Below are 288,358 nucleotides of genomic sequence, written 5' to 3' on the forward strand. Positions count from 1 at the left end.
ACTGACCTTCTGCATATGGAACACCGTGTATTTCTACATTTTTCCTTCTTGAGTACTGCTCAGCACTTTCAACACATTCTCTAATCTTTGAAATTTCATTGTCTTTCTTTTTTATATTATGTTCCAGTTCTTCTGTGGTTTTCTGCAATTGAGCAATTTGTCTTGGCTGATCCTCGACCTTTGTAACGAGCTCTTCAAACTTGGCTGCCAAAAAGTCTGTTGACTTTTCGATTTTCTCAGTTGTGGCGCACTGCTTGCCTAACTTCTTTCAAGGTTTTCAAGCGTACACAAGATTACCACTAGCTTCTTATTTAGGTCGTCGATCAGCATATATAGCCAAAGAGCCCTGCCCTCTTGACTCAGTTAATTTCTTTCACGGGGACGTTTCCCTGCCACTGCTGTCAGAATCAGTGTCATCATTTTTGTTGTTCTCTTTTGCACATGGTCACATTCCCAAGCCTTGACTTCGTCCTTATCCATTTTCTTCAAATTATTTTTGTAGACACCAGAACATTTACCGGTATGATACTTTTTACTGCATCGATTGCAAGTTAAACGTTCGTCGTTTTAAAGATTTTTCGAACATGTAAAACACTTCTGCAGAATAATTGTACTAAGCACTATCTAATTAGCTTACGGTAGTTTAGCTTAGTAAATTGTTTAGTGAATAGTTTTATGGAATAGGGCCACTAATATATTTACTTTCAATTTGCTGAACATTTGAAACCACTGTGGGGAAAATAAACATTCTGCTGATCCAATGCACAATTTGTAATCAATGAAAAGAGGAGCTTTACCGAAGCGGTTAAATGCTATAGATTGTTAATCTCCTGCAACTAGTTTTGCTGGATAGCGTGTACATGACTTCCCGGCAAATCAGCAGGACGCATAAATATAAGCAGGACGCTTAAGCTTCGCCTTTAAGAGTGGAGCGCGAAAACATTCAAAGATCCCTGAATGCTTCCCGGCACGGTTGACTGTAGGTGACTTAACTCTGACGAAGGTCAGGTGCGCGCAGAACAACTTTAGCTTAGCCCCATTCTCCGGGAGGGAAGGGTTGGTAATATTTTTTTCTAGTTTAGGTATGAAAAACATAGATGTTTGCGAGCATTTTGTGACGCACCCACTTGCATTTCAAGCATTTCCGCAGATACAAGCCTATGTCTAAATTATCTGAAACTGGGCTCTTTTACGCGCTCAACGATTTACATGCAGCTGGCCTTCAAGAAAGTTGTGAAGGTAGCCCTGTTCTGCAATACACCTTCACTGTACCACGTGCGAAATCGCGACCCTGATCTTAGTGTACGACGTACTGAATGTTCCCATGGCGAAGGCCATAATCTCGACGTAGCATCGGCGGAAGATGTAGTCGTTGATGTCCTCCGTATTGTACACCACGGATGGCCTGCACACCAACCGCAGCCGGCAAGCCACTGCTTCGCCGCAGCGTGCCCGTCTTCGACTTCAGGCACGGTCAGCAGGTGCACCCAGCTCGCGTAGGGCATGCGTAGCTGCCGCTGGAATGCCTCGAAGAAGCCTGCATCATGAACGCCGCCCGTGGGATGCCTTAATACGAGCTGCCTTCAGACTTGACCCGAACAACAATTGCGGCCGAACTTTAACCAACAGGCGCTATAAGGAGCAAAGTGTTTTGGAAGGAAGGTGCAATAAGCTAGCGCCATTCAAGGAATGTTAATCAGAAATATTCATTACCCTGTATGCAGGAAATGCAAGAAGGCGCTTAAGACATTCTCGTGTTAGGCGTCACAGCGGCTGTATACCGTTATGGCGCCGCTCAAAAAGAAAGATGTCACTGTTAGCCTGCCGAGGCCCACATAAGCCCACTGCTAACTACCAATGTTTTTCTGATAACACCTTGTCGTAACAACGTGACCTGGCTTGTGGGCATCAAGAGTTACTCATGAAGGAAGGTAGCGTTTAAAATGTCGCACACCTCGTCTAGATAAAAATGTATGCAGATTAAATTGGCAAACAATAAGATTACACCTGTTGTGCATGCTTGAAGCCATGAACGAACAACACTGTGAGCTAATATTTTCCACAATTGTAAAATTCAACGGACCTTTCTCTGAATGTGCAAGAAACTTATTTCTGTAGGCTTGCTTGTCGCTTACGTGTAATGCTTTCGTAATGTAATATATAGACAAGGACGCTGTCCATAATTTCTTGCAGCATCATTTTTTTTCACAACCTATGTAATTCAACCTGGCACGAAGTATTCAGCGTGTCAGCATGTGCTGCGCTCTGCCGGGCCATCAAATCTGCACACACTTAAGTTGGTCGTTACTTAGTTGCTTAGCCGCGCGAATACCGGCTGCACCCTGTGAGCAACGCTCACCTATCGTGTAACATTGCTCCTGGGATGAAGGTGACTAAGCGGTTTTATTCGCCTCAGATGACTCTGGAGACAAATCGCGAGGACGCGGGCTGACTGCACATTAAGGCCAAGTGTTTGAAGTCTGCGCGCTGACGGGCTCTGATCAAAAGGGGATGCCAAGAAATCATCCTCGTGATCACGTGCTTCCGCCGTTTGGAAGATTTGTACGACTAAGCCACCGCAAAGCCGAACGGTTAGGCTGCCGAGGGTGAAGCGACATTCGTAGAGCACATAAGTCGAAATTCCAGCAACGCATTACCTGGCTTCCTTTGCGTGTAGCTGGAGAATATATAGGCTGCTCTCTTCGTGAAAATAACCCGACTCCCATCTAAGGCTCGATGTACTGATACGTCTGGTATAGCATTCAGGGGGAGACACTGACGCTCTGCTGGCATTATTAGTCCACCAAACTGGAGCTAACGGAATGGTGGCTCTAAGATGAAGCCATTGCGACGCGCCACTGGTAATCGACTAGGCAAGCCCGCTAACATATATATATATATATATATATATATATATATATATATATATATATATATATATATATATATATATATATATATAAGTAGAAGCTGGATGGAAACGTGGCCAAAAAAACTTACAGGGCGCGAAGCACGGATTACCAATGCCGTCAGCACGAACGTGAGTTTACGTCTTCAGGGCACGTGCCTCGTGACACGCGAGCGCGCGCAGTACGAACGCTTCTGCTTGATCTTCTCGTGCACGCCTAGAAAACACCCAGACCCCACGCAACATTGGCAGCTAAGTGAAGCTTGTTGGCTTGTTTTGGTTGTTTGCCTTTTAGAGTGCATCATAGATTAACTTCCGAAGTTAATCAACAAGCGTAAGACAGCTGACATAAGGAAGTATAACATGGATAAAATTTAACATGCTCTCAGGAACGCAGGAAGCCTAAAAGCAGTGAAGAAGAAACTAGGAATAGGCAAGAATCAGATGTGTGCGTTAAGAGACAAAGCCAACAATATCATTACTAATAGGGATGAGATAGTTCAAGTGGCTGAGGAGTTCTATAGAGATTTATACAGCACCAGTGACACCCACGACGATAATGGAAGACAGAATAGTCTAGAGGAATTTGAAATCCCACAAGTAACGCCGGAAGAAGTAAAGAAAGCCTTGGGAGCTATGCAAAGGGGGAAGGCAGCGGGGAGGATCAGGTAACAGCAGATTTGTTGAAGGATGGTGGGCAGATTGTTCTATAGAAACTGGCTACCCTGTGTACGCAATGCCTCATGACCTCGAGCGTACCGGAATCTTGGAAGAACACTAACATAATCCTAATCCATAAGAAAGGGGACGCCAAAGACTTGAAAAATTATAGACCCATCAGCTTACTGTCCGCTGCCTGCAAAGTATTTACTAAAGTAATTGCAAATAGAATCAGGAACACCTTAGACTTCCGTCAACCAAAGGACCAGGCAGGATTCCGTAAAGGCTACTCAACAACAGACCATATTCACACTATCAATCAGGTGATTGAGAAATGTGCGGAATATAACCAACCCTCATATATAGCTTTCATTGATTACGAGAAAGCGTTTGATTCAGTCGAAACCTCAGCAGTCGTGGAGGCATTGCGGAATCAGGGTATAGACGAGACGTATTTAAAAATATTGAACGATATCTATATTGCCTCCACAGCCACCGTAGTCCTCCACAAAGAAAGCAACAAAATCCCAATAAAGAAAGTCGTCAGGCAGGGAGATACGATCTCTCCAATGCTATTCACAGCGTGTTTACAAGAGGTATTCAGCGACTTGGAGTGGGAAGAATTGGGGATAAAAGTCGATTGAGAATACCTTAGCAACTTGAGATTCGCTGATGATATTGCCTTGCTTAGTAACTCGGGACACCAATTGCAATGCATGCTCACTGACCTGGAGAGGCAAAGCAGAAGAGTGGGTCTGAAAATTAATCTGCAGAAAACTAAAGTAATGTTTAACAGTCTCGGAAGACAACAGCAGTTTACGATAGGTAGTGAGGCACTGGAAGTGGTAAGGGAATACATCTACTTAGGACAGGTAGCGACTGCGGATCCGGAACGTGAGACTGAAATAACCAGAAGAATAAGAATGGGCTGGGGTGCGTTTGGCAGGCATTCTCAGATCATGAACAGCAGGTTGCCATTATCCCTCAAGAGAAAAGTAAATAACAGCTGTGTCTTACCAGTACTCACTTACGGGCAGAAACCTGGAGGCTTACGAAAAGGGTTCTACTTAAATTGAGGACGACGTCACGAGCTATGGAAAGAAGAACGATAGGTGTAACGTTAAGGGATAAGAAAAGAGCAGATTGGGTGAGGGAAAAACGCCAGTTAATGACATCTTAGTTGAAATCATGAAAAAGAAATGGGGGCATGGATCGACATATAATGAGGAGGGAAGATAACCGATGGGCATTAAGGGTTACGGATTGGATTCCTAGGGAAAGGAAGCGTAGCAGAGGGCGGCAGAACGTTAGGTGGGCGGATGAGATTAAGAAGTTTGCAGGGACAACATGGCTTCAAGTAGTACATCACCGGGGTAGTTGGAGAAGCATGAGAGAGGCCTTTGCCCTGCAGTGGGCGTAATCAGGCTGATGATGATGATGATGATGATGATGATGATGCTGATGATGCTGATGATGGATCACACCTACTATCGGTAATAGCCTTGAGTCGGGCGATCTGAGAAAATAATTCGTCGATTCTAAAAAGAAGCTCTACCGAGAAATCTTGAACGATAAAAAGAATTGAGACAGATAAAAATTTAAGAATTTCACAAGCAAATCGTCCTTATTCAATTATAAACCTGAAGAGAGCTGCACCAACATCCCTATGATAAAGTCCAAGAGGCTCCCAAATTGGCATATCGGGAATGTTCAGATTCAATCCAGCACCATGAAATTGTCCTTCTAAAGCATGTTTTCTTTGTGATGAAAAAGAGCGACATGACAGGTAGGAATGTTCTATTGTCTCATCCTCACCACAGTATGAGCACAAACAGGAAGGCGTCAGACCGGATCGATGCAGATAATAGCTTAATATAGGTATTCGACATCTGTATTTGGTAAACAGCAGTTCAACAGTTAACGGGGTAAGTGCAACAGCGGATGTTAGCTGCCTGCGTTGCGAAGGAAGCGACGTGTGGTGCTCTTCGATGGGAGGGTGTTGAGGAGAGGTGTACGGGGACGCAGAAGTATTACACATGTCTGTTGTGTCATCCTGTTTATCTAAGTATATAGAAACGCGTATAAGGAAAAAAAGATTATGGAGTTTTACGTGCGCGAACCACGATTTGTTTATGAGGCACGCCGTAGTGAGGCACTCCGGAAATTTCGACCACCTGGTGTTCTTTAACAAGCACCTAAATCTAGAGTCACGGGTGTTTTCAACGCGCAGAAGAGACGCCACGGTCCCCCTGACCCAGTTTAGTTTAGTTTGGTTTGGTTTTCCTTTAATGATGGCGCATACCCACTGTGGGATATCCGCCAAGACTTGGAAGGCATTAGGAAATTGCAGTTCCCACTGAAATTGGTAAAACTGTCAGGAAGAAATTGATAAAAAAAGTACGTGTTAACGATTGGAGAAAATCTGTCTAGTCTATATTGCTTATTCTTCTTTTCTTCGTCCGGCGCCTGCCCAGTACGCACCACCTAGTGACGCTGTAGGCGACAGCGCCGCCGGGTATAACACGTATATTGACACGTGTACCTAAATTTAACGGGCGACCACGTTTCGCCGCCTAACAAATGTTATCGCACAGCGCGGGACGCGTCTGCATGTATCCAAAGTTTCTGTAAAGTTATCGATGCTTCTATCCGCTGTCTGTTGTCGCCGAACCTTGTGTTATCTGATTTCATCGCGTGACTCGAATGTTGTAGAACTTTGTGGAAGGCATGCGGGTCCCAACGATTAGTCTGGAACATTCGATGACTGCTGTATAAAAGCCGACGCACTTGACCCGCTGATCAGATTTTCGACGATCGCCGACCGTGTTCGCCGCTATCGTTGCGGTATAAGTGTAGCCTGTTTTTGTGGGCACAGGTTCGCCCAATAAAAGTTAGTTTTGTCTTTCACGGTATTTGCTATTGAGTTCTTCAACGTCACCACCACGTGACATCTGGTGGAGGTGCTTTTCGTTCATGTACCGGACGCGCCCGACAAGCCGTGATCCAAGCCCGGACCGCAAAGAGAACACCAACGTAGTCCCGGAGCATCGAGCAAGCCGCCGTCTTCAACAGCTGCCCCCGGAGCACGGACTTCTACCTGAGAAGACCAAGAAGATTGTGGTCAAGGCAACCCCAATGGCAGCCCCAGCGTACCCCATCGTGTTGCAGCAGCCCAGGGAACCTCCGACGTTCCGCGGATCAACATTCGAGGACCCGGAAACCTGGCTCGAGACGTATGAGAGGGTCGCTTCGTTTAACAGTTGGCACAGCGACGACAAGCTGCGGCATGTCTATTTCGCACTGGAAGACGCCGCCAGGACCTGGTTCGAGAATCGAGAAGCCACCTTAACGACGTGGGACCTGTTCCGAAGCGGCTTCTTGCAAACGTTTACAAGCGTCGTGCGAAAAGAGCGAGCCCAAGCACTACTAGAAACCAGAGTGCAGCTGCCAAACGAGACGATCCCGACCTTCACGGAGGAGATGGCCCGTCTTTTCCGGCACGCCGACCCGGAAATGTCAGAGGAGAAAAAAGTCCGCTTCCTGATGCGGGGCGTCAAGCAAGAACTTTTCGCAGGACTTATTCGTAACCCGCCGAAGACCGTAGCTGAGTTTATTGCAGAGGCATCGACGATCGAGAAAACTCTGGAGATGCGCACCCGGCAATATAACCGCAAGGGGCTCACGCCGCTGTAGGCCATCCTAGGACTGGATTCCGGCGACCTTCAGGGGACCATCAGGGCCATTGTGCGCGAAGAACTGCGCAAGGTCCTGCCTTTGTCGCAGCCCCAAGTGGCTTCGATCGCCGACATCGTGAAAGAAGAGGTACATCGATCGCTTGGAGTTCCCGAGCTGCAACCACAATTACCGCAGCCCCAGCCAGAAGCGATGACATACGCCGCCGTCGCACGCCGTCAAGGTCCCCCTCCGCAAGCACGCCAGGGCCCTGCAACGACGCAATTCCGCCGTCCGCCGCCACCGCCGCCAGCACGCCCACCCGTCGCCCAGCGCACCTACGCGAGGAAGACGGACATTTGGCGAGCCCCCGACCACCGCCCGCTCTGCTATCACTGCGGAGAAGCCGGCCATGTGTATCGCCGATGCCCATACCGGGAGATGGGACTGCGAGGTTTCGCCGTCAACGCTCCGCGCCCGCAGCAAGGTGAACGCCCTCGCGATATCGCGATATCGCCGACTACCTCGCCGCTACTCAGTGGAGCTCTCAACGACCGTCGCGTTCGCCATCACCAGGCGGCTACCTCTCGCCGCAGCGCCGACCATACACTGGCCCAGCCGGGGGCCGGTCAGCGAGCCCATATCCGGAAAACTAAAAGCAGCAACCGATGGAGGTGCGGTTGCTGTTCGTCGAACTGACGAAGATCCTCCGCCGCCGACGAAGACGACAAAGAAACCATCTCGACAACCTAATGACGACACGCCGCCGTCCCGAAGAAGTCAGGAAGCCAAAACTACACCGACGAAAGACGGCTTGATGACGCGACGTTCCAGTTTCAGTTCAACACGACGCAGCCGTGATCCGACGCCAAGATCCAACTGCAACCAGACAAAGAACCACCGACCTCGACGTACTTCTCGACGGCCACGCATTCACTGCCTTAGTCGACACAGGGGCCGATTACTCCGTAATGAGTGGACACATCGCCGCCCAGTTGAAGAACGTTAAGACTGCATGGGAGGGCCCCCAAATTCGGACCGCTGGAGGACACCTCATTACGCCGACTGGAATCTGCACGGCAAGAATAACCGTTCATGACTGGACTTACCCTGCCACCTTCGTTATCCTCCAACAGTGTTCACGAGCAGTCATTCTCGGCATGGACTTCCTGAACCATCACGGCGCAATCATAGACCTGAAGTCAAAATCGATTACGCTGTCGGAAGACCAAGCGATACCGCCGGAGAGCTTTCGCAGTCACCACGCCTTGAGTGTTCTCGAAGATCAAGTGAGCATCCCACCTCGCTCGAGCATTGTTATATCGGTCGGCACCGAAACACCCGCTGACGTAGAAGGCGTCATCGAAGGCGACTAAGGTCTACTGCTAGACCGTGAAATTTGCGTCGCAAGACGGATCGCTCGACTGCATGGAGGGAAAACTGAATTGTTGCTGACAAACTGCAGCCAAGAGTTCAAGCACATCAACAAGGGCACGACGATCGCGTACATCGAGGAAATTCTGGAAAGCAGTAATGCGTTTGTCCTCTCGGATTCCGCCGCATCTATCCGGACGACGATGGTTCCCGAACCAGACTACGACATTAATCCAAGTCTCCCCATGATTAAGCAACAGCAGCTCAGAAGTCTGCTCCGACGATACGATACAAAGCCTGCTTTTCGACGTCATCGAGGATTCGACAAACACCAGTCGCCAAGCATCGCATAATCACCGAGGAGTGCGCTCGACCGCTCCGCCAGAGCCCTTACCGAGTTTCGCCGCGAGAACGTGCAGCTATAAGAGAACAAGTCGACGAAATGCTGCCCAACGACATCATCCAGCCGTCGAAAAGCCCGTGGGCATCCCCTGTTGTCCTGGTAAAGAAAAAGGACGGAACCCTACGTTTCTGCGTCGATTATCGTCGTCTGAAAAAGATCACGAAGAAGGACGTATACCCCCTCCCACGAATAGACGACGCATTGGATCGGCTCTGCAAGGCTAAATACTTCTCGTCGATGGACCTCAAGTCTGGCTATTGGCAAATAGAAGTCGACGAAAGAGATCGCGAAAAGACGGCCTTCATCACCCCAGACGGCCTCTACGAGTTCAAGGTTATGCCATTCGGACTGTGCTTGGCACCTGCAACGTTCCAGCGCGTCATGGACACGGTGTTAGCAGGATTGAAGTGGCAGACCTGTCTCGTTTATTTTGATGACGTCATCGTCTTCGTTAGAAATTTCGACGATCACCTCGGGCGGCTTGCGACAGTACTAGAGGCCATCAAGTCGTCAGGGCTTACTTTGAAGCCAGAAAACTGCCGCTTCGCTTACGATGAGCTTCTGTTCCTAGGCTGCGTAATCAGCAAATGTGGTGTCCGTCCAGACCCGCAAAAGACAGCTGCCATCGCACAATTCCCGCAACCCATCAACAAGAAGGCAGTGCGTAGATTCCTTGGCATGTGTGCTTACTACAGGCGCTTTGTCAAGAACGTTTTACGCATCGCCGAGTCTTTGACACGTCTAACTAAATGTGATGTTGACTTCAAGTGGGAAACGCCGCAGGCCGACGCATTTGAAGAACTCAAACGACGCATGCAGTCGCTGCCGGCACTTGCGCACTTCGACGAGTACGCCGATACAGAAATCCATACTGACGCCAGTAGCCTAGGCCTCGGTGCCGTTCTAGTCCAGAGAAGAAACGGAGTCGAACAGGTAATAGCTTACGCTAGCCGGTCGCTGTCAAAAGCGGAAGGCAACGATTCTACGACCGAAAAGCAATGCCTCGCCATCGTTTGGGCTACAGCTAAATTTCGCCCTTATATTTATGGCAGGCCATTCGAAGTCGTCAGTGACCATCACGCGTTGTGTTTGCTAGCGAATATAAAGGATCCTTCCGGACGACTGGCACGGTGGAGCCTCAGACTACAAGAATACGACATCACTGTAACCTACAAGTCCGGACGAAAACACTCTGATGCCAATTGCTTATCACACGCACCCATTGACCCGCCGCCGCAAGATGACGAGAATGACGACGCCTTCCTTGTAATTATAAGCGCGGAAGTCTTCGCTGAACAGCAACGGGCAGATCCGGAGCTAAAAGGCCTCGTCGAATATTTGGAAGGGCACACCGACGTTGTCCCCAGGGCATTTAAGCGCGGACGATGCCCTCCGCGACGGACCTCCCGAGGTCCTCCGAGCTGTGATACAACGGGCTTGAAACATTGCCGGAATCATCTTAGGGACCTTGGACTGAGGGTTCCTCCCACACTGCTCTCGCCATTCAGATATTACTAATAAAGATGTTTTACTCTCTCTCTCACCAGTCCGCGCCAATTACCTTCTTGTTGTCCCGTCAGGACTTCGTCCAGAAGTATTGCATGCCCCTACATGACGATCCGACCACTGGACACCTCGGATTTTCCCAGACACTATCGAGGATACAAGAAAAGTATTATTGGCCGCGCCTGACCGCCGATGTCGCTCGTTATGTCAGAACATGCCGAGACTGTCAGCGACGCAAGACACCGCCGACAAGGCCAGCCGGATTACTACAGCCAATCGAGCCTCCTTGCCGACCATTCCAGCAGATCGGTATGGACTTGCTGGGACCCTTTCCGACGTCAATAACCGGAAATAAGTGGATCGTCGTGGCGACAGACTACCTCACCCGCTTCGCTGAAACCAAAGCACTGCCGAAAGGTAGCGCCGCCGAAGTGGCGAAATTTTTTGTCGAAAACATCCTGCTGCAACCTGGCGCCCCAGAAGTCCTCATCACCGACAGATGAACGGCCTTTACAGTGGAGCTCACCCAAGCCATTCTGAAATACAGTCAGACAAGGCACAGGAGGACAACGGCCTACCACCCGCAGACGAATGGTCTTACGGAGCGGCTGAATAAGACCCTCGTCGGCATGCTAGCGATGTACGTCGACGTCGAACACAAGACCTGGGATGCCGTCCTGCCGTACGTAACATTCGCTTACAACACGGCGGTGCAAGAAACGACACAGATCACGCCGTTCAAGCTGGTCTACGGCAGGAACCCGACGACGACGCTCGACGCCATGCTGCCGCACGTCACTGACGAGGAGAACCTTGACGTCGCTACCTACCTCCAGCGCGCCGAAGAAGCCCGATAGCTCGCCCGCCTGCGGATCAAGAACCAGCAGAGGACCGACAGCCGACACTACAACCTCCGACGACGCTTCGTCGAGTACCAGCCCGGCGACCGTGTTTGGGTGTGGACCCCGATACGCCGACGAGGACTCAGTGAAAAACTACTGCGCCGATATTTCGGACCCTACAAGGTCATCCGACTTATTGGCGCACTGGACTGTGAGGTCGTGCCAGACGGCATTTCGCATTCACAGCGACGCCGCGCACGATCTGAAGTGGTCCACGTGGTGCGTCTTAAACCCTTTTACGGACGCTGACGAACTTCCTTATTTTGTTGTTTCCTTTGCTAAGAGTGCTTTTCTTTTATTACTTTAGTTTGTTTGCAGCATCGGGTCGATGCTTTTTAAGAGGGGGGTATCGACACGTGTACTTATATTTAACGGGCGACCACGTTTCGCCGCCTAACAAATGTTATCGCACAGCGCGGGACGCGCCTGCATGTATCCGAAGTTTCTGGAAAGTTATCGATGCTTCTATCCGCTGTCTGTTGTCGCCGAACCTTGTGTTATCGGATTTCATCGCGTGACTCGAATGTTGTAGAACTTTGTGGAAGGCATGCGGGTCCCAACGATCAGTCTGGAACATTCGATGACTGCTGTATAAAAGCCGACGCACTTGACCCGCTGATCAGATTTTCGATGATCGCCCACCGTGTTCGCCGCTATCGTTGTGCTATAAGCGCAGCCTGTTTTTGTGGGCACAGGTTCGCCCAATAAAAGTTAGTTTTGTCTTTCACAGTATTTGCTACTGTGTTCTTCAACGTCACCACCACGTGACAATATCTATATACATTTATGGCTTGCGTACCTGTTGTGTCCTGTTGTGTCAAAGCGCCATATTAGCATTCACAGAGTCCCACCATGAGTTGATACATACACCATGAGGTACATATATATATATATATATATATATATATATATATATATATATATATATATAGTGCTCCAAGTTGTTTAATCGATATGACAACCGCAAACAGCAGCCCGCACCCTCTATGGGAGGGGACGGGGCGAAGAAAGCTTTGTTCGAATTAACAGCAGTCAAGAGCAGTGATGCCCCCAAATTTTAAAAAAAAACTAACATATTTAATAAAAGTTGATGGCAGACTTCTCAGGTTTAGAAGAGGGGAGAATAACAAAATAGAGCGAAACTATACTGTCGGCGAGAAATGCGTAATTTATTCTCCTAATCCCACAATACTCCCACAGCCAAAGAACATTGTCTTGCGGTGAGAGTGAAGTCTAGTATTCGTAAGCGTGTGCATATTTTCGTGGTAGAGTACCCGGCCAAACAAGCACGGCGCAGAAGACGGCAACACATGCAGCCTCTAGAGAGCCCAAGCCTGGGTCCTTGTTATCTCATACGAGCTGTTGCATTGCATGTTCAGACGCCTGTGTTGCACGTCCGAAATATTATAGCGACAGTATCCGAATATTTGTGTTTGCGCACTACTTTGTGCCTGTTCGACATTTACTAGCTGCTTTTGTAAGTGCAGCAAAACAGGTGACGACTTGTGCATAAAAACTTGAAATCCTCGCGATAGTTCATTAATCAGTCCTTTCCACGAGTGTTATGTAGCTACATAGCTAGAAGAACAGCGCAAACGGCTGTCCTCCTTTTTTCCCTGACAAAATTTGCCTTATGCCTTGTGCCCTCTAGAAAGTCAAAAACATTTCAGGTTTCCTGTATTCGCATTATATATTCCCATAGCCAAGCTTTAATTATAACGGATTGTAGACTGGCTTTTTCGTCACTTATGCGCCACAATATTATCACATATTACCTACTGTCACTTGTATATCTTTCTTCTCATGTGCATTGTCCCTCCTCTGTAGAACTCGGGTCTCTGGATGCAAAAGTCTATTATTAAATGAAGCAAGCGAAAGCTTCCTACAGGTCCCGTTGTTTGATTTCTCCCTATGTCAGCATTTATTACTGTGCTATAAGGGTTGATGATTTGCCTGTGATAAATGAATAAAATTTTGACGAAAAAATTACTAATAAGGCGACAATTTTTCTTGAGAATAATTAACTATTTTTGAAGTAACCTCTTCGGCTGAATCTTACATTCCCTTTCCTCGCCTAATTCTGCACAACCTTGGTGACAAGTAGATGATAATAAACCACAAACATGGCAAATATCCAGAATAGAGGACCTGCCGAGGTATTTATTTGGTGGAAAAGAACGTCGAAAGCACCGAATACAACGTGTACCATTAATTATATATATATATATATATATATATATATATATGATGAGGCACTTTTCCCAGCCTTTCCTCTTCTCAACAGACCCCCCCCCCCCCCGCTTTGGCCACTGGGCAGTTGTCATAATATTGCCTAACTGAAAGGAACGCCACGTAGGTCAAGTTCCTTGTATATATACCAAGTTTTTCCCAAAAATATATATCTTTTATCGTCAAATAAGAGGGCCGAGCGCATGGTCAATGTGTTTTCAGTGTGCAAAAGTAGTAAGAACAAGCAGACAAGCCGTGAGCTGCTACAAAGGTATCGTTTATATTTATTACCGCTGCGATGTATACAATAAGATAAAGCTCGCGTTATTACAACAGCAGAATATGTCGTGTCTTATTGCTGCTGCACGAACTCGACGGGAAAGCATCGAGAGTGGATGCCTAAAAAACCGCGGGTGTTTGTGGAACGTACCTCGTCTTGACTGCTCACTTCGTCTATAATCGCTTTCCTTTTTGCAGCTGTTGAATGAAGGGACAATACGATGCATAAATCTCTTTCCAAGCCACTTTGCCAGCGTTTCGTCTAGCGTGGACTCACGTTATCATGAGACTCGGAAACAAGTGGCGTAACGCTTACGTGGAGGCTAAGGAGCCTTCAAACACACGCGTATACTTCGTTTGAACGTGTGTTTGCGTGTAGCCTTCCCCGTAATGACGACTTAAAAAAAACTGTCTGTCTGTCATATCATTCGACGATAAGCAATGTGCTGTTATTAAATCAGGGTGCGCACACTGAGCGGGTCTAGAAACGTGCGCATGCGCAAACAGGAGGGGGCGCCTCTACGGAGAATCGTTGAGAACTTCGACGGGAAGGTTCGCCTGAGGTTCGGAGATGAAGGACATCTCATTGAGGAAGACCTGGAAGAAAGGCACGCGCTCCAAGTGGCGCTTGAAGAAGCGGTCTATGGGCGCCAGCGAGTGCATCCACTGGGGCAGGAAGTCCCAACTTTGGAGCAGCACAGGCAGCAGGTCCGGCCATTTATCCTGGAGCAGCAATCGAAAAAGAGGACAGTAAACAGCGCGGGCGCATTTCAATCAATCAATCAATCAATCAATCAATCAATCAATCAATCAATCAATCAATCAATCAATCAATCAATCAATCAATCAATTTTATTTTTGCCTATTTTAATAGACAGAGGAGGGTGGATTAAAGCTGCCGTTCTATAGTACAGGGCCAGTAGAGGCTGCAGAGAGGGGGCGGGGGGCTTTTCATGCGATAAAATGAAACGTGATTTAAAGAGCAAAAACAATAAAAACTTATTGGCACTCTTTAATCTACAATGCCATGTGCACACAAACGTGCGCCATAGAACTGCTTCCTGAATATTGTTTTGTCAGATTCCGTAGCGATTTCAATCATGCGCCTACAAACTACTATTATCTTAACATTTTCCCCAAACACCACATCACCAACGGCCGTGGTAGCTTAGTGGTTGTAGCGCTGTACTGCTGAGCTCGAGTTTGCGGGCTCAAGCCCCGCCGTGGTGGCCGCATTTTGACAGGGACGAAATGCAAAAACGCTCGGTGTGCTCACACTTATAGGTGCATGCTAAAGAACCCCAGGGGGCCAAAGTTAATCCGGATACATCCACTGCGGCGCACTGAATGATCATGTGTCTTTGGCACATACAGCACCAGAACATAATTTCTTAACACACTACCAGAAAAAACATATCGCAAAAGAACTTTATCTTGTGTTTATTCTTTACTAAACAGGCACATTCATATCTCTGTCGACGAAACGTACTTTTAGTGAACTTTCAGAATGTCGCCAATTCTTTTTGTACCGCTATGTAAATCACCGCCGTGCCTCGTTAGTGTTTATTATATTAAAATGTTCCTCTAGTGCATTACGCGTGTCTGCATGCATTCCACTATACTGCTTCTGTAAAAAATTCTGCATGCGTCATAAATCCTTAAAATCGTGGAATCCTGTTATGAAGATCTAAGCTGCATGCTCACCCTGTCTACTTTTGTCACCTTCGTTTACATGATGCTGTGGCGCTTTTACATTGAAAACACCTGAGCTCTTTTTCACAAAGTTATCACGTGAGGCGTAACGGGGATTTTCAGCCACTGCGTGCACCTGCGAATCATGTTAGCTCAATTACTTCGAGGAACAACATTGCGCCAATAAAAAGAAAAAAAATCGAAAAAGAAGTTGGTAGCTTCACCTGAAGGACAAAACACTTACTGCGGTAGCAAGATTTAGCGTTGCCGCTTGAAATTTTCGGACGCTGTTTTAACTATGTGCCGTTTCGACTAACAGGGACGTGACATACGTGCGTGAGCCAAAATTCCTGGCACCCTTGAAAGTTTCAACACTCCGTGAAAGGTGTGGAATCACGTTGCACCCACTACACTGCCAGTAAAGAGCAGCGCCTGTAAAATAACATTGCTCTCGGGTTTCAACACTGAAACTGCTTGGCGCTTTAGATGTTTAATAGTCTAAACAGATTTTTAAAGAAAAGGCGCGCGCTGTGAATGTTATGTTCAGAGGACATTTGTTTTTCAGGGCTGCCATTCTAAAAGTCTCAGCAATAATTTGTTCAAGAACGTAAGACCTGGTATGAGCAACTTTAGTGATTGAATGGTGTAACAACATAACCCGCATATACGACAGCGATAAACATACATCACACGCATGCCTAATTACCTTCGGAGCCCCGCGGCAACGCGGACAGCGATACTGATGACGACGGCGAAAATTCGCTTGTAGTTTTGTTACGTTCTACCGGCCAAAGGTCGGCAGCTACGCGATCAAATCCAGGCTGATTCGCAGAGCAAAAAGACGACGCTTTATTTCCAGCTCGGAAATATATATAGAAGAGAAAAGAAAGAAAGGAAAGAGGGACCATCGACGCATGCGCGGAGAGGCGCACGTGGCTCCGAATAGGTGATCTGCAGCATTCCTTTCCCATAGTAGCCGTAGCGCTCCACTGGCTTTCTGGTTCTTGTGGACCGACGTAGGTCAGGAACAGGCCCTTCGGGAAGGTCTTGAGCCTCGTATTTCGGTGCCCCTAAGGTGGTTGGAGGTGATTCCTCGGGACTTGATATTTCTATGCTTCCGTCTGTGTCTGATGAACGTTTCCGGATCTGGTCGACATGGCGTCGAACGACACCGTCCTCGGTAGCCACAGTGACTAAACGGGCACCACTCGTCGACTTTACATTGCCTGGTGTGCACTTTTCTCCTATGCCGTAGTTGCGCACATAGACGGCATCTTCAGGGGCGAAGTACCAACTGGCGGAATCAGCCGCTGGATTCTTGGGCTTTTCGTGGCTCCTGGGAGGAAGACACATATCTAGTCTTGTACGCAAACGGTGCCCAAGAAGAAGTTCAGACGGTGAAAACCCTGAAGCCTGTTGCGAATCTCTGTAGTTACAAAGAATTCTAGCCAAAGCAGTGTCCAACTCCACACCAGGCATTCTCGTCAAGCCCTCCTTGATAGTTCTCACGGCCCGTTCGCGAGACCATTGCTTTGAGGGTGATAAGGTGGGGTGCGAATATGCTCGATTCCATTTTTCCGCACAAATACAGCAAACTCTGAACCGGTAAAGCGCGTACCGTTATCCGTAACTATGGTGCGGGGCAACCCAAACCTGCTAAACAAGGCTCGCATGCAATCGGCAGTTGCATTAGCGGTTGCTCGAGATACTGGGACGGCTTCTATCCAATGGCTGCGTGCGTCGACGATTACCAACAACATCTTGCTTGCAATGGGCCCTGCGTAGTGGGCATGCAGCCGTGACCACCTCTCTCGCGAAATCGGCCAGCTAACGGGGTTCCGTGCAGGTGGCATGGGCAGAGCCGGCACGCAGCTTCGGCAGTCTGAGACCATTCTACAAATGTCTCGATCTAGACCTGGCCACCAAAATCTAGCCCTCGCCCTTGTCTTCATGGTAGACGCCCCCTGATGAGACTCGTGCAGCATCTTCAACAGTTTCTCACGCGCCTCACTTGGTATCACCACACGATGGCCCCAGTACAACAGCCCCTTCTCTACAGACAACTCGTGTCGCCTTTTCCAGAATTCCGCCATTTCTCTGCAGTCATATTCTACGACGGAGGGCCACCCTTCAGTCACGTACCTGCATATCGTTTGCAAAAAACCGTCAGCTGCTGCGAGTGCTTCAATCGCTTGGTGGGAAACCGCTGGCTGGTCCCATTCGTCTATGATAAGCACCATTTCCGACAGAGCTTCGGTTTCCGCTAGCGGCTCCTGCAGCGATTGAGGCAAACGGCTTAGAGCGTCAGAAATTAGCATCTGTGTGGCAGGTTTACAGATCAGCTTGTACTGGTATGCAATTTGTAAATCCTCTTGGGGATGACACAAACAGGGGAGCCAGTATCGATGTCCATCATTATTTCGATGCCATTCCACGCAAACGCTTTCCTGATGGGCGGTATGAGAGAGCACGTGGTGGTCACGTACCTGATTTTTGACGTCCTGCTTTCACTCTCTCCGGTTTCCGTCACCTGAGCAGTTACTGCTAGCATTTTGCTTGTTTCATTTGCCGCACACATTCTCACTAAATGCCCTGGCCGTGCACACTTGTAACATTTGCGCTTGATTAGTCGACAAGCATTGGTCTTGTGACCACGCTTACCGCAAAATTTGCATTGTTACGCGCCTTGCGACTTCGCGCGCGATTCGTATTGACCAGAGAGCTTTAGCAATCTTGCTTGTTCTTGGTCCGTACTAATACCTTGCGAATCGCGTTCAGCGCTCTCTGAGGCAAGGGCAAGAGCCTCGGCTTCTTCAAGATTCAGATCTTTCTTCGCTAGCAGCTGCTTCTGCACATTCTTGGATCTGACGCCGCACACAATACGGTCCCTTATTGTTCTGTCATTCTGTCCAGCATAGTTCCAAAATTGCAGTTGTGTGCCATCTGGCGTATTGCCACTATGAATGCATGTACAGATTCCACTTCTTGCTGGCAGCGATGGAAGAACTTGAACCTTTCAGAAATTTCATTCGGTAGCGGTCGTAGTAGCTGTTTAACGTCTGCACAACTTCTTTGTAGGTGAGGGCGTTAGGCTTTCGCGGGGCTACCTTTCCGCTCAAAATTTCTGTTGTCCTTATTTCAAGCGCAGCTACCAGCAGGGCTCCTTGCTTAGCATCGTCCTTCACATCAGTCGCTTCTAAATAGTCTTCAATATTGGCTAGGTACACCTGCCACTTATCTTTTTGTCTTCAAATTCCTGTAGCCTGTGTGCCATGGTCGGAGGTGGGCTCCTTCTTCTGGGCTTCCTTGCTGCAGCAGAATCCTCGTCGCCACTGTTACGTTCTACTGGCCAAAGGCCGGCAGCTACGCGATGAAATCCAGGCCGATTCGCAGAGCAAAAAGACGACTCTATTTCCAGCTCGGGAATATATATAGAAGAGAAAAGAGAGAAAGAAGGAAAGAGGGACCATCGACGCATGCGCGGAGAGGCGCATGCGTCCGAATAGGTTATCTGCAGCAAGTTTGAAGTTTATTGAATACTTAGTGCAGATAACAGTGTCCATATAAATGCTGTCGCAATAAATTATTTGTGTACTAAAGCTGATAGATTTATGCAATGCCGCTTCTCTTTCGAACCCATAAAGAGAGCAGTAATAGAGAGGTTTACGTTAGGGGAAGAAGGCACTTTGAACAACCAGGAACGCAACCTAGTGCTAGGGTGGTGCTGTTGCCCAAGAAAAACGCAAGGCTCCTGCGTCCTCTAATCTAAACCTCTCAGATAAAGTTTGCAACCGCTGAGTTGCGTCCTTCTTGGTACGGCATATTTTCTAGTGTACAACATAGAAATTTCGAAGAGCAACGGACAGCAGAGGAGGCATATACAAGCGCTTTCCGCTGATCTTGCCTAGTTCATACACAAATGGATTCGAAAATATCAACTTTTGGTCATCCGCAGTGTAGAGACGTATGTCCTCGGTGGAGTAAGAGTAGCACGGTCATAACGATGGCACGGGAAAGAATAATCATCGGTATGCTAGGCCTTCGGTTTCGTTACATGTTAGTTAACAAACTAAACTTTATAGTAAGCTTTTGCTTGGGGCCAACTCCAAGTTCTGAATGCAGGTAAACCGCAGAAACCCTTTTATGAGGCAACCGCTGGACGACTACAAGTGAAATATATTAAATTTAATGGCGAAAGTTAAACCGTAGCAACTTTAGGAAGCACAGTTTTGGTTGAAGACCCCTCGATTACTTCACGAAAGTTGCCGAAAACCCAAAAGTCTGAATAAAAAAATAGAAGCACGAAGTTAACCAAGACTATAACTCCGCACCAAAATTATATATCGCAGTTCTGCAAGCTGCGTTTGTTGGAGCATCCCATGTGGCCAAACGGCATATAAGAATTTAAAGCTTACGTTACATTCCTGCCATGCTCACGAGGGTTTCAGGGTCTGCATCCTGACAAACGAGTGGCATATTTCAAAGTGATGTATAATGCATCGTTTTCGTTCACATTAGAATTGTTAATGGGTTCTGTTCAGAATATCCATATTCGATTTTCGCTATGGCTATTTCTGACTGTCTTGGAGTTGAAAACTTCGTTCTTGATTTTTTTAAAATCTTGCGATCTTCACAAATTTTCCTAAAACGAGCGCGCAAAGTATTTTAACAGAACAGCTCTTCTACAACTAGTTTCGGTTTGGCTTCAACGATGTCGTTACGCAGGTCGTGGTAACGTGAAGGCAGCACAACGCGACGTCTTGACACTTGTTCGCCTCCTATGGCGCTGCTCGCTCTGAGGGCCGGTGTCGCAGCATAGCAGACGACCCGGCGAATGGTGACACGTCGTGATGTTCTCCTGCCACGTGACCACCACTTCAATCATGACATCGTGGTAGAAGTGCAACCAAAACTGGCTGTACAAAAAGCTACCATGTTAAAGTATTTAAGACACTCTGAGGCTTACAAGTATTTTTTTCTAGTGTTTACAAATAACGGACTTTCATTCAACCGTATAATCAATATACTAAATTTTCAGCTCAATACGCCTTGAAAATTAGCTCGGGGTCTACTCCGATGCCGCCTTTGAAACATGTAAAATGCACAAATTATTTTATGAGACAACCCAACGGCCGCTTTACATGACATTTGTTCCATTTTAACGCGAATCTTTAAAGCGAATTTAGTAACTGCAACAAGAAGAATTTTGGTTTATTGCATGGATTTATTTACAAATGTTCCTAAATATCGGTAAGTTTTAAAAAACGAATCCTGAAGTTTGCAAATTTGCATCTTTGAACCGAAAAGAGATATCGCAGTTTTGTCAACTGTATCAGTTACAGCATCTATAGCGCGAAAACTTTATATTTTAATTTACAGCTCATGCGGATTTGGTGCAATGTTTACAAGCGTTTTCCATACGTCCAGCTGACAAATTGACGATATATGTAACAGGGTCGTGAAACGCAATTTATCCGCATTAGATGTATTATTAGGTACAATTTACATAATTGTAATATTGTCATGTTGAAATGACGATGTAGAAAACAGACCCAGAACTGCGAGTCACAAAACTAACTTTTTATTGGGCTTACTTAAGCCCACAATACCCGCCGTGGTTGCTCAGTGGCTATGGTGTTGGGCTGCTGAGCACGAGGTCGCGGGATCAAATCCCGGCCACGGCGGCCGCATTTCGATGGGGGCGAAATGCGAAAACACCCGTGTGCTTAGATTTAGGTGCACGTTAAAGAACCCCAGGTGGTCGAAATTTCCGGAGCCCTCCACTACGGCGTGCCTCATAATCAGAAAGTGGTTTTGGCGCGTAAAACCCCATAACTTAACTTGAGCCCACAAAAGCAAGTTACACTCAAAGCACAACGATAGCGGCGAACACAGTCGGCGATCGCATACATCTTATCTGCGGGGCAAGCGCGTAGGCTTTTGTGCATGAGTCGTCGAAGGTTCCAGAATAACCGCTGGTGTCCGCGTGTCTTTCAGAAAGCACTACACAACTCGCGCCGTGCATACAGTCAGATTGCGCAAGGTTCGGTGACAACAGACAACGGATTGCACCATCGATAACATTCGAGAAACTTGCGATGCATGCAGGCGCGTCCTGCGCTGAGCGTATAACGTTTAACCTCTGTTAGCCAGTGAAAAAGCGGCCACCCGAGAAAGATAAACAAGTACGCGTGTCAATATCTCTTTGCTAGATTGCGAATTTGTGCCAGCCCTGTTCTTGGAAACATTGTAATCTTTACCAATTTGTATGAAAAAGGATCGTATGAATAACTATCTACTTAATAAAATTTCCAGATTCTAACTTTCGTCGTAAATGCAACAAAACTCATCAATATTGGTGCAGTGGTTGTTGAGAAAAAAATAATTTATCCGTTAATATGTGTTTAGAAAGAAGCCCCCGACCAAAAGCTTCCTCTAAAGGGCAGATGTAACTCAGAAATTAACTTTTTATTTAGAGTAGAATTAACAGAGTAAGGTTATGTATTTATAGAGTTTAATCTCCTATTTTCGGACAAACTTCTGGTTCATCAAAGTGTTATTTATTTTCTGTAGTTGTAAATTGGAAACAGCATGCTCTCTTGTGAAAATTTAAACGTTCCTATCATGACTAATAGAGTAATATAAAATTGCCTACATTGTTTCCACATAGGGCACTGATCAGAAGGAAGGTAAAAATATCAGTTTCACTTTGTTATAAAAAGAAAATTATCTCAATTAATTTCTTGTAAAGTTTTTCGAGTGGTTTCATAAAAATGCACATAACAGACGTTATCGGAAATTGCTACCATATGTTACATAGTTCTGCAAACGGATGTGTAGAACTATCTAGGTATTACAATTTTTGGCAATCTTGGTTATGTGTATTTTGGGAGACTACTCGACAATGTTGAATGAATTCTGGGGTTTATTTTGAGGCACGCTGTAGTGGGGGAGGTACTCCGGATTAATTTTGACCACCACGGGATCTTTAACGTGACCCCAGCGCAAGAGACAGAGACTTCTTTGCATTTCGCCCCCATGGAAATGCGGCCACCACGGCCTGGATTTGATCCCACGACCTCGAGCTTATCAGCGCCACACCATAGGCGCTAAGCCATGGCGGCGCGCTGCTCGACAATGTTCTCAATAATGCCAAAGCAAAACAAAATTATTTTTTCATCTTCCTTGCAATCTGTGCTTCACGTGGAAGGTTGCAAGCTATTTTATAACACTCTCGTGATTATTACACAAAGTCACAGCCTTCACAAGAGACCAAACTTTTTCACTTCACGGCGGCGCAAAAAGAAATCTGAAAAGATTAATAAACTAAAAGAAACATGTTCTAAAATGGGAGAATAAACTCCATACAGGACACGAAATTCCATACACTTAGCTCGATTATTCATGAAAATCGATTCGTCAAGAAACCGGGTGAGAAACCACGCTGGCGACCGTGAACGTACCTGGAGCACGTTGATGATCGTCGTGACGATTACGCCGGTTATAAAGACGACCGTGATGATGCTGAACGGCACGTCGCCGAGCAGCGACAGCAGCAGCGCCGCCAGCGGAATGACGCAGAACATCAGCAGCAGGTAGAAGAGCACGAACCAGCGGTACTTGGCGCCTGTCTCGCCCAGCCGTCGCGCGATGAACAGCGGTACTCTGCGAGCAGCATTGCGCGCGCTGTGAGGCTCACTCTACTGGCACAACCGGAAAGGCGGTCCTGCGATTCCGATCCCGCCCACGGCGGGACGCGCCCGTTACTTTTGCACACAAGCCACGACCGAAAAAATGCAGTGAGTCTTCCCTTTCCCCTTTGATCTTAGCGTTCGTTGTGTGCTCAGATGAGAAAGCCACCGTTTGTGACTACGATAATTGAATATGCCCCTGGGCTCACCACCATGCACATAAGCGGTAATTGCTTGGACGGCTGGATGGACGAATGGAATTGATGAATGGTTCAATGGTTGGAATGGGTGATTGGATCGATGGATGGAATTGATGGATGGAATTGATGGATGGATGGATGGATGGATGGATGGATGGATGGATGGATGGATGGATGGATGGATGGATGGATGGATGGACTATGGCACTTTTGAGCTCGGCAAAGAAAACATTGAATACGACAGGAATGCATGAGTCATCATGCACCGTGCATGCATGAGTCATCAGTCATCATGCAATTGCACTCCATGTGTCCCCATGTACGCGTGGTATGCTAAACAAACCACGCGTTTACGTCAACCTTCCAGTCTCTTCGGGTTTCGATGACCATACAATACAAAACTGAGCGATGGGGTACCATCGACCGCTTTCAGCAAATGCGGCCCGCGTTACGTGACTACCACGTTTGCGCGCGGGAGAAACAAATGTGGACCCGCTGTCTGTGTGTTCTGTAGTGCGTGCGTTGAGGAGAAGCAAAAAAAGAGGGATCGCTCTGGTTGAGAGACGTTACCTACGAGACCGAAAGACAGGCAGGCTTGTGGTATTGCATGCGCCGTAACGTTGTTCCAAGGGCAGATAGTTCGGCGAGCTGTCCCAACTTTCTACCGAGGGGAAAAGGATTCAATCGTTTGACATAAATTCGCCTCTGTTGAGCGGTGGCCGTGGCATTCTACTGCTGAACACCGAGGTCACGGGTTCGATTCCCGACAACACTTTCATAAGAGCGAAATGCAAGAAATGGTTCAGATGAACGATAAAGTACCCTAACTTGATAAAATGAAGCATGAGCCCTCTTTTTACGGCGTCACTCACCACCCACTCTCAAATGCAACTCACACTTCTGTGAATCAAATTTGACACTCAGTCCATTACTTCGCATTTAGCAGCGTATATATATATATATATATATGGGTGATGATATTTGAGTTTTACGAAATTAAAAAAACCGCCTGTTGTGGATAACAACATTCTTGTCCTTGATTTGGATTATTCGAGGCGGACATTATACTTGCACGAGAAATCTAAACAGATAATCAACTAACTGACGAAAACGGACTAAAGTTCTGAATTACTTTACGACACATTGAAATCTACGAATTGTAGCGCCTGGACAGTGTGCCTGGAGAATGTGAGACATTATAGAGCTTTAGTTTGTCAGCAAGCGTGCTGCTCTTGACGGGACACCAAGGTATATCGGAAGGTGGAGGCAGATGATGATAATTTATTGTCATCCCCTTTGAAACGGGGCGCTGACAAAAAGTCACATTGCCTGCTTTGTTAATCAGATATGATGTACATGCTTTTTATTCTACCATTTTGTGTACATCTCTTTAAAGGGACCCTAAATAGAAAAATGATTTCTTCTGCATCAGTAAATTACCTTTCTACGACACCAAAAACACCACTCTTCCACGATAAGACGCTTGGTAAGCCAGGAAAAGCGCACAAACAAAAGAACGGTGGCGACGCCTCCTTCAAGTTCCCGAACATGGTCGCTGTGACGTCATTGAGTTTGATGGGCCGACTAATTATATATAGCGGTACAGACTGACTGCATTGTGTTCCAAAGGCACCAAATATTCAACATGGCAAGTTTCGGAAACCTTTACTCAGTCAACGGGGTCCAAATGCGAAAACGTACTTTGGAATCCCTGACGTCACACTGACGTACCGGCGTCGGGGTTTCGGCGCGAAATTCAAATATTGGTACTTCGACCTTCATTTTCTCATCTACTATTGAAACTATTATATTGAAATGACTGCCTGCTGGGTTCTGAAACTGCTTTATTAGTCTAAACGGTTTTATTGTTTCGCTGTAGTGTCCCTTTAATTTTCTTTTTCATTTCCCCAAAACATGCCTGTAAGGGATCCGGCCTTATCAATATCTTTCCCGCTTTATCTTCACCGATACGCTAAACGATTCTTGCTTATCTAGACTGCGAACAAGTTGATGCTTCCATTCAGTTTAAATACGAGTAGCAACAACACTGGTAGCACCACCTTGAGGCACATAATTTGACCAGAAAGAACACAAAGCTATTGCAGTGACCTAGCATATTCCACTCGACTGCTGGTGTAAAGAGTCGGTAGCGACGTAATCGATAACATTAACTTCTTTTACAGTTTTTTTTTGTTGTTGTCGACAAGAACACTCACTCAACACACACACAAACAAAAGTAAAAGAAACATTTGAAACGTGTTGTAGTTGTATAAGGCGTTGTACTGCTACCGGTTACTGCTGTCCACAGCTCTGTTAACCCACTATGTCCCGTGAAGGGTAATACGTTTACGGACAAGGTAAATCTATCTACTGCGCAGTTGCAGGGACGTGCGTGTCACCTGAAGAACGGCACCGGATAGAAGAGCAGGATGCCGATGACGTTGAAGAACGTGTGGCACAGGGCGATCTGCAGCGCGTTCTGCCGAGTGACGGGGCTGCCGGCCAGGGCAGCCACGAGTCCCGTGGCCGTGGTGCCCACGTTGGAGCCCAGCGTGAGCGGATACACGCGCTCCAGGTCGAGCATGCCGAGCGCCGCAAAGGGCAAAAGTGCCGACGTGAACGCCGAGCTGCTCTGGAACACGAACGTTATCAGGCAGCCCAACAGGAGGCACAGGTAGCCGACCAGCATCGACGCCGGGAAACTGTACTCGCGGTTCACGCACACCGTCAGCACCTGTAGACGAGAGATTACGATGTAGGCTGAAGAGGAAAGCGTTGAAGGTGCGACTGTGTGGAGGAGAGGCGGTGACGGGCCGCGGCATGGCGCAGATCGAATGAAAGGGGCGCTGCTCAGACACAGGAGCTCATTCGCGTCACCATACTCTTCATCTGACGTCGTATGTTATGCCCTTCACAAGAAGCGGTAACTTAGCTCCGGCGACAAGAAAGGTTTGAGAATCTATTTGCACGTATAGAACGCATCGGAGCTAGGTAGAACTGTAAGCAACCCCAAATAGCAGCCGCTCGCGTAATAAGCCCGCTGGTTATGCGGGGTTTAGCAAATAGCTTCTGAACCAACGCCTTTTTCGACAGACCCAAGCGCAGTGTGCATAGCCGATAAGTCCGCAAATGGCCAAAAGCGTGGCTTAAAGTTGATGATCATTTCTTCAGTTAAAAGTGCAGTGAAGCTTTGTTCAGTCGTCACGGATGATTATTTACCATGAAAAAAGTATAAATCCTGCAGTGTCATGTGCCCAAACTACTATGTGATTACGAGGGAAAACACGGGAAGGCGGGAGATGAAAATTCAAGAGGATGAGCCAAACTAGAACAAGGTAAAAGCGGGAGCCAACGTTTCGACAAGTGGACTTGTCTTTTTCAAGGCGGCATATGCTTTCCTTGGCACAGTGTATATAGATAGGGTTCTTCTAAAGGCGAGAGGGGGTAAGGCGGGTGGGTACGACAACGACCGAAGGTCTGTCAGCGGCGAGGGTGTAGAATCCAGATTAAAGGGGTGCTATGCACAAGGCCGGCGACACGGCCGTGTGTCAGCCGGCGTGTCAACGGTCGCGTGCACAGCACCCCCCTATTATTTGCTTCGCTGGAGGTCCTGGGCTATTGTCTCTCTGAAAGAGATAATAAAAGGAGCGGCAGAAAACGGTGCTCATGAGAAAAAAATGACTGAAATGGAATAAATATATAAAAAATTAAATTATGGGGTTTTACGTGCCAAAACCACTTTCTGATTATGAGGCACGCCGTAGTGGAGGACTCCGGAAATTTCGACCACCTGGGGTTCTTTAACGTGCACCTAAATCTAAGTACACGGGTATTTCCGCATTTCGCCCCCATCGAAATGCGGCCGCCGCGGCCGGGATTCGATCCAGCGACCTCGTGCTCAGCAGCCCAACACCATAGCCACTGCGCAACCACGGCGGGTTAATATATATATATATATATATATATAAATAAATAGAAAAAAAGAAAGGGAGGGAAAAACACTAAGCAACCAAATGCGAATAACAAAGTGTTGTTGCCTATAACTTGAAATTTAGCATAGCGAACAGATTCTAAAGCTCCCTTTGAAACGCTTATGCCTATTGGTTGCAATGTCTTTAACTTATGGATAAGGTATGATCCTCGGTATTTTTATTCTCGTTCAGAACGCAAGTTTGACTCTAATATGTGCAGCTTAAGTTCACCAAAGTTATGGCCTGCTTGGTTGAAATGCTCGGCAACGGCTTTGAGAAGCTCTTTAGCTGTGTCTGCGCGATGTCCGTTTAATCTGACGTTCATTGATTGTCCCGTTTCATCGATATTTTGTTTCTTACAGAAGGAATATTCTAGCATATAAATCACATCGGAACTACTGCAAGTAAAGCTAGTCTTCACTTCGTGTGTACAACTATTTGGGGCGCTTTTAATTTTAAGGCCACTCTGAAGGTGCCTGCAGGTATTGCACCTAAGGCGACAACATGCTTTCATTACGGGCGAATATGTTGGCTCACTTTTGCGTGTACTAACATGTCCTTAAAGTTTCTGTTGCGATGATATGTAACACTTGGTACATCCGGGAACGCTTTTCTCAGACGCTCGTTACTTGATAATATTGGGTGGTATTTTCTAGGATGTTGTTTATGTTAGGGAGGGCATTAGAATATTTTGTTATAATAGCTGGCGGTCTGTCAGATTCTGGTCTAGGCTGTTTCTTAGCTAATTCCGATTGCCTCTCCAATCTTGACGCGACGTCATAAGCTCTGTCGAGAGTACCTTGTGGACAGTTTCCTTCTGCTAGCGTGGTTTTAAGTTCATTCAGTTGGCGGATGTAATCGTTATCTTTGCTGCAGATTTTTCTTATTCGTTTCGCATGTCCGACAAAAATTCCTTGCTTGCAGTTTTGCGGGTGATGACTGTTGTTGTCTAAATATTGCTGGCTATCCGTAGGCTTCCCGCAAAGTGTCATTCTCAGTTTTCTGTTCTCTATGTAGACCACGTCGTGTCGAGGAAGTTGATTTGACTAGGAGAGTGGTGAGCAGTAAATTATTTTTGGAGGCCAATGCAGTAGTCAACAAAGTTGACGGTTTTTAATAGCTTAAATAGCTGAAAGGTCATCAGCGGCTTTAAGTCGTCAGAAGGAATGAAGAGTGTCGATTTGCTGACCAAATATTATTTTAATACTCTGGTGAAAGCGATTGAAATGACTAATGAAGTTGGTTAACGCGATTGTACCGTGTTCCCATATTATAAGTATGTCGTCAATGCAACGCAGATAGGTGTGGGGTTTTAAAGTACAGGATTTCAACAGGCCTGCTTGAAGCTGTCCCATGAAAATATTGGCATACGTGGGAGCGAATAGTGTTTCTATGCTAGTGCTAAAAGTTTGCAGGTAGTGAACAGAACGAATTCGAAATAGTTGAGCGTGAGAACTAACCTAGGAGTGGCAGGTAAACTTCAGCAGCGTGCGCTTGTGGATTGACTGCGAGTGATTTCGATAGGGCTTCAATTTCTTCGCTCATGCGTATGTTAGTGTAAAGGGCAGAAACATCCAAAGTGACTAAAATAGCGCAGTCGGAAAGTATTTGGTTGGCGTTGATGCCATCGATAATTCGAAGAAAGTGCGGCGTGTGTTGAACAAAATATGGGAGGGTGGCGAGGATGTTTGACAGGTGGTGACTAAAGAATTTAGATAGTGACTGGGTAGGTGTGTTGTTATTAGACACTGTAGGCCGACCTAGGATTTCTGCTGTAAATATTGCTTCTACGGGAACCTTGTGTATTGGCGGAAGAAGATAAAAGCGGCCTGCTTCTTTGTTCTTGGGCATCATAAAGCGATTTAACATTGTGTGATTACTTTCCTGGACAGGAGCTCTGCTATAGTGCTTTGCACAGTATTGATGTAGTCTGAATTTGGGTTAGAGTCAAGTTTTCTGTAATGGGTATGGTTGCTCAGTTGTTTGGAGTCCTCACTCTTGTACTTTTCTATAGGCCAGATTACGATACTGCCGCCTTTGTCTGCTGGTTTTATTACAATGTCATTCCTTTTCGCGAGTTTTTTGAGGATTTCGTGCTGCGCGACGGACAAATTTTTATGTTTCTGGCAATGCCGCGCTGACTCTATTTTCCCTTTGAGATTAGCTTTATGTATAAAGCCAGGTCTGGGCACTATTTGGCTTCCGGTGTCCACGTGCTAGGTGGTCTAGGAGTGCCTCTATCCTGTTTTCCCACGTCCGGCCTACCGCAAAAGAACTCCTTGATGCGCATGCGTCTTGAACACTCTATTATATCTTTGTGGAGTTCGTATTCGTTTACTGCGTTGTTCGTGGGACAAAAAGTTAGACCACCTTTCAGCAGATCCTCCTCATTTGGGGCTTAGACTCTGGGACATGTTTACAACGTTGTTGCAGTGCTCTGGATGCTCGCTTGTAGCCCTATCGGTGGAGCTATATGCCGTAGGCGTTACATTAGTTTTCTTGGGTGGATCTGCAGCTCTAATACCTTAGTGCTGGAATTTATCTATTAGGCTTTTCTCGCTAGTTTCGACGAATTGTTCAAGTTCTCTTTTTTTCCGATTCAGATAAATTTACGCTGTCGAGCGGATTAGCAATTATCGTAAGTTGTTCCTGCAGTGTTCTTCGAGAATATCAAAGAGAGCGATGCATTTTTTAGGACAGCATTCAACTTCAATAATAGCCTGGAGTGTAAAGAGCCGAGGGCACATCTAACCTTAATTCTGAGACCTCTTGGGATTTTCCTCTCTTTAATACAGCTAATATAAGTTTTCAGGTGAAATCTGTAATTTGTTTGTTTGGCAGCGAGTTTGCGGAATCGGAGGAAAGGGCGAGATTTGTTGTTGCGGGTGCCATCCGTAGTGCGTGGTAGTCATTTCTGTTTGGCTCGGGCAGACCTCCAGGGTACCCAAACATGACTACGGGACACACCGTGAGGAGGTGCTTCAGAATAATTTTGATCACTTTAACCTCCGCATTCAGAAATGCAAATTAACTTGAAGCTCATGTTTGACTTGATATACATGACGCATGGTGCGAACGCGCCGAAGACGCTCATTGCGTTTCTTTTGGTGCGTTGACGACAGGCGTCGTTTAAACCAAGTCAATCATAGGCTTCAAATTAAGATGCATTCCTGAATACGGGGGTAAGTCAATGCGCTCTCAGCCGGCACAAGAGCGTTTTTTCGCATCCCGCTCGCCATCCAAATTTGGTGGCCGTGACCGGGGTCGAACTCGCGAACTTTTACTCCCGCTTTAGCTCGCCCTCTATACGGGACAAGGCTATAGCCACCAAGCTGTGCTGGTCACCCCACCGTACAGTCAGTGGAGTGCACGCAATGGGCATCCTCACCTTGACAACGTGGCTCTGCGTGAGTCCCGTGAGCACCTTGACCATGACGAAGAAACAGAGCAGGATGGTCATCACGGAAAGAGCGAAGCAACACGCTCCCGTCACCGCGTCGCTCATGTTCAGCCAGTTGAACAGCGCCGTGCCTGCGCGGTCAGTCATAATCAGTGTTCTTTTTTTGTTTTGCTCATCACGGTCCTCTCAGACGCGTCACTGTGGCTTATACTTGAATGAAGGGCGAGAAATGGTCACCACGCACAAACAAGGAGGAGAGCATGAAGCTTTAGTCATGCCATCTAGCTTTTCTTTCTTACTTTTGAAGGCACGTTCCTGCATACTGTATGAACTCTCGTATAATCGACGCTGAAGATTATTTTAATCCCTAGTTAAGTCACCTTTCAAAGGCTATTGCGTTCGCACATGTTCATAAGTTGCCTACTTCTGCAAAATTATACCACATTGCTTTCCGCAGGAGGCTCTGGTCTACACAATACATTATTCAAGATGTGTACCTCCGCTTGCGTCAGCTGGACTTACTTTGCTATCTGTGTATTGGCTGGATTGTAGCGGGACACCAAGCCCTTGTCAATTTGCTATGACAACTTTCTTTGGCCCAGCGAGTACCTCTAGTGTATTGACGGCTAAGTGAGATTAATTAAATTTTAATTTGAAATGGGTGAATACCAACTTTTTCGAATGCGAATCGAATGCTAAGTACTGATCATCGAATCGAATGCTCAAACGCAGACGCATATGTTCACAGCTTGAATTAGAATTTGGGTATAATTAGGTAACGTGTCTTCAGTGAGTAGGGCATAAAAGATAGCCAAGCGCCAAGGACGATGGATAAGTTTTACAAACAAGAGCCCAGAATGTCATTAAAAATCTGCACCAATAGCTTCTCAAGATATTTAGAGCATCGTTACAAACAAGTTTTCCAGTAATGAATGGCTGCTGTATGACGATAGCTTTCTAAAAGCGCTAAATAAATGGTTCAATTTTAAATTAAGAGGTTTAACGTGCCAAAACCGCGATGTAATTTTGAGGTACGCCGTATAGTGGGGGACTCCGGATTGATTTGACCACCTGAGATTCTTTAAAGTGCACCTAAATATAGATACACGGGTGTTTGCATTTTGCCCCCATGGAAATGCGGCCGCCGTATCCAGGATTGTATCCCGCGACCTAAATAAATCGTTGCATTACTAGACTTTCAAAAACGCTGACCGAGTGCAAGCAAAAATCACAGTCGTCGTGTAGGCTTTCGCCGTGAAGCCGGAAACAAAGCTTGCATTACCCATTTTGTTTGTGGGTTACTTCGAAAACATTTGTCGCTTGCTTCCGAGAATTTGCGACACCATGTTTAGTAGATGGAGAACAATAGCAACACTTTAACAGTTGATTGTTGCAAAATATTTGGTTAGCTTCAAGCATTCAAAAATACCAAATAGTTCCTTTTCAAATCAGTATAGTTAGTGTGCAATATTCAATCCGTATTCCAACATTCGAATATTCGTCCACATCTAATGTTCTACACCTACAATCGCTCGAACTCGCCGCGGTGGCTTAGCGGCTATGCTGTTGCGCTGCTGAACGCGAGTTCGCGGGATCAAATGCCGGCCGCGGTGGCGAACGCATATCGATGGGGACGAAATGCAAAAACGCCCGTGTTCCGTGCATTGGCGGCAAGTTAAAGATTCTCTGGTGGTTGAAATTAATGCGCAGATCTCCCACTACGACGTGCCTCATAATCAAATCGTGGTTTTCGCACGTAAAACAGCAGGCTTCATTCGTAATCGCTTGATCAATTCACGCCGTTTTAATGTTCCCCGACACCATGTCCACCGAACTGAAGTACATGAGTTATTTCAGTTAAGCGAGCGTTGTGAAAGTATATTAAGCATCGCAACGGGAAGAAGACAAGAAAAAAAATCTAACTGACGATCAGTTGGTTGACTTCACGGAAATGCGTTAGCATTAATCATTCGCAAGCGTCTCTCCTGAAGGTATGCCGGCATGCGATCACGCCGAAGCGCGACGTCACGCGCCACCGGCAATCGTATTGGCTCCTTAGGTGTGACGTCTCACCATTCTTTCCGTCACAAACACACGCCCCATTTTACCTCTTTCCCGTATCCACTAGTAACAACACATATATTTTCTTAATTCTTTCCTCTTCTCCCAACGCCACAAGGTAACCAACGGACGCCACCAAGTTTTTGTTGGCATGAGCGGTCTAATGCTGACGCATTAAAAACTAGATAACAACCACAACAGGTCTTGTTTTAGAGCCCAGCTCGTAATAGCCCGTTCCTGCGGCGAGCGCCGGCGTAACCGAGCGAACGAGCACAACAGTGAAAGATGAAAGAGCGAACGCGGAGCGGAAGATGAAAAACGCGAGCCGCGAACGGCGGAGAGGCGGAGACCAATGAGAGCGGCCCCTTCAGTGATGTGCACACGGGAAACTGGTCCCATGCGGACCCGGCCGACCGCTCGTTTCGTACTATCGTCTACTCGCGTCAACTCTCGCTCACGCTTGTTTGGTTTGATTTATTCGGTCTTGTTCGCGCTTGTTTCGAATGGTTTGATTTGCGACTGTTTTTTTAATCTAATGGTATGCGCGATGCAATTTGTGTAGTACATTCTGGAAGTCAAGCTGCACCAGCGATTGGACTGGAACCATCGATGAATCATGTATAATAGCCGATGCGCTTGACCTCTGCTACATGTTTATCCAATTGTTTGCCTCAATATATAGCGAAATGAAAACACGCATGTACCTTGGCTCAAATTTCGCATTAGGGAATAGCGTAGTAGTCGGCGATTTTTTTTCGTGTCCTTTTCCAGTCGCTCTGGTTCAATATACATTCAAGTTGAACCAATTGGCCATAATCAAGTTCCTACAAGCCTTGTGATGCCGTGACATTGTAGCGGCATCTTGAACGCTTTCGCACTGGCGACTCGCTTGTGATGATGTCTATTGGTTCTCCAATTAGAATAAAAGCTACATGGAAGCCACTAAGAAGCGAGACCTGATTAGTTATTTTCTTGTTTTGTTTCAGGACAACGAAGAGCTAAAACGTGCATTTTTCTGTCCATTTGTGCATGCAAGTAAACAATGGTGAAAAGGTGTTTAGTTTTCCCCGAGTATTTAAGCCTATACTATAATAGAAATGCTCCTTGGTTCAATGCAATGTCAGGCACTGGGAAAGCTATTGCATCTGTTTCTATGACCTGTGCTGCTGGTTTGTTAAGTAATGGAGCACTGAGAGAGAGCAAACATTTTTATTTTTAAAAAGGAGTAAGAGTGTGGGAAGTACCCCTAGTTCGGGGTCCCTAGAACGATATCAACAACCGCACGGTTCCGTTGAACTAGAGCCCGGCGGACCTCGGAAGGCCCGCCGCCGTGGGCATCTTCCCACAGCTCTTTGGTGCGGATGGTGTGCAGGATAACTGGCAGGGGAGGGAATAATTTTGCGGCGCAGTCCAGCGTGACATGGAACGCCACGGGGGAGTTGCCACAGCCCGGGCAAGGGTCTGCATAGCGGTCACGGTAACATTTATGTAGGGAGAGGACGTTGGGAAATGTGTTTGTTTGGAGTTGGCGGACTGCCACATCTGGTGTGTAGTATCTTAATATGTCTCCGTATGTGAATGGAGGGCCCACCTGATCTGCACTCCCATTTTCGTCATGCCAGACAGCTCGGAGGGTAATTTCTCGAGCGACCGCATGTGCGCGGTCATTACCCGACAGTGAGGCACGGCCAGGTGTTCGGAGCAAGTGAATGCGTTGTGGGGCAGACGTGTCTGTGTTTGGTGACTGGGGTAGGATCTGGAGAGCCGCCTAGTGAGTGTGAGCAAAAGACGTCTTTGACTGGACCACCGAGCTTCCAACAACTCGCCGAGTGTGGTATGCGTCCCTAGGGCTAGCAGACGTTTCCTGGCGGTGTAGTGTGGGAGGCCGTGGGCAAGCTTGGTTGCCTTTCGCAGCATCGCGTCGACCCGTACCTTCTGCGACTGGGTAAGTCTGTCGAAGGGAAGGTAGTAAGTAATGCGACTGATCACGCAGGCCTCCACAATGTGCAGTAGGTCCTGTTCTCGTAGACCTAAGCGCCTGTTCGAGACCTGCCGAATCATGGCCAGAGTATGTTCGGTCTGTCGGGACAGTGTAGTTCGTCTTCCCGTTTGCTTGAACGTGTAGTCCAAGAATGCGAGCACGGTCCACCTGGGGTACAGGAACGTCATCCACGTACACCGTGATCTTGGGTGGAGAGGTGATGCTACGCGCGCGTATGAGAACAATCTCGGACTTTGGTGGAGCATAGGACAAGCTGTCCTGTCGTACGTAAGCGGTAACGATGTCGACGTCCTGCTGCAGTCGATCCTGAAAGGCCCCGTCTGACCTTCGCGTCGTCCATATCGTGATGCCGTCTTCGTAAATCGCATGCGCAACATCGGGGATCTGGTCGAGCTGTTCAAGTAGTCATGCGAGGGCGATATTAAATAGAGTGTGGGACAGAACTGATCCCTGCGGGGTACCGCGACTTGTGAGACGAATTGTGTCCGACCGATGTGGCCCTATCCCAATATTGGTTGTTCTGACGAGCACAAAGGAACGAATGCAGTTATACATGCGGCCACCGCAATGTGATTCAGCAAGATTTCGAAGAATCAAGTCGTGTGCCACGTTTTCAAATGCTCCTTTTAGATTAAGGGCGAGGATGGCCATCGTCTGGGCACGAGACGGGGGCCCGATATATACCTCTTCCTTGAGATGTAGAAGCACGTCCTGCGTGGAGAGATGTACCAGAAATTCGAACTGTGAGTGGGAGAAGGACTATCGTTCGAGGAAAGATTGCAGACGCCGTGAAAGCACGGGTTCCGTTAACTTTCCGATGCATGAAGTAAGGGATATCGACCGTAAGTTTTCTACGGCTATGAGTTCGCCTGGTTTGGGTATTAGCGAAATGTCAGCATGACGACATGCCTGTGGGAGCGTACCCCGAAGCCCATTATCATTAAATAGGTATGTTAGATGATGTAGATCTGAATCACTGAGGTTTTGAAAGGTGGAAAATCTGATATGATCTGCCCCTGGGGCCATGTTTCCACGGATATCTTGAAGTACCACGCGAACCTCACCGATTGTGATGTCCGCGTTGAGTTTCTCGTAAGGTTATTCTGCGAACGGGTATTCGGGATACTGTAGTTGTGGGCCGGTAGGGATAAACGTATTTCTAGCTCTTTAAGAAGAGCAGACGGATCGTCTCGGTACTTTTGTATTAAGCTGCGTAGGCGATGAAATGTTTGTGCCTTTGTAGTGCATGGATTCATGAGTGCGCGAAGTATCGACCATATTTTCGCGATTCCCAGGATGCCGGAGAAACCTCGAAGAAACCCCGTTAGTTCTGCGCGAGAGCCTGATCATATCCTTGTGCCTCCTGCGAAATTTGGTCGATACGCCGGCGAAGTTTGCGATTCAGGCGTTGGCGTTTCCAGCGCCGCGTGAGCCCTCTACGTTCCTCCCACAGATGCAGTAGGTGCCGGTCCACGTCCGGGGTTGCAGTTGCGGTAACCAGTGTGCGCGTACACGCGTCTAGGTTAGCAGAAAAGGACTCGAGCCATTGCTCGTGTCCTACTCATTCAGGAGGTGTCTGTCGACGCTCCCTGAGCCACGTCCAATCCGTGATCCGCACCTTGTGCTCAGGACAGTGTGCAGTGTGCAGTGGTAGGGTAGTGGCCACGATGTAATGGTCTCTGTCTAGATGTTCATCCAGAGGACCATGTGCAATCACTGGTCCTGTATTTTTGGGAAAAGTAAGGTCAGGGAATAAGTCACGTGTGACGCTGTTACCTAAACGTGTTGGGTGCCCTGGGTCCGTATGTAAGGTGTATATCAAGTTTCATATGTGATCCCAGTGCCGAATTCCTTTGGTTCCAGATTTGCGGTACCCCCAAACTATACGCGGAGCGTTGAAGTCACTGCATACGAGAATGGTGCACCCAAGGCGTCCAAATTCTATTAGAAGGCGATGAGTGTGTGCGTGAGCGCGGAGAACTGAACAGATTTAATATGCAGAGACTGCGACTGTTCTTGCCCTGTGTAATGAGTTCGAGAACTTGGTGTGGGATGTCAATGTAGTATGGGAGTTGCACGTTAAGTTTTTTATACTAGGGCCCCCACGAGTGGAGAAGTACCCGTAAAAGTGGTGAAGCCGGATAGAGAAGGGGAGCCGTCTGGTTCTTGTAGGAGGATAATATCAGGAGGGTGCGTGGACATAGCATCTTACAGTTGCAGGGATGCCCTTTTTTGACGGTATCATGTGCAGTTCCACTGCCAGATCGCGATCTGCTGCTGGCTAAGCACTACCATCATCTTCGTGATTGGAAGCGGCCTGGCGTGAGTATGGGTCCCATCTTGCACTTGTGAGGGGTGGATGGGGCCGCGTGGACTGGGAAGCCGACAAGGAGGTGCCTATAGAATCCGAACGGGAGACTAACTCGGCGAAAACGGCGTGTGTCTGCTCGTCTGACGCGTGTATAACGGTAATGATTTCCTGCCGTAGCGCTTGAGATTCCTGCCGCGCGCTCTCTATAGCTGCCTGTATTCTGGCGTTTGTGCGCTCTATTGCAACGTCCAGCTGTGCATTCATCTGCGTGTAACGCGCCTCCATGTCACGGCGTAGCCGCGCGATTTCGGGGAAAGGGTCGTTGTTGGTGTTCGGTGAGGGAGTGGAGCGGGACGTGTTGGTGGAGTGAAGATTGGGGCGAGAGAGCTGTGCGGGATCCCCCGGGGAACTTACCTGCCGAGTGCCGCCTTGGCATTAATGTTCTCCGTGGCCTGTGGCTGCTGACGGCTGGGATAGTTGCTGAGGTTGCCGGTTTGCTTAATTGTGCCTTCTTGTAGGGTTGGGGGATGCCTGCGATGCCAGGGCAGCCTGACGATATACGTGGTTGCGGGCGGAGGACGACTAGGAGCGGGATCGGGAACGGGACATGGATTTCGCCCGTGCATCGGGGTGGAATCTGGACCGCATTTTCGAACGAGACCCCTCGGCTTTGTTAAATGACGCTCCAGAAGCAGGGGTTGTCGCTGACGAAGGAGCCGCGCTGGCGGAGACCGTCAGTTGCCGCTGTTCATCTTCGATGGCTTGTTTTGGCCCAGGCTTGGTTGAAGGGTTGTCGCTGGCGTCGCGGGCACTTCGCTTCAGTTCTAGAATGATCCCCTCCCCAGTATTTACACCGGGGTGAGCGTGGGTGTGATGGGACAGGGTTATGGATGCTGCACTCTTCGCAAATGATGACTTCCTATGTGGGGCAGTGGTGAGCTCGGTGTCCTAATTTGAGGCACGTCTTGCAGACCTGCTGGCATGGACGGTGTGGGTAACAGCGGAGCTCTGCCACAAGAAATCGGACGAAGCGTGGTACACGTAGGCCCTCGAAGGTGACTAGTGCAGTACTCGACTGACCCATCATTCGAGCCTGTAATATATCTATACCGGACGCTTGCATCTTCTCTACCTGCATATGTGAGGGGGCGCCTGGTTCCAGTCCCGGAACGATAGCCTTGCACGAATCATCTGGGGCTGCTAGATATGCGGACACCGGGTAGGTGCCTTGGCTGATTTAAAGTTCCTGGATCTTCAGCAGGGCGTCAGCGACGTGTGATGATAGGGTGCTTACTACGGGCAGGTTTTGTTCTGGCCGGGTCCTTAGGATCAGGTCTCTCCGGTCATTTGGCCTTACTCCGGCCGCTGCCCAAAACGCGGTGGCCAACGTTGGTCTGGGTCATCCATCTAATCTGAGGCCTCCGAGGGGCTGGAGGATAACTTTTTCATGTCGGATGCGAAGAGGAGGCAGGCGCTTTGGCCCGCTCTGCTTGGGCTCGGTGGAAGCGTGCTCAGGTGCATTCTGCGGGAGCGACGCTGTCTCGTGGGCAGCATCATTGCGCGCTCGTCGCTTGTTGCGGACCACCTTCCAGCAGGCACCGTTGTACGCTTCATCGTCTGGCGTGTCTGTGTCGATAGCGAAAGCTGTATACTCCTCGTCCATGTCCTCCCAGGTTGCGAGTCCTTCGTATGTTCTGCTACGGGAACGCTGACAGCATCATGGTCGCTCCATGCCCCGATAGTTGCGGGCTTGTCGGTTGTTGGAAGCGTCTCTTCGGCGTCGCTTAGCATCGTCGGTGCCATTTCCTCGTTAGCGTTCTCCGAAAAGGTACATAAAAGCGGTAATGACGCTACACGCTGCCTTGCTACAGGGTCATGGCTGTTAATGTCATTAGTAAGAACGCGAGGTGGTGTTCTGCCCGCCGTGAGTGGCCTCGGTGCCTCGGCGCCTGCTGCGCGCATTCTTCGTTTAGAACAAAAGACGCGCTGACATGCTCCTCTTCCAGCCTCGGACTGCTCTGGTGAGCAGCTGCACGGTCGGCTTAGTCACGGTTTTCCTAGCTCCGATGAAGAACGGGCTCCGTATTGTCGCGATCCAAGTCAGTGCAGGGTAGCTACATCTCTACCCCCCTCCCCCCTCCCCACATGCAGTTGCTGTCGTCCTCCAAATTCTTATCCAATGATATGCGCAGAACGACAGGGCAAACAACTTCGGGATATCCTCTGCCCTTTCGACAGCACTATAGCGGAGCAAAACATTAAGAGCGTCGGACCACGTTAAGAAGAACATGGGAAAGGAAACGGCTTCCGTCCCGAAATCAAGCGCCGACGAATGTAGTGCTGCGGCGGCAAACTAAATGTTTTTGCGATTTTGCCTTTTCAAGAAAGAGTATACAGGGAGGGAGTTTATATATACCAAGTGCAAGAATAAACTCTGACTACACCAACACGCCGGGTTGGATCATTAAAAGCACCGTTACGTCAACGTGCGTCGAGATTTCTAAGGCATCAGCCATTGGTATTCCAGAGTTATGCATGCTTTTAACAATCAAAGTCGCCAAACAGGCAACTCACATTTGGCGACACATTCAGTGCCGTTTTTCAGGCAGCACTGCTTCAGGACGGTGCCGTTGTGGTCCTTGCCCAAGGCGATGTCTTTTATGACGTGGCTGTCGAGCTACAGAAAGAAAAGAAGAAAACAAGCGAGCGACTGCTAAAACAAAATTACACCGGTAGAAATCCTGCTTCAGTTTACAGCACATTGATTCCATGTAACATAAGCACTAGCAGAGCGCAGTGATTATATATATACATCAAAATTAGCAACGTTCACATGCCTTAGAAGCAACCTATGATAAATTTGGACTTTTACTGCGAGCAGCAGTTATGAGTTGGACATTGGTCCGATGGTGTCCACCGCGCTTGGCCACGAAAATGGTACGACGTCAAAAGCAAAATATCCGAGCACGTGGAAGTGGGACCGACCAACGATCATCAAGTGCTAGGTCGAGTATTTTAATCACTACGTCACGACTCCTTACTCGAGCAAATTGGTGATACTCGCATTTTTAAAATTACGTCATTGAGTGTTGAGAGCGAACAAAATATAGAATATATACTTTTATTTTTGTGCGTATCCTTGGTGAAAGAAACCGTGCTTCACCCAAGACTCTTGCTCGGCTACAGCGAAGTGCACATGAGAAAATGTGGGCCTGAAAGTTCAAGCGAAACTACATCAAGAAGGCAGAAAGTTTTAGACGGCCATTGGAATGCACGCTGTGGTTTCTATGAGTTTAAAGTGGTTTTCCAGGTCGCACTGGTGTTCTCAGTTTTCCGATTGCACTGGCAATTTTTAATAGAGATCATGTGGGAGTCTCAAACGTATCGGGTAGCCGGATTACTGTTCAAGGTCGTTTAGTTAGTCACTGGAGTCCTGGCATTTTCATCGTTCCTTAAAGAATGTAGTTTCCATTTGTCATAATGGAAATTCGGAAATATGAGACGCCGGTGTTACGAGTACCTACGAAACTATTTCTTCATTTCGCTGGGAACCGTCTGTTGCATTCCTTAAGTACAGTTCAGTGCTGAATCGTTCGCGATCGCATATCGCACGAAATGACATTTGGTGGTTGCTTTCTTTCTCTTCGGGTTCTGTATTTCTCATAATTTCCAATTTTGCCCTAGTTCTTTTGTTTCTAAGTTAACATCTAAGCATCTAACTTTTCGCATTGAGTCCTCCAGTTTAACTCATCGTATCTACACTATAACAGACATCATTATAAATTTTCCCTTCGGAGATTCAGTAGACTGTGCACGCTCAAAAACACGTTGAGGCGCACTATTTTCCAGTATATTTTTGCACACAACACCGCTAACAACAAACGTAAAAAAAACGGTGTCGCACTGAAACAATAACGACAACGCGTCGCGGTAGGTTAGTGGCTATGAGGTTACGCTGCCGAGACCGAGGTCGCGGGTTCGATCCCCACCGCGGCTACTGTATTTTGATGGAGGCAAAATAAAAAAAAACGCTCGTGTACTTATATTTAGTTGGGCTTAACATAATCCCAGACACTCGACAATAATTAAGATCACAATCACATCGCGGATTTATATTTAGTTGGGTTTAACATAATCCCAGACAGTCGACATTAATTAAAATCACAATCAGATCGCGGATTTATATTTAGTTGGGCTTAACGTAATCCCAGACACTCGACATTAATTAAGATCACAATCACATCGCGGATTTGGCAAGCGACATTTCGAATTAGTTCTTTCCTAGAATTAGTTCTTTCGACCATGCCATTTCCTTCTACGCATGGAGTGCGAGGTACCAGTACTGCGAGTACTGCCCGACCAGCCAGAAACGGCACCTCCGTGACTTCCAACTTTGCCATTGTCTGGTGGTTCGTCAAAATAAATGTACGCGGTGTTTCAGTCCAGCATTTAAAGGTGTCTGCGTTGCGCGTCCGCAAATGACTGCCATGCACGAAATGACCTGGACGCACGGTTTTCTTATAAAGCGGTTGTTGTCATGCGCATCTACTCCTTCACCTATCCTCATCATCGACTATGGTTATTATACTTTTGCTCCTCCATGCCTCCTTCGCCCTGCAAGGAAGCATGCCAGAGAGTACGTGCTCATAACAACCTCTCTGACTATCCACGAAATAAAATCCCTCAACACTGAAATTTTGGATGGAAACTAAATATTTTTGGTACGTGAATTATTTTCGCATACTAATAGTACCTTTCAATTTGGACCTTAGTTAAATATTCATCAAATAGAATAAGGACGTAACCTGTCCACATAACTTCTCAATAGTTGCCTCTGATGCTTTAGCTCAAATTAATCCTTGGAGAGGACGGAGGACGGTCCTCCTCCCGTGACCATCCCTACATTAAAATCATCTTTAATTTTTCAAATTAAATTAAAAATAAAAATTAACAAAATATAGAATATTTACGTTTATTTTTGTGGTTATCCTTGGCGAAAGAAACCGTGCTTCACCCAAGACTCTTGCTCGGCTACAGCGAAGTGCATGGTCGGAAATGTGGGCTTGAAAGTTCTAACGACACTAGATAAAGGCAGAAAGCTTTAGATGCCCATTGGAATGCACGCTGCGGTTTCTATGAGTTTAAAGTGGTTTTCCAGGTCGCACTGGTTTTCTCAGTTTTCATATGGCACTGGTAATTTTTAATAGAGATCATGTGGGAGTCAACGTATCGGGTAGCCGGATTACTGTTCAAGGTTGTTTAGTTAGTCAATGCAGTCCTGGCATTTTCATCGTTCCTTGAAGAATGTAGTTTTCATTTGTCATAATGGAAATTCGGAAATATCGCCTACAGTTACTTTACGGGCTTGAAGAGAAAACTGTCGAAGTTTACCGAAATGCTTTTTCACCTGAACAACAAGTTTGGCGAAGGGCTTGGTCAGTGCGTTCAGGTAGTTTGACGTCTCCAGTCGCTGGCCTCGGTCGACGATGTGCACAAACGAGTCGGAGAGTTTCTCGAGCATGTCTGCGCAGTCACGCAGGCCGAGAGGAATGTAATTGGGGATGCCTCGGCTAGCCCCCGGCCTGGCCCATTAAACCCAAACGCTTTATGCCGCACGGAAAAATGAATAAATAAGCACAGATGGATGCGCTAAAGAAAACAGCACAGTTTATTTTGCCCCCTTAGGCCAATTGAAATACTGGGAGCAAAAAATTAACCAAGATGAGCCGCATAGATTAAATGCCAACGAAAACGTGAAATCTACCCCATACCAGTGCTCATGGAACTGCTTCAACGACCATCTCTGCGCGAGCACAATAACAATGTCACAATCTTTTAAGAAGGGTGTCTAGGCATTCACTGTCGCTCCTGTGCAGACGCCTACACGTTACAGAAAAAAAATTAATTTGTGTCAAAGCTGCTGTGTTTGCCTCCGAGAAGCGTTATTGCCGTGGACCAATGCAATTAACCACTCCGCGAAACATCAAAGTGTAAACCCCCAGCACCGATACATTAATGTGACGTCAAGGAATTCAAAGTGTTTCCCCGAACTGTTTGGCCGCACTAAACACTACGGAAACTTGTTCCATCTTGTTCCGCAGTTCCATGTTTGGCGCCATCAGACTACAATTAAATCCATGTTTAACGATTACAGGTTAAATAGGCTCGAGCAGGCACCCCGACGTGCTGGTGCTTACAATTGTCTTTGGTTCTCGCTTGTTTGCCGGTTTACCTATCCCATCGTCTCATGACAAAAGTGACTTTTATGGTATTCTAGGAGGATAATTTACTACTTCCGCTCAACTTATTTTTTTTCCATACAGTATCCCCTACCGCCGTTTCCTCCCAAATCCACACTGTCGTCTTCCAGTTTCTTAGTTACACCAATCATTTTTTTCGCGCCATCACTCGCATATTTCTCTAGACACTGTCGATTCGGGACGGTGATCCCTGGCATGCGTGAAAGCACGTGACGAACTAACGGAGAGAGAGAGAGAGAGAGCACTCACTGAATGCCACTTCTATGGGCAGCAGGACGAGCACGGTGAGCCAGTTGAAGATGTCGTGCACGGTGGCGGCGGCGAATCCCCGGCGGAACTCGTCGCGACGCTTGACGTGCATCAGCGAGATCATGGTGTTGGTCACCGAGGTGCCCACGTTGGCGCCCATTATGATGGGCACCGCATTACGCACCGACAGCACTGCGAGAGGGCACCGGGACGCGAACCCCGTTAACGGCCATGCATTCGCATCGCAAAAGGACACTGCGCAATCGGCTTGTGCTCTTGGCATCTAAAGGGCATCTAAAGGGGTGGCATCTACACTAACGTGCTATTTGTTACTTGCTTTTTATTTGCGGGTTGTATTACTGTCTTCTCTACACCTTCCAAACTCAAGAAAGCGCGGTAGCAGCTCTAGCAGCTGGCACGCCTTCACGCCTGTGGTGTTGCTGTGTTACAAGCACGATCGGCGATTTATGACGCTTGTCGAGGGAAACATGTCGATGGGAGGTGTATGTACATATAAGTACGATGCATGTGTAATGGAATACGCTTAATATTTCTATACCACTTGCTTCACAATGGTCCATGCCCTTTTTGGGGATTAGCCAAGCATGGGCTAACATCCAGTGACCCAAGCTTAGCGCAGCCCAATTGTAGGAGAATGTTGAAGCCCTTTAAAATATCATTCCCCATTCCTATAAAGCGTCTGCTTGCTTTAATTGTACCTACGTGCCGACAGAATACGCACATGTTTTATATCTAATTACGTAGAACCGCAGTCCGCTCACTGTCAGTGAACTGTGCTAATCGAAGTTTAAAGCTTATTCATTTGGCGACCAACTAACGTACTCACAACCAAACCCCTCTTAGGTGTAGGAAAAGACAGCGCCAAAAGGACCGATAGTCAGCACTAGAATCTTCGACGACGATACATGAAATACAAGCCTGGCGACCGTGTTTGGATTTGGATTCCGATACGCCGACGTGGACTTAGTGACAAACTTTTAGGCCGCTATTTCTGACCCATACAAGGTCATCCGATGCACTGGCGCACTCGACTATATATGAGGTCATGCCAGACGGCATTTCGCTATCACAGCGGCGCCGCTCGCTACCTGAAATAGTCCATGATGCACTGGTAACTCTTCGGTTACCAGCGCTAACGAACTTTCGGACTTCATTCTTGCAGTCTGAGGTTCCCGCGCCAGGCATCCTAAATTCATTAGCCAACACAACGCGTGATGGTCGCTGGCGACTTTGAACGGCCTGTCAGGTTGCCTAGGTAAGGGCGGAACTTTGCTGTAGCTCAAGCAATGGCGAGGCATTCTTTTTCGGTCGTAAAATAACTGTCTTCCGTTTTTCACAGTGATCGGCTAGCGTAAGCTATAACCCGTTCAAGTCCGTCTTTACTCTGGACTATAGACAGCACCGAGGCCTAGGCTTCTGGCACCATTGTGGATTTCTGTATCGGCGTCCTCGTTGAAGTGCGCAAGTACCGGTGTCGACTGCATGCGTCGCTTGAGTTCTTGGCATGCGTCGTTTCCCTCTTGAACTTAACATCACATTTAGCTAGCTGTGTCAGCGGCTCACGAATGCCGTGAAAAGTACTTGACAAAGCACCTGTAGTAAGCCCACATGCCAAGGAATCTGCGCAGTGCCTTCTTGCTGATGGGCTGCTGGGACTTTGCGATGACAATTCTCTTCTGTGGGTCAGGGCGGACTCCAGAGTTGCTAATGAAGTGGCCTAGGAACAGAAGCTCGTCGTAAGCGAAGCGGCACTTTCTTGCCTTCAGAGTGAGCCCTACTTGATGGCCTCTAAAACTGTCGCAAGCCGTCTAAAGTGACCGTCGAAATTTCCCGGGAAGACGACGACGTAATCCAAGTAAACAAGACAGGTCGGCCACTTCAATCCTGCTAACACCGTGCCCATCACGCGCTGGAACGTTGCAGGCGCCGAGCACTGTCAGAACGGCACGACCTTGAACTAATACAGGCCGTCTGACGTGATGAAGGCGATCTTTTCGTGATCTCTCTCGTCGACTTTTAGTTGCCAGTAGCCGGTTTTGAAATCCGTCGACGTGAAATATTTAGCGTTGCAGAGCCGATCCAATGCGTCGTCTATCCGTGGGAGGGGGTATGCGTCCTCGTTCGTGTTCTTGTTCAGTCGACGATAATCGACGCCAGAAACGTAGAGTTGTCTAGTTTTTCTTCACAAAGACTACAGGAAATGCCCATGGGCATTTAGATGGCTGGATGATGACGTCGCGCAGTATGTCGTCGACTTATTGCCTTATAGCTTCACGTTCACGCCTCGAAACACGATAAGGGCTCTTGCGGAGTGTTGAAGCGCACTCTTCGGTTATTATGCGATGTTTTGCAATTGGTGTTCATCGAATATTCGATGACGTCGAAAAGAAGTGTTTGTATCGTCGGATAAGACTTCCCAGGTGTTGCTGCTTACTCAGGGGGAGACTTGGATTTTTGTCGAAGTCTGATTCGAGAACTATGACTTGTCGGAGTAGATGCAGCGGAATCCGAGAGGACAAACGCATTGCTGGTTTCCACAATTCCTTCGATGTATGCGATCGTCGTGCCCTTGACGTGCTTGAACTCCTGGGCGAAGTTTGTCAGCATCACTTCCGCTTTCCCTCCGTGCAATCGAGCGATCCCTCTTGCGACGCAAGTTTCACGGTCGAGCAGCAGACGTTGGTCACCCTCGATTACGCCTTCACGTCTGTGGGTGTTTCGCTGCCGAAGGAAATGACAATGCTGGAGCGGGGCGGGATGCTGACTTTGTCCTCAAGTACACTCAAGCTCTACGAGCGCTCTCCAGTGGTATCGCTTGATATTCGGATGGCGTTATCGACAGGTCAGTGATCGCGCCGTGTCGGTTCAGGAAGTCCATGCCAAGAATGATGTCTCATGGACACTGTTGGGAGGTAGCGAAGGTGCCAGAGTAAGCCCGGTCATGAACGGTAACTCTTGCCGCGCAGATTCCAGTAGGCGTCATAGGTGTCCTCCAGCTGTCCGAATTTCAGGGCTTTCCCATGCAGTCTTAACTTTCTTCAATGGGGCGGCGATGGGTCCACTCATGACGGAGTAGTCGGCGCCCTTTTCCACTAAGGCGGTGACTGCGTGGCTGTCGAGAAGCACGTCGAGATCGGTGGTTCTTTGTCTTGCGTCGCACTTTGTTGTTGACGTCGGATCACGGCTGCATCGTGTTAAAGTGTGTCTGGTACGTCGCGTTGTCGCCTATTTGGTCGGTGCATTCTTTGCTTCCAGGCTTCGTCGAGATGGCGGAGCGCCGTTGTTAAGTCGTCAAGATAGTCTCTTTGGCGTCTTCGTCGGCGGCGGAGGATCTTCGTCAGTTTGACGAACAGCATCCGCTCTTCCATCGGTTGCTGCTTTTGGTTTTCCGGGTATAGGCTGACGGACCGGCCCCGGGCTGGGTCAGTGTATGGCCGGCGCTGCGGCGACAGGTAGCGGCCTGGTGACGGCGAACGGGACGGTCGTCGAGGGCTCCACTGAGTGACGGCGAGGTAGTCGGCGATGTCGCGGGGGTGTTCACCTTGCTGCGGGCGCGGAGCGTTGACGGCGAACTCTCGTAGTCCCATTTCGCGGTATGGGCACCGGCGGTAGACGTGGCCCGCTTCTCCGCAGTGATAGCACAGCGGACGATGGTCGGGGGCACGCCAAAAGTCGGTCCTCCTTGAAACGCTGCGCTGGGCGAGCGTCGGGCGTGCTCGTAGCGGCGGGGTGGACGACGGAATTGCGGCGCTGCGGGGCCCACGTGACGGAGCGTAGGTAGACCATGGCGGCAGGTGACGGCGGTGTATGTCATCGTTTCTGGCTGGAGTTGCGACGATGAGGACTGCACTTGAGGAACTCCAAGTGATCGCTGTAGTTCCTCATTCCTGTCATTCCTTATTCATGTCTGTAACCGAGGCCACCTGGGGTTGCGACGAATACAAGATCTTGCGCAGTCCTTCGCACAAACTAACCCTGACGGTCTCTTGGAGGTCGACGGAAACCAGTGCTTGGGTGGCGCACTGCAACGTGAGCATTTGGTGGTTGTATTGCCTGGTGCATATATCCAGAGTTCTCTCAATTGTCGATGCTTCTGTCAAAAATTCAGCTCCTGTCTTTGGAGGGTTGCGGATCATTCCGGTGAAAAGTACTTGCTTGACGCCCCACATGAGGAAGTGGACATTTTTCTCCTTCTACATTTCCGGGTCGGTGTGCCGGAAAAGACGGGCCATCTCTTCCGCGAAGATTGCGATGGTCTCGTTGGGCAGCTGTACTCGTGTTTCTAGTAGAACTTGGGCTCGGTCTTTGCGCACGACGCTTGTGAATGTCTGCAGGAAGCCGCTTCGGGACAGGTCTCACGTCTCACAGGTTCTCGATTCTCGAACCACGTCCTGGCGGCATCTTCTAATGCGAAAAACAAATGACGCAGCTTGTCGTTGTTCCAGCTGTTAAATGCAGTGACCCTCGCATACGTCTCTAGCCAGCTTTCCGGGTCCTCAAACGTTGAACCGCAGAACATCGGTGGCTCCCTGTGCTGCTGCCGCACGCTCGTTGTTCACTACACCAGGGATGTCATTTTAGCTGCTGTCGTGGCCGTGCAGTTCTGTGCTCCGAGGGCAGTCCTTACAGCCTGCGGCTAGCTCGCTGGTCCTTGGCGACGTTGGCGTTGTCTTCGTGGCTCGGGCTTGGCTCACGGCTTTGCGGGGGTGTTCGGTTCATGAACGCACTAGCACCTCCGCCAGATGTCGCGTTGTAGTGACGATGAAGAAAACAGTCGCAAAACTGTGAACGACAAAACTAACTTGTTGTTGCGCGAACCTGTGCCCACAAAAACGATGTATGCTCAAACTACAGCGATAGCGGCGTACACTGTTGGTGATTGTCGAAATCCGATCTGCGGGGCACGCGCGTTGGCTTTTACACATGAGTCATCGAAGGTTCCCGCGTATCTTCCAGAGAGTTCTGCGCAATTCGCGTCGCTCATACAAGCAATCAGGTTGCAAAAGGTTCAGTGATAACAGACAGGCGATAGAACCCTCGATAACGTTCGAGAAACTTCCGACACATGCAGACGCGTCCTGTGCTGAGCGACAACATTAATTAGATGGTGAAGCACGGGCACCCAACAAAGACTAAAGTACACGTGCCACTATCGTACATGCGCCTACGAACCATGGGCGGAATTCACAAATCTAACTTATCAAAAAAATTTCAGTAAGAAAAATCTTACCAAGTAAAGCATATTCACAAAGCTAAAGACGTTCGTAAGAGAAATAAGCTTACGATGCCAGCCACTGTAAAAACGAGCGTTGTAGCAGACAACAGAAGTGTCTGTAAAAGCACGACAGATGTGAACTTCAGTACTTGTGTCCAAAATAAATTTAACTCAATTAACATGACTTCAGCGGCTGTCGCACATGGCGACGTAAGATGAAAGGCAAACCGATAGCGGGTTAGCATTCTCATGAACATAACAACGCCGGTTTGCGCCGCTCAAGCTGCTTCTGGTAGTCAGTGGAACGCGTTGTGGTATGCCATTTGCTGGCAACACCGTCAGCCCAATCTGATGCTTGTTGAAATCTGTTTTGACGCCCAGATACAGTGCGACCCAGAGCGGTGTGAGCGAACCCACCACCCAAGATATCTCCAATCAAGTGCGTTCTCCAACATCGACACAACGATTGCCCTACTGGAACTTCAGGTATACCCGTTTTCCTATAGGTCAACTTCGCGAGAAGCACGGCGTATGAGAATTTCGAGGCCACGGTTAACAACTGCGAGCAGTTCGACATCGAGAATTTTTTCATATTTAAGATCCTGCTTGACCAGAGCATCGAAGCGGGCAACCGAAAAATGTGCACCTGGCGGAAGCAAGCTGTGCAGCAGCGGCGAAAATGCTCTAAGAGAAGTTAGCCAGCAAATCACCCTCGTTCACGAGCGCATCGACAGTTTGCTTGCCAGCGCTCTTCTCAGGTATCGCAGCTGCAGGGAACTCTAAGAGGAGGTGCATTGTCGTACAAGCTCATTCGACAGCCTTTGGGTTCCAGAGCACGCAGTCGTATTTCGTCGTTTCCTTTAGAACTCGCTCCCCGAAGATATCGCCATTCTATACCGTAAGCGCATGAAAGAAACTGAGGCCGACGACGGTGCTACACCAACGTCAGGACAACGGGAACTACGAAATGTGATCAAGTTTATACAGGTGCAAGTCGAGAGTAGAGCAAAGAATCATGCTTCTTGTTCAATGTTCACGCCAAAAAAAATAAAAACACCCCCGCGGGACGCGGGGGCTGCCAACCGTCTCTACCACAGCACAGCAAGTACTGTCAGATTAACGCTGCACGCAGGATCCGCATTGTGAGGATGGGAGGTCAATCCCACTGCTCGTAACCCGTTGTCAGGATTGGAGACGGGCATGAATTAGATGGTAGCTGCCCCATACCATCGTCCAACTTATCCACGCTGAGGACGTTGTTGAAGGGAAGGACTGCTTCTCATCGAGAACGAGGAATATGGGTTTATTTACAGTATCTACATAGGACGTTGCAGTTCATCAGTCTAGCATGACTGCGAGAGAAAGTACCCTGAACAGCCACACGACAGCGGTTTATAAACACTCGGTCCTCCCTCGATCCCTCGGTGGGGGAAACGTTCGACCAGTAGACGAGCCGCGTTTCAGCGGGAGGGTGTTTGGATCGGACTGCTGGTACGATCTGTTGGGAACTCGGCGCTGACGCCCGTGGTTGTACCTGGGTCGCAAGCCCCAAGGGTAGCGTTGGCCTGGCGGCCTGGGGTACAACTGGAAGCATCCGAAGGTCCCGGCAAAGCATGAGTCGACTGGTAACAACGAAACAACTTGTTTATTTTAACATCGCAAAGAGTTGGCGGTCAGGTTTGACCGACGGGAGAGCACTTCACTCAACAGAAGAAATCGGAGCCCTCCTTTTGGCGTCCGGGGGCAGCTGTTTTTATACTCTCGCAGTTGAGGGCAAGAAGGAACCCCTCAAAAGACGAGCACGTGAATGTACAATGGGCTAATGGTGACGCACACTGTCGTAGCGATGCCGTAGCACCATGTCGAGCACGATCTCGTAGCACCCTGTCGTGGCGCTGCCGGTCGGACACAATGACTGTAATGAGAAGATGGTCCCTGCTTTGGCATCGCCTGTTTCGGGCATAATGACTGGAACGAGATCCCTGCTTTGGCATCGCCTGTTTCGGGCCCAATAACTGGAATGAGATCCCTGCTTTGGCATCGCCTGTTTCGGGCACAATGACTGGAACGAGATCCCTGCTTTGGCATCGCCTGTTTCGGGCCCAATAACTGGAATGAGATCCCTGCTTTGGCATCGCCTGTTTCGGGCACAATGACTGGAATGCGAGGATGATCCCTAGGCGGTCGCATCGCCGCAGTCGCGCCTGGAAACACCTGGCGATGAGTGTTGCGGCGACGACGATCGGGCCAAAATGTCTGCCGCCCCGCCGCAGTCGCGCCGGCAAAACCACGTGTCGCAGGCGAAACGCAACAGACCGCCCCGCCGGGGGAAGGAGATCCCGATGGACAGGGGACTGCATCCGCTGTCCGGAGGGATGTCGCTCGATGATGCTCATAACCGAAGTCGGGCGTCCCTCGACGTTTCTTGAGCGCAGCGCACAGAGAAGGCCTCGTTCTCTCGTTCAGGTTCGCACGGGACACTGCAAAGTGACTTCGGGAGAGTTCACATTTTTGTTCTCGTTCCCGGCAAGCGTTAGAACTACGCTGAAACTCAACCGCTCAGTCAGCAAGCACGGCACAACCCTCACTAAGCCCTGCCAGGCTCTTTCCCCTTTTTATACCACTGCCTAGTTCCTTACAGTAGTCTAGCATCACTCAGAACGCGTCCACAAATTGAAAAATTGCACTAGAAAGCATATCATCACTTTGAAACACTAAACAAAAGCAATATGTTAAAAAAAATCCTGCCTCAGGAAGAAAAACATCAGTAACAAACAATTTTGAGGCTGATTCCTACGTTAGGGGCTTCGACTTAAGCCATCGGCGTTACCGTTGAGACTCCCCTTTTTGTAACGCACCTCAAAGGAATATTGTTGTAAAGCGAGGCTCCAGCGCAGGAGGCGGCCATTTTTGGGAGAGATGGTCTGCAGCCATTGGAGAGGGCAGTGATCCGTCTCAATGATAAACCTCGAGCCGGCTAGATAGCATGACAATTTCTGAACGGCCCACACGAGACACGCACACTCTTTCTCGGTGGCGCTATACGCCTGCTCACGACTGGACAGCTTACGACTAGCATACAGGACGGGGTGTTCTACTTCTCCATTTTCCCGTTGGCACAGTACAACGCCCATGCCTCGCTCACTAGCATCGCACTGAACAACGAACCCTTTGGAATAGTCTGGCGATCGTAGCACAGGCTGGCTTGTTAGGGCACTCTTTAGGGCGCTAAAAGCTCTTTCCTTTGTCTCGTCCCAGACGACTGTTTGAGGCTCTGTCTTTCTTAGAGCATCCGTCAGGGGAGCCGCGATATCAGAGTACCTAGGGATGTACCTCTGATAGTAGCCGGCGACACCCAAGAGCGACCGAATATCGGTCTTGGTGCGCGGTTGCGGAAAGTCTCGCACAGCGGCCACTTTTATTTCAGAGGGGCGGCGACGACCCTGACCAATCACGTGACCGAGGTAGACAACCTCGGCCTGTGCTAACTGGCACTTAGGAGCCTTGACTGTCAAGCCCGCTTCGCGCAGGCGGGTTAGCACTGCCCGCAAGTGTGCCATATGCTCAGACCAGGATGCGGAGAATATCGCTACGTCGTCTAGATACGGTAAAGCGAATTCTTGCTGTCCCCGCAACACTTTATCCATGAGACTTGAAAAACAGTATGGCGCGTTCTTCAAACCAAAACTCAACACTTTAGGACGGAATGTTCCCATTGGTGAAATGAACGCCGCATACCTACTAGCCTCTTCTGTAAGTGGAACCTGCCAATAACCCCTGACAAGATCTAGGGTGGAAATAAACTGAGCGCTACTAACTTTCTCAAGGCGCTCCTCGATGTTAGGGATCGGATAAATTTGATCCTTAGTGATGGAATTAAGCCTGCGGTAGTCGACGCAAGGACGAGGTTCCTTGCCCGGTACCTCAACTAAAATCAAAGGGGAGGTATAATCACTCTCACCTGCCTCAATAACACCGAGCTGTAGCATTTTCTTTACCTCAGCCTCCATAATATCGCTCTGGCGGGGTGACACCCGATACGCCTTGGATCGTACTGGCTCTGGGGAGGTAAGTTCTATATCATGAGTAAGTACAGAAGTCCTACCAGGCCTCTCAGAGAACAGACCTTGAAACTCTTGTAATAGCTGGTGTAGTTCGGTTTTCTGCTCAGGCGACAGCGGTGCTTTACTGATAAGGTCACTAATGACTTGACCGGTGTCTTCCCTGTTCGTCACTGAGCCTAGTCCCGGAAGCTCGACCGGAAGCTCTTCAGGAACGTTTACCATCATGCACACCACTGCTTCCCTTTGTCTATAAGGTTTGAGCAGATTACAGTGGTAAACTTGCTGTGCTTTCCGCTTTCCTGGCAGACTTACCACGTAGTTAACGTCCGACAGTTTCTGAACAATTCGTGCTGGGCCCTCCCACTGCACGTCTAGTTTGTTGTTTAGCGATGTGCGCAATATCATGACCTCATCGCCAACCTCAAAACGACGGGCCCTGGCTGTCCGATCATAATAAACCTTGGCCCTCTGCTGGGCCTTTGCCATTGCTTCACCTGACAACTCCTGTGCCCTTCTTAAGCGTTCGAGGAGCTTAAGCACGTACTCCACCACGACTGGGTCGTCGCCCCTACCTTCCCATGATTCTCGAAGCATGCGAAGCGGAGATCGAAGCGAGCGACCGTACACCAGTTCAGCTGGCGAAAACCCCGTAGCCGCATGCGGCGCGGTTCTTAACGCAAACATCACCCCAGGCAGACACAGCTCCCAGTCAGTTTGATGTTCAAAACACAAGGCTCTCAACACGCGCTTCATGACGGAGTGGAGCTTCTCAACGGAATTCGACTGTGGGTGGTACACTGAGCTGTGTAACAGCTTTACCCCACACCTTTCGAGAAAAGTTGTCGTCAAAGCGCTAGTAAACACTGTGCCCTGATCTGATTGGATTTCCGCAGGGAAACCAACTCGCGCAAATATGGACAGTAGTGCATTAACTATCTCAACTGAGCTGAGTTCTTTAAGCGGCACTGCTTCAGGGAACTTTGTCGCTGGGCAGATCACAGTCAAAATGTGTCTGTACCCCGTGGCTGTTACCGGCAGAGGTCCCACAGTATCAATAACGAGCCGTCTAAAAGGCTCCGTAATGATAGGTACCAATTTCAACGGCGCCCTCGATTTGTCCCCTGGTTTGCCCACCCGCTGACAAGTGTCACATGTCCTCACGAAATGGTCTGCGTCCCGAAAACACCCTGGCCAATAGTACTCTTGCAAGAGACGGTCCTTAGTTTTCTTAACTCCTAGGTGTCCGGACCACGAACCCCCGTGTGACAAGCGCAACAGATCCTGACGATAGCATTGAGGCACGACCAGCTGATCGAACTCCACTCCTCTGCGGTCTAGATACTTCCGGTACAGGACTCCACCTCTTTCCACAAAACGCGCAGTTTTCCTGGCGATACCTTCTTTGACATTGCAGCGCACGTTTTCCAGGCTGCCATCCTTTTTTTGCTCGGCTATCAAAGCCGTCCGGCTGACTTTTAGCAACCTATCAAGTCCGTCTGACGTAGGCGCGATGAGCAAATCAGTAGATAGCTCTTCTAACTTTCCCGCGTCGGGCGTTTCCTCTCCAGTATCTGGCGCCTTTAACGTTACAGACTCTAGTTTATTCAGTTCGGGCGTGCTCGGCATATCAGCTTGCTGCGCCTCTGACCCTTTTTCGTTGTTTGATAACGTCGGCCCCGCAACTACCGCCTTTGCAGCGAGCTCCCGAACCTTCGATCTGGTTAAGGCCTGAACACTAGCTTCACCAAACAAAAGCCCCTTCTCGCGCAGGAGGTGATCGGACCTGTTTGAAAATAGGTACGGGTACTGGGGTGGCAGCATAGATGACACTGCCGCCTCTGTCTCAAGCGCTCCGAAAGGTCCTTCAATAAGCACTTTTGCTACCGGCAGACACACGCTATGAGCTTCCACGGCTTGCTTGATCCATGCGCACTCGCCCGTGAACATATGGGGTTCTACGTAAGACGGGTGAACTACATCCATCGTAGCTGCGGAATCGCGAAGCACTCGGCACTCTTTCCTGTTCACGAGGAGGTCTCGCATGTAAGGCTCGAGAAGCTTCATGTTCTCGTCAGTGCTGCCTATTGAAAAAAACACAACTTTTGGTGTTGTTTCCGGACACTGCGCCGAAAAGTGACCCGGCTTCTGGCACGTATAACAAACGCGCGCTCGCCTCATCTCGAACCGCTTTCTGCGTTTGGCTGCCGCCGTCTCTTTACATTTGGTCGGACTGCTTTCACTCGCATCCTCACTACGCGTGTCCCCCTTTAATCTCATGGGTGTGAACTTCGGCCTCTCAAACTTCGAGCCAAATTCACCCTTTTGACCGTCCTTAGCTCCGCGAGCTCGACGCGTCACAAACTCCTCGGCTAGCTCAGCGGCTCTAGCCACCGTACTCACGTCTGGCCTATCCAAGACCCAGTATCGCACGTTCTCCGGTAACCGACTATAAAACTGTTCTAGCCCGAAACACTGCAGAACTTTATCGTGGTCACCAAACGCTTTCTCTTCTTTGAGCCACTCCTGCATGTTCGACATAAGCCTATACGCAAACTCTGTATATGACTCACTTTTGCCTTTCTCATTTTCCCGAAACTTCCGACGGAACGCCTCCGCAGACAGCCGGTACTTTTTTAGCAGACTCGATTTTACTTTGTCGAAATCCTCTGCTTCCTCTCTATCCAAGCGAGCGACTACGTCGGCCGCCTCGCCGGGTAACAAAGTGAGCAAGCGCTGTGGCCACGTTTCCCGAGAGAACCCCTGCTTCTCGCACGTTCGCTCAAAGTTAACCAGGAACAAACCAATGTCCTCTCCAAGCTTAAACGGCCGCATCAGGTCAGTCATTTTGAACAATACGCGTTCTCCTGCACCGTGTGCCTGACTTCCATTACGAGCGCGTTCCATCTCTACCTCAAGACGCTTCATTTCCAAAGCGTGTTGACGGTCACGCTCTTGTTGCTCTCGCTCTTTCTGTTCTTTACGTTCACGCTCTTCTTTTTCTTTTGCAATCTCCCTCTCTTCAATAGTCTCAAGGCATTCCGACAGCTCGTCATCCTCAGCCTCTAACTCAAGAATAGCCTTTAGCAGTTCAGGTTTTCTTAGTTTGTCTGAGACATCCAGACCCAACTCTCTTGCAAGCTCCAACAATTTCGGTTTGCGCAACGACTTCAAATCCATGGCTGCTCTGAATGCTGCTTTCTCTACTGCTTACTATTGTCTTGCCGCAAACTAACCCGGCAGCAACGACAACCACAATTACCAGCTCTGTTTCTGACACTAACAAAAGCCTGGCAAAGCTCAGAAGAAGAAAGTCCCGCACTCACCAAACCTCGCAGGCAGGAATTCCGCGCAGTCGTTCCGCTGCAGGCAACCAGTCGTCACACAGGGCTCGTTGCACTGCTCCCGGATCGTCGTTGAGCTGCTCAGCATACTGTCAACTGCATCTCTTTGCTGCTGGCCTCCGTTGTCGCGATCTCGCCGCTGGCAGACCGTTGTTTGAAGTCGTAGGCGATCCCACCGCTGCCACCAGATGTTTGGATCGGACTGCTGGTACGATCTGTTGGGAACTCGGCGCTGACGCCCGTGGTTGTACCTGGGTCGCAAGCCCCAAGGGTAGCGTTGGCCTGGCGGCCTGGGGTACAACTGGAAGCATCCGAAGGTCCCGGCAAAGCATGAGTCGACTGGTAACAACGAAACAACTTGTTTATTTTAACATCGCAAAGAGTTGGCGGTCAGGTTTGACCGACGGGAGAGCACTTCACTCAACAGAAGAAATCGGAGCCCTCCTTTTGGCGTCCGGGGGCAGCTGTTTTTATACTCTCGCAGTTGAGGGCAAGAAGGAACCCCTCAAAAGACGAGCACGTGAATGTACAATGGGCTAATGGTGACGCACACTGTCGTAGCGATGCCGTAGCACCATGTCGAGCACGATCTCGTAGCACCCTGTCGTGGCGCTGCCGGTCGGACACAATGACTGTAATGAGAAGATGGTCCCTGCTTTGGCATCGCCTGTTTCGGGCATAATGACTGGAACGAGATCCCTGCTTTGGCATCGCCTGTTTCGGGCCCAATAACTGGAATGAGATCCCTGCTTTGGCATCGCCTGTTTCGGGCACAATGACTGGAACGAGATCCCTGCTTTGGCATCGCCTGTTTCGGGCCCAATAACTGGAATGAGATCCCTGCTTTGGCATCGCCTGTTTCGGGCACAATGACTGGAATGCGAGGATGATCCCTAGGCGGTCGCATCGCCGCAGTCGCGCCTGGAAACACCTGGCGATGAGTGTTGCGGCGACGACGATCGGGCCAAAATGTCTGCCGCCCCGCCGCAGTCGCGCCGGCAAAACCACGTGTCGCAGGCGAAACGCAACAAGGGCTTCCGCACCGGTTTCACGGTCCGGAACACGCTTCCGCACCATTTTCACGGACCCCACCGAGGACGGTCTTCGCAGAACTCGGGGCTTACGTCACGAACGGTGCGTGGGAAGGGGCCTCCAACTACGTTCCCTCGGGAACTCCCTTGTTCACAGCAGACGACGCCGCTCTCGCATCTGGCTGGCAAAACTTGCACCTCAACAGGCCGCTCTTAACAGCATCGAAAGACTATCCGTGCCATGTACTGCGCGATAACCGCGACCACATGATTAAGGACTCCCCACGTTGCATTATCAGTCAATGAGGTAAAACGCTGAATAATTGTTATCTTAAATGTGGCAGGGTGGGACACGTTGCACGAGAGCGCCGCATAACACCACGTGGCTCATGTACAAATACTGCTCGAAGCGCGCTTTGCTCCACAGGGAAGCAAGACAGCAATATCCCATCCTCTGGGATTAGTCAATTCACCTGTTAACCATGAGACTACGAAAAGTGATGAGTCGCCAGTGACAAGTGCGCCTGCTAGCAATTACATACAGTAAACGAAAGTAAACGCACATAGGAGTTTTTAAAAGGTGATGTGCCCTAAAAACTCCCCGACCTTGAATATTTACTCCAATATATTATGGGAGCAATACAACGTAATTTCCTCATTTCACTTCATTTGTTAGCTGCTGGAGGATAAAGGCAACATGACGTGAATTTACTCCATTTCAAAATCTTGTTCTCTTGTGGCAACTCCACAGAGGGAGTTTTAAAAAACTCCCCCCGCCAAAACACGTGGTCACGTGGCGCTTTCCATGAGACTGTGAGCCGCGCCACCGACCGACCGCGTCCGGCGGAGTCGGCAGTTCTCATGGCTGACGATTTGTTTACATCTGTGAAGTGGCGTTCCGTGCCAGCTTTTCGTCATTTTTTTCCCGTATCTCCGTCAAAAAAATTTTATAGGCGTGCCTGAAACTCACTGTATCTCCGCTTCACGTACGTTAGCTGCGATCACTTCGCTGACAATTATGAATGCAACAGCAACGTTTTCAAGTGCAGAAAAAGGCTTAGAATACCTCGAAACTGCTCGCTGACTCGTTATGTTGGCTCAGTTTTCTGAGTGCGCTTTAGTGTTGCATGACTTTGGCTTCTGTTCTTCAGCACGAGAAATGCAACTTTTATGTTCTTGTGAGTATATGCTGACAACGTCCGGTGTAATGTTTGAAAGGACCACATAGCAATAGCAACAGTAGCCACTGTTCAAGAGACAACGTACGTGCTAGTCGCACATGAATGGCATATTCCGAGTTCGTTGTGGTGCTGTGTTGCCAATAAGAAAAACCGGAGTGCAAGCAACTGTTTCTATTTATCTGTGTACGGATATCCTCGCCCAACAAAAACGGTAGGACGTACGTACTGTAAACAAAAGTTCTTACTGAGCAATGTGAATCGAGTTGTTATCGCGCAGTTATGTTTTGGCCACGCCATATTGCTTCCGATATTGTAATAACGTTATGCTCTATCCCAGACACTGATTTAGGAGCATACCTGCTGGCTCCGATTGTGAGGATTCGTTCGCCAGATCGACCATGTAGCTCCGTTTCACAACCGAGAGACATTGCTTGGAAGCTGAGAAAGTAGTGCGGTCAAGAAAAATGTATGGCTACGCACTTTTCTGTGTTACGTGGGCTGCTGCGGTTCATGCTCACACGTAACAAATTCTTGCTACACTACCACTATTTCGCACAAATTTTGCCGTGAAGCACACGCACTTAAATTTTTCTTGCTTACTGTAACTAACGCACTACTTTTTGTCAGCAAAGACCGGCAGTTTCTCGGGTCGCTTCAGCACTCACAGAATGTCATGCTAATTCTGAAAAATTATGCCATTAACATTGTTTTCTTACTATTCTGAATTTACAGTTCTATGTTGATTAAGGTCTTCTGTTAATTTCAGAGAGGCAGATCTTATATGAGCGAGCTTGTGAGTCGCAATTCTGAAAACTGCACAGCTGCTTGCTAGGTGGTTTCGAGGCACACAGTATCATGGCTATATATTGTCACGATTCTCAAGCAGCAGGAACTGCTGAAACAGGGCAGGACCCTTCAATTGCAGGCAAACTATCGCGTAGGGACCTCGTCTTCCCTTCCGCAATGCACGAGATCTTCGTCTTCCTCTACGTGCCGCGTATTGTATGTGGCAATACATACTGGCCGCATTGCTTCTTGTTGTGTGTCACGTGTACGTTGAATGTCTTTCACAGTTCTACGTTGGGGCGTTTCTCAAATGTTTATGTATGTCGCAGTTTATGCGCTTTCATTGGCTTGCCTGCTTGAATTTAACGCGTAGCCTTTACAAGTAGCCTTTACATATAAAAATGTTCACGCAAACTGACGCGATACCACCGTTTATACTCCCGTTGACCCTGGAAAAAACTCCGCCCACAGCGAAGTAAAAAATAAAAAAAAGACAATTGAAACAATGCACTGTAAACGAAAATCTCTCAGGTCGGAGTATAATACTTGCCTTCTAGTGATCGCCCGGTTAGGAGCTTATTATACTCCGTATGATCAGAATAGAATTTTTACTCTGTGCGAGCGGTATTTTTGCGACGAGCCTTGGGAGTTTTTCTTTCTACTTTTTTATTTTTTACTTCGCGCTGAACGGAGTTTTTTCGAGGTGCAACGGAAGTATAGAAGGTAGTATTGCGTCAGTTTGCTGTCGCAGGAGAGTTCTGCGAAGTTTACCCCCCTGCACTGACTATTTTAGCAGTTACAAGTGTGCAGCTAAGAAAGCGGTGCTCCAGTCTTCATAAAAACGCGCTAAGGACGAAGACGAAGAAGCACACACGACAGGACATAGCGCCAGTCCTGTCGTATGTGTTTCTTCGTCTCCGTCCTTAGCGCATTTTTATGATACAGTCAAGGTGAAACAACTCGTTCAAACCAAGGTGGTGGTGCTCCAATTCCAGTGTCCTGTATAGCCAGTTTCTCAATGACAGCACTTCTCTCGATAACATTGTAGAAGCAAGAACAACAACAAAATTGCGTGGCTCAGTGTCGGACCGCATCGCTAACTACGCCGTCGTGGTTACCACAAAATATATTACCGCCTAAGCGCTCAGCCACGAAGCACACCATTCTGCAGTAATTCACAAGGCTTCACGATCCGTTAGGCCTCATGGCTTCGTTCGTCATCCGAACGAAGTTATTCTTCCAGCAGCTGTGGCGAATGAACTCACCGTGGGATGAGCTATTACCAAACGACGTCTAGAAACAGTGGGAAAACTGGAGATGCGAACTACGGACGCTTGCCACGCTGTGCATTCTACACTGAGTATTTGTTCCACTCCGCGACCGATTCCATCGTTTGAACTTCACGTGTTCTGCAATGCAAACCGAGTGACATGCGCTGTAACCATCTACGTACGTTACCAAATCAAAGAACGAATGTGTAACGTTCATCAACTCAAGAGAAAGTACAGGGTCGCATTACTGAAAATTATCCTCGCTGCCCCGCCAAGAGTTGCTTGAGTACCTGTTGGCTGCCAGGCAGTGGATCTACCTTCCAGCAGTCTCGGAAACATCGAGCTGTCAGGGCTTTTCTTGAGGCGTCTCATCGATAGCCCTACATTGGAATGCTGCTGAAGCTAAACGATGGGAGATTTTCGTGAGAAATCATGTTCTCGAAATACAACATCTGGTTTCGGGGTATTCTTGGAGGCACTGCGCAAGCAACGATAACCCAGCAGATTTGCTCACGCGTGGAGCAGAAGTCCTGTCACTGACGCACAAGACGTTGCGGTGGACCCGTCCTACGTGGTACTCACTGCCTCACTTCCAATGGGCTCGCAAGGCCCTTTCTAGCGAGAACGATAGCAGCGTGCGCCAGCGCACGAGCCACAGCTTGAGGTTGCAAGCTTTGGACGCCTGTCCCGGTTACTCTGAGTCACGGCTAGAACCATCAGGTTTCGTCGGAACGATTCACAGAACAAGCCGTCTTCTACCGGGACACTTACGGCGTCAGAGTAGAAAAGGCGGAGATGTATTGATTGAGGCTTCTCCAGCGCTCCGTATTCGCTAGCTAAGTCGTGGCCCCGCATTGAGGACGGACAACGAGTTTCTAACACAGTGTGCTGACATTACAACGGTTTATCGACCATAACGGCCTACATCGTGTACGAGACCGACAGCAGCGGCTGAAGTCCCGTTTGAGTTGAAGCACCCGACCTTACTTCCTGCAGGTCACTGTCTCACCGACTTCTCGGTTGATGCAACGCACGACCGACCCCGACATGGAGTTCAACTCACCGTTCTGGATCTTCCGGATTACTATTGGATTCTAAGGGGCATTGCACTGTGAAGTACATTCTGAAAGTATGCTTGCCATGCAATCAACGTGCCTACTACCTGAAGCTGCCCCTGTAGCACCTCTGCTATGAGAAAGAACCAGTGAAGCAACGCCGTCAGAAGTGGTTGGAATTCATTTCTGCAGACCACTCTATTGCCGTGCTAAACCACCCCCGATTGCAGTAGTGTACGACGTCGTCTTTTCTCGTGTTTTGACTAGAGCGGCACACATAAAGATGATCACAGACTTGACAGGGCATGAGTTTTTAGTCGGCTTCAGGCACTTCGCAGCCCGTCGTGGAATTCCTGCCGTCGTGCACTCAGAAAACGCGAAAACATATTGCAAGCTGTCGAGGAATTCCTGCGTCGTGCACTCTAATAACCGAAAGCATGTTGCAAGCTATTGGTTTCGGTATATCCCGTACATTGTTTCATATCTAAAAGCAGCGTTAAAGACTCGTACAGGACAGCAGAAAACAGAAACAGAACTAGTGTTGTCTGCTCTCACGTCTGTCTCCTGCGCTGTTTTCATGTCATGTATCTTTAGTATCGCTGGAAACAGTAAGGATAGCATATTCACCACTGAATAATTGATGCTCCTGCTGAGTGATTGAGCGAGGACTTACGGTTAGAGCCAACCATGGATACGGTGATAGAGGTTGACGAGGAGGAGCTCTGCACCATGACGGTGACCAGGACGCCGATCATGAGGGCCACCACGGGGTTGCGCAACACGCTGCTGTTGGTGAAGGCGCGGCCTGCCGCGCGACCGCTGATCAGCTTGAAGGCCGAGCTGAGCACGTCGAGGGACACGAGGAAAGTGAGGATGGCCAGCACCAGGCAGGCGAGGTGCGCCAGCGTGCCAGTTGTCGAGTGCACCGTACTGTCTGCACCTGGTTTACACGCGCGTGGTTATACGTAACGCAAGCAATGCGTCTGATCAGATGAATTCGCGACATTGATACGAATTGAAATTCCTAACTTTTGTTAAACGGCCCCGTGACCTTTGAAAGGACCATCATCGCGTTTAGTGATCATTAAAATAAAATCAACAGCGGTGCGTAGATCAAGCGGTAACGATCGCGTCTGCAAAGTATTATACCGATGTCCTCTGCGAAAACCGCTGAATATTTAAAGTAGTGCCAACGCGCCTTATGAGCCAATCACTACGCCAGCAGCGCTGACGTCATCGGCCGTCATCTAACCGTCCCACACGCGCCATCTGCAGCGCAGGAGTCTAGAAAACTAACCATTCGGGCATTCCAGTAAAACAGAAAACGCGCTTGAATCACCTACCGAAATGCGCTCGCAACAAAAGGGGGAGAAAAATCGCCGCCCGACCACTCCGTACAAATGGTCAACCGACGGAGCTGACAAATGCTGCCCCAGTGTTTATCAATGGGTAATCCCTACGGTTCACTAAACGACGGCTTGGTAGGCTGCGGGATCCTCGGTGTGCAGTAGCTGCATGCGCTCGGCTGCACGAGCATGTGCTTGCGCCCGGGCTGCAGCATCGGCACGCCGTAGACGAGCTCGTTCCCGGTTCTGCTGGCGACGTTGCTGATCGAAAGCTGCCTGCTCCTATGACGCGTGGGCTACCCATTTCGGAGGCGGAGAAAAGCAGCTGCGCGCGCTCTCGGCTACGACGGAGAGCAACGACGTCACTACTGACGCAGCTACTCCAACACCACACAGAGAGCACAAGGCTTTTTCACTCCGATCCATGACGTCATGTTACCCGATCCGACTGTCATAGAATGTAATGGCGATGCTCCCGACTAGGCAACAGTGATTTTAACGTCACCGCTTTTGTCACGCCAGCCTTGTCAATGGAAATTTCGGGCCAGTTAGCGTGATGTCACGAACAAGACTAAACAGGCCTTGTGCTATCTAGGTGGTGTTGGCTAATCGCGCGCCTTTCTTTCTTTTTTTTCTTTTCGCGCATGCGCATGAGGCTGCGCCGGAGGAGCTTACGGCATACAGACGACCGACAGACGGACGAATCGGCTACCCTTTATAGAGCTCCGCTGTAGAGAGAGAGCGCTCTGGTCGAGACACGGAAGCAAGCTCCCGCTGCGAATAGCGTAGCTAGCTATCCTCGCACAGTTGTCTCGCAACATTACAATTGGCTCTATGGTTATCACTAATTCATCTTCAAAATCGTTTGGGCGAGAACCATCCTTTGCAACTGCCCATGCGTAGCGAAAATTCAAGACGGGGCCTGAAGCGGTTCCGTTGAAAGGAAGCTGGGGCGCAGGAAGGCCCGAATTTGGCTAAGTTTGGGATCTTCGCGAACTCAGACGAATGAGCTAATGCTATCAAGACATGAAATTCAACCCTCGGCGCGCCTTCAGTTTTACTGCTTTATCTAGATTGACTCCTGGATTATCACGTGGGCGCTAACCTCTTGGGCGGCCGGGAAAGGAGGAGTCACGTGGTCAAACCGTCGGTGCCTTCTTTCATTTGGTTATCGTTCCACCCAGTCCACTACCTGTGCGAGTAATTTATAGCGAAAGAAATGTCTGCTAACGCATTCGAAGGAAAAGCAAGGGTTGGCTTGATAACGCGCCACGTCAGCACTACATGTTCGCATTCGGCGATGGATAGACAGATAATGTCCGAAAGAGGAGGAACGCCCGCGACGCGACCCTGGCTAGTATTCCCACAAAAAATTTTAGCAAATGCGAATACACCAGCCTACCCCGATGCTGGACATATTAGCGAATACGGCCGCCCAATCACAAAGAACACTTACAAAACGAAAAACTTTGTGAAATGGGTCCCTATACTCTTTTCGCGAAACATGCGGTTCGTGTCTCTTTTTCTTCGCACAGCTGGATACGTATGTGAAATCGAGTGCTATCGGAGAGGGTCAATGACCACTGAAGTGCAACTGTTGTAGCCGTACTCAGCAGCAATTGTAGCGACGGTGCTAAAATGTCACATTCAGCTGACCTCCACCTGGAAAGGGCCAAAACCTACAATTCAGTGAAATGCGGTAGCCACGCTTCGCATCGTTCGTCTGCGGTTGGAATCCGGAGGAAAGGAATCGGCTATTTTTCGTAGCGTAAAGTATGACGCCAATATTGTATAGACACGCAGTGTACGCATGGCACCTAAAATAACGCTATAATAGGATGTAAACGGGTCACCTGGGAGCACGAGGTTCCGGATGGACGAGGTGGGTACCGAGATGCGAACTTGTACGCGGTCGCTCGCAGGACCCGACGGTGACGTACCTATCGCAAGACGAGAAAAAAAAACGCGCAAGGAGGTCAGGGAATCGGCAAAGGGTCTATAGAAAAGTTACTACGAAAGAAGCGACCTCAACAGAAACTCTAAGAACAATACTAGAAATAAACTCATAATACACGCTAGTATGCAAAATGGTTTTCTTTTTTTTTTTTCTAGCTGCGCCAACTTTTTAAAAGATTGCCTACGGCAGACGGCACAATTCTAACCCTTGATCTACATTATTCGATGAGGCGGCTATTACCTCTACGATAAATCAAAATGTTCAATTGCATAATCAACGTATATATGCTAATTAACTTTTACATTAATCACTTTACGTCACACATTTCGATCTACGAATTACAGCCACTAAGTTCGCATGGCGTATCCACTTGGAACGAATTCCCTGTACAGCACCAGCTGCGAGATATTAATTTTCAAAGTGTCCGTCGAAATACATTGGTGTTCCAGTTACTTATTAATTTTGTGTTTCAATGCATAAAACGACGTGTTCTTAAAAAAGTAATTAAATGCAGTTTATCCGACACTTTGAAAATTAATATCTCGGAACTGGTGCTGCACATATAATCCGTTCCAAGTGAATACACCGTGCGAACTAGGCGATTATAATTCGTAGATTGAAATATGTAGCGTAACATAACCAAAATTTAATTAGCGTAATTACGTTAATTATTCAACTGAACGTTTTGATTTCTCGTAGGCGGAATGGCCGCTTCATCGATTAATTTATATCAAGAGATGGAATTGTACCATCTGCCCTAGGCAACCTTGAAAACATTTGCTGCAGCCAAAAAAAAAATAAACCTGTATATCTGCACAACACGGACACGACACAAATACACTTACGCATGCATGCACAGAATCACAGACAAAAAAATACAAACAACAAATGAACACCATGCTCAGCGAATTCACGTGTTGGTGACGTATCACTTCATCCCACAAAATGCCCCTTTACTGAATGACTTTACTCGTACTTCGTCGGTATCGCCAGACGTGTACACCGTCTGCTGATACGTACGTTACACTATGTTACAGACGTTACGTTATCGAGGACTAAATTCCGAACTACCAATCAAAATTTCATTCACAAACGTGGACATCCGTGCGCACATCCGTAGGAATGAAGAAAAAGGAAGCCGCATTTGTGGATATTCCTGCGCATTGCGTCTGCGTGAAGATGGTAATTTTTCTTCATATGTCAGGAATATTCCCACCCTGGAAACCGTTTTACACCCTTAAGAGTACTGAACAGTGCAAACTGGTGTATAACTCATATTGTCACAAGCTGTCATGAACCACGCCTGCCACGCAGACAGATGAAAGAAAGAAGAGGACGACGTTAGCCAAGCTGCCGCGAGACCGCTCTTCAACAACCGCGCCTATCAACCAGCTTCATCCGGTTTTGCATTAAACACCTCGTGTGTAACACTTGGTGGAGGAGCGGGGTAACTCCCACGACCTACAACGGAGCCACCAGCACAAGAGCTACGCCGAAGCCGTCGCCTCGCCGGACTTTCGCCGTCGCGCTCAATCATGGCCACAGAGCAAAATACCCTCACCAGCAGTGCCTCGGCGAGCCCAGTCCCTATCCAGCACTACCGAGAGCCACGCACGTTCTCGGTGAAGGCAGAGGAAGATGTGGATGAGTGGCTAACCTATTACGAAAGGTTAAGCCAATACAATAACTGGAATGCTGCCAGTCAGCTTAGGAACGTTGTTTTCTTCTTGGCCGGCACGGCGTTGGTATGGTACGACAATCACGCGGACATGCGAACTACATGGACACGCTTCGTTGAGGAGATCAAAAAGTGTTGCGGTGACTCGGACGCAAAGAGGAAACGTGCGGAACTCACATTGGCCCAAAGAGCTCAGGTACCAGGCGAGACTTGCCTCAATGAAGGCAGGAATTGATGGCGGGCCATCGTGCTGCGCAAAGTCGCATACCGAGGTATGTTTCGTAAGCAGGGCCATCAAAGCTCGACGCTCGTGATCGCTGAGTGACTTATCAATCATGGAAAGTATCTTCGAGCTCCCGGGGCTCGAGAAACTGGTTGCTCCTCCATCGGGGAGCTCTGTAAGTACTGCCACCGATACGGGCGAGTCTTCCTGAAACGTGGCAATCTTTAGGCCTTGAGGTAGCACTGCCGCTTCATTGGAACAGTTTAGCGCCCACAGCCCCGCGCATCCATTGGTCACTGGGACCACGCAGTGCGGAACTAACACGTTTTAGAGCGCAGCTCTTTGGCGTCCGTTCCTGGGTTTCGCGTCGTCGTCGGCGTTGTCGTCGGCCTCGTAACCAGCTCCGCCCCCCTTTCATCCCCCCAGCGCTAGCAGCGACCGACTGATACCGCTGGATGCCGCTGACGCCGCTAGAGAGTCAAGATAACGTGACTGCATAGAACACCGTCGCCGCCATGCAGAAAGAGGAGGAAAGGGTCCCCCCCCCTTTTCTTGTGTGGCGGATAGGGTGCTCTTCAGTTGCCGACGCGCCGGTTATTTCACGTAGGCCCCGGCACGTCGACGAATACGTGACCACCTTCCCACGGCTAGACCTGGTTCTTAGCGCTGCGGAAGCGAGGGTATCATATTGTTTGTGTCGGCATCGGCGGCGTTGTCCCTGAAACCAACCCCGCAGCTGGGGTTGACTCACTATCGGCGTCAGCGGCATCAGTCAGTCGCTGCTATCTCTTCCCTCCTCCCTTTATCGTGTTGTCCGCTTGCTGCGCGCGCTTCTGCCCCCATCGTTTGCCGCTGGGTGTACACGCCGCCCCCCTCCCCCCTCTTCCTGCGAGTCTCCGGTTGTCAAAGCGCCGGCTCGAACTTAATTCCTTTCTTCACTCCTCCTCCAATGCAACCCCTGTGCGGTGTCAATCAGAGAGCCAGATCGGTGGCGGCGGATCTGTATATGTGCACCGCCCGAGCCGAAATTGCCGCTGCCGTTCGCCCTGTGCGGTGGCAATCAGAGAGCCAGATCGGTGGCGGCTTGACATAAAGACAAACAGCAATTTCCTAACACTTATGCGGGAGAACATCCCGTTCCTCTCGCTCGTAACGCGTCCCACGGCTGTGACAACCTCGCGAGGCACTTGTATAGATCTCGTCTTTGAGAATCAAGCATTGGTGTACCAAGTCGAACATATATCAGTCTATTTCTCCAACCACAAAGCTTCCTTCATGACTGTCAAGAACTGTTAGTGGAGTCTTTGTTAAAGGAATACGTGTGAAAAAGAAAAAAAAATTCTGTGATAGCGCATACATGTGTTGCTCGATTTCTTTGCCTCAATCTATCGAAAAGGTGAAACAGCTTATTTGCTGCGCTCAAATTTCGCATTAGGAAGTAACGTAATCGTCGGTAATTTTTTTCTTGAGGCAGTTACGATGTACAGGTTCCACTGCAGCATCGAACGTGATAGGAGTCGGAGATGAACAGGCGACGGCAACACGCATCGCGGATAAGGCGGGCACAACTGTATCCTCAGACAAGCACAACACACTCTCCGGGCAAGCTTCACTTTCAAAGAGCACAGGTGAAACACTGGTGTCGACACTGAGTGCTCCCGTCCGGCAGTCAACATTCGCACCACACAATTGCAAAAAGTCAATCCCCAGAATCACGTCATGCGAGGAGCGAAGAAGAACAATATGATCCTGGATTGTAGCGCGAAGTGACACGGACACAGCCTAGAAGCAGACAGGACGAGCGCTAATTCTCAACTACATTTTATTGAGACTAACAACATATATACAGGTGATTGCAAATACCGCAGCATATGAACATGACAAGGTCTAAAGACATCAGTTAAACCTATCAAGAGGTGGGGAAGCAAAAAAAACGAAAACAAACGAAAAATACACTACTTCAGATTAACACACGTGCTGTGAAGACACTCAAATTTGCATTCTAACAGAGACAGAGATGCGTGGCTAATGAAAGTTTCTCCTAATCTTTTGATGTGGAATGCCTCGATTACTTCCCGTGTCGTTTGGCATTTGTGTCTTGAAAGAATTTTTGTGTCTTCAAACAAAGGTTTACAACCACAATTGAAAAAATGTGACGCTAGATGTGAAGCATCAGAGTCGTTAAGTGAATGTTTGTGTCCTTTTAGTCTAATATTGCTACGGAACAGCCGCCACAGTGTGGCTGCACTGAGGAGAAGGAAGACGACGTGGCCACCGCTTGATAGCGTCGCCATCATTGCCACCGCTTGTCTACGTGTAAATATATTGTAGACTCGTACGTCAGCTACACGTAACATTAATTTGGTGGAGGTGGACGTTCCCCGTACCCGTCATGGAGCTTCGCAGCGGTCGCAACGGCGACAGTGCAACTTCGGCTCCTGCTGGCGGCACTTCCTCTACGCAACCGTCTCCGCCGTGCTCCTTCTCCGACCTACTCGCCGCACCCCCGACCGGAAAACTAGACAGCGCAGCTTCTGGAGGTGAAGCTGCAAAGACGACATTGGCTCAAAATCCTCGCTTCACCTTACCGACGAACAAGAATCTTTTGGACGTTCTCGTCGACAATGTTCCTGTGTGCGCGTTGATTGACACCGGGGCGCATGTGTCCATTATGAGTGCTGCTCTTCGCCGTCGGCTCAAGAAAGTTCTGACGCCTGCCCCGAACCGATTTGTACAAGTCGCCGACGGAGGGACTGTCGCTATTGTTGGCATGTGCGCTGCCCGACTCACCATTGCTGAGAGACACACCGTCGTTCTCTTCACCGTCATCGAGCATTGCCCTCACGAACTCATTCTCGGTCTGGATTTTCTTGCCCATCATTCTGCCCTCATTGACTGTTCGGCCGGCTCACTTCACCTTGACTTGCCTCTTCTTGCCGACCCTGTGGACCCGCGTTGCCCTTGGACACATTGTCGCCCTCGGCCACACGTTCAACCACTGAATACGCCCGCGACGCGATCGCACACGCCGACCACGCGCGCCAGCTCGCCCGCACCCGTCTCGAGGCCTCGCAGGAGCATCAGCGACGCCTCTATGATTGCCACCATCGCGACGTACAATTTACTCCGGGTTCTCTGGTGCTTCTCTGGTCCCCCATTCGACGTGTGGGCCTTTCCGAAAAGCTGCTGTCCCGCTACACTGGCCCATACCGTGTGGTGCGACAAGTGACCGATGTCACGTATGAAGTCAACCCCGCCAGCCTCTCAGCGTCATCGTCGGCTGCAAGTGACATCGTTCACGTGGCGAGACTAAAGCCATATCACACACCTTTCGCCGCGGATGTGTAGATTAAGCACCGGGACGGCGCTTAATAGCGTCGCCATCATTGCCACCGCTTGTCTACGTGTAAATATATTGTAGACTCGTACGTCAGCTACACGTAACAATATTAATGCACCTACCGCTCTGTCCAATGTAAGTTTTCCCGCACTTGAGTGGAATCTGATAAACTATAGCAGTGTTACCGTGCCAACTCGCCCAACTTCCTGTCCTTTTGCACTATAACTCACACCTTTACACTCTTCACGGGCGGAGTTCACAACGCACACAAATGGTGCGAATTTCTTTACAGTGCAGCAATCAACCTGAATGGAACCGAGCTCTTGTCGTTCAGAACAGCTCCGGTGACAGAGACTGCGTAGTGCCACATCAATAATACTGAAGAGGTAACGGCAACATATTAGCGCAGACGATTTTCGCGAGAGGGTCCAAAAAAAAAAAAAAACGTTTGTTTTATTTACATGTTCATTAGTGTGACTATGCATATTCGTTGACGTCACGAATAGAAATTTAGCTCGCACTTCAGCGGCGTGCAATTGAAATGTTTTATTTTGTTGTGTTTGCAAAATACCTTACAGGGCCCCTACATGGGGCACTGACTAAGGAGGGCACGGAATTGCGCACATAAAAAGTGGCAAACTCACGACAAGGTCGAAAAAAAAAAACACCAGCCAGGCGCGCAGATTAAAAATGACAGAAGCATTAACGACAGGCAGCCGTGTATTAGAACAATTAAATCAACTCGATAAGTTTGTAAACAAATGCGCTACAGTGCAAGGAAAATGCATGAAATGAAAATCAAACAGCGAGATACATGATTAACAAGGGATAAGCGAGTCGAGTGAGTGCTTGAATTTTTCACGGTCAGTTACCGCAACTATGTTATCGGCGAGGCTGTCCCAGAGACGAATGGCACGTGGAACTGGAGACAAGTTAAATGCTCCAGTTTTACCGTTGACGTGCGTGAAGATAATATGATTTTGTAATCTCTGCGACGTGTGCGATGAATTTTCTAGGCGTAGGGGGGTGGTTGTTAGTAAGTGTGGTGGGCGTACTTTTAAAATTATGACTAGTAGTAGTATAAACTTTTATTAAAAAAAATTATGACTAAAGGGCTATGTCGCGACGATCACTTACCAGCTGAAGTGAAAGATGAAGCTTTATTTGAGTTACGCTAGAATGGTAGTCATAATTCTGGAAAATGAAACGTGCGGCTCTATTTTGAATTATTTCCAGCTCTATTTTGGATTATTTCTATTTTGGATTATGTTAATTAGGTAATTTTGGTGAGAATGTCAGACCGGAGCAGCGAACTCAAGCCGTGGTCGGACGCATGTTTGAAATGCCAGTCTGCGGATAAGCGTAGACGTGTTTCGAAGGTTGCGTGGAGGTAACCCAGTCATCAAGAAGCACTGGCACATAGGGTGGTAATGTGAGCAGTCCAGGAGGGGTTTGTTGACAACAAAGATTTACGCCTAGATATTTTAATGATGAGGCCCGGCATAATGGGACATTTTTTTTTGTTCTAGTAGAAATAGTCTCAGAGTGCTTGCGGCTGAAGGACATCACTTTAAATTTTGATTAAGTTCGGGTCACTAGCCAGATGTCGCGCCAATTAGTAATTTGGTTAAGGTCGTTTTGGATGATCTTGCGGTCAGGGAACCTGGTCACGGCGCGGCAGATAATGCGGTCGTCAACGAATATGCGCACGCATGATAAATTGTTGGGCAGGTCATTAATGTAGATTAGAAAGAGTAAGGAGCCAAGTAAAATACTTCGTGGGGCTAGTTGGTGCATTCTATTAATAAAGAAGATCAGCCAAAAAAACGCACACAGGAAACATGGCAATCCACCCTCTTTCCTGTCTTCGTGTATGTTTCCTGCGTGCGTAATTTTGTTGGCTGGTTTTTTTCGCAATAAGGGACCAATAACGCTTCCTTGTGGTACACCGGAAGAAACATCAGACAGGGGCGAGGAGAAGCTGTTAGCGAAAGAAAACTGCTGCCTGTTTGAGAAAGGAAATTCAGAAGGAAGCAAGAAGTTAGGATACTTGTACACTCTCGCGAGACACCTTGTACATTATAGTGAACATTAATTTTTATCACTCAGTTTTGAAATTAACTCGGGAAATATTACGTAAGATCATATTAAGTCATATTCATCTCGAATATGACTTAAGATGTCTGCAGAACTGAACGGGAGCGCTTGAATCATATTTGTGCGATCAGCGTTCGCGAAAATTGGCATTAACGTAATCTAGACCGCTACGTCATCCCGAGCGCCTAATGAGCGCCTGTGACAATTTATACCAACTGGGTTCTTTAACGAGCACCCGCGGAATGGTACACTGTTTTTTTTTTTTTGCATTCCGCCGTTATTTGAATGCCGCCGCCGCGACCGGGATTGAACCCGCGACCTCGAGCGCAGCAGTGCAATGCTATAGCCACTGGGCTACAGCCGTGCGTAGGTGAGACACACAGTTTACCTCTTTGCGATGCTAACAGACGTGCACATGCGCGCGGCAATAATCCTGTACGTTTCGCGGTTCTTGCGCTTTTGTAGCCGTTAAGCAAGCGTCAGCTGTAGTTCAGCGTTTGTTGTGCCCGTGTCTCCTCTATGTGTCCCGTTTTCATCGCGCTGAGAACATAAATTAATGGTATCTTCGACTGGTCGCTTGTATGCCCCGAAGCAGAGTCGGGTAGATCGGTCGTTTCCCGAGCTCAAAGGTAGGGGACAAGCGCGCAAGCCGAACGTGCGACTCGCTCTCGGAGGAGGAAATTGCTGATGCGAAACCACGTGACTACTGCTAACGTCCGATGTTTTGCCTTTTCAAAGCTCCCGGCGCTGCCGGAAAAACCGGCGGACGTGCCGGCGGGACGAACGTTCGTCGAGACGCCAGCATGCAGTGGCCTAGGTTGCCAAGGTTACGGTGGGCCGTCGCCAACAGCAGCGACGCGGCGCTGCGATGACGTTTCAATCTCGATGTCTGCTCCGACGACAGGGCTCGGAGCGGTTCAGAGCGCTCCAAGATAGAGGAGAGCAATCGAGAAGAACTAGCCGAACGCAGGGCGCGCACCCTCTTTCAACCAGCCGAAGACAACGCCGCTCGCGAGAGCGCTCCAGAGTGCTCAGAAACGACCAGCCGAAGATAGCATAAGAATCTCGCAGTCAACTATATATATCCCGTTTAGTAGTACTTCTTTGCCTATCGCCGCTAGGCTCGCAAACATTTTTTTTTCCGAACCTACAGCACATCCTGAAACCAGCGAGTCTTTAAAACGGATTTTTCATACGCTGGTTTTCTTATGCTGCGACATTCCAGCATCTAAAGACCGATTGAGGAGTCGCGAGGGGGTCTAAACATTGATTGCCGCCAGCAGAAAACATTTCGGTCACGCAACGACTCAAACGCATATGCAATGCCTACCTTTTTCGACCCGGACATCGTCAGGTTTGTCAGCCTGCTCTTGCGGCTCGGAAGAGGTGACGGCCGCGACCGTGGGCTCTGGCACAGCAGAAGGCTGCGGTACTGTAGCCGCTTGCACCGGAGCCAGAGTTGGGGTTCCCTCTCTGGTTGGCTCGGCTGTTAACTTGGACGTCTCCATGGGCGACTGCTTCGATAGTGGGGTGACACGGAACGCACAACGGTGTAGATGATTATAACGACGATTGATGTCACAAAGGTTTATGTGCCCATTGAGCGCCAAAGCAGTGGTGATTGGTCCATTCAAGGTAATGGCAATGAGCAGACGATCCGCGTGTTCAAGTGAGAATAAAAAACGCTGGTGCAGAGTGCCACGCTAGAAATAAAATGTATTATTATAAAGCCATTGCTGGAGATGAACGGCGTATGTCTGATGGTTAAAATAAGTACACATGGAACGCTGTATATTAGCACAATAAAATGAATGTCTCAGCAGAACCTGCGATTAGGCGAGTTGGTTTAACACTGGAATGAAAGAGTTCCGAGTGAAAAAAAAAAGCACACACAAGAAGAACGGCTACAAGAATAACTGCTCACTACTAATTTAATGTGGGCGGAATATGGTGTGCAAGACGTTATTTTTGACAAACGGGCTATGAGCTATACAAAGGCCTTATTTTTCTATCTGTCTCCTCCTTTTTTTTTCTCGCTATGTGTCGTTATCTGTTTTCACGCATACGTTTGGTGGGCTACTGTGTATCACTTTGCTCAACACTATTTGCAATTGGTGCACGACATGGTTGATGACGCTCAATGAATCTCAAACGAAGTTAAGTATCAGTTACTCATCGTAATGCCCGCCTACCAACTGCGTATGTTTTAAATAACATTAGCATCGCACTCTGTACAACACAAGTACCCTTGCAAATACCTTGGAATCCACTTTCAATCTGACTTATTTTGGCATTATCACAACCACGTTACTGCTGCCTCAGCCAACCACTCGCTCGGCCTAGTCAAACATACTCTGAAACACGCACCTCCTCAGGTACGTAAGCTCGCATGTACGTTACACTACAGTTCGTCACAGAAAATAGAACATGCTCCCGCACTCGTAACATTGGATCCTTGCATAACCGTGCTGTGCGCTTTATATTTACTGATTACTCACGTCATTCTAGCATCACGTCCCCGAGAAGTCCGGCTCAGTTAGAAAGCTTATCACATCGTCGCAAAATTGCGCGTCTTGAGCGCTTTCACAAGCTTTTTACCATCATTGAATGTTTCACGATGACTTCTTTCAGTCTTCTGCAGCCATATTTTTCCACGCCGCGGTCACCCGTGCAAAGTTAAGCGCCCAACATGTCACTCCCATCGTTTTGCGAGTTCGTTCATACACGGCCGCTCGATGCAAAGCAAGTGTTTTTGGATCGAGCGGCCGTGGTTCATAACCCGCAATGTGGAGGATTGCAATAATCTGCCACCGAGCATGGCTACTTTAACTAACACAAGCAAGTTCCAGGATCTATGCTGCACACTGAGCATGCGGACTGACATTTATCTTTTTCTCTTCGAACTATTTGTATTCCCCGATATTCATTTTGATACTCTTTCCATGATAATATGCGAGGTGTTCCAGCTAAGTTTAGCCAGAGTTTAAACATATGCCGTGCACTCTGAGACGACGCGACCAAATGCATGTTGCTCACTTTTGTATGGAGTAAGTCATACTATTTTTTTGTATTCCGCTTAATTGCATAATTAGTCAAGGTTAACTAACCAAATTTGCGAGCAACGAAGCTAGGAAAATATTTCAGTTAGGAAGTTGCAGAGCGGATTGCAAAACGTCCGAATAAACAATTTATGTCTCTCTATCTATTAAGTATTAGTGTTTTTCAGCTTACTGCGGATGCGCGCGAAAGACAAAAAAAAAAAAAAATCCCCACGTTACATGCCCGCTTGCGCGTCGTGATTGCACTGTTCCCAAACGTTCCGCGCACAAACGACCATAGAATTTGGCCGGGCGTGCTGCCTCTGCGTCTGCTTATCGCCATCATGAACCGCCGCTAGGGAAGCACATCGCTGGCGCCAATCGCACAGCCAACGCCTTCGCCACTTCCATGTGGCCTTTTAAGCGGCAGCACACCCAGCTAGATGCTAGTTCGTTTGTGCGAGAAACGTTTGAGAGCGCTGCAATCACGACGCGCAAGTGGGCATGCCACGTGGTATTTTACTTTTTTTTTGGATTTCGCGGGCATCTGCAGTAAGCGGGAAAACACTAATACCTAACAGATACAAAGTTAGGAACTGTTTAATCGGGCGTTTTGCAAAGCTACAACTTTCTAATTGTAATTTTCTGCCTAACTTCGTTGCTTCAGAAGTTGGTTCATGAATCTTGACTATTATGCAATTAGGCAGAGTACAAAAATAGCGTGACATGCATTTGGCCACGACATCTTACGATTGCATCGTCATATTTGAAAGCTATGGCAAAATTTAGCTGGGGCAACCCTGTATATGCTCTCTACTAATTTTCAACGTAATGTAACTCGAATTAAATGCACATTCATTTTATCCTTTCTTATTTTGTGTTACACTTGTAATATGCTTTTCTTCATAAACCTTTTCTTTTATTTTTATTTTTGATTAACCCGCACTGTTTACATCAGTATTACGAGTTTATATAATATGTTTACGAATTGTTGTAATACTTATGTACTGTATTAGCACCATCCCCTATGTAATACCCTCTCTAAGGCCATTTAGGGGTATTTTAGGGTAAAAACAATAAAAAGGCTGTATGCACAAATCGTACACACCTTGACATTACGCCTGAGCAACAATAAAGAACTCAACGTCCCTCAAACTATAAGCTAACTAAGGGTTATACAATGCGCGACAGTAGAAAATATGACGGCGAGCTTAACTGACAGGAAACTCGTGGTATTACTTAGAGAGCAAACAGTAGTGAATTACGTCTTGCTTTATTATATAAAGGAGTGGAGCTCGGCAGGTAATGCGACATGTATATTATATAACCGACTGTCTATTCTAAAGCAGAACATCTTGCGAAGTAATGATATGTGTGACAGAACAAATAAAACGCAGTGGAGGACTGCACCAGGTAAGGTGGTGTGATCTGAGAAAGCAGGGACTCACAAAAGACAGAGGTAAACTTGATCTACAAGGAAGCCCTTTCTCCTGCTGTGGGAATAAATTCTATGCTGATAACGCTGACGACGATGAACTTAGCAGTGAGACAGCACTTTATCGTAGACTCCTAATTATAGTCATAAAGTCATTTGCGTTTTTCCACTAAAATGCTTTATTAAACAGTCCTAGCGCTTGCCGCAGTTTTGGTCTTGCTTAAATTTCACTACGAACTCGCAATTTACGGTTCCTGATTGTTAAATTTATCTTTGGCAACAGTTAATTGCGAGGTTCTCGAGAGAAAAAAAATTAAGTTGACTTCGTCCAAACAAGCCGCCAATAAATAGTGTCCAAAACAAGACGGCTACGGCATCACCTAGTCGCTTCCGGCATATGCAATACGCCAAAGCATGGCCTTCGAGATTAGTTATCATAACTCGCTGAGGGGCGTTACGAGCGCTTCAAGAAAGGTGCAGACAAAGGCCAATTCTAATTTATTTATTATCCCTATTCTTATTATTAATATTTTCACGACAAACTAGGGATGTAAGAGTGCCAATAGTTATGTTGAACGATCGGGGCCACAAAGTTCAATCTTCCTAAAAAAATTGGGACACGAGCAAAGCAACTATTAGCGCAAAATTAATGCAAACCTAAATAACCTCAAATTCTCAGCAACGTACCCATTATGTCCTTTCAATTCTGTTATTACTGACTCATGTGTTCCAAAAGTGGAAAAAAAATAACATTTTTTGTTGCTTAACTGCTACTGTTAAAAGGCAGGAGCACCATCTAGATGTTCACTCCTGTCGAATATAAAAGCGAACACTTCACCTGTGTTGAAAACGCAATTCTTGCAAACGTGCCAATCATAACCTCGCACTTCCCTATTTGTTATATTGCTCTCCTTTTGAAAAATGGCAAAACTGCCAAAAACTGACTTTCTTAGCGCAAACAAAGAGATTGTGTTGGGCTGCTGAGCACGAGGTCGCGGGATCGAATCCCGGCCACGGCGGCCGCATTTCGATGGGGGCGAAATGCGAAAACACCCATGTGCTTAGATTTAGGTGCACGTTAAAGAACCCCAGGTGGTCAAATTTTCCGGAGTCCTCCACTACGGCGTGCCTCATAATCAGAAAGTGGTTTTGGCACGTAAAACCCTAAATATTATTATTATAAACAAAGAAAGTGAGATATACCGTGATATGCTGGATTGTCATAGTCTTTCTTCCCTTCTTTGTGCAAGACAATCTCAAAATATAACACGATTTAACATTGTAATGAAAGACATCTAAGTGCAAAAAAAGTAAATTAATACACACGAAAACAAAGGCGACAAGAATAACGTGTTCAATACCGATTGTTTAATGTGCGAGCGATGTGCTTATTATTATAAGCAATGCGAAACATTGCTGCCATATCTGATGTCATATCGCGGCATTGAAAACTAATTTCATAGTTTTTCGTCATCTGTGTCGATACAACGTCCTATATAAAATTACACAATTCCTCCAAAGATGGCGGCTAGATTATGATTAAACCACTTCCCGTGATATATCATATCTTGGGCGAATATTTCACGTGACCGCTTTCTCGTTAATTTCGAGAAGGATTGAAGTCAATGTGCATTACAATGCACGAGGGTTCTCGCAGACTATTCGCGTCTTTCACGTACCTCCTTATGCAGCTGCACGTCCTGCTTGCTCATAGTCCCGACCCGGTCCGTTTCGAGAGGCGACTTGCTTCGCCTTTTGCTCTTGCGACGACTCGACGAAAAGGGTGCGGAGTTCAGACCCGATCGCTGCGTGTCCTTGCGGTCATCAGGCGCAGCAGGCTGGCCTGCGTCACCTTTGTTCGTCTCAACGGGAGCGCTCGGCTCCGCAACCTCGGTGGCGTTGTTTGCGGCCTTCAGCGGCTTCTCTGAAGCACACATTGGTAAACGGAATAATTCATTAAAAAAAAAAAGCGGAGCATTCCATGCTTCAATCTTTGCACATTGCAGTAAATAGGTATGCAGGTAGGCTCCTGTCACGCCTAGCTTTAATGAAAGTTCGGCAGCATGTTACATTAATGCAACGCGTGAAGGCAAAATCCTGCTGCTGCACACTTGGTAATGCATTAAGTTAAACGATCGGAGTGCTCAGGCTTCTTGCAAGACATAACGAGCCGCAGTGTGGAACGCACGTGTGGCGCTTTAGGTCGAGCTCTTCAACGACACATGCGAGCACTTCATGCACTACCTAAAGGTGCATAATGCTTGTCGCCAGTACGCGTTACAAATGTGTAACAGAAGCCGAACACAATTACGTTGCATCCGCTCAGCAGGGGAAAATAGCACTCGCGGTCGAACGCCTTGCATCCGCCGCTTCGCACTGCGCGCCTCGCTTGGGCCGTAGCGTAGTTCTGAAGCCTGCCGCGCAATCTGCTAGGCCCCGGGCGAGCGTCTTCCATTGCCGTCTCTCTCGCTTTGCAGTCTCGAACGCCACAACCACCGCCGCGTGACGTCAGCGACCCAACACATTTTTCTGTCTGCGCGCGCCGCAAGTTCCCCCCTCTCCACCCGCCGCTCGCTCGTGGCCACGTGGTTTATTTTTTACCACTCGACTAGACACCAACGATGGAATCGAACCGCTGCCGTGGATCACAGAAGCACGGTGCTCTAACCACCAGATCACGATCGCAGGCACGCTTGCCTACTTCCAAAGGCAGCCCGCTCGTTCAAAACTTGGTGCGTGCGCCACGTGCCACTTTCGCGTCTTCTTTCATTGTGACAGCTGGCGCTTTGATGTGCCGTGTTAAGACTGCACAATCTCTGGGCCCGGCCAACCTTCACCACTCGGAGGCCAGGTACCTGAAATATGCTTCGCATAGTATCGATTCCCACAGTGCGGGGAATCTGCACAACTTCTTTTTCCTTTAACCTACTCAGGCTCCACAGAAGTATGTAGCAGCATGACACAAAGAAGTGTCTTGTACAGACCAGAAAAACACATTAATTGTTCAAGTGGCAAGGGCATACGCCTGCAGAAGGAACACCTTGTACGTGGGCGAAGTTACTTTCAAGCTAGCTTACGTTCCACACACACACACACACACACACACACACACACACACACACACAGATATATATATATATATATATATATATATATATATATATATATATATATATATATATATATATATATATATATATATATATATAACTGCAAACAGAGGGAAGTGTGGCGCGACTGCCTCGCTAATCGCGAGATAGCGAGCGGCAGCGCGTGGGTGTCACGTGTTGGCGCGATCCACAGCAGCCGCCGCTGATAAGATCGACCGGTCGCGTGTGAGAGGCATTCAGGCGTATGTTCCCATGACAAGATGATTTGCTTCGTCCCAGAAAAGGCTGTTACGGTAAGCGTGGACATCAGCCTCTCAAGTGTGAGAAGAGTTCAAGCGAGCGTCCCCACGTCGACATAACTGCCCTCTTCTCTGAAACAGCATCGCCCCTTTTATTCCCCGAGCTGACACAAAGGGATGGACGAAGAGAAGACAAACCGAAGGGCGGGAAGTAGTCGACGATAGAGCCTGACGAAAGCACTAATGCTTCCACAGGCTCCCCGGAAAGACGTCGACAACCACAAGACCGCAAAGGGTAATTAAGGCCGTCTTGGACCCCGTATGATCGACCTGTAAAGTGTGAGAACTGTTCAAGCGGGCGTCCCCATGTCGGCATAATTGGCTTCTCCGAAACAGCGTCACCCCTTTTATTCCCCGAGTTGACACAAAGGGAAGGACGAAGAGGAGACAAACTGAAGGTCAGGAGGTCGTTGACGACAGAAACTGACGAAAGCACTAATACTTCCACAGGCTCCCCAAGAAGAGAGCGACGATCACAAGACCGCAAGGGGTTATTTAAGGTCATCCTGGCCCTCGTGTTAATTAGAACCGCTCGAGACCCGGAGGAGAGTCACAACCATGCACCAAGGAAGAGAATACAATCTTCTTTTTTTTTAATTTCATTCATCACGATACCCGGCTGCGTCGTCGTTTCCTGCTTCTTGCCATGAAGACCCACTTCACCCGTTTGAGATCGTATTAACTGGTTGCAAGCAATGGGATACTTCACCCTTCGTCCTGGCTTCAGCAGAATGGTGAACGCTTCATTTCCTTTGAGAATCAGCCAAGGTTTAGCTTAGCTCGTGTGTTTTCCAAAACTGCAAATTAGTTTTTGTATGTGCAGGCTCCTGTTGAAAGCTTCCTGCCGTCACAGCAGAGTGAGAAAGTCTTCGTTCGGGATTGACTATGAATTTAAGCAAATGGAGAAAGTCAGAATAGTTATTAATTTGTGAAGAGCTGGAAATTGAGGTCGGGAAAAGTCAGAAAAATCCGCAGCTTATTTAGGGGATTGAGAAGTGCGGGGCTCTTGAGGACGAAATTTCAGAAGCATGGGAAGAGATAGAGAAACGAGCTGAGAAAGCTGTACAAAATGCTGCAGAAGAAAGGCAAAGCGCTGAGAAAGCTGAACAAAGAGCTGTAGAGGAAAGGCGAAAAGCTGAGAAAATAGCTGGAGAAGAAAGACAGAGAGCTCACGAAATAAAGCTAAAAGAACTAGACGTGCAGTGGGCTCTGGCCAGGCAATCGGCAAATAGTATCTCAATAAATGAAAGACGTTCAGGTGAAGCAGGAGTTAAAATAAGGGATCTCATGCCGTCGTACAAGGTAAACGATGACATGGGATTGTTTCTCGTTACTTTTGAACGAACCTGCGAGAAAAACGGGTTGGCACTAGAAAGTTCGCCACAACAGATTCTGACCTGGCGTTCTTCCTGGGGAAGCAACCAAAATAATTGCGAGGCTAACCAGAGACCACGCAGATAACCATCCGAAAGTAAAAGCTGCGTTGCGAAGGAAATATGTGCTCTCAGCGGAAGCTTTCCGTCGTCGTTTTCGGGAGACAGCTAGAACGCCGGGCGAGTCTTTTCAAGATTTCACTTGCAAGTTGAAAGTCACTTCAATTGAGTGGCTAAAAGGGGAAGGTGCGTTCGGTTGTCACGACAAGGTTGTTGAGTTAATCTGCTTGGAGCAGTTCTATGGGTCCTTGAGCGACGAGATGCGCCTGTGGATTCAAGATAGTTTGGACGAATAGGACTTGGCACGTCCTGCAGTGCTAGCAGATGAATTCGCCGCACGTCGATAATCCGAGGAAACGCGTGTGAGGTCATTCACTAAATTCAGCAAAGAGTAAAAGAGGCGCCCCATCCGCCACGAAAAAGCTGGAGGTGGGACAGAACACGTGCAGCCCGATAATTTAGGGGAGAATAACACCATAGTAAAAGACGAAAAAAAAACAGAAAAAGCGTTTGAGGCTAGAAAACCGGTCGTCTATTTGCGTTGCCAGGAACCTGGACACCTTGTGATCGGCTGTGGGAAGCCTACAATTTTTTTGTTTCTTTCGTGAAAGGCGGCGATGACAAGTTGGCCCTCTTAGAACCCTACCTTCGCGACCTACTAGTGAATAGAATGCTGTGTAAAGTACTTACGGACTCAGCTGCGACAGTGGACATTGTCCACCCTGCGTATGTGAAACCTGAGGATTTCACCGGGGAATATGCGTGGATCCAGCAGGTAGTCTAGAATAGTGTTTGCTTGCCCATAGCTAGCGAAAAGATTGAAGGACCCGCCGTGGTTGCTCAGTGGCTATGGTGTTAGGCTGCTGAGCACGAGGTCGCGGGATCGAATCCCGGCCACGGCGGCCACATATCGATGGGGGCGAAATGCGAAAACACCCGTGTACTTAGATTTAGGTGCACGTTAGAGAACCCCAGGTGGTCGAAATTTCCGGAGTCCTCCACTACGGCGTGCCTCATAATCAGAAAGTGGTTTTGGCACGTAAAAACCCCGTATTTTTTTTTAAAAGATTGAAGGGCCGTTTGGACTACTGCTGCCTGAAGCAGCACTATCGCCGAATCTGTCGAAACACTATCCCTACTTATTTTCAAATCACTCGGAAATGATGTTGAAGAAAAAGGGCCTGAGTTTTGGCGACCATATGATCCAAGCTATCACGCGTTCCAACGCTCAAGAGATCGCGGCGGAGATAAATCACGGCAACGAAGCGAATAATATGCCTCCTGACAGAGACACTCAGGAAGCACAGCACATAGCTAGTGAAATCAGTGAAAAAAGCGCTAGCGAGGAGGCATCCAGGTCAGTGAGAATACCGCAGCAACGGCTAGTAGAGGAATTAGAGACTAATCTGGTACTAACACATTCAGAAAGCTCTTTAGACCTACTGAAGGTTGTTAAAGGGATACGAAAACGAAACAATAAATCAGTTTAGACTAATGAAGTATTGTTGGAGAACCTTGCAGGCAGTGATTTCAAAAAAATTGTTTGATTATTAGAGGAGAAAATGAATTCATGAGAGTGGCTTGTTGGGCTAGTTGGCACATGGTTATGCTAGGAGAATGCCAGCAAACTTGTGGAAAAAATCGAGAGGCAGACATAGACAAAGAGACATGAAGGTGGCTGGACTAACAACTGAACTTTATTCATGAAAACGACGTCCCCCAAGTCCGTACTGAACATGCGCAGGCACAACCAAACAAAAACACGGTCAACACCATATCTATACACGTCTACAGTTATCAAGAAATAAAAGCTTTTTCTTGGTTAGGAACACAGATGGCGCGCTTACACACTTCTCGGGGCCAAGTTTATAGATGGGATAGACTTCAATCAGTTCTCTTTCCTGCTGAGTCTTAGCCTTCGCCAAGCATGAAACGTCATTGAAGATAGGATTACAACCGCACTCCTTACAATGCAGCGGAAGATTACCTCCTGTGCCTGTGGGTATTAGATTTGCATGCTCACGCATGCGATCATTGACACAGCGGCCGGTTTGTCCTATATAATCTCTACCACATGTCAAAGGAATACTGTACACTACACATGTGTCGCAAGTGCGGTGCTTCACAACATGCTTGGTATTGCACGTACTCTTTCGCGAACTGTGCTGCGAGACCCTACTGCAAAGTTTAGCAAGCTTACAAGGCGCAGAACAAACCAAACTGACGTCGTTTCTTGCCGCAACCTTTTTCAATCTATGAGAAATGCATGTAGATACGGCATGACCACCAAGTTCTTTTTTATCTTTATTATTATTATTTTGTCGCGCACTTCGCGATCCTCCCTGTTTTTCTTTTTCAAACTATCCAAAGACTATCGGCTATCCAAAGACTTTGATCACTGCAGTGGCTGAATCTGTGTACAAGCGTTTGAAAAAGAAAAACAGGGAGGATCGCGAAGTGCGCGACAAAATAATAAAAATAACAAAAAAGAACTTGGTGGTCATGCCGTATGTACATGGCATTTCTCATAGATTGAAAAAGGTTGCGGCAAGAAACGACGTCAGTTTGGTTTGTTCTGCGCCTTGTAAGCTTGCTAAACTTTGCAGTAGGGTCTCGCAGCACAGTTCGCGAAAGAGTACGTGCAATACCAAGCATGTTGTGAAGCACCGCACGTGCGACACATGTGTAGTGTACAGTATTCCTTTGACATGTGGTAGAGATTATATAGGACAAACCGGCCGCTGTGTCAATGATCGCATGCGTGAGCATGCAAATCTAATACCCACAGGCACAGGAGGTAATCTTCCGCTGCATTGTAAGGAGTGCGGTTGTAATCCTATCTTCAATGACGTTTCATGCTTGGCGAAGGCTAAGACTCAGCAGGAAAGAGAACTGATTGAAGTCTATCCCATCTATAAACTTGGCCCCGAGAAGTGTGTAAGCGCGCCATCTGTGTTCCTAACCAAGAAAAAGCTTTTATTTCTTGATAACTGTAGACGTGTATAGATATGGTGTTGCCCGTGTTTTTGTTTGGTTGTGCCTGCGCATGTTCAGTACGGACTTGGGGGACGTCGTTTTCATGAATAAAGTTCAGTTGTTAGTCCAGCCACCTTCATGTCTCTTTGTCTATGTCTGCCTCTCGATTTTTTCCACAAGTTTGCTGGCATTCTCCGAGAAAATGAAGTTCCAAGTGTCAGTATTTGAATTTCGCGCTGAAACCCCAGCGCCGGTACGTCAACGTGACGTCAGGGATACCAAAGTATGTTTTCGCATTTGGGCTGCGTTGACTGAATAAAGGTTCGCGAAACTTGCCGTGCTTAATATTTGGTTCCTTTAGAACACAATGTAGTCAATCTATACCACTAGATATAATTAGTAGGCCCTAGAAGATGCCACCCAAATCAAAGACGTCACAGCCCTCAGGTGCGGGAACTTAAGTAGGCGTCGCCACCCGTATTTCGTTCTTGCGCTTTTTCTGGCTTACCAAACGTCTTATCGTTGTAAGAGTGTTGTTTTTGGAGTCGTAGAACGGTAATGTACTGATGCAGGAGAAATCATTTTTCATTTTAGTGTCCCTTTAAAGAAGGAATCGGGACGGAAGAAGAGAGCAATTACGTCGCGAAAGTAGAAACAAGGACTGTTCCTTAGGACATTACTTGGGGAGACGAGACCAGTTTAAACAGCCGCAAAAGGTTCAAGGAAGCCCTGAGAAACTCCCTCGTACCTCCGCACTTGGGCGACTTTCCGAAATCGTCAAAAGGAGAAGCGAACGCTAGAGCAGTCCAGCAGGGCAGGAACCTAACGCTCGGGAACTTCAGAGGCGCATAAAGGCCGCCCCACATTCAACGTTTCTACCGGCGTTTTTTGGCGTTGCGTCTCCCGGCGTGGTCGCATGAACGGCGCCAGAGAGGGCGTCCAGCCACACGAGCGGCACGCGGACCAGCGCCAGCGCAGCGTCGCACAATGTGACCAGATTTATTTTACCAGATACCTCCTAAGCTAATTGTGTAATATCAATGAAAAGAGCTGTCATAAGTATTCTTCAATGCAATACTTATGCCTTTTGCATAGTTTTACGCTAAATAAAATATTCAGGGCTGTGTAGAAAAATTACACAAGGCTAAGCTTCAGAAAACTGGCAGCAATATCGGCGTGAACATCACGAGCGGTCGGCGCGTCGGCGTGCGAAGCTGAGCATCGAGGGTTCTTTATTCTATGATAGAGGGGGAAGTAGGTGCTTTTTATTGCTAGACGCCATACGCCGCATCATGGAAAGAAGGCAGCAGCTTTTGCTGCTAAAAAAGAAGCTCCTGCTTCTCATTTGGTACACCCGGCAGGACGATGGCGGCGACTTCAATCCACAAAACGTTTTTTTTAACACGATTCTTGTGTTCCTTGTGTTTGGTCTGCCACAATATCGGCCTTGCTTCTACAGTGGCTATGAGAAGCTCGTTATCGATGTTCGCCGGTAGCATGATTGAAGCAACCAAACAAACAGCAATGGCGGCGCGAACTGCGAATCTGCGGAAGTTTCTTGGAAGAGTTGCCAGCAGCGCGGCCACGCCCTGCCACGCGCTGATTGGTCGGCGCTGTCGAGCCGCTTCCGACGGCGGCGGCGAGATCTGGTGTCCCTTGAGCACGACGTTTTGGCTTGGCGCCAGCCTCAGCGTCGACGCCGAGCGACGCCGGGTGACAAAACGCCAGAAAACGCCGGGAAAACGCTGAATGTGGGGCGGCCTTTAGGCGACCGCCTGAGATCGCAAGACCAAGCGAACCAAGTATTCGGCTCAGCGAAGAATAGAGAAAGTCGCCCCACCAGAGCCCGTAAAACAAGGCAACAGGTTACCACGAAGAACTTCAAACTGCTCGTTGTGGCGGGTGAGAAAACGAAGGCGTCATCTAACAACAAATCAGAACGCGTCTCTGCGATTAGGGGTGCGGGTAAATGCTTCAACCGGGCGGAGATATGCATGTACAAACAGGACCAGTCAGACGTCACTGCAGTAAAATGCACCGCGAGAGTGAGGGAAAAGGGAGGCTGCCAATTATTCCTGCGTTTACGGCCTCCTTTTCAGGGACGAAAAAGCAAGGCGCGGGCACACAAAGTGACAGAAGACGACAGAGGGTAGCGTATGCCTGGAGCCCTTTGATGCCTTCGGCGAGGCCCGAAGGCCTTCAGACAGCGATCCAATCGAATGCGCATTAAGAGGTAGTAATGGTCGAATTATGCAATTTTATTCGAAGAAGTTTTCTTTGTCCCTTGTGAATTTATGACTAACGCCATTATTGCTGTGTTTCAATACATTCTCAGTCTCTCGACAACCGGGCTTTCTCAGAAAAAGGAAACACCCAATCATTAGGCATTAGGCTGGTTGAAATACGCACTAAGTCTGGTTTTCTCCTTTGTTGGTTTTCAGGAATCTCGAACGAGGGCTGCAGGCGCGATTCTGATAGGGTTTTAGGTGAGGACCGTGTGAACTTGGCAGTTCTCGTGGTTAGTTCGGTGCTCTCTGTTTGTTGTGCCTTGGGCTTGGCGTGGTTTATTTCCAGAAGGTGTCGCCAGGCAGGCCTTGGAAGGTTCGGCGAAACGAAGCAGAGGCACGGTGTATACCGGTCCCGTCGAGGCGCTTGGACACTGCAGCCCCTTCGAGACCTCCTGTAGCGGCGGACGGGCTGTTATGATCGACCTGTCTGGTGTGAGAGAAATTCAGGCGTACATTCCCATGACAAAATTATTTGCTTCGTTCAAGAAAAGGCTGTTACGGTAAGCCTGGACATCAGCCTGTTAAGTGTGAGAACCGTTCAAGCGGGCGTCCCCATGTCGACATAACTGCCCTCTTCTCTGAAACAGCGTACCCCCTTTTATTTCCCGAGCTGACACAAAGGGAAGGACGAAGGGCAGAAATCCGAAGGTCAGGAGCTCGACGGCAGAATCTGACGAAAGCACTAATACTTCCATAGGCTCCCCACGAACATGTCGACGACCACAGGACCGCAAGGGGTTATTTAAGGCTGTCCTGGCCCCGTGTTAATCAGAACCGCTCGATACTCGGAGGAGAGTCACAACCGTGTACGAATGAAGTGAATAAAATTTTTTCTACTTTTTTTTCATGACGATGACCGGCTTCGTCGTCGTTTCCTGATTCTTGCGGTGAAGACCCACCTCACCCGGCGGAGATCGTATCACCGCAGAAAGACATTCGCTCATGCAACGTTTTGTGTCCGTATACGGTTCGGTGGCCGCGCTCGCCGCATGCCTAATCGATTGCGTCATCGGTGAAGGGATGCCGGCACGCTACTCTCGCGCCGTCTCGTAGCGGTCATCCACGCAGAGCCTGTCTTGCACGGCACTACGCTTTTCTCGCGCCCCTTCGTATACCCTCCTCCTCCGCTTCCAACCTCATGGTTCCGCTGCATCCTCCTCCGCCGCTTTCCTCTTCGCAGTCTCTTCGCTATCGCAGTCTTTCATCCCCCGCTGCGCTCAGCATACGCACTTTCATTCTTCGCTGTGCTCGTTCTCTTGGTTACTCCTAGGGCCCCGAGGGATGCAGATGCTCAACACAGGAACAGGCGCCTAAGAATGCACAGTGCGCCCTTCTTAGGCGCACTTGCTCTAAAGATAAACGAGAGTTCCCGTTTGTGAGCTTGGGTCACGGTCGAGGTGCATGCACCTTTCTCTTTAAGTGACCCGTGCGATAAGGAAGTCTGCGTCTGATGACTGGCGCTTCTTCAGGCTTGCAGTACGCAGTGTTCGAGGATGGGTCCAGGCTTGGGAACACAGCAGACACCCTTTGCTCATACGAATTCTCAAAACCCGGTGAAACGTGAAAAGTTGCGTTTTTTCCAATAGGTTTCCGAAATTTAACGAGGGTCTCCTTTTGAGCAACGTCACTCGTATTAGTGTAAATGCATGACTTGGAAGGGAATCAAACCATTTGTAATGGAATTTGGCTCTGTGCAATGTGCCGGAAATCAAGCTCGCCTAGCTGTGGCCAGGCGGAATGCTCCAAATCTGGAACGAGCACTGTTTGCACATGCGTCTTAATTTTCTTGGGAGCAAACGAACTGGTCCCTCCGCGTTGAATAAGAAAACAGCGCCTTCTGCGTTCACTGCAGACTATCAAAACGATATGCTTTCAAACGATGCTAACGATACGTTATCAAACGACGCCATCAAAACGATATGCAGGCTCGCAGCATAATACGTTTCATGATCAGGTTCAGACCATCCGAGCTATTTATCGTTCCTGCTACCGGTGCCTGCGAACAAAACTACATTAGCGAGAATTTTCCTGCTGCTTAAGGCATTACTAACACTAACACTAGTGGTAGTGTTAGTAATGCTACTAATGTTAATGTAACTAAAGTTACAGCGCCGGTCTGTGGTGTTTGTTTCTTGGTGTCTTTGATTCGTGCTGTTCAACCTGGGTTCTAACTATGATCCAACTAGCTGTCATCAAGATCTTAGTAACACTAATGGTGGGATAGAAAACTGAACTAACCAAACCGCTCAAGCGTACGTCCCTAATTTATTAAAGCGCCTACCCAATAAAAGTACACTCCGCGATTAAAAACGCCAGCAACATATCTGAAATATATGAAAAAGAAAGGAATGGTCTATTCGACGGGAATAAAGGAGTCGTCACGAGTGAAGTGTTTCAAATAAACAAGAATAGTGCAAGTCACCTCTTTTCCAATGCCTATAAGTTTCTTATTCGTGTCACGCTCCGTTGCGCATCGTCTGCTATGCTTTCCGGAAACGATGACACGCGCAATGGTTCACAGCAAGATTCTTTCGACATCCGTTGTTTTTTTTTCTGTTTTTTTTTTCGGGCTTGTGCACGGCAGCATCGCGACGAATTGGGAACTACGAGGCAACTTTGCAGCGCACGCTGTAATGTGAGAACTTGCGGCTGAACCTAGATCCGATGGTCCCCGGCGCGCCCGCTAGGCGGCGAGCATTTAGTTGGAGTCGCGAATTGCACCAACCTCGGCTAGCTCGTTGAGCCGATCACTGCGTGTGCCGCATTACATAGCACCAGCAGCACGAGAGCACATGCGCGCGCGCGCCAATTTTCTTTACGAAAAGGAGAAATTTTACGAAATTTTCTTTACGAAATAGAGAAAGAACGAAAAGGAGAAATTTACAGCATTCCGTTAACCGCGTCACGAAAGCTTCGCTACACATACAGTATGTGTGTTGGATATGCATAATGTTATTTTTTAGAGCGTCATTAGGTGATACTCGCGTACCTCACTGATTTAGTCGTGGTTTTGGCTTTCTTGGTTCTATACCCGTCGTGGTGGCTTAGCGGCTGTGATATTCCGCTGCTAAGCACAGTGTCGCGGGGTCAAATGCCGGCCGTGGCGGCCGCCTTCTGATGGGGCGAAATGCAGAAAACGCCCGTGTCCCATCCACTGGGGGCACGTTAATGAACCCCAGCTGGTCAAAATTAACTCGGAGTCCTGCGCTACGCCGTGCCTCATAATCGGATCCCGGTATTGACAGCTACAGCCCAAGAATGCAACATTAAAAATGTCCCTGTCATAGTTCGTTTTGCTACCTAAATGTGCAGAGAATACGCGCCGCGCTCGCGAGAGCACATACATTTTAATGTATACCGCCGCATCGTAGTTATCGTTATATCAACGACACATCTGCCCGCACCGTGCAATTAAACAGCTGCACGCGCCTTACGGGCGTTTTCACTCGGTGTTTGAACCACACATGACAACTACACAGGACGCACTGCTTACCTTCCATGTCCTGCGATGCCTGTGTCAGCAGTTGGACTATGCGTGTCGCAGGTATACGTTTCTGCAGAATAATGCAACGTAGCCTAAGGAATTTCGGCAGCGGATCGTCTTCTTGGGCTCTCGAGACAAGTACGCGCCACGATGCGCTCGTGATCTTCGCGGCACGGCCTATTTCATCAACGACGAAGAAGACGAACCAAAATTTTTTTAAATATTACAATGCCTCTACCACTGATCTCCACTAACTTTTAATTACGCAGCTTTGCTTTTGTCTCCTCAGTGGTAATTTTACAGTGTAACTGAATCTATTGAGCAATATTACTGCGAATCATTATTAAACTAATAGATTTCAGGCACCTTGCAGTAGGCATTTTAAGTCTCGCCACACTTCTGTAAAAGAACGCCTACACGATTGACAGTGGTATCGAACTTATGCATTCGAGCACATCATCCCCATGATCTGTGCATTAGGCCACGACGGCACTTCCGTTTTGTAAATCCTGCATAGAATAAAGTGGCAGTTTCGCACGAAGGCCTTGCAAGCAGTGACATTTTGCCTGGACTCCTTCGTTTGGAGCGCCTACTCTTGCGACGCAGCCACAGGGATGTTTGCTCCGCAGTGGAGGAATTCTTTTGGAGTCCAACCAAATGGCCCTGTTAAACTTTGTATATATTTTCCTTTATGTACGTGCTTTCCAATTCATTATTTATCATTCTTCCTACTGTTATTGCTTGCTTTCCAGTTGACACGTACTTTCACCTTTCTACAGCACTATGCTCTATAATAGCAGTCCTGAAAGTCATGAAAAAAAGAAAGCTTGGAACAATCAATCCCTTCCTTGTCCAATTCCCATAGCATGGTTACGAGCCACGAAGTTAGGAGGAGGAGGAGATAAACTTTATTGTAGAAGAGGTCTTAGGCGGGGGTTGGGGTGACGTTCCCCTCCCCGCAGTGGGCTCCTCTTCTAGGCCGGACGCCAGGTGGCCGACCGACGATGTCGTTCGGCGACCTCTTCGGCCCGCTCCGTGACTCGGAGTTGAACCTCCGGGTCCGAGCTGAGCAGCGCGGCCTCCCACTGCAATTGGGTAGAGAGCTGCAGACTGTTCGACGGCTTGTCTTGATTACATGAGTATAGGATGTGTGGTGTGTCTGCCTTATGGTGCCCACAGAGAGAACAGACGGGGCTGAACTGCTCTGGGAACCATATGGAGTATATGTACGGATTAAAGAAAGTGCCTGTTTGGAGCTGTCGCCAACTGACTTGTTGTGTTTTACTTAGAGATCTGTGTGGTTCTGGGAAGATTTGCCTTTATTTCTTAAAGTGGGCAGTAATTTCTTTGTAGGTCGTCATTCGCTCCTTGGCCGACCTGAGCTCGGGGTAACGCACCTCCCGGTAAACTACGAATCCTCGGGCAAATTGGTGCGCCGCCTCATTTCCAGGATGGCCCGAATGGGCGGGGACCCAGATCAATGTGATCTGGCGGGTATTGGAGATTTTTCGTAATATTTTGATGGCTGCTGAGTGGGCCCTTCCTTTGCAAAAATATCGAATTGCGGTTTTAGAGTCGCTGATGATGTATTTGGCAGTGGTGGAGGTAATAGCTAAAGCTATGGCAGCTTCTTCGGCCTCCTCTGGAAATTTTGTTTTATCGATTGTCGCTGATGCGAGGGCAGAACCTCGATGATCGACAACTGCCAGGGAAAAGGCGTCTCTGTCCGCATGTTCTGCCACGTCCACATGCGCCGTATCTTTCTGAACTGAAAATCTTTCGTGAAGTTTTTGTGCCCTAGCCTTTCTTCTGTTTGTATCGTACTGTAGATGCATGTTTTTGGGCAGAGGATGGACTATTAAGTATTCGTGCACGTGTCTTGGAATCGGCAAGGTGTAGGTCGTCACGGATTCCTTCATATCGTATGCCTGCCTTCTTTAGGATGAAACGTCCCGTTTCAGTTCCTGATAGTCTTTCGTATTGTGCGGTGAGGTGTGCTTCCATCATTTCTGCTAAGGTGTTATGAATTCCTAACTGTAGTAGTTGAGCGCAATTTTGTAGGATTGTCGAATTAGAGAATCCACGTCGTTCCTTTCTCTGACTGTGAGGGTGACGTATGGTGTAGAGTAGATGACTCTGCTAAGAACGAAAGCCTGAATTAGTTTCCTGGTCTCGGCTTCTTTAACTCCTCCTCGCCTATTCGCGATGCGTCTGATGAGGAAGGAGGTTTGGTTGACGGTGTTTCTCAGCTTCCTAATTAGTGTGTCGTTTTTTTGGTTTGACTGTTATGAAGACTCCTCGAATGGTGTTCAAATTATGCGCGGGTGCGACATACTGGATGCAGCACGTGACGTAACTCCTGCTGGTTGGAAGGTACAGCGCCCTGCGGCAGCAAGGAAACGCACCTCTCATTAGGCCACGGATGCCTGGCAAAGCAAGCGGCCGAGGTCTATGCAGGCGTCCGTGGTTTGATGGTTAGGGTATCGGGATTTTTTGTTACAGGTCCTTTGTTTACGTCCGGCCATCGAACCGTTTTATTTAAGCATACCTATATATATATATATATATATCGGCGACATCCCGGCGATGGCGAACATTCGCCTGGAGTGTCCATATAATTGCTATCGTAATAAAAAGGCAATAGCCTTCTAACAAGCTATAAGGTTTCGGTACACACACAGTCAATACTCAGCTAGACAAACACATGCATCTAACATAAAATTGCATTTCCTGGCTGCGACCTTTTGAGCCGCGCCCACTGACCACGTACATGTATGCCACAGTTTCTCGGAAAAAAAAATGAAAAACGATCTCGTTGATCGAGAATTTTTCTGCATGTCTGACCGCACGCGTGCTCTTCTCGTGCCAAAACCGACTTTGAGACTTTGTGCGCGTTCGTCACGTGCCGGTTTGTCGAGTTACTAGTGACAGCTCGCTCTTTGAGGCGCTGCGTTTTAGACTGCACCAACTTCGGGATCGGCACACACGACATCACTTGCCTCGTAACAGCTAACGCTACGTAGAAACAGCGCGGTGCCTGCCACTTTCATGATTGGCCCAGGCCGAACAGGTTTTAACGCTTAATCGCTGCAGTGCAAACGCCATCTACACCGCATAACATAGCTATAGGTGCATACGACTGTATAACACGTAGTCGCTGATGACGTCGTCACAATCCGTGTTCCTATCGCTCACGCTAGTACGATGCATATATGTAGAATCCAAAAATCGCCATGTCGCAAGCTCGCGTTGAAACAACGCCTCGTAGATACTTGGACCAAAATTTTCACTTTCAAGCCCGGCGTGACGAGAGCGGTGACGTCAAAATCAGCGCCGCTTACTCGGGAGCATCCCCATTAGATTCTATGGCAGTCGGACAAGGTAGCATGACGTCACGGATCGAAGTGGCCAAGCCTTGTGATATTTAGGAGGCGTTGGTCGAACGGCCGGAGGAGAAATCATGCCGTCGGCGTCACACGATCATCCTCACGTTGCTGCTGTCGTCACCACAAAGACGCTCACGCCAGACGCACACGTTCCTCTTACACATACACGTTGGCCCAGTTTGTCAAGCTCTGCGTACTCCCACACGGTGATGGGTAGCCAGCTACCAGCAAAATGGTTGGCACAACATCGGTTCCCCCATTGCGTGTGATCCACTTCATTTCTTTCCATATTGGCGCCAATTCAAGAAAACCTGGAAGTTTCATTTCGCCAACCAGGGCGAAACTAACTTTCCCAGCCATTCACTCCCATGGGGCGTATTCGCTGGAACTCAGCCACAGGGTTGCTTTTCTTGCTACTTACAACTTAAATTTAAAGAAAAGGAAATTCTGGGGTTTTACGTGCTAAAACCCCGATATGATTATGAGGCACGCAGAAATGGGGGAGGTGGGGCATGGTTTCCGGATTCATTTTCATCACTGTGGTTCTTTAAAATGCGCACAATGCACAGTACGCGGAGGCGCTTTTGCATGTAGGATTCAATGGCACTGGCATAAATAATGGATCGACGAGGTCGGTCATTGAATACCTGAAATGAGAGGAAATCGACATTATGATGCTCCTTCGCACACGTGATCGCTTATACTCTTAGCACGGCCTTTTGTTTTCACATGTAATAAGTGCATGTGGCTGTCGTTATCTTGGTCTTTAGACTAAAGTGTGCCGCCGCTGATGGTGAAAATCAAAACAACTAATACAGCGTCCTGTAAGATATATATGCATACGAGGCGGCTGTTAAAAGTTATGTTCTGCGTCCTTACTTGCCATATTAAACCCCGATCTCATTACGAGGCACGCCGCATCGGGGTACTCCGGATAAAGTGTTTTTCGTCCCGCCCCCACAGGAATTTATTCGGGCACTGTGAAGCTTGTCGAGATAAAGATGCGCTCGTACATATGCGGGCTGGACCGCCTTAAAGCCCCTCCATCCACGCGCCACGGGCCAACCTGGTCGGCGGAAACGTGTATGGAGGGGCTTTAGACCACCTAAAATCCCATTCGCGTCGGAAACCAGTCTTCTCTCGTAGAGTTTCTTTCCTTCGTGTACACTGTCGCCATATACATGTTCTTTTACGAACGAGCGGAAAATCGCAGTCCTGTACGTTTGTCATGGTTGTTGCAACAGCGCAGGACAGTCGCGTGCCTTCCCCCGCGCACGCGGTTCTGAAATGCACCGCTAGGTGGCTTTCTGTGGCGCCCTTACAGGCTAAGCACAACGCCTGTAGTAAATTATTTAGTGCGCTCTGGGGTACTATTCCTTTCTTTAGGATTTTGAAGACCACGACGTTCCTTTAACGAAAAAAAGAAAGGAGTGGAACATGTCCCGCCAGTACACCTTTAAAGGAAGCCGGTGTGCTGAAATAAATACAAGCATATTGTTTAAAGTGATAGCGTTAAGAGGAAGCCTTAGCTCGGGTGCTCCTATCTAAATACATGTAAAAAGGATAATTCGGTTTTCTCGGCAACCACTGCACCAAATTTGACCAGGTTTGTTGCATTTAAAATAAAAACTTTAAATCTAGTGACTGTTCGTTTCGAATTTTCGATTTAGGTTATCAATTTCCTATCAAAAATTGGCAAAAATCGAAAATTTTCAGAAACGAAATGAGTTTACAACTCTAACTCAGCAACGAAAAATCATAATACAATTCTGTGAACTGCACCTAATAGAACATCTAAAGCGGACAAAATTGATATGTCACACATGAATCTAAAAAAAAAAAAAATCAGTTAATATGGGAATACAGCTTTTGCAGAACCCTTGTAAACGTCACAAATTCACGTAAGACATAAAATGACATATCGTATTTGTCCGCATTCAATGGTCTAATGGATGCCGTTTACAGAACCGCGATATCTGTTATTGACGCAGAGCTATGAATTTGTAAACTTCGTTCTTCTATTTCTTTCGAACATTCAAATTTTTGAAACTATCTTAAAGAAAATTCAGGAAGTAAATCGAAATTCCGCTTCCAACAGTCACTAGAATTTAACTGTCTTTCTCACATGGAACAAATTTCGCTAAAATCGGTCCAGGGGTTATCTCATAAAAACGTTTTTGCATTTTACATGTATTTGAATAGTCGGAGTTGGGCCCGAGCTAAAGCTTCCTCTTACGGGCCCAGTGTCGCACAGAACGCGGCCTCGGCGGATTTGTCCGTTATAGTAAAAAACCATACCGAACCACGCAGGGCCTTCGCCTAGCGCGGAGGCGTTACTGAACTAATTGAATTTCTGAAAGCAAAATGCGTCAGAAAATTTGTAAAGTATATCACTTAACACACCACCTACAGACATGATAGCGTCGGATCGTAATTTGAATATACGAGAAAACATACTTCTGCTGCACGGAAACTCAAACACAAACCTCTTTTCCATTGCCGTCCGAGGGGACCTGGTGAGTGGGTTGTCTTTAACTTGATGAAGTGTGTTAGAAACGTGTAGTGATGCGTACATGAGTAATTACTATTATCCTAGTTATGAATGAGGTAATTAAGCGAATGGCGAATGGGGCCCGATAACGCTATTGCGTTCCACTCTTAAAGGCGAAGCTTGAGTGTCCTCCAGTTTTTAGTACTATTCTACATGTAAGCAACGAAACAGACGATAGAGGAGGAGATCTGAAGTGAAATCTACTTATCCATGCTAAGAACGTTACCATCCAGCCGGTACGCAAATGCCCCTGCGTCAGCGACTGTGTCGCTTGCTGATTTGACCTTCATTTGCTTATTTTCTTGTGTCAATTGCTGAGGAGAAAAAAAAAAAGAAACAGTGCTAACTTGATGCCCGCGTTGCCAAGAATGCCTTGCTTCGCTCATAGCAGCTCAAAACAATGGGAGAACACCGCTAGGCAAACTCTAAAGCAGCTGCTACGTTTGTGTAGCTCAAACAGGTGCTAACTTTTCTAACAAGCACCCAGGTATTTTCATACTTCTTGCGGCTGCGGAGGAGCCTTTAACTTTTTTCCAGGACCTTTTCAGTTGACAATGCAGTTTTCATCAGTTTTCCACGAGCACCAGGTGGTTCACGTGATCACGTGAGAGTCTCTAAGAATATTAAGGATTCCCGAGTTAACATAAATGTTTATGGAATTGGAAAGTTACTATAGATTCATAAATGTTTCCTGCATGGCCACAAAGCTGACCAGCAAGTTTTGTTTTACTCTGCCATCGGTAAAGTGGAGGATTGTGCTCACTGCAACAACTCTTGTCATTTTTTATATATCCCGCATTGCGCGTGCAATCCATCAATTTTTGACTCTTGACTCAGAAAAGCCGAGTACGAAGAGCGAATGCTAGTGAAGTCGTCCCAACTTGGGTCATCAAGAAGGCTTTTATTCTACATCTGTGCAGAAAACACACACGCGAGGGCTTCTGTCTCAACAGGCGGGCTGCCGATCAAAGCCGCGTTCATCACAATGACGAAGCGGCCAACAGGTGGCATTGCTGCGCAGAAATGACCTACGTGTTCTGCTCTCTAGCGTGCCCTGGGCACTTAAGACTAGAGCTGGCAGTGCCAGTTAACGGTCTTGGCTGTTGTCGAAGGGTTTCGGCACACTCAGCCCGACGAGGTGTGCAGACTCCTCGACGCTTCGCTCCCCGCGAGCGTGGTACTGCAGGTGAAGCGCCTGCGAGCAGACGAAAAGTGGTCACCAATGTACATTTTATTCTATTTCCACTAGTGCGACCCATAAACACCGGTGCACTAAACACAGACAATCGGAGGTACTGAAGTGAGAACAGAAGTTAAGGGGGTTGACTTCCTACAAGAGGACGCAAATGAATATTAGTACAATTGTGGCAAACAGCAAGTGCTATAGGATCATACAAACGGTGTGTTAATCAAGAAAATGACGTCATAATACAATGCTCACAAAACTAAACTACGTGGTAGTATGTGGAACAAGAAATCCGGAGATGCATCAGTTACGGCAACAATAAAATTATTATGAAACTTATATATCATACTCACTAAACATTACCACTAGTTCGGTAATGCGTTTATAAAGCATGACTTGGCTTTGTGTTTGCACGATTGAAATTCGCATTCATCTATATCAAACGGGATGAAGTGTTCCCCAGTGATATGCGATGCCTGAAAACATGAGGGCCCGATACGGAACATGATATGCCTGAAACCGTGACATGCGGCTTTCACTGTCACTGCCGTGTGTGCCGTTTCGATAATTTAGATAAGGGGGACGCAAGCGCTGGGGCCCGCTAGCGCTTGGGGTCACGGTACTGCGCATGCGCAGACCCCTACGTAAGGGTCTGCGCATGCGCCGTACCGTGGCCACAAACGCTAGGAGGCCCAAACGCTTGCGTCCTCCTAATCTAAAGCTCTCTATTACATCGGGGAGGGGGAGGAGGGTAACGTTCCAAAACCACGTTCGGTGATGGAGGACGCCACGGCGGGGGAGGGGACTCCGGATAGTTTTTGATTACCTGCAGTTGTTCAACGTGTGCCCAAAAGCGCGATACGCGAGTTTTTGGTATTCCGCCACCGTTGGAATGCGGCTGCGCCAAAAGGGATCGAACCCGCGACTTTGTACTCAGCAGCACAACCCTCGTAGCAACTAAGCTATGCCGCGGCCTTGGCGTGTTCATTTCGATACAATGGCGAACGTAAAAAAAAAAAAAAATGAAGTCTGCGCTTTACGCTCCCTACTGTGAGGCGCAAACAGTAACGTTTGCCATTCATGGGCGTCTACTAAGGGTGCGAACATAACGTGAACGGAAGGGCGCTCTTTAGAAGTACACGCTTCAATTTTCCAGGCAAAATCAGCCGGAATTCATCACGCTGTAGATATAGTTAGCTTCAAGCTTATTTCTTTAAAATAATTTATAAACTCATCTAACGACGGGCTTCAAATCTTGCATTAGGATCAACCGTGTGAACTTTTCTGAAAAGGTGTTAATTCGAATAATTTGCATAATGGTCCAGCAATAAAAAAATAGTTTAGAGAAAACATAAAGAGCAATACTCAATCACTTTAGACTGATAATGTATTCTTCGAAAATTCTATAGTAATTAATTTTGCGATAGTAGCTTCATTACTACAAGAGAAAATAAAGGTGAGTTTTTTTTTTTAAATTTCGCCGCGAAACACCAGCACCAGCAGGACAGTGTGACGTCACAGATTTCAGAGCACTCTGTCGTATTTAGGTCCCGCTATGGCTCATTAAAAGTTTCTAAAACTTGTAATGTTTAATCTTTGGCTCCTTTATAACACGTACAATGTGTTCAATTTTTTATCGACAAACAACCAACTGTACAGGCTTTAGCAGACACCGTCCAAGTCTATTACGTCACGGTGTGCTGGTGCGGGAACTTCAAGCCGGCATCAAGACTCTATTGTCCTTTTCGCGCCTTTTCTGGCTGACCAAGCTTGCCCTAACAGTAAGAATGGCGCTTTCTTTTTGGTATTGCAGAAGGGTAACTGAAGTATAAAACAGGTGAAATCGCTTTTATCTTTACCCTTCCATTTAAAGGTCAACTGCAACGAATGTTCAATTTTGGTACATTGGTCTTCGGCAAAGATGCAGGTTTGCCGATTCTCTTTCTGATTAAGTTAGCAGCCTTTAAATAACTACTAAGGAGACGACGTTTGCACCTGGCGATTTGTGGATATGACGAAAGTCCCAGAACATCAACTTCGAGATGTTTTCAGCGTGCGCCTAAAGCCGCGGAGTCCAATTTCGGAGGTCATGCCCAGAAGCCACGCGTTTCGAGTGATGCGGAACTTCTACCGAGCGGCAATGGCGGCATTCTTTTTTTTTTGTAGCGAAACCTTCTTTGCCTCTTCCTTTGACTTTCCCACTGCTGCTGCTGCTGCCGTCTGGCACACCGCGTTGGGGGGTGGTTCAGAGCGTGTGTATATATGACAGGAGGGCGGCAGAGAGGAAAGGCGAAGCGAGAAACTCGTTTCGACCTTTGCACTGCGTTGAATGTGCACAATGACCTCTAGAGCTCCCTGGGTGTCACCACATTAGCCTTCTGACAGCTGTAATTATCTGCGAACCCGCCCGCAATTGTAGAGCTCACCTTTCTACTGATGTGCAAGTCTAGAGGGAAGCTAGATAGAATAGTAGACAAGAGGTAGAATAGGAAACATTGGTTGCGCTTTCTAGACAATCACATGTAAGATGTGATTGTCCAGAAAGCGCAACCAATGTTTCCTATTACAATGAACCAACTTGTCCAACAACGCATCCTGCTAAAGAGGTAGAAGAGAAGGCAGTAAATGGGCAGAACCGACGCAGTCGCGAAATGAGTGGAAGGGAGGGAACGGGGAAAAGGTGACGTTAGAAGGAAAGGAAACGCTACGACACGACGGCAGTTGTGGGCAAACAGGATAAATTTAAGTTTAAGGGACGGCACGGTACGTTTCTGCTATTTCTGGAAAATGCATTTCTGCATCCTTGGAAGAAGCATTCAAGCCATTAAACTGGGAAGGCTTAGGAGTAATGATCAACGGCGAATATCTCAGCAAATTTCGGTTTGCAGATGACATTGTCCTGTTCAGCAACACTGGGGATGAGTTACAACAAATGATTGAGGACCTTAACAGAGGGACTGTAAGAGTGGGGTTGAAGATTAATAAGCAGAAAACAAAGATAATGATCAATAGCCTGGCAAGGGAACAAGAGTTCAGGATCGCCAGTCAACCTCTAGAATACGCGAAGGAGTATGTTTACCTAGAACAATTACTCATAGGGGACCCTGATCATAAGAAGGAAACTTACAGAAGAATAAGAATGGGTGGGAGCTTATACGGCAAACACCACCAGATCTTGATTGGAAACTTACTACTATGATTGAAAAGAAAGGTGTACAATCACTGCATTCTACTGGTGCCAACATATAGGGCAGAAACTCGGAGATTGACAAAGAAGCTTAAGAAGAAGTCAAGGACTGCGCAAAGAGCGGTGGAACGAAGGATGTTAGGCATAATGTTAAGAGACAGCAAGAGAGCGGTTTGGGTCAGAGAGAAAACGAGGAAAGCCGATATTCTAATTGACATCAAGAGCAAAAAATGGAGCTGGGCAGGTCATGTAATGCGTAGGTTAGATAACTGGTAGACCATTAGGGTTGCAGAATGGGTGCCAAAAGAATGGAAGCGCAGCTGAGGACGGCAGAAGATTAGATCGGGTGATGAAATTAAGGAATTCGCAAGTTGTAATCGTTTGGCGCAGGACAGGGGTAATTGGAGATCGCAGCCAGAGGCCTTCGTCCTGCACTGGACATAAGATAGACTGATTATGATGTAAATTTGTCAAGCAGACTACTTACGCAGGGCGTGCAGAAGCAGAGCTGCATTAAAGAACACAGTAGGGCCCATAGTCGGGTACAACTAAGAAGGTAGGAGAATCACCGCCCAGATGATCGAAGCGCAGCGCCCGATTACCTCCGCGACTAAAAAGGTAGTCTCACTGACGCAGCTCGGCCCAGTTGGAAGCGGCGACTGCCATATTCTCCGTCGGCCGGGTCACCGGCCGTCCGGCTCATGACGTCAATCTAGAGTGCGCGTCCGTTAGTGGAGGGTCGTGTGCATTCGCCTTTGAGGGGCAAATGACGCTGCCTTCTAAAGTTATACCCCACTATATGTGACACTACAGAAGCAGTCACACGTCAAAACACTTCTGTACGTGCCGCAGTAGTTTGACAGCTATGACATTGCTCGAGGTCACGGATATGATTCCGACTGTGGCCGCCGCATTTGGACGGGTGCAAAAAAAAAAAAAAAGAGAGAGAGAGAGAGAGAACGCTCGTGCACTTAGATTTAGGGACAAGTTAGAGAACGCCACGGCGTCAATATTAATTCGGAGTCTGCCACTACGGCGTGCCTCATAATCAAATTGTGGTTTTGGCACGTACAGCCCATATAATTCAATTAATGTTTAGCACTTCTGCTACAATGCGAAGTGCAATGTGAGGCAATGAATATGCTCAACCCTCTCCGAGGTTATGAAGCATGATGCACAACAATGCCTCAAGCAAACACTTCCTCCTGTGTGTTCTGTGTGTAACGCATACACTCGTATTTGAAACGTCCAACTTTTGCAGGGAGGCTAGTCTTTATCTACACTACACGTGAAACATGTTTTTTTTTTATGTGGCCTAAAATTTCGTTGCAGGTTGCCTCGAAGTGTTGCATCTTCATTACTTTTACAGGATGAAGTTGCGATTTGTGTATGCCCCATTTGCGCGCATGCCATTTTGCACGAGTGACCACGCACTTTTTCCTTGCGCGAGCTGGCCAGGTAGGTGCAGTAGGTGTCCATCTTGGCTTGCAGCTCCTGGTGTGCGCGGCAAAGGCGCTTCTCGGTCGTCTGGTGCTTGCGGGCCTCCGAGAGCAGGTACCGGGCAGCCAGGGTGCTGCGAACAGGTTTCTGCAACCAAAGAAAATTCGCACTAGAACCTGTTGCTGGTGCAGTTGGTTTGTATATATAGGTTTAAACAAGCCTGCATCTTATACGAGACAAAAGGAGGCAGTTTGACTATACGGTGAAGCTCGTCTCCCTTTGGTTGGCCCCATGTATTGTGATTCAACGCAGTGAAATATTCTTTACCAACTAGCCCGAAATTCCTCTTCTAAAGAGACGGTAGACGCTGGAAAAGCGCTAACTCGCTACTCAGAGCAGACAGCATACATACAAACATAGCCTCAGAGATCAGGCGGGGCGCGCTGACAGCGCGCGCCGCTCGATCTCAGAGACCGTGATGCAAAGAAGCAACGAAGGTGCACAGGCCAAGCGGCTAGGAACATCGCAGGCATCTTGGCTGTCCTTATGGTATTGCGAGATGACTAAGGATGTTCCTCGCCACTTAGGCGCAATGCCGTCTACGCCCTTGCTTCTTCATGGGTACCATGCCGTCTGCTTCGAATAACTTTAGTTGCAAGTAGTACAGTCTAGTTGCAAGTTAGCGCTTGTCTTATTGAGTCTACCTTTTCTTGCCCAGTCTGTAGTGTGCGCTTGGCAAATCTGCTGAAAACTTCGAACGATCGTCGCGGTGCAGACTTCGTCGGTTGCCTCACACGCTTTGGTCGAACATTTTCGAGCTGTGCGTGTTAATGCGTGTAGTCTTAGCTCTAGGAGCTAAGCGGCGATTTCTTACGAGTGTCTAAACAATTTCATGAGCCGATCCCGAATATATATTGCAGACTAACATGGCAGTAGAAACCTCACGGTGGTACCGTGGCGGTACTACTGGTACAGTGCGGTACCGCACAGTGGTAAGGGGAGTGTTCCCGCCTCCTTCCCTCGTGACATCAAGCGTGTTGAAATGCTGTGCCTCTGGTCGAAGACGGTGTTGTTTGTAGACGCTGCATCTCTGAGGCAGTCGTAGACGCTGCAGAGTGTTCCGAAGTGGACCTTGAGGAAATGGCCCTCAACATACCAGTAGGATCCCACGACCCGGGCACAGTGGCGAAGGGAACGCCACCGTATACGTATATTGCCATACATAACATACGTATATACGTATATTGCCACAAATATACGTATATTTATATTGCCACAAACATACGTATATTGCCACAAATGGCAGCCTCCCAAGGCAGGCTAAACACATTCCTGGACAGAAACTGGGTTTCATTCACTTTTTTTCTCGCTCGTGCATCGGAATAGAACTGCCACTATAGATTACTGAACTTCAGTTTATTACTTTAAATGCCCCTTCAGTGGGTATTGCATAAAGAATGCGATTATAAAATAATAATGTAAGAACATTTGCCATGCGGCTCACGATGGCCGGTGATCGTTTATGGCTCTCAAAAATCAGTTGGGCAGGTGATGGCAGCGATGTCACGGGAAAGGCCATTGCATTCTATAGTTGCGCGGGGAAAGAAAGAAGCAGAAAATGTGGCAGTATGGGCGCGCGGTCTGGCAACTTGAAGAGCACGGCCGATGCGTTGATAACTGCCATATTCGCGGACAGCTTTCTGTGGCTATGAAGGGAAAGCTGCGGGCGCGTGGCTGCTGCACACGTGGCACCGTGCCAAGTAGTCCGGCAGCGTTTGACAGTGCTTTTGGTTGATCGAACCAGATGCTCAACCGACGCAGCTTCAACGTGCGACCGTATTGCATTTCCCCAGACGCGGAAGGGAAACACCGCAAACTTTCACACTTAGAGGTGTGTTGTCTTATTTAACTGTTGCTAATAAGGTGTTTATGTTTTGTCTCCCCATCCTAAACTGACGTGGATTAAAACGCGGGACTCTTTCAAGAACGCCTTCACTTGTGCGCGCTCTGCCTCCGTAGCTTTCCCTACATAGCCACAAAAAAGTTGTCCGCGAGCATAACAGCTGCTGCTGAGTGCCTGGCGCGGTTAAAGCAAAACCCCTTTGTTCAAGAAAGTAGCGACACTCTTAGATCTTTACCGCCGCACCCTCGCCAGCGCGACTGTTCTCTTTTTTTCCTCCTCGCTGTTGCCACGCCTGCGCTTCCCTTGCAATAGATTTGCTGCAACGCGCGAAACCGCCCTATCAGCTGACCCTTACGTCAAGCAGACGTTATGAAACTTGTTTTAGCTACTTTTCACTTTTTTTCCGGCCGCCATTCGCGGGCCGCGTGTTGTTCGCGCCGCATGGCGTACGTGCGTTTTGCAAGTAAGGTGAGCTTCGTTTGCCGACAGAATGCCTGGCTGCTAAGCTTTTTTCAATGCAGCAGCAGGCCAGAATGACGACTAGCGTTGCTTGCAGTCCCCAGAGGAAAACGGGACGCCATGCGGCGAAAATAATGGCTGCACAGCATCAGAAGAAAGCATTTCGCACCTTCGAAACATGCCGTTTTTTCCAAGTACTGTACTTTTCTTAATATTTGTAGGCAAAGTTGCACAAAGATTTCATAATTTTTTTGCAAGCCAGACTCTTTCTTAAGTGTTTTTTTCACGTTTTTAGAGCAAAATAGGCAACACCCTTCGCATGTGTGGGGTTGCCAAAGCTTCAAGGAATGTCGAAGAATTGTTGCAGGGTGGGGGGCTCAAATACTGGCAAAAACGTGCCGGCGATACGGTTCTAATCACTCTTAGCCTCAAGAGCGGGAGCAACGGTAGCAAAAATGGATCGTCGCTTCGGAGGGAAATTTATTGCTCTCATGCTTTACTTTGTCGTGCCGGTGTTTCTTTTTCCACTCGATCATAGACGCATAAGCGACGAAGTTCGTCTGTAGTGCAGCATGAGGTTTAAAGGCGTCTTGCTAAAGTTCGGAATGCCGTTTGCCGCTTATATTGTTTTCCGATTCTTTACCGCGTAGCGCTAGGCAGCACGACTGCACGAGCGCATCGCGTTGTATGTTAAAGCTACAGAAGTTTGCAAGAACTGAAATTGTTAGTTTTATGTGGCCCGGTAAATCCTTGCACCAGCTGTCACGCACTGCATGTTTTTACATCTATTTTATGCGTGGCATCGCACATGTTTAACAGTTGCTTGTTGCTCCATGCATAACTCTTGATTCTTTTGAGCTGTGAGGTTTTCACCCTGTCTCGTTTGTAAAGGGTATAAATCACGCTGTGAGTTACCGGAATGATACCAAGGAAGTGCTTCTTTAACAGAGTTATTCTTTTCACCCAAGGGCATCTTAGATATCATGTTTTTTGGGGAAATCTGTTTAGAAAATAGGTAGTTCAGGGCGAGAATTGGCTAATAGTTGCTGCATATGGTATTTTTGTTCCATTTTTCGCTGATAAGCTCCTGTCACATTTGACAAGTCATCACACCTTGATGCTGCCTGAGAAGACTTAACACGCCGAGTGATTTGTTTGTTTCACAACGTAGTCCCTTATTGCATGTGAATATTGTACTCAACTGAATTCTTTCTTATTATGCTTACGCTGCAGAGGACCAAACACGGCCTTGCCACCAGCGCTCATCTACTTTGACTGGCGCTGCTCTGCCTTTAAATATATCATGTGCCCCCCCCCCCCCCACCTCTCTCTGTAATATAAAAAAAGTACCGAAAACTTAGTCAGACTTTAGCTTTGTACGTTTCCTAGCAGCTCCTTTGGGGAATTTAAAATTGCAAAAGCTGCAGCGGGAATGGCAGTTTATCGGCGTAGGCAGCAAAATTGCATCGGCGGTACAGCATTAACACACCCTTTTATTAACCCGTGCATTTGGTGACTTCGTTGACTAGTGTACGCATTTTCATCAATAAATTCGCAATTACTCTTCTTGAGGCGACTTCGACTGCACTTATTCGGCGATGTCACATGTATTCATCAGCACAAAAATCCCAACGGCATATGCAGACATACGGCCGTGCGTATTTGTTTGACATAAGTCTGCACTAACGACGGGTGCTTATTATTGAGGTACAGATGCAGCATTACGGCAAAGGTGGAATTAGAAAAATAGCGATCGAGAGATCGCATTACTCAACAAAATTTATCGGCTACTTAGCATGACCTCCATTTCATGTAAATGGGGTTCATGGCGTTTGTTTGCGGGATGCACCTGACACGCATGTGGACCATGTTGTCTCAAACAACGGTAACATCGTGTTCATACCCGCTCCCACAGAGGTCAGCATCTTCCCTACAGCTGTCACCGCAGAAGAAGCAGTCTGGCACCAGAACAAAGGAGAAATCGCAGCCGCGAACTTCACCCATCCTTGCTGCAATGGGTTGTCGTCTGCTTATTCTCCCGCGCGTACTGTTGGAAGCACCCGCTAGGTGGCATTCAGTGGCGCCTCTATAGGCGGTGCACGAGACGTATAGTCATAAATAAAGGTTACATTTTGGTTGTATGTCTAAAGATGTCTCCAGTGAGTACGTTGAGTTATTGCTTGAATTTTCGTCGAAAGAACAAAGATCACACAAATTTGTCGGTCCGCTCAGTTAACCAGCACAGTGAGCTTTCATGCATGGTGTTAGTTCACTGGGCACAGTACATTGCACATATATTTTGTGCAAGTTAAATGTCGCGTTCATTACAACTTTACCGGCGTGCCCTTGAGGTCTGCATTCAGGGTGTTTACCAAGTTGACGTTTCCAAATTCCCTGAGTACCTTTGCAAGATTCCAATGACACAGAACTTTGTTTTATGTCAGGACGGGCTGACACCATGTCGCCCGACGATGTCACTCTCTAGTAAGCGCATTATATATATATATATATATATATATATATATATATATATATATATAACTCAATCTAGCTTGAATAGTATGGAGTAGTGTTTTTTTTATTCAAAAAGAAAACAGACGGGAGGTGTTAGTAAATGCACAGGAATAAAATACAAAAAAAAACAGTAAATCCCCATAACAAATTAAGTCGAACATTTCCAAATATGAATAAAAACAGATGCATACAGAAGCAAATATTTTCGAATAAGAGCTATTTCTATCAACTGATAGCAAGCTCATTGGCATGAGACCCGAACTTTGTTACAAGTGAGATTATTTCACAGCGGCTGTAATGTCGACCTAACTGTCCTGACATACTATCAACTTGCGCACAACGCCTCAATGTTGCGTTTAACTGCTTTAAAGTTTATTTTGGTCTGGATGAGGGACACCTGCATCTCGGCGTCAGTCAACTTTGGTTTTTGAGCTCAAGCTCCTTCAAAGAAGCGGCGGCACACTTCTTTTACCGTTCAGTCCTCAATGCGTCGATCTTTTCTGTTCTCGTCCTTCTTCCGCCGCGCGTTCGCCTGACCGACTATTTGAATCATCCTCTTGGTCAGTTGTACAGTCAACGTCTCATTTTTCGGACTCCCTAGGGGACGTGAAAACGTCCGAACGACCGGGAAGTCCGAAAAAAAAATGAATGTATGTCTTTTACTGCCCTTAAGGTCTCAAATCGCCACAGGCACGTCCGAAAAAGCTCTGAAGGCCTACCAGTACTTATTAGGCATATCGGTGCTCGTACTGCGAGAGGAGAAGGCTGGTGTCCGCGTGAATTACTATATATATATATATATATATATATATATATATATATATATATATATATATATATATATATATATATATATATATATATATATACAGTGTGTATATTCTGCGTCCCGTGACAATAGCCCCTTCCCACGCTTGTTAAGCTTCACCGCAATACTTCGTGTACGCTTCGCCGCATAACATTGCTGTATTGACGCGAAGCTGACTTACGGGAACCGGCATTATGCAACGCGCTGTTCAAGTCTGCAGTCAAGCCCCGCCCACGCCCTCATAACGGCCAGCTACTGTTCCTCCGCGACTGCAAATAGTTCGTACTTCAAACATTCCCTGTTACCTGAATAAGGCTATAACCACAAAAATAAAATTATAAGCACGTAATATTGGACGATTTAGTGAAACGGTGAAAGCCTAATTGTTTATTGAACTGAAATAAAGCGCTTGCTTCGCTGCAACTATTTATTGTGAACTTTCATTTCAGTTGGCAGTGAAGTTTCATGAGTAAAACGGGGTCAGCAGTGAAATGAACTGAGCGGGCTTTTGTAGAGTGAAATGCTCAGACTCCATACACTTCGTCCATGTCTGTTGCACACCTCATCGCTTCCACCGATGAGAACACTGTTTAAGAACAGCAGACGCTCCCGAGGTATCGAGTACGACGTCATTTTGAAATGGTCGCATGAGGACGTTTTTGTTTACTTCTGTGATTGGCTGGCGGAGTAACAACCCCACGCCGTCCATGTGGCTTAGTTGCCAACTGATGTTTTTTTTTTCAGCTGTATAATCGCGAAGGTTACAAAGGCGGAGTCGCGGCCATTGCTGAGAGCGGCGAATTCTTTCACTGAGAAAAGCAAACAAACACGGTACCAAACGGCAAGCTTAATAGCGAACATTGAAGCAGCTAGGCCTAGTGTCGCCGCGGTAATGGCCACGGCTGCCAGCGGATCTACGTTCGAGAGCGCCGGTTCGAGGCAGCGAGACAATCAGAATGGCGGCGGTGGTGGTTTTAACGCCGCATCGGACATGTGGTTACGGCAAAAAGTCCGGAAACTCGGACGGCGAAGGGTTCTTGCGTCCGAAATTTGAGACATTCTTATACACTGCCTGTGGGTTACGCGGTGGTGTCGCGAAGCCGTCCGAATTATGGGGCACGTCCTAAAGGTCGGGCTGCCGGAAAATCAGTCGTTGCCTGTACACTGGCAACTCCTCCAATCAACGACACGGCGTCAAAGACGATTCGTTACTATTCGCAACTTTACCGGCCTATAGGTGGCGCCACCTTAAATCCAACGGTTGGATGGATTGTCGGTTTGGATTTTGTGGCGGATGGACGTGCTTTTCGGGGCGCCGTGGCGGCTACGAAATCACAAGTTCTTGTGAATGATTCGAGCTTGCTTCTGTTTTTGTTTTGCAGATTTTTCTGCCTTTAAATAGTAATTGAACGGTTTTCTTTTTCTTTTTTTTTCTTTGTCTCTCGTATTTCGGGTGAGCGGGTGTGCTTCGTGTACATTTGGTTTTGCAGGATGGTTAAAGCGTCCTTTCGCTCCACATGCTTGTACACGTGCAGCTGGGTGGGACGTTGAGCGTTTGTAGTCTTTAATTAAATGGTAGCCTAGAAGTGGCAAAACTAATAGCTATTAGTGGTTTTACTGTGTGTGTTTTGGTAGAAAGGTGAGAGCGTGGCCGCGTGGTTGAGCGAGTGCGTGTCATACCTTCGATCTCCGCGGCATTGATTGCTTTTGAAACAGTGGTGAGAGTTGCTTTGCGGCATTTTGATGATTTGGATCCTGTGCGTAACGGTTTTTGCTAAAAGGCACGTGCTCTGCATTGATAATGTATTATAGTATTTACATCAGTAGTAGCATTATTATAGTATTTGCAAAAAGTCGTGCAATACGTGGCGAGAAAGCCGGGAAAGCAGCAGTGCGCGGGGGGTGCCTCAAGGCAAATGAGGAGACGGATGAGAATGAAGAGGGCGTGGAAACAACTGGCACACAATGTGATGTCGATACTAGGCTGCAGAAAATGGAGGCTTTCCAAGAAGAGCTTCTCAAACAGGTGCAAGAGCTCAAAAATAAGCTATACAGGGAGCGTGATGCCCGAAAAGTAGTTGAAAAGAGACTTGAAGCAGCCGAGGAAAAGCTGAACAGGGCCACCATTGTGAATGAGAATGTGCGTGACAATGGAACGCAGAGCCCCGACGCGACCGGAGAGGGAATGTCAGCAAAGTACGTGGAATGCGTGCAGCGTGATGAAGAGTTAGCTGGAACGAGCGGCACCCACCCTGAGGCCGCCACGCGGAAAAAGCAGACCAAGGGACAATGCCCCTTGTCGAGTCCAAATCACGCGGAAAAGGACGAAGGAAACCAGGGAGAGGTAGGAGAGAGTGAAAGGGTGATTATCGCCGACGACTCAAACCTGGCTGGGTGTTCAAAAGCAATTGTGGAGAGGGTGAAAGGCGATAAAAGAGTGGCGGTAGGGACATTTCCAGGGCGCACACTGGGTTCTGCCATGGAGTGAGCAAAAGAAAAGCTCGCGGAAAATGCCCACGTACGCAGCCTTGTCATAGTAGCAGTTGGGCTAAATGACGTCCTAAAAAGGAAAAGGACAGGACTAGGCCAGCGCTAGGCGAAGGTGGTGGATGACTTGCGCGAGCTATCTCCTCAGGTGCAGACTGTGGTGTACACGGTGCCGGAGGTACCTGTATGTGACAGTCATGTACAAAGAGCCGTAATGGCTGCTAATGAGGCAGTATGGAAAATGAGCCGAGAGAAAGGCTTCGAGGTTGTCGAAGTAAACAGGGAATTGAGAAGGTGTGGTGGTTTTAAACGAGACGGGATCCACATCAATTACAGGCTGGCACGAGAAGTGGGCTGGCGACTTGGTGGTCGCGCTGTTGCTTTTTTAGGGGGCCCGCGGGCACTCAGGAGGCCAGAGTAGGTAGTAATGAAGAAAGTCCCCTAAGGAACCTCAAAAGAGCATCACCGTTAATAACAGAAGGAGGAGGAAAGCAAGAAAGAGAGCTCGCCATGCAATAGGCTACATAAACATGCAGGGCGGCAGAAGAAAGGAAAAGTGGGCAGAGATTGAGGAGCAGTTAAATAGCGAACAAATAGGTGTGTATATCGCATATGCACGGCGCATATCGCAAGTGGGCTACCTCGCGGCTACATTCGGATATCGCCGGCGCGCAGAGGAAGCGCAAACATGCACGCTTGCAGTATCGGAGGGACGCGCATGCGTGTAGGCATCGGTCTCGACACCAGGGTTTCACCGCTAGAAGGGGAGGAGGGTCGCTTTGCCACGCGCTCGCACATCCCGCAAACTTTTGCTGTTGACTGTACATGGTGAGGATGGAGAGGGCACTAGAAGGAAGTAATATCGGGTTTAATCTCTCACAAACAGGCGGGTACAGTAGTAGAGCAGCAGCTCCCAGGTTTATTTTATGCGGACGACATTGTGTTGCTAGCTAACAAAGTGATTTGCAACATCTGGCTAATATCTGTGGACAGGAAGGCAACAATTTAGGTTTTAAAGGGACACTAAAGCGAAATTATAAATCAGTTTAGACTAATGGAGCATTGTTCGAGCACCCTGCAGGCAGTCATATGAAAAAAATAGTCTAGATATTAGATGAGAAAATTAAGCACCAAGTATCAGTATTTGAATTTCGCGCCGAAACCCCAGCGCCGGTACGTCAGCGTGACGTTAGGGATTCCAAAGTATGTTTTCGCATTAGGGCCGCGTTGGCTGAATAAAGGTTGCCGAAACTTGCCATGTTTAATATTTGGTTCCTTTAGAACACAATGTAGTCAATCTGTACCGATATATATATATATATATATATATATATATATATATATATATATATATATATATATATATATATATATATAATTAGTAGGCCCTAGAAGACGCCATCAAAATCCAAGACGTCACAGCCCCCAGGTGCGGGAACTTAAGTAGGCGTCGCCACCCGTATTTCGTTCTTGCGCTTTTTCTGGCTTACCAAACATCTTATCGTTATAGGAGTGGTGTTATTGGTGTTGTAGAACTGTAATTTACTGATGCACAAGAAATCATTTTTCACTTTAGTGTCCCTTTAAATTTAGTGTTCGAAAATCAGGTGTTATGGTATTCAATGAAAACAGTGAACAGACAGTGGAGATACAGAGCCAAGAAATACCTCGGGTAACAGAATATAAATACCTTGGTATATGGATAAACGAAGGCAATACATATATGAAAACACGAAAAAACAATAACAGTGCAGGGGAAGAGAAATGCAGCCATAATGAAGCACAGAGCGCTACGGGAATACAACAGGTACGAGGTGCTTCGAGGTATGTGGAAAAGTGTAATGGTTCCAGGACGCACCTCGGGAAATGCGGTTGTTTGCTTCAAATCAGGGGTACAATCAGGACTCAAATTAAATTATAAGGTTTTACGTGCCAGAACCACTTTCTGATTATGAGGCACGCCGTAGTGGAGGACTCCGGAAATTTCGACCACCTGGGGTTCATTAACGTGCACCTGAATCTAACCACACGGGTGTTTTCGCATTTCGCCCCCATTGAAATGCAGCCGCCATGGCCGGGATTCGATCCCGCGACCTCGTGCTCAGAAGCCCAACACCATAACCATTGAGCAGCCACGGCGGGTACAATCAGGACTTGATGGGAACCAAAGGTCAGTGGGTCGCCTCGCATTAGGCGCTCACGGGAAGACTACAAATGAAGCTGTGCAGGATGATATGGGCTGGACTAGTTTTGAAGTGAGGGAAGCTCACAGTTATATTGAGTATGAAGAACGGCTGCGGAATACGGAAGAAAGTAAATGGGCTGGGAGAGTGTTCAGGTATCTGTACAGGAAAAACAATGATTCACAGTGGAGGAAAAGAACTAGGAAGCTTACCAGCAAGTATGCGGCCAGTAGGGTGGGCAACACAGCAACAATGAAGGTCAAGCGGAAGGTCAGAGAGGCTGAAATAATCTCATGGGTGGCGGCAATGGAAAATAAACCTGCCATTAGTAACTACTTAAGAGGAAAAAAGGAAAGAAACAATTTATGATAACTCAAAGGGAAGCTCATTACTTTTTGAAGCGAGATCAGTATGCCTTAGAACACGCACCTATAAAGCGAGATATAAGAAGGAAGAAGAAGCATGTGCTTGCTGCGGTAAAGCTAGGGAAACTATGGAGCATGTTTTATTGGAATGTGAAGACGTCTACCCAGCGGTCGATTTAGGCACGACTGGCCTCCTTGACGCCCTTGGGTTCAGTGGGAGCAGTGGAAAAGTGAACGTGTCCGCAATAGGCATTAGTATGAGGCAATTGGAGGATTGGTGGAAGTTGGGAGACGACAAAAGACGGAGACGTACAAAAGCACAGTTCGCAATAGGGGATCAGAAAATTTGGGTGTGGTCGTTCATAGTCTTCTTTTTTTTATTGTTTAACCTAGGTACATTAGGCATATTTGAGTTAAGATTGCGCATTATTTCTTTCCGTGCACATAATATGGCGCTATGCCTGCGTCTTTATGGAGGTGTGTCTATTTGTGATTTCAATTGCTCGGAATTGTCACTAATCTGCCGTATTCCAAAAAAGACCTCCGGCATGAAGTACGCACTGCAAACCTTCATCGCTTCTGCGACACCTTCGGCGATCCACAGCTTAATAAATTTATTCCTCATGGACGCAGCCAGTCGGAATGAGTGAAGGCTCACATCACCTACCGCATAACTTCTGCATTGCGGCACACAGCAAATACGGTTACTTCTATGTTTGCTTATTCTGAGCATGCTAAGTGTCTATCAGGATCCCACGGGAGCTTTAAACGCGTTAAAACATCAACCACAAGTGAAGGAAAATCGTAGAGAACACCAATACGCTACGCGAACGGGCGGCAGCCAGTGGCGAGTATAATCTTTCGATTGTTTCCGGCCCCCGCCGCACGACGGCGCCACCGTACGTGAAAGTTACGAATTCCTCGACGTTAATCGAGCCAGCATTAGCGCGACTTCCGTTTTCTTTCAATAGCATTGCAGCTCATTTTCTCTGATAGAAGCACAAATTGCCTGAGCTTTCGCTGAGTATTTCCAGACTCTTCAAAATCCCTGAGAATTCCCGGTTTTCCCAGTATTCCTGGTTGGTAGACACCATGGCAGATGCTCGACTCTTGGCGCCTCGTGCATGCGCAGTGGCGCTGATGCTATATTTTCTGGCGCCCCTATTCTAAAACTCTAATAATAGTCAGCATTCTAAAAGTTCTCTTTCTGTCTCTGAGGAAGCAAAACATGTTTTCCGGTATGTTCAAACTATAATCGAGCGCTATAGCGTCTTAAGCTCATTCATACACCATATAGATGGCATATTTTATGAGAGCTTTGACTTTGAAAACTTCAGTTAATTGCTTGTAACACCTGTGCCACGTGGAAGGTCCTAAAAATAAAAACTAAACTTAGTATTCCCACTGCACTTCTTGCGGATGCACCGGCGCCTGCGCTCTTCTGCATACAGTAGACATTGCATGCTATGCAAATGTGATTTGTAGAGTACAGTCGGTTGAGTGTCCACCATGTGCACTTCTGCTCCGCTACGAATGCTCGTAACGGACACAGGGCAGCTGTTATTGTACTAAATTTCGCTCACCTTGTGCTATATTTGCAACAAAGATAGAGATAGCTTTGTTTTCTTTTGCTGCAGTTATTGACATCTTGTACAACAAGCAGTAGCAATAAAGCATTGAACGCTTTCACAGTGACTCTGCCCAACACATTAGCGGCTTGGTGCCACAAGGTAGCATTGACAAACAAGTGATTATTATTACCCCGACTATGCCGGGATCTGACATCCAATCATCAGCAGCAGCAGCCTCGTTACGCCCACTGCAGGGCAAAGGCCTCTCCCATACTTCTCCAACTACCCCGGCCACGTACTAATTGTGGCCATGTTGCCCCTGCAAACTTCTTAATCTCATTCGCCCACCTAACTTTCTGCCGCCCCCTGCTACGCTTTCCCTTTCCTTGGCATCCAGTCCGTAACCCTTAATGACCATCGGTTATCTTCCCTCCTCATTACGTCTTGCCCATGCCCCCCCCCCCATTTCTTTTTCTTGATTTCAACTAAGATGTCATTAACTCGCATTTGTTCCCTCACCCAATCTGCTCTTTTCTTATCCCTTAACGGTACACCCATCATTCTTCTTTCCATAGCTCGTTGCGTCGTCCTCAATTTAAGTAGAACCCTTTTCGTAAGCGTCCAGCTTTCTGCCTTGTAGGTGAGTACTGGTAACACACAGCTGTTATACACTTTCCTTTTGAGGGATAGTGGCAACCTGCTGTTCATGATTTGAGAATGCCTGCCAAACGCACCCCAGCCCATTCTTATTCTTCTGATTATTTCAGTCTCATGATCCGGATCCACGGTCACTACCTGCCCTAGACAGATGTATTCCCTTACCACTTCCAGTGCCTTGCTACCTATCGTGAACTGCTGTTCTCTTCCGAGACTGCTAAACATTACTTTAGTTTTCTGCAGATTAACTTTTAGACCCACCCTTCTGTTTTGCCTCTCCAGGTCAGTGAGCACGCATTGCAATTGGTCCCCTGAGTTACTAAGCAAGTCAATATCATCAGCGAATCACAAGTTACTAAGGTATTCTACGTTAACTCTTATCCCCAATTCTTCCCAATCCAGGTCTCTGAATACCTCATGTAAACATGTTGTGAATAGCATTGGAGAGATTGTATCTCCTTGCCTGACACCTTTCTTTAATAGGATTTTGTTGCTTTTTTTATGGAGGACCACGGTGGCTGTGGAGCCGCTATATATATCTCAGTATTTTTACATACGGCTTGTGTACACCCTGCTTCCGTAATGCCTCCATGACTGCTGAAGTTTCGACTGAATCAAACGCTTTCTCATAATAAATGAAAGCTATATATAAGGGTTGGTTATATTCCGGACATTTCTCTATCACCTGATTGACAGTGTGAATATGGTCTATTGTTGAGTAACCTTTACAGAATCCTGCCTGGTCCTTTGGTTGACGGAAGTCTAAGGTGTTCCTGATTCTTTTTGCGATTACTTTAGTAAATACTTTGTAGGCAACAGAACGTAAGCTGATTGGTCTATAATTTTCAAGTCTTTAGCATCCAGTTTTTTATGGATTAGGATTTTGTTAGCGTTCTTCCAATATTCCGGTACGCTCGAGGTCATGAGGCATGGCGTATACAGGGTGGCCAGTTTTTCTAGAACAATCTGCCCACCATCCATCAACAAATCTGCCGTTACCTCCTTCCCCCTTTGCATAGCTCGCAAGGCTTTCTTTACTTCTTTTGGCGTTACTTGTGGGATTTCAAATTCGTTTAGACTATTCTGTCTTCCATTATCATCGTGGGTGCCACTGGTACTGTATAAATCTCTATAGAACTCCTCAGACACTTGAACTATCTCATCCATATTAGTAATGATATTGCCGGCTTTGTCTCTTAACGCATGCGTCTGGTTCTTGCCTATTCCTAGTTTCTTCTTCACTGCTTTTGGGCGTCCTCCGTTCCTGAGAGCATGTTCAATTCTATCCATATTATACTTCCTTATGTCAGCTGTTTTACGCTTGTTGATTAACTTGGAAAGTTCTGTCAGTTCTATTCTAGGTGTAGGGTTAGAGGCTTCCATACATTGGCGTTTCTTGATCAGATCTTTCATCTCCTGCGATAGCTTACTGGTATCCTGTCTAACGAAGTTACCACCGACTTCTATTGTACACGCTTAATGATGCCCATGAGATTGTCGTTCATTGCTTCAACACTAAGGTCCTCTTCCCAAGTTAAGGCCGAATACCTGTTCTGTAGCTTGAGCTGGAATTCCTCTATTTTCCCTCTTACCGCTAACTCATTGATCAGCTTCTCATGTACCAGTTTCTTCCGTTCCCTCCTCAAGTCTAGGCAAATTCGAGTTCTTACTATGCTATGGTCAATGCAGCACACCTTGCTGAGCTCGTCCACATCTTGTATGATGCCAGGGTTAGCGCAGGGTATGAAGTCTATTTCATTCCTAGTCTCGCCGTTCGGGCTCCTCCACGTCCACTTTCGGCTATCCCGCTTGCGGAAGAAGGAATTCATTATCCATAAATTATTCCGTTCGGCAAACTCTACCAATAACTCTCCGCTGCTATTCCTATAACCTATGCCATATTCCCCACTGACTTGTCTACAGCCCGCTTTTTGCCTACCCTGGCATTGAAGTCGCCCATCAGTATAGTGTATTTTGTTTTGACTTTACCCATCGCCGATTCCACGTCTTCATAGACGCTTTCGACTTCCTGGTCATCATCACTAGATGTAGGGGCGTAGACCTGTACGACCTTCAATTTGTACCTCTTATGAAGTTTCACAACAAGACCTGCCACTCACTCGTTAATGCTATAGAATTCCTGTATATTACTAGCTATATCCTTATTAATCAGGAATACGACTCCTAGTTCTCGTTTCTCTGCTAAACTCCGGTAGCAAAGGACGTGCCCGCTTTTTAGCATTGTATATGGTTGTTTTGTCCTCCTAACTTCACTGAGCCCTATTATATCCCATTTACTACCCTCTAATTCCTCCAATAGACTCGCCTCACTAGATAACGTTCTAGCATCAAACGCTGCCAGGTTCAGATTCCAATGGCGGCCTGTTCGGACCCAGGTATTCTTAGCACCCTCTTCTATGTCACAGGTTGCGTCAGTTGCTTCGCAGCCGCTGGGGACTGAGGGCCGGGGTTTTATTGTTGTATTCATATAGGAGGTTGTGGCCAAGTACTGCACCAGGGTGGCCAATCCTGCTCTGGTGAGGGAGTGCTTTACCGGTTCTTGTCACCGGGATCAGGCAGCACTCCAGGCCTGTTTATGCAAGTTCATCAACACACGGATGTTTTTTTTTTAATCCGGTGGAAAATTGCGCGGCACCGCGTTTCGAACCAAGGTCCTCTTGCACGCAAGGCGGATACTCTACGTCTATGCCTCTGCTGCACCGCCGATGCACCGACATCCCACTAATGTCCGAATGACACCTAAAGATAGGCCTAGCTTGGGCATTCATAAAACATCATTCCGTGCTTCACTCAGGTGCATCCTTAGGATTTCCCTAACATCCGTATAGGGATATCCATTAGACCAGTGTTTCTCAAACTGAGGCTGAGTCATGGAGAGTCCAATTATATTTACATTCTGCTTGCCGCAGCAGAGATGAATTTTTAGTCTCAGTGCTGTTACTTTTTAATGCCGTTTTCTTTAGGAGTGACATAAGCATATGTCAGCCCTGAAATTATGCTTATTATGCAGAGTGTACATATTAGTTTTTGCCTCAAGATGGAAGGCGAAACAGCAAGACAAACGGTGATCTAAACCTTCGGTCGCCACAAAGAAGACTTCACTGAATACAGCCACCCAACCGCAGCCAGTTTCACTCGTCGAATCTAGAATTATGGTGCAGCAGACATGGTTATACTAAGAAAGTATATCTGTCTCATTAAAATACATTATTAAATCAATCCTTGTTGAAATACATTAAATATTCTTGCTAACTCTCTCTGTTGTGGTTAAATTATGTTTTTATAAATTAATATGTAAAGTTATCTGTGCCATTGCAAAAACTACATTTTTGAAGGTTTATGAAGTTTGGGGGAGGGGAGGGAGGGGTCATGGTAGGTTTGGCACTACTAAAATGGGTCATGCACTGTAAAACTTTGAGAAACGGTGCATTAGACATTCCTAGGATGCCTGCGTGTTCTCTGGAAAGGGTCCCTTAGCAAAGGAAGTGTTGATGGCGGCTCTTGCTATGTTTACTAGCTTTGTTTAAAATGATGCCAAATGCTTTTTGTGATGTCCTTGAAATGCAAAGCAGCAAAATTAAATAACTCCGACGAGTGAAGTGTGCGCAGATCACACATTGCGCCCTTGACAGGTCGCTTGTCATGCAGCCACTGATCTTATTCCAGCTAAATTATCTTGTTAAAATGCTGGACCTAGCATCAACATCATGGCCCAGAGTATGAAATAAAAACAAATTAATCAATCAATAAAGGAAGGATGATGTTCAAATCTACAACCCAGTAACCAGTTTCCACTGAGTAACAAAAACCAATCTTGAAGGTTATGCTTTAGTGCTGACTGCATGCATAAGTGACTGGAGGAGCCAGAAACACATCATGGCTGCCACATTTTAGAGATCTCCAAGCATGGAGGAAAGAAACAGGAGAGGCCCTGATGTAACGTTTCTGAAGCCGGAAATGCAGCCATGTTGGTGGGCCATCTCACTCTGCGCCCTCAATCAGCTCGCCGGAGCAGACAGCCGTCAGCTTTGAACTTGCATTGCTACGAGCCGCCAGAAGTGCGTGCTGCCGACACGCATCGGAACAAAGCTACGAAACTTCTACAACAGCTTTAGTGAAGCAGACGCACTCCTGTGTTTTTCCGTGACATGTTGAAGAAGACGACGGAGTCCCACGCCGCGATTACTTGAGTGTCTGACTCGCTGACACTCACGCTCATACACCCTAAAAACTTTCAAGCTTATACACATCACACTCCAAAGTAAGCTTGTCTCGCAAACAGATGGTGCTGCGAGAAAGACACGGGCCGAAAAAAAGTGTCTCACTTTTCAGAGGCCTAGAGCAGCAGTGAGAACTTCAGGAGCATGGTTGCTATGGCAACGTTGACATTTGGGGTACCAGTCATAGTGCTCCTTTGTGAGAAACAGCATGTGATTTCTGCCACACTTTCTCCAACACGTCCGTGCTGGCTGGGCCTCTCCTACGCTTTCCTTCCTCCATGTGTGCAAGGCTTGTTATGATGATGTTGCTCACAATAATAATGATAATGGCTGTGCAATCCTAGCAGCTACATCCTCACTAGTCGTTGATGTGCACTGGCTGAAAGTTGGATCGATAGCCCGTAATATGTATATATATACATATGTATATATATGCCCTTGAAATGAAATGCGGCAACTTAAATATATATACAGTTTCAGAGAGCACAGTGGACGATGGGCCCGTAGAAGACTGGTTTCGCCTCCTCGAGCACCACGTATCTGCTGCATCATGGTTGGAAGAGGATATGGTCACCAACTTCAATGACTATGTCACCGATGAGGCATTTCGCTTCTACCTAACGCACATATTTGATAACGATGAATCATGGGAGAAAATCAAGGAAGAGATGATCAGTCGGTTCAAGATATACGCTGCAGACTCCCTCATTATCCAACAGCTGGAAACATTACAACTGGGTCGCCGAAGTCACCCACAGTTTCCATGTAGAGATCATCATCAGCTCCAACCAAAGTCAAGTGACACTTCAATGGTCGTCAAACAATGCCACATCTCAAGCGCAGCTGTTACTTATTCTGAAGAAACTAAGCCAACTTGCTTACTGCCAGGACGAAATCAGAATGCAAGTGCCAGCACCAACGCACACCCCTTTCAGGGCGAAGACAATTTGGAGCCATATACACCTAGAGATCTAGCTGCTTCGAGACTCTCAAGCCTTCCACGTACTACACCTCAACAAAACGCTGCCAATGCAGAAGCGTCGCACACGCAAAGCAGCATCACGCACTGTGGAATTACCGAAGGGCCCATTCATGTCGTTGCGGCAGCCTCGGAAAAGCCTTCTGAGAAGGCTGCCGCACTGTATTCACTACCAGACTAATCTCACCAAAAGGAGCAGTGCACACATTACTCATTCATCTCTGCATGAATTAGTGCAAGTAATAAGAAGGCATATCTCAAAGATACGCTACCTCAACAACTGTCGCAACAACATCGCAGAGACAAATTCGACACGGACGACGACAAAGAGCGCCGCTGAAAGCACAGATGCAACAAGGAAAATGTGAGTGCCCAAGGCAACTAAACCCGAGACGAACACAACGAATACAACGTTTTGCAAGAAATAAACGTTGTCAAACACACCTTCAGCACTATCTATCAGGACTGCTCCCACACCAAGGATTCCTATGACAACACTGTGCACCAGGACCAAAAAGACACAGACATTTTCTAGGCATACCAGACCAACAGAGATGTCACCTTAATGACCCAGTCCACCGAAGGGTCAAGCAGGAGACATCGCGTGTCTCCAAGTCACAAAGACACTTGAGTTCCCACGGTTTCCATGCGTCTAAACCTTCCTTCATAGGAGTGTGCATATGTTGTCCAGAGTGCAACAGCCAGTCTCGGCCACCTGAGTGCTGCTGGACGTCACCGCACTGCCAGACTGACATCTTTCAAATGTGAGGACATTCTGATGGTACCATCCGGCCTTTTACCTACGACTTTCTCGGTGGGAGGGGGAAGCATGTGACGAACCGCACAACAGTACGGTACGGTGCAGTAGTGGAGAAAGAAGTAGACGAAGAATAAAGGCAGTGTTCAGTCGACCATGTTTGTCTCCTTCTGCAACCTCCTGCTAGCGTCATATATCATCATCATCATCATCATCATCATCATCAGCCTGGTTACGCCCACTGCAGGGCAAAGGCCTCTCCCATACTTCTCCAACAACCCCGGTCATGTACTAATTGTGGCCATGCCATGCCTGCAAACTTCTTAATCTCATCCGCCCACCTAACTTTCTGCCGCCCCCTGCTACGCTTCCCTTCCCTTGGGATCCAGTCCGTAACCCTTAATGACCATTGGTTATCTTCCCTCCTCATTACATGTCCTGCCCATTTCTTTTTCTTGATTTCAACTAAGATGTCATTAACTCGCATTTGTTCCCTCACCCAATCTGCTCTTTTCTTATCCCTTAACGTCACACCTATCATTCTTCTTTCCATAGCTCGTTGCGTCGTCCTCAATTTGAGTAGAACCCTTTTTCGTCGTATATATTTACGGCAAATTGAATTTGCTAGTGTTGATCTACAACGTGTTATGTGCTCCACTGGTTGATTTAAAAGCATCATACCTGCCAACCATCAAGCTTGAAAACTCAAAAGAAAAAGAAACACGCCTACCTGATGGAAGGGGGGAATAACATGAATGTTTTTCTAAACACATGCCTTTTGTGGCACACACACACTCTAATAATGATGATTTACATTTAGATGCAGCACACAAGCAGCAGTAAACTATAAACAGCAGGAAATAAAAAAAGCAAAACGCTGTTTTTAGACCGGTGACTTTTCCCCCAACTCTGCTGTTGCAGGCTTTGCCTGCTTCAGGAACTTGCAGCTACCTGTCTGATATATGGTATCTTGCATTGACACAGGTACAAGGCATGATCATACAATTTCTTATATGCACATATTGCAATCTTATGCCACCCCATACTTTGGCACCTTTAGAACTTATTTGCGAAAGGGTCCTATTTTTAGTAATAACTGATGCAACAATAGTAAAAATGCACAAGGCGAAAAAATAAAGACACGGTACCCTGCCAAAGCTTCAACTGCAGCTGGAGATTCCATCTTTCAGCTGGTTACTCAGCAAATAAAACTGTGCCTTGGCAATAGGTGGTGTTCAAACCCATGCCCCAGCGACAGCCCTGTCTAATTAACAAAACGTGATCTCAAAGGCTATGCTTATGCTGACTTGCCTGCACCAGAGACACTACCTATTCAGGGACGTGCATTTTTCTTCTAAAATCGTGGAAAAAAAGATTTTCAGTTACGGCTGCTCTGTTCCTGCGCAAATTCTGCAGCAAGATTGCATACTTTGGCCCAAATCGTTCAATATTAACACTGGGCATTGTCACCTGCCTGGTTTGTCAAAAAAATGAACTCCAATTTTGCCTTCATCTGCAGCCCTCACGAGCGATATTTAAAACATGGCAGCCATGTAACTTCCACTGTCTGCAGTAAGGTAAAACAAGGCCTCTGAGACTGGTTTCCACATTGGAGCATGCTACGTGGATACAAAACATCCCCATACTACGCATGACCTCTTGAGCGCTCCTTAAAGTGTTGCCCGATCTCAAGCTCAACTGCTTACCCACAAACCTGTGCTGAGGTGAAAGAATATAAAGCTAGTGGGTAATGACAAATCGAACTAGAAGCACTAATTATTTTCTCCTTCTTCTTGAAAGGAAATTGCTCGCTTGCATCTGGAAATGTTCACTTCAGCCAATACTGCATGAAACATTAAAACTTTACTGAGCATAATACTGCACCAAGTACCATGTCCATGCTTTATGCACGAACTCCAAGTTTTTTTTTTTTTTAATGATGCCTCATCTGCCCGTGTGGGGACTCAGTTGCACCTGACCACTACTATTGACAAGATTACGCCAGATCTTCCAAGCTTAACAGTTGAGAAATACTGCAGTCGAGGAAAAAAATGACTAAATATTGGTGCAAAACGCTAACACTGTTTTAATTGTCATGATGTCAACTGTGTACGAAAAAAACATCACAGACTTTGTTCTCTAGGGACGCTGTGAACAGGCACACTGCTATTTGGTCACAGGAAGAATGATGTGCACCACACACAAAACGAAGATGTATTCCAATGAACATTTTCATGAAATATTCACAGAACAAAGGCTGAAATTTCAGTTGCCGTTATGCATTGGTTCTATGGAAAAAATGGCACTGCTGCTGGTAGGTCAGAATGAATGAGGGCATTGAATAATTAGCCTCTAAAAAATCGGTGGACGACTCTATCTGTACCAATTTATAATGAGTTTTGTCCTAAACTGGCCAGAAATGAAAAACGGTAAAATTGGCCTCAATATGACAATCATAGACAAGCTCTAAAAGCTGGGCATTTTACAATAAAGTCACAAAAATTGGCAGTTATGCAGTCGTTATGCTGGCAAGTAGACTGGTATTTATGCTGAAATTGCCCCGAACCCTCAATAATGGCAAGCACTTACACATGGAAATCGATGCTTTTTGCACCTGACAACATCCGCAGCAATCCGACATGGAGCAGTTCGCACTGGCAATGGCAGATCCAGAATTCTTAAGTCCGAGTGTTTGCTTAAGGATTAGAGCGAGAGCGACTGATTCATATCAGCTATACTCGTGGACAAGTTTCTGTGGCTATCAAGGGAAAACTACAGGCATGTGGCTGCTGCTCGTGTTACCACGCCAAGTAGTCCGGCAGCATCTGACATCTTTTGGTTGCTCGGAACAGACGATAAATCGACGCAGCTTCCATGTGCGACGATTTCGCGTCTGCCCAGACGCGGAAGGGAAAAGCCACAAAATAAGTAAACCTTTACACTCAGTGGTGTGTGCTGTCTTATTTAACTGTTGCTAATAAAGTGTTTATGCTTTGGGTTCCCCAACCTAAACTAACCTCGATTAAAACGCGGGACTCTTTTTGAAAGTGCTATCACTTGTGCATGCTTTGCCTCCACAGATTTCCCTTCACAGCCACAGAATGTCAGCGAGTATAGTGGATGTCACCATAAAAAAAAAAAGGCCAAGGCATCAGTAGCCAAATGTCTGTTTGCACTTTTTTTGCAGTCCATAGCTATAACATGACACCTGTTTCAACTATTGCACGGCTCACTGCTCACAAAGAATCCAACTACACAACAAATTAACACTTTGGCTAATGCTGATTCACCATTTTGATCTAAGTACCAACCACAGCCTACTTAGACTAGCCCAGCTGCAGAAATGATGGTAAGAAATGAGCATCAAAATGAGGATATGTAACAGTAAAAAAATACATGAACATTTATTTCCTCCGTGGGGTTCTTCCAATGGAGAAAGAAAAAGAAAAGAGTGATGGAGCACCCAACGCCAGGATATGAAATTCTGATGTACAACACTTCTTGTGCCCATACAAAACTCAACACGATAATTAAAAAAAAAAATGTGGCAATAACATCGCCTTAAGCACCGTGCCACAATACCAACCCTAATAGAAAAATTTGTTCAGGAAGAAGCTTTCTTTTTGTCAAAGTCTGCTGTAATGGGTGCGATAGATGTCGCAGCAGCAATAATGAACAACCAGGGCACTGAATGGTCATTATTATGGCTCTATATGAGAGTGAGGACTGCAAAAATTGAATCTTTCTCATTGTAAATACACTGAAAAGGTGGCCTAGAACTTTAAGAACAGGTCTTCTCTTAGGAAACAAGCAGTGACACCCTGCTTTGAGCATAGTTCACAGAAGGCCTGTTGTAATTAAGAGAGCTTGGCAAGAAGGTTATTAAATGAGTGAAAATTATGAGCTCCTATAGAACACCTGAAATATGAAAATGGAGTATTCAAAAACGAAACAGCTTTCCATGAACATGGCCATTAAGGGTTGCGGCTGATCGAGAACCTCACAAATAGGTAGAGCTCAACAACATTGTGCAAAAAATAAACGTAGAGGCTTCCATTGGCCTTTGGATTGGTATTTTGTTGGCCTTTGGATTGGCAGAAGGCAGAGGCCTGAAGATCTTTAACATTTGTATCACATTGCAAAAATCAACGGGGTTCACCAGCCCGCATAAAACAAACGAAGACAATGTCCAGTCTGCACAGACGAGGCGTCGACAGACTTCCAAGCACAGGTAATCAAGTAAGTTCATGTAAACAACACAGGCACATGCGTGGAGGCTGCAATCGGCAAAGTCTCTCTCCCAGGTAACGCACCAGTTTGTCTTCAGAGGAAGCAGCAGTAAATGTCAGTGATCCATCAACTTCCCCGACAAGATCTCAAAGGCGATTCTATATCGTAACCGCTGAATGTCGCGAGCTGAAAAATTGAATGACGCACCTCTTGCGAGGCACTCCGCATAGAGGCACACAAACACACCACAGTCATGAGAGTTAGTCTGCTGCGGAAGGTTCTTTACGTACTGGCATTCCCATTTTACGTCTGGAGTCAGTGGACGCTTCCGTTTGTCTTTATGCTCTTTCCTCAGGTATGCCATCAACACCTGATAGCAGTTCCAGTTCTTACGACCCATCGAATCGTAGAACTCAAATGTCTGGTTTGTTATATTCAGAACGGCGAGTGACCAGTGATCAAGGTCGTGGATGGGCACAAGCACTAAGTTGAAAGCAAACAAGTCAATCGTGTCCGTCCAGCGGCGCACGGCTTCATAGCCCCGGTTTTTCAACACATTGAAGAAGTGCGTCGTCAGCGCATGAACGCGGAGACCGTCTGAAACTTCTTTGGCGCGTTCGGCCACGAGCCCCATGTAGAAGTCAATGACAACGTCATTCAGCCAGTTTGTACCGAGCACAGTGTTCAGGTCCTTCCAAGTCACGGTGTAACCGTAACTGCGCACGGCCACACCATGCTTGTCACTTCGCCCACGCCTCAGCTCCTTCTGCACGCGGCTCTTAATCCACTCGTCATCCATGACCGCGGCAGCACCTGCCCCGTTGGTGCACGCTGCTGCTTTGGCGAGCCGCTCTTTTCCGGCCAAGGTGCGGGTGGACCGCGTTGTGTAGTGGAAGCCGGGTACCATGTCCTCTAGCCGCTGCAATGCCACCGAGCAGTCCTGCGTCATCTTCAGCAGGTCAGACATGCTGCGGCCTGTGCTGGGTCCAGGCATGCTGGAGACGAGGGACCGGAAGCTGGGTTCGGGGCAGGATTCGAAGTTCGAATTGTCGGCGCGACAAGGGCAGGTGGACTCGAATACACCCGTGAGCCTGAAGTCCATCAAGACTCTGGACGAGGCAGGAGGCACCGACGCTGGGGGGGAGGACTCACGGTGCCCTATCACGGGGGCTCCCTTCCAGCGTGCAGAACTGTCCCTGCAAGCAGTGGCCACACGGACGAGAGATTGGTCAATGGTCTGGACCATCCCAGGCAGAAGCGGCAGAGGGCACCACACAAAGGTCGGACCGATGGTGCTTAAACAACCCAAGGCAAGAACATTGGCTAAGAGGGACATTGTAGTGGAGAGGCTCCAGATTAAAAATTTGGATTTTTTAATGTGACCCCAAAGCATGCCACACGAGAACTCTTGCATTCTTTTCCCATCATAATGCAGCAACTGAGGTTCCAACCTGCAGCCTTTTGTTCAGCTGACGAATGTAGCCCCTAAGCCACCAGAGCAGGATCAGTGGGCTGTGATCCATTTTCACATTCCACTTAAAGCCAAAGCTCTGTACATCGAATTTTGCAAGAAATCACAATGAGGCTCAAGTTATCGACCAGTTGGAGAACTTTCTACATTCTTTAGCACATCACAAATGCAAACACGGAATATCCCACAACAACTGATCACCAGATAATGTCTCACACAATTCGGTCACAAACAAGGTCCTTCGGCTTGGTGCCAAATAACAGGTCCAGAGCATCGCAGATATCTCATGCCAGCATCCTCCAGTAAGTTTTTTGGCAGAAGAAGGGTAAAGAAGTGGCATGACTGATAGCATGCTTCTTTTTTTCAGTGCAATGCCCAAGGAAATTAGGTTTGGGCTTACGTACCATACCACTCTGTGCACACTTGAAATCATTTTCACAGGCAGACAATTACAGATAAGGCGATAGCATAAGGCACAGAAAGAGTCAATGAACTGAAGTTAGATGGGCAGAATTTCAAAGGTTGTTGGGTGATTAGCATAGTCATATAAGAAGCCACAAACTTCAGATTTTCGGCCCAGTAAAGCGCTGCCATTCATAGTGCAGCGCCAATTCTCAACATTCATTTCACAATGACAGCTGACAGCTGTTTCTCGTCTAAGATGTCCATCAATGAAGTGTCATTATTGTGGTTGTCATGCCACTGCCATCTATCTCTGTATTCATCATCTTGCTGTTAGCAGCTTTGTACCAGCAAATTACTATGGAATGCCAAAGGTGTTGAAATACGTGTCCTTTGGTTTTATCACGGAAATAACAATCCATGGAGCAAAAGCAACCTGACCCAGAGACCACAAACTGGTTAAACAATGAGCGATCAGAAAAAGCTCGCAATGGAAAGCCCTAGGCTACTGTTTCCAGTTGTTAATTAGACAATGAATTTTCTTTTCCTGGAGAGGTTTGAAACACCAGTATACTTCTGGAGTAACCTTCAGCCACAGCACCATTCTACTTCAACATTTCATACATATCCACGAGATATCGACTGGAAGTCACAGCGGCGAATGAAGAGCAAGAATGACTGCCAAATGGACGGTTTCAATAGGCGCGGCAAACAAACGAAAAATCGAAAACAGCACAAGGTCAAGCTGACAACAGGACACAATAAAAGCATTAACGTGCCCTGTTCTTAGGATCTGCGTTTGCAACGTCTTCAGGGCATGACCTTATGCCAAATGGCCAACGTCCAAACATCTGCCAAGTATAAACAGGCATATTGTTGTTCACAAAAAATCTAAATAATAAAGAAAGAAAGCAGAAAAGTACGGCAAACGGCGCGACTGGCTTAACTCGCAGAACAAGCAGGGGACACCCGAATCCAGCTAAATTCACTTAAACAAAGTGTCGTTTCGCGTTTGTTCCAAACCGTACAAGAGGGTCGGAATACGCAACTACAAGACGCAAGTGAGCCGAAGAACGCTGGCTGGCTAGCATACCGTCGTGACGGCTAAATATTTGCACTAGAGCACGATGTCGAAGTTTCGTCTTCCTGAGACCAACGGATCGAAGCAAAATCACCACTGTACCTAAATTTCAATCCGCGGTTGAGCAACACTAAATCATTAGGTTTACTCCACAGCGAGTCTCACAAGCTGGGTTCCTACAGAATTAGGACGCTAAGCTCTCTCAACTAAGAAAAAAAACCTTGTGAAACGCCGGAATACCGTTTGCTGCCCGAACTACGAACTTAAACCCCTTTCTAAGACCCCGATTTTTGCTAGCTGCATTTCGTTTGTCGCCTTCCAGCACGAGGAGCGAACGCAAAAATTCTGCTCGCGTGCGCAAGGACGCTCACGGTACTTCAAGCAGCCAAACACCGAACCAGCAGATCAAATATCGCCTACCGTATCCACAACTACGCATACACACCAAATCAAAGCCAAGAAAATCAATCACGTGTGAATCACGGTCGACGACGTTTGTTTTCATACTCGGGACGCCGGTCACACAACACGCTGCTCAAACTTCCGCGGCCCAGCGAAAACCCGCGTTTTTGCTTCTTAAAAAAAATGGTTGGAGAGACAAGGCTACCGACTACCTGGCTTCTTTTGTATGACAGGTAAGTTTCTGGTCGTCAACTGCTTGCTGCGCTTTGAGTGCATCGCCGGCCCGCAAAGAAACGCGGGTACAACGGTATTCAAGACGCAGCTCTGCTAGTTGACCACCGAACGCTCCAGCAAACTCAGCGCAGTGTTTGATCGCCAACGTCTGAAAACCCGTTTGCAGTGTGTCAAATACGTTCACTTGCGTTCGCAACTATGAAATACACAAAGGTACGTACGTACCTGCGGGAGGTTTCTCCTAAGCTCTTGAATAACGGCGCGGATTAAACCCAGAGACTCTTTGGGTGCCGCCATGTTACGTAACTACGTAACGTCCCGCCCGGATTGTGTTGCTTGCCTGATCTGACGCATCATAGTTTTGCCATCAATGGTAGCACTAGAAGCGCGTCTTGAAAAGTAAACATCCAAAATTTTTGTTCATTACGACATAATAAACTCTATGAAGTCCAACTTCTACCTTCTTTTTTTTTTTGAAGTATGCGAAACTAACGGATCGTTTGAATCAGAGTGAAACGACTAATGTGAAATCCGGAGTAAACGAATCTTCTAACATGGGTGATGACAACAGCAACGGCAGCGATTTGCGTTCTTTAAACGAACTTTTTGACCGCGGGTTCAACTTGTATATCGAAATTGAGAAGTCAACTGAAAGTGCCAATGAAAAGTCCTACCAAGTAAGTAAATTTGTCTCGTTTAACGTGCATTTCTCTGCCAGCGTGGTCGAATCACTAGTCTCATCGAGGCAGTAGTAATGTGTGGCTATTTCGACTTGACAGTGAAGCTCAGTGCGTGCTATTGTTTTTTTTTTTTTATATAGGATAAAGTACGGGAGGCGGCGACGCAGTTTGAGAATGCGACGCATCTCGTCAATGAAACCGGGATCTTCAGCGAAAACGAAGAAATTGACGAAGTGGCCACGCATCACCTAAAGTACGACAACTCCTTCTCAGAGGTTGATTCATCCATGTCTTTGCAAGTTCTCAAATGTCACGAATTTGAGTCTACTGCTTCGTGCTATCGCTTAATGGTCACGCTACTATTACTGACTGCTACCAACAACTAGCGGTAGTAACCGGTGTTCCTGTTCTGATCACGTTAGAGGAACATTTATCTCTACCGCGCTTTCCTTTGGCATAAACTTCCGAACAAGATTGCATTCCTTCGTGCGCTTCCTTCAATAGAACACTTGGCATCGCTGGTTCGTCCGGGCTCTTAGTTACCAGCACTTCCATCCAGCGCACGCATCGTTTTCCTGCCAGGAATAACGGGCCGACAAATGTGTCGAGTGCTTTATTGAACAGTGCGGACTGAAAAGTGCGACCTTGCTGCGAAGTTTGAGGCACAGCATCAGAGTACGCGAAATGAAGTTGTTGGGAAACGCAATAACGCTGGTTACTGTATTCTTTTATCACTGCTAAGTAAACTACTATTGCCAGTGCAGCTTTTCAAAACACATTTGCTTTGCGCGTTCGTACCTGCTAACTCTCCTGAATTTTTGTTTATCGATTTAGCCTTGTTTCACTATATTGCGAATGTTGCATCAAGATTTACGAAAAAAAAAAAAAATTGTGCGAGACGTTACCGCTTGTCGGCCGCCTAACCTTCAGTTGGAAGCCCTCTGACAGTGAAAGGATGGAAGAGGGTCTGCATAAGCTTGCTTTGAGCAAGCTTATGCAGACAAGTTTTTGAAGCAGGCGAAATTGGCAACAACAATTACTGAAGAAGTTGCTGCAATCTAAAAACAATGTATTGCTCTTCTGTGTTTGTTGTGCCAAGCTTGTCGCTGCTGTGTCTAAAGGTGAATAATCTTTAATAAAAGACGTATGTATCTCTGAAAAGGCTTATGCTCAAGGCAAGCTTTTGAATAAAGACATGCTCTATGTCTATCTGCCCCCTCGGTGTCCTGTCTGTGGCATCTTGCAAATTTTGGTGTCCACAAGTTTGTATGTATTATGTTGTAGCTTATCTTTTTATCACTATGTGCTGTATTAATTCACACGTTGGTTACTATAACCCACATGTTTTTCACATTTGAATGTAGAGACCATCAAGGTCTCATATCCAAATGTTCAGAGTTATGGCTAGTGATTGCTTTGTGTTAGACTTAGGCAACGTTAAACCAACGGTGCCCATGCAGAAATGTAAGGTGTAAGCTATTTAATAAACACTGGCACAAAGCACTCTTGTGGCGTGCGCATATTCTTTTATTGCTGAATGAAAATGAATTAAAAGGCGGGTGCTTCTGTTCAGCAACATTGTTAAACATAGCTTGCTTAAAAAAGAAATGCACTACGTGATGCGCATGGCGGCATTTTGAGCATACAATTTGTGGTGTGCGAGCGGCGGTTATGGCAATCGACCCGTGTTTACTCAGACTGGAGTAATGCAAATTTCTGTTTACTCAAGACAGGGGTTCGAGTAGATTCATTTAAGTGGCCTCTAAGCCACCTCTGACATTTTGAACACTTTTTAAGTAAACACACTCATTGTGTGCAAAATACTGTGGTGATCATCTTCGACGAACATGACACCAGTAGACATTGTGAGCAAGCCACAAATTGAAAGCGATCCCATGCTCTTCTCCTGTACTTTTCCGGACCCTTTGGCACACGTGATGCCAGCAGGGTCCTCCACAGAATGTCAACAATGAGACGGCATTTCTTATTCAAACCTTTGGCCACCTTGACAGGCACCGCTAAGAGATAACTGTCATGTACTAGGTTGAAAGTTGGACTACTTACATCCCAGTTGCACATTTCGAGAGATCCATCTTCTCTCCTCCTGTGCAAACTATGCATTAATCGTGTACAATGGCTCGTGTGTCTCGCAACATCAAGTGGAGATGTAGAGTAGAACCTCTATAAATGGAAATGGCTTTGGAGTAAGCTTTAGCTTGATGCCAACTTCAATTTTCCTATTCACATACATATAAAATGTATGAAATCATCTTATGAGACAACTGCTAAACTGATCTCAGGGAAATGTGTTGCACTTGACAGAGAAAGTAAAATTTTAGCAACTGTTAGAAATGGGTTATAAATTTAGGACTTCAATACTTCTTAACAAATATTGCCAAAAATCGGTAGGTAAAAGAAATGAAGCACCAAGGTTCCAAATTCGCGACTATGAACCAAGAACAGGTATTGGGGTTCTGTAAACTATATCTGAAGTGGAGAAATGTTATAACTTTACAGCTTGCTCGAAATTGTTGCAGTGGTTGTGAGGATTTTGTAAACGTCATACTCACAAATTAGCAATGTATTACAGAGTGGTGCACTATGCATCACTTTAGTCTGCCGTAGCAGTCTTAATAGAATTCTGATATCTTTATTTATTACCGAGTTTAATGTTTAGTACTACTTTTCTTTTTTTTTCTATTTTCAACAATTTTTGGTTAAGAGAATTGATAACCTAAATAACAAAATCCGCTTGCTAGAGTCACTAGATTATTGCTTTTAAGTGTGACAAACCTCATCAATATCGGCCTAGTGGTTGCCAAGAAAAATTATGCTCCAGTCCCATGTATTTGGATAGGAGCCGCCTAGCTGAAGCTTCCTCCATCCTTTAGAAAGCTTTAGCCAACTACCTGATGGGAAATTGCCATCGTGGGACCAGGAAACATCCTTTTTAAACCTCTAGACAGCCCCCTTTGAAAAAACCCCCGTAAAGGGACTCTAAAGGCAAATATTAAGTCAGGCTAAAGACGTAGATTAGTGCTCGAGAATCACTGAGGCATTAGTATTATCATTAGCATTAGCAATCGAGAAATTGAGGTAAATGCAGAGGCATGATTAGAGACTTGCCCGGGACGTTCAGGTACTTGCACGATGACGAAGGCACTCCTCATTTAAATTTTGTCACTAGTACTCAACCACTCATTATAAAAATATCATTGTATTGCAATATAGGAAGAAATAAAGTGCTACTTGTCGAGATCTATCTTATATTTAGAAAAAAAGAACTGATTGACATCACCCTTGACAACGACGTGGGCAGTCAAAAGGTTTCGTTTTCGCTCGACTTTGCGCTGGCCGCGCTTTCTTGTTTCGGTAGTTTCATTATCACGTAGTGCTGCACTGATTTTCCTGGCTATCGAAACTCGCACAAACTGCAAGTAGCGATGCCACGAGATGCCCAAACAGTCCACACCAATTCACCAAAAGCAGCTGCAGCGGTGAATCCACTGCTCTGCCTTGGCTAAATTTCTCTATCGCCGGGCGTTTTCATTTTGTGCTGAACACCGTACCGCCATCTGTCGGGTGCCGTTTTATTCGCCGGTGGCGGCAAAGGATGGTGATGGTGTGTGCGACATCACCACTCCCTGCTTGGGCGGCGGGGGATTTGAATTGCGATAGTGGTATTCGTACCCTTCAGATGCAATTTTCTTGTAAACTAATTCTTGGCACGAAACGGGCGTTGCAAGGTTTCTGGAAAGATATTTAAACGGTCCCACATTGGAGTTCATATTTGCCTTTAGTGTCTCTTTCAGTAGCAGAGCACAGAGCCGGAGGGCATCTCCTGCCATTAGAAGAACACTGGGATTCGAACGCAGTACCTCCCACATGCAAGGTGGATGCTTAACCATTTCGCCATTGTGAAAATTAGTGGCGAAGTGCACCTGCTCAAAGTGACGCTAAATTTGCCCATCTGAATTGCCCAGCAGAAATTTTTTTTTTTTTTAGAGGGGCTTTATTTGAGGCTCCTCACATGGTAAGGGTGTTTTGTTGGCATTGTAAAATTAACTAGGGTTGTGCAAATAGCAGTTCTGGAGACTGAATCAAGTATGAAACGAATTGTACCAGAAGCAAATCGAGTTGGATCGAACATCTAATACATTTTTATTAGCTTTCGAATAACGCACAGCATTCCCACAATTCATATCGAACAATCTTACCAGCCTAGTATTGACAGCAATGGGAAGCTTGTCACTATGCTGCTTATTATAAAGCATGCTTCATTAAAAGCACAAAGGGAGCATTAGGAACAACTAGGCAGATTGCCTGCAAACTCTGGGCTCTTCGGCGCCTACATTATCATATAAGGTTCATAACCTTGAGAAAATATTAATAGCTGTGTACACCATTCCAACAAGGCATCTCCTTTTCTGCAGTGACAGCCGAATGAAAAGAAACACTTTAGTCTGGTTCGAATCGCCGGGGCTCATTGAGCCACTACTGTATAACGTATGTTGCAGTGAAACATAATTTAATCTGATGAGATGAGACTGATGCTGCAGCTATAGAAAGTATGAAACAATACGCACCTCGCAGTGCTGCGGTAAACAACATTTTATTGCCAGTGATTGTGTTTAGCCTGAAAAATCTGGCTGATTGAGTGATGCTGTGGGCTCTAGTCCATTGTGTCCATTGTAGATGGGATAAAAAATGTGGCATATTTGCTTCAATTTCATATTTATTGTGTGCAGTTGGTGATGTAAAGTAAACCAAAAAAATTTTGTGGTTTCCAATAAGGCTATTTGAGGACTGAATCGAATAGGACATTTGATTCATTATTCGAAGCTTTTGTTTATTCGCGAACCTCTACAATTTACTGATACAGCTCCGCTGTAGTTGTCTCCTTTCTGTCCTGTTAAGGATAGTTTGGGAAATGTAAGCTGTTTCTGTCGCAGGGGCTAGTAACAAATGTTTGGAGTGATTAGAGGCACAAATAAAGGGAAGACACACAATGAACAAAACATCTTATCTTGTACTAATTTAGCTTACTGTATAGACTATTGTGTGGTCTGTTACTATAGATCTTAAACTTTACACTAGGGTGTAACATCCAAATCACTCTTTAGATTATTGAAGCAGTCTACCCATACTTCCTGCTCATTTATTCTATGTGAGCTGGGAGTCTTCTGTCCAGCAAAGTATGGTTGAGAAGGAAACAGATGCATTTCAGCATTGAGAGGACACAAAAGACAAATATTAAATCTAGCCAGATTGCTAGATTATTGTTCTAATCTGTCCAAACTGTCAATGTTACTAAGAACAAAACTGTCATAGTCGAGGTCAAATAAACATAAGGTAATATTGATGTTTCCACTGTAAAAATACAGTATTGACGCCTGCGACTAATGTTCCATCTATAATCGGTAAATGATAGTGAACTGCTGATACTAGAATAGTTCACCTAATTACATTGCATCTCACTGTGAGAAATAAATGAAGCAGTTTGGCCAATTTTGTTGCATTTTTGTAGAAATCACTGTTGCTACCTCTTCATACACAGAGAAGAAAATGCTATTTGGGAACACATACCATCTGTGAGCATTGTGTGCGTGACTGTCAACATTCGATAATTTGGGGCCTGTAAGGATACGCTTTCATTTCAGACATTTTAAAAACAAGGACGAGAAAGAGCACGGTACAGCACTGGTCTCGCAGTGGTCCCGTGGTCTTCCTTGCCCATGTTTTCTGGCGCTGTTTAAAATGAATGATTGGTACCAACTAGGTCGCACCCAAACCTTTCCGAGTGATAATCTTGTACAACTTGGAAGAATAAAGGCACTGATTGTTGCTTGAAACATTCACCCGCTGTAGTCGCCCAGTGGACATGGCATTGCACAGCTGAGCTTCAGGTTGCGAGTTGTATCCTTGTTGCAGTGTCGAGTGCGAAAGCACTTCTTAAACTCAAATGCATTTTGACGAACCGTGAGAGGTCAAAATTAATCCATAGTTCCCAACTACAGCTTGCCTCATAAAGATCATTGTTCTAGCATGCAGAACCCTGAAATTTATTTTTTTGCTTGAAACAATATGATTAGACATTGGTTGTGCTTCAACATTTTTGACAAGTTGTTAATGTGCCATGCTTCTGATTTCTTATGTACATCTTTTTCTGTGCTACAGGTTTCTCCTGTTACCGGCACTTCTTGGTTCTCTAACACAAAAGAAAGTCACAGCGGACCGGAGTGAAATCCTGCGATTATCAGAGGTACGTTTCGATAAAACTGCAGTACTTTCGTTTACACATTTTGGGTGTCCCATGGAGACAACCCTCACTCTGTCAGTTACCATTCCTGTACAACTATGTTTTTTAGATTTTTCAGCATAGCTGTTACGGGCTGTGTCCCTTAGTGACTGTTCAATGTCTGCCAGTGGCTATCACAGGAGTACCAAACCGCTCTCCAAGGAGTTTGTAGAAAAAACAAAAAAAGTTGGAGTTAAAAAAAAGTGTGCAGTGCCCTGTGAGGATTTAAACTTTTGTCCTGCAGAAATAAAGATGTAAGTTATAAGTTGGGGCCATTCCACTCTGTGAATGTGGGCTACCAGCGGAGGTGTAGGAACAACAAAGCACACCACTGAGTGTAAAAGTTTACTTATTTTGGAGCTTTTCCCTTCCGTGTCTGTATAGTACTCTGCTAACACGCACAATTGCTACTACTAATAGCTGCTCAACCTGTCGAGGAGTCCAAATTGAAACGTGCCAAGCGTCTCAGGATGCTGGCTTGCCCGCAAGAAATTCATAAGGGCGTTCCAAGCCGCTTGTCTGTGCATGCGCTCGTGGCATAATGGTTTCGGTGTCAGGCTTCTGTGCTGGAGGTTCTGTGTACGAGTCCTCAGTAGACCATAAATGCAGTTAACCTCAATGTAATGAAGTTGGTAAAATTGGCAATTTGCTTCATTATTTCGAAAATTAATTGTATTGAAATTCGACCTTTTATGCAAATAAGTACAGTCGCCGATTGATTTTTCTTATACGAAAAGGGGATGCAGAATTTTCCAAATTATCGGGCAATTGAAAAAAGTAATTTTAAATGAGTGAACAATTCATTTCGATCAATTAGGGAGTTGGCGCCGCATGATACAGTTTCGTGCCATGTTGATGATATATTTAGATCGACGGTACGAATTAAGTGAAGCCAGCCACGCTTTTGCGTGCACTCCGCCCTCGTGGTTGATAGCGTTGCCCGCACTGGAACGACGCTATCATGAAAGGCGCTGGTTGCAAGGAGCGAATGCTTCTTCTGCCTCTCGCTCCAAAGGGTCACCGAGGCTCGAGATTACGCAACCTCCAACACTAAACGCGCGGGAAGACGGCTTACGTCATGCCACGCCATCTCCGCACGCCCACTCCTTGCACATGTGGTACATTATCTCTAAGGCAGGGTGCGCTGCTGCGTATGCGCTCAGCCACACTTACAGCCATGCACACCCACGGCCGAGACGTGCGCCAGAAATCGCGACGTGTGCCAACTTACCCTGCCCCCCCCCCCCCCCGTCCTAACCCTCTCGCAAGCTCGCTCCCCTCCCCCTCTTTCCCATTGCTCCTGCAGGAAGGCAGCACTCTTGAAGCCACCATATATCTTGTCTCACCCTCCAACACTTTCACTCGCACCTATAGCACAAGGTGCGCGAGGCATGATAGGATCTTATTGCACTTAGACTTTATAGGAACATGATGCTGCTCTACCTCGGCAGTCGCTGTTGTCGCGCGGTGCACAATTTTCGAGATGCGTTTGCAAGCAGCCTCTTGTAATTCAGTCATTTCACCATCTGCGTCCGCGGAAGTTTCCATTTATTGTCTCGGCATTCCTTTGCGGCAGAAGCGAAATTTCGTTATATTGAAATCGAATACAAACACACTTCATTATATTGAAGCTCTAAATACATGGTGCTCTATGACAAAAGGTTATAAAAAGTTAAATATTTCCCCGACCGTTCATTCGGACCTCACGGGGACTGTGGAAATGTCAGAATAAACAGGTGTCCGAAAAAGCAGATTGAGAGAAAAAAATGAAACCCTTTTATTTCCACGCACTTATTGGGGCTCGGCAGTAGGCTTGAAGAAATCGTGAATGCGCCGTTCCACGCTGTTCCGTTTATGCGCAATCAGATAGGCTTGAATCTCGGAGAGGGTCATATGGTCACTATAGGCGGCTGAAAGCACAGTCACTGCTTGTACACGCTCCGCATGCGACGGCAGCATAGCACATGGTGCGTCTCTGACTCAGAGTCATCGTCCGGCGGTGCAACAGAAACCTGATGAATGATCTCGCCGTCTTCGAGTTCTGCGCATGTCAGTACGGCAGTGTCAGCACCTGTGAAACTGTCAAATGAGACGGTGTCCGGAGTCGCAATGCAACCACTGCGCAGGTCTTGACAGAATATTTTCTGCGTCAGTAGGGAGCACATCGGAAGGTGACAAATCTTAGGCCTCCCAGCATCCGCTTGCCGGCATTCCCCAGCGAAGTCTGCGTGGGCACTGTCGGCGCCATTAGACACTTGGCGCTATGTTTCCGTATGCCGCGTTGGGTCACCGGAACCTCAACACAGCACACAAAGCAAACACCACCATGCCGACACCAGTCGCACAAACGAAAAACGTGGCCTACTCGCAGCGTCGTGCGTGAAGAAACAAATCAGCTGCTGGATTGTCTTGACATGGCTTACTAAGCTGAAACCGAAGCTGTTGTAGAGCCACTTTATCGAACCAGGCAGAAACGATGATGATGAGCGGGGATTTGCAGTAGCGCCACTTCGTGGGGCAGTAAGCAGGCTCCGTTCAAAACAAAATGGCGTTTAGCAAGTCGAACCATGCACCGGTCAGAGTTGGTGCATGGTGCTATCTATCGAGTTGGCTCAAGGAGTGTCCGAAAAATCGGACGAGAGGTTGCAAGGAGTCCGAACTTTCAGCAGTTATTGTACGTTATGGTCTATGGGGAGAATGGCGGTGCCGCGAAGCAGTATGAATAATCGAGCATGTCCGAATTTTTGGAGTTCGGAAAATCAGTTGGCGACTGTATTGAAGTTCGTTATATCGAGGTTTAACTGTATTCGTGGTTGCTTAGTGCAAGCAAGGAAAGGTGGAAGGGGACAAGAGGAGCGCCAGTTCGAATACTGCTGGCAGATGATTTTCATAATGTTTATTTAAATATTTATTACACAGTGACAAATCTTCAAGGCGAAAGAGACGTACATATAAAGCCAGAAAAACGAAGTTTAGTCAAATTCATGTTCGTCGCACAATTCCCATGCTGGCTGAACTGCCCCTATTGCAGCTCCTGTAGAGACTAGTGCCGGAGTTCTCGCTTGTAATTATTGTATGAAACAATGTATTGGGTGCTTTATTAGCTTTCTTTTTATGCCAGGTGTCAGCACATGCCTTACTGGTTTGCTTTGCCTCCTCATAGAGGGTGTTGGAGTTTTGAGACAAAGGCATTGAAAAATGTGCGGGAGGAAAGACATATATACAGCTCTGCTGTAAAAGAAATATGAAGGGCGCTGTGAGCATTTAAACATTGGTCCCGCAGGCTGGCAGTGGGAAGCTTTACTTCTTAGCGACTCCATCGATGCTACAGCTAAGAATTCTATAGTTAGAGAGGGCAGTTGCCACTAGCTGTTACGATTTCCTCATTCCACACTCTATAACTTAGTTAAAAAGCAGCATCAACATGAAAGAATTTCAATAAAGCTGGTGGTTAAAAAAGCAATATGTGAAAGAGAAGGGAAAAGAGGCCATGTCTTTTCACTTCACCGCCACCTCTATAAGGGTTCCAAGACAATGCGGTAAGAAAACAAAACATATACAACCAGCTAGCTCGAGTCTCAGAACTTCTAGTAACTGAACAAAGAGTTCTTCATCTCAACTGGAGATTGCTTCGCATGTTTGCTCCAGTCGATACCTCATACAGCAGTGTTGTCCCTCTGCTGATGTTACAGAAGAGTTACAATATCGTGCATTCGTTGCATGCTGGCACTCTGATTTCATTTGATACTCTGGGCCAATCAGGCATTTCCGGGAGGAGTGTGTGGACTTAAAAAGTGATAGTCTACATGAGTGGTTGATATACAAGGTGATCAATTAAGATGGAGTTCATGGCTTAGGGATCAAAGATTGAAACAATGGCAGCAGGCAGGTGATATCGTTCACGGTGGCTCCAGTCACAAGGGGTCCAGTCACAAGGGGAGGAAAGTGCTGAGAGGTCCTGAAGTGTGATACTGCAACCTTTAAATGATGATCTGTACGGGGAGGACGCATGAGCAGGTCCATAAGCAGGGTATGTTTTGAATTGTTGGCGTAACAATAGGTTGGCAGAATAAGTGTATACCCACTCACCAGCCTTTTTGTCCGTACTCATGCTTACACTTCACGTTCACAGTTGCTTCCATTCACACTAACCGGCACCCAACTCGCACTCATACTAAGGCGAGACGACTCCTCGGGCAGGCCCTTGAACTGCTGATTGTAGAGGCTGCTCTGAATATGAGCCAAGCTCAGACTTGGAAGATGACAACTTGTCATCTGAGGAGGAGGCAACTTTGACTGCATCGAATAGTGACCCTGACAAGGCAGTGCCATTGCCATCGCCGAAATGCGTGCTTCAAAACTAAACTAGGTAACGGAGATAGAAATGTGAAAACCATACCAAAGTGGTATTTGGCTTTATCCATGTCATTTTTTCGCTTCTGCATAATCAAAAATAAACCATTGGGTTCGTTTTATATATCCAAGAAAAAACCCGACACTTGGAGGGCTTCACCTCTGAGAAACCCGACACTCGAAGGTTTAAGGAGTTGGCTGCATATATTGGAGTGATTGGTTTTCATGTTATTTTCATTGCTTTACATTTATTGACATCATGAGCCATGTGTCACACCAACTGAAGATGTCGAGATAGCACAGGATGGTCATGACAATTAGAAGGGTTAGTTATTTCTTTGTACATGATGCAGTCATCAGTGAAAAGTTCCATTGGAGGTGTTACTGGGATTGCAAGACTGTCATTTGCAATAAGCATTTTAGTTTTGCAGTAGTACTATGTCTTACTAGCAAACCCGACTAACCACCATCTTGAAGTACATTTTAGATTTAGTTTTGTATATCGAATAATTATTTGATAGGACCCGTGTTATATCAAGGTTTGACAGTTATCTCTTGCCTCTGCTTGCCTCACTCCTTTTATTACCACCAGCACTCTAGGAATTCCCTGTTAAATCCACCCTTACAAACATCTTCCTGCTTGAACCACAGTCATCCCATAGCCTGCATCATCACCCGGATCTGCAATGAACATTTCATTCTTCCTAGGTGCAATAGCCCACTAGAACAGACTCCCAGAAAACCACTATTCTGCCTTGATCCCAGAAAACATGGCTTTGTGCACTTACTCTAAGTAATTCAGATTTATGTTAACTAGCCATCTTACCTAATCTTCCTAAACATCATCATTAGCATCAGCCCATTTTTTATGTCCACTGAGAATGAAGGCCTCTCCTACCAATCTTCAATTACCCCTGTCTTGTGCTAGCTGATTTGAACTTGCATCTGCAAATTTTTTAGTTTCATCACCCCACCTAATTTTCTGCCGTCTTAGACTGCGCTTCCCTACCCTTGGTAGCCATTCTGTAACTGTAATAGTCCACCACTTATCTGCCCTATGCTTTACATGGCCTGCCCATCTCCATCTTTTTTCTCTTAATGTCATCCAGAACATCGGCTATCCCTGTTTGCTCTCTCATTCACACCACTTTTTTCTAGTCTCTTAATGTTACCCCTAACATTTTTCGTTCTGTTGCTCTTTGCGCTGTCCTTAACCTGTCCTCGAGCTTCTTTGTTAACCTCCAAGTTTCTGCCCCATCTGTTAGCACTGGTAGAATGGAATGATTGTGCACTTTTCAATAACAGTGTTAAGCTCCCAGACAGGATTTGGGCAGCCCATTTTTATTCTTATGTAAGTTTTCTTGTCATGGTCAGGATCCGCTGTAATTGACCTAGATCAAAGTACTCCTGTACAGATTCTAGAGGGTGACTGGCAATCCTGAATTCTTGTTCCCTTGCCAGGCTATTGAACATTATCTTTGTCTTCTGCATTTACACTTTCTCTCTCTTTACACTTGCACTCTTGCACTTTCTTGGTTAATTTCCTCAGTCATTTGTTGTGGTTCGTCTCCAGTATTGCTGAACAGGACAATGTCACCTGGAAACCAAAGGTTGCTGAGGTATTCACTGACGATCCTCATCCCTAAGCCTTCCCAGTCTAATAGCTTGAATGCTTCTTCTAAGCATGCAGTGAATAAATAGAATTGGATAGATTGTGTCTCCTTGCCCGACCCATTTGGTGATAAATAATTTTCTACCTGCCGTGGTTGCCAAGTGGCTTTGGTGTTGCGCTGCTGAGCATGAGGTCGCGGGATCAAATCCCGACCAATGCGGCTGCATTTTGGGGGTTGGGGGGGGAGGCAAAATGCAAAAACCCATGTACCTCGGTATAGGTGCACATTAAAGAACCCGAGATAATCAAAATTAATTCAGAGTCCCTCTCTACAGCATGCCTCATAATCAGATTATTGTTCTGGCAGGTAAAACCCCCTAACTTAAGAAAAAAAATAGTTATCTACTTTTCTTGTGGAGAAACCAAGGTAGCTGTAGAATCTTTGTAGGTAGTATTTCCCATGATACTCACGTATGCCTCCTGTACTCCTTGATTATGCAATGCTTCCATGACTGCTGGTATCTCACCTGAATCAAATGCCTTTTCATAAGATATGAAAACCATATAGAAAGGTTGATTGTACTCTGCAGATTTCTCAATTGCCTGATTGATGACATAGATGTGATCCATTGTAGAATATCCCTTCCTGAAGCTAGCCTGTTCTCTTGGTTGATTGAAAACAAATGTTGCCCTTATTCATTTGGGCATTGTATTGGTGAGTATTTTATGCAATGCTGAAAGCAAGTTATTGGGTCTTTGTTTCTTGAATTCTGTAACATGTCCCTTCTTATGGATTTCGATAATGTTGGCATTATTCTAGCTATCTGGTACACTTAAAGATGTGAGGCATTGTGTATAAAGGGACGCATGCTTTTCAGGCATATCTCCTCTGACTTTGATGAAGTTGGCTGTTATTCCATCTTCTGCCACTTGTTCTAAGCATACACCTCCCCTACTCCAACTTGCATTGTTTTTTTTTCATTTGTTTGCCCTAGTGACGCAATGTTTATCGTTTTTTGTGATAGTGGCTTTTTCCTTATTTCTTTATCTTTTTCTGTTTTTTACGTTCTGATTTCGTCACTAGGAATAAAGCGCCAACTTATGTAATACTTCTGGGGATGTATTCTGCAACGATTACTTTTGGCGATACTATCGCCTTGCCACGCCTTGGCCATCGGCGTGCGCTGATGGGCTGTTTCAGCAAAATCGGATGAGCCAATTGGCTGGTTGAGCACTATGTCATCCGATTTTGCTCAACCAGCCAATCAGCACATGCCAGACTATCGCAGATACTATCGCAGACGCGACACTGTCATCGAAAGTGATCGCTGCAAAATACGTCCCCTGGGCGTTTTAAGGAGAACATAAATGAAATGACATAAGCTGTACATCTGAGCTTGTGAGTTCCTAACTTTCCTGCAACAGCCAGTGTAAAATGATTGTCAGCAATTATCTTTCTAACAGCATAATGTCTCAATTGAAGCTTTTTACTGACTGACTTAGACGGCAACCACAGTGCTCTCCATTAAACTTTACTCTAGTGGCTTGTTAATCACTCCAGACTAATGTGCATTGTACTGCTTCTGGTGGGACAGGTTTACTTTCGTGATTTCTTAACGCGATGTCGGCAATATGGAGTCACCAGCTACGAATTGCCTGAAACAAAGGACGAGGAGGTGCCCGACGAGAAGCCGGCGTCTGGTACGAAGAAGTCTGAAACAGACAGCCTTCTGGATGCCTGCAGGTTCGTTATTTTTCTTTTGAAGCATAATCTTTTCTTAACTCGTTCTTCAGTTTCATGCTGTCAGTGTTGTTGGCGCCGCTGTCTGCCGCCGAGACCATGGCTGCACACCAAGATCATTGGATGCCTGTGCGACTATAAGCTTCTTCCATTAGTGGAAGTGCACACCATGTCACATGTGCTTCCACCAATGAGAGAGGAGTTTGGTCACATGACACAAAGCTTAGTTCCCTGCAACACCACCAGATGGCGTTGCCATCCGTGCATCAGGAGCAACGGAACCCACCGATTGTGCCTGCAGTAATATGGAAGTTTTGCTGCGGTGCAGTCATGTTTCACCTTTCCCATTGTGAGTTAGTGGCAGTGCGGGCGTTTTCTGCCATCCCACATTAACCAGATGGTGCTTAACATCGCGGCATTGCTTCTAGTGTATGCTGTCAAAGCAGGCGAGCACTTGGGTATTTGCAGAGGAGCTTAGTAATTTAAACGAGACATTTAAACATCCTTTATACTAAAATGTCATGGAGAAAACACGGCCCTCAGATCTCCAAGCGATTTGGTGAGGTCGAGTGTGGGACAGTAAACGCCTAGTCCTGACCACAGCTAACGCTTAAACATCTGCGTTATGCACTCGTAACTGCTGTGCCAATTGATCTGTGCGATAATTTTCTTTGGCAGTTCTTATGCCTTCAGTTAAGACTGGGACCGCTACTGGTAGATAAGCACAAAGTGGATATACTTAAACCTATATATAACAAAGTTGGTAGAATCAGGAATTTGCTTTAATATATCAAAACTTTTTTTATGCTGAAATTTGACCTTTTATACAAAAACTGTCTCCAATGGTTTTTTCTTGCACAGAAGAGGCCATAAAGTTTTTAGAATTACCTGGATATCGGGGGAAAAAACAAATTGGGATGAGAAAAAAAATTCTTTTAGTTGAATTGTAGATTCGGCAACAAAAGGTATGGTGCTATGCCACGTCAGCAACAGCTTCACATTGGTGGTACGAAGTGAAGCCAGCCACGCCTTCACGTCCACTCTGTATCTGTGGCTATAGTGTCTCCTGCAGAGGGACGACATTATCGGGAAAAGTGCCCGTAGTGGGGAGCAAATGCTTGTTCTGCAGTGCGTGTCTGAAACTCGAGATTATGCAACCTCAAGCACTAATCATGCGGGGAAGACAGCGCACATGATGCCAGGCCATCTCAGAAACTGCAGCGCTTACGTTTGTACTAACGTGCAACAGTCTGGCGGGGAGATGAATAGAATGGTAGAGAGAGCAAACAGAGAATGGGTACAACTGATGCAGCCGCGAAACGAGTGAGTAACAGCCTTGCCACTCTTCGTTTGCATACATGGAGGACAAGAGAATGCTGCTACTAGACATAAGAGCAGTTGCAGACGAAGTGGTTGTCTAAGTTCGAGGTACAGTATGGTACTGTACATTTCTGCTATTTCTGTAAAATAAACACCATGCAAATTTGTCAAGTGGACAACTGACGCAGGGCGTGCAAATGCAAAGCCGCCGTAAGGCACCATAGTCTCGAGGTGGCACACATGGAAGTGGCCACACATCAAATCAGCACTTCTGTGCCCGCTGAAGTAGCTTTGCAGCTGTGGTGCTGCTCGAGGTCACGGGTTCGATCAAGGCCTTGGCAGCTGCAAATCAATGAGGGTGAAATACAAAAACGCTTGTGTATTTAGATGCAGTGGTACATTACTAACGGGTGAAAAATTATCTAGATTCCACCACTACGGCATGCCTCATAATCCAATTGTGGTTTTGGCACGTGCAGTCCCATTATCTAATTCAAGTTTAATGCTTCTGCCACGATGCGGTGTGCCATGTGAGGCAGTGAAAATGTTAGCCTTGTCAATAAATGAATGAATAGAATTTATTGATAGGAAGGACAGAGAGGTCGACCTGAGCTAGTGCGCTCTAGTCTGCTACTCTGCACTGGGGAAGAGGGAAGGGGAGTGAAAGTATTGGAATGGATGATGATGATAAGAGAAGTGGTGAGTGCTTATGTACATGAGACAGTTGCCTCGCTAGAGCCGCTCGTCGAGCTTGGTGTCCTGCAGAAACTCCAACAATACTTTTGTTGCACGCATTGAAATTGCAGTGTCAGGCCATGGGCCGAGGATAGCTTCCTCCGACAGTAGTTGCCTGCCAACACTGGCTAAGAAACTGTCTAACGTCCTTCGCTCCAGCATATATGCTGGGCAGTCGCACAGTACGTGTTGCAGTGTTTCGGGCATCTGGCAGTGTACACAATCAGGGCTGTTCGATTGGCCGATGAGGTGTGCGTAGCGACGGGTGAAAGCAACGCCGAGCCGAATCCTGTGTAGCAATGATTTTTGTAAAGGTTATGAACAAAGGCATGCAACAACGCCTCCAGCAGGCACGTCTCGCTGCGTGTTCTGTGTACTATGCAGACAAACAGCAGTGTTGCATACAAAGTAACGTTTAACATCAAATTGCCACTTTTGTGTTGGACTAAACGTTTAAAAAATTAAAACATTCGCCATCAACATCACTGCAAATTATCATCTCTCAAATCAGGGAGCACGGAAAGTTTTGCTTACATCGATTCCCACAGTGCATGGGATCCACATAATTTTTACTATCTGCATTCCATTTCCATTTCCATTTATTATCTTTGTATTTCTTTGCGCCAACAGTGAAATTTTTGTAATATTGAAATTGTGTATAAACATAGTTCGTTATATTGAGGTTCAATATTGGTGGTGTTCTGTGGACAAGTTATAGAAAGCTTTTTAGAAAAATGCTTTGTTATATTGATAATTTCATTATGTTGAGGTTTAACTGTACTGCAGTATCTCCTATTTGTCCCTTTTAGTGCTTTTTGCCAGTCTTCTGCATACATTGCTGTGCTCATTACTTGTCAAAATATTTATAATTATAATAAAAAGCTCATATAATATATACAGTTAAACTAGCAAATATACTTTTTTTTGTCTGTGCTTCAAAATAAGATGCATTGTTCAAAGAACGCACTCTGTAGTACAGCTGAATGCTATGGATATCTGCAGCAGCCTCTACTTGACACTTTGAAGAAAGCTCATGAGAGAAATTAAGCTATTACAAATAAGTACATTTGTTTGAGCATTAGAGAAGAAATAAATGACGCCCGCCATGGTTGCTTAAAGGCTTCGACATTGTGCTATTAAGCACAAGGTCATGGTATCAAATTCCAGGCGCTGTGGCCACATTTTGATGGGGGCGAAATGCAGTTATGCTCGTATTCTGTGCATTGGATGCACGTTAAAGAACCCCGGGTGGTCAAAATTATTCCGGAATCCCCCACTACGGTGTGCCTCTTAATCACTTCGTTGTTTTGGTACCTCCGAGTTTAATGTAGAAATAAACGACGTGTTGTGTAAAACACTAAGCAAAAAAAAAGTGTGTGCTTATTTTTGTACCAGATGAATATTGATAAAAATGCAAGTTGTATCCAGTCATAAACACAGTCAGTGCATTAAATAAATATTTCACAAACTAACTGCTTTAAATACTTGTTTTCCTGGAAACAATTAGCGATTAGAATGCCTTACGTTGAAATTTCCTTTGGTTCCAACTGCCCGCATGATGCATTTTCTGGACTGTCTTAAGATTATATTTTTGTTACCTTTGTAGATTTTTCTGTGTTCCTTTTGTATGTGCTCATGTTCAGGTGTGGGACTCCTGCGCTGATCGTGCCATCTTGATATGAATGCAAATTCCTGCGCCAAACTGCTCCAAACACAGAAAATCGACCGAAGTTGTGCCATGCTGCACCATAACGGCTCCGGCCTGTGTGCTTCGGCAGTTAAAGCAAACAGTGACTAGATTCGTTCTCTGAAGGAAAGTGCAGCCATTCACATTCCACACAGTGTCCGATCGCGCCTCCTGCACAGCTTTTACAATTTTTCGCTCTTTTAATACTGGAATTTACCACGCTTCCGGCAAGTGGCCAGCATGCATGTGGCCACTCTCGACTATTGTCGCTTCTGTCGGCACAGCCAGGGTGGCTGTATTTAGAGTGTTAAAGCGAAGGCTACGGAAACAAAGCATGCCTATTTTACCGCTGCTGGAAGTAGTCGCCGCAGTTTTGTTCACATTTTCTTACATGGTAAACAGACAACATTATTTTTTTGTTTTTTCTGCAGGACCTAATTTGGAATGGTATGTAACGTTCACCAGTCAGGTACTGGTGTTTTGTTGTATTTTTAGTTTCCTCTTTCGAGTTCTTGCACGCCCGAGACAGTCGCACGTTTTGCACATTCCTCAAACGCAGAATGGCGCCCATGCCTTCTGGTGAGTGGTTGTCGCTTGCTGTCCCACCATTCAACTGCCCTGAGAGGCTGTTGACCAACTTGAGCAGCAGAAGACTGTTGAAGCTCACATAACAAATGTTTGCAGTGTCTACGCAGAAACCGAGTGAACTCATCGGGAAATCACAACCTTCGGCATGTACAAATGAGCGAGTGAGCTGACTGCTGTGCCAGCTATACCAACGCCAGCATAGGTTACGTATCCAAGTCCTGATTGATGCCATACGGCTGCTTAGGACGTCCGACACAGGTTACGTTTCTCGCTCTTCAGGAACTTGGTACTTATCGGATGTGAATAAGTATGATTGATTCACGCCGAATTAATTGTACCTGCCTTCACTAAAGTAAAGAGGTTGTGCGAGGTCGATGAAAGTGCTGCTGAGTGCATCCAGACTACATTGTGTACAAATACAGCTCTGCCCCCGTAGATTTTGCTTCATAGCCAAGAAAAGTTGTCAGCAAGTCTAGAATACGGTCGAGTTGGCTGAGCTGAGGCGCAAAACAATGAAAATTAGGCTGAGCGCGCTTGCAAGCGAACTATATGTTAGGGTGATGCATGTTGCAGCGGGTTTAGCAGGTGGGCATCTCATTCCCCAGGGCCGATCTAACATAAAACTATTCCAATCTGTTTTATGCCTGTATGGCTGAGGCCTGAGTCGTCTTGACCTATCACGAAGGGCTAATGGCAGATTTTTAATAAAATGTCACAGTTTTGCTCGAAAAGCGAAGCATCGATTGCGATAGAAAATATAGTAGACAGCTGTACAAAGTAAGCATAGTAATTCTGTTGGCCATATGAACTTGTAAAGATTTGTTTACTACTAAATTAACGCATGCATAAGCAGACATAAACACAACTCACTAGATGACTGCAGAAACTTGCTGTTGAAATGCTGGAGTGAGGAAACGCGGCAGCATCAGCGAGCGAATTGATCTTCGTGCTGCCTCGCTTCAACACAAACTAAGCGGCGAAAACACAGTACTCATGAAGCTATCAGCACTTGCAATCTGTTGCCATCACATATTGCTCTCAAGATAGGCTGCGCCATACGCAGCAGCCACCGGAGTAGAACCCCCTCCCTCCCCTCCTCCGGTACCTTGCACGAAACGTAAGATGGCACGGTTCCTTCTCGTTTTTCTCCTTTACACGCGCAATATTGAGCCGCCGTTGTTCGTTTACCCTCGCACACTTTCACTCGCACATACAGCATACCGTCATCGACAGTGTTATCACCCCTGGACTTTACACGGAACATCAGGGCAACAATGATGGCACAGATGCGCCTGGAGTGTCCATATAATCGTTACCGTCATAAAAACAGATTACAGTAGTTTTGTGTTATACCAGCCCAGGGATGATTGTGGCTGTGTGGCTCTATGACATATGGCTATGACATATGGCTATGGCTGTATGACATATCGTGACCCAGAAATCATGATTTGATTGGACCACATAGTTTGAGAACACTTTCCGCTATCATCATGAGTGTAGGAGCGGGAATAAATACTAGTTCGATCGTAGTGCCAAGGATGTTTTCGGCTTTACAGGAAAGCATGCACCGTGCGGCCACTCCACCCACTTTTCTATATTCTAGTACGCTATAGCTACAAAGTGCGCTTGTGCTGCGCGCTTCTTGTTGGTTTATTCTGTTTTCTCGTGGTTTTGAAGTGCGCTTCCATATTCTACTATTCTACCAAGATTCTGATTAGCTTGTTCCAAACTGCTTCGAGTGAAATTTTATCTGCTCCAGATAGCTACAAAACGCAATTTTACTTGCTCCGAAAATTGCTCCAAAATCACTTGGGCAGTCCCACTCCTGCATGCTGTAACTCTCCCTTGCTTGGACATGTGTGTGCGATATTGTGTGAGTGCAATAAAATAAAAGGACAGTAAGCCTTGTTGTTGTCAGGCTACTTGTTCATTTGCAGCTTTGTCTTCTGTGCAAAACCACCGTCACTGGAATTTAAGCTCTTGTCCTTGCATATGTGAGTTCTACATGCTAACCATTGTGCAACTTGGGCACTTGAGTGATACTGTGAAGGTGCATCGAAATAACCCAAAGGACATGTCAGAGCAATCTCATAAGCACTATGCTTTATATGCAATATTGTGCCTCATTTTCACTGTTAATAATCTACTGGCATCTGCCAGGAAAGTACAAACAGAATTTTGAAGTATTCTGCCACTATAAACTGATTTAACATTGCTCCTCAGCCTTTTTTTTTTTACTCCGTAAAAGAATGGTGAAAAAAATTCAAGGGCCACGTAGTTATCTCTACGTGGATGAATGCGAAAGCATTGCAACCACCGCACAATGCTTAGACATTATGCCACAACAAAAGGTCGTGGGTTCGACTCCCACCAGAGGTCGAGGGTTCGACTCCCAATGAAGGTCGTGGATTTGAGCGTCGTAATTAACTGTACCTCATTTCACTCTGCCTTAATTAACTTCACCTTAACACCAAAGGTTGTTGGTTCGACTCCCATGAAAGGCCCTGGGTTCGAGTGCCTTAGCTCTACCTTAATTAATTGTGCCTTAATTAACTTCACCTTCATTAACACCAAAGGTTGAGGGCTCAATGTCTTTGGTCACGCCAATGCCGACAACTACACCAGATTTTCTGCCTCATGAGCCATGTAATGCTGCCACATTAAAGATGTAGAAAAATCTTGTAATAAAGACTGAATTATTTTTTACATGCAAGCGGTTCTATTCATCATATAAAGCAAGACCAAGTGAAAAAGATTGTGTTAGAAAGGTGACATACGATGATCGATTAGTGCTTAGAAAAAAAGAGCTAAGAAAATTAATCTTCTTTTTCTACAGCAGAAATATATAAGTAAAATGCTCTCTTATTTAATTATCTGTGCTGTGGCATGCAGATGAATGTGAGGCTCGCATTATTTTTGTTTGATTTCTTTTTCAGGATTTTGTGTTCCTTCTCTTTTCGACTCAGACACACCGAATAGCCAGATTTAATTGCTAAAACCAATAACGCAGCGTAGGAATATCTAGAAGCATCCTGGTAAGCTGTTTATGTAACTACTGAACACACACAAAAATCACAATGTCACTAGTGCTCACTGTTATATCCAACATATTGTTAAAACCAGTATTGTTAGAAGTGCGTTTGACTCTACATACAGTGGAACCCACTTACACCAATATCAGTTCTAACAGTATAATGAATACAACAGTGTGCAGCTGATGCACCATCAACTTTTATATGTGTTCTGTGGCAAAATGCACCGATTTCTACAGTGCCCAATGCCACATTATCAGTTAGTATAACAACTACATCTGGCTACTGGGTGCGTGCATCGAAAAGAAAAAGGACGCAAAATGCTTTAACAAAAATATGGAAAAAAAAAACGCGACTTTGCCACACTTGCTTCTGTTGAACAACCCCACTGGCACACCTTCGTTATGTTGCATCGCTGGCCTCGCCCTCCCTCTCCCGTCTCACCTTTTCACCAATGTTGGAGGGGTGGAAGGGAGACGGGCAAAGTAATGGCAAAAAAGTATGGGTGGCAAAGCGGGTGGCATTTTCTCACCCCCCCCCCCCCGCCCCCTGAATTTGCATTCCTTTTCTTTTCAGTACAGACAACCAGTGATCACATTTAATTATAGCTGCTAGTGTGGCATGGGTACATTGTAGTAGGGTTTAGTTTACGATAGAGCACATACAAAATTTCACAGTCCTGCTCATTATTACATCTGAGTATTGTTAAAACCAGTGTTGCTTTAAGTGGGCTTGACCATACTTCTTTCTTTCTAATTCAAATGTTTGAATGTTTGTCGCCTGTGCTTTTTTCGTATGAACCTGTTATAACAGTTATTGGATATAACAATGAGATTTTCTTGGCACTTGAATATTGTTATAAGTGAGCTTGACTGTATGTGTCTCGCATGTCTTTCCACAATCACGTTGGTGTCTTGCAATTTAAATGTAACATGTGATGTAATTAGTGTACACACTGCCTTATATTCTGGTACACTTTGCTTGCTTGTGTGTACCCGCCGCAGTGGCCTAGCGACTATGGCGTGCTGCAAAGCACAATTTCGTGGGATCAAATCCCAGTTGCAGCCACCACATTTCCATGGGGTGAAATGCAAGAACGCCCATGTCTCGTGCATTGGGGGCACGTTCAAGAAACTCAGGTGGTCAAAAGTAACACTTGGTTAGAGCAATATTAGCGCTTTGTTTGGCTGGTTAAGCTCTGCGCCAACAAGTGGCTGGACCGTGCAGACCGATCAGGCCGCTCAAGTACATCTACGCTAAAGTTCCTTCATCAGCTTGAGTTTATGCCTCCAGCCATCCGTCGAAACGCCCAGCTTGCCTGTGGTTGCCGGAACACCAGACACGTTCGGCACTGCGACAGAATGCTCGCAACATGCACTGTTTCGATAGCACTTGCTTGGGGTCGACTGCCAAGCAGCTGGCAGAGAGTTTGGAGAGGCTTCGCTCGCTTGCTCATAGAGAACCGGAAGTCGACAGCACGACGTGCCATCATGACACAGAGCCACTGAAGGCGGAGCTTAGCCCCGATCACTCGGCAAATGAGTTGCAGAGAAAATGCATGACAATGGAGGAGGGTAACTTGTAATTGTCCGTAGCTCTCTTAATATGAGACGCTTCACACAAATTGTTGTGTGAATTATTAACTATAGCTGTACCCTACCCGTCTACAAAATTTGTTCAAACCGTTTCAGGGGCCCTTTAAGTGATGTACTATTCCACTTAAATATGTAGTGGGCAGTAGTTTGGCATTTGATGGAAATTAATAAGAAATTCAATCTTCATATTATGCAAGGGCGTGTTTGGCCATTGTGGTGACCAAATTGTAGTGCGAATGATTAACTTTATCTGTACCCTACGCGTCTACAAAATTTGTCCGAACCGTTTCAGGGGCCCTTTAAGTTTATTACAAAAAAGCTTATCAGGCTAAAACGAAACTGGCCTTCACTGCACATTTGGCTGCGTGGTCACAAGTTCATTCTTCAGCACTCTCCTTGTGGAATGGTGTGTTGTTTACTGCAACCACAGAGCATTGGACGAGCTTAGATAGTCTTGAGGGCTGCATTGAAAACAAGACAGTCCTGGTTGAGTTGGGCTTGTCGCTAGTCTTGTTTGCAAGCACGGACTTGACAAACTCAGCTCGTCTTCTGTACAGAAAGACTTAAGGTGTCCGGTAGTCTCATCATCATAGAGTTCCCTACTAAAATTGCTTGAAGAAACTCTGGTGCCGCGATTGTTCAGCTAGCATGGAAATAATGCTTACTACATGGGCTTGTCTGATTTTGTGCTTGTAACTTGAGACGTTCTTGTGGCTTTATTTACTATGCTGTCTACCTGCCTCTATTGGGCCAAATTGTGAAGCAATCCTACAGACTCTGCGTGCATGCGTAATATCTGAATTCTTGCATTTCTAATACGCTATTTCATTGACAATTATCAATTTGCACAGTCACAAAGTCGTTCGAAGCCAAGTTTAGGCAAATTCATGTACTAACCATCATTCTCATGCGGGCTGAACCTCCATGATTGGTGCTCACGTAGCCACTAGTGCCAGAGTTCCCCCTAATGCTTTCTTTTTTTCTGTAGAAAACTCCGTGGCTATCATTCAATATGTTTGCAAATCGCACAAGTGGTGACCCGCTGTTGAAATATTTATGCTTATCCTTGTCCAGGAAGCGGAAAGAGAAGATAGCCCGCTTCACGGAACAGAAGGCAATGGAGGAGCGGCAACGACAGCTTAAGGACCTTATCAACAGCCCCACGGTGGATGATGAGGTCTTGGTACGTGCAGCAGCCAACTACATAAAACCTGCTGGTGCCCACAGAAATGGTGCACACTTTGAGCCCATTGCGACATGCAAGTTCGGCTAACTTTGGTATTTACAGTCTAACCTCGGTGTAAAGAACAGACACGGTCGAACCTTGTTATATCAAATTCACGAGAAGATGTTGACTAGTTTGATATAGGGCATAATTCAATATAAACATTTGAAAGGACTGGACAGTGTAACAGCATGTACCATATATAACAGCACTTTATTGACGAAATTTACTTACTGTTGGTTTACTGTAGCATGAAATAGTTGTGAATTTTCTTATCCTTAAATACCTTCGTTGCCTGGAAGAGCAGGTATTTTTCACACATTGTCGAAGAACTCTGAGCGGCTAAGGCCACATCCATCCAGCTTCGCATTGGTACAGAGCGAGCATAGTCATCACGCTGGAGCAGGTGGGCACAGGATCAGAGTTTTCCTCACTGTTCCCTTCACTCGCGTCCTGATTCGTGACATCGGCGATGAAGTCGCCGACGTCGTGAAGATATAAGATGTCACCGAGCACACAAACTTGTTGGCTGCAGACCTGTCAATGGCTTCTGGAAATGCTGAAAACTCACTCCAAATTTCGTGTGAACTGGCGACGGCTTCGTTGCACTCGTCAGAACACTTTTAACTGTGTCATTGGCACCACAGGAACTGCCAGAATGGAAGCAGTTTTGGATCGTATTCTACTAAATGTGAGCATAGATGCTGTGATGATGTCAGATTTCATATGTCGCAGCACTCGACTCAATGGTTTCCAACGTCACGGTGGATGACTTATTCTGCTGCTTCCCACTGGTCATCGTGCAAAAAAAGGAGACATTTGCGAAAATAACCCAATAAACAATGGCGCGAATCTAGCCTCAAAAGCACAAGGAAGATGAAAAATTTAGAGTACGCTTAAGCTTCACCTTGAAGAGTGGAACGCGATAGCATTGAAAGATCCCCGAGTGCTTCTCATGCTTCCTGGCAGCTGCAGCTTATATAACTGTAATGTTTACCTGGAAACGCTTGTGGCAAATGCTATGCACAAAGGCGAGCTTTCTGATAGAAACTCGCCTTTGAAATAGAAATAGAAAGTCTTGCATGGGCTACGATGCGGTGGAGGCGAGCGCCATCTGCAGATGTTGCAAGGAACTGCGCGTGCCACTGTATGAACTTTGAGATTTGCTCGCGCAAGTCTGGGAGGCCATGGCCACTCTATGAATGATAGAAACACTGGAAAAGGGGTTTTGGTGTGTTTTTTTTTAAATTCTCCCGTAACAGAATTATGTTTTCTCGTATATTCAAATTACAATCCAACGCGATCATGTCTGTAGGTTGTGTGTATGTTGTACTTTATGATTTTTCAATGTATTTTACCTTGAGAAATTAAATTCAGTAATTTCCTTGTGCCGTATGGGGGGCCTGCGTGGTTGCGTATGTGGGGTTCAAAATTCTTTTTATCGAAGTGACGTCCAACGCCGGATGCAGACGACAGATTTTCTATGACTCGGGGCCCTCAACGCTTTAGCGTTATAACTGATTGGCTGTATGAGTGAGGGTTGCAGGGCAAGCCAGGCAAATTTTTTTAGGGGGGAAGGAGGGAGGTGTAATTGCCCACAGTGCAGTTTCACAGTAGAGCCACACAGGTGCAGTGAGGCTAAACCACTTTTTTCGAGGGGGCAGTGGCAGTTTGTTCGGCTGTCGTGGAAAAGCCAACTTCTGCCACAGTTTCGCGCTCTTGAAATGGGCTCTATCGGTAGTGGCTATTATTTTTGTTGGATGTAACCATATTTTTTGCCATATATTCACATTATAACTTTACAGTGCTAGAAATTGCTCGATGTAAGGGATAAGCTGATGTAAATGGGTTCAATATGGTTGGGTTCGACTGTATGTAATGAATTATCTGATATAGCGAAGTAAATATAAAATGTTGGTTGGCCATGTTTTATTTTATTGAATGTTTTGCTGTTTTGATGCTCTACTGAAGCGGAAATTGTAAGATCCGAGACTGTATCAGTTACAGCAAAGTAAATACAGTCGACATCTGCTAATTAGACCCTGATCGGACCAATGAAATTGGTTGGAATTATCTAGCAAGTCGAATAAAACAAGAGGCAGAAATAATACTGAAATGCACCGCTGATTCAGTTGGCAGTATTTTCCTTCATTCTAACCTGTCCAGAATTGAGCGTGCACCCGATTCTTTAGCAAGAAAAATGTAGCATGCCTCCGAATCTGACAGTATAGAAAGGACAAAACCCATCAAACTTTGCCTTCACAAAATGTAAATTTATTTACTTAATGTCCATAATCATCACTCTCTGACAGCACTTTATCACTGTCTATGAACACGCGCATGTCCATAGTGTATTTGATATCTTGCACTTATTGATCAATACCCTGGAAAATATCTACAGAGATTCCACAGCCACCTTAATTCTACACAAGTAGGAAGATACCTATGAAGAAAGGGGTCAGACAAGGAGACACAATCTCTCCAGTGCTATTCACTGCGTGCTTGGAAGAAGTATTCAAGCTATTAAACTGGGAAGGTTTAGGAGTGAGGATCGACGGCGAATACCTCAGCAACCTTCGGTTTGCCGATGACATTGTTCTATTCAGCAACACTGTGGACGAGTTACAACAAATGATTGAGGACCTTAACAGGGAGACTGTAAGAGTGGGGTTGAAGAATAATATGCAGAAAACAAAGATAATGATAAATAACAGGGCAAGGGAACAAGAGTTCAAGATCGCAAGTCAGCCTCTAGAGTCTGTGGAGGAGTAAGTCTACCTTGGTCAACTAATCACAGGGAATCCTGACCACGAGAAGTAAATTCACAGAAGAATAAAAATGGGTTGGGTCGCATAAGGCAGACATCATGAACTCCTGACTGGGAGCTTACTGTTACTATTTAAAAGGAAGGTATACAATCAGTGCATTTTACTGGTGCTGACATATGGGGCAGAGAATTGGAGACTGGCAAAGAAGCTTGAGAACAAGTTAAGGACCATGCAAAAAGCGATGGAACGAAGAATGCTAGGCATAACTTTAAGAGACAGAAAGAGTGCGGTTTGGATCAGAGAGCAAATAAGTACAGCCACTATTCTAATAAACATTAAGAGAATAAAACGGTGCTGGGCAGGTCATGTAATACGCAAATTAGATAACCGTTGGACCATTAGGATGACAGAATTGATACCAAGAGAAGGGAAGCACAGTAGAAGACGGCAGAAGACTAGCTGGTGCGACGAAATTAGGAAATTTGCAGGTGCTGATTGGAATCAGTTGGCACAGGATAGGGGTAATTGGAGATAGCAGCAAGCACAGGTTTTGCATCGTAGATGTTCTGTACATTGCAGTAGCTTTTAGCAAATGCATATTACCGCTAGTTACTCGCTTACTGTGAAGACTGTTTCGAAACATTCAGCTTCGCACATTAGTGTGCTGTCGATGTTGTCTCAGTCACCCATGCTTTGGTACATTGATTCAAGTGTGCTCCCATTCACTTACTCTTGATACGTTGGCAATAAAGTGGGCGTAAGTTTGTGTGTGAGTTGGGGTGGATGTGTGTAGTTGATTTACGAGAAACTTACCATATGCCAAGAAGCGGCACTACTCCCTTTGTCACCGTATAACGAGCGGTATTCGCTCGTGCCGTCATTCCGGGTTGATGTCTTTTCCTTGGAGGTTAGCGCTACAACGCTGGCGGTTGAGTGATATTTTTCTTACTTGAGAAAAGCCGTGCATCGTGAAGAGCCTGCAACATAGGCACGCCTTATGTAGCAGCTGTCAGTGAACTTGGACACCCAAATTCATTCCATTCCTTAATATGGCACTCAAGATTTTTGCAGCCAACTGCTGTGCACGTCTACACACCACCGCTCGATATTTTGCAGCATAAATAGATCACAATGCATTAGCGAAGACCCAGCTGTATTTCCCACAGCTGATCGTACAAAAGCAGGGCAGCAGAGGTAATGGCTTCATATTTGTGCGCTTTTGCTTAGGCAACGTGCAGCGTGCTGCCAAAAGTGCCATCCCGTTTCTCTAGAGCAAACTGCTTCGCTAAAATGGTCAATAAAATGACTCCACAACAAGTACAAATGGGATGGTGGACCACGCCTATAGACAAACTACTTTGCTAGTGCTTCCTGTGTGCAATTCTCCGGGACACCAAAAACACGTGACTCGACTTGTTGCCGCTAGTTTAACACATCAAAAAGTTCTCATTTTAATGTGCTTTCATAAGCAGACTGAAAGAGGTGCATCACCGTCGTCGTGCTATGCGAGAACTTTTTCTGTTGGCATCTATGGTTGCCCTCTGGTGATGGCAACTGGCTAGGCTGGCTCTGACAGTAGACTACCGCAAACAGAATTTTGGTTTTTGTTTTGTATCAGATTGCATTGGGCCAAGTGATGTTTAAGCTAATTTTATCGGAAAAGAGGTGCACGTTAAAATCTGATAAATACTCTAATGATTCATTGTGAGCTACAATTCTATGAGCTACAAACGAACTATGGAAAGAAGAAGGATAGGTGTAACGTTAAGGGATAAGAAAAGAGCAGATTGGGTGAGGGAACAAACGCGAGTTAATGACATCTTAGTTGGAATCAAGAAAAAGAAATGGGCATGGGCAGGACATGTAATGAGGAGGGAAGATAACCGTTGGTCATTAAGGGTTACGGACTGGATTCCAAGGGAAGGGAAGCGTAGCAGGGGGCGGCAGAAAGTTAGGTGGGCGGATGAGATTAAGAAGTTTGCAGGGACGGCATGGCCACAATTAGTACGTGACCGGGGCTGTTGGAGAAATATGGGAGAGGCCTTTGCCCTGCAGTGGGCGTAACCAGGCTGATGATGATGATGATGATGACAATTCTATCTTTAATGTCTTTCTGGGGTAGGCCAAAAATGTGTACTTTCTACAAGAGATGACGTGTGTTAAACACATTCGCTGCAGCCTAAGTGCCGCCAAGACAGATGCTACTGCTGCTGTTGTAGTCGCCACTGCAGTCACCATTGGGCTTCGGTGTGTGCATGATGACCAGCCAAGTTCTAATTATATGGCGAAGGCTGATTTCATGATAAAAAAAAAATTCTTTAAGAAATTTGTGCGCTGTGGGTGGGACCTTCGGTCAGTATCCAGTGATTAGAGTCGAGCGGATGTATTTGTTTGCTTGCAGCTTGACACTATTCTGGTAGAAAAAAAATTTTAAATGCTTGGCAAAAGCAACTTGAAAGAGCACATGCTAGCACACGCATTTTGGCCAGCGGCTTGGCTGGCCCACATATGGTGAGCTAATGTGCCAGTCCTGTGGGATCACAGCAGTTGCACAGTTGGATATTAAAAACGGTGAGAAATGTGTTAGGACTTACCGTTGCTCACGTTTCATGTATCAATACAAGACACTGACATGCTGCTAAAATTGAAAAAAAAACTTTTGCTGGTCCTACTGTAGCCAGAAGCAGCAGTCACAACTGTGTTCTTTTTTCACAGCCGTGATTCATAACATTATTTTTCTTTTCTTTTTCGAGAATATCGGCATGTATACTTGTGGCATGTTTGTGTTGAATGTGACTCTGTTGTAACAGGGTTTGAGTGGACTGCGACAGTATTATTTATTTATTTACAATACTGCTACTCTCATTTGAGAGTGTGGCAGTTGGGCGATACAGTATACATGTATATCAGTACGCATCTAGGCAGAACAGTTAATTGAAAAAAAAAAGAATAAAAAGAAAACAATTGCCCAAGGATGGCAATATAAGAAGTAAGCTGAGTTTAGGAACGAAAAATGTAAGTTGGAAATGAAAATGAAAAATGTAATGTAATGAAAAATGTAAGCATTATATGTGCAGTTGACTACAGGATGTCATCGTCCAGAGGTGATGAGCGATCGTACCAGCATTTCTAAACAGTTGCAAGGCTGTTCAGAGGGCCTGCACACACACATTTGTTCAGGCACAGGTGGTGATGAGGTGCTCGCAATTGATTTTGAAATATGCGACTTGATCCAATGTAACTAAAAGTGTGAAAGCATACTGAGGAAAGTGCGTAGTTCGCTTCAGCGTGCGCCGCTAGGGAAGGTTTGCCAGTGCTGAGATTGACCCTTTGAGCATCGCATCTTCTTCTGCAAATGCATCTCCCCAGGGTCACATTTCTTTATCGTCGATTTAAAGACTTCAGAGTTATTTATATTTAAGTAAAAAACAAGCAAATGTTTTCAGGGGATGATAAAGCAACAAAATAGTTCTAAATCTGTGCAGTTTTTTACATGGTCTATTGTTGAACACGTGAATAAACTGGCATAAATAATTCTTTACCAATGTAGTAAAATTCACACAAAACTTCTTAAGTATGGATAAGTGGTCTGGTTCGTAATGCATTATTATAAAAACTTAGAATGCTAAAAGCACACAGGACGTAGAAAAATAAACACACAGCTCATGTGGTGTGATTCTTTTTCTACGTCCTGCTAGCGCTCTAAGTTTTTGTTATCACACAACTTATTTTTGTTTTAAATAGGTTGGGGCCAACTCGGGCTTGTATTTACAAAAGCTTCATTTCATTTTCTATTTTTATCACGAGTTGCACCGAGGATGTGATTCCAGCGAAGGCGGCGGTGTGGTGGCCGCCGAGCCACATCTGTACCAATGATGGAAGTGCAAAATCGCCTGTGTACCATGCATTGGGTGCACATTAAAGAAACCCCAGGCAGCCGACGTTAATCCAGAGACCCCCCACTGTGGCAGGCCTCATAATCAAATCGTGGTTTGGGCACATAAAGTCCCAGAATTTAATTTATATTTAACCAGTGATAGAGGGCCAGAGTAATGGGGAATGAAGTGGATTGCTAGAGAATACAGCCCCAGGGCAAACGGCGATAATGAAAGCGAGACGTGACATGTGAGCACCTGCAAGCAAACTCAGGGGGTGCGCGTCTATCAGAAAACCGCAAAAACAGAGCGAGGAAGAAACTTGCAGGAGCCATTATCAGTACTCATGTTTGATTGCTAGAGTCATTGGTGCACTCCCTCTTACCTTGTCAATTTCATCATCATCATCAACCTATTTTAAGTCCACTGCAAGACGAAGGCCTCTCGCTGCGAACACCTGTCCTGCGCCAACCGATTGCAACCAGCACCCGTGAATTTCCTAATTTTGTCGCCCCACCTACTCTTCTGCTGTCCTCGACTGCGCTTCCCTTCTCTTGGCACCCATTCTGTAACCCTAATAGTCTACGGGTTATCTAGCCTACGCATTACATGACCTGCCCAGCTCCATTTTTTTTTTCTCTTAATGTCAATTAGAAAAATTGGCTAACCCCGTTTGCTCTCTGATCCACACCACTCACTTGTACAGGGTAATTGTTTAGGGCGATTGGAATGCAACAAGCAACTCAGCGTGTCAGGTTATCAAATCCGATGGCTGTATTTGACTTGCATGACTTTTCACTCTGTACACCACCAAACAGTAATTGATCCTAATTTCACTGTATTGAGCTATGTTGTCATGTGATTTAATGGTGTGTGCGCTTGAGTTGACCTTTTTTACCCGTTTTCTTCCAGAGGGAGTACTACAATGTCCTGCTTAAATATTGGGTCAACGCTTCTATCGAGGAACTTCGTAGCATTGAAGGTTTGTTGCACCACAATTTGAATTTGCCTCTTGAGCGTTCGTGGGTGCTCACTTTCACGGCTGCTTGAACTTTTGTGACATTTTGCGTGTCTAGCACTGGACGCATCGGGACCTGCTGGTGACAGAATTCCTGGCACTGTACCAAGGCACCGTACTTCGCGTTGTGACAAGATCACTGTCACGTCTGGTGCTAGCTGCAAACTCTCGCAAAAGTATCCCTGAAAGTGATGGCCCAAGAATGCGACCCTGGCTGACCCTAAATATCTTAATTCAAATTGACGGACAACTTGAACTGGTTAGTTGGACTGGGCAGAGTTGCGCGTGTTTGCATTGGGAAAAGCCCCTGTAAATTCAATCTCTTACTACTGTGCAACAGTTATTTTTTTAAATATTCGAAATTCCCGCTTCCTGATCGCCTTTCGGACAAACCCGAGTCAACGTTCAGTGTGTAACTGGCCATCGTGACGATGCATGCTGTGGAAATAAATCCCTTTAGCTTTGCATTATGAATTGCGCGTGCACCACCTGTCCAGGGAACCAGGGTAAAGCATTGCTTTAGCATACTGTCATCATTATGAGCCAAAAGGTCTGTTCGATTCAGCCAAGTTTCTCTGCATCCTATCCTATCCACGGTGCACTGCACCTAGACCCTCGATTCCCCGAGGTGCAGCAGTGCACCCTGCACCCCCGTGCTCGATTGAACGGGGTGCAAGGCGAGGTGCTGCCGCGGTGCACTGCACCCTTGAACCTTGCAGCGAGTGGGTGCAGGCCGCCACCCCCTGCACTTTTTCGTTTGAGGTGCCGTGCACCTTTTTCTGAATTGAACAAACCTAAAGTTTTCAACATTTCATTTAAACTGTCGTGTGAGAGCCACCTGTACTTGGTTTGACAAAGCCATGATTGCAGTCCGGAATGTCATTGGCGCGAAGTTCCAGATGCTGTCTTAAATTACTTTCTGCATCATCACAACCATGTACTGCCAATCCCTGACATTCTGGGTACTGCAATGAAGATAATGTAGCTATGAATGATTTCCTTGCATCTTGCATTTCTTTTTGCTTTCCAGTTACACAAGCCGTTGCTACATTCACCTCCCTTTTCACAGCTGCGGTTTCGCTCATGGCCGCACGGTGCAGATTCGAGGCCTCATGACATTTAAATCCTTCAAGAGCTTTCTTACAGTTAGAAAATGCGTTTTGCACAAACGTCAAGCTAGAGTTCTTATCCCTGAAACTTGAATTATTTGTAACAAAAATGTTCACCTCGCAAGCAGCATGATACGTTTCACGAAATACCTTGTCCACTGACACGGCATGCAGAAGCCATTTGTACGTATGTTTCCAATGACCTCATAATGTCGTCCCTGTTGTGCTTTAATGTTAGGGACTGGATCCTTACCAACAATCCGCACGCCTGCGAAGGCCGTAGTTACAGCGGCAGATGTCGAGCCTGTGCCGCTAAGCCAAACCTCGGTAGGTTTAGAAGCACAGAGGTTGAAGGCTCCAAGCCGGGTGGATTGCGTGTGCTTTCGTCATCCTCTTTGGGAGGTCGGTTCTTTGCGATGAGATATATGTACATTGTTTTTCACGGATTCCTGAAATACAATATCAGCAAGGTAAGACCAAAGAATGGAGTGCCAAAAGTGTGTTCCGGGTTTAAGAGAAACAATTGGGGGCCAATCCACACTGTGAAGGTGGAATGCCAGAGAAGCTGTCGTGCTCTTAAATTCACTCTCAATCCGTGGTGTGAACATGGTTGGGCAGCAAAGGTAACATGAAACAAAACACGATTGACTGGGACGCAGTACAAAGGAGCGCACGAAACAAAACACATCTGTTTGTACTTTACGGTTGAGCATACTTCTTAGTTATTTAGCTTAATGAAACTTTGAAGGACTATAGTTTTGTCCCAGCAGACAAACATGGGGCCAGTGGCGTAGCTAGGTTGTCTGGCACCCGGCGCCCATAGGTCTTCTGTCACCCGCCTCCCTGGGTGTAGCTGGCGGAAAGAGGGATGTCTTCAGATGTACATGACACCCCCCCCCCCCCCTCACTGGCCCCTTGCACCCCCCGGCTCCCCCTGTTGCTACGCCACTGCATGGGGCTGTCCATTTCCCTCCCGTAGAAGCCCATGTATTGACAGCAGACGGAAATTCCACAACTTTTACAACTTCACTGTGAACTGCCTAATTATGAAAAGTAAATGAAGCTCGGCGTAATGATAGAGCTGTTTTAGTGGCCAATTGTCACATAATTTTTGGGGGCTAGTTTTGATAAAACAAGAGTTGCAACCGTTTTCTGCAGAGCAGTCGCAATAAAGTTGGCTTTGCTGCAAGGCGTTTTTGTACACTACGTGGACTTTAGCCAGTCCAGATGACCCCCCCCCTTCCCCACCCCTATGCTTGCACACATGCGGCTCATTCATACAGGGGCTAGAGGTCAACAGCTTCAAAACAAAAACCAAAAAGCACGCCAATCGTTTATTCGTGCTAACAGTGTTGCAGTCTGTATATACAGTGAACAAATAGGTTGAGCAAAGTTCAAGGTTCTGCTTCATTCACTTTGGTACTTGCCTTGAGGTGCACACTGATTCGGCATGGGACGTGTCACAGACAGACTTGCAGACAATGGACAGACGACACATGGAGAAACAAAAGAACTTGATCTATATACAGTGAAAGCTCGTTAATTCGAACTTCAATAATTCGAATTTATGGATAATTCGAACTGTAAGATTTGGTCCGGCCAAGCTCCACAGAAATCTATGCATAAAAAAGCCCGTTAATTCGAACGCGAGAAGGTTCCGCCACGGATAATTCGAACTACGCGCCATAGTGCCAGCGGCTTGGCGCCTGGCACACGGCCAGAGAAACGCGCGTACTGCCTGCACGTAGGCTGCGTCACCTCCGGAACGGAGAGAACGGTGAAAGAAGGCAAAATCGGGAAAAATATAACCGGTGCGGTGTCGGCCAGAAGGCAGCGGCGGCTGCCTTCTCTCCGTTCTACGTTGACCTCCGAGACTTCTTGCCCGTCGCGGATCTCGGGGGCTTTGCAAATCTCCTTTGCTGACTTTGTCGACGTGGATGAGGGTGCAGTGGTGTGTGGTGCGCTGAAAGATAAGGACCTAATTTCTCAGGTAAGAAGCGCTTAACCTGTCGCTGCCAGTGACGAGGAGGAGGAGCAAGACGATGCGCCAGTGTGGCCCTCCGCTGTGGAGGTCATGGCTGGATTGAATGCTGCCCGTCTCTTCTTCAGTGTTGAAGAAGGCGAAGAGGACTCCTTGCGCCACATTCGCTCGTTAGAGCAAGAAGTGCTAGCTGTCGCCTTCAAGGAAAAAAGGCGGACTACGATCACGGATGTTTTCAAGCATTAAACATGCCCTACTGCTTCCATATCGCAATGTACTATTGTTCTCTTTCACTTTCGTTAGTTCGAACTTTCGTTAATTCGAACTGAAGCGGCTTCCCGTTGCGGTTCGAATTAACGAGCTTTTACTGTAACACTTCAAAAGCTGTACAGTAACACAGAGACAGAAGTAACGAAAGCTTCACACTCGGCTACCAAAGCTGAGTAAACACCTAACACTTGAGCTCAACGCTCACACTTCACGACTTCCCACAAGCCAGGGTTGTCTACTTCGCTGCCCAAACCCTGACCTAAAAACTGAACAACGTGCAGCACGCCGAGTGCACTCTTATATATTATGGCTCGAAAATTCTAGCTATGGGTGGCAGCAATGAGAAAGGGACTAGGTGCCACAGTGTGCACTAAGTTGCTTCTCTCTCCCCCTTGCATTCTTCAAAGAGCTTGAGTCTTCGTGAACCGCCTGACCGTGTGCACGCTGTGCCAAAGTCGTCAGGGAGTAGGGCCTGGGCCGTACTCTGAGACACGGTTGCGGCCACACGGGCCTTCAAGTTGGTGCGAGAAAATTGTAATCGTTCTCTTTCTCCGGCAGATTCACCGAAAATGTCTGGCATTACCCATAGCAACATTACAGGTTGCTTTCAGCAACAACGTTGGCATACCTTTCACTGAGCAGAGCAGGAGTGACGTCAGTCATTCAGAGAATATGCAGCCGTCACTTGTCAAGTCTGCAGTTTTAATGGCCACGTTGATTCCGAATGTCAATGATGCACTCGATTGTTTGTCCCGCGGTGGTTGCGTCTGACAGTTGGCGGCAGATTTCAATTCAATTTCAATTGCTCTGGTTGACAAAGTTAAACCTCGATATAACAAAGTCGGTGAAATCGGCAATTTGCTTCGTTATGCCAAAACTTTGCTCTATTGAAATTCAACCTTTTACTCAAACTAGCCAGGTGTCATTTTGAAGGAGCTACAACGCCGCATTTTGCTCATTGCATTATTTGTTGCTTAATGAAAACTTGCAGTTATGGGCAGAAAAGTCCCGGGAACAAAAATGAAGCTACTGAAAATGCTGTTTTTGGGCTAAAATGGTGTTGAATCATAGTGCCTATGCCAGCTAAAATGTCTTTTTTAACTTTTTTGCATTTTGAATGGCGAGTCCACATACAACGAACTACTGATACAACAACCACTTTTCGTGGAACTATCCAGTTACTTATAAACTGGTTCGTCAGTATAAAAAAATATTTATGGATGCATGGGCAATTGTACCCTTTTGGGAAAACATTCTTAACTTTGCACTGATTATGGCAGTCTGTATAGATTTTGACTTTTCAGTTCTTGATTAATTGTTTATTATTAATTTTTGTTTCATGCTCAGAGGAGAAGCCGATCCTCCAGTATATGGCCAAAATGAAGGCGCAGGGAAAGCCGACGCACGAGGCCTCAACCCAGCGCCAGCCCAATAAGGTGTGTCCATATCTTGTTTCACGGTCAATAGTGGCCTCTGAACTTGTTCAAGGACTGCAGGCGAATCAAATGAATGTTAAATCTCTTCTTGTGGTATGTGTGCACATATCGGCCATAGGTGGCTTTATGGCTGTGGTATTCTGCTGTTGGGCACAAGGTTGCCAGTGCAGCTTCACGGCCGTGGCAACCACATTCTGATAGGAATAGAATGAAACGTTGTTGGGAAGCTTTAGGTGCAAATTAAAGAACTCTGGGTGTTAATCATACAATGTTCTGTAGGAAACATCCAACATCAAGAAAAACAAATGACAAGTATTTTCAGAAATGTTGCCATCAGCAATGCTAATTGCATAATTTGTCGGCCACATGCTGCAGGTGAATATGGCTCTCCCTGAAGTTTCACAAATGTCCGTGTGTCACACTGGGCTGAGGTTAGCCCTGTGCATTCTATATTTAAAGGCTGCTGCCTAATGCCTATCACCGGCATAGGGTGGCACAAAATTCATCTTCAAATAATCTGTGGCCATACTTCACACCTTTGTGATTGCTTAAGTCTGAAGAACCACGTACTGCTTAGAATGCATTGAGTTTTTAGCATTTCACGAGAAAAACCTTTCATTCATAGCACGAAGCTCTAATGGGAATTTTTTTCTTCATTTTTCCCATACTTTGTCATTCAAATACCTGTAATATATAAAATTCTCACTTCATTTAAAAAATTGGGCAAGAAAAGGTTAAAAATTATTCCAGGGTGCTCAACTACACCACCTTTCACAGCCTGTGTGTTACTTTGGGAAAGTGAAGTCAATCGGTGAAACAAAGAACCAAGCAGGCAATCACTACATCAGTCTTAAATTTTATTAAACTGCAGCTTCCTTTGCAGACCCTCCCATATTTTGCCTTGCCGAATAACTCGCACACAGGACATCACTAGTATAACGAATGATCTTACATGTAGCCCTGTCTGTACTACTCCTACATATGCAGCAGTGGCAGGCTTTGTTCCCTGTGGAAATGCAGAAGAAAATTACAAATGATACTTCACTATCTTCAGTGCAAGAAATTTAGTAGAGCCTCGTTGATACAATTCAGTATCGTATGATTTCCTGGAGAACGAATGCAAGAGGAATGACCCAGTACAGTTGTGCTTCTTTTTTGCCTGTTGATGTGTTTTTGAAAACAAAATCTTTCAACGCCAACATTCCATACATCCCCAAATTGCGCTCATATGATAGCGCTTCCGGGTCATTAATGCAAACAAGAAAAGGCACAAGGTATGCACTATCTAGAGCAGTAGGCGCCCACCGTGACAGCTTCCCACGCAGTACTCACCAGCCTGTTTCGCATCATAATGCCGGCACGCAGTCAGTTTCGTCCTCCGGTACTAGCAAATTTACGGGTCGTCACAAGTTCTATTCACAGCTGTCGCCACCAACTCTATTGCGATAGGCATATTCACTTATCTTGCTGTATGACTGCGCGTGTGGCATATTGTCGTTCAAAGTGTACTGCATGCTTTTAATAGGCGACAACCCAAACGCACCACCGTTTACTGCTGCAGGCAGTGTGAAGTGAACATTGTGTTTTGGTCCAGTGGCTTTGCCTTCTGGTGTCGCCCCTTAGCTCGATTTTGTTACGGTTTGCCGTTGCCGTCTTAAAATGCTACGCAATAGGAAAACAACAAAACGTGCGCACCTCTGGCCACTTGGGCCCCGTCAGGTGGACATGCATCAGTGTCTCTTGCTAAGTTCGCATGAATTTAAAGAGCACAAATGTAAGCTTGCCAGAGCCGCAAGGACAATGTGTGTCTCGGGCTGCACAGGCCCCACTGGCTCGGTGTGTGTCGGCAACTTGTGCCTGCAATGCTGCATGTGACTCTTGAACCTGCGTAGATGTCGACTGTAGTTGAGTGCAAAGTTTTTTAGGGACTGCAGGTCGTGCATTTTTCTGGTTAGTTCTTTCTCGAGCTTCTTTTTTTTGCAAAAAGTACGAATAAGGTTCTACTGTGCGTGACTTTAAGTGCATAACTGTTTCGTTAAATTCTCGCTGTGTGGATTGCATCATTATGTGAGTCCATCTCTGCTTGCAGCCACTGCGGCCCATCATCATCACCCGCAACGAGTTCCAGAAGCAGGTCTACGGTGTTGGTTACCCAAGCATTCCCAGCATGACAGTCGACGAATTCTACGCCAAGCGCTACCCCGAGCATTCCCAACAGGAGTCTTCTAGCGGGGCAGCCGTCAAACCGTAAGCACAACCATTGCCCGCTTTGCCGGTTTCAAACACGAGAAACTCCAGACAAGCCCATCCTGATGAAGTACCGCATATACTCACATAATGAAGCATCTTTTTTCCCAAACAAACCGGAGCAAAGTTGGGCGGTGCATTTATTATGCCAGACAAATTTTATGGGAACCTCTTCGAAACAGCAAAAATTGCTAAGTAAGATGGTAATGATTTAAAAATGCATTAGGTAACTTTGTATTAAAGACGCACATATACAGCTAAACCTCGATATAGCAAAATTCTCCATATAACAAAGTATTTAACTTTTTATCATAGAACACCATGTACAGTAGAACCCCGCTGTTACGTTCCTCATTTCTGCGTTTTCCCAGCTGCTACGTCGTTTTCATCCGGTGCCGGCATAGGATCCAATGTATAAGGAACCCCGCTGTTACGTAGTAGCTGTGAAAATGTTCCCGCATGATACGTCGCAACTTAGCACCCCGAACCCGCCTGGGCTAAAGTAGGCAACGCGCTCCGACCGCCATTTTGGCTTTTGACGAGTTTTGGCTGGGCTTGGCCGGGCTTGGCTATGTAACCGGCTGCAAGAAGCCGCACGCCAGTTCGAGAGGCCGCCACTAGATGGTCATTCGTGAAAAATGCTCTCACTATCATCACTATGATTACAGTAACCGCATGGTTGTTAGACGGGTCGACTCCTCTTCTATCGTGCTATTGTCATTGTGCATTAAGCCTTGTGAACATCGAACTTGTGCTTAGATGGCGTCACGCAAGCGGAAAGCTCTTTCCCTTGAGGAGAAGCTGGACGCATTAAAGGGACACTAAAGGTTACCAGAAACTAAAGTTAAAGTGGTAGAGCAATGTTCTAGAATGTCTAAGGCGTCAATATAATCGCGAACAGAGCTTTAATAACCGAGAAATTGAGGTAAATGCATGACACGATTTGAGACCCCCCAGCAACATTCCGGTACTAGCCCGATGACGAAAGGACTCCTCATAATTTGTGTTACTAATACTCAACTACTCGTATTAAAAATATCATTTCATTTGATTATAAGACGGAAAAAAATGCTACTTGTCTACGTCTATTCGATTCTAAGAAAAAATAACATTTTGACGTTACCCTTCAGTAATATGGGTGTTCGAAAGGTTTCGTTTTCGCTCGACTCTGCGCGCTCGACTCTGCGCCGCGCACGCTTTGGAGTTTCAGTAGTTTCGTTATCGCGTCGTGCTGTGAGGGTTCTGCTGGCTCGCGAAACTTTCATTTGGAACAAGCAGCGAGAATGCCACGTCCATGTGATGTCGTGGGAAGCCCTCTTTGCTTTCCCGCTCCGGAGAGCCGGTGTCGAGGCCGCCGTCATAGTACGCAACGACGCCGGCAGTGCGAGCCCTCAGCAGCAGGTCGCGCTCGTCGGTGCTCAAATCGCTGAAGTTGAGCCCACCATCGTGAGCCAATCTGTCAGGGTCCATTGCGACGAGCGTCGAAGTTAGCGTCATAGAATGAAGTACCAGCTTATGGGCGCCTTGCGCTGGAGTTTGAGGTATAGTAGCGGCGCCTGGTGGCGGTGCGGGAAACGACATCTGGGTCGTGCCAGCTTGGGATGTATTGAGCCCTGGCTGTGGCGAAGCACGTTTCTAGGCCGAGTTTTGCGTCGATTCGCACATTTTTATGCCCTGTTGCGAGTGCGAAAAGGCTCGTCGCTTCTCATAGACCACGCCGACCACGCTGCGAGCTCGCCGCAGCCTATAATTTAACGAAAACGGACTCTCCGTGTGCTGTGGGACGTAATGTGGGACGTAATTCGTTTCTCCTTCCGCTAGCCACCATACTCCCGCTTTCGCTCTGCTGTCGGCTCTGTCTTGGCTCTGTTTCTGGCCGCGCGTTCACGTTTTGCGCAGAAAAGCCGTAGCGCCGTCTGCGGACGCCGTTCTACTCACCGATGGCGCAACGTCACTATGAGACCATGATGTCAGTACTCCTCAATCGGAGGGCGGGCGATTTGAACTGCGCTAGAGGTACGCGGACGCTTCAGAACGCATTTTCTCTTAAAATAAGTCTCTTCTTGGCACGAAACAAGCGTTTCGAGGTTTCTGTGATGGTATTTCAACAGTCCACGTTGACTTAATAGTAACCTTTAGTGTCCCTTTAAACACAGTCGACAGGCAGCCTGCGCGGAAGAGAGTCGACATTGCCAAGGACCTTGGTCTCCCACCCTCAACGCGTTACAGCATCGTCTCGAAGCGCGCCGAGATAGAGGGGAATGCCGCGCTCTTCGGCCCGAAAGCAAAGCAGGCTCGTGGCGCCAAGTATGGAAACCTCGACGAGGCTCTTGTTACCTGGTTCAAGCAAGCTCGCGCTGCCGGTGTCAACTTCGACGGCAGCATTTTGCGCGAGAAGGCGATGGACATTGCCGACAAACTGGGCATCACTGACTTTGCGGCATCCAATGGCTGGATCGACTGTTTCCGGAAGAGGCACAGCATTGCTTATAAGACGGTAAGCGGAGAATTAGCGAATGTCAACATGGAAGCATTGGATGATTGGAAGGCCACCCTATCTGGAATAATTAAAGGGTATGAGCCTTGTGACATTTACAATGCCGACGAAACGGGCCTCCTCTTTCGGGTGCAGCCATCTAAGTCATTAAGCCTGAAGGGCGAAGCATGCCACGGAGGCAAATGTAGCAAAGAACGACTAACTGTGCTCCTTTGCTGCAACATGGATGGCTCAGGCAAGCTCAAACCATGGGTAATTGGCAAATATCGAAACCCACGGTGCTTGAAAAACATTTGCCTGCTGCCATGTCACTACTGAAGCGACAGTCATGCATGGATGACATGTTCTTTGTTCAAATAATTTCTTCGGTACTTTGACAACAAGATGGGGGCCCAGTGCAGGAGTGTCATCCTATTTCTGGACAATTGTGACCTGAGAGACCCGCCGTTTCTTCGGAACGTAAAGCTTGTGTTTTTACCACCAAATATGACAAGCCATTTGCAGCCGTTGGATGCCAGCGTCGTAAAAAACTTGAAGCATTCTTACAGAAAGTGCATTGTCAAGCGTTGGCTCGTGCATATTGATCGCGGACAGCAGCCTGTGACCATTTCGGTGCTTGACGCTATGCACGACGTCGCTTCAGCGTGGACTGCAGTGAGTACATGAACTGCGCAGCACTGCTTCGCGCGGTGTGGCTTTCGTGTGGATGCCGAGATGGAAGCTGTCACGGAAGCTGAAGAGTTGCAAACTGCCTCTTGTGAAGAAGGGCTAGATGAGGCAATGAATGTGCTGGGTGCCATAGGAGTCACATACGATGACTACGTCGCCGTGGATGCTGCCGTCATGACGTCAGAGTGTCAGAGCATCGCCGAGATCATTGAGAACTCGGTCGCGAGTGAAGCCGCGGACTGCGATGACGACGAGGAGCACGAGCCGCATGATGTCGGGGAGTTGCCAAATCCTAGCTTTGGAGAAGCCATCGCGGCTCTGGACCTACTCCGCAGGTACGTCACACCTCACAGCGACGCTGACAGCAATGCGGCCTTCCTGGCCATTGAGAAACGTGTGGTGATTTCCATCGAGCAAAAGAAACGGCAAGCCACCATTCTGGACTTTTTTAAGACGTAAGCGCACTCTGTGAAAATAAATTGTCTATAGCTGAAGCTGCACTTTTTTCATTCATTTTCGGAGCTTTCTTCACTGTTGCGTTTTCCCGGCTGTTACGTTTATTTCCCCCGGTCCGGTGAAAAACGTATGAACAGGGTTCCACTGTATTTAGAACCTCAGTATAACGAAGTGTGTTTATGTGATTTCAATGTACAATCGAACCCGGCTACATCGAACTCGCAAAAAAAAAAACGCCGATCAGTTCAATATAGAGCATAATTCGATATAAGCATGCTGAATAATTGGATGTCATAAGAGCACATACCATTTGTAAAATCACTTTATTTATGAAACTAGCTTAGTTTCGCATGAAATAGTCCTGCATTTCTTTCTGCTTGGGCAATTTCGCTGCCTGCGACGCATGCACTTCTCCACGTTGTCTAAGGAGTCAGGAGCAGCTGAGGCCGCAACCTTCTGCATTCGCACAGAAGCACCGGACTAGTGCGAGTGCACCAATCACTTCGGAGGATGTAGGCAAAGGATTGTCGTTGATTTCCTCATTGTGCCCACTTTCACTTGTGCTCGGTGCGATCTCGGCAATGTAGTCCTCGTTTTCGGGCTCTCCTGTAGTTGCGACACTATCATTTGCACTCACAAACCTGTCCACTGTTGATTCGTCAACAGCTTCTGGAAATTCTGACAGCTCGCTCCAAGTTTCGGCAACACCGGCAACGGCTGCGTCGCATTCATCAGAATTTACAGTCATCACCGAGCACGCGGAAGCCGGCACGGCTGAAGCAATTTCGGATGAACCACTCGTACACGGCCATGCATACGCGTCTGGCGCCACGGGCACCGGGGCGAGAGTTTGGCCGCTTTAGCCCTAATTTCCCCCTTATTCTTCCAGATCGTCCTGAGAGTTTCTCGGAATAATTCACGCTGTGGGGACACATTCGACTTCTCACCGCGTTCGACCCGATTTATGATTTCGAGCTTCACGATGAAAGGCAAATTCTGCCGCTTCATCACAGCAACACTGCGGGAGAAGGCCCACAAGGCACACACACAATGGACCAGAAAAGCACCGAGACATCTAGTACTTTCGCCATTTTGCACGACGAGGGCACAAGAGCCTCTGATTGGCTGTCTGAGCAAGCGCTGCGGGCGGGCCAGGATCATTCTTTGCAGGAGGGTGTTGACGGCTCGTCCGAAGCAGCGCGGTCACGGTAGGGAGAGCGGTTGGATGGAGCCGCGCCGTCAGGTTTCTCCGCAACTGCGAGGGAAAGCCAACTTCTGGGGGCACTTTTCTGCTGCTCGACGTTCGATATATCGGAAGTCGCTGCTATTTTTGTTCGATGTAAACGTAATTTTTGCTATATATACTCATTGTAACTATACCGTGCCCAGAAATTGTTTGATATATAGAATAATTTGATGTAAACGGGTTCAATATAGTCGGGTACGACTGTATAGAAATTTCACTGCTGCCGCAAATGAATGCCGAGACAATCAATTGAAATTTGCGCGGACGCAGATGGTCAAATGATTGAATTACGAGCGGCTGCTTGCAAACGCACCCTTAAAATCACGCGCACTGCGACAAGAGTGATCACCGAAGTGGAGCCGCATCATGTTCCATACAAAGTCCAAAAAAGTGTGATAAGATCTTACCGCGCCTCGCGTACTCTGTGCTTTAAGTGTGACTGAAAGTGTGTGAGGGTGAGACAAGAAAGATGGTGGCTTCATGAGTGCCACTGAAAGAGGGGGAAGGAAATGAGCTCGTGGTAACATGATCAAGCGCATGTAAGGGGGGCGGAGCAGAGGGGGAAGAGGGGTAAATTTGCGCATGCCTCAATTTCTGGCGCACGTCTCAGCCGTGGCTGCGCATGTCTGTAAGCATGGCTGAGCCCTCAGCCATGCTGGGTATGCAAACTGGGTGTGCCGAGACGGCGTCACATCATGTAAGCTGTCTTCCTGTGCGTGGAGGTTGTGTAATCTCAAGTTTCAGTGACCTGTTTGAGTGAGAGTCAGCCAAAGCATTCGCTCCCCGCTGTCGGCGCTTTTCCTGAGTTTCGTCCCAGTGTAGGTGACACTATCAGCCGTAGGAGCGGAGTGCACGCAAAGTGTGGCTGGCTTCGCTTAATTCGTACTGCCGATGCGAAGATATAGTCGGTGTGGCATGAAACCTTATCATTCGTCATCGACTCCAAAATTCATCAAAATAAATTGTTTCTTCATTCAAGTTTGCGTTCTTCGATTGCCCGATATTTCAGAAAAGTCTGCGGCCCCTTTCCTTGTAAGAAAAATCGATCGGCGACTGCACTTATTTGCATACAAAGTGAATTTCAAAACAAAGAAATTTCGATATAGCTAAGCAAATTGCCGATTTTACCGACTTCGTTATGTCGAGGTTTAACTGTACTACAGCAATCCCTCGTTAACTTGAAGTTATAAATACTGGGGGGATTTCCGGGGTGATTGCTCTCAAGCAAATGCGTTGCAATCTGTCGAGTCTCCACTGTGACAGGGGCGAGCGACCATTGTTTGTTTTACTCGTTCGCTGGCCAAAAGGCGTCCAAACTCTGCCAGGCCAAAATCCACTCAGCCAGAGAAAAACAAATGCGCACCGAAGTGCGCCACGCGGTGGTCAGGGCTACACGAAAAAAACGCATGCGCTCTGGCTGTCTCTGGCAGCCTGTGCGTAGCGAGAACAAGAAAATTGAAGGCGCTCAGCATGTCCTTACGAATAAAAGTCAAAGTAGAAAAAAGAATGTAGTTACTTTTCTGGCTTTAGTGTGTTGGCATGGATGCTTTGATGCAGGTGAAAAAAGTGTTCTTTCCCGTGACATAATGGTACAAATGAACCACCACAATGCTTCGTATCATCAGAACTCTGCATGCTTTGTATACTTGTCTGACAGTGTGTTGATTTGGCTTGTATTTTCCGATGTACGACTTTAGAAAATCAATGCACCTTTAGTGTCAAGTGTTTATAAGAACATTAAACCCACAAAGTTCCTGAATTTAACATATAAAGCACAACATTGGAAAGGTTAGTGCATATTTCGCATGAAAAGTTTATGAAAACTTTATACCCATAAAGTTTTGGAATCGAAATCCATGTGCTCTGGAGATTCCATGGCCTCCGCGAAGTGCTGCGACGAGCACGCTCGCCATCAAAATACCCTAGAAACTATGCTTAAATGGGGCTCCTTCCTTTATGTGACTCTCGGTTCATGGGCATTGCCACGAAGTCCAGCCAGAGTTCGCGATTATGGTGCCGAAATGTCTTTCGAGCGTGAAAAAGACATTCAGACATAATGCCAGAATGATTTGTAACGACGGGGATTGTTTTGGATGGTGGTGCATGACAGCACCAGGAAATTTCGAGGGGGAGGGGGCGGAAGCCCCATAAGCCCGCCTCTCCCCCCTGGCTACATACACCCCTGGTCAGCAGCACTTCTCTGTGTTAAACATTCACGCTTTATGCATAGAACATTTTGCACTGTCATTGCATGCACATGCTTGCTCTGACACAGCTTCAGCCTGCAAGACTGGGCGGCAGACCCCGAGAAAGCATCACGGGAACTGGAGGAGGAAGAAGCCCAGAAGGAGCAGCTCACAGATGGCGACGACCAGGGGGCCCTCGACTACAAGCGGGCCATGGATGACTGGAAGGACGGTGAGCCCTAAGCTGCTGCACTTTATTGTAACTCTGTTTCTTTCCTAGCAGGCAATACTGCGAACGCTATGCAAGTAGTGTGGCCATGGACGTCTCACTGCACAAGTTTCGCATTGCGGTTGCTCTTGATCTGTGACACTTTCTAAAGAACAAGCTACCGTATTTAAACGATTGTAAGTCGACCCCCCATATCGCTTGACCGGAAAGAAAAAAAAAAAAAAACCCGAGGGCGCATTCGATAACGAAAATTTATTAGTAGCTGACATGGTCACTGGACTACTCGTCTTCGCTAGTGCTGCCATCATCATCGTTGCTGCGGTCCCACAGCGCGTCGTGGTCCAGCGAAATTTCAAATTTGGCAAACGACCGCACCAGGACATCTTGCAGAACAGCAGCCCACGCCAAATGCACCCAACCACACGCAGCCGTCAGGTAGGCTCATTTGACAGGTCCGGTTGGCGTAATTTCGCAGTCTTCTGCCACCAGCCACTCGTACTCACGGCGGAGCAGAACCTTAAAATTAAGGCGCAGGTCTGGGCTTGTTTCATGACCACTTCACACTTCACTGGCAGGGACCGATCACGCATTTCAGCGACGCTGCCGCAAGCTTAGCCTACAGCTCCGGAAAGCGTCCAGACTTCAGCACGTGGGAAATTTCTCACTTGCCGCCACAGGGTGAAAATTTCGTTTCGCTGCAGTCGCCACTCTCGCACCACCCGTGTAGAAACATCGAAATTACGGCCCGCTGCACAGTGATTTGTTTCTTCGGCGTAAAGGATGGCAGCCCTCTTGAACGCTGCTGTGAACGAGTGCCGAAAGATTAGTGGGCCTGCAGCACTCATGACGACCGGGGAAGCATAGAAGTAGCACCACAGGTAGCACGTAGCCGGCAGTCAAGTGGAGCGCATAAAATAAAGAACAACTTTCAGTCAACAGTCAAGTGGAGCGCGTCAAAAAGTTGGTCAAACCAATGCCAATCTCCCAGCAAGCGCCGCCGTTCTAAGGGTGTCGCTGCAAATGGGAACAGCGGTGCTTCCATCAACTATCGACACCCCCCCATGAGTGTTGCATGCATTGTAAGACTCTCAAAAATGATGAAAAACCCTTCCGAAAAACGAACAAACACGCGGGATAGCGAAAAGATACGGGTAGGACCATAGAGCAAACATAAAATTGTAACTACGTTGTAGCTCTCGTTGGTATCGCTTTTTTTTTTTTGGTGGGGCCATGTTTTGGTTTCGATTGTAAGTCGACCCCTCAACTTCAGACTTTCAAATTTTAAAAAAGGGGTCGACTTACAATCGTGTAAATACGGTACTTCACATATTACAATGGCAACTTGCTGAGATAAGTTTATGTGAAATAACGTAATTATTGTGAATCTTTGAGCGTGCAGTATGTGGTGTACTACGTTTTTGTTGTGAGCAAAGTGATGCGCTGTGGCCAATCATCGCACGAAGGCTTGACTCCGCTCATTTGATTGAAAATAGGTTCAGACCTTTGATGTCTTTGATGTAACGAATACGTCATATTTTGTAAGCGATATGAGACTTGAAGGCCAACTGCAATGAAATTTTGACTGCCTAAACAGCCTAATCAAAACTAATGTAGAGGTGTCTCCATGCGATATTTTGATGTTTCAAATGCAAGTGAAAGTGTCATGAAAACCTTGCAAACATAGCCCTTTTTGATACTGAAACTAGGGGGATGGGAGGAAGCCACCGTCACTGCACTAGACCTAGCTGTTTCTACACTCACTACCAAGCTTCCTGCTGTGTGATGACATATTGCTCGTTGAAAGAATTTGCCCCTGTCGGCAATGACGTCAATTCTACCTTCGTCACCTTGCGGATGGCTTTGGAGCGTGACAAGCATGGCAAGGGCCGCGCGTTGCCTAATGCCGGTTTTTAAAAGTTGGCTTCGCCGCGACACAGCATTGTTACAAGGTGAAGCATATCAAGAGTATGCTTGATATACATACTAGGCTTTAGCATACAAGGCTGCTAAGGAGTTCAAAAAATCAGATGTTGACTGTGCTATTTGGTTGTGAACAGTGAGAGAAACTTTTCTAACTTTTATACTGTTCCTTGCTGTTTTTTATTTATTTGTTTATTTAGAAGAATACTGCCAGTCTGACTGCCAGGCTTTAGGCAGGAGTAGGCACACAAAGCAAACGTGACATTACAGCATTTCATAGATGGGATCGTAACAAACTTATCACTGTAATCAAATCACCATGAGGACAAACCAGCACGTACTATGAAGTTTTGTAAGAAAATATAGAACAGATGAAAGAAGAAAAACAAACATTACAAGACAATAGAATAAAGACAATGCAACTTGATACCATGGTCTAAACTCCACTCAAAAAACAAAACAAAAAGCAAGTAAGAATACAGAGAGCAAATTTCATGACAGTGCGTGAGAGAACGAAACATTTGTGCATTGTACGGTATCAGTAGATAAGGCATTCCACTGCTGAGCTGTTCTTGGGAAGAACCACTCTCAATAGCCGGAAGGTCATCATAATGATAAAATATGGGTTTAAGCCATCATCGCATGTAAACACGGAATGAAAATAATCATTAAGGGGGTTCGCAATGTCAGTTTTGTCAGTTGTGGCTACATCATTCAGGCAAATGCTATGCACTGTTTGTTTTTTTGGAGCAGTGTGACTCCAAAATTTTCCTGGGGACGAACTTCAAAAATGTTTCAAGGGCACATTTTGGTAATGACCTTTTGCCTCCTTGATGCTTTCTGTACGTAAAACAGAGCATAGAAAGTTCCAGTGTATCAACAAGCGACGAAAAATTTGTGGGTAGCGAGTAAACAGACAGGTACATGGCAGCAGCAATGCAAGTTGCGACGTCTTGTGGCACAGAGTTTAGCCATACAGCACACGAAGCTAGTACTGCAGTGACTTGGCATGTCCTGCCCAACTGTTGGTGTAAAGCATTGCTAGCAGCTTGATTCCTTTATGATCTTCCTTCAGTGGGAACACTCGCGCAACACAAAACATTTTTTCGAACACATCTCATTTGCACAGTGCATCGTGAAGTGTAAGCTACCAGCTTTACTGCTGCCGTCCACAGCTCCGGTAGCCCGGTAAGCCACAAATGTTAAGAAGTTGCAGACAAACTAGAACTGTCAGTTATCCCCCTCTCGCTGAAAATGTGGCCAGCATTCTGAGGTCCTGATCGGCAACATACATGATATCTTTGGCTCGTTAATATATGGTGCTGAGACAGAATGTTCAGTAGCCTCATAAAGGAATGAGAATTTGTAATTGGCAGTTAACCTCTAGAATCGTTGCAAGAATATGTTTATATCATGGGGAATCACGGTCATGAGAATGAAATTTGCACAAAAATAAATACTGGGTTGGAGCGCATACAGCAGGCATTGCCACATGACCGTCAGCTTACCGCTACTCTTGAAAAAAGACACTTGTGCAATCATTGCATTCTATCAGTACTAACGAATGGGGCAGAAATTCAAAAGTTAACAAAGAAACTTAGAAAAAGAAGTTAAGGACCATGCTACGAGGAATTAACGAAATGTGGTAGACATAATGTTAAGATCAGAAGTTAGTGGTGTGGACCAGGGATAGGGAGCAGACGGGGGTAGCCAATATTCTTGTTCAAATTAAGAGAAAGAAGTCAAATCAGGCAGGCCATAAAGTGCAGGTAACCGATGGTCTTGTAGCTGAGGTACAGAATGGCTGCCAAGCGAAGGGGAGTGCAGTCGAAGACGGCGGCGAATCAGGTGCTGCGATCAGGGATAAAAGGGCTGCGCCAATTCCACCATCTTGCGCCAAACCACCGAGCTGCACCAGCGTGCACCAAAATACTTACTTTGAATGAAGTCGCTAAGTTTTGCAGGAAGTTTGTGTTCAGCGGCAACCAAATAGCCATGTGTTTGTTGGCTGCTATCATTTGGCCCTAGAAGCCAAGCTGAAGCAATTCGCTTCAGCGTCGGCGTCCTTGGAGTGTTGCTGTGTTTGGTGGCGAATTGGTAACTTGGCCGCGGGAAAACGAAAATCGTTTGTGCTGTACAATGCATCACGAACATTTTAAGCAAGTCGTATGTGTTTTCATAATATGTGGTCCAGCTTCAGACGATTTGAACTGGCACTCTTTTTATGGGGCAGTTGGGAAAGAAAGCCATGCTCTTAGCTGAATGAATAAGTTGCACAGTCTGTCGTTATACATTTCAGGGCTTGCTTTTTGTGTCCTATTGGTAAATCTGTGTCAATTTACTAAATCTGTCGTCTGTATATTGTATCTTACCAATGCATTGTATTTACAGAATAATAAACTGAAATTGAAACTGATTAATGGCAAACACCGTGAGTGTAATGTTAAAATATATTTTGCTCATGCGCCACATCCAGTTACTGGGATGATAGTGTGACACGCTGACGAACAAGCTGCTTGCTTTTGTAAAAATTTTTGACTAGAAATGGCAAATGTAATCATCAGTCAGATTTGCACTCCGGATACTCTGTATTCTGCACAAGCACTACCAAAAGATCAGACTTGCAAACCGAGGATGTAAAGTTTCAGTTTTAGTCTACTGTAGCAACCAAATGGCAGTCTCATGGACCCCTCACCAGGCCCCATAGCAAATTTTGTTCATATGCTGGAAGTTGTTACACATCCTCTAGGGAGTGTTCTGCCGTAAAAATTTTTCATATTGGTTCATTAATAACTAAGATAGAAATATTTCAGTCCTGCGACCCATGTTTTCCGGAGGCGAGCGCCACTGCCAAGCGAGACACTCTCTTCACTTGCTTTGTCTAGCCTTCGCAAGCGAAATTCCTTCCCTGCATTCTCTCATACTGGAGCTGGAGGATTGCATGACGCATGCGTCACAGGCCCCGCACTGTGGTAACAAAGCGTGATCCCGCACTGGAATGTGTTAGAAAATGACATAGATTTGATGTCGGCGCGCGCAACTGCACAACGTGGGAACAAGCAGATGAAACGGAAGTACTACATCTCTCTTGCTGCAGTGCGAAGTAAAACAAAAACATGCAGACATTCGGTTTGTTTGCTTTATTATTTCTCTAAGCTTTGATTCAGCTATTCAAGCAACATATTAACATAATAACAGATGTTGCCTTAAATAATTCCTGAAGTCACGTGTCACCACGAGTGATGTCACAGCACAAACACGTGTACGTAGGCGCACTAGTACATGTATGTCATCTTCCGCCTTAGAGAGCGGCGGCCGCGAGAAGGGAAAATAGCATTTGGTTTGAAATTTCAGATCTTTCTGCAGTGTGTAGCTATGTAATACTTTGCAGACACAATCATTATCGCTCATTGTATGCTCTGCGCTTGTCAGCTCAAAATGGCCAGACGTGGTGAAGGTCTCTTTAAAGGGTCGGAGAATACGCGGACGACAGATTGCATTTGCGGCAGTGATGCTCACTATGTGACTTGCGCACATTGAGAAACCTTTGTTTGGCATTCAAAATATCGCTCGTCGTTTTATGTTGACATTATGAGGCAGCCCTAGTAATCGAGCTTGTGCAAAATATTGGTAGGCAACGCGGATCGGAAAGCCACCAAACACTTCCCTTTATTCTTCTCATAAATGAAAGTTCTTTTCTTTTTCTTCTCACCAAGTCGTGTAGAATGCTGGAAAACATGCAATTACCAACTAAGTAACTTCGCATTTATTCTGTGGTTCTTTGCTAAGCCAACTGAATGTCACCAAGAATTTAAAAAATAGTTGAGGGCATTACGCAAAAAGTGTCCACTGTGTGTTGATGAGTGTTTTTTGTGGTTGTCACAGTCAGTATTTCTTGTTCATTGTGCACAAATACTTTTAAATAGCTATCTCTATAAACTTCCCTAACCGACAAGATGTCAATGAAAAAGTTGTGGAGGACGTTGAAACATAAGTGATAACTGGATTTAAAGCAACCTAGGATTTTCATTATCCAAAATCCTTATTCAGTGAATGAAGGTAATTAATGTTAGCTAATAAACTTGAATATTAGTTTTGTGCTCAACGAAAAAAAAAAAAACTCCTTGACTAGCATTAAAAGAAGCCTATCAACATACAATCTCTACTGTTCCCTAAATCCTTTCGTTATATTTTTTCTTGGCCAGATTTAATTGGCACATCCTGTACTTAAATTAATAGTTATTTCCGAGGAATGCATGTAGGTTTCCTTTGTCGGGTGCATGACATTTTTTTCCTTTAGTGAACTTTCCTCCATCTTGCAGGTTTTCGCTCAGCTGATTTACCATAACCCAGTCAAAACTCACGATAACGAAATCAAATCCCACAACCACGAAATTCTTGTGGCAGCAAAATATTTTCGGATCCCCGGTGAACACCCATAAGTTTCAAGGCGTTTCCTACCTCTCGACAACAAATTGTTGCTGTACTACAATCCCGCATCAACAAAATTTGCTGGAACGTAACCTTGCATATTACCTACTCGCACAAGGCTAGCCGGCTCCAAAATGTGCTCAAATGTGATTGCTTTGCACTAAAATTGCATAAAATATCACTGCATTACTCTTGCATGGGCGCCGCCATTTTCGTTTGCAAAAACAACCAAGTGCCGGAAGCGATCATGCTGGAAGCACGTCATGGCCACTTTCTTGTTTGTTGAACACCCGTTTGAAGCGGCAGCATGTTACCGCTGGCATGTGACGACGCTTTCTGCACACCTAGTGCAGTGTGTAATGCGCACCCGGTGCGAAAAATGCAGCAAAAGCAAGGAAATCCATGTCCCACCAACGTGGAGTTGTTTATGGTGGTTGAATTGGTGGTTGCACCATGGAGTGTCACGCATGGCACCGGATTGCTTGCTTCAAGAACGCTGGTTTTGGTGCCACCCGACAGGCATCGCAAGCAGATTCGGCGCTGGGCATAGATTTGAAAAAGGGGCCGTAATCTCGATCGACTGCCTCCAGTTATACGAGATAAGATCATTTCCGCACTTGGCACCGGACGCGTTGGTGCCTACGAGCGACAGCGTGCGCTGGAGAAATGCTGCTGCTCTGCGTCCGGTGCCGTGTTATGAAAAATCTCACAAAAGTGATTGTATCTCCGAAAACAATTGACTGAGCGTACTGCTCCAGGGCAGTGCTGCCACTGCTGATGGACGCATGCGGCGCCTTTTGTACTATTGGCAATGCGGTTCAATATCCACACAAGCTCACCAAAGTAGGCTAATGGAATTTTGACAGGAAAGTTTCATTCTGCAACGCATTGCCTTTATGTGCTGTCTCATTTCGCAACAATGAAATTCTTGCGGAGGGGAATTATTACGTTCCCCACATCATTTCATTATTGCGAGGTTCTACTGTATTCTGCAAAATTTAATAAAGCACTTTTCTTGATTTGTCTGTATTTTAGCCATGTTGAGCCTTACCTAGCATGCTACAGAACACGTATATTCTGCTCCAAAACGAACAATTCCTGCTCCAAACCTGTTCCTATGTGCCAGACTTGCTGCTTCCAGAGCTGCTCCAAAGCTCCCTTGGCCACTTCCATTCCTGTTTGATAAAATTGGCAAATTTGCAGGCCTAGGATGGTGTCTGCAGATACAAGTAGAAGGTAATTGGATATCACTGAGAGAGGCCTTGATCCTGCAATGGACATAAATATAGGCTAGTAATGGTCTTCTCTAGGCATCACATGCCTGGTGCCCACTTCATCATCATCATCATCATCAGCCTGGTTACGCCCACTGCAGGGCAAAGGCCTCTCCCATACTTCTCCAACTACCCCGGTCATGTACTAATTGTGGCCATGTTGTCCCTGCAAACGTCTTAATGTCATCCGCCCACCTAACTTTCTGCCGCCCCCTGCTACGCTTCCCTTCCCTTGGAATCCAGTCCGTAACCCTTAATGACCATCGGTTATCTTCCCTCCTCATTACATGTCCGGCCCATGCCCATTTCTTTTTCTTGATTTCAACTAAGATGTCATTTACCCACGTTTGTTGCCTCACCCAATCTGCTCTTTTCTTATCCCCTAACGTTACACCGATCATTCTTCTTTCCATAGCTCGTTGCGTCGTCCTCAATTTCAGCAGAACCCTTTTCGTAAGCCTCCAGGTTTCTGCCCCATATGTGAGTACTGGTAACACACAGCTGTTATACACTTTCCTTTTGAGGGATAGTGGCAACCTGCTGTTCATGATTTGAGAATGCCTGCCAAACGCACCCCAGCCCATTCTTATTCTTCTGGTTATTTCAGTCTCATGATCCGGATCCGTGGTCACTACCTGCCCTAAGTAGATGTATTCCCTTACCACTTCCAGTGCCTCGCTACCTATCGTAAACTGCTCTTCTCTTCCGAGACTGTTAAACAATACTTTAGTTTTCTGCAAATTAATTTTCAGACCCACCCTTCTGCTTTGCCTCTCCAGGTCAGTGAGCATGCATTGCAATTGGTCTCCTGAGTTACTAAGCAAGGCAATATCATCAGCGGATCGCAACTTGCTAAGGTATTCTCCATCAAATTTTATCCCCAATTCTTCCCACTCCAGGTCTCTGAATACCTCCTGTAAACATGCTGTGAATAGCATTGGAGAGATCGTATCTCCCTGTCTGACGCCTTTCTTTATTGGGATTTTGTTGCTTTCTTTGTGGAGGACTACAGTGGCTGTGGAGCCGCTTTAGATATCTCCCAGTATCTTTACATATGGCTCATCTACACCCTGATTCCGTAATGCCTCCATGACTGCTGAGGTTTCGACGGAATCAAACGCTTTCTCGTAATCAATGAAAGCTATATATAAGGGTTTGTTATATTCTGCACATTTTTCTATCACTTGATTGATAGTGTGAATATGGTCTATTGTTGAGTAGCCTTTACGAAATCCTGCCTGGTCCTTTGGTTGACAGAAGTCTAAGGTGTTCCTGATTCTATTTGCGATTACCTTAGTAAATACTTTGTAGGCAACGGACAGTAAGCTGATCGGTCTATAATTTTTCAAGTCTTTGGCGTCCCCTTTCTTATGGATTAGGATTATGTTAGCGTTCTTCCAAGATTCCGGTATGCTCGAGGTTATGAGGCATTGCGTATACAGGGTGGCCAGTTTCTCTAGAACAATCTGACCACCATCCTTCAACAAATCTGCTGTTACCTGATCCTCCCCAGCTGCCTTCCCCCTTTGCATAGCTCCTAAGGCTTTCTTTACTTCTTCTGGCGTTACCTGTGGGATTTCGAATTCCTCTAGGCTATTCTCTCTTCCACTATCGTCGTGGGTGCCACTGGTACTGTATAAATCTCTATAGAACTCCTCAGCCACTTGAACTATCTCATCCATATTAGTAACGATATTGCCGGCTTTGTCTCTTAACGCACACATCTGATTCTTGCCTATTCCTAGTTTCTTCTTCACTGTTTTTAGGCTGCCTCCGTTCCTGAGAGCCTGTTCAATTCTATCCATATTATAGTTCCTGATGTCCGTAGTCTTACGCTTGTTGATTAGCTTAGAAAGTTCTGCCAGTTCTATTCTAGCTGTAGGGTTAGAGGCTTTCATACATTGGCGTTTCTTGATCAGATCTTTCGTTTCCTGCGATAGCTTACTGGTTTCCTGCCTAACGGCGTTACCACCGACTTCTATTGCGCACTCCTTAATGATGCCCATGAGATTGTCGTTCATTGCTTCAACACTAAGGTCCTCTTGCTGAGTTAAAGCCGAATACCTGTTCTGTAGCTTGATCCGGAATTCCTCTAGTTTCCCTCTTACCGCTAACTCATTGATTAGCTTCTTGTGTACCAGTTTCTTCCGTTCCCTCCTCAAGTCTAGGCTAATTCGAGTTCTTGCCTTCCTATGGTCACTGCAGCGTACCTTGCCGAGCACGTCTGCATCTTGTATGATGGCAGGGTTCGCGCAGAGTATGAAGTCGATTTCATTTCTAGTCTCACCATTCGGGCTCCTCCACGTCCACTTTCGGCTAACCCGCTTGCGGAAAAAGGTATTCATTATCCGCATATTATTCTGTTCTGCAAACTCTACTAATAACTCTCCTCTGCTATTCCTAGAGCCTATGCCATATTGCCCCACTGACTTGTCTCCAGCCTGCTTCTTGCCTACCCTGGCATTGAAGTCGCCCATCAGTATAGTGTATTTTGTTTTGACTTTACCCATTGCCAATTCCACGTCTTCATAAAAGCTTTCGACTTCCTGGTCATCATGACTGCATGTGGGGGCATAGACTTGTACCACCTTCAATTTGTACCTCTTATTAAGTTTCACAACAAGACCTGCCACCCTCTCGTTAATGCTATAGAATTCCTGTATGTTACCAGCTATTTCCTTATTAATCAGGAATCCGACTCCTAGTTCTCGTCTCTCCGCTAAGCCCCGGTAGCACAGTTCGTGCCCGCTTTTTAGCACTGTATATGCTTCTTTTGTCCTCCTAACCTCACTGAGCCCTATTATATCCCATTTACTACCCTCTAATTCCTCCAATAAGACTGCTAGACTCGCCTCAATAGATAACGTTCTAACGTTAAACGTTGCCAGGTTCAGATTCCAATGGCGGCCTGTCCGGAGCCAGGTATTCTTAGCACCCTCTGCAGCGTCACAGATCTGACCGCCGCCGTGGTCAGTTGCTTCGCGGCTGCCGGGGACTGAGGGCCGGGGTTTGATTGTTGTATGCATATAGGAGGTTGTGGCCAAGTACTGCACCAGGGTGGCCAATCCTGCTCTGGTGAGAGAGTACGTTACCGGTTCTTGTCACCGGGATCAGGCCGCACTCCAGGCCTGTTTGTGCAATTTTTTCAAGCCACGGTTTTTTTTTTTTTTTGTATTTTCCAGTGGAGAATTGCGCGGCACCGGGATTTGAACCATGGTCCTCTTGCACGGGAGGCGGATACTCTACCGTCCCCGCAGGAGTTAAATTAAAAATTAAATTATGGGGTTTTACGTGACAAAACCACTTTCTGATTATGAGGCACGCCGTAGTGGAGGACTCCGGAAATTTCGACCTCCTGGGGTTCTTTAACGTGCACCTAATTCTAAGTACACGGGTGTTTTAGCATTTCGCCCCCATCGAAATGCGGCCGCCATGGCCGGGATTCGATCCTGCGACCTCGTGCTTCACTTTTCTTTTAATCTCAATCAGGACATCAGGTACATCCATGTGCCCTCTAATCTGAACTGCCTTCATCCAACCTCTTGAACGTTTGAGGGTCACAGGAGTAAATACACGGTGCTGCAAACAAGTCCCAAATGGTCGATGCCGTATATTTACCACACCATCTGTATTTTATAAAAACGCATAAATTTATCATCTCTGTTACCCTGCAAGTGCAGCCACCTTGTGTAGATGCAAGCTTTTCTTTTGGCTCCATAGTCTCTTTGGTTTTAATTTCACAGACTCTTTTCCCTGGTGTGTCGGTGACTACTTGCGCATCCACGCATCCATGGCGACACAGTGGTGATTTTTAGTTGTTTTCATTTGTATCGCTTGAAAAAACTGATAGGTATCTGGATTCTAATATCTCAAAGGTTCGCTGCTATACGCTCACTCATTTATTGCTCACAAAAGCGCAATTACATCTCTTCGCAGATGGGCGCTGGTATGTACACAAACTATGCTGCCATATGCGAACAATGCTGCCACATATGCCTGTGTTTTTCTTGAGTCTAGCAAAAACTGATTGCCCCCTCATGGGCGATGGAACAAAGGCTTACTGCAAGTTTCTGACCCATTTGGTTCTTCTCATGGGTGCACAACCATTGTATTTTCTTATGTGTACTTGCATACAGTTTTATCACGCTATGAATGTGCACGCTGGTAGTTGTTCTGCAAGTGAGTCGACCAGCAATTAGGTACTTTGATGCGGACTACTACACAAGTTCCGAATTGGAATACTGTAGGATCTTGTTAAACGGAACCTCAAGGGACTGGATAAATATGTTTCGATTAACAGGAGTTCTGTTTACTCGGATAGATGTGCAGGGCTGCAACACTTATGCCATACACCATTTTAACGCTGTTAGAAATATTGGGCATCAAAGTGAATGCAGCAGCATTCTGGATCTGGATTTACTAGGCATCTCACTAGTTTTGGTTTAGATGGGGCAGCAGCGAACATGACCTACTTTTTGTCTCTGCCAACGCTTTTTAATGATAGTCTTCTGCATAGAAGATAGGTGTAACAACAACAACAAATTCTGTCTTTTCTGTGAGAATAATAATTCAGCTCTGGTTAATTCGATTTTTTGCTTAATTCAATCCTGACCGAAGAAAAGTCCCTGCTGGCACCCATTCATTTTTATGGGCCAAGCTATTGCTGTTTAGTTTCTAAAATTGGTTTTCGCTGGATACTTCGAACTTGACCAATTAGCGCACATGCACGTGGCCCCTGTGGTGACACTAATAGCGACCCATTTTAGTCGCGGCATCCTTCTCGGTGGAGCTTTGGAGACAGTGAATGCATTGAACACACGTCACTTCCCGTCAAAAATGCCTAGTTTTGGCTTGCTTTAGAAATATTTTCAAGCAATAACCGTAGCTCACAATGTCTGATTACAGTACTTAAAAAAAAATTACAGTACTTAAAATATTACAAAAGTATTAAAGTATTACAGTACTTAAAATAAAATACCACGGTCGAGACGACGCTTTATTCCAAGAAGGAAAAATGGCGCCGATGCAAAACGAACATGAGCTGATGATTGATGATGACTTTGTACAGATGAAGATGAAGTCCGCATAAATGCTTACACTAATTTTCCCCATGGACGAAAGCGGCCAGCCTGGCCGCACATTAGACAGTGGAACGGAGATGAAAGGGCTTCAGGCGAAAAATGTGCACGATCTCTGTTCCGCGGCAGTGTTGGTCGGTTGGGGCCTCAACAGGTGTAACGCGATAGTTCACCGGCGAGGTCTGCTCTATGACTTTGTAGGGGCCAATATATCAAGACTCAAGCTTCTCACATAAACCGGGTGTTCGTGCAGGTGTCCATAGGAGCACATCAACACCAGGGCGGTAGGAAACGACACGGTGAGAGGCATCGTACCAATGTTTGCGATCGTCTTGGCTGGCTGCAGTGTTCATACGGGCACGACGGCGACATTGGGCAAGACGAGACACAAACTGATCGCAAATGAATGGTGAAGCGTTGACGGGGCCAGAGAAGAAAGAAACGTCGAGTGATGAGGTTGGGTGGCGGCTGTATACTAAGAAAAACGGAGAGTATCCGGTGGTCCGTTGAACAGACGTGTTGTACGCAGATGTTACAGGTTGAATATACATGGATAGCATGTCATACAGCGTGCGATGAAATTGCTCTGTTAGGCCGTTGGTTTGAGGGTGGTAGTTAGGCGTTGTCTTGTGCACGGTGTTGGAGGCTTGCAGAACTTGATTAAGAGTGCTTGAAAAAAATGCCTTGGCACGGTCGCTCAAAAAAATGTGAGGCGCCCCGTGACGTAAGTAGACAGCCTGCAAGAAGAAGGCCGCTACTTCTTAGGCAGCTGCTGAGCGTATTGAGGCTGTTTCAGTGTACCGGGTCAAATGGTCAACAGCAGTGACGATCCATCTGTTGCCATCTGCAGTAGGTGGCAGTGGCCCGAAAAGGTCAATGCCAACGACAGAGAAGGGTTCTGCTGGACAAGGAACTGGTTGTAGCGTCCCGACCGGAGCAGTGGTAGGTCGCTTATGGTGTTGACAAAGCGTGCACGAGGCAACATATCTAGCTATGCTCAGGGGAAGGCCTGGCCAATAGAACTGGCTGCGTATGCACTCGTGTTTTGTGGTAACCCAAGTGGCCTGACGTAGGGTCATCGTGTGAGGCCTGCAGAACTGCAGCGCGAAGAGAGCGCGGTAGAACGGGAACCCATCGATGGCCTTCCGGCTGAAAAATGTATCGGTAGAGCACGTCATCTTCAAACTTGAACAGTTTGAGCTGTTTCCGTAGCCTGGTATTGGGTGGAGATGAAACACCGCTAAGGCGATTGATGATACCATGGCAATAGGAATTGGCGCGCTGGTGAGTGGAAAGCACTGAAGTGCGGTGTGATGGAGTCAAGGAAGAAATCGGTGTAATAGACGAAGCATCCTCCGTGCGGCCAGTTTGACAAGGTGATGTGATGTGCTCCGATGATGGTGGTGATGGGCATCGTGAAAGGGCATTAGCATCTTGGTGCTTCCTTCCGGACTTATATATGGCATCAAAATCATATGCTTGTAATCGGAGTATCCAGCGGCCAAGGCGCCCAGACAAGTTTTTGATCCTCGACAACCAACATAGGGCATGGTGGTCGGTCACAACCATGAAATGTCGGCCGTGGAGATAAGGACGAAATATCTAATTGGACCAGACAACAGCCAAACATTCTTGTTCGGTTATTGAGTACTTCTTTTCCGCGGAAGTGAGAGTGCGGCTTGCATATGCAACAACCTTTTCGCAAAATTCGTGCTCGCGCTGCAGCAGTACGGCACCAATTCCTTGACCGCTGGCGTCAGTATGCAGTAATGTGGGCGCCCTGTCATCAAAATGACAAAGAACAGGTGGGGATGTTAGTGCGCGCTTGAGTTCTTGAAATGCAGCTTCACACTGATCGTTCCATTCGAAGGAACTGGAACTAGCGAGGAGCTTGTGGAGGGGCGAGGCAATGCTGGCAAAGTTACGGATAAAACGTCGAAAGTATGAGGCGAGTCCAATGAAGCTGCGCAGTTCTTTTGCACGAAGTGGGCGTGGAAAGTTGAGCACTGTGGAAATTTTATCCGGATCGGGCTGGATGCCGTCTTTGCTAACGAGATGACCCAGGACTTTAATCGTTGTGCTAGCGAAACGGCACTTCCTCGTGTTTAGTTGAAGTCCTGCATTAGAAAGGCATGTGAGCACTTCATCTAAGCGTTGCAGATGGTCAGTGAAAGTCGAGGAAAACTTGACGATGTTGTCGAGGTAACATAGACAAGTTTTCCACTTGAGGCCGCGAAGAACAGTGTCGATCATTCTTTCAAATGTGGCGGGAGCATTGTATAGACCGAAAAGCATTACATTAAACTCGTAAAGACCATCCGGAGTAGAAAAGACAGTCTTTTCTTTGTCCGCGTCGTGCATTGGAGTTTGCCAATATCCGGAGTGAAGATCAAGGCTGGAAAAGTATTGCGCGCCTTGCAGCGAATCAAGGGCGTCATCGATACGGGGCATTGGATATACATCCTTACGGGTGATCTTGTTTAGCGCACGGTAGTCAACACAAAATCGTACCGATCCATCCTTCTTCTGCACTAAAGCGACGCGTGATGACCAAGAACTGGCGGAGGGACGTATGACGTTTCTTTTCAGCATATCGGCAACATTCTCCTCGATGATTTTGCGTTCGGCCAAAGAGACTCAGTAGGGACAACGGCGTACAATAGTCTGGCCATCGGTGTCGATACGATGGAAGGCAACGGAAGTCTGTCCGAGTGACGAAGTATCCATATCAAAGGAGGCCTGGTGCTTTGTGAGCAATTTTAGCAACGGTTCATTTTGAGCAGCAGTAAGGTCAGGACTTATCATGGAAGCAAGGGCAGATGAAGCAGATTTGCCTGTTGAGGAAGAGCTTGCGAGGCGGCAAGAGGAAGCAGGGAGACTGGTTGGGTATCCACATAACAGGTCACTGCGGAGCCTTAAGGTAGGAAGATTGTCTCAGTGGTTGCGTTTAAAGCGATGATTAATGCAGAGCTTTCTTTGAACAGCACCAGGCAGGAAGCGAAGACAATCCCACGGGCAAGACAGCGACCGTAAGGAGTGATGAACATGTCGGCATTGGTGATGTCCGTAGAAGAGAGACTTATGACTTGCTCGTGGCCGGGAGGCAGTACGGAATCGGCAGCAGTGAGAAAACGCAGTCGTGGCTCATCGGCACTCCCGCTGCAATGAACTGTCTCGGTCATATGGACTACACGTTGACGGCAAGAAATTAAAGCGGATGCGGACGAGACAAAGTCCCATCCTAAAATTAGTTCATGAGCGCATGGGAATAAAATCGCGAACTTAATGTGATGATGGATACCATCAATGAAGACGCGTGCTGTACATTGGGCTGATGGTCGAATAATTGCTCCATTAACCCCAATCAAGGATGATCCAATATAATGCGTCTTCACTTTCTGCAGATGAGAACACAGGTCCGCATGCATAACAGATATAGTAGCTCCCGTGTCAATCAGAGCTAACAAAGGCACACCCTCAACAGACACCAATAACATGTTCAAAGGACATTCAAGAGGACTTGGAGCACTTCGCGGTGATGCATTTTTCCCTCCAAAAACTGCACTGGTTAGTTTTCCGGTCGCTGGACATGGAGTTGGGAGACAGGTTGAAGTGGCGAAACAGAACGTCGGAGCGGCGATGGGGAGCGGTGTCTCGAGGCACGTGTGTGGTGTGCGGTGTTGGAGAAGTCGGCCGGAGATGGGGGGGGAGATCAGCGAACGGGGGGATTATCATCCTAAGTGCGGGAAATGCGAGGAGGTGGCTCATCGTGTTCAAAGGCCGCGTAACTACGACATTTGTCTTGCTGGCGGCATTGGCGAAACCGGGAGATATGTCCTCAAAGCTGCAGTAGTAGCAGATAGGCCTCGACGAACGTCAGGCAGAGTAGTAAGGTGGGTTCGGAGCTCGGGTGACTAAAGGTGCCAGGTGACCGTGAACAGGCGCAGGTGGTGTGATTGGAGACGGCACGGCTTACATTGTAGCAACCTGGGCGTAAGAAGCCGGTTGTGGGCAAGGAGAAGCGTTGGTATGCTGGGCGTTCTGCAGGGAGGCCAATTCCTCCTTAATAATACCGCGCAGGTCAGTAGAAGCAGGTTGGATGTGAGCGCTGCTGCAAGGGGGTGAGCCATGCGCTTGCAATTCCTCACGAATTATGGCTCGAATGATAGACCGGAGCTCAATACTGTTTGCCAGGGGGTTGTCGGAAAAGTCCGGTTGCAAGCCGATTGATTGCAGGGCGTCGAGGCGCTGACAGACAGAGATGACGTCCGATCGAAGGGTTTTGAGCGGCGAGTGCGTTGAAGGCAGTAGATACAATACCCTTAAAAAGGTGTCGCATGCGATCAGGTTCTGGCATGGCACTGTCGACACGGCAGCAAAGCGCGAGGATGTCCTCAACGTACGAGGTATACGACTCGCCATAATGCTGGATGCGTTCTGACAGCCTCTTTTTCGCAACTTCCGAACGAACCAAGGGTGTGCCGAAAATCTGCCGTAGCTGCTCCCTGAAAGACGACCAATCACGGAAGTCTCTCTCATGATTAAGGAATCATGTCTTGGCTACTTGAGAGACGTAAAATGGCACATTGTTTAACCTCAATGTCTCGTTCCAGTTGTATTCGCTGACACGATCGTAGTTGTCGAGCCAGTCTTCAATGTCCTCACCAGGCAAGCCAGAGAAGATTTCAGGATCGCGATACCGGTTGTTGGCAGGGCTGGGAGTGGGGGTGGTTGGCACTTGAACCGAGATGGTGGACGCTGCGGTCTGGTCTTGCGACATGCCGGCCTCTTGGCGTAAGCGGCGTCCCGAACGTAGCTCCAGGAGAGCTCTTGAAGTGGATTGAGGTCGAAGGGATCTTAAAGCGCCTCCACCACTTGAAATACCATGGTCGAGACGACGCTTTATTCCAAGGAGGAAAAATGGCCCCGATGCAAAGCGAACATGAGCTGGTGATTGATGATGACTTTGTACAGATGAAGATGAAGTCCACATAAATGCTTACAATATCAGTAAAAGTGGGCTGGAAATAGCCTGTGCAGTGCAAACGGCCAGAAAATAGGTGTGAAGGGCTAGTGTAGTCTAGAAGTCCACGATTTGGCCAAGCCAAGCGGCAAGGTATCTTGGACTTCTCAGTCACACGTTGGAGCCACTTGCTGGTGGCAGATTGGCCAGGATCAGCTGCGTAGTTAGCATATTGTGTTGTGTGTTGCATGCCTTTGCTGTTTTACTAAAATTTCATCCGATATGGGGCCGTGTAGTGGTTCAATGGGACACAACGCCATTTTCGATGCATCCTTAGAGTTGTGCACCCAGTTAGGAACATATTGCCGTAAAGACCAATAACGGATGTTACAATGAAGGAATTTTGGCTCTCCATTTAGCTTTGTCATAACAAGGTTTTTCCGCAGTATGTGGTTTGGCCTTGTTTCTGTGCTGCATACCAGTACTGTAATTTCCTGTGTGGCCATCAAAATTTATTTATTATTGCCTCAAAGGTCACATTGCGAGACATTACATGAGAGGCGGGCATTGTAAACAGCTAATTGTGATGATTGTTGTTGCTCAGCAAGAAGAGATTTGAAGGAATCAGTCAGTTGTGGTTAGTGACAATGGTAGCGGGAACAGCATTCCAGCCTTGGACAGTCTGCAGAAAAGAAGCAAAGGAGTGATGGTACATTGTTGTATAAGCCTGAGGTGGGCCAACCAATTCATGTGGCTGGCTCTGGCAATGCCGCAGGCTGGTATGATGAACGCATTATGAGGAGGCAAGAAATGATAAAAAGCCTGTGATAAAGGCAAAGGCTAGTGGTGATGAATCAAGCTAGGATTTTAAAGGTTCAAGAGACCATTTGCTGGCCCATCGGAGACATGACACTTACATTTCATTTGCATAGACATGATCATAATTTTTTTTCACCCATGCTAGTGTGTGTGATTATAACGAACACAAAGGTGTGTTTGTGCTAGATGCAATTTTATTGTAACAAGGCTCAGCCATCTGTGCGAGTAAAAGACAATATATCTAATGCCTTGCAACTCCGTTTGCAATCTTTTGCAGAAAATCGAAGAGGAAGTGGCAACAGAAAAAACATGGGCTGAAGATGAAGAACAGCTTTTTTTTTTTTTATGACGAGATTCCCAGAGATGCTGTGGGCATAATGTGTTTAATTGTCTTGCCTTCTATACTTTGACCGTGTAGTAAAACAAGCCTTTTATTTGGGGCTTTTCTGTGTGTGTGATGAATGTGTTATTAAAGAATGTTTTAATTTATTGCTGTGCCTTGGGAGTTTTAATATGAGAATGAGATGCTACTAAGATGAATGTGAAAATATGCCAGAACTGTAGACTTGTACACTGTAGAGAAAAAATGCGACCTATTACAGTTACTTTATTCAAAAATGTTATTGATTACAGTTACCAATTACTGGCCCATGAAAATAATTGAGGAATTACTAAAAAAAAAAGTAATCGGTTAGTTTGAGCTGGCCTCGCACTTTCCGCACATCTGCTGCAGCCCCTCACACATTGTTTAGCTTCACTAAGGATTGCTTTTCAAAAATTTTGCCAGTCACCTCATCTTTGTTGTGAAGACATTGGCAGCAACACTGAAGCCTCGATCGACATGCGCGCAGGGTGTATGGTGATGTTGCCATGTACCGCCCTCGTGATGTGGCATTGCAACCAATGGTAAGTTACATGCCATTCTTTCGCTGCTACAAACGCTGCCGGCTTTTTCGCTCTGTGGGATGTTTGACTCTTTCGCATCAATACACGCTGGGCCCCTGACAACACATCTGTGCTCCACAGGTTACATCAATTTCAATGCAAACCTTATGAAATACGCACACTTGCAACGAGCGGCTGCGCTAATTTTACTATGTGTCACCAGTTTTTGGCCCGCATCTTTGGTCCTTATCAAATGCGAAGTACTAGTGCGATCTTGTAACGCTTTTCTTTCTGAACCGTTACAAGACTGCGGCCCTGGTTCGTGCGCATGTGCAATACATAATGGATACTACATCTACGTGGCAATCTATGTTGTCACGTAGATTGTCTAAAATTTCACAGCCTTTTTTCTTAGAGTGCAGCCAACCACTGGCAAGCGTCGGCATGTGCCAATGCATCAAATGCGTCAAAAGCATCGGTCACGAACAAGGTTACATGTCGCAACGTGCTGCGATTTTGCCGACTACCAATTCTAGAATATCGGCAACGCGTCACTGGCGTCTCAGGTGACTCGGGTTTAATGGGTGAGCTCTGCGCTGTTTCCAGCGACAAAGATAACTTTTGAAAGCGTGAGACACTAGTAGCTGAACAAAGGGAAGTACATCTTCAGCCATGTCGTCTCTTTCTTCTTTCCAGATGTTGAAGTCGAAAAGGCTTCCAACAAATCGATCCCGATCTGCTGAAACGGTTGACAAAGAGGCTTGAGCAATTGATATAAACCTGCTGGCCTTGTCGGTGGTGTCTTGCGTCGCTGTCAGTCAAGGCATGTCTTGAAGTAGTGGGCGACGTCGGCGGTCAGGTGCGGCCAATAGCACTCGTATTCTTGCAAGTGTACAGGAAAACCCAAAGTGCCCTGCTGTCTGACCGTCGTATAGGGCGCGCAAAGCTTCTGGCTGGAGTGCTGCTGACACAATGAGAAGGTAATTTGTGCGTTCTGGGGAGTTCTTTTTTACGAGGACGTCAGTGCGCAAGAAAAACTAAAAACAGTCCACGCTGAAATACCCTAGGGACAAAGTCGGTCTTGCCTTTTAAGTACTCCACAAGGCTTTGTATCTACAGGTCTACTCATTGCTGTTCGGCGAAGTTGTCTGCAGTTATTTTTCCTAGGAAGGTGATGTCGTCCAGTTGTGTTGCGATGGCGGGTCAATAGGGCTGCGTGACAGGCAGTCAATGTCAGAATACTTTCTCCTGGACTTATACACCATGGTGATGTCAAATTCCCTGGAGTCTGAGACTGCATTGTGCTAGGCGACTTGAAGGATCCTTTAAATTCGCCAGCCAACACAAGGCGGGGTGCTCGCTTACCACTTTGAAGTGCCTGCCATATATCTAAGGCCGAAATATCGCTGTTGCTCAAATGATCGCACGGCCCTCTTTCTCCATCTAGCGTAAGCTGTTATATGCTCTCAACTCCGTCCTTACTATGAACTAGCACGGCACAGAGGCCTACACTACTTATGTCAATGTGCATTTCCGTCTTGGCCTCTTCATAGAAGTGTGAAAGCACCGGTAGTGACGGCAGCTGTTGTTTCAGCTCCTCAAGTGCATCTTCCTGCTGTGTTTCCTATTGAAAGTAGATGTCAGCTTTGGTGAGATGAGTTAAGGGTTCCGCAATTCTTGAAAAGTCCTTTACAAAGCGACTCTAAGAGGCGTACACAGGCCAAGTAATCTGGGCACTGCCTTGTCGATGGGCCGCGGGAACTTAGTGATGGCAGCTATCTTCTGTGGGTCAAGACGGGCTCCAAACTTACTGATGACGTAACCTAGGAATAGTTCTTCATAAGTGAAACGGCACATTTCCGGCTTCAGGGAGAGTCCAGATGATTTGATCGCATGTAGTACTGAAGACGCCTCAGGTGATCTTCCAAATTTGTGGCAAAAACTACAGCGTCATCCAAAGCAGATGAGGCAAGTCTGCGACTCCAGTCTGTGTCCATCACACGATGGAACATTGCAGGCGCAAAGCAAAGTCTGAAGGACATCGTCCGGAACTCGGAGAGGTCGAATGGCGTGATAAATGCAGTCTTCTCTTGATCCCTTTCGTCAACTTGAATTTGCCGATAACCAGTCTCGAGATCCATAGATGAAAAATATTTAGCATTGCAGGGTCGGTTTAATGCATCGTCTATCCGTGGGATGGGTATACGTACTTCGTTTTTTGATAAAGCGGTGATAATCGACACAGAAGCGCTGAGTTCCATCCTTCTCCATTAAGATCACAGTAGGCGCCCACATGCAGTGGCGTAGCAACAGGAGGGGGGTGGTGGCCGGGGGGCCGTGGGCCCCGGGTGCAAGGGGCCAGTGAGGGGGGGGGGGGTGTCATATACGTCTGAAGACACCCCTCTTTCCGCCGGCTTGACTGGGCGCAAATGGCAAAGAATGCTCCGGCATCCAGTAGCCCGAGCTCATGTACCTGATGCGTTGCGCCGCAGAATTGTCGGCTGCAGCTCTATCAACACCCCAACAAATAATTGCACGAACGTGCGGGCTAAAAAATTTACTTCGCAAAATGGTTGCTGAACTACTCGCCTTAGCCGAACGTTTCATGTGGGGTGCACTCGTGCCGTGCGTTCCTGCTCGGAGCAGGCGTCGCTAAACGTAGTCGGGCGTTGTAAGGCGTTGAGGCTCTCGGGTCCCTCTTCCGTTCCGAACGCGCAGCGAAGACGAACAAAGACAGCAGCGAGAGGGCGTTCAACGAGCGAGCCCGGCGCTCGCGTTTACGGCGAAGCGTTCGTTGACAGCATGAGAGCGACATTGCATATGTGCGGCCGTGAAAAGTCGCGAATGGGATTCACTGGATCGTCTTCAGACTCTGTGCCTGAAGTTCCTGGAATTTATCGCCTAATGGAACTTCTTACTTACTTACTGTTATCTTTCGCTTGTTCCTCACGACCTGCGTGTCAGTTGCATCATGCGAAAGGATCTTTTCCAAGTTGAAGCTGATCAAGACGTCTCTGCGCTCCACCATGAGTGATGAAATGCTCTCAAACTTGGCGATACTGACCATAGAAAAAGAACACGTAAAAAATATATAAACTTTACTACTGTAATTAATGAGTTTGCAGAAGCGAAGTGTCGGAAAATGAACTTCTGAAGGAAATGTATCCTTACCGATCATTACTTTAGTGCAAAAGGCTCGATGCCCCACCATGGTTTGTGCATCGGCAATATGTATACAATGTTCCATTTATCAATTTTGAATCGTATTCGTTCTTTATCAGTTTCGCGATGTTCAATAAAAGATATTTCTCCTAGTCCTAGCTAACCGTTTCTTTATAATTTTGTTGTGTGACTTCATGTCACAAGTACAGTGTCTGTGTCAGCTACACGGAATTTTATAAAAAAGATTAATTTTGTAATAATATTTCCCGATATTCTATGACGTTTGTGTCTTTGTGACTACTAGGAACTCGGTAGCGTGAAAAATATGGCAGATAAAGTATAACCATATCTTGAATAATCCTTTAATTAGTACTTATAGAGGAAGCACTTCAATTCGAGAATCGAGGACTCGAAGTCATAATATTAACTCAAGAAAAATTTCTGAAACAAAATCGTTTTGGGTGCTACAGCCTACAGTACTTTGGCACTGCGGGCGGCGCCCAGTATGGCAGCAGCGACATAAATATTAAATAGTGGACCAGTGAGTGACGTTGATCCCTCAATCATCTCCATTGCGACTGCAGACGAACAGTAGTGCAAACTTTCGCTGGCACGGGCTTTATCACGGCTTTTTTTTTTTTTTTTTTTTTTTTTGTGACGCCAAGAATCGACGCGAAGTTTTCCCAATCTTGTGGTGGTACCGCAGCTCGGATAATCACGTTTGTCCATATAGCAGCAAATAAGAACAAGGCTTTATTGATCAGAATAAAGAGAACTTGCAATTGTCATAGCATTGGCGCCCGCGCCGCAGGGAGGCAGGTGGCATATTTTAATAGGGTGGGGAGATCAGCGTCACTGACACAATTTATTTTTCGTTTTCGTTCAGGGTTGCCCACAGCCAAAATAATACGCGCCATAGTACCTACGACGATTTTTGTGAAGTTGTTGTAGGGCAAGATATGAATGTCGGGCTTCAATTTTGCAAATGCAATATTGCCGCTAAAATTGGTAATTAAAACTTTATAAATATATATTTGTTACGTGTGACGGGAGCCATATTTTCCACGATGCCTCATTTGTATTGGCTGCCAAGCCTTACAGTCTGACAGAAGATGTGCACATGTGCTTAATTATCACAAGTTATCGGTGCAGCACCCTGTGTTATTTGGCGCAGAAAAAACAGCGTGTATACCTGCTGCCTTAGCGATCTCTGGGAAAAAAAGCGAAGGAGAGGGGGACCCGGGGGACGTGCGCAGTATCCAAGGTGGCTGTAGTGATGATGAAACCAGGAAATTGTCGACATCCTCGCCTTTCTCGACTACACCCGGGGGGGGGGGGGGTCAGGACAGAAGACCTATAGGCCCCGGGTGCAAGACCACCTAGCTACGCCACTGCCCACAGGCTTTTTGATGGCTGGATGATGTTCCGCCACATTTCTTCTAAATGTTGCCTTATAGCTTCTCGTTCTCACGTCGACACGTGGTTAGGGCTCTGGTGGGCGGTCAAGCGGATTCCTCAGTTATTATTTGATGATTTCCATCTTTTGTTTGCTGAATCTTCTACGGCGTCGAAAAGCATTCTTTCTATCGTCGGAGAAGACTTTCGAGCTGTTGTCGCTTACTCGTGGAGAAGCTTGGATTTATTTCGAAAACTGGTTCAGGAATTGTGGTAGTCGAGGTAGGTGCTGCAGAATCGGAGAGTACAAATGCATTGCTGGTTTCCACAATTTCCTCGATGTATGCGATCGTCGTGCCTTTGCTGATGTGCTTGAACTCCTGGATGAAGTTTGCCAGCATCAATTTCGCTTTCCCTCTGTGCAGTCGAGCGATCCCTCTTGCGACGCTAATTTCGTGGTCAAGCTGTAGACGTTGATCGCCCTCGACGACTCCTTCTACGTCAGCGGGTGTTTCGTTGCCGACGGAAATGACAATGCTTGAGCGAGGCGGGATGCTGACTTGGTCCTCAACTAAATTCAAGGCATGCTGACTGCAAGGCCTCTCCGTTGGTATCGCTTGCTCTGTGGACAGTGTTATCGACTTCGACCTCAGGTCGATTACTGCACCCTGTTGGTTCATGAAGTCCATGCCGAGAATTACGACTCGCGAGCACTGTTGGAGGATAACGAAGGTGGCAGGGTAGGTCTGGTCATGAATGGTAATTCTTGCCATGCAGATTCCAGTCTGCGTTATTAGGTGTTCTCCGGCCATCGGAATTTGAGCCTTCCCATGCAGTTTTAACGTTCTTCAACTTGGCGGCGATGGGTCCGTTCATGACGGAGTAGTCGGCTCCTGTGTCCACTAAGACAGTGACTGCGTAGCCGTTGAGAAGCACGTCGAGGTCGCTGGTTTCTTGTCTTACGTAGCAGTTAGGTATTGGAGTCAGATCACGGCTACGTCGTCTGGACTTGTGGCTGGAATGTTGCGTCGTCAGGTCTTCTTTTGTTGGCGTATTCTTTGCCTCTGTAGGCTTCGCCGGGATGGCGGCGTCTCGTTGATATTTCTTCGAGATAGTTTTTTCGGCGTCTTCATTGGTGGCGGATGATCTTCGCCAGTTTGGCGAACAGCAATTGCTCCTCCATTGGTTGCTACCTTTAGTTTTCTGGAAATCGACTTGCAGACCGGCCCCGGGCTGGGCCAGTGTATGGCCGGCGCTGTGGGGACAGGTGCCGAATGGGACGGTCGTCGTGGGCTCCAATGAGGGGTGGCGAGGGAGTCGGTGATATCACGTGACATTTCACCATGCTGCAGCCACGGCGCGTCAACGGCGAATCCTCGCAGTGCCATCTCCTATAGGGGCATCGGCGGTAGACGTGACCCGCTTCTCTGCAGTGTTAGCAGAGTGGATGGGGGTCAGGGGCGCGCCAGACGTTTGTCTTCCTTGGGTAGTTGCGCAGGGCGATGGGTGGTCGAGCTGGTGGCGGTGGCGGCAGACGACGGAACTGCAGCATTATGGGGCCCTGGCGTGGGCACGGAGGGGTACTTTGCCGATGGACAATGGCGGCGTAGGTCATCATTTCAGACTGATGCTATGGCAAGTCCGGCTGTACTTCGGGAACACCCAATGACCGCTGGATTCTTGTTTTACACCGTTCATGAGAAGACGTACTTTCTTCTCCTCTGACATTTGCGGGTCGGCGGGACGGAAAATACGAGTCATCCCTTCCGTGAATGCCGCAAAGTTCTCGTTAGGAAACTGCATTGGGTTTGTAGTATAAGTCCGGGTTTTTTTCTCTTTTGACGACGCTTGTGAAAGTCTTCAGAAACCCGCTGCAGAACAGGTGCCATGTCGTTAACGAGGGCTCTCCGATTTTCGATCCAAGTCTTGGTGGAGTCTTCCAACGAGAAATAGACATGACGCAACGTCTTCAGGATTTCACTTGTCGTAGGCTGACACTCTCGAATGTCTCAAGCCAACTCTCCGGGTCTTCCGATGAGGCACTGCGAAAGGTAGGTGGCTCCCTGGGTTTACAAAAGCGCTACCGTTGATGGCGACGCTGTTGTCATCGTTGCTGCTGACTTGGTGTTGATCCGTCTGCTTTGGTCGGGTAGAAGACCGCGCTCGGGGCCAAGGTTTGTACTCTACAGCATGCTCGATGGTCCGGGGTGACATTGGAGCTGTCTTCCGGGTTCGGGCTTAGATCACGGCTTTTCGGGGCATTCGTCTATGAACGTACCCCGCACCTCCATCAGATATCACGTAGTAGTGACAGTGAAGAAAGCAGCTGAACTGTCAATGACGAAACTAGCGTTTTATTTGGCGAACCTGTGCCCTCAAGAAGAGGCTACACTCGAAAAACAATCGTAGAAAACTTATCTGCCGGTCAAGCGCATCGGCTTTTATACGTGAGCCATTGAAATTTCCAGTGTAATCGCTAGTGCTGGCGCGTATTTTAGAAAGTACTGCACAATTCATGTCGGGCATACAAGCACATTACACAAGCTTCGGTGACCACAACGCATAGAACCATCGATAGCATTCCAGTGGGTTCCGATCATGCAGGCGCTTCTCACGCTGAGCGATAACTAAGTTGTTAGTGGGTGAAGTGCAGTCCCCGAGAAAAGGATAAGTAAGTGCACGTGTCTGTATCCTTGACGACCCGCGATTACGACCTCGGTTGCTCTAGGGGCCTCAGCGGTTGGCAACACGGGCTCCGGGAGAGTGAGTTCGACGAAAAACAGCGCGCCACGAAAAGTCACACGCATTGGACTTACGATTGAATTGCAGAGCATGGGGGCACTCGACAAGTGCTGACAAGCCCTGTGCAAAGGCTAGCACCATTAATGGAATTGTTAGGGGGCCAGAGGTGTGGACAAAAGTACTTGGGCCACAACAAAGACCGGCATTTAAAGCTCGGATTTGGTCAACAGCACTCGGATGTTGAGCGACACTTCGATTGGGAGCGTTTGTGCCTTCGTTGATCTAAATCAATGACTGTTCCTGAAAGCAGTGCTGATACTTGACTGTATCATACTGCAATGGCTTTCCTTTTGCCCTGTTGAGCCACAGGAACATACCCACCGTTTGTTTCATCTATACAAGGGACGCCCTAAGGCGTATGTTGCTTGGTGCTTAAAAAGGTTGAAAAATTACGTAAGATAAGCCAGGAAAGAGAGAATCTTTTCAAATTGCTTTCAGAATGCGCCCTCTAACTCGTGTAGGAGCGTGCACTCCGTTTCAGTATTTCTTCCGGACTGATTATGTATAAAAGCAAACATTACAAAAATGTATTTCGTTGTCACGTTCTGAGCCTCACCTGAAGACGATAAAATCAAGATGCTATACGCGATGCTCATATATAGCTGCTTTTTCATAACAGATGGTGCAGCTGAGGAGACGCTGCAATGTTTTTTTATCAAGTATATTGCTTTGTTTGTAGCGCAATGCACACGAAGCGCATATTCTCAGGTTGCGCAAATATTCGAAAATTTGAATACGAAGGGCGTAGTTTGCTATTCGATTAATACCCGATTCGATAACTGAGTGTTCGAAGCTGTCGAATGTTCTTTTTGATTGAAATATAAGGGATAAGAGCTTTTATTGCAGTCCACAAGGACACAGCCAGATACAAGTGGGGACCGCTGTGAGTGATTACAGTCGAACGCCTTCATAACGGAGTAGTTGGGGCCCCCGAAATGATTCGTTGTACTGGTCACTTCGTTTTAAAGATCACGCACGATAGAACCGGTACAGAATTATTCCTTCATTATACAAGAAATTTCGTTGTTGAGGAGTTCGTTGCAGAAGTGTACGACTGCTGCAGAAGAGCCGGGATGGTTGAGGAGAGATACCATATTCTGACAGAAAGCATGGAGCACCTGACCTCCGCTGAATAATTTTCAGTCTATCAATAAGGATGCCTAGACTCTTGGCCGTGTACGGATTTATTTTGTCAATTATTTACTCACTTTTGTATGATTGTCAATTTTGTTTCGTCAATTATTTTCTCACAAGAAATTTATTATTCGGACAATTTTACCATTTTTGCACCCCTTTAAGACAATGTGCCATGTTGTTGTGGTATTACACTTTATTCATTCAACATTTGAATCGATCCCGGCCGCGGCAACCGCAAACATGCTCGTGCATTAAAATTTATGTGCACGTTAGAGAACCCTAGGTGGTCAAAATTTTTCCGGAGTTCCCCACTACGGCATGCCTCATAATTAGATCGTGGTTCTGGTACGCAAAACGCCGGATTAATTTTTAAGGAAGAAATGGTTTTAGCTCCTGTTGGCGGCGACCGTCAAGTGACCTTGAGCCAAAAGCTAGAGCCGCTATCCGGGCAAGTTGCACCAACAAAACGAGATCATCCGGGCAACCAGTCAAAGCATAATAAAATGCGGTCTCTGGCCCGTAACCCTTTGTACAGGACTGCATTATGTACGCTACTTACTGCCAAAATTAGTTACAAAAATATTGCTTCCTAATATTTTTTTCGCAATATCATTCAAGCTGCAACTTATAGTTCCCTGAAGTTTTATTTGTCATTTTCAATAGCGACGTTCAAAAGGCAAACTTCATTGTCTTCTTTTGGATCATTGTCATCCTGCGCTCTTTTGAATTCCACCTGTCCGCGAGTTCTGCGGTGCAAATTTTGCGTCGCCTCGAGAGATGGCGCCATGCTGCTTGGCGCCTTCTTCAGGTGCTTTTATTCTCACTGGGCATAGATAGATAGATAGATAGATAGATAGATAGATAGATAGATAGATAGATAGATAGATAGATAGATAGATATTTATTTATTTATTTATTTATTTATTTAAAGAATAATTGGAATAATCGCTAATGGTCGGGGCCCCTAGTCCAGGGCTCCGCTGGCTCTTGCCATCTTCTCAGCTCTCTGGATGAGTTTGAGCTGGTCGTTGATGGCCGAGCTGGACACCAGTGCCTCCAATTGCTCCCTCGTGGTATTCTATTTTGTGTAGCCTGCACTCCCACGTAATGTGGGTTGGTGTTGGCCCGCGCCACGGGAATTCGTCCCTGTAGGCTGTGGGGTGTATGCAATATAATATTTGTAGGTGTGTGTAAGTGCCTGTTTGGCGCCCACACCAGGCAGCCGCATCCGCTGTCTTTAGATTTAGATGGGGTGGTGGATATCGCAAGCGACTCCCTCTGTGGTACTTCACGATGGCTGAATACTCGAGGTCGACAGGGTCTTCTGCAGCTGGCGTGATGAGTGCTCGGTTATGCACGGATCCTCGAGCTGCTCTGTCGGCATGCAGATTACCCGTGATGGCAGTGTGACCCGGTATCCAGATGATGGTTTGGGTGGTGATGTCCTCAGGGGTCCTCCTTGAGTATTTGGGCTATTACTTGTGCAGCAGGTATTCTGATTCTTCCTTGTAGGAAGTAGCGGTAGGCCTGCTGGGAATCTGTTGGGATCGTCAGTGGTTTGTTCGCATGTTAGCCTTCGCGGATGGCTAACGCGATGGCCAGCTATTTGGCTTCTGCAATCGTGCAGGGGCGGTTCGATGCAGCGGAGGTAGCGTGGCCTCGGCGGTCACGTACCACTGATACTGCGCCCTTGATCTTCGTCACATACATGGCGGCGTCCGTAAAACGGGCCGTGGTATGGAACCTGAATGCTTTCTCTATGTACTGGGCCCTTGCTCTCCTGCCGCAGCGTAGGTTAGGGTCTGTGTTGCGAGGTATCGGGGCAACGTGATACTTGTCCTGGACGTGACGAGGTATTGAGCAGGTTTCTTGGGTTCGTGTTGTTATAGCTTCGAAGCCCAAGGTTTGTAGGACCTGCTGGCCCGTGCGAGTCTGCGCAAGTCTCTGTTGCGACACGTAAAGGGCTTCTGTCAGTTCACTGAGGGTATTGTCTAACCCTAGCGCCAATAATTTTTCAGTAGATGTACTCATGGACAAGTGGAGAGCGGTCTTGAAAGCCACCCTCAACAGCCTGTCGGCGTGCTTTGTCTCGGACACTGTGAGATGGTGGTAGGGCAGGCTGTGTGCGATTCTGCTCACCCCCTGGCTTCTGACCAGTCGGAAGGTGTCCCCTTCCTTCATTCCTCTGTTCTTGGATGTTACACAGGAGATGGGTGATATCGCCTTTACACTAGTTTTGAGGAGTGTAAAGGTGTGTGTGGCCTGCTGGTTGGACTGCAGCCACATGCCTAGCACCCTGAGCAATGGCTTCTCTGGTATGAGGCCCCCGTTGAGGTGTACCTCTAATTTACTTGTTGGGTCTGTGGGGACTGTGTGGTTACCCCGGCCTCACCAGACTCGTAGGAGCTCAGATTTCTCGGTTGAGTATTGGCTGGCGTATTCTTGGGTGAGATGAGCTGCAGTTTGCAGCCGTACCTGTTCTTCAATGAGGGGCCCTGTTGTGCTCGAGAGTGTTATGTCGTCTGCGTAGATTGCGTGCCGAAGACCTTGTACGTCCTGCAGTTTACTTGCGAGGCCGATCATGGCGACGTTGAAGAGCGTGGATGAGATGACAGCACCTTGCGGTGTGCCTTTGTTGGGAGGGTGGTACACTGGAGTCTGGATCTCCCCCATCTTCAGCTTCGCTGTGCGGTGGCTCAGGAAGCACTTGTACGTTCGCTAGCCCTTCTAGGATTTCTTGGTGGCTGATCGACGTTGTCGAAGACCCTCGGGGGGACGTTGGTGAGGACTTCTTCCTTGATTTGGAGTAGCAAGTCTTGTGTGGACAGGCCTGCGCGGAAACCGAACATGGTGTGCGGCAGGTGGTTGTTGTCTTCTAAGTCTCTGTAGTCTCGTGTTTATAATTTTCTCGTACGCCATGCCGATGCAGGACGTGAGCGACATGGGTCTGAGGTTTTTAATTGGCAGTTTCTCGCCCTGTTTGGGGATCATGATTATTCTTGCGTGTTTCTAGATCTCCGGCACTGTACCTTGTTCCCAATCTTGGCTGAGAAAGGCCGTGAGCTCGGAGATGGACTTGTCGCTCAAGTTTCTGATGATGGAGCTCGTGATGTGGTCCGTGCATGCCGCTGTGTTACGGGTGGTGGCTGCGTTTACCGCTCTCATTTCGTATTCTGTGATAGGTTCCTCTATTAGTGGGTTGGGTTGTCCTGTGTAGGGTGTTGTACGTGGTTGTGCGAGAGTGGGATCCCCATAGCACTTGGTATTGATGGTGTCGATGAGGTCTTGTTGGCTACCTGGGTAGGTGTGTAGTAACCGCTCCAGTGCATTGTGTCCTTCTCCTTTGGTTTTGGTGGGGTCCAAGATGGCTTTGAAGATGTGCCACATCTTGGCCATAGCACTTGGTGTTGATGGCGTCGATGAGGTCTTGTTGGCTACCTGGGTAGGTGTATAGTAACCGCTCCAATGCCTTCTGTCCTTCTCCTTTGGTTTTGGTGGGGTCCAAGATGACTTTGAGCATGTGCCACGTCTTGGCCGTATCCCGGGTGCCACCGAAGGAGTTGCAGAATCTATACCAGTTCGCTGAGGCGAGTTGCATGGCATATAGTCTTCTGCTTACGCAGTTATTTGTGCTATGTCTTCAGTTTCTTGTTATTCTGTGTTGTCCAGCGGCAGGTGAGGCCCCGTTTGGCCTCCCACAGGTGTAGTAAGTGGGGATCCACCTCTAAGGTTTATTGCGTTTTGGCGATTTCCATTGTGTGGTGTTGCTTATGTCGACGGAGGTTCTCGCACCAGTCTTCCAGGTTCGTAATTGTGTCGGCGTCCTGTTCTTGGGCTTCCCTAATTTTTCGTCAGTCAGCGAGTTTAGCTGTGCCGATCTGCCTGCGTAGGCTTCCAGTCTGTAGTGTTATGTTTAATATGTAGTGATCGCTGCCTAAGTTTTCGAGTGTGTTGAGCCATTCGGCTCGCGTGGTTTGAGTGATGAAGGCGAGGTCGGGAGTGGTGTTGCGTGTTACGCTGTTCCCTTCCCTCGTCGGTATATTCGGGTCTGTGATGAGCGTGGGGTGACACTGTTAAATTAGCGTTTCTAGCTGGTGACCCTTCCAATCCTGCCTCTGGTACCCCCACAGCGTGTTTTGAGCGTTGAAATCGCCTATGATTACCAGCGGACTGTCTTTAGCGAGGCGGAGGGTGTCCCCAGAGAGGTTTCCTGTTTGCCCGCATTTGGCTGAGGGGGGGCAGTAAATGTTGAAGACGAAGGCGCTCCAGCTATTTCTGGTTGCACTACCGCGCGCCGCACGTACTGCTGCAACACCAGTCAGAGCTTTGTCTCTGAATACGTCGGACAGACGTTCTCGCGTCTGCGGCGCTGTTGCTGAGCCGGTCATCGTCACCGGCGGCCTTTCACCCACTTGCGTTAAACCGCGGTTGCTAAGGCGCTCTGCCTTCTAGATTTTCAATATATGCGACCAGGGCTCTACAACGGCCGCAAGCTATGATCCCCCACGACCGACTAGCACGAGCGCCGCAGATGCGACACAGTCTGTCCGACACAGAGGTTGCCTAATCGGCCGTCCGTGCCTGCTTCTTCACATATATTTTACCGCGCCGGCAGCCAGCGTGCGAGGGTAAACAAACTCGACCCCACTCCGCAATGCCGGCACGCTTAAGCACAAACGCCTACAACACGCGCTGAGAAACCTCCTCCGTGGTGCCTAGGCTGAGCCATATTGAAGGAGCAAAAGCCCCCAAATTTTCTCTCTCGCGCCCGCTCTTACTGGCGCTTGCGTACAAACGGCTGGCGATCCCTCAAATGAACGGCTCGTAGCTTCGTGTTGCTACTTCGTCTGCTACACCTGCGCGTACTTTGCGATGTCCTCGCCATCATCGTCGTCCTCGTTTTCGTCCAGCGGCGATTATTTCCTGCAGGCGGGAGTCGCATCCGTATTAGATGTGGCCACAGATGTTCATATTAGTATTTATTTAGAAACTCTATGGACGTGGCCAACAACTTTTGATTGTATCCACTATAAAGCAGCGACTCCGAAAGTGTGGCTAGCGACAGCTATCAATATGCGTACACACTGCTACAAGTAGTGCGAACTATTCGTCGAGAGCCGTTTGGGAATGAAGGCTATTCCAGGAGCAGGACACAAGGCGGAGTAAAAGTGTGCACAGCATCAGGCTTGGGGGTACGTAGTCTTGGCGGAAAATCATCGCGGACTGCTCTAAACTCGGCGGGTTTTGTTTATACCAGGCACGCTCGAAATGAAACGATCAAACCTGGCTGCTCTTGAGCGGGGTCCATTTTAAGCTTCCAGCGGCGTGCACGAACTCAGACCACTTCTGCCGCTTATCGACGCCGACGGTAGCGAACGCACAATCCAGGCGAGCTGGTGATCGCTGGGACACGGTACAGGCCTAGCTCACTGGCCGTAGGATCCGAGGCTGACGGCCCTTGCGAACCGTCTGCAGCTCGTAATAAAGAGAGAAGTGGTTCTTGTGGAGGAAAGGAAGAAAGGCTAGCACTATCTTCTGCAACCCTTGTGGGAGCACGGCTCAGCGCCAGCAGAGAGGGGGATATGGGAGTAAAGGAGATAGAAAGTAGGAGGAAGAGAGGTAGAGGGGGTCACCATGGCAGCAACGGAGCAGCCCGGTCGGGAGGGCCCAGTGGTTTCGACCGGAGGAGTGGGCTGGTGACAGACCATAGGAGGTGGTCCAGCAGAAGCGAAGTTGTGGCGGATCAGGAGGCCCGAGGTGGTGGGTTAGCCGTTAGGCTATCCGCCTTTGTAGAAATTTCCTAGAGTCTCGCCGAGAGCCCCGACAAGTCGAGGTACTCGACGACACTTAGGAAGGCTGGTAACTGATTACGACCGGGGAAGAGGATGTCTTCCTGTCGGGAACATGGGAGCCCCAGGTGGTGGAACTCCTGCAGAAGTCGGCCACGGTGCTGCAGGTGAGCAGGGCAGGCCAGCAGGAGGTGCGCCAGAGTCTCTGGATCACCGCAGAAGGCACAAGCTGGTGAGGTGACTTTTCCAAGGTAGTGCCATCAGGCTGCCGTCCAGCAGCAGCCAACTGGCAGTCGTAGCAGCAACGTGGTATCCCTTCGTGAGAGGCCGTGGAGGCCGGCCGAGGGATACCCGTTTGTCCGGGTGGCAAGCGATGTTGTGCCGGCGCAGCCTGTGTCTCGAGAAGTCTGCGGCCGTTACAGCAGGGCTGAGGGCACTCTTTGAGTGCCCTCAGTCAAAGTCAGTCAAAGTGTCCTCAGTCACTCAGAGTGCCCGCAAAGGGCACTCTTTGCGAGTGTGTGTGCCTCTTCATTGCCCGGGATCCCCACGTGCGCCGGTAGCCAGTGCCGGGATAGCGCGCGCCTTGCGTCCTGAAGGGTCGTCAATCTTGAACACAGCAGCACAGCCCGGGCTCTGCAGGCAGAGCAGCGCCGCCTTGGAGTCGCAGAAGATGGCTGCCGGAGTCGCTGGTAGCTCGTCTGCCAGTAGGTCCACGGCAAGGTGGAGACGTGCTAGCTCCGCTGCGGTAGAGCTTGCATGTCCCGGGAGACGGCACAGCTTGCTCTTTTGTAGGGCCGGTGCAACGCAGGCTGCTGTGGATGAGCCCGTCTCCGGCATCACGGATCCATCGACGAAGATGTGTAGGTGACCACGAAGTCTCTCTTGCAGAACAGAGGCTGCCGTCTGCTATAGGGCACATGTTGGGGAATGGTTCTTCGAGCTACCTGGCTGCTCCATCGAGATAAGGACTGGTGGTCGCTGTGGTGAGCGAGGCTGTACGGCGTTTGCGGGCGTGTCCCCTATGACTTCCTCATAGAGGCCACACAGCCGTTCCATGTGGGATGCTGGCCGGGAGCGTAGGCGGGTCAGGAGGGCTTGACCATCTGCTTCATGGTGCAGGCGATCAATGTGTTTTAGCCCCTGTTGCAGAAAGAGTAGTGACAGGGGCCAGGCACCTGCCTCAGCAAGAGTGGCGGCCGCTAGTGAGGTTCGGGGAACGCCAAGACAGAGCCGGACTCCTGACCGGTGCTGCAGCTCCAGTTCCCGCAGGCGGGGTAGGGGCAACGCCACCAGAGGGAGGGCATACAGCAGCCGTGAGGTAGCTGCAGCTTCAAAGAGCTGTAGGGCCCACCTGGTGGTACAGCCCTGTCCACGGGCAAGGAGCTGCGAGATCGCCTTCCGGACCCGAAGTGCCGGGCGTACAGGGCCTTGGCAGCCAGCAGTCAGGTCAGCCGATGGTCAATACGCAGCCCCAGGTAGGTGACTGCCATGCTCCACGGGATCTGGACACCCTCTAGGAGCCTAATAAAGCACGTATATTCGTCAACACAACCAACGTCTGCACATTTATGTCGCTTTAAACTAGTTTTCCCGATGTCGTTGCTAGCGATGAGAAAACACGTTAGCCAGACGAGCCGCTTCACAGAGACGGTTGCAGCGGCAGTTGCGCAGATAACTTGCGAGTCAAAAATCACGCCAATGATTTACTATTTCGCCCAACGTTTTATGACATGCACGCTTTCGAGGTCGCTCTACTCTGAGTTATTTCGTGCCGGAAACAAATTTTAGCTGATTTTTCTGTGCTGCCGTCAGCCTCCCCCCCTCAAAAAAACTTGGAGGACGCTTAAGTTTCACCTCAAGAGTGGAACGCGATAGCGTTATCACACCCCGTTCGCACAGCCCACTCATTCGCTCGGCATGCTCTTGAGTCACACAAAGACGAAACGTGCGCCTGAGCAAGCGGAACAAACCAGAGAACTCGATGTCTCGGAGGGAGAAACGATCTACGCGAGCCAAAAGTCGTGATCGGCACGGACAGCCGGGCCGCGCCATGAAGGCGGACGCCTCGGTGGGATCGTCCTCTATCTCGCTTGGGAGCACCACGCAGACGCATGACTCCTCGCCAGCAGCAAGGATCACATCGCAGGGAAAGCGTTCCCACCAGACGCGCTACAGCGCAGCGATCACGTCAGAGGCGTCCCGCATCGGACCCTGCACCTAGGAATCGCGCTGTGAGCGGAAAGAGGAGCCGCGTCGCCTAAACTCGAGGGTTCCAGTGACGCACGCTGGAAGTTGGAAGGGGAGAGAGAGCGAGAAAGCTTATTAGCAAAGGTATTAGGGCATCCTCACACCGGTCTCCGCACGGCCCCAATGCGCTCAAACGAGACGAAGGGGAGAAGTGGGCGAGTGGCGCGCCACCTGTCAGGGCAGCACCGTACATTGCGAGGAGGGGGTCTTCTGTGTTTGCCGCAAGATGGCTCTGCGTGTGCGCCAAGCGCAGAAGAAATGTAGCGGAAACGTACTTCGCTACCCGTTTCACAGCGACTTCTCTAATTTACATGCTCATAATTACTGATATACACCTCAGTATAACTTTCTACGGCACGTTTCTAAGGTAACACCTCATTCACTAGAGGCGCTTTTGTGCCGTTTGAACCATCGAACTCATGGCTGAATGATAGCGTCTCCGTCTCACTCCGGAGACCCTGGTTCGATTGCCCCCCAGCCCATCTAGCAAGTTGTTTTTATTTATTAATTGCCTTCCGGGATTTTTCGCTCATGGCCACGCCGCCGTCACCGGCTTTTCTGCGACATGAGCTCCTTAACGCTGCCGCGTTAAACACCGGGGCTTTCGTAGCGGAGAGAAATTGCTCGCAGGGCCCTCCCTGGCGGCAGCGAAAACTCGTGACATAACGTTTTCTCGGTTGTTTACATTCCTTACTTGATGTCGATGTCGCTAGGTGCTACGTCTTGCGGTTGGCTGTGCGCACGCGTACCTGTGAACACAGAGAGAAGTTCATACTGTTGTACGGGTTTGGGCAGCAAGGCGGCATCGGCTTCCTTGTCCACCAAAGGGCAGGCCACGAGGTCATGAGCAGCAACTGCAGAGACATTCATCGTAGCCAAAGTAAAGACCGCTAAAATGGACACCATGAAGCAACCTCGCAAGGCTCTATATCCTCGACATAAACAAACAGCATTGTCATGCTTGGTGAACCCAAATGTGTCACAAGGAAATATGGTAGGTTAAGCACGTCTGTAGAGGAATAAGAAGTATACTGGCCGTAGGCGTTCATTGAGACGAAGGGCATTACTTCAGTACTTGCCCCAATAGTAAGCGTAAGTCCATTCACAAAACCTAAAAAGCCGTCGCAGCTGGCGACTTAAGATCAAATTTCTGCGACAGGTGGATACCAGTCTTACGAACCTAATTATAGCTTGCTGCAAACCGGAGTAGAGATGCAAGTGGCTGAAAAAAAAAACACATTTAACATTTCAGAAAAAAGTAATGTATTTTCGTTTTTTTTCAACCGTGCAGATAAAATTGAAAAAGAAAACAGAAAGAAACGGAGCCTCCCCGCAGAATTCTTTTTTTCTTTCGATGTGACTCCTCTCGGCGTATCTAAATGTTTCGTCAAAATAAGGAGTTTCGGAGTCTTCGAAGCACCTGGATCCACCAATGTGGGGACAAGGACTTTGCTTCAACCAACCCTTGAGCCCCTCGCCTGTCGCGTACTCAGATTCCCCCTTCTGCGGCATGTGGAAGAAACTGGGTCGGAATTCACTAAACGAACTTGAGGAAGCTTTAGCTCGAGTGCTCCTATCTAAATACATGTAAAAGGAGAATTCGTTTTTCTCGGCAACCACTGCACCAAATTTGACGAGGTTTGTTGCATTTAAAAGACAAACTTAAAATCTAGTGACTGTTGGTTTTGAATTTTTGAGTTAGGTCGTCACTTTTTTATTAAAGATTACCAAAAATTGAAAATTTTGAAAAAACGATACTATCAAGTTTACAACTCTCTAACTCAACCACTAAAAATGATAATACAATTATGTGAATTGCATCTAATAGTACATCTAAAGCGGACAAAATTGATATGTTGCACATGAATATGAAAAAATTTAATCATAGGGAAATACAACTTTTGCAAAACCGTTGTAACCAACGTAACAAATTCACGTAAGATGTAAAATGACATATTGAATTTGTCCGCTTTAAGTGATCTAATGGATGCCGTTTACAGAACGGCGATATCAGTTCTTGATGCAGAGCTATGAATTTGTAAACTTCGTGCTTCTATTTTTCTCAAACGGTCAAATTTTTGAAAATCGTTTTAAGAAAATTCAAGCCATAAATCGAAATTGCACTTCCAACAGTCACTAGAATTTAACTTTCTCTTTCTAATGCAACAAATTTCATCAAAATCGGTCCAAGGGTTATCTCATAAAAACGTTTTTGCGTTTTACATGTATTTGAATAGGCCGCGTCAGAGTTGGGCCTGAGCTAAAGCTTCCTCTTAAGAACAAATTTTGCCGCAAGAAATGTCTTACAAAAAAACGTATTCACAAAGCTAAAACTATTAGTAAGTTCAGCAAGCTTGCGATGTACGCCGCTGGAAAGACGAATGCTGTAGTAAAAAAGAAAGGCATGTATGTAATGGTAGCGCAGGTGCGAACTTCAGTATTTGCGCCAATAGTAAGCGTAAGTCGATTCACAAAACCTAAAAAGCCGTCGCAGCTGGTAACTTAAGATCAAATTTCTGCGACAGGTGGATATCAGTCTTAGGAACCTAATTATGTCTAGCGGTGCCACTCGAACTGACGCGGGTAAGCGTAGGAGCACGCTGTAGGGGCCGATTGGTGAGAGACCACAACTGATAGCCGAGTATCGCGCGTGTTTATTATTTTGTGCTGCGCTCTGATTTGTTATCTCGAATGCATTGAGCAGTTTTAGTGCATAATTGTATTGGGCGTGCACTGCTGTGGAAGACAGTAAGAATATTGCTGGTATGCGAGCGTCTACGGAACGTCTGATGGGCTGCGTTTCTTTATGTATGCATAAGCCGGATTTTCCATATGTTGATGACACTGTATTGGGTAGCAGCAAGTAGAAGTGGAGTTGCCGCCGACGACAATTGTCAAGTTTGCCGCTTATTTATTTTGGGTGCGCCTACCGTGTTTTATCGGAGTTAAAGCGTGTCCACGGTGTAGGACTGCGGATTATTATTTTTCCAGACGCTTTTCAGGTTATGCTTTTATATTTGAGATGAAGGAACGACAAAGCACCTAGGCGTCCCTAATTGTCAAAAGTTGTAGCTGGTAGACGGCTTGCTACCGTTTTGCGTGTTAGCCTAGTTTCTATTAGATTTCTGGTTGTTTCAATTCAGCGCTAGTTGGTCACTGCGGTGTATGTTCCCACGGTTCCGCTGCAGCTTCATCTTACTGAACGAGGGAAGGTATTCATAGAACGCACGGCAATCCTGTCTAAGATACGAAATGGGACGTCACTGACGTCGCTGTTATGACATATATGACATATGAAAAGAGAAATGGCAAATAAAAGTCCGTACTGCCATTGGTGTGAAAATCACGTGGGCTGTTAGCACAAGTGTTATGCTGTGAAATAAAATACAGCTGAAGAAAGGGACGAATCATCGTCGCATAAGTTTTCTTGTAGTCAGTCGCGCTAAAGGAAAGCGTATGAGTACTCTTTTGTGTGGATAACAACTTTTGAGTGGACAGCACCTGTCCGGTTGGTTTAGGCCACTCGATTCCATTGCACTACAAATATTAATACCCTCATGAAGCAACGTGTAATAGGCCAGCAGTGTTAAAGCTCCTCGCGCCACCGCCGTGTATGGAGGGGCTTTAAGCAGAGTTACGTAAAAAAGCGGCCTGCAATCCAATACATAGAATTGGACATGACGCCAGCCATTCATTGGTCCAAACGTGCCGTTCGGTGTAAAAGGAAATGCACCCAATAGGGTATTACCCCATATCGGGCCACTTATGCGCATTTGTCAAATACACATCATCATCATCATCATCATGTTGACGCCCACTGCAAGGCAAAGGCCTCTCCCATACTTCTCCAACTACCGCGGTCATGTACTAATTGTGGCCATGTTGTCCCTGCAAACTTCTTAATGTCATCCGCCCACCTAACTTTCTGCCTCCCCCTGCTACGCTTCCCTTCGCTTGGAGTCCAGTCCGTAACCCTTAATGACCATCGGTTATCTTCCCTCCTCATTACATGTCCTGCCCGTGCCCCATTTCTTTTTCTTGATTTCAACTAAGATGTCATTAACCCGCGTTTGTTACCTCACCCAATCTGCTCTTTTCCTATCCCTTAACGTTACACCCATCATTCTTCTTTCCATAGCTCGTTGCGTCATTCTCAATTTAAGTAGAACCCCTTTCGTAAGTCTCCAGGTTCCTACCCCGTAGGTGAGTACTGGTAAGACACAGCTGTTATACCCTTTTCTCTTCAGGGATAGTGGCAACCCGCTATTCATGATCTGAGAATGCCGGCCAAACGCACCCCAGCCCATTCTTATTCTTCTGATTATTTCACTCTCATGATCCGGATCCGCGGTCACTACCTGCCCTAAGTAGATGTATTCCCTTACCACTTCCTGTGCTTCACTACCTATCGTAAATTGCTGTTTTCTTCCGAGACTGTTAAACATTACTTTAATTTTCTGCAGATTAATTTTACACCCACCCTTCTGCTTTGCCTCTCCAGGTCAGTGAGCATTCATTGCAGTTGGTCCCTTGAGTTACTAAGCAAGGCCATCTCCTTTCTTGTGCATTAGGATTATGTTAGCGTTCTTCGAAGATTCTGGTACGCTCGAGGTCATGAGGCATTGTGTATATAGGGTGGCCAGTCTTTCTAGAACAATGTTCCCACCATCCTTCAACAAATCTGCTGTTACCTGATCCTCCCCAGCTGCCGTCCGCCTTTGCATAGCGCCCAAGACGTTCTTTACTTCTTCCGGCGGTACTTGTGGGATTTCAAATTCTTCTAGACTATTCTCTCTCACATTATCGTCGTGGGTGCTACAGGTACTGTATAAATCTCTATAGAACACCTCAGCCACTTAGTAATGATAGTAATATTAGTAATGATATTGCCGGCTTTGTCTCTTAACGCATACATCTGATTCTTCCCTATTCCTAGTTTCTTATTCACTGCTTTTAGGCGTCCTCTGTTCCTGAGAGCCTGTTCAATTCTATCCATATTATAGTTCCTGATGTCCGCTGTCCTACGCTTGTTGATTAGCTTAGAAAGTTCTGCCAGTTCTATTCTAGCTGTAGGGTTAGAGGCTTTCATACATTGGCGTTTCTTGATCAGATCTTTCGTCTCCTGCGATAGCTTACTGGTTTCCTGCCTAATGGAGTTACCACCGACTTCCATTGCACACTCCTTAATGATGCCCACAAGATTGTCGTTTATTGCTTCAACACTAAGGTCTTCTACCTGAGTTAAAACCGAATACCTGTTCTGTAGCTTGATCTGGAATTCCTCTATTTTCCCTCTTACCGCTAACTCATTAATCGGCTTCTTATGTACCAGTTTCTTCCGTTTCCTCCTCAATTCTAGGCTAATTCGAGTTCTTACCATCCTATGGTCACTGCAGCGCACCTTGCCGAGCACGACCACATCTTGTATGATGCCAGGGTCAGCGCAGAGTATGAATTCTATTTCATTTCTAGTCTCGCCATTTGGGCTCCTCCACGTCCACTTTCGGCTAACCCGCTTGCGGAAGAAGGTATTCATTATCCGTATATTATTCTGTTCTGCAAACTCTGTTAATAACTCTCCCCTGCTATTCCTAGAGTCTATGCCATATTCCCCCACTGACTTGTCTCCAGCCTGCTTCTTGCCTACCTTGGCACTGAAGTCGGTCATCAGTATAGTATATTTTGACTTTAACCATCGCCGATTCCACGTCTTCATAAAAGCTTTCGACTTCATGGTCATCATGACTGGATGTAGGGGCGTAGACGTGTACGACCTCCAATTTGTAGCTTTTAGTTTCACAACAAAACCTGTCACCCTCTCGTTAATACTGTAGAGTTCCTGTATGTTACCAGCTACGTCCTTATTAATCAGGAATCCGACTCCCAGTTCTCGTCTCTGCGGTAAGCCGAGGTAGCACAGGACGTGCCCGCTTTTTAGCGCTGTGTATGCTTCTTTTGTCCTCCTAAGCCCACTGAGCCCTCCCTCTAACTCTTACTACCCTCTAATCCCTCCAATAACACTGCTAGACCCATCTCACTAGATAACGTTCAACGTTGCCAGGTTCAGGTTCCAATGGCGGCCTGTTCGGACCCAGGGATTCTTAGCACCCTCTGCAGCGTCACACATTTGACCGCCGCCGTGGTCAGTTGCTTCGCGGCGGCTGGGGACTGAGGGGCGGGGTTTGAGTGTTGTATTCATATAGGAGGTTGTGGCCAAGTACTGCACCAGGGTGGCCAATACTGCTCAGGTGAGAGAGTGCGTTACTGGTTGTGGTCACTGGGATCACGCCGCACTCGAGGCCTGTTTATGCAATTTTCTCAACACGCGGATTTTCTTTTTTGGTAGAAAATTGCGCGGCACCGGGATTCGAACCACCGTCCTCTTGCACACGAGGCGGATACTCTACGTCTTCGCCACCGCAGGAGTTGTACGACTCATTTAACCTACAGTGGTGCGTTCTTCGATCAGTCAAGGTCGACCAATCTGAGCTCGGTTAAACCGCACAGATGGCACTCAGCTGGAGAAACCTTGTAGTTTATGTTCTGCACATGAGTGGCCATACATAATAAAGGAGTTTTTTTTTCTTTTTTTAATATGGTCCCCGTGTGGACGGTCGTGGCGAAGATATGCAATTCCCTCGTATAGTGATAAATTAGAAGAAAATAGATTAAAAAAAAGGGGGGAAAAGAATAAAACAAAAAAAGGAAGAGAACAGGGGATTCGAACTCGTGACCCTTGGATGTTGCCCGGGGAGATAACTCAATCGGTTGGGGCGTCAGGCCCCAGGTTACATTGAAGCGCAATAGCGCCTGTCCAGAGCCTCGTATTTACGTGGAAAGAGACTGAGGATTTTTGCTGATTCCGAGTGGTTGGAAGGCATACTTTCTTACAAAAAATGGCCGCCCGTCGATGAGAGGGAACTCGAGCGGCTCTAGAGCCCAGGAAAAGCTTAAGCAGCTGCGAGCGCGGCACGCTTAAGGCACGTTCACACCGAAGGCGGAGGGGACAAGCGGATCCGGCCAAGCGGCCGCGGATTTTCCGCTTTGCGGAAAATACGCGGCCGCTTGGTTGAATCGCGCTCGCACCGAGTTTTTCAGCGCGGATAAGTTGGCCGCTTTGGCCGAAGCCAATCAGAACCCGACACTGCGGAAGCGCTGGTGAAGGAATGTAAACGAATGTCTTTCACTGGGCTTTTCGCTTCTGTTATTGAAAAGCGTCAAAACGGCAAGTTGGGCTAGTTGGTTGGGATTTATAGTAAGGTTTTTTACAGCGCAACTCAAGACAAGGACAAAAGAAGGTATAAAACGACGACACGGCGCTGTGTCGTCGCTTTATACCTTCTTTTGTCCTTGTCTTGTGTTGCGCTGTAACAAATCTTGAAAATCGACTACACAAGTGGCGAGCAAAATGCCAACGATCTCGTCTACTTCGTCTGAGCTCATCATTTTGCAGAAGTAGATAGCGGGCGGGAGCGCCACGACCCACGAAGAAAAAATTACCGACGATTACGTTACTTCCTAATGCGAAATTTGAGCGCAGCAAATAAGCTGTTTCACCTTTTCGATAGATTGAGGCAAAGAAATCGAGCAACACATGTATGCGCTATCACAGAATTTTTTTTTATTTTTCACACGTATTCCTTTAACAAAGACTCCACTAGGTAAGCTTCTGCTTCGGCGGCACGCACCTCTGGATTCTGACGGCGACGGCGCTGGGCCTCTGCTCTGGCAGCTCGTTTAGCAGCAGCAGCAGCAGCAGCAGACGGAGGACTTCCATCGGTCGTCTCGCTCATGGCTCAGAAAGAACTGGCAGATAATTTCGCAGTGGCGAACGGCAGCGGCAATTTCGGCTCGGGCGGTGCACATATACAGATCCGCCGCCACCGATCTGGCTCTCTGATTGCCACCGCACCGGGCGAACGGCAGCGGCAATTTCGGCTCGGGCGGTGCACATATACAGATCCGCCGCCACCGATCTGGCTCTCTGATTGCCACCGCACAGGGGTTGCATTGGAGGAGGAGCGAAGAAAGGAATTAAGTTCGAGCCGGCGCTTTGACAACCGGAGACTCGCAGGAAGAGGGGGGAGGGGGGCGGCGTGTACACCCAGCGGCAAACGATGGGGGCAGAAGCGCGCGCAGCAAGCGGACAACACGATAAAGGGAGGAGGGAAGAGATAGCAGCGACTGACTGATGCCGCTGACGCCGATAGTGAGTCAACCCCAGCTGCGGAGTTGGTTTCAGGGACAACACCGCCGATGCCGACACAAACAATATGATACCCTCGCTTCCGCAGCGCTAAGAACCAGGTCTAGCCGTGGGAAGGTGGTCACGTATTCGTCGACGTGCCGGGGCCTACGTGAAATAACCGGCGCGTCGGCAACTGAAGAGCACCCTATCCGCCACACAAGAACAGGGGGGGGGGGACCCTTCCCTCCTCTTTCTGCATGGCGGCGACGGTGTTCTATGCAGTCACGTTATCTTGACTCTCTAGCGGCGTCAGCGGCATCCAGCGGTATCAGTCGGTCGCTGCTAGCGCTGGGGGGATGAAAGGGGGGCGGAGCTGGTTACGAGGCCGACGACAACGCCGACGACGACGCGAAACCCAGGAACGGACGCCAAAGAGCTGCGCTCTAAAAAATATCGAAAGTGCGCGCACAAACCCAAAGTTCCGCGAGATGGCGGCACGTCCCTGAAATTGCTAAAGAAATTGCGAGATGCCCCGCCTTCCCGGCGGCGCGGATAGCCAGACAACGCGGGCGCTCGCCGCCTCGCCGCTTTGAAAATCCGCTTGTGCGCTTAGACGCTCCGCTTGTGCCTTTAGCGTGGGAAGCTAGCCCGAGTAGCTATGCCAAGGACTGCTGCTCACGAGATCGAAATACCTTTGTGTAAGACATATAAGACATGTAACATCCTTTTATTTCTAAATCTTGTTTATTTAGCGATGCTCTGGAAATGCGCATATATAATCATTTAAGCACGTACTGATAATTCCTACGAATTTAGTGAGCCTTCAGACGTTGAGACGCACTCACGTTATTCGTTGGCTTACACAGGGGGTAAGTTCTATTTTCGTTCGCTTTCATTTCCGTTTGCCTTACAATATCTACGCTTGAATTAGATCAACTAAAATTTCCTTACGCTCTCCTCTCCTTCATTGTCTGTGGCCATCATATGACCGCCGCACGGGTCCTTCGGGTCCTCTTTTTCTCGTTCATTGACGTATATAAATAGCGATAATGACGCGTATAATCGGAGGCACGTTCTTTTCGCTAAGCATTAGCGCAGTCCACGGAATTATTCGGAAATTTGCTTTCGTTATGCGCATGTAACGCTGCTAAAGACATCACTACACTTTTGTTTTGCAAGTGCAAAGCCTGCAACAGTCTACAGGAAGAGCAAACGATACAAGAAAAGTGAGAGCATACGACAGCCATCATCGTCTTATGATTGGCTGGAAATGCTTTCTCTAAAACCCAGACCAAGATCAGTCCTTCGTTAAATGACGTCCCTCCCGTATTTCAGTTGCTTCGTGTGGTGTTCATTTTACCTTTTCCTCCTCTCACCTAAGAAAGTCTTCAGAGGCGTTTGTGAATACGTCGCCAGAATTTTCTTCCACATGACAATCGTCTTACGGTGCACCGTGCCTGCTGCGCAGTAGTTCAGTCAACATGGCGGCGTGGAAAAGATAACGACGGCGATGTTGGCCTGGAAGTACAGCGTTGAAAGCACTTTCAGATGTACTTTCACAATGTGAAGCGTGCATGACGCTGATCACAGTCATCAAAACGCACAGTGTCAGCGAGATGGAAGCATTGGTGTCTCTGGAATTATGCTATCTCAGTTTATTCTGTACGGGCAGTGCATAGTTCGATCGCTTGGTTCCGTGCGTTTGGATGAAGCTGCGACATTTGTGTGTATTTAGTGGTGAACGTGCGTATCGTATCGCTGATACTAAATGTTTGAATGAACTTCGCACCAAGGCTGTGGTGCTTTTAGCGTTCGGCAGACACTTCAAGGATTGTTCCATTTATGCGGAAGTGCCATGTTTACGTTCAGCCACAGCGCATGTATCGGCAAGTCATAACATCCGTCAAATTTTATAGCATCCAAAATCCTTCCGTGACCTTCACGCTGTGTTACTTTTGGCCCGAGTTTCCCTTTGCAGTGTGATGCCGCATTCGAGTTACTACAGAAAGGCGTCTATGCTGCCGCTTCGATACCCCGCCCACACCTTGGCCTCGTACTGTATTTGAATTGACGGCTACGGAGCAACAAAATGCCTCGGTGGAACAACATCGACGACTTGGGCATATTTTATGCTAAAGCATCTTCAATTTAGAAGGGTCGTGAGCTTTGCGTGTAGTGGTCTGCAGTGCTGTCGTGCACTTGAACATGTGTTCTGGTGAAGCTAGTAAATTCAGGGAAGTGCTCTTGTTGTTTTCGCGACGCTGGCTGATTAACTTTGACCTGCATAAGCTGCCACTTGGACTATGCTGAGCCACCATAGTTCGAGGGTATCTCGCTCCAGGCCTCGACGTCTTCAACGTATGATTAGTGACTGTGTTCCGAAATTTGAATGTATGGACGTTTGTACACTTGGCCGTTGTCGGAATGCGGCCGCCTCGACCGCTTTTCGGGCAATGCTGCCACCATGCTCGCACACCTATAGCTAGCCTTAGGTGCTTTCTAAATAAACCTCAAGAGCAGCAAAAAAAGAAATAAAGAAAGTCACCGTTGATTGGTGCTTATGTATTGTTTCCATTGGCTTGCCGGCGTGACGCGAGATAACCGTGTATCGTTTTCCATGCACTGTTTCCGCGCCAAAACTTTCACCTCGTTCTCCCTAAAAAGAAATGAGTATCCATTGCTTCTCTAGATGCGACACGTAACGCGTATTAGTGAAGCAATTCAAGGCTTTATACCTCGATTAGCTGGTGCATGTTAGCCATTATGGCGTTCGTATTTCTTTCCTGCTGGTTAAACCAAATTTCTTATGACAGATGATAGGGCGAGCCATGTCTCTCACTATTTCAACCTTAAGGCAGTAGATCCGAAAGTAGAATTCGCTCCTTTCGTCACCGCTTGTTTATCTAAATGAAACTACTGATCGATGCCTAGAATTACCAGGAGTGATAACAAAGTTATACTGTCCAACATCACTGCTCCGTAGTAAACGCAGTGCATGTGGTCTTGAATATGGCGGACACAAGGCATCTAAATTTGGCTTCGTGTAATCTTTGCGACAAGAAGCAACTGAAACGCATGTAGCTTCTTTTTAGATGTAGAAACATGGGAAGTTGTGTAGCTGCTGTCGATACCAAAGCCTTTTCAGACGTGGCGTGCAGTTATGTGCCCTCGTTGTGTTCTATTTATTGGCAGTTCTTTCCTTTTCTTTCCTTTTGCTGCGCTAGCATCAAAATAAACACGTTTAGTCACTTTTTATTATGGGCACTGTCATTGCATTAGCGGTGCGGTGAACGGGCGAGCACGGTCGCGCTTGAAGGGAATGTAGCAGACACTCGGAAACGGAAGTTGCCAAAGCGAGGTGTGCAGTAATTTTCTTGAGAGCATAGCCTCAACTACAGATGCGTTATGTGAAATCACGATATCGGGTAACTGCGCTTAATTCTTTCATTACTTGTCGTTCAATCCGTGCTTCGCTTCCTCCTCGTTCTCATACGATATCGTAGGTAAACTGTGCTGCCACTTCGGTGGCACTCTCATCTTAGTGTAAGAACTTTTTCGCTAAGAAAATGCGTAAGAACGGCGCAGCTTAGTGAATTCCGCCCGAGGTCCGAGTTTGGAAATATGCGCACCACGCTATGCAACGGGATCGCAGGGGTTCGCGTTGAAAAACTTGTGTACGTGCACTTGAACCTCAATGTCTGGAAGCCTTCGTCCACTGCATAGCGAAGCATTGGCGCGTCAAGTAGAAAGGAATAATAATAATATTTGGGGTTTTACGTGCCAAAACCACTTTCTGATTATGAGGCACGCCGTAGTGGAGGACTCCGGAAATTTTGACCACCTGGGGTTCTTTAACGTGCGCCTAAATCTAAGCACACGGGTGTTTTCGCATTTCGCCCCCATCGAAATGCGGCCGCCGTGGCCGGGATTCGATCCCGCGACCTCGTGCTCAGCAGCCCAACACCATAGCCACTGAGCAACCACGGCGGGTTAGAAAGGAATCGGACACAGATTGATACAAATGTCGGTCTTGACGCTTTGATGTGAAATCAATGCCTTGACGTGAAATCGTGTTCTGATTTCGAACCCGGAAACTCTGCTGGGCTTTTCTGTTGCAATAATGTAACAATTATAATCTTTTCAGTGTTCGAGAAATAAATGTATCGGATTTTTCATAGCTCGGTGCGCAATATTCTTTTTTTTTCAAATTTCGGAATTCTTTAAAAATTGTGAAAGAAAAACCGTTATTTTTTCCCACCCCTCAAAATTTCATAAAATTTTACATCTCTAAACTCGAGACCACAAACCTCCCCCCTTCACCAATGCGAAGGGCAAGTACTCAGAGACTACAGGTACACTTTTGAACGGAACGCGTAATTGTACTCTTATCTCACAAGTAGCGTGGCGCACGGGCAATATCTTTGCACAGCGGAGCATAGTTCCGGGCTTAACGGTCTCACTAATAGCAGGATTAGATATCTTTGTTTTTGCTTCGTACACGATACGTTACAGCGATACGCGGCACGTTTGTAACTTTTGTGCATGCACGTCGTATACCGCGAATCCAGCAGCCACTTAGCAGACGATGTGGCGCGGTTGAACACATATCGAGGGGCATTGGGCCTTCCTTTTAGCTAAGGAGTGCTGCAGGTTCCACAGTACTGTGAACGACTTGTCAGGTGGCGTATATTATTTGACCCCCGAATACAGCTGAAGTAAGGCTTAATTATGTCCTTAAGGGCATGGTGGCTATTTCACAGCGAAGCTGTTAAGAGGAGTTTCGCGAAAATTTTCGTTCAGCGAAGGCGTGGTTGACATAAAATTTTAATAGAACGCAAAGTGTCGGAGGCCCAATTTTGCGTTGAAACGTAATAATAAATGATTAACAATTACTTTGCATATACCTCTCTGGAATAGATAAGAATTCTTTGTGCAGGTTATCTTAGCCAGTATTCTGTTATTATTGTTTCTCGCGTCGCCTTGTGCCGGCTTCACGTTAGTAGTCAGTTCATATTTTGTATGGCTGCGGTAGTAAAAGCTAATGTCTTGGAGTGGTCACTAAGTGATTCAACGAGCGCTGGTATCGGTTGGCTCCAGGTACGGGGGTAAGAAGAGCGTCACCTATAACACGTAGTGGAGCATAAAGCCACAAATAACCATCTACTAAAGCGTGCTAAACGCATTCTTCGATGGCAATCGGGCTTGGCTCTTCAGAAAGTTTCAATGCATAGATGTCGGTCTAATGCATCCTATTAGTCATTTCTTTCTGTCGATGTTAGAGTTATGCGGGATTTATTAAAAAGAGCTAGGTCTTCCACTTGACAGGGGATTGCGGTGCACCAGACGTAAATGTATTGGGGAGAGAATATCTAAGGAAGAAAGGAAGCGAACCACTCTATGCCAAATATGGATAAGCCAGAACTGTCTCAAAGTTAACTTGATGCAAACAGCTAGTGACCTGTGCGCAGCAAGCACTGCAAGTTCCACAAAAATGTTCAATCCACGAAATAAACACTGCTTAGCGGAGGCCTACTACGCCTTTACTGGGTTTCTTATCATGACATTATCAACTGCTTTTAGGGCTACAAACTCGCACAACACTTACTGCACATGTCCAGTTTCTCTGTAAGTTTAGCTCCTATTGATCTGCTTCGTAGTTCTCATGGAGGCCGGTCACTTCCTTGTTGTCTAGAATTTCTGAGAAGGAACTTTGCCTTCACAAAGCTCGTTATCTATATTGAGAACAAGGGTCCTATAACGTAAAACTAGTCCACTCTGTTTTTGTTCCTATTACCTGGTGTCAAATTTGCGTAACCGCCGACGCAAGCATCGAGTGGTGACTCGCAGCGTTGTTTGAACAGGCCAATGAAACGCTGTGCTTGTTTATAGGAGGTCACATTTGTTTGCTTCCAAAGCGAATACAATTGCCTTACTTGGCAGGTTTCTCTTATCTAAATGGCTGGCCAGAGGCTAAGAGAATGCATAAGTGTAGAGGGTTTCGGTCGTGCCGGGCTTTTGCAGTGAAAGCAGATAACCTGATGAAGAGGAAGGTGGTGCCAGCGTCTGCGATTGGCCCGCTTCTTCTTTCCTAGCTTTCGGTGTCTTGTAGAAAATCGCGGCGGTGTGCAACGGAAGAGGCATTTAAAACAGATCCTCAGCTAAGAAACTTTGGCAGAGCAATGTAAGGGCTGAAAGGGCTCGACAACGCCATACTGCCACATAATTTTTGTTTATTATAAGAAAAAAAATAATAATTTTCCATGGCAACCCCGAGTAGCCAGTGCCAGAACGACTAGGCGAACGTCTTATTTGATTATTTTCGGAACGGGGCAATCTCCGGCTAACCAAAAAAAAAAAAACAGTTTTTCTGGGCATAGTAATGCATCTTTAATTCGTTCGCGTCACTTTGACGCGGTGAGCTTTCGCGATTTTGTGACGTCGCGCAACAGATATACGAAGTGGGGGCAGCCCGAAAGCTTTTGTCCAATGGCAATGGTGGTGAAAAAAGCCTGGAAACGGAAATAATTATGTTTCTTTTGTTCAGTCTAATCATGCATAATCAGTGTGTACATGTCATATCAGTTAAGGAGCTTTCGCGGTTTTCCTGATGTCACGTGGCAAACAAGCGAAATAGGGGGTGGCGCGAAAAAAAAATTAACTATCATGGATGGCTGATTGCATAAGTGAGATAGAACAAGTTTGGAATAGCTTTACGTTATAGCGCGCCAGAGCGGCATAAATCACACGTCGAAGCTTCGCGCATGGGTAAGCAAAGCGATTTGGGGGTCCCAGCATCAGTGCGTCAGTGCGACATCCATCCACCTTCTACCATAGGAACCATACAGCGTTCCGGAATTTTAACCCTGTTGAAACTATTTTTATTTCTCGTGTCTATATAATCGCGCCACTTCGAAACAAAGCTTAGTTGCAACTCAGTGTTTGTGCTTGTTTGTCCTGTTGTCCATGTTAATCCTCCGCGATTCCAATTTATTACTGTTTACTAACTATTATTCACTGATTATGCAATACCTACTTGCGCGTATTCAAATCTTGCTTCAATGAAGTTTCTTCGACATACACGGGAGGTTACAGTGAGCGACGACGGAGAAACGTTCCTTCACGCCCGCCGTGGTGACTCAAGTGGCTGCAGCATTCTAATGTTGAGTGGAAGGTCCTCAGTTCGAGTCCCGATTATATCGGCCACACTACCACGAGGGTAGAATGCGATAACGCTTCTGTATCGAGCCTTTGGTATTTGTGGGGCCAGCCCCAATTACTTATGGAAATACAAGTAAAACGCAACAATGCTTTTATGAGATACCCGGTCGACCAATTTTAACAAAATTTGTGACTTTCGAGAAAAAAAAGGCAAACTCTAGCGACTGCTCAAGCATAATTTTGATGTAGAGTCTGCGATTGCTTACAGAAGTTTCCGAAAATTGGTGAATAAAGAAAAACGGATATCGCATTTCTGCCAAGTGCATTCATTAGATCATGTAGAGCGGACAAATGGAAGAAACATAAATTTATTGCTTATGTAAATTTGTTACCATGTTTGCAAGGGTAATATTGTGAAAGTCCTGCTCACATATTATCGGTATATTTTGAAGCGGTTAATAATATAGAAGGTTTTTCTGCTTTAGATATATTATTAGTTGTAGTTTCCAGAATTGTTATATGATATTTTATTGTGGAGTTACAGAGCTGAAAGCTTGATTGTTTAGTTTGTAACAATTGGACAACTTTCATCAATTCATATGAAAAAAAATTAGGGCCTAATTAAAAATGCCTTTTCTACTTTCACTATATTGTAACTTTTTTTAATGCAACGAACCTCGTCAAATTCGGTGTGGTGTTTGCCAAAAAAGAAAGAAAGAAAGAACGTTTTCTCCGTTCCTATGTTTTTAGGTAGCAGCTCCCGAGCTATAAGGAAGTTGGCTCTTCAAACTAAGCGAAGGTCAAATGAACAAGGAGTCCTCCACCATATGGCGCCCTTGAAAGATCCCGAAAAGACCCTGACCTTAAGCACAAAAGAAAACAACTGTTCTTTCCTACTTACCCACCACTTATCGTGGTGGGTAAGTAGCGTGTCACAGTCGGTTCCGGAGCGTTGTCTTGTGTACAGCTTGCTTAATCAAGTGACGATCACTTTACGAGACCCCAAATATGATAAGCAGGCCTTGGCGCCAATTATATGCGGCTTGTATAATGTGAGGACCTCGAACCCGTGCTCGGTGATAGGCCCAGCCTGCAGCGGGCCAAGTGACAGCGGCAGTTGCGAGTTGTCCAGGCGGCAAAATGCCCGCCCAGGCTGGTGAAGGGTCCGGCACGCTGTTAAGGACAGCTGTAGCTGGCTCAGGTTATTCCGATGTTTTGCTTATTACATTTAGGAAGGTTTGAGCACAAAGTGAAGGGATTCTTCGGAACTGTATACCTCAGTGCCGACAAGGTCGTCAACCATCTCTATGAAGGGGACCATGTGAAACACTTGCATGACCCATCGGGAAACTGTAGTACTTATTTATGCAGCTTCTCTGTTTAGAGGTCAGTAAACTGTAAATCAACATTTTAGTTTGCTTTTTCTGGTAAATATTTTTTTATACAGTGAGAATTGTTTAGAGAAAACAGTAAAGGGGGGAGACATTGCTGCGGGTATTTCTATGACTATTGTATTTGGGGCGTAATTCCCCAAAAAATTTCGTTCGTAAGCGCTGCTTGCTTGGCCACTTTCGCTAGTATGTCCGACACCGCGATTGGCTCGCATCTTCTGCAACGAACGCGTCTAGCATTGTTATAACTTTTTTTGGTAACTATGGCTGACTATAGGGGCTCTGATTTTTCCCTACTACCAATTTTCAGCGTCCGCTCTAGCGCGAGAATTTTCTCACTTCATGCATATGTTAACGGCTTCAATAAAGACAGGGACCAATCTGCAGCGATGGCCATCAATCAGTCGCGCAGCTCGGTTTTTAAACGGGGCAGTGCATACGACGCGCCGTACCGCGCACGTTCGACTATGCGTACACACTCTGTACGCAGTTCCACCGGCCAATGCCCGGCGATAAGTGCATGTCTTCGTGTTCCCAAACGGTCATTTTTATGCCTTAAGCAGCGCGTACCCATCCGGCATATGGCATTTTGCGCATCACAGTTTATTTTTGCACGCATTCTTGCAAAATTGTGTTGCACTCTCTTTCAACAGCTTTAAAATATATTGGCGAACAAAATTCATTTCTCGTAGTATGCAACATTCCCAAATTTGTATACTCGGCCCAGATTCATAAACATTAAGAAAAATACGGGGGAGTACATAGCAGTGTCTCAGTAAATAAATTAGTGGTTTTTCTAAATTTAATTAGTCCAAGTAATTCGATCTTCCTGTATTGCTAATGTTGACTCATATCACACAGAACCACACCGCGTCAATATTTTTGAGGTGTTTAGGCGTAGGGGCAAGACGTTAACGCTATTTCTTTTAGAGCGCTCTGCGGTTTGGCTTGCGCGGTTGGGCTGTTGTGGCAGCTCCGCTCTTCACAGCTTAAATCACTGTCGCGCACAGATAAGCGACACACACACACACACACACGCACACACACGCGCACGCGCGCACACACACACACACACGCACACACGCACACACACACACACGCACACGCACACGCACGCACGCACGCACGCACACACACAAACACGCACGCGTAGGGGAAAGTCGTTAACGCTATTTCTTTTAGAGCGCTCTGTGGTTTGGCTTGCGCGGTTGGGCTGTTGTGGCAGCTCCGCTCTTCACAGCTTAAATCACTGTCGCGCACAGATAAGCGACACACACGCGCGCACGCACACACACACACACACACACACACACACACACACACACACACACACACACACACACAGCCGCGCGCGCGGCGATTGCGAAGTGCTGCCTGGCAGCGCACCGTGCCTATTGACTTCGCGAAGACTCGTCAACTCGAAGCAATGCTGCCGAGCCCACGCGTCCAGTGCTCCGAAAGAGCACTCGAGCTCGGTGATTAATGCTATCACTCGTTCGTAGCTAATCACACTTATGCAATTAAAAACTCCGCGCGATTCATGGGCGATAAAGTTTAGTTGGGCATGCGCCACCACATTTCGAGCTATCACTAACAAAAAAATTATGGGGTTTAACGTGCCCAAAACAACTTTCTGATTATGAGACACGCCGTCGTGGAGAACGCCGGAAATTTCGACCTCCTGGGGTTCTTTAACGTACACCTAAATATAAGTACACGGGTGTTTTTGCATTTCGCCCCGATCGGGATGCGGCTGCCGTGGCCGGGATGGTGTTGGGCTGCTCAGCAGCCGAACACCATAGCCACTGAGCAACCACGGTGGGTTCGAGCCATCACTACCTTCACGTCAGCATCTCGTTCACGTGAGCAAGTCCCAGCAGCTAATTGCAAGAGGTAGACGGCGCGGTGCTGCTTCTACCGAGTAAATTTCCTCTGTGTGCGCGTCACTGGGATGGCTGGTTGTGTCGGCCTTTCGACAAATGTAACACGCACTGCATTGTCGGAGAAGCCGATAGCCAGACGGTGTCTGTGCTTCATAGCGTTTCGCCGTGTTCCTGTTCAAGATTTTCATGGAGATATACAAGATGGTAACTGAAGCGACGATGATGAAAAAAGTGTGTTGATTTGCCACTATAAATACCATCATTATTTGTGACGATAATAACAATTAACTCAGATTCTCACGCGCAAAGATTCGCATATGATTGCTTTCGTCTCTTTATTCGTTTGTGCTCTGTGTGGTTTTTGTATCTTTCTGTGTGGCCAATTTCCCTGGTTATTTGACCCCTGTTCGTAGGGCGTACAAATACATCTGCAATCGCACAACAATCTGCGATATGCAATGGGCTCAATCCGCTGAACATCGCCTGAAATGCAAGTGCATTCAGAAAGAGCCGTGAGCTAGAGGCATCACGTAGCTGCCAGAGCTATGTGAAGTGCCTGAATTTTTACACTTCAGTTAAAAAAAACAATAAATAATTCCCCGACGCTTTTCTTGGCTTTATTATCTGTTGGCTTCAAATGCTTGTGTTAAAGGGAAGCTGAAACGGTTGTCAATTTCCATGAATTGCTGGGATTGGGAAGAACAGACCCAATAATTTACGGTTCCGAAATGTTTTTCTTCGTTTTGTTAATACAAGGAGCGGAAATCGCTTTCTAAATCACCCCCACGGACACGCCCCCAACGCTTCCCGGAGCGCCGGGTGAGGTGGTTGCCAGAGGCGAGAACCGGCGAGAGTGACGTCATTCGCGGGGACCGAGTTGCCGGACCGGCGTGCTGGCATGTGCTGGCATGCCTCTTTCCGTCCCTGCGCTTTACTGAACGACGCTACGAGAGATTTGCCGCCGCCGCCACTCACGTTTGTTTTCTTTTGCGATTTTCGTAAACTGTTCTTTCCTTCTGTGCTGCGTGAGTGCCTACAGCCAAGGGCGCCCAACATGCCCTCGTTATGTGCAGCATTCGGCTGCGCGAACACAGGCGACCATTAGCAGCCATTTTTTTTATTCAGCATTGATTTAGACACAGTGAAGGTCTCGGATGGCAAGGCTAAAGGCAGTACGTTGTCTGCCTGACTAAGGCCCTGTCACCCATACGTTGCTCAACAGTGCGGTAGCATATAACATACACATAGTATACACACATATCAATAGCGTGGATTAGACATACATAGCATACATTGCAAACACACGTGCATTAAATACAACAATCACTATACAACGTTCTAAGTAGAAACAGTTTAGGATCAACAGAGTAATATGAACACGAAAAAAACTTTATATATATACAAGCACAAAATGAAACGCACTTAAAATAATTGTACATAAAACACACAAAAAACCAATTAGCACAATGTCAATCAGAAAGAGAAAGCAAATATTTTTTCATGACACTTTTAAAGCTGTTTAATGATCTGAAGTTTTGTGCTATAGGGATCGTGTTAGGATGTGCATTTATGAAGGATGGCACTAAGTATGCTAGTTGTTTTCTACCGTAGTTCGTCCTGCAAAATGGAACTCTAATATGGTCATGCCTGAAATTGTATTGGGTGTAACTTGAGAGGTAGTTTTGATAAAAAATGAGTGAATTTTTCACGAGTTCGCCTCGTACGTATATAGCGAGCTTAAGTTCGTACAGTTGATTAATTTTTAAAAGTGCATGCTTTATGAAAAAAGGTGCCGTGTGATCGCGGGGTCCAAGGTTCTCAACACAGCGAACTGCTTGTTTTTGGAGACATATCAATCGATCCAAGTTTGATTGGAATGTAGTCCCCCATGCGAACAGGCAATAACTAAGATGTGACTGAATTAAAGCATAATACAGACGGCGTTTCAACCAAGTAGGAACAAGGTATCTAATTTTAAACAATATGACTATTGACCTACAAATGCTAGAATGAATCTTCGTTACATGAGGTGTAAAACTCAGGTTCTCATCAAAAAGCACACCTAAAAATTTAAAAGCTGAAGTCCGCTCGATTACACAACTATTGAACTTTACACAAGAAGCACCGTCATCAGGCCTATTTCTAGGCTTAAAAACCACATATTTTGTTTTATTGACGTTTAACTGCAGGTGGTTTGCTGATAACCAAACTAAAAGTTGATCTAACCAGTTATTAGCTGTAATTTCTAGCACTCGTGGACTGTCACCTGAGAAAAACAAACTTGTGTCGTCAGCATACAAGACTATGTCTGGAGTAAGCGGTATGTTTACAATATCGTTTACGTATAGAATAAAGAACAGGGGACCCAAAATTGACCCCTGAGGGACACCGAGTGCAATTTCTTTCTTGTGTGAACAAAACCCATTATAACACGTGTATTGCTGTCTGGTAGTGAAGTAATCTTGAATAAGTTTCAGGGCCACTCCGCGAACTCCGTAGTATGACAGTCTATTAAATAGGATGGTGTGTTCAATGGAGTCGAAAGCTTTTCTAATATCCAGGAAAAGACCAACCGTGTATAGTTTGTTCTCGATGTTACTGAGGAGTTTTTCTTTGATCTTAACAAGTGCCATTTCAGTAGATCTGTGTTCACGGAAGCCAAACTGTTGGTCCACAAGGGCGTGGTTTCTATCTAGAAATTTAGTTAGTCTGCACTTTACGAGTCGTTCCAACACTTTTGAGAAAAGAGGTAGTATGGATATCGGTCTATAATTATTTAAATCAGCGACAGACCCTCCCTTATGCAATACAATCACTTTGGCAATTTTCATAGAATCGGGGAAAATACCATTCACGAAAGCACTGTTACAGATATGGCATAATGGAGCCGAGACAACATCAGCAACAGATATGATTGGTCCTGCTTTTATGTCATCAGTCCCTGCTGCAGTATCTTTTTTTAAAGCCTTAAGAACGGAATACACTTCCATTTCAGTGCAGGGTGATAGGAAGATAGAATTGGAAGTCTCGTGGTTTAGAAATCTTTCAGGTGACAGTAATGAACCACTAGAGTAGGATGACCCACCACTAAGTAAAAAATGATCGTTGAATTTATTGGCCAAGGAAGTTTCACTGTATTCAGTGTCACCAAACGTTAGAGTATTCGGGTTTGTGTTATACTGGGTTCCTTTTAACCTGCGAACTGCATTCCATAATTTCTTTGGATTGTTTGATACCGTAGAAAACATATGTTCGTAATACCTGTTTCTAGCTTTTTTGAGGTCTGAAGTCAACTTGTTTCTTATTGTCTTGTATTCATTTAGTATCGCAAGATCCCTGTACCGAATAAATGTATCAAATAATTTGTCACGTTTCTGCATTCTTTTATACATCTCTCGAGTTACCCACGGCTTCCTAGCTTTCTTGTAGATCTTTATTTGTTGTAGTGGGAAAGCACCATCATAACACGATTTTATTATTTGAATAAATGTATCATACGAAATAATCGGATCATTTTCGCCATACACTGTAGACCAGTCTGTATTCTCTATCATGTAGCGAAAGGAACTCATATTCTCATCGCTAAAGCGGCGACAGAAAGAAAGTTGACTTCGAAAACACTTTCTTTTGTTTTCATGTCGTGGCAAAAAACAAAATACTGGCAAATGATCACTTAAATCAGAGGTGAGAATTCCCGAAAAAACATCATTTGGATCGTGGTTCGTTATACATATATCAATTAATGATTCAGAATCTGGCGTTATTCTGGTTGGCGAACAAATTGTGTTAGTGCAATTATAAGAATGTAGTACGTCAATGAATTGTTGAGTGTGAGCAGTAGGTAATAATAAGTTAATGTTCATATCGCCAACCAAAACAACGGGGAGACTCAGAAAAGAAGCATATTCCAATATTTTGGTAATGAATTCAATGAAATCATCAAGATCACCTGAAGGAGGACGGTACACTGAGGCAATAAAATATTTACAACATTTTACAGCAATACACTCATAGGAATCAGTAACGCACGAGAATTCGCACAGCAGCTCGTAGGACAGATCGTTTTTCAAATAAAGTGAAGTACCTCCACCACGGCGGTGTTTACGATAAACGCCTTCACATTTATAACCATCAAATTGAACAATATCATCCACGCTTGTGAACCACGTCTCGGTAAAAGCTAGGACTTCGAATTTATGTTCTAAAGATTCCAAATAAGTTTCCGTTTCCATATATTTATTTTTCAGGCTCCTAGCATTTAAATGAAAGATAGATAGCTTGTTAGCTTTTAGAAAAAATGAAGCATTTACGGTAGAAGTAAATAAAGAACTGTCATAGTAAGCTGATGCGCATGTACCCGCCATGAGAAAAAGTAATCTGTAACGCCCAGAAGGCACGAGAAAGTCAGCGTATCAGAGATAAATCAGCTTCGCATGCAATACAGATTGCGCGTTCGCCCTGAGCCCTGCGCACGAACAGTTTGCCGTCCCTATGCCAAGCGAATTGGTAATGCTTCTCCTGACATCGTAGCTTCATTTCCCACAGAAGCTTCTTGTTTTCTGGCGTCAGATTATCAAGGAAGTAAACATTCGATTTCCTTGCTTTCAAATCATTCTTTTTTGTCATCCATTCATCCCGTGTGACACGGGATACAAAACGGACGAGTACTACAGGTTCTTTGCCTGGTTTGGGTGGAAGCCTATGCATACGTTCAACATCTGCTCGAGACAGTTCGGCAAGTTGCAGTGTTTTCGCTAAGTTGTTTACTTTGTCAAGCAGTACTTCATTGTCACTGTGCGGAATACCATGAATTTCCAAATTGTGGTGCCTACTATACTGCTCAAGTTGGTTAACTTGCTGTAGCAGTTTAGAAATTTCTTCTTTACCGTTGTTTACCTCAGCTTCTTCGACCTTTTTTTTCAAAGCAGCTATCTCTGAAGAATGTGTTTTCATTGTAGCCAGCACTTGATCGTACACATCCGAGAAATGCTGCACAGTTTGCTCTAATTTGCCTACTGTGTGCTTCAGCAGCATGAGTTCTTCAACTTTATTCATAATGGCCGGTAGTTGCATCAACTGCTTGTTAATTTCAGACAACATCCGTTCAACTCCTGAAGCTTGCTCGTGTTTCTCTTTTCGCACGTCAGCGGCGATTCGGGCTGCTAATACAACACACGTCTGACATTTCCAATTATTCTTCTTCACGTCATCTTGTGCCTTAAACGCGGACTTAGTCACGCCTGAGCATGCGCCGAGGTGGTAACCAAAGCCGCATTCTGTGCACATAGGGTACGAGCCTGATTCTGGAAGGGTGTCATTGCAGACTAGACAAAGTACAGACACAGGCATTTCTAATCAAAAAAAGTGCATCAGAGTAACATTAGAAGCAGCAGTGGTGGTGGCAGGGAGCAAGCAATACTTCTACTAAAAGGTACAGTCTGCACCAGCACCAACCTGCAAGTATCGAAGAACTTGGTTACGCTTTCTGCGATGCCGTTCGCCACCACCACCGCAGAGCAAATGCACCGATGCCAGGGGAGCCTTGTTCTTTTAAGTAGCTCGATGACGTCACTGCTGGATGTGATCGTGGAAGAATTCCTCTGTCAGCGCCGGTGCCACGTGGGCGATGTTTCCACGGAAGGATAGCCGCAACTGCAAGTATCGAAGAACTTGGTTACGCTTTCTGCGATGCCGTTCGCCATCACCACCGCAGAGCAAATGCCAATAGCCTTACGACAAATGCGGAAACGCGTTGTTGCTAGCGTTGCTATACTCCGTTTCATACATCGGGTGCAACGCTGTGGAGGCTTGAGCTACTTCTTGCAGTGGCTGCGTTCGCACTTAGGAAAAGTTCGGTGTTTGTTGACCGGATTTTTGCGAAAATTTTCCATATATAAGTTCAGTTCTGATTGAAAAAAAATAATTTACCTATAGAAACAATCCGTGTACTTATACGGCTGCTAACACGTTCTTTTAAATCAATTTTCTTTTCGGTATTTTTTAATTGCAGCCCGTCGCGGCAGCTTCACGTGCATGCTTGCGTGAGCAAATGCCGCTGGCACACTGCGAAGCATAGACGGAAACGCGCGCAGTAATAAATTTTGATGACCGGACTTCGTGCGTAGCTTACACAGCGTTGCACCTGAGGTATGAAATGGAGTATAGGCTTGCCCAGTGACATTCGACGTACGGTTGCAGTTATCGTGTTTACCACACGGCGGTGCTAAAACTGCCTAATATATTTATGTCAACACTAGCATGGAGCACGCATACCGATTCTTGATCGAGCCACAATCGCAAAGTCGTCGAACCATAGTATGAATATTGCACATATAATACCACTGGCCAACTCTGGATGTGTATGATAAGCAACTTCCATGACTGTACCTCGCAGCACTGCATGTGCGCGCTTTGAAACGCGGCACTTATGTTCGCGATCGTGTATCAACACTAAAAAAACCACGGGACTTTAGACAAGCAGCGGCAAGATGCTTGACATCGCGGAATTGCACCCGTGTTTACAATCTAATGAGAAGTTAGTGCTTCGGCATTCTTCCAGCAGCAAGTTCCCAGTGACACTTTAGCGCATTTTTTCTCCCGTCATTGGAACGTGCTGCTACATGAAAAAAATACGTACCAGCTAAGGTTTCCAACGCGCGACAAGGTGCACACATCGCTCTCGCTGTTGGCACACTTAACATCCCCATTGCCTCCATCATTTTCCGTATCCGCTGTCGGTTCGAACATTTGCGGCGAAAATACAAGCTGTCCGAAGCAGCGGGAACGTTCCATAATGCTTACAACTCAGCTATGAAGCCAGAACAGAACAGCGCGCTACGCTCTGAAACAGCGGCGCCGACCGGCGACTGCCGCGAATGACGTCACAGCGGCCCCGACCAATCACGGGCAACAGCGGCGTTCGCGCGATGCCCTGAGGCGCTGGTGCGCGTTTTCGTGAAAAAACAGCCGCTTGCGTTTGTTTCCGCCCTTCTTGAACCAGATATTCGTGTTCAGGGGACTCAAAACAGTAGAATGCCGCAGAGAGCTCAATTTTTTCGAAAAGTGTTTCAGCTTCCCTTTAATACTGAAGAAAAGGCAAAGTAAATAAAGAAAACATCAATCATCCAATGACCTTAATTAAAAAAAACACGAGTTAGGAACACTAAAGTATGTTTTGACATGACAATTATTCATCGTGTTATTCAAAAGCACGAAAAAAAGGTTAAAAACAAACATTGAAACACAGATACCTAATGAGTCATACATGTAATAAAGAACGGAAGGCTAACACTTAGCACGTCAAATAATTTACGCATTACTGCGAAGAGATCGACTGATAACGTATGACGCGTGATAAAAAGTATGGTTGCGCTCATATTTTATTTATTTATTATTATTTATACAATACTGCGGTCTCATGGTCCAAGCAGGGTGGTCGATACAAATACAAGAAATACAAAAGAAACAGGAACGAAAAAAACAACAACAACACAGGCTCAGAAACCTTATTTCACAGTTTGACCACTTGTTTTCATAAGGCAGTTGCATTCACTAATGGTTCTAGGGAAATAAGAAAACTTAAATATGTCTGTGCGAGCAAAATATGGGGTTAGGGCGTTTTCATTGTGGTGTCGGGTAAGCTTGGCGACAAATATGTTGATGCATCTAGCGCTAGTTTGTTTTCCAAAAGTTGGGAAAGAAATTCTAATATAATTTTTGCCTTCGTGCCTGTAATACGGGAAAGCCATTTGTTTTTATTAAATCAGAAGGTGGATCTAATGCTGAAAATTTGTTAAAATAAACCTTACGGCCTTTCTCTGAATACGTTCAAGACAATCAATGTTGCGCTAAGTATGAGGATCCCATATACTGCACGCATATTCCAGTCTTGGCCGCACAAGAGCAGTACAGCAGAGCAGCTTAACATTAGTGGGAGCAGTTTTAAGTTTATGTTTAAGAACGCAAAGCTTGTGGAAGGCGGATGAACAAACATTATCAATATGAACATTCCAAGACAGGTTTGAAGTGAGTGTTACACCGAGATATTTATAGTAATTTGCTTCTTGTAATGGTGAAGAGCCTAATATGTAGGTATATGACAGCGGATTTTTTTGGCGAGTTACTGGAAGGGAGACATATTTGCTCGTGTTAAGGGTCATCCCCCATTTTATACACCATTCATGTATATTGTCCAGACTAGCGTTGAGATCGTTGTAATCGTTAGTGGAACTAATTTCTTTAAACAAAACACAATCATCAGCAAACAATCTTATTTCTACACCAGGGCGAACAACATCAACAATATCATTAATATTCAGTATAAAGAGCAAAGGGCTTATAAGGAAAGTATTTTTATATGCAATAAAGCTAAAGACAAACGGTCTACTGGATAAGGGGGACGCGTTTGATAACACTGAAACATTAGTATCATCAATTTATTAGACAGGAAATCCTGCCTACATTTTTCACCGCTTGTGCGAACAGATATTTCTCCATTTGTTTCAGTATGTGCCATTTAGTAGTGAAAACGTGACTTATATATTTCTTTCACTGAAGGCGTGTCATGGCAGCTACTACGAAAACATTGCCTATCATGGTAGCTACTACGAAAAAAAAAGAAAAAAAAATCTCAGCGGCATTGCCATTTCACGCTGTTGTTGCAAGTGACGTGGTCGATGCTTTTGACCTTCTTTTGAACCAACCCCCTAATTTCGGGAGCACTCTCCATAGCGGGCGCGCGCCGTCTTTGAGGTTTGTCATGATAATTGTCGTGCGATTGACTTTCATGCGTTTTATTCAGTTAGGAGCACCGCTGTGATGTGCACCTGTTTTGTACCGTCGACGCTGTTTTCCGCACGCATGACGACTTACAACGACGCGACAACAGAACCGCCGCCTCGTCAAGAGCTTCTCTGCGATGCACTCAGTGTCATTCTCGTACGCAACGGCGTTGCCTGCTCTGGCCTCTGAAATGCATGCATGAATGCTACCGCTCTCAGAGTGTATGGAATACAAAACTAGCTCGCTTACTGGCTGGCTTATCGGCCGCACCGGGCGCATTCAGGCCAGGTTGGAATGTAACAACGCCCTTGCGTGTTTTAGAGCGCAGCTCTTTGGCGTCCGTTCCTGGGTTTCGCGTCGTCGTCGGCGTTGTCGTCGGCCTCGTAACCAGCTCCGCCCCCCTTTCACCCCCCCAGCGCTAGCAGCGACCGACTGATACCGCTGGATGCCGCTGACGCCGCTAGAGAGTCAAGATAACGTGACTGCATAGAACACCGTCGCCGCCATGCAGAAAGAGGAGGAAAGGGTCCCCCCCCCTGTTCTTGTGTGGCAGATAGGGTGCTCTTCAGTTGCCGACGCGCCGGTTATTTCACGTAGGCCCCGGCACGTCGACGAATACGTGACCACCTTCCCACGGCTAGACCTGGTTCTTAGCGCTGCGGAAGCGAGGGTATCATATTGTTTGTGTCGGCATCAGCGGCGTTGTCCCTGAAACCAACTCCACAGCTGGGGTTGACTCACTATCGGCGTCAGCGGCATCAGTCAGTCGCTGCTATCTCTTCCCTCCTCCCTTTATCGTGTTGTCCGCTTGCTGCGCGCGCTTCTGCCCCCATCGTTTGCCGCTGGGTGTACACGCCGCCCCCCTCCCCCCTCTTCCTGCGAGTCTCCGGTTGTCAAAGCGCCGGCTCGAACTTAATTCCTTTCTTCGCTCCTCCTCCAATGCAACCCCTGTGCGGTGGCAATCAGAGAGCCAGATCGGTGGCGGCGGATCTGTATATGTGCACCGCCCGAGCCGAAATTGCCGCTGCCGTTCGCCCTGTGCGGTGGCAATCAGAGAGCGAGATCGGTGGCGGCGGATCTGTATATGTGCACTGCCCGAGCCGAAATTGCCGCTGCCGTTCGCCACTGCGAAATTATCTGCCAGTTCTTTCTGAGCCATGAGCGAGACGACCGATGGAAGTCCTCCGTCTGCTGCTGCTGCTGCTGCTAAACGAGCTGCCAGAGCAGAGGCCCAGCGCCGTCGCCGTCAGAATCCAGAGGTGCGTGCCGCCGAAGCAGAAGCTTACCTAGTGGAGTCTTTGTTAAAGGAATACGTGTGAAAAATAAAAAAAAATTCTGTGATAGCGCATACATGTGTTGCTCGATTTCTTTGCCTTAATCTATCGAAAAGGTGAAACAGCTTATTTGCTGCGCTCAAATTTCGCATTAGGAAGTAACGTAATCGTCGGTAATTTTTTTAAGCGAGTGGTAAAGAACACTAGGTGGTACATCAGGAGTCGCCTTTGCTTCTAGAGTAGCTGTAATATCGCGTGGGTTATTTTAATAATTAAACTTCTCAGTTGAAAGGCGTCTACATAGTAGAGGCATTACTGTGTGCAAAAGTTTCTGAAAAGTTTTCCGTCTGGGTTAGACCGATGATGGGCTGGAAATTGCAGGATGAATAGGGGTATTAAACGTTATATGTCAAGCCATGAGAACTTTTGATAGGAAAGTATCATCGTCTTCGTCATCACCATCAGCCTATATTTGCGCTCAGTGCAAGATGAAGGCCTCCTCCAAGCTATCTTCAATTATCGGTGTCTTGCGTTAGCCGATACCAACTTGCGCCTGCAAATTTCCTAATTTCATCACCCAACCTAACTTTACACCGTCGTCGACTGCGCTTCCCTTTCCTTGGCACCCATTAAGTAACTCTGTTAGTCCACCGGTTATCTACCCTACGCATTACATGACCTGCCCGGCTCCAATTTCTTCTCTAAATGTCATCTAGAATATAAGCAATTCCCGTTTGCTCTCTATACTCACAACTACCTTCTTGTCTCTCAACGTTACGCCTAACGTTTTTAGTTCCATTAGTCTTTGCATGGTCCTAAGCTTGTTATCGAGCTTCTTTGTTAACCTCCAAGTTTGTGTCCCATAATTAGAACTGGTAGAGTGCAGTGATTGTACACTTTGTTTTCAATGACAGTGGTAAGATCCCCATCAGGATTTGGCAACGCCTGCGATATGCTCAACTCATTTTTATTCTTCTACATATTTTCTTCTCATGATGAAGGACGCCTGGGTGTAATTGACCTAGATAAACGTACTCCGGCACAGATCCTAGAGGCTGACTGGCAATCATGAATTTTCGTTTCCTTGCCAGGCTATTGAACCTTTGTCTTCTGCATATAGATTTTCCATCTTACTCTTGCACCTTCTTGCTTGTGGTCTTCAATCATTTGTTGCAATTCACTCTCAGTGTCGCTGAACAGGACACTGTCATCTCCAAATAGAAGTTTGTTGAGGTATTTGCTGTGTACTACCCCTGAGCCTTCCCAGTCTAACAGCCTGAAGCCTTCTTCTACGCATGTCGTGAATAGCATTGGAGATATTGCTTCCCCTTGCCTCACCCATTTCTAGACAGGAAATTTTCTACTTTTCTTGTGGAGAAACCAGCTAGCTGTTTGACACTTCTTGATTACGCAATGCCTCCGTGACTGCTTGCTGGTATCTCTGCAGAATCAAATGCTTTTTTGTGATCTATGAAAGCCATACAGAGAGTTTGATTCTACTCCTCAGATTTCCCATCCATCTGATTGACGATACAGATGTGATCCATTGTAGAATATTCCTTCCTGAAGCAAGCTATTTCTCTTGGCTTAATGATATCTAGTGTTGCCGTTCTTTTACTGGGAATTATCTTGGTGAATATTTTATACAATGCTGAAAGCAAGTTGATGGGCCTATAATTCAATTGTTTAACGCCTCTCTTCTTATGAATTAGTGAAACGTGCATTCTTCCAGCTCTCTGCAAGTTGTGACGCATTACGTATAAAGGGCCGCAACTTTTCAGCCATAATATCTCGTGTACCTTTGAATAAATCGACTGTTATAAACTCTTCTCCTGCCGCTTTCTCCCTGGTCATGTCTCCCAAGGCCCTCCTAATTTCTTGCCTAATTATAGAAGGAGCCTCTGTATCCAGTTCGCTACTATTTCGAATGCAGGTAGCGTGGCTGCTCTGGATACTGTAGAGGACAGTATAGAGTTATTCTGCTGGTTTCGCTATGTGATCCAAACTGCTTATGACATTACCCTGCTTAGCTTTCACTGCATTCATCGTACCTTGTCTTATGCCAGAGTTTCTTCTAACTGAATTCACGCTGAGGCCATTTATCACTGCTTGCTCAATTTTTCCCACATTATAATTTCGAATATCCCTTACTTTGTTCTTGTTGATACGTTTCGACAGTTCAGCGAATTTCATCTCGTCTCCACAATCAGACACTTTCATGCTTCGTCGTTTCATTATTAGGTTCGTTATTAGGTTCAGTATATTTACCCCTTCATAGCAATTGCTACGAACGGGTGGATGTCTGATTTTCCCTTTATGAATTATTAGTTCAAAAATTTCACCTACTGGTTGCCTTGGGGATTACCTCCCTCAATTGCTGCTTCGGAAGTCAGCCTAATTATGGTTTAAATCACCATCTCTATGTCATCTTAAGCTTCCTGTTCTAAAGCTATATATTTGTATGCTGGTGTCAGCCTGAATTCACTGGCTTTTACCGTTACGGCGTTTGTGTTGACCTGCTTCTTCGTGACTGGTTTTACTCTTTCACTCCAAACTGAGAGAAACCCTAGACTCTGCTAACCTATGGTCACTGCCCTTTATAATACGTAGCACTTCTATTTTCTGCACTATGCCGGGATTGGCAGAGAGTATGAAATCTATTTCGTTTCTTGCCTCTCCATTAGGGGTTTTCTAGGTCCACTTCCTATTAGAGCGCTTCCTGAAGATATTCGATATTTGCAGTCCATTCCTTTCCGCGAATTGTACTAACAGCTCTCTAGTATTCCTAGAGTCGATGCTGTCTTTGCCAATTGCCTATTCACGAGCGTGCTTTCTTGCATCGAAGTTGTCCATGACTACAGTATACTGCGTTTGCACCTTTGTCGTTGCTAATAGAACATCTGCACAAACTATTCTATTTGTTCATCATCGCGATTATATTTTGAAGCCTAGGCTTGAACCACCTTTATTCAATACATCGTATTCAGCTTTATTATGACCACTGCAATCCTATCCCTAATGCTGTTGAATTCATCAGTGTTGCCCGCACTGTCTTTATGAATTAGAAATCCTACTCCATATTCTCTCTTATCTGGAAGACCTCTGTAGTAGAGGAAGTTGGTGTTAGTCAGCACTGTATAAGCCTCGACAGTTCTTTCAAGCTCACTAAGGCCAACAATATCCAAGACAGTGCCTGCTGTTTGCCTGCAAAAAGTCCAGCTAAGCTAGCCTCACTGGAGAGGGTTCACGCGTTCAACGTTGCCAGGTCCAGCTTCCAGTCAGATAGGGAAGTATATATCCGATTCAACGAAATAAAAAAAAGCTGAAAGATGTCATTTCACGTCCCTTAACCGGAGTTTTATTTTCTACGATACAGGTGCCTCTTCGTCGACGGGCCTGTAGACCTCCTTGACAGTTTTCGTGATGACAATTCGCTCGGTTGCCACGGGGGCTTCAGTGGTCGTCGACAGCTTGGGTTCCAAGGGAGGGAGCTCGACGCAGGCTGCGCGCCACGGGAAGTCGCACACGTTCAGCTTGCGGTTGAAGTGCAGGGCATGAGGACACTCGGTCAGCGTCGGGACACCCTGCGGTGACCGTAGCAGTTTTCTTTATACGGTGAGATCAAAAAGTGTTGTCGAACCTTCGCCTGAATTTCAGCAAAATTAATTGTTTTTGTACGATCTTTTCAAGATATTGCTTGCGGGCTCATCACCGTAGTAGTACAGATGCTTGCTAGAGCGTTAGACCACAGATAATACTGGCGGTTTGGCTTCCAGACTTCTGGCAAGTATGTTATTTAGAAATACCGAAAGACATTGGAGTTCGCGTATAGTGAAGTCATTGCACCTAAATATTGAGAGGAGAGTTGCACCTCTTTAAAGGTCGAGAATCCTTGTTCCGTGGTTCGATTACATCCCAAAATTTATGACGCCGCTCTGGCAAGCTTCAGCCTGTGATGGCTGATTTCTCGTTGAGAAAAGAAGAACGGAAGTACACAGAATTTTCTTCATGGCCGACCGGTCTCCAGATAAAATATTTTGACAATTTTGTGCCTAATTGTATCGTGAGAGTGTTATTAAAAGCGTGCACTCAAGCTTTGGACTGAAGAGGCGTCTATATCCGCTCGCGGTTTTTGTAATGTTGCCTCTTTGATGAGCTGCGCATGAGTATGGGTGCGTAGATTCTAAGAGGGCCTTCAAAGACCTTCGGCAACATTTTAATCTCTGCATGATTTTTATTTCGTGTTCGTTGCCGCTAGTGTGCACACACAGTCGTTTCAAGCGAGAGCATCCCGGCCACGGCGGCCGCATTTCTATGGGGGCGAAATGCGAAAACACCCGTGTGCTTAGATTTAGGTGCACGTTAAAGAACCCCAGGCGGTCAAAATTTCCGGAGTCCTCCACTACGGCGTGCCTCATAATCAGAAAGTGGTTTTGGCACGTAAAACCCCAAATATTATTATTATTATTTCAAGCGAGACGAGAAACGAGGCACTGCGCGGGCATTGAGAAGTTACGTTCGTAAGCAACGTCTTTCTTGGGCGTTCACTCGTGTTATGTATACCAATTCATCAGATATTGGAGTTCCTCCTTGACATCTTTTCCCATACAAAAATATGTAAAACATTGGAAATTTGAAGACTGACGCACAAACTGAATAACGATGCGATTTGGGGCTGTTCTGCGCTGGGGTTATCACTAGCGTTTTGGACTCATGGCTAAACAAGGACAATGAGTGTCAGTAGGCATTGATGGAAACAAAGTTCCCATTCCAATAGTTCCACTAGATGCTAGTGGCTCCGTTGTCTCTCAGTAATTTAAAACTAACGTTACATGCGTTATTCACTAGCGGAGACCTTCACCTGGGAACACATGTAGAACGTGGAGCAGTCGTACAGGTTCGGCAGCAGGGTGACGTTGTCTCCCTTGTCGTCCACGATGGGGCAAACCACGAATTCCTCAGCCTTGACCTCTGAGATGTCCGCCACAGCCATGACAAATGCCACAAAAATGGGCACCATCACTTTTGCTTGCATGATTTCAATTTGCGACTTTCTGCAAAAGAATAACGCCAACGCCATCTGCATATGATTTTCCACCTACCAAGTGGTTGCAGGAAAAAAAAAAGGTAGTTCAAGGATGCGCTCATTGAAGAAGCACAACGTTAGGCTGGCCGTGCATAATGAAGTCGTTACCTCGAACGTGAAGGATGTACGAGAACTCTGTTCACGTGTAAAAGAAGGCAATGGCTGACACGCGAAGTGGTATGCGCCAACATAAAGATAACTAATTTTAACCAATGAGAACAAAAGCAATCGAGATAGGCAAAGCTGAAAATTAACAGAGCACAAATTCTCAGCCACGTGCCCACAAACGTGAAGTGACCGTTAAGCAGCGGTACCTAGATGCCTCGCAAACATGCAAGGTGTTTCGTGAAAGGGCTACATAGGCATAAACTTCAACTAGCTATCTTTGCATGCGCTGGTGACTTTTTGATGCGAAGGAAATGCACGCGACGAACTCGGAGGAGGGGGAAACAAAGAGACAAGGCAGGGATGTTAATCAGAAATGCGCCCGGTTGGCTACCCTACTCTGGGGGACGCGAGAGAGGGAACAGAAAGATGAGATAGAGGAAGGGGAGGAAAGCTGCGGTGAGCTCGTGCACGCACAGAGAGGGCCTGAGTGAGCCAGAGGCGTTCACATAGGCCAGTCGCCCTCAAGAAAGACAAAACTGCCTCCACAGCTTTGTGGACCGACGAACGATGGGCAAGAAAGAATGCATTACCGGTGTAGTTAGATTTAGGTTCACTTTAAAGAAAACCAGGTCGTCCAAATTGGCGGAGTCCCCGACTACGGCGCACCTCTAACCAGATCATGTGTTTGGCGCGTAAAAACCTATAAGTTATTTTTTTTATTTCCAAACGAAGTAAAATTAAAACCACTTCTACAACATTATTTTTCGTCACGGAGAATAGATTTCTACAAGAACAATAAAATGTTCGGGTTGCACGTTTGGAATACCGCAACGAATAATTTAGCGATTGGTTTGGGCAACTATCAACTACTTGAAACCTTTGGCGTGTCGGAAACGCTAGTATAAGCTGTGGGTAAAGTTTCTCGTGCTTAAAACTGGACCTTGAGGTAATAAAACAGCGCAGCTAATCTGATGCGTTAGGTGTCACAGAATTAAACTACATCGGAACGTCCACAGCCGAGAAGTTTCGACTTTCGTCTGCGCACAGGTCTCTTTGTTAAACTTAAGAAACGAATCTTTGGCTGAGGCTTAACTCACGCATAGTACTTTTTTATACCAATCCGAGATGCCTGTGACTCGAAGCCCAGTTAAAAAGTCCTTTACAAGGGAGTGCCAAACGATGGAGTGGAGTCTCTCTCTAATGTAATGCTAATGAGGTTATTTCTTTTGTACTCACCGGCTACTGCTTGCACGGCTCCGCGTTGTTTGAGTGCGTGTCAGTCGGCGTCCGCCGGTGGTCTTATGTACCACGCGCGCGCGCAATCAGCTAAAACGCAGTTTACAAGACGTCGTATTTGATAAGCTTTGCATGGCGTCATTTGTGTACGGGTTTTTCAGCAGCCTCGCTTCTGATGAGCGAACCTCGAACCCTTTGTCCTTGATGGGCCCGGGCCACAGAGAGGAGCAGTTGAGACGAGAGGAGTAGCTGCTTCGTTGTTGACCAATCATTAAATGCTCCCACGGCTAACGAACCCTATGGCCGCTCGGTAGTCGTGGCCTTAGCCGGTCAAGGTCCTCCCGGTAAACAGTCTACAGCGGCACTGACGAAAGGGTCTTTGATTCGAAGTTTACGAAGGCCACAGAATCGCTTGATCATTCTCTCCAGTATTAACGACTTTACCTGTCCAATGAACAAAGATAAGGTTTTGAAATAATGCGCTAGTTCACTTTAACTGATTTAATGCTGCTCTCTATTTAACAGCTATTTTTATCGCTTTTTCCCCTGCTGTGTAGTAGTTGCGCACTAGAGGATGCTTTGCTGAATAAGTTATGCAGCTCTGCACTGCAGTTTACGAAGCTACTGTCACAACCGTTCTGTCTTGCTTTGCATGTCCCAAATGGTCAGGAAAACTTCGGAAGAAATGTAATGAAAAAAATACAATTAAGATAATAGACTGTTACCATTCCAGTTCTGATATAAAATCATTGTGAAACGTAACAGCAATCAACGAATAAACTCGAATAACTTGTAGTATTTGAAATTCGGTGGGATTTTCTACAGGGAGATGGGAACAGGAAAGTAGATTACCGGTTTAATTGATCTAGAACCTTTTAAATGTCAACGTTAGCACCTATTTTTTTTGCTATACCTGACGTAGTGGACTCGCCGACTTGTCCTTTTAGTAATCATATATTGGCAAGGTAATGGTGTGCACATAACAGTTACCCGTTCGAATCAACTTTGTAAGGGTGCCTAGCCGACAAAAATTTCATATAATCTTATCACTGTGTTCTTTTGCTGGTGTATAAACGATGCTCAGATTCTCGCAATGAGGTGACCTTGCCAACTGATCTGAAACAAGTTGAGTATTAGTTTAATACTTCGCCGTCAGTAATGACTATATGTTATGCTTTCGAGAACGTGCCCAAGAGAACACGTGCTCCCCTGAGCAAAGTAGAGGGACCAAGGATTCCACGAAAAAGCCAAGTTACGCACCTTGAAATTGAAGACTACAGTCTGAACTTACCGGGCGAATTTCACAGTGCCATTTTTCAGTTTCAGTTTGTGCATTTGCATTACGAATAAATTGAGCTTTCTTCAGCAATTTTGTGTGCCCGTGTACTTATTCTCATGGATGTAAAGGAGGCTAAAAAGGAAAAATAATGAATATCAGATGAGCAGATTACGCAAATGACATTTCCGTGGAGCGTAAGAATTTGCCATCGTTAACGCGATGCCGCATAATCCGATCAATCACTGTTCTGCGATTAGTATTCTAAGTGGAACTTGCGGTTCTGGAACCATGTACCGTGTTATGACATGATGGGAATTCAGCAGACGCCCTTTCTGACAACAAGGAATGAAGAGGACACGTTGCCGAACTAACAACTGCATCTTTAAAGGCGTCTGACGTAATCATGTTGTAGACAAGCCGTATGTAAAAATACTGAAAGATATCTATAGCGGCTCCACAGCTACTGTATTGCTCCATAAAGAGAGCAACAAAATCCCACTAAAGAAAGGTGTCAGGCAGGGAGATACGATCTCTCCAATGCTATTCACAGCGTATTTACAGGAGGTATTCAGAGACCTGGATTGGGAAGAATTGGGGATAAGAGTTAATGGAGAATATCTTAGCAACTAGCGATTCGCTTATGATATTGCCTTGCTTAGTAACTCAGGGGACCAATTGCAATGCATGCTCACTGACCCAGAGAGGCAAAGCAGAAGGGCGGGTCTAAAAATTAATCTGCAGAAAACTAATGTTTAACATTCTCGGAAGAGAACAGCAGTTTACGATAGGTAGCGAGGTACTGGTAGTGGTAAGGGAATGTACAGTCGCGGACAGAATATTATGGACCATGAAATCTAAGAAAAAGCTGAATATCTCCGCAACCTCACAACGCAATCTGGTATTTGCATTTTGGACCTCGACTAGAATATGCTAACAACGTTGTCGTGGGCAGTTTTACTGGTTACTGCCACAGGCTACTCGGGAATTGAACGTTTTCGGAGATCCCGTGGTCCATTTTATTCTGTCCGCGACTGTACATGTACTTAGGGCAGGTATTGACCGTGGAACCGGATCATGAGACTGAAATAATCAGAAGAATAAGAAGGGGCTGGGGTGCGTTTGGCTGGCATTATCAGATCATGAAGAGCAGGTTGCCATTATCCCTCAAGAGAAAAGTGTTTAAGAGCTGTGTCTTACCAGTACTCACTTACGGGGGAAGCTGGAGGCTTAAGAAAAGGGTTCTACTTAAGTTGAGGACGACGCAACGAGCTATTGAAAGAAGAATGATGGGTGTAACGTTAAGGGATAAGAAGAGAGCAGATTAGGTGAGGGAACAAACGCGAGTTAATGACATCTTAGTTGAAATCAAGAAAAAGAAATGGAAATGGGCAGGGCATGTAATGAGGAGGGTAGGTAACCAATGGTCATTAAGGGTTACAGACTGGATTCCAAGAGACAGGAAGCTTAGCAGGGACGGCAGAAAGTTAGGTGGGCGGATGAGATTAAGAACTTTGCAGGCACAACATGGCCACAATTAGCACATGACCAGAGTAATTGGAAAAGTATGGGAAAGGCCTTTGCCCTGCAGTGGGTGTAGCCAGGCTGCTGCTGCGGCTGCTGCTGCTGATGATGAAGGTTATTCTCGAGGACAAAACCGGCAGATCCCACGCCCTGTGGGAATCGATGTTATGCGAAGCAGTGTGCGGGGAGCCTACCAAGTTCACGAAACGACCATGAGAACACCAAGACACAAGCGGCTGTTTGATGACATACATGACACGCTTGTAATGACAGTCATGTCGTGACCTATCAAATTCAAAATTGAAATTGATTTTTCCAAACCTGTTTAGAATGGTTTCCAGCGTTAAAACTGCGGTCAACAGCTTGACCGAGGCACAGAAACCAAATATAAGGCAGGCTTTTTCTTCATGCACACATGGTGCCCTACCTTGATGTTCATGCCAAACCATTTATATTAGTCATACACTCTTGTGATACTATACCAATTTTGGCACATACTAAGATAACGAAAAGGCAATGAGAACACCAAGACGTAGGTGGCTGTTTCATGACCTACATGACACGCGCGTCATGACATTAATATCATTAGCTATCATTCATCTTCGTCATACACTCTTGTCATACTATGCTAATTTTGGTACCTAGCAAGTTAACGAAAAGACCATGAGAACACCAAGGCGTAGGCGGCTGCTTCATGACCAGCATGACACGCATGTCATGACATTCATATCATGACCTATCATTTATGTTCGTCATATACTCTTGTCACACTATCCTAATTTTGGCACCTACCAAGTTGGCGAAACGACAATGAGAGCACCAAGACCTAGGCAACTGCTTCATAACCTACATGAAACAGATGTCATGATATTCATTCCATGACCGATCATTTATGTTCACCATACACTCTTCTCATACATGCCGATTTTGGTACCTACCAAGTTAACGAAACGACTATGACAGCACCAAGGCTTAGGCTGCTGTTTAATGACCTTCATGACACACATGTCATAATATTCATGCCATGACCAATCATTTATGTTCGTCAAATACTCTTGTCATATTATGCCAATTTCGGTAAATACCAAGTTAATTAAACCACCATGAGAGCACCAAGACGTAGTCGGCTAGACAGACAGACAGACAGACAGACAGACAGACAGACAGACAGACAGACAGACAGACAGACAGACAGACAGACAGACAGACAGACAGACAGACAGACAGACAGGCGGACGGACGGACGGACGGACGGACGGATGGACAGACAGACAGACAGACAGACAGACAGACAGACAGGCGGACAGACAGACAGACAGACAGACAGACAGACAGACAGACAGACAGACAGACAGACAGGCGGACGGACGGACGGACGGACGGATGGACAGACAGACAGACAGACAGACAGAAAGACAGACAGACAGACAGACAGACAGACAGACAGACAGACAGACAGACAGACAGACAGACAGGCGGACGGACGGACGGACGGACGGACGGATGGACAGACAGACAGACAGACAGACAGACAGACAGACAGACAGACAGGCGGACGGACGGACGGACGGACGGACGGACGGACGGACGGATGGACAGACAGACAGACAGACAGACAGACAGACAGACAGACAGACAGACAGACAGACAGACATAGATTTGTCAAAGTAGCAAATGTACGACAAGAAATGCGTCACATTAAAAAAATAGATACTTATAGATGCATATAGGGTGTCTCCCATAACATGAGTCAGACTTTAAATATATGGAAATGCCACGTAGCTGGACCGAACCAAAGTAATATGGTTTGCCGTCGCTTGGAGATACTCCGATGAGGTTTTGCATTCCTCCTGATTATATAATTATTAATTACTTAACTTCTCAGATACTATTATTGCATGACAAGTGTCAATAAGAAAATTGTAGAGCGACATGAAAAACTCCAGATACAGCTTTCTGTTGCTCAATACGTGCTACACTAACGTGTTTTTCCAAGCATGAAAGAAGCTCGCGAATACATGAAGAATTGCCGCACGACTGGACGTTCGAGGCGCTTTGTGTTTATTCGCGGGCTTCTCTCATGCTTGGAAAAACATTTTTATGAGGCCCGTATTCAACAACAGAAAGCTGTATCGGGAGTTTTTCATGTTGCTCTACAATGTTCTCATTGGCACCTTTAATCTAAGTACAATATCAGCGAAGTTGATTAATTTATTAAGACTAATTATGCAGTTGGGCTGAATGCGAAAAAATCCGAGGACACCAAAATATTTCTTATGAGTTGTGAATGGGGCAGCTTTATTGCCCTATTGAACGCCGCTGTGTCGTTATTCTAGTTGCGAACTCCTCGCGGTCAGGCGAACGCCTCCTAGGTAGCACAAGACTGGTGCACTTCCATCCATGCTACTTTGTCCTGTTGCCATGTAGTTTAATGGGGACGCTCCCGAATATGCTACGGTGATTGTGACGTCAACGCTTTCGTCACGCCAGCCTTGGTAATGGGAATTTCGATCCAATAAGCATGATGTTATAAAGCAGAGCGTGCAAGCCTGTTACCTAGGATGCCTTGGTTTAATACAATAGGTAAGACACTTGGTTTCTAATCGTGGGTTCGCAGGCTCGAAACTCACTAGCGCCAGCGTTTTTGTTTTCGAATTTATTCTATTTTTCATGCATTAATTCTTTTAGAGCGATTACCAAGGCGACGTTGGAACGCGGGCGAGAGCTTGCGTGGACAAGGAACACGCGGATAACACAGGCTTACGAGAGCGAGGATGACGTGGCGTCGCGGCAGTGCCCTCTCCCATCAAACAACAACTGCGTCAGCGTGGCAAGTTGTATCAACACCCTCTAGAGAACTTAAGGGCTTCTGGCTGTACCCTCTCCCCTTGAGCCACGTCACGCAAAAGAGGCCCACATAGAAGTTCCGTGCACCGCGCTACGAAGCTACGAGTGGCGCATCTGTGTTGAAAATGAGACGTTGAAGACCAAGCGGGCGACGACGGCGATGACATTTCGATTAGTTCCGGGAACCCTGCCGCTTCTTGGATAGCTTCGGGGTTAGAAAAGTCCTGGCGTGCTGCGACATGCTTCCGAGCGCACCTTTTTGTAGACGTGAACCGTGCATGTAGTCTGTTCGTTTGTGCTGCGATTGCGGTTGTGTGTCCGGCAAGGCTTCATTGCCGCGGAATGTGGATTGCATTCATGCTTCATAAGTGCTGCGGGCCCAATGGCTGGAGCAATTACAAAGTGGGGCCGAAAAACCGTGCGTTCATGTTTCCGCAAGATCAATGACAGAATATTGGGTGCCAATGCTAAGGCAAAGAAGAGAAAAGCTGGAATTCTGCGGAATAAGGCAGCTCTTTCTTTGTATAGTTGCACGAATGTTTTGTATCTGTATTGCTAAACTCAGTTGAGGTGTTGTAAATATGTGTACTGCTGTACTGTATGCAATAATGCCTCGAAGCGAAATTATTTGTTTAGAGCCTAATCTAGACTGGAATAAATACATGTGTCCCGAATGTGAAGGACATACCAGTGCAGTCATGAGATATGTGTTATGTTGCAGTGCCAATATTTTGCTGAAGAATTTTTGTGGTCGCAGGAAGGGAAATCTCGTTGACGCCGACGATAAATCAAGGCAAGGAGGCTACTGTGAAGAAGAGGGCAGCACTGTAACTTTTCAATATAAGCCATGCTCCGTGTCATCATTTACCCGAACTCGTTCTCAGTCCTAAGGCTGAATCATTTCATTCTTTATGTACGGGCTTTTTAATAATGCAGCGCGTAAATAGTTTCCCATAAATAAAATAATCTTGGAACGCCTTCTGTTTTCGGCGGGCCATGTGCTCAACTGTGCCTGAATAAACAATATCAGCGCTCTGGTTAACGGTGCCCATAAGGGCAGTATCCTTTCATTCAACCCGTATCCCCGAGCACGCCGCCGGCCTCTTCTCCGTGACGTCACTTGCCGAGCGCTCAGGCCTTCTCTTGTCTAGGTGGCGTTGGCTGCACCCTTTCGCCCGCTCCGCTCGGTCGAGGCGCGCACGTGACGTTGCGTCACAGCCAATGGGAATTGAGGCGCTGTTTTACTGCTACAGACGTCGGCTTTTTTCCTCTCTGGGCCATTTGATGCTTTCGCACCAAAATAATCTATCTCTTTAACGTTTGGCTCAAGTTACCTGGTATATATTCGCTGTATAGATGAGAGAGCAAACGGGGACAGCCAATATTCTAGAAGACATTAGGGAAATAAATGAAGCTGGGCAGGCCATGTAAGGCGGTAACTGGTGGACCACGATTTACAGAATGGGTGCTGAGGGTAGGGAACTCGAGGGTAGTAGTAAAGTTGCTGGGGCGATGAAATCAGGAAATTTGCAGGAGAAAGTTGTAGAGAGAGGTAGCAAAGAGAGCAAAGGTGGGGAGGTCAACCAGACGAGCGTTCGGTTTGATACTCTACACTGGGGGAAGGGAAAGGGGAAACAGAAAGAGGAAAGCGGGATAGAGGGAACACTGTCCGTGCACGCAGCAAAGTGCTTGGAAATCAGTCAAGTCAAAGCAAGTGCTCTGTCGATACGTTAGGCTGCCGTCAATCTTGGTGGTTCATAGCTGGTGATGCTCGTTGAAGTTACCAGTGAAGACCAAGGATCCGGTGGGCATGAGCAGTACGTTGCAGTGCGTGGCAGTATATTTTTAAGCTAAACTCCAGCCGTTCTGACTTCAGTGCCAATATAATGATGCGGATGAGCCATGATGCTAACTCAAGAGTTGCAAGTACTGAATTGGGAGCATCCAGCACTTGCATTGCACTTCGCGCTGACGGAGTGCGCAAGTTATTTAAGAGCATTCGAAGGGTATTCATCAGAGACCGGAGCATCATAACGACTTTCCGGTCTTCTTCGGGCAATTTTTCAGAAACCCGCGCTGTTCGCTCTACAGCCGTGCACAGCTGTATCACTTGACGTGGCTCCGGCTCCAGCTGTGGCATCGGCTGCGGTATCGCCTCCGGCTGTGGCATCTCCTCCGGCTGTGGCATTGGCTGCGGCATCAGCTGTGGCTTCGGTTGTGACTTCCGCTGTTGTTCTGGCTTTGGCTGTTGCTTTAGTAGTGATGACCAAGTTGTATTGTTCTCCGCCATGGCTTTCTCATATTTAGATTGAATTGCCCCAGGCCTAGGGGGCAGAGGAGGAGTTGGAATGAGGCGTCGCAAGTTGGAATGAGCTAGCACAATACAGGGGCAACTGAAGATCGCAGGGAGAGGCCTTCGTCGTGCTCTGGACAAAAAATAGGCTGCTGCTGCTGACGATGATATTGGCTGTGGTGCAGTCTTCGTGAAAATATATTCTATTGTTTTTATTGTAAGTGTGATTGGCGGAGCGATGAGACATTTTTCATCGTTTCCTTTTGCAGTAAAGGATTCTGGTATATTTCATGCTACTTTATCATGGTTATTGTATTTAAAACGCGTGCCGATAAACTGTGCTCTGCATGCTAGCTCTAGTGAAAAGGCAGATGGCGCACATGCGCGTCTTTCATCGTGGCAGTGTGCTCGCCTGGTCTATCGTTAAGATCTATCCGGCCTATGTAAAGCTTCCCACATGTAAGCGGGATATGCTGGACTACTTCTCGCTGGTATTACATGTATTTCGTCTCGAGCCCTTTTGCCCATCTTCTTCACGTCTTTGTGTACTTGGGGGCACATCGAGTAGGCCGTGATAAGGGTGGGGCATAAAACACTGACTCCATGTCTGTAAACAATCTTCTTTAGATTACGCGCCAGCTTGTTAATGTAAGGCATGATGGCGTACCTCCTTCACGCTTCTTCCGAGGCATTTTACTGATCTTGCTTTGTCATATATTTTTTATGTCCTCAAGAATAGTTTTAGGAAGAGCAGTAACAAATGGTTTTGCGAGCGTGGTGCATGGAATCTGCGTGTCTGTTTTTGAAAGCTGAAGTGAACAGCTGGCTTTGCGACCCTGAACACTTTGACAATTCGTGCCACCATGAAGTTCAGTGCAAATTGTTTTAGTGGCCTGCGTAATAAGGCAAGAACTGCTTGATTGAAATTGTCGTGTATTTCAAGGCACGGTTAACCTCCTTGCCTTTCCATACAACCTGTTTCTCTCTCTCTCTCTCTCAAGCAACCCTATCAAGCAGTAACTCTGGTCTTTGGGTCAAGGAACACTATATAATTATTTGCTAGAATTCACACGTAAGGCTGATTAAAGGTGTGGCTTGTTGAAGATGGCTTTTCTATGCCACTGCCGCAAGGTAGCGAAAATTCTCCACATACCTGAATATGCCCACAATGCGGTCGCCTTTTAGAATCATCTTTTTTCATCAGGAACCTATCTACATGCTGCAAAGCCGGGGACCACGCGGGGCCCTATGCCCATGTAGTGTGCCATGGTGCGAGACGGCAGTTTCCTTCCAATACAAAAAGATCAATAAAACTGTGGATGTTCATACTATTGGAATTCTGGAAAAGCGCCTCACCTTGGTCTTCTTTCTCCTTGAATGACACAGGAAACACTTGGCTCTTGAGAATAAGGTATTAGATGTTCTGCACATCCATTGAAAGGGCGGAGACGATGACGGTATTTATTTCTCGAAGACCAGTGATGAAGGGTTGCTATTCTCGTACGGGTCTTCAGATTTTACAGGGAAAAGATGTGCCATGGTAGAGCACAACCTTCCTCAAGAAGCTTCACTTTGCAAAGCTTGCGGAAATATCACTGGTAGCATTTGACAATGTGTTAAAACGGTTCAATCTGGTTTGATACATTTACGTTGCATTCGGCATTCGTTTATGGTTTACGCCCCTGTAAGCGTCGCCCTCAAGGCTCATGGGTGCATGGGATATTTGATTTGAATGATTAGCAGGCCGGGAGTGCCACAGAAATCTATGTCAGCACATACAGCTTGACTGTCTCTGCTTGTTTCTCGAAAGTTCCGCTCAAATGCGCGTGACTGTACTTGCGCTGTAAAAATATTTAGACAATATTTCTCATCTAGGTAAGTTGTAATATGCAGAGCCAGGCAATATAATAACCAAATGAAAGATTGTAAGCAGAAAGAGGGTCGGCTTTTTAATAGGTAGTATTTTTTTTACACACCTTTATTTATTTTGCGAGATTCGCCACAATACCAACTGAAATGCCGACAGGTTGCAATGTACATCGTACAAGAAAAATACAAAAAAAAGAGCTTCAAATAAGCAGTCGGAGTGGGATGCAGCTGCTGCAACAATGACGCCTGAATTAGGCCCATAATAACGCATAGATATGGCATAAATTATGGACATAGAAGTTCTGAGACCGAATTTTCTTGGAAGTACCGGTAATACGCTTGCAAAGTTAAAGCTGTAAGTATTTTCACAACTGAACCACGTTATCAATCTATTATTGTCATTTCGCCTGTACAATAAATGTACAATAAACTCGTCTACAACAAAAAAGGCGACGGGTGATATTTTATTATCTGTGTACAAAATTACTATTCGCGCTTCTTGAAGGCGGAAATTGTGTAACATTCCAGCGTCTGGCTCATCTACTGCATCTTAAATAATACAACATATTGTACAAATACGACCGTGTTATGCATTTTTACTAGGACCATGATTCTACAGCTTTGTTGGTTTGGCATATTTAGCTTCTACAGTTTGGAATGATCGCGATTTGTCTAGATGCTTTTCATGTATTTGGAATCGATGTGAAATATAAGTTAATGATTGTGCAAGTTTGTAATTCTTATGTTCACAATTATATTTTGTAATAACTATTTGGCTAGTTCTGTTTCTATATAGCATTAACTACCTGTCTAATTCTTTTCCACGTCACCAAAGAAGTCAACTACTTTGGTAATGGCATGAGCACGCTGCCTAATGCTGAAGACGGTAGCCTCCTGAGCGCCAGGTCCCCGGTTCGATGCGCACCACCCGCAAACCGAAAGAGGTTATAATGCAACGCGATATATGTGAAGCTCTCAGCACCTACTTTGGTAGGCTTACCTGGCTTCCCCTGTCAAACTACTTGAAATGCCCTAATCTTTCCCTCACTTATAGCTTTTTGCACACTATATTTTGCACAAGATAACTCTTGAACTCAAGACAAAAATGAAAACATCTTCTCCTAACTTTGCTTGCGCTCTATGTGAGCCAATGGATTTAAATTTCATCACCAGAAACGAAGAAATGCAATAGTTATTCAACGTATTTGTCACACATATCCGCAATTTGTGTGAGGCATGTTCCGCGACGGTATGGCCCTATCAAATGCGCAGCCGTCTCAGTGCCGTTGGATACACGCAAAGTCTACGTGGAATATCGTTAAGGGACAATCAAGAATATAATAAAACGCAGCTGGATTGATGAATTATACTTATGAAGCCTATAAATGTTAGGCCGTCCCACGCGCGGAGTCTCGGTATATCATAGAAAATTAGAACTTATTTATCAATATTGAAAGTCTGAATTTTCCGCACTAGCTCTCCTTGACGTCAGAATTTCTGGTTCGTTCAGAACTAGCTAATTATCCCAAACGACCTGGAATAAGTTGTATTCTGAAAGAGGCTAACAATCGCCAGAGTGCATTCTGAAATGCTGCTTCCTAATAAAGGCTCTCAAGAAAACAATAATTTGAAATCCGTAACGTCGCACTAACGCGCGCCATTGCGCGATTGGGGTGACTTCTCTAATGATACGGCTGTCTTCTCAAAACGGATCATAATGGAGCCTCGAAGAAATATGCGGATTCCACCTAAACTGTAAGAGTTAATGTTATAAGTGAAGCATTTTGTATACAAAATGTTTGCAAGTAGCATGGCCTAGGGTTCCGCGAGGTGCTGTCATATGGCACGACGTGCGCAGCGCGACCACTTGTATGTGTGACGGGAGCGTGTTTTAGATGGCGACGACATGATGAGCGGGCGACAACGACAAGGGTGTGAAAATGGATTTATTCTACTCCAGCCCTAAGAAAGTGTCCCTCTAAGGCCTGGCCTTTATCTCGAAGGTGGTGAAATGTCACTTAGTGTCTGAAAGCGCTGGCTGCGACGGGGAAAGATCGCGGGGAATAGGAGCGTTTGCACTGGAGGGAAGCAGACTTTTATGACGCGAATTGACGCACACCCCGACCTTATTTAAGGAGAAATACTTTATTTTATTCCAGAGAGAGAGATCCAAGCTTTATTGATATGCTGGAGGTGTTATCCTGGCTGATCGCCTGGCATGCTATTCCAGGTGTTCGGTGATCACTATGACATCATCGTTATCATCAGTCAATTTCTATGTCCACTGCACGACGAAGGCTTCTCCCAGCGATCTTTAATTACTCCTCTCTTGCGCTAGCTGATTCCAACTAGGGCCTTCAATTCACAGATGACAAGAACTTCATTGGAGTGTCTTGAGGAATTCGACTCCCCAATGAAGTTGGTGGCTCCGCCCACGACGGGACAGGGAGGTGGTTACTCTCCGCGGCGTCGCGGGCCCTCTCCTTGTAGTTGGTGTGTGAATTCCGAGCTCTTCAGCAAGGCGTCCCACTTGGACTTGTATTGAAGTTAGGAGCCCGCGTTGCACGGGCACAGCCAGAGCATGTGGTCGAAGGAGTAGCATGCGTGACCGCATTTGGAGCACGACTACGGGATGTTAGGGTCTATCCAACTAGGCGCTCAGGGGGTGAGGTGCGATCTCGTCTGTAAGAGCCTGAAAGTAAGGGCTTGAGCCCTGTTAAGTGTCGGGCTGGGGGGAGAGAATTTCCTCCTGCTTTTTCTGTAATGCGACGTAATTTCATGATAGGTGGTAAGATGATCTTTGAAAGGGCAATCCTGGAGGAGAGCCGGACCGTTAGCTTTGGCGCGGTTCGTAAATTCACGCGCCAGGCAGTTGGCCCGCTCGTTAGGGTTGCAGCCCGCTTGGTTGGTTATATCGTTCACGTGGGCCGAGAACCACGCTATGCTGTGATCTCCAGTTTCTTCGCCCGGAGTACTACGAAATGATCTGTTGACGATGCCGGCTGCGTGTTTAGAAACTAGAGCGGACGAGAAAGAACTGACCGCCGTGTGCGAGTCGGAGAAAATGGTCGTCGGGTTTTTTGCGGCTTGAAGACTCAAGGTTATCGCACTTTCCTCCGTCTCATTTGCGTGTTTAGTGTAGATTGACGCGGCGCTGATAAGTGCTCCACGCGCGTCAACGACCGAGATTGCAAAGCTGTCTTCGCTGCCATATTTGGCGGCGTCGACGAAGAATGTATCTGCCCCGTTGAAGGATGGTTCTAGACTGTGCTCTTCTGCGACCTTCGCTATATATCGGGTGGATGTTCCTCGGTACGGGCTCTACCTTTACACCCTCCCGTGCTAATTTAGACAGGGGATATCTGTCGAGCAGTGCCTGTATAGAAAGTATACCAGCTTCATCAAGATTCTTAATTCCCGGCTTAGTTGACGAAAGCCGGGAGATCTGTGCAATATACCGTGCTTCGATTAATTCGTCTGTGGTGTTGTGAATTCCGAGTTCGAGTAGCTTTATCGTGCTAGCGGACTGTGGAATACTGAGTATTCTTTCGACGCCAGACCTGATGAGCGTGTCGAGTTTACTGTTTTTGACTTTGCTCCATTTGAGGAACGGTGCCGTGTGATAATTATGACTGATGAAAAATGCTTGAAATTCTTTGAGTAGGTTGTCCTCCTTGAGTGCTCCCCTTTTGCTTGTGATTGTAACGATGAGTCTTAGTATATTGTTCGCCTGCGCGCCTAGCTTGTTTAGAATTAACTTCTGCATTAGAGGCTTTGGCGTTGATAAAAAGTCTAAAAGTTTGATGGAGTTCACCCTAGGTATGAGGTGCCCTTCTCGTGTCGTAATTTCGACTAGCAGCATTTACAGAGGCTCGAGGTTCCTAACGCACTGCCTGCAAATTTTCTTGTTTCATCGTCCCACCTAAATTTCTGCCGTCCTCGACTGCGCTTCCCTTCCCTTGGCAGCCAGTCTGTAACTCCAATGGCCCACCCATTATCTGCTCTACGCATTACATGGCCTGCCCTTGGAGCTCCATACTTTTTCGCTTAATGGCAACTAAAATATCTGCTATCCCGTTTTCTCTGTGTTCCACACAGCTGCCTTTTAGTATATAAATGTTATTCGCAATATCGCGTTTCATCGCTCCTTTCGCGGTACTTAACTTGTTCTTCATTTTGGTTAACCTCCAAGTTCCTGCCCCAAATATTAGCAGCGGTACAATGTAATGATTGTACACTTTTCAATGACAGTGATAGGATGTCAGTAAGGATTAGTTAACGCCTTTCATATGCGCTCCAAATCATTTTTATTCTTCTGCATATTTTCTTGTCGTGATCAAAGTCGCCAGTAAACGTGTTCCTGCACACACTCTAGAGGCTGTCTGGCAATCACGAATCTTTGCTTCCTTGCCAGACCATTGAACAATAATCTTGTCTTTTGCACATGAAGGTTCCACCCTACTCTTGCGCTTTCTTGGCTAAGACCCTCAATAATTATTTGCAATTCATGCCCAATGTTGCTGCACAGGACACAGCCATCTGCAAACCGAAGGATGTGGAAATATTCGCTGTGTGTTCTCACCCCTAGGCTTTCCCAGTCTAATAGGGGGAATACCTCTTATAAGCACGCAGTGAATAACATTGAAGCGGTCGCGTCTTATTTCCTGGCCCCTTTCCTAACCAGCCATATTGTACTACTAGAGAAACAAGGTTGCTGTGGAATCTCTATAGATACTTCCCAATATATTCACGTGTGCCTCTTGCACTTTTTCAATGCGCAATGCCTCTTTTAACTGCTGCTACTTCTACTGAATCAAATGCTTTTTCATGATCTATGAAAGCCACTCTCAATTACCTGATTGATGACATGGATATAATCCCGTTGCAGAATATCCCTTCCTGAAAACAGTTTGTCCTCTTGGTTGATTGAATAGTTGCCCTGATCTAGTTCGTTATGATATACACAGTAATTAACATCTAAAGGACACCTGCAGTCACACACATATACATATATTCACTGTATGTATATTTACGACGCTTCGTTAGCCTTGTGGCTCGCAAGAGCATCATCAGCTCCTTCATGGCGCTTATCGGGCAGGTAGTGCTCTGTCCCGGTCCGACAATGCACCGCAATTCTAAGCTCGAGTCCCGTTGCAGGTGTAGTGCCACCTTTAAAGAATTTTTCCCTGGCAAGAACGACAGAATGCTGAGATAATTGGTAAGGATTCATAATGAAAGGAAGGGTAAGGTATGCAGACACAGACACAAGAAAAGAGAAGTGGACAAGACGAACGCCTCTTTTCTCACGAGATCGTGCATTCACAAGGTGAGCGCAAGTTTTAATGCACAGGTCTTTCGCCTGTTAGAAACAGGTTATCCTACCGTAGCAGTGGCCACTGCGGCTGAACGCCTAAAAAAGTCGAATTCGAGGGTAACGAACCTGATTAGAGGGAGCAGTGATAGCAAGAAAAGAGTAGTGGCTATTGCCTATATTAATTCAGTTTTGCACAAGCTAAAAAAAGTTACAAAGCGGTATTGTGGTAATGTTGTTTTCACTGCTGCCAATATGCTAGGTAATAAATGCGCTGCCGTGCAGAGAAAAAGGAAGCAGGTGAAAGGGGAAGAAAAAGAACAGATATTTGTTCAGTGAAGCACATCATGAACAATAATTTTACTGACTGGCTTATGGTGTGGTATATAAAGTTCCCTTTAGCTGTGGTCATTTCAACGTAGGGCAAATGGGGCGGTGTATGAGAGGCTAATAGAACATAAGTGGTTTAGCGACCTTTTAGATTTAGATGAATGAGATTTGAATTTGATGAATGCTAGATGAATGCGCGATATTCTACAGGCATAGGAATGAAGATACGCGTCTTATGGTCGAGGCATGGTATATCCATAATGGTGGAAGCGCGTGCGGGAGTCAGCCTTCGATTGCATTACATAAGGAAGAGATCAAATGCTTTAATATTTATCTCTCACGTAGACCGGCACGTGTACGCGATTGGCACGTGGTGCTACCATTCCAGAGCATGCGCAAATGTGTTTTGTGTCTCCTTTCTTTTTTTTCGCCTCAGTGCATCTTTCAGTTGATAGTCGGCGTTCGTGTTGTCCACTTCTCTTCTTTCGTGTCCGCGTCTGCACGCCTGACGCTTTTTTCATTATGTTTGTCTGGCAAGTAGCTGCAGCAATCGCACAGAACGTGCTGCACGTTGTAAGTGCCGTTACAGATAGAAAATGTTGCGTGTCCAGCCGTTGAATCCTCTACTTGTAGTTCGTGTAGGCTATGTTGAATCTGATGCGGGGACGGAATCTTTGGTCTTGCCTATTAAGGCTTCAGGACGTATATAATCAACACCATGGATCTTCCTTATATACGTGCGCATACTGATGGCTTTCGTCAGTCCAGAGGGATCGCTGGAAACATCAAGCATGCGCAGATACCAATGCAACCTTGTCTTTTGTCGGTACAGCTATCTGGATCATTTCTCTCGAGGTGTCGTGCCCAGTTTGGCATCACTGTACGCCTGGACGTTTCCTGGCATACTGCAGTAGGCAGGAAACCACTGCAGCGCAATGCTGTGATGCAGTTCGCAGGCTTTGATGCATAGCCGTCTGACGTCCATGAGGAGTTTTTCCTGCGTGCCTGGCAACTTTAGAGACTGCAAGGCCGCTCTTGAGTGGAGGAAGATAACCCGAAACTCAGCTATCTGATTTATAATGTAAATAAAAGCTGGCTTCAGTGCAGCTAGTTGAGTGGTTGCAGCTGAAGTGCGGTGGCAGAGAGAGGGTGCGATGGTAACACACGCCCACAGAATCCACACATACCGATGACAAATTATGTAGGCGTAACGGAGCCATCAGTGTGAGTACGACGCTGAGCCCTGTAGCTGGTGTTAATATGCTGTAAAGCAAAATATTTCAGCGCTGGCCTGGGAATACTTTTGCTCCGGAACCCAGGCACTGAAGTGATACGAAGGAAATTTTGAGGTGGCTCCATCAGCTTAGAAGGGTTTTGATAATTCTCTGGGAGAAAGCTCCGTACTACAGGAGCGCTACCTAAAGCAAACAGGTGAACCGAAACTCTGGTAGCAAAGCGCATGTGAAATCGAAAACTCTCCTTCTCCAAAAGTAGTGGAAGTGATGGACGTCTAATTTCTACAAGTGTTCCTACACTTGAAGTATTTCTCGGTAGGCCGAGGTATACGCTAAATACATTGTCTTGCCTGCTAGTGAGTGTTCTTATGTTGGTTTGGAAAATGCCCTGTAGCATAGGAAGATTGTATCGTAGGAGACTTTAACAGCGAGCCGTACAAATGCGAAGCAGAGCATTCGCGGTGGAGCCACCATTGTTTCTTGATAGCATATAGAAGATGCTCGCGTATGATCCAATTTTTTGCTGCCATAATCGAACATGAAGTGTGCACGTCATTAGTCTGTCGGTTGTGACTCCCAGAAACTTGTGACTTGGCACATGCCGAATTTGAGTCTGCACAAGCTTTATTGTATAGGGCGAGACACCACGCATGGGGGAAACAATGGCGGCACAGTCATGCGGTGACACTGTTAGGCCTCGTGCGAAAATATTCAATAGAATTGATAGCCTTCTACCATCTTCCAGTCCAATGAGAGATATTTTAAATATCGTCGTACTGGAAACTCCACCCTGGGGAATTTCCGGGTGCACTGTGTGCGGAGCAGTGTCACCTTATTTTTTGGCTGACCGATCATTGAGGTAGTCTGAGATCCAGCTGTGCATACGACCACCAACTCGAACAGACCTCAGAGCATATAAAATAGTATCGTAAGTCACGTTGTCGAACGATCCCTTGATGTAGATGAATACGGCGATAGTAATGTGGCCTGCAGCCTTGTCGAGTTTTACGCAGTTAGCAAGGCTAATCACGTTTCCTATGCCGCTGCTGCCCTTTCCGAACCCTGCGATTTGCATAGCGAGCACGTCCCTCTGCCAATCCTGGTTATTGCACCTTGCACAGTGCGTTATATTGTTGACTTGACGGGCGCTAACTTGCACGAGGGAAGGATTTGGTAATCTCTCGTACCATATGAACGTCTTTAACCTGATTGTTACATAATTGGGATATTGCACTGGAGTTACCTGGTTCAAATTTCGCCATATGAAGTGTTATTCTATTGTATGAAACGTAATTCCGTTCGGTAATTCTGGGGCCGCTTGCTAAAACGGCATGCAAGGAAAATATGTAACACTCATATCGCGTATACGTTTGTAAGCCGTACTACTCGCGTGCGTTAATTTTGTATCATTGTGTTGAGAGAGAAAAAAAAATCGCCGCCCAAGAACTCTAAACGATGGTTAACCAGCGAAGCTGAAACGTGCGGGCCTCTAGTGTTTGTCACTGGGTTAATACCGATGGTTAATTAAACGATTGCTTGGTAGGCTGCCGGACCTTCGGTACGCAGTTGCTGCTGCGCGAGCTTTTTCTTGTGCCCGGGCTGCTGCATCGGCACGGCGTAGACGAGCTCGTTCCTTCTCCTGCTCGTGGCGTGGCTGATCCAAAGCTGCTTGTGCTCCTCAGGAGTACGTATGACGCATGGCCTACCCATTTCAGAGCCGGAAAGAAACCGCTGCGCACGCGCTTGGCGGCGACGGAGAGCAGCGACGTCACTACTGGCGCAGCCAATCGCGCGCCACTACTTGTGTGTTTTTCTTTCGGGCATGCGCATGGGGTTGCAGGGGTTTTCCGCGTACAGGCGCCAGACGGATGAACGCACGAATCAGCCAGCCATATACACCTTCGCTATGAAAGGAAAGCCAGTACTCGATCACGCATGTGTCGCGCGCGCAGAAAACACCGTTGTCGCGCCACGCATGATGCAATCGGAGCTAAAAAGGCACAGCTCGGCGGAACGTTTGTCGGCCCGAGCGGCAGTTGGTGTGCTGGAGACGGTTGACTCCTCCGTAGTAGGTGGGCGCCATCAAACTCCAAGCGGTGCTCATCATGAGTTACGAGGCTTACAAATGTTTAATTTGTTGCAGACATTTGGCGGTTGTTCAGCTGTGGTGCTCCCGAGTTTGACACGTAAGGTCCGAAAACGGCGTGAAGAGACTCGGGCAGCGAGGCAGAGCGATGCCAATCCTCGACCACAGCCTTTCAGCACGCTGGAACGTGTTCGTCTGGATAGGGAGTGCAAGCGCTGTAGATCAGAGCAAGATCGTGAAGTCCAACGATCTACGAGTGCGGCTCGTTCAAACGACGCGGGGTATCTTCAGGCGGTACATTTAGGACGGGCCTGCGACTGCAACAGAGGGAGTCAACAATACCAGCCTATTGGCACCCACCGGTAGTATCCAGGGTGCACTCAACTGCCTGAGTGTGGCACCATGCACAGCCAGAGCCAGAGCACGCGTGCGCCCGAGTACCACATTCGCTGGGAGTTGACTTCACCGCAGTTAAAATTTGTTTTCGTCGACAAGAAGTTATGCATTTAGTTACACCACTTTTGTAAGCCGTAGTGCCAATACAACTTCTGCAGCACGCACAAGACATCTCGCGGACCCCACTGGGACTGCGTCCGTGATATAGTCTACACAATGTTTGTTTAAGAGGCCTCAAGCGATGCGAGAGAGGAACAACCAGCCTGTCTCCTTGTCTGCCGGAAAATGAACCTCAAGAGACAACGAGTGACTCGCACAAAAGAAAAGTCGGGCACAGAAGCTCGGAGCTGAAGGACGTGGTGGTTACCCGGAGGCAAGCGGATGTTAGACACACGGGGAATGATGCCAAACTTTTTTATTAAACACTTTGCTTAGGGTTATCTTTAAAGTTCCTGTAAGGAGCAGCTGAGTTTGCCTGCTGCTGCTGCTCTCCCTGTTTAAAGAATGTGCTTCGAGAAAACTGGTTGTTCGCCTAGTTGATGTTTACCGAAGGAAATTATTACCGTAAATAAGACACGCACAACAAGATAGACACCCGAGCCGTCGTCTATGTGTCTATCCCTGTTGTGTGTGCCATATTTGTGGCAATTATGTCTTTTTGCTTGAAGAATGTAGGCGTTTCTAAAGTTACAGCACATCACAATCCTACTTTCATATATTCAACGAACTAACAATTGTACAAGACCTCTGGACGCGTTTTACAAACATTGTTAAATATTGCGTATAGACTTTCATTACGAATGAAAAGAAACACAAGTGTTGTCCAGTACCCTTGGATAACACGGGAAATAGTCGCACTAAAAAGAAAGATACAACGACGGCGGAAAAAGGGAGTCAGATGCATGTTAGATCATCTTATCAGTGCATTAAGACGAAAAATTTCGGAAACAAAAGTCCGTTCTCTTGACACTATGTTACCTTTCTTTATTGCGCACGACCCTTACAAATTCTGGCTGTATTTGTCAGAAGAACAAGAAAAAATAACGGAACTAAATATTTCGGATCAAATTATTCAGGATCCTGAACAAATTGCTAACGAGGGGAACAACATCTTTCAGTCAGTTCTTACAACAAATGCTACTTACGCAGTTGCAACATCATGCGCTGTCAAAATACTCACGCAAGAATGACCTGAAATTGAAGATTTCATACTTTCTCTATTGCACAAGCTTGATCTTAAAAAATGTACTGGTCCCGATCAGATTAGTAATTCATTCCTAAGTCGATACGCAAGCTGGACATCTAAGTATCTATTTAAGATATTCACTGTTTCTCTTCAAACATCAGTGCTACCAGACGACTGGTGAAAAGCTGCACTAACTTCAATGCATGTATCTGGCTCAAAATTAAAACCAAATAACTACCGCGCAGTGTTACCAACAAGTTCATGCTGCAGAATAATGGAACGCGTAATATGAAAGGCCATAATAGCTTCCATAGGAACTAATGAACTTCTGCATAAACAACAGGCCGACTTCAAATCAGGCCTGTCATTTTTAACCCAATTAGCTGAAGTAATCACGACAAAGCTAACGTACTTAACAATAATGGCTAATTAGGTGCAATTTTTTAGGCTTTTCAAGGTTTGATGTAGTTTGGCACCATGATTTACTGATAGAACTATCGTCTTTTGGCATTAATAATAAAGTAATATCCCGGATCAGCAGTTTCCTAACCAATCGTAAACAGGGTGTGACAACTGACAATCATCATCCGCAACCACTCGACGTCTACTCCGGAGTACCTTAAGGATCGGTTCTTGCGCCACTCTTGTTCTTGATGTTTATTAACGGCATCCAGTTTTCTGTTAAAGACTATTCAAATGCGCCTGTTTGCTGACGACTGTGTCGTGTACACAGTTGTACGAAACTCAGACGACCGAATAGAAGTCAACGATTCACTGCAAACACTTCACTCCTGGTGCAACACTTGAGGCATAAAAGGAACACTGCAAGAACCGATTACATTTCTATCACAAAAAAGGAACTCCCGCTAGACTTTACATGTGCGATCGGAAGCTCAATAATCAATAAAAGCGACCAGGTAAAATACCTGCGCAATAAACTCACACTTATGCTTAACTGGGAGCCACCTCTCTCGACCAAATGTCAAAAAGCCGCAGGCAAATTATCCTTCTTAAAAAGCAAACTGTGCACTTCACCACCACACCTGTAACTAAATGCGTACAAAGCGCTAGTAAAATCATGCCTAGAATACTCTGATATAATTTGGAGGTCTGATCAAAAATACTTTATCAATAAATTAGAATGCGTACAAGAATTAGCAGTCAGGTTTGTATGTTCAGATTACAAAAGTCATCTAGTTCTTTATGTCTGATGGCAAGGGCAAACGTAATATCCCTCTCGCAGAGAAGAATAATTCCTCGACTAAAGTTTATTATTAAATTATAGCATGTCGATTTTCAGACAACACGTTTTCATTACCTGCATGATCCTCCTAAACACTCAGCCAAACTAAATCATTGTAAAAGTCCATCTACGCCCAAGTCGTGTAAACATTCACAAACACTACCTTTTCCCGTCGGCCATTTCCCAGTGGAATAAGTTAACTAATGATATTGTGTGTTGCAATAAAATCGACTCTTTTATGAACCTCATCCAGGGTATTGACATTTGACTGTGATATTTTTGGACAATGTGCTCGCATTTACCAATATATTTCTGTAGCACTTCTGTACGGACAGTGAAGGACCAGCAGTATATTCAAATAAAAAAGAATCCCTGAAAGCGCAGGCCAGCTATTCATTGCCGACAAGCGTGGTCATAGTCTTTGCTTCTTTATATTGACACGTGTACTTATCTTTATCGGGCGACCACGTTTGGCCGCCTAACAAATGTTATCGCGCAGCGCAGGACGCGCCTGCATGTAAAAGAAGTTTCTGGAAAGTTATCGATGCTTCTATCCGCTGTCTGTTGTCGCCGAGCCTTGTGCTATCAGACTTCATCGCGTGACGCGAATGGTGTAGAACTTTGTAGAAGGCATGCGGGTGCCAACAATTAGTCTGGAACATTCGATGACTGCTGTATAAAAGCCGACGCGCTTGACCCGCTGATCAGTAAAAGCTAGTTTTGTCTTTCACAGTACTGCTACTGTGTTCTTTAACGTCACTATCACGTGACATCTGGTGGAGGTGCACCATGTCGGAGCAGGATGTTTTCGACAAAGAATTTCGCCACTTCGGCTGCGCTACCTTTCGGCAGTGCTTTAGTTTCAGCGAAGCGGGTGAAGTAGTCCGTCGCCAGGACGATCCACTTATTTCCGGTTGTTGACGTCGGAAAGGGTCCCAGCAAGTCCATACCGATCTGCTGGAATGGTCGGCAAGGAGGCTCGATTGGCTGTAGTAATGTATACCTGGTTGCAGGATAAAGGAATACAGTAGGCAACATTGCTTTGGCAAGTGCATAGCAATTAACATGATTCACACCACAACCTGTTTCGACGGCTCAGCCTTCTTGGTTCTTTATTATCGATTGCGGAGCAAAGCCGCTGCTCGAGGAAAAGACATCAACATTAACGTTTTGCACACCTTTTTATTCTATGCGATAACGTGTGTATATAAGGCACAAGCGCGAAGAAAAAGCGCGAATTTTCGCCGCCTTCTTGCGAACAAAAATTCTACTTCCTGAACTAATGTCGTTGGTAAATGACTATCACCCAGGAAAATTATGAAGTCTCGTTTATTTAATATGTTACTATGCCTAGTGAAAGCTTTATGGAACTCCTTAACTTCTACCTCAGTTCAAGCTTGGTAGCCTGAGGGAAAAAAATTAGGCTCAAAAGTCTGTCATATATATTGGTTTTCGAGTCGCACCGGTTCTTTGCGATATGTTTTTTTTTTGCGGTAGAGCTGTTAGAACCTCGCTGGGTTTCTCTTGACGTCCGCACTTTCGCGCAGATGGGGGAGAGAGAGGTGAGAGGAAGCGAAAGCAGAGTATAAAGATAGCATCGCGACAGCATTGCACGCGGCCAGGGAGGAGCCTAGCGGGGGAGAAGGAGTGGCGCGGCGGAAGCACAGGTGGTATGACATCATTGCTATCCGATAAAAACCCACGCGCTAGTTTCTGCGGTCATCTTTCTCGCAGTGTAAAAAATTATGCGTGGCTTTGCTATCTAAAGCACCCGAGACCAGCGGAGCTGGGGAAGCCCAGTAAAAGACTAAGCGCGTGGTTTGGCGCTACTTTAATGGCCTTCTCCCAGCTCCGCTGGCCTCTGGTGTTGGCGATAGCAGAGCCACGCATAACTTCAGTTGCTTAGATCGGGTTATGGAAGAGTAATTGGAAGGCCTTCTGATAAGGGAGTTCAGACAGATGATTATCTATTGCCAGTTGAGTGAATTCTTCGAGCAGAAAATGACTAACATAATTGGTCTATTCGTGCAGAAAGGGTGGGGGCTGAGTTTCACGCATGACGATAGGCAAGATAATGTGTTGCAGTTTCTTGATATTGCCGTCTCTTTTAATGCAAGTAATTTATGCTGGCACTTTTTCTCCCAGACCAAAAAAGTCATTAGGTTCGTCCGCCCCCCCCCCCTCCCCCCACTGTAAATTAGACAAATCCGATATCGCTGTAAACCCTCTGCAGTCTTTAGTCGGTGTGTCGTGTCACCACACAATGACACATGCATTTTCAAGACAAATTTCTAGATTACAGGCATTTGGCTATCCTAGTATCGTTATGGTTTTGCTGCCCGAAAGGCTTTTAAAAAACTAAAGAAAGAAGCGCTACTCATGTTCATACATACACAAAGGCGGCAAAAATTTGTGATTGTGCCTAATTTACACGCGTTCTTGCGTCAGGTAAACAATGTGTGCATTAAATTTAATGTTGATGTGGTTCCTTTTCTTGAAGAAGAAATAACAAAGAGGGCAGATACTTTGGAAAAAGTTTGTGGTGTGGGGGATCTCACATATGCTCTTGGGACAAGGGTACAACAAGCAGTAGTGCATAGCTTCCATCAGCTTATGCAGCTCCAGCGCGACTTCCGTTTCCCCAATGGTGCTTGGCTGAAGCAAGAATTCGACTAATGGTACCAGGAATACGAACAAAAGCACAGCTCTCGTCTCCAGCACTCAAGCAGCTTTCACTGCTCTTGTTGTACGACACAGGCAACGAGCATCATCTTCTATGTATTGACGCTTCAACCACGGTGAATGGGTCTGCAGGATCGGTGATCATTCCTGCAGAAACCTCAACCCTAAAGGTTCCACTGCCTCACCCGACTACATCGACTGCTGCGGAGCTCACTGCTATTCGTTGTGCACTTCGTGTAATTTCTGATAAGCTGCCCCTGAAATGCAGCGTATTCAGTGACTCCAAGGCTGCTCTTCATTGTTTGGTTTCTGCGTTAGGCCGCGGGATCCACGAACAAGTTCTAGAAATCAAACTGCTGCTTCACCACTTCGTCGAGCAAGGACACGAAATCACGTTACAGGGGATTCTAAGCCACTGTGAAATAATGGGCAATGAATATGCCAATGCAGCAGCACGATCTGCACATTAGGCGGGCTTGCAAGACTTCACTCCATTCTCATGAACAGACGCAACATTGAAAATTCATGTGCTTCCAAATCAAGTCATAAGACCTTTATGGAAAACACCAAGCTTGGAGGACACGCATCTACACCGACTCGACCCGCCCCTTCGAATTCGACCCCCATCTGGACTCTCTCGACTCGAGACAGCAGTACTTTGCCGACTCTGGCTTGGTGTCGTTTTCACAAGATCTATCGCCTTCATAATCGGCATGGGCGAGAGCGTGGCTTGCAGTCACTGCGGCGACGAGGAGACTACATAACAGATACTCTGCCACTGTCCTCGATACAGCGGACATCGACTGTCACTAGCGGCCGTGTTGGCACGCCTTGACGACAAGCCAGTTTCAGAACAGACAGTATTGGAATACAGACAGTCTTGAACCGTCGTCGCACCGAAAGTCGGTCAAGGCATTGTTGATACTTTTGCGGCCTATTAGAATAACTATAATTATCCCATCTCGCCCCCTTTTCCCCCGCCTTTCTTTCTGTCCCCGCTTTTCTTTCCGTCTTTACTTCCACTTTCCCTTCCCCTGGTACAGGGTAGCAAACCGGACGCATTCACTCTTGTTAACCTTCCTGCCTTTCACTCAGTTGAATCTCTCTATCTAGTGCAAACAATAATAAAGGCATTGGGATGGGAAAAGACAGCTCTTGTGCGGGGCAAGGTGAGGACTACAGACAAGTCCCTGAGCCATTGGCATCAGCGCCTTGTCTGTCGTCCTCACTTCGTCCCATCCAAGCGCTGTTTGTTGCCGTCCCAATGATGTATCAACCAGCACAGACCAGCACACTACTTCAGCCCAAAAGGGAATTTGTTGCACCTTTCATATACTAATTCCTGCTAGCCGAATTACTACACATAGAAAATGCCCATGGGTGCACGAAAAATCGAGGACGACGGACTGACCACGGCCGGAGATCCTGCGAATAACACCAACGCCTGATCGTTCATGTGTGCTTCATGCCAACGGTTGCGCATTCGAACGATCACGTTCGTCCAATTCGGTTTCCTGCTCGCATTTCGCAGCACAATCCCGCGAGCGGTGGTCGAACGGGCGAAACGTTCACGCAGCTCCCCGACCTCAAGCCAAAAAGGAGGAGCCCATTCCCGTTCGCGCCCGAGTAACCCCGCCGTTAGGTGGCGCGAGCGGTGCAACACTCGCGCCATCCCTCGTAATACGCTGCAACCGCACCGACCGCCACCGGCGCTTAGCCACGTGAAGAAGCCGAATTACAGAAGATGCAAGAGTTATGAGGGGAAAACATCAGGGGATGCGTGAAAGTCGAGCATCCCCACTGGTGTTAATTGCTATGTGAAATGTTAATTGTCGAAGCAATGTTGTCTATTCCTTTGTACTGCAAAAAAGCATACATTGGGCAGAGCGCTGCTTGATTTTGAACCTACGTCAGCACCACAATTGGCTAATGCCTGCACCGGGTTTGCACTTGTATGCTCCTTGCGCAAAGCGTGCGTGCGCTCCGGAATTTTCGTGTACTTCACTGTTGGATCGCAATTAGGACTCGCCAACAAGGGAGATAGCTGAAAGCTTTTCTTGTAAGAAAAAACTGTGATATTTGTGTGAGTTCATCTTCGATCTCACTGTTATCATGTGAAAGGTAATTTCTGGATGGCACCTTGTTTTAGAGTAATTTTTCCTTTCCGTTTTGTTTCTTCTCTTTTCGTGTTTTTCGCAAGTATCTATTTCGTCGGTGAATAACGCTTAGTTCAGGTCAGTGCTCTTTGCGTCCGGCTCTTTCTTCGTTGTGTTTTTTGCGTTTCCAATCAACCATGAGTCTTTATGAACTGGCCCGGTTATCTACTCTACTGTAGAAAACGCATAGGGCTGTGAAATGCAGCAGCAACATATACATCGGCAAGTTGCAGTGTGCATTGTGAGAGGGACATTGTATCTCGGTTCGATCTATAATCGTAGCCTCCACACCCTTTCATCATCATCATCATCATCATCATCATCATCACCATCATCATCATCATTCTGTTTACCCCCACTGCAGGGCAAAGGCCTCTCCCATACTTCTCCAACTACACCCGTCATGTACTAATTGCGGCCATGTTGTCCCTGCAAACGTCTTAATGTCATCCGCCCACCTAACTTTCTGCCGCCCCCTGCTACGCTTCCCTTCCCTTGGAATCCAGTCCATAACCCTTAATGACCATCAGTTATCTTCCCTCCTCATCACATGTCCGGCCCATGCCCATTTGTTTTTCTTGATTTCAACTAAGATGTCATTTACCCGCGTTTGTTCCCTCATCCAATCTGCTCTTTTCTTATCCCTTAACGTTACACCCATCATTCTTCTTTCCATAGGTCGTTGCGTCGTCCTCAATTTCAGCAGAACCGTTTTCGTAAGCCTCCAGGTTTTTGCCCCATATGTGAGTACTGGTAAGGCACAGCTGTTATACACTTTTCTCTTGAGGGATAGTGGCAACCTGCTGTTCATGATTTGAGAATGCCTGCCAAACGCACCCCAGCCCATTCTTATTCTTCTGGTTATTTCAGTCTCATGATCCGGATCCGTGGGCACTACCTGCCCTAAGCAGATGTATTCCCTTACCACTTCCAGTGCCTCGCTACCTATCGTAAACTGCTCTTCTCTTCCGAGACTGGCCGGCTCTACCTGTGGATTGTGAGCTACCTCAGCAGCCGTTTCGTTTATATGTCCACGCCTGATGGAGACACTAACCGTCATCAGGTATGCCGTGGAGTTCCTCAGGGAGGAGTTCTCAGCCCAACATTATTTAATGTGGCACTGATTGGCCTGGTGAACGAGCTTCCACCTCACATCCACATCAGTGCATATGCAGATGACATCTGCATCTGGGCTTCTGGTACAACACGTCCACAACTACGTGCGAAATTACAACGGGCTGTGTCATCTACCTCACGATACATACGGCGTCAGGGTTTGCGCTTAGCTGCCGAAAAATGTGCTGTGGTTGCATTCACGCGCAAATCCGTCTGCCGCTACCCGATCTCCATTAACGGTGTCATAATACCTTATGTCTCTCACCACAGATTCTTGGGCATTATCATCGACCGCGGTTTGTCATGGACGAGGCATGCTAATATGTTGAAGCAAAAACTTAATCTGTTTTGCCATGTTCTTCGCTTCGCAACAGGCATGAAATGGGGCCCCACGGAAGGCTCATTACTAAGACTTTATCAGTCTCTTTTCGTAGGCTACATTCGATACAGCCTTCCGATACTCTCAAACTTGAGCATTTCCTGCTTACGGACATTAGAGAGCGTCCAAGCGCAGGCACTCAAAATATGCCTCGGGTTGCCACGGCGTGCCTCCAACAAAGGCACAATTGAGGAAGCCCACGTATGCCCATTACCGATATACCTGTCCCACGAACCACTTCGTGTGTATTTACGCTTACTGACACGACACCATTGCCATCCATTGATGTCGGTTCTACATGAGCGACCGGACAGCAGTTTCACAAGTGCACTCCGCTGCCATCTACCCCACATAACATCAGGCTATGCCCTTCCATATCACCCCGTCAAACCACCATGGGTGATGGCTCAACCTTCCGTATGCGTACATGTCCCCGGCATACTAAAGAAATCATTGATTCCCGTCAGTGGACTACAACAACTTGCTCTCGCGTACATCTGGTCAGAATACCAGACATATGTTCATGTTTACACAGACGGCTCCGCGTCATCTAAGGCATCGACAGCAGCTGTGGTGATACCAGCCCAACAGATGACTCGAGCTTTCATACTAGACCATAATTCAACATCAACCGCTGCAGAGCTTGTGGCTATTCGGGAAGCGATTCGCCACATTTGCGGGGAAAGACCTCAAGAGTGGTGCATTTTCACGGACTCAAAACCCGCGCTGCAAATTTTGGGATGCTTCCTGCGCCACACCGCATATCAGGTTCTGGCCCTGCAGATCACCGAGCTACTTTCATACGCTCAAGAAAAACACCACCGCATAGTGTTCCAATGGATCCCGGGACACTGTGGGCTCAACGGTAATGAGATGGCCGATGCTGCAGCAAGGCGCGCCCTCAGCAATGGTCTGCGAACTGTCGTGCCATTCTCCAGACCGGACATCACATGCCTCCTGTCGGAATTAATGAGGAGTGCGACGAGAAGATACTGGGCCCAGCCAGACGCTCGTCACGTCCGCCTTAAAAGCCTGGATCCCGATATGAAATTTCCCATTCTGCGTGGAATTCCACGCCCTCATACATGCCTGATACACAGACTGCGCTTAGGCGTCGCCTTCACGCGCAAATATTTGCACATTATTGGACGGACAGACTCCCCGGACTGTTCAGTGTGTGGCGCTGTAGAGACTATAGAACATGTGCTTGTGGTGTGCCCTGAGTATGCGCGAGAAAGACTGACATTAGCAGATACATTGAGGCATTTACACAATGGACCACTGTCGGAGGACCTCTTGCTAGGCGCGTGGCCACAGAGTTGGCAGACGACAGAGACAATGCGTGCACTTTCACGTTTCCTAGGTGACACGGGCCTGGACTCACGCCTGTGATACCAGTTGTGTAATGTGTCATTCACCTCGTTCCTCCCATTATCATCCCCCATTGTGACCCTTTTTCTTCCCCTCTTCCCCTTCCCTTACGTAGAGTAGCAGGCCAGATGCTCCATTATCCGGCCGACCTCTCTACATTTTCCAATCATTAAAATACTTCTTCTTCTTCTTCTTCCGAGACTGTTAAACATTACTTTAGTTTTCTGCAGATTAATTTTCAGACCCACCCTTCTGCTTTGCCTCTCCAGGTCAGTGAGCATGCATTGCAATTGGTCTCCTGAGTTACTAAGCAAGGCAATATCATCAGCGAATCGCTAGTTGCTAAGGTATTCTCCATCAACTTTTATCCCCAATTCTTCCCACTCCAGGTGTTTGAATACCTCCTGTAAACATGCTGTGAATAGCATTGGAGAAATGTATCTCCTTGTCTGACGCCTTTTTGATTGGGATTTTGTTGCTTTCTTTATGGAGGACTACGGTGGCTGTGGAGCCGCTATAGATATCTTCCAGTATTTTTACATATGGCTCATCTACAGCCTGATTTCGTAATGCCGCCATGACTGCTGAGGTTTCGACTGAATCAAACGCTTTTTCGTAATCAATGAAAGCTATACATAAGGTTTCATTGATTACGAAAAAACGTTTACCGAAAATCGTTTACCCTTTACCGTATTCTAAAGTACCGATAAATGCACATACTTAGCATCTACTGAAGTGCAGCCTGGAGGAAAGTATATACCATCTGTGAATTTTACCCTTGTCAACACAACTACGTTTGTGTCTAGCAAAGGGTAGGACAGTTCCATAGGCGTCCTGCAAGCCGCCCATGAAGCATGCCGCGATGCCTCTTTGGAAGCGTCATTCTTTTGCTGAGAACGATATTAAGGACTTGCTTGCAGGCCACAACGTCTGAATTAGGCTAGTTTGGCGTGTAACGCGAGGTTTTGTGCTGTTCTGTGAGTGCAAGTTATAGAATTGAAGGTTCTCGTTATAGCTTATCAGGTGCCTCTGCCGCTACAGCATTTCCGATAGACAGTGTGTAGCTTATGCGCAATAAACTCTATAATAAAAACGAAGCGCCTTGAGCAGGCGTGGGCTACTATTTTTCTTGGGGGGCCGCATGCGAAGCTAGCTCCCGTATTTCGTAAACGGGCCTTCGCTCGACTCCTGTAATTGACTCTGCCGAGTCGAACCAACAGGCCGGTGCATTTCGATCGGTAACGTCATGCTGCCCTCCCCGACTGGCATTAAATCTAATGGGGATGCTCCCGAGTAAGCCACGGTGGTTTTGACGTCACCACTTTTGTCACGCTGGGCATGGCAATAGAAATATCGGTGCAAAAAGCATGACGTCATAAACGAGAGTGAATGGGTCGTCAATCTAGCTGGAATCCGTAGGGGCGCCGGGCTCTGCATCGCTCAAGACACTCTTGCGTTTCACGAACGCTATAGACTCCGTCTTTTTCGGTCGTGTAACGCCTTGAAAACAGGCTCTCGGCACGAGTGTAGTGCACCGACCTAGAAAAGCGGTTGATATCGATATTATTGTTAAATGTCGCTATGATAAGGCCAAGTATATAAGACATAGATGGTGTTTTAGTTAAATTGTCATGCTTATCAAACGACAACATGACGAAGTGAAGGTCTTTAGCTCATCAGCGTTGCCCCTGTGACCTTTCGATTGATAGAACAAACCGCAGCCGTCTTTGTGGCCTGGCAGCATTCGCCTCGCAACAGCCGACAGTATAGTGAACTACAGTAAACCGTAGCTGAGAGTGGCTGCGATCACGCTGCATGGCTCAGAAAAAGTTGCGGCCGCTATGTCTGCTGCTTCTTGTTTCGTGGGCAGAATTTTTGATTCACGTTGCATCTGTTAGTCGGCGTTATTATGGTTGATAATGTCCACGTCTGTATTCTGACCGACTTGTCATCATCAGGAGTAATGATCCTCCGGATTGATTTCGAAGAACACGAATGATGGAACGGCCGGTTTGCCCGTATTGGTTACCTTCAAGACCGAGTGCTACTGAGAGATCTCTGATCATCGACGCAAGAACGGGACAGAAAATATGGGCCACTAAGCCACTTTCCAGGAAGCCACTTTAACTCAGGAAGAGAACCTTAGTGTTGAAGCAATGAACGACAATCTTGTGGGAATCATTAAGGAGTGTGCAATGGAAGTCGGTGGTAACTCCGTTAGGCAGAATACCAGTAAACTATCGCAGGAGACGAAAGATCTGATCAAGAAACGCCAATGTATGAAAGTCTCTAACCCTACAGCTAGAATAGAACTGGCAGAACTTTCTAAGTTAATCAACAAGCGTAAGACAGCTGACATAAGCAAGTATAATATGGATAGAATTGAACATGCTCTCAGGAACGGAGGAAGCTTAAAAGCAGTGAAGAAGAAACTAGGAATTGGCACGAATCGGATGTATGCGTTAAGAGACAAAGCCGGCAATATCATTACTAATATGGATGAGATAGTTCAAGTGGCTGAGGAGTTCTATAGAGATTTATACAGTACCAGTGGTACCCACGACGATAGTGGAAGAGAGAATAGCCTAGAGGAATTCGAAATCCCACAGGTAACGCCAGAAGAAGTAAAGAAAGCCTTAGGAGCTATGAAAAGGGGGGAGGCAGCTGGGGAGGATCAGGTAACAGCAGAATTGTTGAAGGATGGTGGACAGATTGTTCTAGAGAAACTGGCCACCCTGTATACGCAATGCCTCATGACCTCGAGCGTACCGGAATATCCGAAGAACGCTAACATAATCCTAATCCATAAGAAAGGGGACACCAAAGACTTGAAAAATTATAGACCGATCAGCTTACTGTCAGTTGCCTACAAAGTATTTACTAAAGTAATCGCAAATAGAATCAGGAACACCTTAGACTTCTGTCGACCAAAGGACCAGGCAGGATTCCGTAAAGGCTACTCAACAATAGACCATATTCACACTATCAATCAGATGATAGAGAAATGTGCGGAATATAACCAACCCTTATATATAGCTTTCATTGATTACGAGAAAGCGTTTGATTCTGTCGAAACCTCAGCAGTCATGGAAGCATTGCGGAACCAGGGTGTAGACGAGCCGTATGTAAAAATACTGAAAGATATATATAGCGGCTCCACAGCCACCGTAGTCCTCCATAAAGCAAGCAACAAAATCCCAATAAAGAAAGGCGTCAGGCAGGGAGATACGATATCTCCAATGCTATTCACAGCGTGTTTACAGGAGATATTCAGAGACCTGGATTGGGAAGAATTGGGGATAAAAGTTAATAGAGAATACCTTAGTAACTTGCGATTCGCTGATGATATTGCCTTGCTTAGTAACTCAGGGGACCAATTGCAATGCATGCTCACTGACCTGGAGAGGCAAAGCAGAAGAGTGGGTCTAAAAATTAATCTGCCGAAAACTAATGTAATGTTTAACAGTCTCGGAAGAGAGCAGCAATTTACAATAGGTACCGAGGCACTGGAAGTGGTAAGAGAATACATCTACTTAGGGCAGGTAGTGACGGCGGATCCGGATCATGAGACGGAAATAATCAGAAGAATAAGCATGGGCTGGGGTGCGTTTGGCAGGCATTCTCAGATCAGTGAACAGCAGGTTGCCATTATCCCTCAAGAGAAAAGTTTATAATAGCTGTGTCTTACCAGTACTCACCTACGGTGCAGAAACCTGGAGGCTTACGAAAAGGGTTCTACTCAAACTGAGGACGACGCAACGAGCTATGGAAAGAAGAATAATAGGTGTAACGTTAAGGCATAAGAAAAGAGCATATTGGGTGTGGGAACAAACGCGAGTTAATGACATCTTAGTTGAAATGAAGAAAAATAAATGGGCATGGGCAGGACATGTAATGAGGAGGGAAGATAACCCATGGTCATTAAGGGTTACGGACTGCATTCCAAGGGAAGGGAAGCGTAGCAGGGGGCGGCAGAAAGTTAGAGTGGGCGGATGAGATTAAGAAGTTTGCAGGGACGACATGGCCACAATTACTACATGGCCGGGGTTGTCGGAGAAGTATCGGAGAGGCCTTTGCCCTGCAGTGGGCGCAAATAGGCTGATGATGATGATGAATAGCCACTTTCACGTTGAAGCACATTATGCTGAAGCGTTCTTTTCTGAAGTCACCACCGCGGCATCAAAAAAAAAATGTTGCCGGTGTGTGAAAGCATGACTGACGGGCCACTCGCGTTGCGGGTAATAGCACGGTAAGTGTAATATTCGAGGCTGCACAGGGTTGCACGAAAAGTTTTTGTTTGCGAATTGCTGCCAGTGGGACTTTTGGCGAGGAATCTTCGATTGCTACCGCTTTCTTTAATCAGAAATTCAAAAGACAATGCTCGCGGCTATTTCTAAGGGTACTTACAGTGTCGTGTAAGAAATCTTTTAGTAAAAGAGAAGCAATTATACTAAACATGAGTCAGAGCGTATCTGGCCCAGGACACTACGACTGAGATCACTTGTTTATGCTCGCGAGCAATAACTGAAGGCGATTTCAAAAGTGGTCTGTAGAGCTAACTATTAACTGAAGAGTACGTTTCCTCGGTCCATTTATTTAACGTTTATGTCGATTTGTAGATCGTAGTTTCCACTTCGTGCATCTTTGTTCTTGCGAAATGCTGCGACGCGAACGCCTTTCTACCAATCGCACAAGTGGATCAGCAGCGGCGCCTAATTGCATTGTTGAGTCTCTTGTTGTGAGGCACAGGCTGTTGTGGTATCGCGTCGAAGGGCACCGAATGGAATGAATTTTTTTCTTTGTGTGAAAGCGCGTGAACGCTGTGGAAGCAGGGACCGAATTCACAAAGCTTTTGGTTCGTAGGCGCTGCTTGCCATAGGTCAGCCGCTCTCGCTGATGATATGCCCAACGTCTCGATTGGCTGGGATCAGCATTTCATTTCATTTTTTCATTTCATTTATTTTGTTGTTTGAGACATACAGCTGTCTCAGGGGTTGCAGCAAAAGGCAATATTCTTGCCTGACAAAGGCTGCAGCACCCAAAGCATGTTGACACTCTGAAGCAAACAACAGCACAACAAGTGTTACAATTTTCGAAATATGATAACATATAAAAAACGATTAACAATTCGAATCTCGATCAGAACATGTTAAAAAGGAAAACAAAACAGTAACATTGTAGTACATAAGGAAGTTATACAATAAAGCAGCGAAGAAAATACGTTTTAACAGATTTCTTGAACCTCAAGCTTGATTTCGTGGTTTGTAATTGTTCCAGAATTGTGGGATTATTGTTAAGTAAGGTTGATATTTGAAAGTGTAATGCCTGTTTCCCGTAGTTCGTGCGAGTAAGCGGTATAGAGATTGGGTCATGTCTGAGATTATACGGAGTTTCTTTGGTGGCGAAGGTCTGAATAAACTGTATGTGATCAGCCTGACGGAGACAGAACGCCTCGAGCGATAGCTTATGCAAAAATAGGTGGTCTATATGGAGTATGCCAAGCTTATCAAAAAACGGTTTAGTGTGTGCAAGAACAGGTAGGTTACAAACTGCCCTTACGGCTCTTTTTTGCAGCCTATATAGTGACATAAGGTTAGTTTTGGTAGTAGTTTCCCAGACCAGAAGAGAATAGTGTAGACGAGAGTGTATTAGTGTGTAATATAGCTGTTTCTTTAAACTCGTTGGAATAAGATGCTTTAACATGTTAATCATTCCCGTCGCTCTACGAATGTCAGCTCTGAGGGTCTCCACATGAATGGACCAATACAGGTTTTCGTTAAACCATACGCCTAAAAATTTTACGCACTTCGTATTTTCTATAATGCGCCCCCCAAAATTTAACTCGTAGTGACCCATCAGCTGCTTTCCTTTTGGTCTAAATATGACATACTTTGTTTTTTCGCAGTTCAGTTGTATTCTATTTGAATTTAGCCAACAGTTGAGGTCCCCCATCCATCTATTGGCTACGTTAAATGCTTCTTGAATGTTATGATCAGAGAAGAAAACGCTGGTGTCATCTGCATACAAAGTTATGCACGGTGTGTTTGGGATGTTAACAATATCATTGATATAGAGAAGAAACAAAGTTGGGCCTAGGATTGAACCCTGAGGAACACCGCAGTTTAAATCAAGAAGTTGGGACTTAGAATCTTTTAGGCTAACAAACTGTTTACGGGAGCTGAGATAGTTCTTAAGTATATGCTACACCTCTTATGCCATACCAGGGTAACTTTCGAAGCAAAATATCGTGATTAATAGAGTCAAAAGCCTTTCGGAAATCCAAAAACACTCCAATAGTGTAAGTCTGTTTTTCAAAGTTCTTAATTAAGTGGTCTTTCGCGTGCAAAAGCGCTTGCTCAGTAGACTTTTGTTTCTGAAACCCGAATTGTGCTGGTACTATTGCTTTGTTTTTTGTCAAGTGCCCAACTATTCTTTTATTTAAAATGCGTTCAGGGATTTTAGAAAAGATAGGAAGAACTGAGATGGGTCTGAAATTATTGAGGTTATCTAACGCACCCCCTTTATGCAGTGCCACTACTCTCGCAATTTTCATGAGCACGGGAAATTCACCAGTCCGTAAGACGAGGTTGCAGATGTGCGAAAGCGGCTGACATATTACCTGCGCTACACTCTTTATGGGCTTTGTACTTATTTCGTCCGCTCCGCATGCGCAGTTATTCTTTAGTGTAGATATGACGTCTGCTATCTCTGCTGGGCTTGTTGGGTACAGGAATATAGTGGGCATATCAGAACATCTTTTGTATGCTTCACATCGGCCCACAGGAGCATCGCTACACTGCGCAGCAGAAACCTGGAAATGCGAGTTAAACTTGTTGGCTAGGCATTCCCCTGATAATGTTATCCCGTCGATAACTATTGACTGAGGACAGTTCGTTTTGTTGCCCGTCAATAATTCTCGAAATGTTCTCCAAAGCAGTGAGGGATTGTTTGCAGCTGCGGTGAACTTATTCTGATAGTACTCGCGTTTAGCCTTCTTCATTTTAGAGTTTGTTTTATTTCGAAGCTGCTTGTAGGTTTTCAGGACGTGTGGATCTTTCGATTTAATGAATGTTTCAAATAACTTTTTGCGGCGTTCAATTTCTTTATATAGTTCGTAGGAGACCCAAGGCTTTCTAATTTTTCGGTGCGTTTTGCGCATTTCTAGTGTGAAACAAGTGTCGTAAATTTCTTTAAAGAGTGCTATAAACTTACTGTAAGCCTGGTCAACATTTTTTTCTCTCTCTATTACACTCCAATCGGTGTTAGTTACAAGCTCCTGGAACTTCGTAATGTTATTGTCAGTTATTTTTCTACTTGCTCTCGCTTCTTTCCCATTCTGCGAAACACTACGATGGTTAGAGCGTGGTATAATGCAAAAGATTGGTAAGTGGTCACTGATGCCGCTAGATATTATGCCTGAGACCATTTCGTCACCTAAATGGTTCGTTATACACAAGTCTAACAGTGTACTTGTTTCGACATTAATTCTTGTTGGTGCTTCAATTAAATTCCGACAGCCATAAGAGTGAATAACATCTAGTAGATCATATTTAATAGAGTTCTCATGAAGGAGGTCAATATTAAAGTCACCAGTGAGTAACACGGGCACTTTCAACAATAAGCTGTGCTCCAGGATCCTTTCAACAACTTGCAAAAAAATATTCACACTACCTGTAGGCGGACGGTACAGGACAGCAAGAAGCAGGCCATCACACTCAACCACAAGTGATTCGCAATCATCGTTAACCATACTGTACTCTGTTAACTCGTTGTACAATACGTCATTACGAAAATAGATTGCAACGCCACCACGTCTTCGTTTGGATCGCGAAATAGACACACAGCTGTAACCTTCAAGTTAGGGAATAAAATCATTAGAACTGTACCAGGTTTCTGTAAAAGCCAAGTCATTGAAACTATAGTGCAGAGAGTCAAGAAGCATGTTAACTTCGTCAAATTTGTTCCTGAGGCTTCTAGCATTCATGTGAAAAACTGAGAAGCATTGCTTGTTATGAACATAGTTGCCCACATCTACTTGGAACGTTGCTTGACTATAGTATTGGTTGTCTCTTTGGCTAAGTAGTTCTGCCATTTTATATCAGTGTTACTGACATTGTCAGCTTCTATTCTATCTTGGACAAGTCATCTTCTGACTGAATTCTAATTGCGCGTTCCCCATGACGTTTCCTGACGAACAGCTTTCCTTCCTTTATCCATGTAAACATGTAATCCTTTTCAGTTGCCTTTGCTTTCATTAGCCAAAATAGTCGCTTGTTCGTAGCTGTAAGGTTCTCACGCAAACCCACATTTGATTTCTTCTCCCTCAAGACAGCTCTCTTTCTGAGCCATTCTTCCTTAGTAGTTCGAGACTGAAACCTCAGTAGTATTGGCTGTGTCTTTCCTTGTTTCGCTGGAAGTCTATGAACAGCATCGAGTTCCCTTGTAGTTACAGGCTGCAGACAGAGTTCACTAGCAAGGATGTTAACCTTGCTGAGCAAGTCCTCATTCTCGGTGAACCTTATGCCGTGTATTTCCATATTGTGTCGTCGTCCATACTGCTCAAGTTGGTTAAGGTCATTTCTGAGTTTTTTCGTTTCTTCACAGTCCCCTGACGCTTCAATGGCGGCAACTCTTTTCTCTAACGTGCCAATTTTGTTTAACTGAGCTGTCACCTTATCCAGTAGCGTATCATACTTCTCGGAAACAAGTGTCACCAAGGACTCGATGCCATCCACAGTGGCCTTCAGATCCAGTAACAACTCTACATTTTTATTTATTACGTTTACTTCTAGCAGCTTTTGATTTATGGCAGCTAGCTCATTGAACACATCAGTGATAGAGCGTGCATCTGCTGAGCTGTCAGGATCAATCGTTGCTTTAGGTTTGCAGGCTTCACAGTTCCACTTTTTTTTCCTTTTTCGAGCCATGGTTATTTCGTCCTCCCCCGAACAACTTCCTAAGTGATACCTGCAACCACAACTGACGCATAAAATGGAAGGTGCATCGTCGGGAAAGGTTAGGCTACATGAAGCACACTGAGCAGTATCGGCCATTGCAGAAAATTTGTACACATGCAACAAGAACACTCGCGGCAGCAGCAGCAGCAGCAGGCGGCAATATCAAGTAGCGGCGGAGGAGGCTCAAGTTGTGGTGTATACTGACCTGTGTTTACAGAAAGAATTCCCCGGTTAGGAACGTAGCCACAGGACTAGCGCCACGCCGCTGCTGCCGCAGAGTGCAAATGCAGTCGGTCTTCAGTCGACGTGGCTTCATATACTGGTTCCCGAGTGGCAGCTGCTCCGCGGACAGGCGATGCACTTCACAGCAGGTACGTACGGCGCACCAGTAGATAGTCCCGCCCAACCGCAGGCACCGCGAAGGCAGTCAAGGCACGTGGCAGTGATGCAATTCAGCTTGCAGAAGGAAAAAAAAACTGTACACCTGGCAGAGATGCGCAGACGTAGGGACCTGTGTTTACAGAAAGAATTCCCCGGTTAGAAACGTAGCCACAGGACTAGCGCCACGCCGCTGCTGCCGCAGAGTGCAAATGCTAGCTCATTGAACAGGCTTACGAACGGTTCCAGCGTAAGAACTCTGTGTACCGGCAACAGATTCGGCAGTTGTTGCAGCAATGGAGGCCATGCTGATCTGCACCCGCTCAAGCACGCTGCACTGCAACCCGCACAGATTGAAAATTGACGCGAGCGAAGTGGGCATTTGGCTGGTCAGCGTGCTTATGCCGGTTGATCTTAACGCGAGGCATGCCAATATAAACGAGATACGTCGGACGTATTTGCCTAAGGAAGGGATACATCGGACGTGCTCTTTTTCATAGCCTAATAAAATATACTCTGTAGGGCGCCTGCGACAGTACTAATGGTTCTGGAGATTGCCACGTGCTTGTCAGACCGAAACGGGTTACACTTTGGAGGCCGATTAACGTTGCACAGTACTTGCTTGATATGCGTTGTCACGTGAAGTCTGTGAAAAGTATGTGCTGTAGGTGAAAAGCACGTGTTGAATAAAAACTGAAAGGAAACGATACCTAAAAATAAAATCTGATTGCGTTTGTCGCCTGACAACCAGAGAGAGAGGGCGAGGAAGAGAAACGACGGAAATGCAGGGAGGATAATAGGAATATGTTTGGCTAGCTACCGTACACGGGTGAAGAAGCAAACATGATGTAAAGATATAGGAAGAGAGGAGGGCGTGTACGGAAGCGGAAATTGGCGCGGAAAATTAATGTTCCACGCGTCATTATCAAAGGCTATCACGCAAGCCCGTAGACGTCAGAAAGTTAGCTAGCGCTCTGGCAGCCTTTAACGCGCACGTCTATTGTGACCACTGCCCTATTGTCTTTCTTTGACAGTAGTCGGTTTTCCATTGTCTCTGGCGGAGTACATAGGGCTTGCCTCTTCATGATGGAACGGGGGCAGACGCAATGATGTGAAACATTTTCTTCACAGTCCCAAGCGTCCCACGCAGGGCTGTAGGGCAGGGCATCCATTATTAAGGAGTATGGTGTGGTGAGCGCGACCACTAAGCCACAAATAGTACAACAAATTTTCTTCACACTTTCGGTGCCCGGGCGGTGGCTAGATCTTCAAGTCAGGAACCAGGGAATGCAGGTCACTGATAGTGGAACCCACTAATTTCCACGAGGCTAATGTGCTATCGCATGTCGTAGCGCGAAGTACAGCTTGTGCGTCTGTTATGGCGAGTGTAATTCACACACAATAACCATCTTTCATGCGCAGAAGCTTTATTGTTTACCAAGCAGTTTCGTCAACGGGTTCGTAGACCTCCTTGACGGTTTTCGTGGTGACGATCTTCTCGGCTACCACGGGCGCTTCTGTGGACGGCGGTTTGGGTGCGGGAAGAGGGAGCTCGATGCAGGCAGTTTTCCACGGGTTGTCACACACGTTCAGTGCATGGTTGAAGCGCAGACCACGAGGGCATTCCATCAGCACTGGGAGACCCTGCGGTAACGTTAAAATTGTTGGCACACTTCGATATGAGGAATAAGTTGGGAAGCCTTTGCCGAAACATTTTGTGAAAATCGCAGTTTTATGAAATCGAAGCAAATTATTGATTTTCTATCTGTGGAGTAACATATAGAGCAGCTGCAGAAAACAAGTTGTCCCAGACACCTTGACGAACTCCTTTTTTGTTTCTTTCAGCAGCAGTAGCAGCGGATACACGTAGTACGTCTTACGAAAAATTCTTGTAATACAAGAACTGTAATACAATACAGAAAAATTGTGTGAACACATACAAATGCCATAGCAAAATTACCGAAAAGTGATAATGAACATGCAGCTGGTTTGGCGCCGTAATATGCCTAAGGGTGCAATGCACTCTTACAGCATAATATTTACCTCCGCGCTTATGTTCAGTGCGTCTTCCGAATTTCGGAGTATGCGATGTTAAGCAAGTCAAAATAAGGCATTTGATATATATGGCAGAAGGGATGAAAGCCTGTACTGTAAACATTGCCTGTGCTCGAACTACGGGTCAGTAATTCCCGAGACTCAGCACATCTAGCTGAATAATAACGTTCCTTTTCCCATATTTGGGCCAGATTGCTTAGGTTATTTACATGCTTTAGGGTTTTTAGTATGGACTTGATACGTAAGCGTTCATTGTATAAATTACGGACGTTAATGATTCCACTTTCTCTAAAGTAACTGTGGGAGGTTGAGGCACCTTAAGGTGCATTATATATGGCGCAGATAAATTTATTTTGTACTAGTTCCTTCGCTTCGTCCCTCAAACCAATGTTTTGCGAATCGAATACGAATCGACTAGTGCCAAAAGTCTCCGCCTATTTATTACCCGTTATGTCGCATGCTTCATTAAAAATTCGAATGGAGCAATAAATCCAATAACCAGAATCGTACGGAGTATGCCTGGTCGTGAATTTGTAAAACGAAGGTTTAAAAAGGCACTCTTGTCATTGCGTGACATTCTGTGTATACATTGGAGAATAAAAGTGAAATTTGTGTTGAATGCAGCAGTCACACGACGAAGAAAGCACTACTCTTTCATCGCTGCCAATGGTGCCACTATTTTATGAAATATTATTGCAAACAAGTGAAATCAGATTTCATGCAGAGCGAACAGATCTGGAGCCTCGATGACTGGTACCAAAAGGTACCTAATGCCGAATCTCAAATGTGAGCAAAATTTCAGAGGGAAGGATTTTGGTTTTGATGAAAAATTCTTGATTCTTTAACGACAAAGTGCGCACTGCACAACTCCCCG

General features: G+C 46.6%; 6 protein-coding genes across 7 annotated transcripts in view; 1 reads left to right on the forward strand and 5 right to left on the reverse strand.

Annotated features, from left to right (window-relative positions):
- Positions 1 to 13,912: 13,912 nt before the first annotated feature.
- Positions 13,913 to 43,931, reverse strand: LOC142583696 (sodium-dependent phosphate transport protein 2B-like). The gene is made up of 7 exons (XM_075694184.1): positions 43,772 to 43,931; positions 42,670 to 42,785; positions 39,837 to 39,939; positions 30,877 to 31,019; positions 25,917 to 26,251; positions 23,089 to 23,290; positions 13,913 to 14,656 (listed from the first exon to the last, which is right to left on the reverse strand). Exons 1-7 carry the CDS (start codon positions 43,929 to 43,931, stop codon positions 14,453 to 14,455), a joined length of 1,263 nt encoding a protein of 420 aa, XP_075550299.1. The 3' UTR covers positions 13,913 to 14,452.
- Positions 43,932 to 48,415: 4,484 nt separating this feature from the next.
- On the reverse strand, positions 48,416 to 78,787 carry LOC142583697 (uncharacterized). The gene is made up of 5 exons (XM_075694185.1): positions 78,530 to 78,787; positions 73,708 to 73,891; positions 64,936 to 65,022; positions 62,410 to 62,676; positions 48,416 to 48,525 (listed from the first exon to the last, which is right to left on the reverse strand). Exons 1-5 carry the CDS (start codon positions 78,785 to 78,787, stop codon positions 48,416 to 48,418), a joined length of 906 nt encoding a protein of 301 aa, XP_075550300.1.
- Positions 78,788 to 97,258: 18,471 nt separating this feature from the next.
- On the reverse strand, positions 97,259 to 129,322 carry LOC142583317 (protein FMC1 homolog). 2 transcript variants are annotated; one of them, XM_075693740.1, is made up of 3 exons: positions 129,160 to 129,303; positions 102,185 to 102,337; positions 97,259 to 97,572 (listed from the first exon to the last, which is right to left on the reverse strand). In XM_075693740.1, exons 1-3 carry the CDS (start codon positions 129,229 to 129,231, stop codon positions 97,465 to 97,467), a joined length of 333 nt encoding a protein of 110 aa, XP_075549855.1. In that variant the 5' UTR covers positions 129,232 to 129,303; the 3' UTR covers positions 97,259 to 97,464. The 2 variants fall into 2 exon arrangements, with proteins under 2 accessions (XP_075549855.1, XP_075549854.1); XM_075693739.1 differs by lacking the exons at positions 97,259 to 97,572; positions 102,185 to 102,337 and adding an exon at positions 123,177 to 126,540 and having other exon boundaries at positions 129,160 to 129,322.
- A 122-nt stretch (positions 129,323 to 129,444) lies between these two features.
- Tap42 (immunoglobulin binding protein Tap42) lies at positions 129,445 to 194,761 on the forward strand. Its single transcript, XM_075693738.1, has 10 exons — positions 129,445 to 129,611; positions 129,755 to 129,867; positions 135,792 to 135,876; positions 143,473 to 143,621; positions 153,650 to 153,758; positions 161,356 to 161,425; positions 166,169 to 166,257; positions 168,347 to 168,504; positions 175,648 to 175,790; positions 194,550 to 194,761. The coding sequence occupies exons 1-10, from the start codon at positions 129,489 to 129,491 to the stop codon at positions 194,588 to 194,590; spliced, it is 1,080 nt and encodes a 359-aa protein (XP_075549853.1). The 5' UTR covers positions 129,445 to 129,488; the 3' UTR covers positions 194,591 to 194,761.
- A 48,935-nt stretch (positions 194,762 to 243,696) lies between these two features.
- LOC142583318 (uncharacterized) lies at positions 243,697 to 246,857 on the reverse strand. The gene is made up of 3 exons (XM_075693742.1): positions 246,795 to 246,857; positions 245,226 to 245,418; positions 243,697 to 243,948 (listed from the first exon to the last, which is right to left on the reverse strand). The coding sequence occupies exons 2-3, from the start codon at positions 245,397 to 245,399 to the stop codon at positions 243,730 to 243,732; spliced, it is 393 nt and encodes a 130-aa protein (XP_075549857.1). The 5' UTR covers positions 245,400 to 245,418; positions 246,795 to 246,857; the 3' UTR covers positions 243,697 to 243,729.
- Positions 246,858 to 286,839: 39,982 nt separating this feature from the next.
- The window catches only part of LOC142583319 (uncharacterized), a 4,452-nt gene continuing 2,933 nt past the window's right edge, over positions 286,840 to 288,358 (reverse strand). Inside the window, exon 2 of the mRNA XM_075693743.1 lies at positions 286,840 to 287,073. Within this exon, the coding sequence (XP_075549858.1) occupies positions 286,864 to 287,073 (210 nt within the window). The 3' untranslated portion in view covers positions 286,840 to 286,863. The remainder of the gene's footprint in view (positions 287,074 to 288,358) is intronic.

This window comes from Dermacentor variabilis, chromosome 5 (genome assembly GCF_050947875.1).
Source record: "Dermacentor variabilis isolate Ectoservices chromosome 5, ASM5094787v1, whole genome shotgun sequence".
In the NCBI taxonomy this organism is placed as follows: Eukaryota; Metazoa; Arthropoda; class Arachnida; order Ixodida; family Ixodidae; genus Dermacentor; species Dermacentor variabilis.

Coding starts and splice junctions, on each gene's coding strand:
- LOC142583696 (XM_075694184.1), bottom strand. CDS start 43,931: ATGGGCGCCAACGTGGGCACCTCGGTGACCAACACCATGATCTCGCTG. Junction 26,252..30,876: donor CGCAGAGCCACGTTGTCAAG/GTGAGGATGCCC, acceptor TCTCGTCTACAG/GTGCTGACGGTGTGCGTGAA. Junction 14,657..23,088: donor CGATCATCAACGTGCTCCAG/GTACGTTCACGG, acceptor TTGCTGCTCCAG/GATAAATGGCCGGACCTGCT.
- LOC142583318 (XM_075693742.1), bottom strand. CDS start 245,399: ATGCAAGCAAAAGTGATGGTGCCCATTTTTGTGGCATTTGTCATGGCT. Junction 243,949..245,225: donor CGTTCTACATGTGTTCCCAG/GTGAAGGTCTCC, acceptor CGGTCACCGCAG/GGTGTCCCGACGCTGACCGA.
- LOC142583317 (XM_075693739.1), bottom strand. CDS start 126,446: ATGGACTTCAGGCTCACGGGTGTATTCGAGTCCACCTGCCCTTGTCGC.
- LOC142583697 (XM_075694185.1), bottom strand. CDS start 78,787: ATGTGTGCTTCAGAGAAGCCGCTGAAGGCCGCAAACAACGCCACCGAG. Junction 73,892..78,529: donor ACGTGCAGCTGCATAAGGAG/GTACGTGAAAGA, acceptor CTATCGAAGCAG/TCGCCCATGGAGACGTCCAA. Junction 65,023..73,707: donor CGATGTCCGGGTCGAAAAAG/GTAGGCATTGCA, acceptor GTCTTGCGATAG/GTACGTCACCGTCGGGTCCT.
- Tap42 (XM_075693738.1), top strand. CDS start 129,489: ATGGGTGATGACAACAGCAACGGCAGCGATTTGCGTTCTTTAAACGAA. Junction 129,612..129,754: donor CCAATGAAAAGTCCTACCAA/GTAAGTAAATTT, acceptor TTTTTTATATAG/GATAAAGTACGGGAGGCGGC. Junction 166,258..168,346: donor CCCAGCGCCAGCCCAATAAG/GTGTGTCCATAT, acceptor CTCTGCTTGCAG/CCACTGCGGCCCATCATCAT.